This window comes from Hypanus sabinus, chromosome 8 (genome assembly GCF_030144855.1).
Source record: "Hypanus sabinus isolate sHypSab1 chromosome 8, sHypSab1.hap1, whole genome shotgun sequence".
Classification (NCBI taxonomy): domain Eukaryota; kingdom Metazoa; phylum Chordata; class Chondrichthyes; order Myliobatiformes; family Dasyatidae; genus Hypanus; species Hypanus sabinus.
The window spans coordinates 138,299,485-138,587,842 of NC_082713.1; the positions used below are offsets into that span (position 1 = coordinate 138,299,485).

The following is a 288,358-nucleotide window of genomic DNA, read 5'->3' on the forward strand; positions in this document are numbered from 1 at the left end:
CCTGATTGAGAAGTTGCAGAACCTTGGCCTCTGTATCTCCCTCTGCAATTGGATCCTCGATTTCCTAACCAGAAGACCACAATCTGTGTGAATTGGTGATAACATATCCTCCTCGCTGCCAATCAACACTGGCGCACCTCAGGGGTGTGTGCTTAGCCCACTGTTCTACTCTGTACACACATGACTGTGTGGCTAGGCATAGCTCAAATACCATGTACAAATTTGCTAATGATACAACTATTGTTGGTACAATTGCAGACGAGAGGGTGTACAGAAGTGAGATATGCCAACTAGTGGAATGGTGCCACAGCAACAACCTGGCACTCAACGTCAGTAAAACGAAAGAGCTGATTATGGACTTCAGGAAGAGTAAGACAAGGGAGCACATACCAATCCTCATAGAGGGATCAGAAGTGGAGAGAGTGAGCAGCTTCAAGTTCCTGGGTGTCAAGATCTCTGAGGATCTAACCCGATCCCAACATATCGGTGTAGTTATATAGAAGGCAAGACAGCAGCTGTACTTTATTAGGAGCTTGAAGCGATTTGGCATGTCAACAAATACACTCAAAAACTTCTATAGTTGTACCATGGAGAGCATTCTGACAGGCTGCGTCACTGTCCGATATGGGGAGGCTACTGCACAGGACTGAAAGAAGCTACCGAGCATTATAAATTTAGTCGGCTCCATCTTGGGTACTAGCCTACAAAGTACCCAGGACATCTTCAGGAAGCAGTGTCTCAGAAAGGCAGCGTCCATTATTAAGGACCTCCAGCACCCAGGGCATGCCCTTTTCTCACTGTTACCATCAGGTAGGAGGTACAGAAGCCTGAAGGCACACACTCAGTGATTCAGGAACTGCTTCTTCCCCTCTGCCATTGATTCCTAAATGGACATTGAAGCTTTGGACAGTATCTCGCTTTTTTTTAATATACAGTATTTCTGTTTTTTCACATTTTAAAAAAATCTATTCAATACACATAATTGATTTACTCGTTTATTTATTATTATGATTTATTTTACTTAATATTTTTCTCTCTCTCTGCTAGATTATGTATTGCATTGAACTGCTGCTGCTAAGTTAACAAATTTCACTTCACATGCCAGATTCTGATTCTGGAATAAACTTAGGAGTACCAAGCTTCAGGGAGTGCACATAGCAGACAATCTCACCTGGCTTCTCAGCACCAGCTCTTTGGTCAAGAAAGTACAGCAGCATCTGCACTTCCTGAGGAGATTGAGATGAGTGAGGCTTTCACAACCCCCCCACCCACCATTCCAACCAATTTTTACAGGAACACCATTGAGATTGACCTGACTGGCTGCATCACCATCTGCTGCGGGAATGGCAGGGCATCTGACCATAAGACCCTATTGAGGATTGCAAGGGCTGCGGAGAGGATCGTTGGGGTCTCTCTTCCACCCTGCCAAGATATTTACCATAGGCAGGGCCCTTATCATTGTCAATAATTATTTCCCACCTATCCAACAATCTCTTTGAACATCTACCATCAGGCAGGAGGTACCACAGCAATAAGATGTCAGGATAAGAAACAGCTTCTTCCCCAAGGCCGTGAGACTGCTGAACTTCCTGCCACCACCCAGGTGACAACAATTATACTCTTTACTTTTTAAATTATGTTGTAAATGCACATTTTGCTAAATGTCAAACTTCTGGAATATATTTTATTATTTGTTAACGTATTTGTGGTAATATTACTTTATGTGCTGTGTGTGAGTTATACAGTGCCTATAAAAAGGATTCACCACCTTTGGAAGTTTTCATATTTTATTGTTTTACAACATTGAATACCAGTGGATTTAATTTAGCTTTTTTGACACTGATCAACAGAAAAAGAATCTTTCACGTCACTGAAAACACATCTCTACAAATAGATCTAAATTAATTAAAAATATAAAACACAAAATATTTGATTGAATGAGTATTTACCCCTTTTAATATGATGCACCAACTCACTGGTGCAGCCAATTGGTTTTAGAAATCAGATAATTAATTAAATAGAGATCTGCTTTTGGAGATCTGTGTGCAGTCAAGGTGTTTCAATTGATTATATTAAAAATACACCTGAATCTGGAATGTCCAACTGCTGGTGAGTCAGTATCCTGGCAAAAACTACACCATGAAGACAAAAGAACACTCCAAGCGACTCTACTAAAAAGTTATTGAAAAGCACAAGTCAGGAGATGGATATAAGAACATTTCCAAGTCACTGAATATCCCTTAAAGTACAGTTAAGTTAATCATCAAGAAATTGAAAGAATATGGCACAGTTGTAAATCTGCCTGCAGCAGGCCATCCTCAAAACAGAGTAAACCATGCAGGAAGGGGCTAGTGAGAGAAGCCACTGAGAGACCAATGACAATTCTAGTGGAGCTACAAGCTTCAGTGACTGAGATGGCAGAGACTGCGCATACAACAACTGTTGCCCGGGTGCTTCACCAGTCGCAGCTTTATGGGAGAGTGGCAAAGAGAAAGCCACAGTCGAAAAAAAAACTTTCAAGAAATCTAGGCTAGAGTTTGCCAGAAGGCATGTGGGAGACTGAAGTCAGCTGGAAGAAGGTTCTATGCTCTGATGAAACCAAAACTGAGCTTTTTGGCCATTAGACTAAACGATACTGCTCATCATCAAAAATACACTATCAATACTGTGAAGCATGGAGGTGGCTGCATCATTGAATGGGGATATTTCACTGCAGCAGGCCCTGGAAGGCTTGTGAAGTAAGGGGGTAAAATGAACAAAGCAAAATAACAGGGAAATCCTGGAGGAAAACTTAATGCAGTCTGCAAGAGAATTGTGACTTGGGAGAAGATTTGTTTTCAAGCAAGACAAAGCCAAAGCTACATAAGAATGTTTTAAAAACAATAAAGTTAACATCCTGGAGTGGCAAGTCAGAGTTCAAGCCTCAATCCAATTGAGAATCTGTGGCTGGACTTGAAAAGGGCTTTTCATTCACAGTCCCCATTCAATCTGACAGAGCTTGAGCAGTTTGAAAAGAAGAATGGGCAAAAAATGCAGCGTCCAGGTGCGCAAAGTTGGCAGAGACGCATCCACACAGACTCAAGGCTGTAATTGCTGCCAAAGTTGTATCTACTAAATACTGACTTGAAGGGGTGAGTAATTATGCAACCAATAATTTTGTGTTTAATAATTGTAATAAATTTAGACCAATTTGTAGAAATTTGTTTTCACTTTGACAGAAAAGAGTCTTTTCTGCTGATCAGTGTCCAAAAAGCCAAAATAAATCCACTGTGATTCAATGTTGTAAAACAATAAAACATGAAATCTTCCAAGGGGGTGAATACTTTTTATAGGCACCATATGTACTGTGCTGTGCACCTTGGTCCAGAGGAATGTTGTTTCATTTGGTGATATACATGTTCTATTCCACCTTGGTCCAGAGGAATGTTGTTTTGTTTGCTGGTATACATGTTATGGTTGACAATAAACTTGAACTTGATTGAACTTGACCCTAACTCACAATGCATTTGGAAGTGAGGACGAGGAGAGCACCCCACTCCATTCCAGGATCCAAGAAGCCAGCCAGACCTACACCAAAGGGGGGTTATCTATATCAACATTGAAGCAAAGTATACCAATTGGTTGTATCACGGCCTGATACAGAAACAGCAATCTTCATGAACAGAACAGCCTACAGAAAGTAGTGTTTACAGCCCAATCCAAAATGGATAAAGCCCTCCCCACCATATATCTGCATATCGCAGGAAAGCAGCATCCATCATCAAGAACCCCCACCATCCAGTCCATGCTCTATCGTTGCTGCTACCATCAGGAAGGTAGTACAGGAACGCCAGCATTTACTCTGCTAGATTTGAGAACAGTTATTACCCAACCATCAGGCTCTTGAACCAGAGGGGATAACTTCACTCACTCCATCACTGAAGTATTCCCTCAACCTACAGACTCGCTTTAAAGGACTTTTCATCTCATGATCTCAATATTTATTGCTTGTTTATTTATTATTATTATTATTTTGTGTGTGTGTTTTTTCCCTCTTATTCTATTTCCACAGTTCGTTGTCTCTGTGTATTGGGTGTTTGCCCATCTTGGTGTGTGCTGCTTTTCATTGATTTGTTTGTGTTTCTTTGTAGTTACTCTGAATGTCCGCAAGAAAATGAATCTCAGGGTAGTATATGGTGACATGTATGTATTTTGATAATAAACTTACTTTGAACTGTGCAACATTCTTCCTCATTCTGTCTGCAAATGAACAGATTTTCTTCACCAATCTCTGCCTTTAGTGTAATTAGTGGTCCAGATATAAAATTCTTTCAGTTCTTTTCCTCAAACTCACTCTCTCTCCCCCCTCTCCCTCTCCCTCCCTCCCTCTCCCCCACCCCCCCCCCACCCCACCCCTGGTATCTCCGAGCCCCTCCCCCACCTCACACAGCCTTCTTGTTTCTCTGTCAAATTTAATCTCCTCTGATGGAATCCCGAGGAGGAGTTGAAGTGTTTTTTTTAAAAACCACAAAGGTGATAAACAAATGCAAATTGTTATTGAAGTTGTTGCAAGATGGTACAGGACTATTCTCCCGGTGCAAACACAATTAGATCACAAAAAAATGCTGCACTGGGCAAATTCAAGAATCCCCCGTTGTTCAGCGTGGCCCTGCAGGAAAACAAAAAGATGCTGTTACGGCACAGTCTGTTACCTAATTAAAAGGCAAGAGGGAGAAAAGGGAACCAGCAGAAAACCAATCACTTATTCATATCTTGGCCTTTGCTTCTGACGTACCATTTGTGTTTGTGTTGCTGTGGTTTGGGGCGGATGTTGCCTTGAAGTCCCTCCTGGCTGACATCCAGTTTAATTTGCAGCAAGCACATTGTGCATTTCCTCCCCCAAACATCTTACACAGCCGGACGGCTGCAATATAGGCACGAAGAAAGGCGAAGTCCAGAAATAATGCTTACATTCTAAGACAGCGCGGGAGAAGAACCATTTTCATTCAATGCATCTTCGGTAGCAGAGGGAACCGTTCTCTCCGCCGAGACCTCGGATGGGTTTACTTCCTCGGCGTGGGGAAGCTGACGAGTTCGTGGATTGCAACGTTTGATGAATAAAATATTTGCAGTTGGCCGCAGGAACCTCTGATGTCTTATGGCTGTTGGCATCTCTCTCTATCGCTGTCAGCAGCGGCTGTAAGTCACGGTAGGTTAAAAGGAATATGTACCTACCCCGATATAAAAGACGTTTTATTTTTAATTGTCGCTTTGGATATCGTAGGGAGCCTAACGGTGAGCGCTGGAAGTAGGATTGTCTTGGAAAATAGGTGTAGATCTGTTCGTCTCCCAAGCCCCGGGGAGCCATATCTTGGCCGAGTTTAAAGCAGCGATCTGGGGAATTAGATTTTAAATGCAAACTTGGAAGGGTTACTTTGACGTTTATTTCTTTTCCATCGAAGAGAGTATTGACATAAAAGAGTCTTCCGTTTCAATTGCGCATTGTATAGATGCAGTTCACCTGCTTTAACAGCCGGCGGAAAAGTCTCACTCAGACTGATGTTACTCCCGCCCTTGGATGCAGACGCTGCAGCTACTGAGAAGTCCATGGACCTCTTTAAACGTGGAAATGAAATGTTGCGGCACGGCACTTTTGTCCTTCAGTAACTAATAAGTGTGAATAGCTGTCAGCAGATGATTTCTCATCAGTGACCCCCCACCGCCCCCACCCATCCCCCCACCCCCCACCGCGTCGGCTTGAAGGAATAAAATGTTGGGTCAATGGGCACCAGGTCTTGGTGAGTCCCAGGACCCTGCAGTGAACACCGATATCAGGCGAATGCAGCAGGGGGCACTGTTATCAGACTGCCTGGCAGGTGAGATGGGAAAGGATTGGAATTATGTCCTTGACTTTAAGGAGACAGTGCCTGAAAACAAGCACTGTACATTCAGTGCAAGTGAACACAGATAAGCTTCTCCCCATAGAATTTTATTTCGCACTATCGCACAGTGCTGAAACGAACGTTACCCAGGAGTAGTTCCTATTGCCACTAGGTTACAACATTGTTATAATCAGTGACAATATATCAGTATCTCTTAACACTGATAATTAACTTCTTACATCCTAAACAAAAAAAGTAATAGATACCCAGTGAAGGCAACCTGAAATAATTGTCTATTCTTAAATCCAGTTTTATAAGCGCACAATTTAGCATGTAGTCCAGTCTAATAGACGCTCCTGTATGTCAGAGCTGCTATCTTGTAGAAGACATTGAGCAGGTACCTGATTTTTCCCCTGAGGTAGATGTTAAAAATCAGATACCAATTTTTTAAGAATGTCGGTCTTTTTAGTGTCCTGGTCGCTCAACAAATATGATTAAATTTCACGTCACATGCCAGTGACAATAAACCTGATTCTGATATCTGAATCTAAAGTACATTGTTATAATCGCAGTGGGATTTGGAGAATTTCTTTCTACATCTGAGATATATCTATGGTTGCACAGAGCATAAACACGTCTTGAAAATAACTACATAAATATAATAGCTTTTCTGTTCCAAGGTAGCAAAATAAATGTCGTAGTTGCTTAAATATTAAACTGATAGTGAATTTCATGTGTTAGACTGAATAACTTTGCTAGGAGGTTTTAAAAATATCTATTTTGACATAATTAAAAACTAAACATTCCTCTTCCCAGTTAGGTTTATAGAATAAATAGAGCAGAGCTTTCCAAGAGCATGAAAGACTTATGGCATCCTGCTTGCTTTCTTACACTGACAAACAGTACCAAGAATAGACGTAGTTACTCATTCCTTTGCTGCTTATGAGATCTTGTTGTCCTGCCTCCTTAAATGACAGCAATTATTCATTGTATATTTCAGAAATATATAAGCATTTGGGGCCTGGAATTTTGCCCTGGACAATTCATAAATCTCTTAGATTTGTATTTTAGTGAGAACTTCTGTTTGTGGAATTCATTCAAGCACCATGATATTGATGCCAAATTGTTCAAATGTATACAAATTTATACTGATGTTAGTTTCTAAAACTAAACAGGAAATTAATGTGTTTTGTGCTAATAGAAAAGTATTACTGTATAAACATTAATGCCACTGTAAAGAAAACAAATTAATGAAATTATGAAGGCACAACCAACATATTGAATGTGTAACAATCACCTGGAAATTCAGAAACTAAGCCACTGTGATATAGCTGGGCAGAAGATACCCCAGTGATCTTCCAAAATGATAACAAATTAACTTTTACAAAATGGCCTATTGAGCAGTGTTGCATATCCAGATTTTAAATCCAAGAATGTTTCTGCAGCATTGTTTGTATTTGGCAACAAATGTAAACTCAGTAAGGGAAGGCTGGTTTTTTGTAAGTTTGGGGCTCTCTGTAGAGCAGTGGTTTCTAACCTGGGTTCCACAGACCCCTTGGTTGATTGTACGGACCCATGGCATAAAAAGGCTGTAGAACTTGGCTTGCTATAACAGAAAAGGCTCTCACTGAGTCTTCGTTGTAATTATACTACTTTAGGAGCTCCAGTTCACACATGTCAGATACAGATTGAGATTTCAGAGACTAACTTCTCAACTTAGGGAGAAACATGTTCTAGGAGGGTTCGGAGGAATAATTGAATGTTGTACGAATTTAATTTATAACCATTAAGGAATTTCCAGATGTGTGGGTGGGAAGCAGCAAAGAATTGACTTGGGTTTTGTTGAACTAAAACCAGTCAAGTCTAGATTCATATCAGACTCATGTAATAGCATATTCACGGTGCAGGCGAGTCACCCACAGATTTGATAAAGTTCATCAAAAAATAGCTTTAAATTGGACAAAGAGCAAGAGAAAACTCTATAGAGTGATTGCATAAGACCATAAAATACCATAAAACATCAGAGAAGAATTAAACCATTTAGCCCATCAAGTCTGCTCCACCACAACATCATGGCTGATTTAATTTATCCTCCTCAACTTCATTCTCCTGCCTTCTCCCTGTAACCTTTGAAGCCCTTAATAATCAAACTCTGCTTTAAATGTACCTGATCTTTCAGCCACCAGCGTCTGTGATAGTGACTTCCAATGACTCACTACCCTCTGCCTCGAGAAATTCTTCTTTATTTCTGTTCTAAGGAACATCCTTCTATCCTGAGGCTGTGCCCTCTGGTCCTAGACTCTCCTACTATAGGAAATGTTCTCTCCATGCCCACTCCATCTCGACCTTTCAATAATCAGTAAGCTTCAATGAGAGCTGCTTCATTCTTCTAAACTCTGGCGAGTGCAAGCCCAGGATCATCATATATTAATCCTTACATTCACAGGATCATTCTCATAAACCTTCTCTGTCAGCACATCCTTTCTTAGATGTGAGGCTCAAAACCGCTCACTGTACTCCAAATGTGGTCTGACCAATATGTTATACAAAGCCTTAGCATTACCCATGATTTAATATTCCAGTTCTGTGGAACTGAATTCTAACATTGCATTTGCCTTCCTTGCAATCAACTTAACTTGCAACTTAAGCCTAAGGGAATCCCGCACTAAGACTCCCAAGTCCCTTTGCACCTCTGATTGCTCAGTGGGGACTAATATCCTTGTGGGAAGGTTTGCCAATGCTGCAGAGTTGGGGGAGGTGATTAAATTAGAGTTCAAGGGTAATGGGAACCTGAATGTTAGAATAGATATTGGAGTGGCTGTGGGGAAAGATATTGTTAATCCTACAATCAAAGGCAGGAGTCAAGGGTGCTTGAGCAGGGTGAGATTAATATTCAAAATCGTGTACATTTCATGCAAGAAGTATTCAAAGTTGAAAGTAAATTTAATATCAATGTATATATACATTATCATCCACAATCCTGAGAAACATTTTCTTGCGGGCATGCTCAATAAATCCATGATATAATAATAACCATAACAGAGTCACTGAAGGACCACATCAACTTGGGTACAGCTAATGTGCAAAAGACAACAAACTGTACAAATGCAAAAAGAAAGCTATAATAATAATAATTAAATAAGCAGTAAATATCAAGAACATGAGATGAAGAGACCTTGAAAGTGAGTCTATAGGATGTGGGAACATTTCAATGATGAGGCAATTGAAGTTGAGTGAAGATATCCCCTTTGGTTCAAGAGCATGATGGTTGAGATGTAATAGCTGCTTCTGAACCTGGTGGTATGGGTCCTGAGAATCTTGCACCTTCTTCCTGATGGCAGCAGAGAGAAGAGAGCATGACTTTGATGGTGGGGTTCCCTGATGAAGGATGCTGCCTTCCTGCAACTACACTTTGTGTAGATATGCTCAATGGTGGGAGGATGGATTTACTCTTGATGGACTGGGCTGTATCCATTGCTTTTTTCCAGGGTTTTCTGTTAAAGGGCATTGGTGCTTCCATACCAGGCTGTGATGTAGCCAGTCAGTATACTCTCCACTATATATCTGTAGAAGATTGTCAAATTGTTAGAAGTCATGTTGAATCTTCACAAATTCCTAAGGAAGTAGAGGCACTGCATGCTTTCTTCATAATTTCCCTTACATGCTGGGCCCAGAACGGGTTCTCCAAAATGATGACACCAAGGAATTGAAAATTGCAGACCCCCTCCACCTCTGATCATCCGATGATTAGCTCATGGATCTCTGGTTTCCTCCTCCTGATAATCAGCTATTGTAGGAAAGGCGGATGATCTTAGGGCATGGATTAACTTGTGAAATTATGACATTGTAGCCATGAGTGAGATGTTTGCAGGAGAGGTAGGACTAGTAGCTCAATGTTCCAGGGTTCCATTGTTTTAGACATGTTGAAGTGGGAGGGATTAAAAAGGGACGAGTGACATTACTGGTCAGGAAAATGGCATGGCATTGCTTGGATAGCACAGTCTTAAGAGCTTATTTTACAGAGGCTATATGGATGAAACTGAGGAATACAAAAGAAATGAACAGATTAACAGGATTATATTATAAACCACTCAGTAGTCAGCAAGATTTAGAGGAGAAAATTTGAAGAACGATCACAGACTTTTGCAAGAAGCATAACGTCGTTATAGTAGGTGATTTTAACTTTCCACATATTGACTGGGACTCCCATACTGTAGAAGTGTTGGATGGAATAGAGGTTCTCAAATGTGTTCAGGAATGTTTTGTTAATCAGGATATAGAGGTCCCAACTAGAAAGAGGATGACACCAGATGTCCTATTAAGAAATGAGACAGGGGAGGTGACGGAAGTTTGTGTAGGGAAACACTTTTCACCTAGTGATCATAATTAGTTTTTAGTTAATTATGGAGAAAGATAAATCTGGTCCTCAGGTTGAGATTCTAAGTTGAAGAAAGGCTAATTTTGATGGTACCAGAAAGTATCTGGCAAAGTATGGATTGGAACGGGCTGTTCCTTGTAAAAGGTGCAATTGATAAGTGGGAGGCATTCAAAAGTGAAGTTATGTAAGTATAGACCTAGTTCCTGTCAGAACAGAAGGCATGGATATTAGGTTTAGGGAACCTTGGTTTTCACAAAGTATTGAAGCCCTGGTTATGAAAAAGGAGGTGCAGCACAGATATAGGTAGGAAGGAGTAAACGAGGTACTAGAGGATTGTAAGAAATACAAGAGAACACTTAAGGAAATCAGAAGAGCTAAAAGAATGTATGAGGTTTTTCTAGCAAACAAGGTGAAGGAGAATCCCAAGGGTTTCTACAGATATATTAAGAGGAAAAGGATAGGAAGGGACAAAATTGGTCCTCTGGAAGATTAGTATGGTCATATATGCATGGAGTCAAAAGAAATGGGGGCGATCTTAAATGGATTTACTTGGGACACAGAGTCCATACAAGTGAGGCAAAGCAGCAGTAAGGTCATGAACTTTATATGGATTACAGAAGAGATGTTTGCTCTCTTGAGGCAAATTAGGGTGAATAAATCAACACGACTTGACAAGGCACTCCTCATAACCTATGGGAGGCTGGTGCAGAAATTGCACAGATACTTTAAACATCTTTAAGTACTTAAACTTAAAGTATCACAGATTGGAGGATAGCTAATGTTGTAGTGTTTAAGAAGGGCTCTAAGAATAAGCCAGGAAATTATAGGCTGGTGAGCCTGACATCAGTAGAGAGTAAGTTATTGTAAGGTAATATAAAGGACATGATATACAGTGCCTATAAAAAGTATTCACCTCCCTTGGAAGTTTTCATGTTTTATTGTTTTACAACACAATCTCAGTGGATTTAATTTGGCTTTCTTTGACACTGATCAACAGAAAAAACTTTCATGTCGAAGTGAAAACAGATCTCCACAAAGTGATCTAAATTAATTACAAATATAAAACACAAAATAACTGATAGCACAAGTATTCACCCTTCAAGTTAGTCTTTGGTAGATGCACTGGCAGCAATTACAGCCTGGATACTGTATGGATAGTTCTCTATCAGCCTTGTACACCTGCACACTGCAATTTTTCCCCATTCTTCTTTACAAAACTGCTCAAGCTGTGTCAGATAACATGGGGATCATGAGTGAACAGCCCTTTTCAAGTCAAGCCACAAATTCTCAATTGGATTGAGGTCTGGACTCTGACCTGACCACTCCAGGACATTAACTTTGTTGTTTTTAAGCCATTCCTGTGTAGCTTTGGTTTTGTCTTGCTGGATAGTATCTTCTCCTGAGACGCAGTTTTCTTGCAGACTGCATCAAGTTTTCCATCAGAATCTCGCAGTATTTTGCTGCATTTTTACCTTCACAAGCCTTCCAGGGCCTGCTGCAGTGAAGCATCCCCAAAGCATGATGCAGCCAACACTATGCTTCACGGTTGGGATGATGCATTTTTGATGATGTGCAGTGTTTGGCTTACACCAAACATTGCGTTTAGACTGATGCCCAAAAAGCTCAATTTTGGTTTAATCAGACTCTAGAACCTCCTTCCAGCTGATTTCAGAATCTTCCACATGCCTTCTGGCAAACTCTAACCAAAATTCCATGTGAGTTTTATTCAGTAGTGGCTTTCCCTTTGCAATTCTCCCATGAAGCTATGATTGGTGAAGCACCTGGGCAACAGTTGTTGTATGCACTGTCTCTCCCATATCAGCCACTGAAGCTTGTAACTCCTCCAGAATTGTCATAGGTCTGTTGGTGGCCTTACTCACAAGTCCCCTTCTTGAACAGTCACTCAGTTTTTGATGAAAACCTGCTGTAGGCAGATTTACAGCTGTGCCATATTCTTTCCATTTCTTGATGATTGACTTAACTGTACTCCAAGGGATATTCAGTGACTTGGAAGTTTTCTTGTATCCATCTTCTGACTTGTGCTTTTCAATAACCTTTTACCAGAGTTGCTTGGAGTGTTCTTTTGTCTTCATGGTGTAGTTATTGCCGGGATACTGACACTCTAGCAGTCGAACCTTCCAGATACAATCAGCGGAAACACCTTGACTGTACACAGGTCTCCAGAAACAGATCTCCATTTAACTAATTATGTGACTTCTAAAAACAATTGGCTGCACCAGTGATGATTTGGTGTGTCATAGTAAAGGAAGTGAAAACTTATGCAATCAATTACTTTATGTTTTATATTTGTAATTGAATTAGATCACTTTGTAGTGATCTGTTTTCACTTTGACACAGAAGAGTGTCAAAAAAAGATCAACTTCTGTTGATCAGTGTCAAAAAAAGCCAAATTAAATCCACTGTGATTCAAAGTTGTAAAAGAATAAAACATGAAGAATGCCAGTGGGGATGAATAACTTTATAGGCACTGCATAAGTATTGGGTAAACAGGGACTGATTAGGGGTACTGTAGTCAACATGGCTTTTTGTGTGGTAGGTCATGTCTAACCAATAATATAGAGGTTTTTAAACGTGGTTTATCAGGGATTTGATGAAGATTATTTCAGGAAATTTGATGAAGGCAAAGAGTGTACGTTGTCAACATGGACTTCTTGCAAGGCCTTTGACAATGTCTCACGTGGGAAGTTGGCCAAAAAAGTTTAGTCACTTAGCATTCAAAAAGAAGTTGTAAATTGGATTAGACATTGGATTTGCGGTAGAAGCCAGAGAGTGGTAGAGGTTAGTTGCCTCTTGGACTGGAGGCCTTTGACTAGTGGTGTGTCATGGGAATTGGTGCTGGGTCTGTTGTTGCTTGTCATCTGTAGTAATGGTCCTGATAATAACATGGTAAACTGGATCTGCAAATTTGCGGACGGCACAAAAATTGTGAATGTAGTGGACAATCACAGCTTACAGTGAGGTCTGGACCGATTGGAAAAATAGGCTTAAAAATGGCACAAGGAATTTGTTGTAGACAAGTGTGAGGTGTTGCACTTTGGGAGAGCAAGTCAGGTTAAGAGTTATATGGTGAGCAGTAGGGCATTGAGGAATGCGGTAGAACATTGGGATCCAGGAATCCAGATCTGTAGTTCCTTGGAAGTGGTATCACAGGTAGATAGAGTCATAAAGATAGCTTTTGGCATATTAACCTCAATAAAACAAAGCACTGAATACAGAAGTTGGGATGTTATGTTGAAGTTGAATAAGATATTGGTGAGGCCTAATTTGGGGATTTGTGTGCAACTTTGGTCACCTGCTTCCCGGAAAGATGTAAATAAAATAGAAAGAATGCAGAGAAAATTTACAGAGATATTACCAGAACTTGAGAACTTGAGGTCTTGAGTTATAGAGAAAGGTTGAATGAGTTAGGACTTTATTCCCTAGACCATAGAAAAATGAGGGGAGATTTGATAGAGGTATACAAAATTATAAGAAGTATAGATAGAATAAATACAAATTAGCTTTTTCCACTGTGGTTGGATGAGAGTAGAACTAGAAGTCATGGGTTAAGGGCAAAAGGTGAAATGTTTAAGGGGAACATGAGGGGAACTTCTTCACTAGGAGGTTCGTGAGAGTGTGGAATGAGCTGCCAGTGGAAGTGGTAGTTTAGGTTTGAGAAATTTGGATAGGTACATGGATGGGAGGGGTATGGAGGGCTATGGTCTGGGAGCGGGTCAATGGGACTAGGCAGATTAATAGTTCAGCATGGAATACCTGTGCCAAATGCCTGATTCTCTGTCGTCATGTTCTATGACTCTATGAAAGAGTTAATGTGTGAGAAATGTTTGATGGCTCCAGACTTGTATTCACTGGAGTTTAAAAGAATGAAGGGGCTTCTCAATGAATATTGAAAGACCCAGATAGAGTGGATGTGGGGGGGGGGATGTTTCCTTTGGGGGGAATTTAGTACAAGAGGGCACAGTCTCAGAATACTGGGGCAACACTTTAGAAGAGAGATGACGTTTTTTTTTTAGCCAGAGGGTGGTGATTCTGTGGAAATTATTACCACAGACAGCTGTGGAGGCCAAGTAATTGGGAATATTTAAAGTAGAGATTGGTGGGTTCTTGATTAGTAATAAAGAGGCAGGAGAATAGATTGAGAGGGATAATAAATCACCCTTGATGGAATGGTGGAACAGATTTGATGGGCTGAATTCTGCTCCTTTGTCGTATGGTCTTTATTGCTTCTACCAAGTTGCATGATGATATACTTCCCTGCACTGTATTCCATCTGCCTCTTCTTTGCTCATTCTCCTATCTGTCTAAATTCTTCAGCAGGCTCCTTCCTACTTTAACACTACCTGCTCCTCTCATATCTTTGTATCATCTTCAAACTTGGCCACAAAGCCTTCAATTCTGTCATCCAATGGACCTATCACCACCCCTTGGGGAAAGCCAGTATTCATCAGCAGCCAAACCATCAAGGCCTTCTTTATTCCCATTCGATGCCTTCTGCCATTCAGTCAATCTTCGACCCATGGTACTATCTTCCTGTAATGCCATGGACTCTTATCTTTTTTAACAGCCTAATGTGTGGCATCTTGTCAAAGGCTTTCTGAAAATCCAAGTAAATAACATGCAAGGACTCCCCTTTTTCTATCCTGCTGATTATTTCCTCAAAGAATTCAAACAGATTTTCATATAAGGAAATCATGCTGACTTTAGCCTGTTTTATCATGTGTCTCCACATCCTCCGAAACCTCTTCTTTCTCCAGCATCTTACCAAGAAGTAAAGCCAGGCTAACTGGCCTCTCAGTTCCTGATTCTTGAAAGATCACTAATAATACCTCCACACTCATTTATGCTACCTTTTTCAGAACCCAGGGGTGTAGTCCAGCTGGTCCAGGTGATTTATATAGTGTCAAACCATCTAGCTTCCCAAGCACCTTCTCATGAGTAATACCAACTACACTCACTTCTGCCTTGACGGTCTCGAATTTCTGGCATGCTGCTTCTGTCTTCCACAGTGAGCACAGCACATGTATGGTTCAGCAAAAATCCTATCATGTGTACATGTCTCACTCCCTACTTCTCAATCTCCTAATTCTACCAGTTATTGGTGAATTCCTCAGAACTTTTAAAATGCAAAATGTATTGATTTGTTTAGCCAATATTATTTGACACCTAAGGTTGGTCTGTCTCCAAAATTAGAAACTGTTCGCAAACTTTATACCCAAGGTTGCATGTGAATCATGAGAAAGATTATCTGTGTATAATCTTTAGGTCTTTAGTTTTGAATGTGGTGGGTAGAACTAGTGAGCATTTTATTTCATTCATCACTATTAGTGAGGCGAGTTGCAAATGGCTAATGTAGTGTCTCTATTAATAAAAGGTTAAAAGATAATGCCAAACAAAAATAAAATTAATGAAAGGTCATTTGAGACCTGAATGTCAGTTCTCAATTTATTCTGCATATTGTTTTGTTCTATACCAAACCAGGAGAACCGAGACGATAAATAAACTGCTGGAGGAGTTCAGAGGGTTGAGCAGCATCTGTGGCAGGAAAGAAATTGTCGACGTTTTGGGTCGAGACCCTGCATCAGGTACTGAGGCCAAGTTTTTCAATGCTGTAGTTGTTTTACTCCAGGATGATCCTGTAAAAGGCACTTCTTCCCAAGCTCCATTAAAACCACTCTGAAAGTTAAAGTTAGAATTTTATAATATGAATTGATTTTGAACTCATATTCATCTGACTGAGAGACAAATCAATGCTAAACAGCTTAATTTAAAATTATACATTTCTAAACCTTAAATATTTTTTGAGCTATTTCAATGGCATTCCTTCTGTTATAAGCTCATAAGTGTAACTGTTCGTTAATGATCACGGATGCAATTTCACTCACAACTCCTTACACAAAAAAGTAGCGTAGCCCACAATTAGCATGATGAGGCCAGCAATCAGGATTCAGACATGGCTGTTAAAGAGAAGTAGCATTCATTCAACATAGAGGTCAGATCCTGTGCACTAACTACTTCTCCCTGGCATTCAACTGCATTACCATTTATGAATTATCATTGAAAGGAAATTTATGTAGATCAACTACTTTAAACTCACTGTTTGGTTTACATTGGCAGAGTTACTCACTATCCTGATTCCTGATCAGGAAGGCACAAGCCAGAAGTGTGATTGTGTACTCCTGGATCAGTGAGGCTCCAACAAAACTCAACCACTATCAAGTGGATGTTTTACTAGAACCCGCTCCACCAGTTTTAATACTACTCCCCCACTCGAATCCCACAGCGTGGCTGCACTGTAGACCGTGATCAAAATGCCTCACAGCAGTTTACCAAGTTTTTTGCTTGCACCTCCTAAAAGGACAAGGGCAATAAGCAATAGAGAACGATATCAATGGCTCTCCAAGTTATGCACAAACGTAATTTATATAATATTGCTGTTCCTTTACTTCCACCAGAACTAAATCCTGTCCCTATCAGAACAATGGATTATCTTCACCATAGGGACTGGATTTTTTCAAAGCCAAATAAGAAAGCAAAATAACTGCAATAATTATAGGCTTTCATGCCTTTGAATGAATGAATGAAGAAAATATTTACATCGTGATTCTTTATCACTTGGAATAGAGAGACCTGATTTTCCACAATTCTCTCCCATTGTTGGCAGATAAACAGAAATTCTGAATCACTGAATGGGATAAAAGCTGGAGATTTCACTTTATGCTGTATAACTCTGAAACAATCAATAGTGTTACAATATATAATGTATAGAAATGAATAATTGATTGATAACAATGTTTTTTGGGATGGTTCCATTTCTGTGAAACAAGAGGTTGTGCAGATGCTGGTAATTCAGAGTAGCACATACAAAATGCTGGAGGAAGTCAGCAGGTCAGGCAGCATCTATGGAAAGGAACAAAACAGTTAATATTTCAGGCTGAAGCAGGACTGGAAAGGAAGAGAGGGGAAGCCAGAATAAGAAGGTGTGTGGGAGGAGAAAGATTACAAGGTAGAAGGTGATAGGTGAAGCCAGGTGGGTGGGTGGGGGTGGAATGAAGTGAGAAGCTGGGAGGTTATAGGTGGGAAAGATGAAGGAATCTAATAGGAGAGCGGACCTTGGGAGAAAGGGAAAGAGGAAGGGCACTACGGAGAGGTGATAGGCAGGTGAAGGAGAAGAGATACAGGTGAGAGGGGAGTCAGAGTGGGGAATGGTAGAAGAAGAAAGGGAAGGGAGGGAAATATTGGAAGTTTGAGAAATTGATGTTCATACCATCAGATTGGAGGCAGAATTGAGGGTAATTTCATCCTAGCGGTAGAGGACGCTATGGACCGAGATGTTGTAATGGGAATGGGGATTGGACTTAAAATGGTTGGCCACTGAGAAATCCTGCCTGATGAGGATGGAGCGTAAGTGCTCCAATCTATGTCGGGTCATAGATGTTGGATCTAACGTAGAGGAGCCCGTTTCAGGAACACCAGATACAGTAGATGACCTCAACAAATTTACGGGTGAAGTGTTGCTTCACCTGGAAGGACTGTTTGCCTACGTGGAAACAGGTTATCTTCCAAGTCATCACTTGCACCCAGCTATTTTTGCCTTTTCATTGACTACATGGAACCGTCAGGCCTTCACTGGTATCCAAAGCCAAGAGCATCTACATGAGCCCCAGCTATGCCTGCTTTTTCATTGGCTACATAGAAAAGTATTCCTTGGTAACGCCCCCCAATTCCTTCTGTGCTACGTTGATGACTGCATTGGCACTGTTTCATGCACTCACGCCAGGCTCGACAATTTCACTAATTTTGCCTCCAACTTTCACCCTGCCCTTAAATTCACTTGGTCCATTTCTGGAACCTCTCTCTATTCTTTCTTGATCTGTCTCCATCTCTGAGGACAAACTGTCTAACAATATCTTTTATAAGCCTACCAACTCTCACTGCCATCTTGACAATACTTTCCCAACCTATCACCTGTAGGGGAAAACTCCATTCTCTTTTCTCAATTACTTTGTCCCCACTGCATCTCTCCCCAGGATGAGGCTTTCCTTTCCAGAACATCCTCCTTGTTCAAAGAACAGTTTCCCTTTCTCCATAATTAATGGTGCCCTCACTCAAAACCCCTGCATTTTGCATTGCCTTAACAGAAATAGTGATCTTCTTCACCTTTCATACCATCCCATGGGCCTCCTCATCGAGCTCATTATTCCTCAAAACTTCTGCCATCTACAACAAGATCCTACTACCAAACACATCTATAACCCTCCCCCTCAACTATCCGCTGCTTTCCACAGGGATCACTCTCTCCATGGTTCCCTCGTCCATTCACCCTCCCCTCTAATGTCGCTCCCGGTACTTACCCCTGCAAATGAAAGAAGTGCTACACCTGCCCATTCACTTCCTCCCTCACCACCATTCAGGGTCCCAAACAGTCCTTACAGGTGAGACAACATTTCATCAGCAAATCTGCTGGGGTCACCGACTGTATCCGGTGCTCCCAGTGCAGCCTCCTCTACAATGGTGAGACCTGATACAGACCGGGGGACCACTTTGTTGAGAACTTTTGTAACATCTGAAACAGGCAGGATTTCCCAGTGGCCGACCATTTGAATTCAAATCCCCATCCCTGTTCCAACGTATCAGTCCATGGCGATGAGGCCACTTTCAAGTTTGAGAGCAACACCTCATATTCTGTCTGGCATGAACATCAATTTCTTTAACTTCCGGCAATTTCTCCCCTCCCTCTTCCTCTATTCCTCATTTTGACTTCCCTCTTACTTACGCTCTTACCTGTCTTATCACCTCCCCCTGGTGCCCCTTCTCCTTTCCTTTCTCCCATAGTCCTCTCTCCCTCTCCTTTCCTATGAGAATCCTTATTCTCTAGCCCTTTTCCACCTGTTACTTCTCAGCTTCCCGCTTCATCCCCCTACTCCCACCTGGCTTCATTCATCTCTCTCTAGCTTGTTCTCTTTCCCCTCCCCCCACCTTATTCTGGCTTCTTCGCCCTTCCCTCACAGTCCCGACGAAGGATCTCAGCCATAAACATCAACTGTTTATTCCTTTCCACAGATACTGCCTGACCTGCTACAGTCTTCCAGCACTTTGTATCAGTTACTCTCCATTTCCTTGAGTATGAGGTACTTCAGTCTTCATGTAAAGTTGAGAATTCCACTGTTTTCCTAACTTGAGACTTGTTAGGTTTTGAGGAGCTTTCAAAAACTCAGCAGACATACCATTGTTTTGTAGTCATTTCTGCTCTTACTGACGAAGTGTTGCTGCATTTTTAAAAAAAGTACATTTGATGAAGACCCTGAGAATTGACAGCTCTTTTAAATGTTGAAGATGCATTCATTGCCTGGCATATATTGGTATGAGTGTCATCTGCCATGTACATGGCTTTGTAGAATTTTATCCAGTTTTTGATCTGTGTTGCTATCAACTGTTCTCTTTAAAAAGGAGTTATGAATGAATTTCAGCTTGACTTAACCCACTTACACAATCTTAACACAAGCAACCAAAAGGAAAGCTGTTGGTGTTTATAGAATACCTTTATCAAACTTTAATTATATAAGAAAATTATATACACATTTTAATGGCTTCTTGTCAGAAATAATCAGATTCTAAATTATATCTGAAAGAAAAACTAGAACAATTTATTTTGTAACTTTTCTAAAAATGTACATCCTTAACTGCATCTGGATCTTGTGATCTTAAAGCAACAGACGAATGTGTGTGTGTGTGTGTGTGTGCGCGTGTGTGTGTGTGTATATATATCTGAATAATATAACTTACATGATACCTTACTCCTGTCCATATTAAAGTAAAAGGTTCTGAAAAAGTCACTATCTAGTCAGATTTCTAAATGAGAATTCACTTAGTGGGCTATAAAAAAACATTCTATGTAGAAATAAAAAGTTAAGCATACGTGTGAAAATACGTGTGAAGCACAGCAGCTTGTTCGGAGGGTAAAATTTATTTTCAAATTCATTGGAATTGATCACAAGTGCAGTACACATCATATTAACAATACCATAAGGAGCACTTAGTGCTACAATGCCAGATTAATATTTAAGCAAGCATGACCAAGGCAATTTCCGTAGCTTGCATTTTTGATCATGTAAAAACTGCCCTTTGTAACCAAATGAATTAAGCAATTCTAAAGTTTTTAAAAGACATCCACAGCATACAGAAATCAAAAGAACATTTGTTAATTTTCCAAAAGGAACTTTACTTTGTGTGAATACAGCAAATTTGTGCTATATCACAATTTCTAAATACTGGAAATTGCTCCAAAGTAAATGGAATGCACAATAAATAAAATTTGGATAGTTTAATTTAAACTATGTTTATACATATAATAAAAGTTTGTAAAGTTATATACAAGTAGTTAATTGACATACTTTCTTGATTTATAAAGTTCACTTGTGTAAATATATAAATCTAAATACTTGTACAGTTTTGTGCATTTTATTCAGTACATGCATTATCAGGCCAGCTCTGTTCCTCAGCAGAACTGGGCTTCGCTAAGTCCTACAATGATTGGGTTTTGCACACTTGAACTTAGGCCACATCTGATGAAACTGTGGGAGGTGAAGATTCTTTTAGTACTCCAAGCAAGGGAGGTACATAGAACAAGAAACCACCTTATGGAGGAACTGAGCAGGACGAGCTAAATGTGTGTGTGCATGGAGGGGCGTGGGAGGAGGAATCATTGACATTTCTCTCGTACAAAACCTGAACAATTCCTTTCTCTCACAGATGCTGCTCAACTCGCTGAGCTCATCCAGCAAATTGTTTGTGTTAGTGGATAACTACTGGGTTAAGACAGTGAATAAATTTTTTAAAAACTGTCAAATGTTTTCATCATAAGCACCTTCAATCTTGGATTTTAAAATTCTGTATAAACATCTTTTTCTGTTGTCAATAGAATTGTTAGCAATAAAACATTTTAATTGTTTACAATGAAAGGAAAACATTCATTATATGCTGAAATCTAAATATATTTAAATAAATACCCAAGTTAAAAGTGCCTGCTCAGTAAAAATAGATCCAAATATATCATTTACAATATATCACTTAATATATTATTTATTAAGTGACTTAATCATGATAGCTGATTTTATTTTTTTGTTTATATACTGAGAAAGCCAAAGTTAGATTTGAAGTTTTATCATACCAGAAGATAATTATGTGTTGTATCTCATATGGAACACTCTCACCTAACCTACTTCATGGAGTAACAAACAATCTGCATTATTTGGAGCCATTGTGATTCTGAACTTCTCACATAATTATGCATTCTTCAGCAAGATTTATCTTCCCAGAAAACATCTTGACCTTTGATTGGTGAAATAGAAAACGATATTGTTTAGAAAGATGATACAAATTAACTTGTAGAGAATATCAGTATAGATATATCATAATTGCCATGACAATTGCAGGTTAATCTGCTGAACACTGTTACAACCAAAGCAGGGGAACAATCACAGCAACACCAATGAATTTGTACGTTTTCTCTCTAAAATGCTGAGAATATCTGACCCGAGATAAAAAGAGCTCTTTGCTTGGCAATGGACGGTCATCGATTGAGTGAAGAGTAGATTTGTTTGATAAAGAAAGCTATCCACCATCACATGTTGGCCAACCCCCAGCAGCGAGGGCATCAGAAGGCAGTTAATGGTAGAAAGTCAGTTGATAAAACGTCTCAATTTCCAGTGTGGACTGCCAATCCTAGAACCAAATCCAACTTGACACTAGGTATTACATCACTGAAGTATCAATAACTGTCTTTGAAAACATCTAATATTTTGCTTAACACAATGAATGGAAGTCCCTTGTAATAAGAGAAATTAAGTCCCGAGTGAAGCAATTGAATCCAATAATGTAGCTTACAAATAGTTCTGGAGACTGATTTATCTGCATACTTACTAATGGCCGGACACTCTGCTGAACTGCTGATGACTCATTGCCTGGTACGTTTTTTTACTGTACGTACCTTTAAGCATTGCTCTTTTGAAACGGATGAAGCTCATAGTTAGGGGTGTGGTGAAGTTACTTCTAGATTTTTAACTATTTAGTTGGATATGGAAGTCAGTGGGGGGAAGTGCCCTTAATTGCCTTGGTGGTGACTTTGACTGTGTTCCTTCCGGCGAAGATGCATTTACAGTGTTGTAAGAGCATTACAAAATTTAATGCCTGTGGTGATAATGGGATAACAATATATTTCCAAGTCAGTCAATCTACCTTTTCTTTAAAAGGTAAACTATTTCTCAAATAATTTGTGATAGAATATCTTGATAGTCGCATCTTGATGTTGGGGGTGATAATGAATATGGAAAGGAATTATTTGGCATTCCATTTAAGGATGTTGGAGTTATTGAAGATCGAGTCGAATCATCACACAACTAATGGCATATTGAAAAGAATGGGTTTGAAAAGCAACCCAATTGTCTTGTAATATTTGCCTTTGGAAATATTTTCACAAGTCGAATAAAATCCCACTTGAGTTTATATCCGGAAATAACTGGAAAGGCTATTTTTGTACTTATTCCAGCTAAAGCAAGAAAAATGCTTGTATATTACAGCTGATCAGGTGACATTTATAGAATGGGAGCATTTATGGAAAAACTGAGTTGTGTCTCCATAGGATTATATTTCAAATCTTGACTTTCTTTTCAGTTTTACCAATATTGTCTGAGGTAACATGTCAGGCACATCGAGGCTTTTTGTTTCAGCATCTATAATATTTTGCTTATTCAGCAACCAGATAATTTTGTAGTAAATCCAAATTGAAATGGCATTCTCAGTGTCTGTGTTTGTTGGATAGCTGAATATGTCGACTGAAAGAGAACAATGGTGCTTTTTTATATATAAACAAAATAGTGATGGTGCACAGAAATCGAAAGGAAACTTTACTTCAGTTATGAAATCACAAGTTCCTCTCTGTATCTTGGTATAAACTTAAAAGGTGACCTAAATTTGTTTGTATATTATGTCCTGCAATGAATTCAAGATGAATTCAAAGTGAGTGAGCTGCAAACTTGTGATGAAACTATTTTGGTGAGTTCATTACATCAGAGACCTTTAACATATTAGATTTCCTCTGATATGCCTTGAATTTCCATTGGCATTCTCACAATCTTCGTCAGTAAAGTCTGTTGAGAAATACTGGACATTTGAAAGAACTCTGCAGAAATTCCCCTCCTGCGATTTTTTCTATAATGGATTACATTAAATAGCAATATCATATGAAACTACAAATATATCCCACATATCACAGTGGAAAGATATCAATCTCTGTTTGGAAATGAAAAAAAGTGTTTGATATTTCAGAGTGTTCTCTTTCTATTATCTTGGTGATTACCTAACCTTCAATATATAATGACATTTACTAATGAAACTACAAATTCTAATATAACCATTTCTGGATTATAGTAATAAAGGTTGTGTGGTGGTGCCATGGATTTTCAGCACTGCAGAGTAGAATCACAGTTCAAATTTTAGAATGAATTCAGTTGAAAGTAAGTTTAGTTCTAAATAGTATTTAACCTAAGCAGTTTCTCTCCCCCACCCCCCGAATATGTGACTACAGAATCTTCCTTCTGCCTCTAGATATTCTGGGTCGAATTGATAAATATTGTACTGAAGCAATTCAAATCACTGAGTATTATTGAGCTGGTGCATTTCCAAAGTAATATGGCATCAAAACAGGCCCTGGTAAATGGGATTTGTACAGATAAGTAGTTGATGGCCCACTGTGCCAAATCATCAAGAATTTATTTATTCTAATCCCATTTACCGGCATTGTGTCTCCAGCCTACCACGACTTAGTGATTCAAGAGCACATCCAGATGCTTCTTAAATGTTTGAGGGTGTTCAGGCAAGTGTGTTCCAGGATGTTGCCATCCCCATCTGGGTGAAAATAAAATCTTCTTCAGATTCCTTGAGAACCTCTTACTCCTCACTTTAAACCTTTGCCCTCTAGTCTTGGACAAATATGCAATGAGGAATAGTTTCTTACTATCTACCTGGCCTACATCCCTCATGATTGTGTAGACTTCCATCAACCTCTTCAGTCTCCTCTGCTCTAACAAGTGCAAGCACATTTAATCCAGTATTTCCTCATTATTATATCTGTGTTGACTATTCTTCATCAATCCTTGTCCATCCAAGTGTAGGTTAAACCTGCCCCTCGGACTTTCCCTCTAATTTCCATACCAAACTCATTAGATTAATTGGCTTTTAATTATCTGGTTTATCTTTGTTGCAGTTTTTGAATGAAGGTACCACAGGTTCCGTCGCCCAGTCATCTGGGACCTGACCTATGATCAATGAAGATTTAAATAACTTTGTCTAGGCACAGCATGCTTCTCCCATTGTTTCCGGAAATATATATCATCAGTTGCAAGAAAGTTATCCACCTTTAAGCCTACAAAGACATCTGTTACCTCCTCCTTTAGAATCCTGATGTACTTTGGAGTTTCACTCCAACTACACTGCCTTTATCCTTAAATAAATACTTTTCTGCTGGCTCAATGCATCAATTGTCATTTTGATATCTAGTGAGCTCCACTCTTTTCTTGGTTATCCTCTTGCTCTTAATATACTTACAAAACATCTTGGGGTTTTCCTAAATGATATCTGACCGGTATTTCATGGATTAAATTCCATCTATCATTGCCAAACTTGAGCCAGTTAATATTGTTCTGTACCCTAAGACAACACTCCTCACTACAACAACAATTTTGAGGCATTAGTAAACTTGCTAAATCAAAAAGACTATATACATATTTAAATCTATATATAAAACAGCAAGGGTACAGTATCGATCCCTGTGGTATAGCATTGGTCACTGGCGAGTGAACAAGTGTTGCATCTTTTCAGTCAGGTTTGATCTAATCAGAATGACTTTTTACTGTATCACCTCCTTCCTGTGTCTGCCAATAGCTCAGTGATAATAAGCTTCCAATCATATCAGTAGATTGTCCATGCAGACATCACACCGGAGTCTTTGACACAAAATCTAGGCTAACATTTCAGTGCAGTGTGTTGCTTTCTGAAATATTATCCTCTTCAGATGCTAAACTCTGAGCCTTCAGATTGATAGCAAAGAATTTCTGCCACTATAGGAGGAGATGCCCACTTCTGTCTTCACTGATACTTATTCCTCCTTCAGGATAAGTAATAAATCGGTGACTACTTCACTTTCATTTTAAGCTTTTCTGCATGACTTGTTTGCAAAATTTTCAATATTACATCAGTAACGGTTTCTTTTACCAGAAAGGTCTATAACAAGGGATAGATTTAACTTAATTGTTGGGAGAATCAGAGAGAGGTTTAGAAAAATAAAATTCATGCAGCTAGTAGGGAGTGTAGGTGGAAGAAAAACTCTTCCGGGTTTACATAGTACCTTGAGAGCATTTGAACTGTAATCAGCGGGACTATGGACCAGGGAGGCAAGTGGTTAAATTAGATTCCTCAAACTTCCCATGGTTGCCCCCTCCCCTTCACAATTCCTATTCTCATTTCCCTCTCGCTCCTCATCTCCTTACCTGCCCATCACCTCCCTCTGGTGCTCCTCCCCCCTTCCCTTTCTTCCTTGGTCTTCTACCCTCTCCTGTCAAGACCTCGCCCCCTCTCCAGCCCTTTATATCTTTCAGCAATCAACTTCCCAGCTCTTTACTTCAACCCTCCCCCTCTCCCAGTTTCATCTGTCAGCTACCACCTTGAAATTCTTCCTCCCCTCTCTCCACTTTCTTGCTCTAACTTCTCATCTCTTTTTTTCCAGTCCTGATGAAGGGTCTTGGCCCAAAACGTTGACTGCTTACTCCTTTCCACAGGCGCTGCTCCAATGCTTTTTGTAGTGATGTGGATTTCTCAGTGTTTTCTGTGATCATCTAGAGCAGGGGTCAGCAACCTTTACCACTGAAAGAGCCACTTGGACCCGTTTCCCACAGAAAAGAAAACACTGGGAGCCGCAAAACCCGTTTGACATTTAAAATGAAATAACACTGCATACAACGTTTTTTTTTGCCTTTATGCTATGTATAAACAAACTATAATGTGTTGCATTTATGAAATTGATGAACTCCTGCAGAGAAAACGAAATTACATTTCTGCATGCAACAAAAACATTTTGAACTCCGAAAAAAAGACGTTGGGTTGAAAGTTACTTTTAAGTAAAATATTCAATGTCTATTTGAGTCCTTCTTGTATTTATGAAAAACGCCGAACTTAAATTTTCCGCCAGCAGCAAACCAAAAATAACGTCAGCCAGCTGTCATCCTGAAAAATGAAAGGACTATTTCACTGAACTATGAAAAAATATGAATATAAGTAAAATAATAGGCAATTAAAATATTTATCATACTTGGTTAATGGGATTTCTGCTCCTGGACCTCAGCGCACAGCGTCTGCACATCAGGGCTGTATGATGTCACCTTCATCTTTACACAGGATCGCAAGCTGTCATCTGTGAGGTTTTCAATATCACTCCATTTGTGTTTCTGAGCAAGAACGGCCTTCTGACGGGCAACATCTTCAAGGTCTGCTGTCAAGCGTCTAAACTTGGACACCCATATGTCTTTGTCGGCTATGTCGGCCAGTTCCATCTCAAGATCAGGTTGACTCACACCTGCCAATGCAGTCGTATTCAGTAGGGAAGGATCGATGCTTAAGGGAGTGACCGGGAAGGATAATGTGTTTTTTTCCTCTCTGAACTCACAGAAGCGTTTCCCAAACGATGTTTGCATTGCGATGATTGCAGAATGTAAATACTCCGAAATTATCATGTCGTGACCTTGTTTGAACTCTCTCAAATTGGGGAAGTGAGACAAAGTGCCTTTCTGTAAATCTCTGGCAAGCACTGTCAACTTGCGCTCGAATGCCAAAACATCCTCCAACATGTGCAGGGCTGTACGTCCTTTCCCCTGAAGAGCTGTGTTCAGCGTGTTCAGGTGCGCTGTCATGTCTACCATGAAGTGTAGCTTTTCCAGCCACTCTGGCTGTTCCAGCTCAGGAAAGGTGAGCCCTTTGCTGCCCAGGAAAGTTTTCACTTCTTCCAGACACGCGACAAAGCGTTTCAGCACCTTCCGTCTGGACAGCCAGCGATAAAAACACGTTGTAGCGGTGTCAGTAAACTGCAGTCAAAGATAGCTTTATTCGAACTAAACAGCCTTGCTTTTAAGCCTCCCTCAACCCAGCCCCCATGGACGCAGATGCTGCAAAAGACGCGTACTCACAAACCCCCGTAGGCTATCTCCCTTAGCCGGAATGCCGGCTAATTGTGAGCCGTTTCGGATGTGGCAGGAAATGTACAAGATCACCATAATTACATTTCAAAAGCTAACAACCTAACATAAAATACATTTTAATTAAATACTGACCAATTATTTCCCAAAGCCACAGGGAGCCGCAGCACAGAGGTGAAAGAGCCACAAATGGCTCGGGAGCCGCAGGTTGCCGACCCCCGATCTAGAGTAACCACAAAGCCATTCTGAACCATTAAACTGGCATGGTGCACTGTTACATAATGTCAATGTCATAAAAATTAGCATGCTCAGTGAGATGATTTCTGAAATAAAAGTCAAATTTTAAAGGCATGACAAACATAATTAGTCACAAAACCGAAGAGATTGGTATATGGGACTTTTAGTGCCTCAATTTGTTCAGTCAGTTGCTCTTTGAACCTGTGAAAAATAATGATCGACTGAGTATTGTGGTAAAGATCATGTGGAAGGATCCACAACGAAGTTTTAAGGTACTGTGGTCCTACTTTCATTATTTATGTCACTTAAATATTGACTGATAGACAAACTGAAAGTGGCACCACAGTGAGCAGATGACATTTCTCACGAATAGTTTTTGGGGCAATTATGGTCAGAAATGTTTAAGCCAGACCAGCGAAAGACATCTGCAAAGACACACTCTGGATTTTAACCTGCCCATATCTAGGTCTTTCTCATTTCCTCCTCCTGAGATTATTAATACAGTTTTTTTTTGTTAAGCCTGTACATGCAATGCAAATTAATACTTCGAGCAGAGTGAAGTTAGCAGCAAAAGTCTTCGCGGAACCTGTGAGGCAGTTAACAGATCAACGGGTCAAAATGCAGTCAATGCATACTAAGTGAACTGCTCAGCTTTCTTTAACGTTTAGATAACACAGGAGGATTAGCAGTGCAACTGCTGACTTTCATTCCCAAAGAATGGTTGTTGTGAGAAGCAAGAGTCTCAAGTTCTGACTTAAAGCAACAAGAAAGAGAGTAGTCCTCGGTATGAAAGCACAACTTTCTTAAAGCTGTGCAGTTGATGTGTGCCATATTTATGAAAGAGAACTACATTCCTCAAACTAAGAGATTGCAAATTATCTGTGACTTAATTGGTGGCAATTTAGAGAACTGTGAAATAAAAGCAGCAAACTTAACTAGAAAATACCTGAAAATTGACACATCAACAAGTGTTAACTACCGTCTGCCCCACCTTTTACTTTTGTGTCCCAGCAGAAACAAACTGATAATTTGATTCTCTTCACCTCCTCCCACCCTCCACTTTCCTACACAAAAAATCAGCATATAAACTGCATTTTTCTTCATTAAGTGTCTGAACATCACCTTCTGACCAGTGCTGTTGAAGAACAAAACTCTAAAAGAAAAACCAACGGATCAAACCGTACTGAATTTTATGTGGTAATGCATTGCAATTGTGACAATTCAGGCTATTGTCAACTGCACCTTGCAGTGTTCCGTTTCCTTTTTAAAGCTGTCATTAGTGACAGGATGGGGCGAGAGGTGTGTGTGCTGGACTACACCCCAACCACCAGCACATGGGGACTACAGTTATAAATCAAGCTTGTAAGTGGTCACACCCAAAGATGCTTGGTTATTTGTACGAAAATATCAGTTTAGGATTCTAATTGCATTATCAGATATACTAAGATACTTCAACCACACTACCAGAGTCCTCGCACCATCTCTCTTCCTCAGCTTCAGCACGGCATATCCCTTGTGACTACAATCTAAAGTACTACATTATAAATTAGGTCTGGGTATCAAAATGATACCACTGTCACGTCTTCATTAGCAGGTGGAACGGCTAACAGAGCTGCCTTATAACTCCAGTGACCTGGATACTGTCACACCTCCCAGTGCAATCCTGCGCTCCCGTGTTGAATTTTCATATTCTAATTGCCGGATATGCAGGTTTGTTGATTAATTGGCCACTGTAAGTTGCTTCTGATGTCTGGAATCTGGAAAGCATTGAAAGAATATGGGTAGAATAAAATTCAATTAATGAAAAAACATATTTGATGGTTTATATTGACTCATGGGCCAACAGGCCTATTTCCTGTGCTCTATGACTTCTTGGATGCTATTCCAAATAAGTAATTGACAGCCCTTCTAATTTACCAGTATTGACCCCATGCTACCTCATTGGGTGAGCACTCCATATCTTCAAATGTATTCTCACAACATCATGCAGACAGCTATTTTAATTTCTATTTTTGTATGTGTTTATTTTATGCATGATGGAAACATTTGTGGTTTGACTCTGAGCTGTTTCAAAGCTTTATTTTCTTCATGCTTTTGTATATGGTGTATGGGCTGGGGTTTTTGCCTGATGCTGAAGTACCCTCCATGGTGATATCCAATAACATACAGAGGATTCTGGTTAATTGGGACACATTGGGACCAGTAGATTTTGGCCTAGTTAAGCAACTGCCCCAATTAGCCGAAGTTTCATGGAAATAGCTAAAAAGGTATATAAAAAAAGACAAACTACCATCTGAGTAACAATTTATTTATTAAAAATGAAATACAGAACAAATTAGAAAACTACTAATACTACTACAGTACTATAAAGCTATATTAGTCCCTAAAAATTATCAATGGAGGAACTCATCCAATGTATCTGTACACTGCTGTGTTCTTTTAATTGACTGTAAATGAACAAAATCAGTGCAGACACATAGTTCAGTTAATGGACTGCCTTCATAAAATGCCTTCTATGATTGTACCCTCCAAATCTTTATTTTTATTGTAACACCCAGAATGATTGTCAATAACTTCAAATTTTTAGTAGTTTCTAACTTGAAGTAGTGAAAACTTTTCATTTTCACTCCCAGCCATTTCTGGTATCTCCAAACCTGAATGCTCAAAACCACAGTGAGCAAAATGGTTCTGAATTGTCTTACTGGTTATTTCACAGCAATTATTAGTGACAAAAATCACTACTTTTGAACACAAATGCAGGCAGCTATTTACATAACTGTTTTCTCTAAGCATGTAGTGCCTACCAGCCAAACAAGTTCATGCAACTGACAATAGTTAGAAATGGTTTGACAACAATTTCCCGTCTCAATTAAGTGGCACAGTGTCCCAAAAAAAAGGGATGAGAATCACAGCTATTTTCTCAATTAGCTTTTATTCTTTAAGAGTTGTCCTAAAATAAGAGCTGCCTCAAATAACCGATAGCCCTGTGGCACTCCTCCACCATTTTCATTCTTCCATGGTCTTCTGTCCCCTCCGATTAGATTCCCCGTTCTCCAACCCTGCATCTCTTTCACCAATCAACTTCCCAGCTCTTTACTTCACCCCTCCCCCTCTCAGTTCCTCCTAATCCCTGTGCTTCTCCCTCCCCTTCCCCCTAGCTTTTAAATCTACTCATCGTTTTTCATCCCCCCGGTCCTGTTGACAGGTCTTGGCCCAAAGCATCAACTGTACTTTTTTCCACAGATGCTGCCTGGCCTGCTGAGTTCCTCCAGCATTTTGTGTGTGCTGACAGGAATCGACCTGATGAATATATACGATACTCCCTCCACTACAAGTATATCATCTTTTTGCAGGGAGCCCACATTGAGACACAATTGTATAGGTTTGTTCTAGCGAGGGTCTATATAAATTTAGCAATGTTTTGTTATTTTGTACTCAGGTTACTTTGCAACAAAAGCCAACGTTACATTTGCTTTCCATGCATTATTTACACATTATCTTGATAATTCTTGACCAAGGACACGTTGAATAATAATGCTTTTCCATCTCTCACTATTTAAAACAATAATATACTTATCAACATATCTTATTTTTCTATGTCACTTTCCATGCACATCTTTGCTTACTCAGCTAGCTTGTTCATATTCCCCTCAATCTTCCTCAAAACCAAAATAGTAACCCAGCTTTGTATCTTTAGGAAAACTGAATATATTACACCTGATCCCCTCATCCAAATCATTCATATACATAAGGGGTTCCCAACATGGGTTCCACGGGCCCCTTGCTTAACGATATTGGTCCAAAACACAAAAAGGTTGGGCACCCCTGATATCGATAAATGACTGGGACCCCTGCACTGATTCCCATAACACATGGTTAATAATAGCTTCCCAGTTTGATAATGTCCAATTTATTTTGTATGTTAACTAATCCTCCTTCCATTACCCCCATCCCTTGTGTCCTAATTTTGATAGCAACTTTTGCATAGACCACTGATAAACCATAATTCCTCCTATATACGGTCAGTAATAATCCCAATAAAACAACATTTGGGACTGTGCCCAATCCAGAAATTATTTTAACGTGCCTTCTTAGCTATCTCTTAATAATAAAGCTTTTTTTTACAACTACCTGTCTAATTTGCCTGCATTTTCTTAGCATGAGAAACTGTTGTCAGAAATATGTAAATTTTATCCTCTGTACTTGCCTTGTGGGCTATTATCCCCAAAGCTGTGTTTCGTCATCTGCAGTGTCACGTTTCCACACATCAGTGAAAACCATCTATTTCAACACATTGAATGTGTGATCAACACTCACTCAGTTTCCAAATGACCAAGTCCAAAATGAATAAGACCACTGAGGCACACTCTGTGCTTTCGTTGTTATCCACAACAAAATTCCCCACAGCTGGTGTTCTTAGAATACAATGACTGAACCAAAAAGAAATAAATGATTCTTCATAACCAAAGACTTGCAATGGTAAAAGTAAAGGAAGTTAAGAACTGCATAAAAGCCAAGGAAAGGGCATAAAATGTAGCAAAAGTGAGTGGGAAGTTAGATGATTGGGAAACTTATACAATCCAACAAAAGGCAATTTAAAATATAATAAGAAAGAAAAAGATGAAATATGAGGGCAGACTAACTAATTATATAAAGCAGGATACCAAAAGATTTTCCAGTTATATAAAGAGTAAAAGGGAAATGAGAGTTGATATTGGACCACTGGAAAATGATGCTGGTGAGGTAGCAATGGGGGGGGGGGGGGACAAAGAAGTGGCACATGAACTTAATGGGTACTTTGCATCTGTCTTCACTGTGGAAGACACTAGCAATGTGCCAGTGGTCCGTGAATGTCAGGGAGAAGGAGTGAGTGCCTTTGCTATTACAAAGGAAAAAGTGCTGGGCAAATTCATAGGTCGTAAGGTGGATAAGTCACCTGGGCCAGATGGACAACATCCCAAAGTCCTGAGAAAGGTTGCTGAAGTGATAACGGATGCATTGGTCATGATCTTTCAAGAGTCATTTGATTCTGGCATGGTCCCAGAGGACTGGAAGATTGCAAACGTCACTCCGCTCTTTAAGAATGGAGGAAGGCAAAAGCAAGGAAGTTCTAGGCCAGTTAGCCTAACCTCAGTGATTGGGGAAGTGTTAGAGTCTTTTATTAAGGATGAGGTTTTGAGGTACTTAGAGACTAATAATATGTTCTGTTATGGGAAATCTTCCCTCACAAATCTGTTCCGAGTTCTTTGAGGAAGTAACAAGCAGGGTGGACAAAAGAGAGACAGTGGATGTCATTTACTTGGATTTTCAGAAGGCATTTGATAAGGTGCCACACATGAGGCTGTTTAACAAGATAAAATCCTATTACATTACAGGAAAAATACTAGTATGGATAGTGAAATGGCTGACAGGCAGGAAGCAGGAAGTGTGAATAAAGGGGCCTTTTCTGGTTGGCTACTGGTGACTAGTGGTGTTCCTCAGGGGTCAGTATTGGGACTGCTGCTTTTCACATTGTTTGTCAGTGATTTAGATAGTGGAATTGATGGCTTTGTGGCAACATTTGCAGATGATACAAAGATAGGTGGAGGGGCAGGTAGTGCTGAGGAAGCAATGCGATTGCAGCAGGACTTAAAACAAATTAGAAGAATGGGCAAAAAAGTGGCAGATGGAATACAGTGTTGGGAAATGCATGATAATGCATTTTGGTAAAAGGAAGAACAGTATGGACTATTATCTAAATGGGGAGAAGGTTCAAACATCAGAGGTGAAAAGAGACTTAGGAGTCCTCGTGCAGTATTCCCAGAAGGTTGATTTACAGGTTGAGTCTGTGGTAAAGGCAGCAAATGCAATTTTGCCATTTATTTCAAGGGGAATAGAATATAAAAGGAGATAATGCTGAGCTTTTATAAGACACTGGTCAGGCTGCACTTAGAGTATTGTCAATTGTTTTGGACCCCATATCTCAGAAAGGATGTGTTGTCATTGGAGAGAGTCCAGAGGAGGTCACGAGGATGATTCCGGGAATGAAGGGGTTAACATATGAGTACGTTTGGCAGCTTTGGGCCTGTACTCACTGGAATTTAGAAGAACGTTGGGGGATCTCATTGAAACCTACCGAATATTGAAAGGTCTAGATAGGGTGGATGTGGAGAGGTTGTTTCCTATGGTGGGAGTATCCAGAACTAGAGGGCGCAGCCTCTAAGTGGAGTGGTGAGCCTTGAGAAGAGATAAGGAGGAATTTTTTTAGCCAGAGAGTAGCAAATCTGTGGAATGCTCTGCCACAGACTGCGGTGGAGGCCAAGTCCATGGGTATATTTAAAGCAGAGGTTGATTGTTTCCTGATCAGTCAGGGCATCAAAGGATATGGCAAGAAGGAGAAGGTAGGGGTTGAGGGGATCTGGGATCAGCCATGATGGAATGGTGGAGCAGACTCAATGGGTTGAAAGGCCAAAATCTGCTTCTATGTTTTATGGTCTAAATACTGGAAACCAAATGTACCATCATATATTATCTTAGAGTACACTTAGTAGATGAACATCTTTCAGTCAGCAATAGAAAAATAGCCAGTGCTTTACAGACACTAGAACCAGAACAAAAAAAATCAACATTTTTACAACAATATCAAGAGTTACAAACTGCAAAATTATTTGTCTTATACTTACTTGATCATCATTATAAAAGTTTGATGAATTTGATCAGCTACAACAGTCTTTGGTGCTTTGCAGAAGCGACTTTGGTCTCGCCACGACATTAAAATGGCAACCAAGTTCAAAGTATATAACACAGCTCTCTTACTATCTCTGCTTTATTCAACTGAAACAATGACATTTTATCGGAAGCACATCAAGAAATTGACCAAGACACAACTCAGGCATTCACGCCAAATATTACACATCAAGTGGCAAGAGAGGGTACCAGATGTGGAGGGGCTCAAACATGCTGGGACAGTCAGCGCAGAATCGGTCATCACAGCTTCTCAGCTGCATTGGACTGGTCACGTCACAAGAATGAGCGATGATCGTTTACCCAAAGCTGTTTTCTGTGGGGAGCTACATGAAGGAAAGAGGAAGCACGGTGGTCAGAAGCTGCGCTACAAAGATGTGCTCAAGCGCCATATGAAGAGCACTGACATGGATGTCAACACCTGGGAGAAAGATGCTTTGGACAGAAGAAGTTGGCACTGCATTGTCAAGAAGTCAATCCCAGCTATCGAGGGGAAAAGGCAGAAGAAGTATGAAGCAGGTCATGAACGCAGACATTTGGTGCTAGAGCAGTCAAATCACAAATGCAACCGATGTGGGAGACAGTGCCAATCCAATGCTGGTCTTGTGGCCCATAAACGTGCCTGCAGAGACTAAACTCTCAGCACAGTCAACATCGAAATCGATGGACAGCCGAGGAAGAAGCAGATTTGATCATCAGGATCAAAACAAAAATTAAGAGTTTTGATTATTTTTAACAAATCTTTGTTATGATTTTATATATCTTTGTCAATATATAAAGAAAAATTTTGCATTTTTAAAATAGTTTAAGTACTTGTGTTTTTGGCCTGAAGTATATTTACATTAATGTACACAATTAATGAAAAACAAGCTCCCACAAATAGCAATCAAACCATTTGCTCCTCATGGATGATTTAACGTTGGCCAAGACACTGGGGATAACTCCCCTCCCTTTCTACAAAACTGCACCATAGGCTTTGTTATCCACTAGAATGGATACCTCCTTGTGCAATTGGGTCTTCAGTTTCCTCATTTGCAGACCTTAGGTCAGTTCAGATTGGCAACAACATCTCCATTGAGCACATATATGAGGCGCTGTTGCAAGATCCATCAGCAAGGGCCCCCACCATCCAGATCATGCTCTCTTCTCACTGTTGCCATCAGGAAGGTGGTACAGGAGCATCAGGATACAGACCACCAGGCTCAGCAACAGTTATTACCCGTCAACCAGGATCAGGTTTAATATCACCGACATATGTCATGAAATTTCTTACCTTAGAGGCAGCAGTACAAAGCAACACATGATAAATATAGAAAAAATAAATCAATTGGAGTATATATATATATATATATATATACATATACATACATACACTGTTTATATATATATAAATAATAGTCAAATTTAAAATAGGGCAAAACCAGGGGAAAAAAGTGAGGTAGTGAGGCACGTCCTTGGTGATGGGGCTACTTAATAATGTACGTAAACTTTCTGTGGCACCACTCCTTGAAGGTGTCTTGCTAGTACTGATGCACCATCAATAACTCTCGGAGACAGGAGGCGAACGATTGGCTTTTATTAGCTGCAAGAGACCACCACACAACATCCTGGAGACTGAGGGAGGAGCAGTGCCTCCAGTCGCCTTTATACAGGGGTCTGTGGGAGGAGCCACAGGAGCAGTCAGCAGAGGGGCGTGTCCAGACAGGTATATGTAGTTCACCACAAGTACCCATGGAAGAGCTGACTGATTTTACAACTTCCTGTAGCGTATTTTGATCCTGTGCAGCAGTCTCTCCCCTTCCCCATACCAGCCTGTCAGAATGCTCTCCTTGGTACCTCTGCAGAAGTTTTTGCAGAGGGGATAACTTCAATTGCTCCATCACTGGACTATTCCCACAGCCTATGGAATCAGTTTCAAGGACTCCTCACCTCATGCTCTCAGTAGGAAGGAGTTGAATTAACACTGCTTCATGTGCAATTTGCCACCAGCCTAAAATTTAGTAATCTTACATTTTCAGATGTGAAAGTTGGGCATGAGTTAATCAGACACAGCCAACTTACTTCAATTTCTGGGCTTCTGTCCCATAGTAACAACCAGTACTTTGCAGAGTAGTGTTGAAGATTTGTCTTATGCAGTAAAATGTGCTGGACCCACCCTACTGGTCTCTCCATCCATAATGTGGTGTGGTGCTTCATGGGCTTGCAATGACACACCTCAGTGGAGCAGCTTATTTCTGGCCTCTGGTTATTCTGTTGTACAATCTGCCGATGCTAACAGGTTGGCTGTCCATGCAGCATTGTTCCTATTTCAGAAACACCCAGTATGAAGGGTTATAAATATGAAAGCCCATTGCAGTGGGTTCAATCTAACATGGAAGTCTGAAATTAAGGGATTTGTCAGATTCAGTCTTATTAGATCAGCAAAGCAGAAGTGTTACTCTTCAACATCTTGTCACTACTTAATGTTTTATTTGCATAACTAACACATATTTTCCATGGTGTTTATTCATCTAACAACACAAACATCATTGGTTCTTTTGATGAATTAATAATTGACTGACATAAAGGCAATTTGTGTTTTCTATTTCTATTTTGTGTCTTTAGATTTAAAGTGCCATGGCAGTATTCAGAGGATATCAAGGTTTTTTCATGTTTAACGTCCCTCAGTGAATATTGTCAGAAAGAGACAAACTGGTTAATGTATCTTAATTCAGTTGGTTGATTCTGTTTGTACTCAGCCCAAGTCCTTCATTTTTCTACATCATTGTCAAAGATACATGGCTGATTAGGATAAGATGTGATGTTATACAAATGCAGGTCTCTACTTCCAAAGGAAAATCCAAATATTAATGCATTTTATGAATGTCAGCTGATTTTTTTGTGAATGAAAGGGAATTCTTTTTTGTTATTGAAAGTAACTACAGTATACAATTAATTCAGAGTGCTAAATAGATTTGTCACGGTCCCGACTGTTAATTCCCCATTTTCTCCTCATTTCCTTTGATAGCGGTACGCCTGGTTTTCATCAAGACCCACAGCATAAGAACCCTAGCTTTGCACCCACTAGTTGCCAGATCATTGGTTTTGCCAGTGTGGTTAATAACGTTTCCCGGCCGCTTAGGATTGTGTGTTCTAAGTTTTGCTTCAGTACCGAGATTTACCTGTGAAACTCTTGTCTCTCTCTGTCAAGATAAGTTTTCTAAGTTCTACTCCAGTCCCAAGGTGTACCTGTGAAACTCAGTCTCTCCATGTCAAGGTAGTACTTCAGCACCGAGGTTTACCTGTGTAACTCCACCTCTCCGTGCTAAGAAAAGCTTTGTCTGCCGCTTCCCTTTGTACGCTCCATGTCAAGATGAGTTCTGCCTGCCTCCTGCTTCCCTGCACTCCCTCCTGTTTGCCGTTCAACGCTCACGCCCACGTCTGCATCCTAACTCAATCTCCGTGCCCGTGTCCTGTGTTTGGGTTCGCCTCATTCGTTGCAACAAGATTACTTTCCTGTACATGTGCATTTCCAACTTTTCAAGGTCTTAAATTCCCAACAATGACTTGTATTCACTCAGAGTATTTGCAGCAATGATATAGCGAAAATAGAAAGAACTGCTGAAATTGAAATTTATGTATCACCTGTCACTTGCCCTGTATCAACCAGAAGTCATTAAAGGGGCCATGGGTCGTTTCAGTTTAAAGTTCCAATGGAATAACTATTCCCTGAGAAAACATGGGGTATTCAGCTGCCAGATAAGAACATACCTGTTACTCCTCTTCATTGAAAACCTTTTTTTTGGCTTAAGAATTAATTCAACTAAGCAATTTAACTGAAACCTCACATAAAGAAATTAAAACAATTAATGAAGAACATGTGACTGAAATTGGAGTATTATATAATCTATGTAATCCTCTGCATCAACAATCACTCTATGATTGTGGTTTTCCTTCTGCAGACAGCACACTCATCCATAAAGCACTCAACATTGAGAAGGTTCAGCTAGGACATCTCGGTTAATCAGCAGCCTAGCCGAATTACGTAGTGTGTCCATATTGAGCGTTGGTTCTTCTACTCCTGTCTTGTGAATTTTTTTCATCTGGACCTCCTTTTCATTCTCACATCTGGCGGAAGATTCGTCCCATAAAACTATCAATAGTCTCTGTGCTTTCAACCATCCCTCCATTGGGGCTTCCTTCTCACTTAGTGATACATTTAAATTTCACAAGCAAGAACTTGCCTGTTCAGAGCAAGCCAATGGCTTCTATGTTTTTGTTACATAAATAGCCACTTCCTTATTAATGTGATGTTACACAGACTTCTCCAAATACAAGCACTTCTGATAGACACAACTGCTAGCCTTGTATCGAACATAGAACAGCACAGCACAGTGCAGGCTCTTTGGCCCAAGATGTTGGGCTAGTATTTTAACCCACTCTAAGATGAATCTAACCCTTCTCTCCTACATAGCCCTATATTTTTCTTTGATGCATGTGTGCAACTAGGAGTCTCTTTAAGTGTCCCTAATAGTAATTATCTCTACCACCACACCCAATGTGCTCCATGCACTTGCCACTCTGTAAAAAACTATCTCTAACATCCACCCCATACTCTCCTCCATTTGCCTTTTTATGCCCTCTCAAAGTAAGTTTATCATCAAAGTATTTATATATACGTCACCATAAACAGCCCTGAGATTAATTTTGTTTTGGACGTACTCAGTAAATCCAATATAGAATCAGTGAAAGACCAAAGGCAACAAACTATGCAAATATAAAAGGAAAAAAAATAATAAATAAGCAATAAATATCAAAAAACATGAGATGAAGAGTCCTTGAAAGTGAGTCATTAGGTTATGGGAATAGTTCAGTGATTGGACAAGTGAAGTTTCCCACCTGGTTCAAGAGTCTGATGGTTGAGGGGTAATAACTATTCCTGAACCTGGTGGTGTGTATCCTGATGCTCCTGTACCTTCTTCCTGATGGCACCAGCGATTAGAGAGCATGACCTAGGTGGTGGTGGGGGTCCTTGATGATGGAGGCTGCTTTCCTGTGACAATGCTCTTTGGGCAGATGTGCTCAATGGTGACAGATTGGTGGATGTGCTCGAATTAGTGATTGCTGTTCTGGGAAAAAGGTGCTGGCTGTCCGCACCATCTATGCCCCTTATCATCTTATACATCTTTATCAAGTCACCTCTCGTCCTCTTTCACTCCAGAGGGAAAATTCCTAGTTTGCTCAGCTTTCCTCAAAAGATGTGCTCTCTAGTCCAGGTAGCATCCTGGTAAATCTCCTCTTCACCCTCAACCTTTTACATCCCTCCTATAATGAGGCAACCAGAACTAAACACAACACTTCGTGTGGTCCAACCAAAGTTTATAGAAATGCAACAATGCCTCTCACTTTTGTACTCAATACCATGACGATGAAGGCCATATGCCTTCTTAACCACCCTATCAACTTGCATGGCAGTTTTGAGGGATCCTGCCATTAACCTTCCAAAGTGTATCACTTTGCATTTCTCCAGACTGAGTTCCATCTTACTAACACACCTTTCCTTCTTCAAATATGTAATTTATAAAAATCACAAAGAGCAAGGCTCCCAGAAGAGATACCTGCTGAACCCGTCCGGTCATCAAATTCCAGTTAGAATATGCTCCACCTACCACTACACTGTGCCATTTGTTGGCAAGCTAATTCAAAATCCACACAGCTAAGTTTCCCTAGATCCCATGCCTCTTATCTTTCTGAATGCGCCTAATGATTTACTAAAATCCTTTTACACCACTTCCATTGCTCTACCTTCATCAATTTGTTTTGTTACTTCCTCAAAAAGCATTAATTAGGCTTGAGAAGCAGGATCTGCCCCTCACAAAGGAATGCAGACTTTCCCTAATCCTACTATGCTTCTTCAAATGCTTGTAATCCTCTCTCCAAGATTCCTCCCCAATTATCTGCCTACCACTGATGATAGGCTCATTGATTATGTAAAGACACGAAGAAAATAATAATACAAATGAATCTATTTGTCTTAGAATTAAGCAGAATGAAAATTTACTGTCTGAAGTTCAAGGTTCAAAGTACATTTATCCATCACACAGCCTTGAGATTTGTCTCCTACAGGCAGCCTCAAAATGAAGAAACCCAAATGAACCCATTAAGAAAAAGACCGACAAACACCAATATGCAGAGAGAACACCTCAATATGTAGAGAGTTTAGAAGAACAAGGAAATTTCATTAAGCCTCTGAAAATTCTTACAGGGCTTGATAGAAACGATGCAGAGATATTTCCCAGTGTGGTGTGTGTATCTAAACCAGTCCACCATCAGGAGATTGGCCACTCAGTATTTGAATAACAATGAATCTCTACATCCAGAGGGTAGGGGTTGTTTAGAGTTTTCTATTGCGGAGGACTAGGGATGCTCAGTTCCTGTGCATATTCAACAGAGAGGGTGGCACTGATGTAGAGCTGGTAGACCTGCAGCTTCCACTCCAGTAACCTGATTCAATTCAGAATTCCACTGATGTCCGTATGACATTTATACATTTTCCCTATGACCATATGGGTTTCCATTAAGTGCTCTTGTTTCTTCCCAGATCCCAAAGACTATAGGTTGTTAGGTTAAGTGCCAACTATAGATTGCCCCTAGAGTGCAGAACCTGGGGAGATTGATGGGAATGTTTGGAGACTGAAAAAAAAAACAGGATTAGTATGACTGAATGCTTAATGGTCACCATGGGCTTAGTAGGGCATTAGAGATCAGTAGGGTTTTATACAGAGAGATTTAAGGGATGTGGAATTAATGCACACAAGTAAAAGATCAGCTATAGCTTTTTTGAATGGTAGAACAGGGATGAAAAGTCCACTGCTTTGTTTCTAATGTTCTCAATCCAACAGCACCACCCAAACCCACAAATTCTACCACTTGAAAACAAGGGAAGTAGGCATGTGGGGAAAGCACTACACACAACACTGAATTGGAAATATTAGACACAAGATTGGAACCCAGTGTGGTTTCCTGCTGCTGTAGTCCATCCACTTCCAGTTGAACATGCGTGTTCGGAGATGTCCCTCTGCACACTACTGTTGTAATGTGTGGTTATTTGAGTACTGTCACCTTCCTGTCAGCTTGAACCAGTCTGACCACTGTCCTCTGATCTTTCTCATTAACAAGCTGTTTTCACCCACGGAACTGCTTCTCACTGGATGTTGTTTTCTGCACCGTTCTGTGTAAACTCTAAAGGCCACTCTGCGTGGAAATCCCAGGAATTCAACAGCTTCTAAGGCCGCTCAAGCACCAATAATCATTCCATGGTCCAAGTCATTTAGATCACATTTCTTCCCCATTCTGATGTTTGGTCTAAACAAATGAACCTCTTGACTTTGCCTGCATGCTTTGAGTCATTAAATTACTGCCATAAGATTGGCTGATTAGATATTTACATTGACAAGCAGGTGTACAGGGAGACCTAATAAAGTGGCCACTGAGTGTATTTCACTGGTCCTTCAGTGAGATTGGTTTTAAATTCTGGAACTTTCCACCAGCATCATGAGAATGGCCTTTACCAGGAAGATGCTGACGATTTGAATAAACAGAGAGTTGGCAGTTCAATTCCCTTAAAGTACAGGTACAAGTAGCAAAAGAAAGGCTATAAGGATTCAGATTTAATCTTTAGATTTCTAGCATCTATATGACTCCCTCATCTACTCATCCCTTCCCACTGATCTCCCTCCTGGTATTTATCCTTGCAAGTGGAACAAGTGCTACACCTACTCCTACAACTCCTCCCTCACAACCATTCACAACAGTCGTTCCAGATGACGTGACACTTCACCTGTGAGCCTGTCAGTGTCATCTACTGTATATGGTGTGGCTTCCTTTACTTCAGTGAGACCCGACGTAGATTGGGAGACGGCTTCATCAAGCACCATTGCTCTATCTGCCACAAAAAGTGGGACCCCTGTTGGGCACCATTTCATTTCGACTTCCCATTCCAACTCATCAGTCCATGGCCTCCTCTACTATCACAATGTGGTCATATTCAGATTGGAGGAGCAACACCTCATATTCCATCTGGGTAACCTCCAACCTGGTAACACAAGATCTAATTTCTCCCCTTCTCTCCTCTCTTTTTCTGTTCCCTATTCTGGTCCACCCACTCCCCTTCTCCTCCTCACCTGCTTTGGTTCTCCTCCTCCTTCCTTTTCTTCCATGGTCGACTGTCCTCTAATAGATACCTTCTTCAGCCCTCACCTCTTCCACCTATCACCTCCTAGCTTCTCACTTCATCCTGCCCTCCCCATTCCCCTCACCTATCACCTGCCAGCTTGTTCTCCTTCCATCCACCCAACCTCTTTCTTTGCCCTTTCTTTCCATTGCTAATGAAGGATCTTGGCCCAAAAGGTTGACTGTTTATTTCTTTCTGTAGATGCTGCCTGACCCGATAAGTTCCTCCAGCATTTTATGTAATGCAGAAACAAAGCAGTGATGGCAAATTCATGAAAAACAATGGCAAGTTGTATAAATAAGACATCGCAGAATTACCAGACTACATCTAGCACAGGAAATTTTGAGTCATTGGGAAAGAGTTCAGATAGCAGGTGTAGTTTTAGTAAACCCAACAAAAGGAAAATTCTGAATATTACGCATTGTTTTGTTAAATGAATAGGGAAAAATCATTTCCTCTGGCAACAGTCAATGGTGACAGGCTATCACTTTCAAGTTAGCAGTGAAGAGTTAGCAAAACTCATGCAAGAAATCTTTTTACAATGGTGATTATAATCATTGAATGCGTAACGCAAAGAGTAGTTTATCTGTAAAAAATGAATAAATATTTAACATAGAGCTCCCGGATAAGAACTGGGCAAGGAAATTAGTTCTGCTCTAGCTGAAACCTGGCAGTAATTCAATGGGCTCCTCCTGTGCAGTGAGTATTTGTGTTTTTACAGATGTTCCAAGGAAATTAAATACTAATAATGCTGATTTGGCTCCATAATCTTTATTTTTGTTGAATCATCATCGTTTCCTTAATGCTACCAACAGAATATAGAGCAGTACAGCAAAGTACAGGTCCTTCAGCTCACGATGTTGTGCTAACCTTTTAACCTACTTCAAGATCAATCTAACTTTGCCTTCCTACATAATCCACCACTTTTTCTTCCATATGTCTAAGAGTGGCATAGTGTGAAGGCCATCACACCATACACCTTCTTAACCACCCAATCAAATTGTCAACAAATTTGGGATACCGACCCCAAGATCCCTCTGTGCCTCTACAGTGCAAAGAATCCCACCATTAACATAGTACTCTCCCTTGAAATTCGATCTTCCAAAGTCCATCACATCACACTTTACTGGATTGAACTCCATCTGCCTCTTCTCAGCGCAGCTCATCCTACACATGATCCACAAGACACTAACCTTGTGTCATCTGTAAACTGACTAGCTCACTCTTCCACTTCACATTCAGCTTTCTCAGGTTCCCATGCCCTCTAACCTTCTGGATGAGCCTATCATGGGTAACTCTGTCAGACACCTTACTAAAATCCATATGCACCACACCCACAGCTCTACTTCAGCGATTTGTTTTGTCACTTCCTCGAATAACTCAATCAGGCATGTGAAGCATCAACTGACCATCTCAAAGCCATGCTGACTATCCCTTATCAGACTATGCTTCTCCAAATGTTTGTAAATTGTGTCTATAGGAATCCTCTCCAGTAATTTGCCCACAACTGATATAAGACTCAGTAGCCTGTAATTCTCAGGATTATCCCCATTACCTTTCTTGATAAAAGGAATAACATTTGCCACTCTCCAGTCTTCTGGAACTATTCTTGTGGCCAGTGAGAACACAAAGGTCATTACCACCAAAGATGCAGCAATCTCTTCCCTCATTTCCTGTAGTAACCTGGGGTGTATCCCATTCGGATCCGAGGACTTGTTAATCCTATTTTTTTAAAAAAAGATCCAGAACATCAAAGTAATGAATGCATATTAAGCATGCAGATATAATTGAAAGGTACAGTTGTTGTTCAGACCAAAAATCAGAATGAGAAAGAAATGAGACTTTGTCCATGGGATGATTATTACTGCCAGAGAGTGTGGTTCGAGTATCTCAGAAACTGATCTCCAGGGATCTTAATACACAACCGTTTCTAGAGTTGACAGGGAATGGTGTGAAAAACAAAAAAAAATACAGTGAGTGGCAATTCTGTGGGCAAAAAGGCCACAGAATGAGGTTGAAGGAGAATGGCTGGAAGGTTCAAACTGATAGGAAGGTGACAGCACCTCAAATAACTATGCTGTACAACAGTAGTTCAGACTCAGATTTAAAAGTAACTCCTCTAAAAAGCAGACATATTTATCTGCAGCCACCAGTAAGTGACTTCTTTTACAGAAGAATCTCTCTGAACCCAAATGTTGAAGTGGATGGGCCATAGCAGCAGAATACCATGAACACAGACTCAGTGGCTACCTTATTAGATGTTGTCACTGATCAATTGGACTCAAGAGCACACACATATTTACTCCTCAATCACACTTTATTCAACTTGTGCACAAGGAAAACAACATGGCCCCTGTCACTGCACCGCTCTGAAGCAAGGACAGAAAAATGATATTTTTGTACAGTACAGAATTGGCTTATCAATGACGGATACTGACCATTTGGTAAACTGTTTATATTTGAACTTCTTACTTTCAAGATCAATCGCCAGGCACAATAGATGTTAAAAAGTCAAAAGAAACTACAAGCTGACAACCGATGATACTTCGAAGCTAGTAAAGTAATTGTCCCTTAGTGTGTTTCACATTCTTCAGGTATATTCTCATCTCGTTTGCAACCGGCAGCCCTTGAAGTGTAAAGGGGAGCTACATTCTTCAATGACGTTTCTAGAAAAGGCCCCGCTTGTCTGGGTTGATTACACACTGCCCTGGCTTTGCTTTCCTGCACACTGTCTTTCACCCCCGCCTTACTGCACACTGGTACAGGAGGTACCTAATAAAGTGGCCACTGAGTGTCTGCAACTTACTTATTTGAAATGATTTTGTTTGCTTTATTTCCTGTTGTCCAAAGCTTTTGTAGATCAACGTAGAACTGCAGAACAGCACAAGTTCTTAGAGATAAGAGTAGAATGCACCACACTGGGTGACTTTTGAAAAGCTACTCAAAAATTGGCACGTATTGGCTTACGTACTTTCAGATAGTAAACAAGAGACAACAGACTCTCAGTTATTTGTGCAACATTGTGAATTCAGTATTTGGAATTTCTGTACTAAATATCAAATAGCTCACAATACCTATAAACGTCAGAAGTCCCAAGTCATTCGCAAAACTACTAGGTGCCACAAGATGCTCTGTATGGTTAGTGATTATCTTGAAGAGTGACCTTGTAGCTCCAGTCTGTTCTCCCGGTAAATTACCATACCTGCTTTCCCTAGATTACCTCTCAGTGAAGTACTAACCATGCTTCTTGTTTACATTCCGCTGCAGATGGGATCTGGCATTTGCAGGCTAGTACTAGCAGGCTATATTGCACTCCATTTTAAAGTGACGTATAAACTAAAACACATGGGTAGGATTAGAGTTATACAGAACGGGGGACAGGTCTTTCAACTGCCTGGCTAAGCATAGCTCAAATTTTACCAGCACACTATTGTTGGTAAAACTTAAGATAGCTTTGAGCAGAGACAGATCGGCTGGTTGAGTGGTGTCTCAACAACAACCCCACATTCAACGTTGCCATGGAATTTGATTGTGGGCTTCAGGAGAACACAACCCAATCCTCATTGAGGGGTCAGTGGTGAAGAGAGTGAGCAGCTTCAAGTTCCTGGATGTCAACATCCTGAAGAATCTATCCTGGACATGATATATTGCTGTAATCAAGAAGGCATGCCAACAGCTCTACTTCACTTAGGAGTGTGAAGAGATTTGGAATGTCTTACAAATTTCTGTATGACGGAAAGCATTTCGACAGCTTTCATCGCAACCTGATATGGAGGCTCCAAATCACAGGACTGTAAGAGGCTGCAGAAGGTTATAGATTCAGTTAGCTCCATCAGAGACACAAACCTTCTCATCACTAATAAAATCTTCCAGAGGCAATGATTCAAGAAGGCAACACTCGTCACTAAGGACCCTCACCATCCAGGACATGTCACCTCCTCATTACTATCATCAGGGAAGAGTATCAGGAGCCCGAATACCCACACTCATCTTCCCCTCCACCATCAGATTTCTGAATAGTCCATGAGCCCTACCTCATTATTCAGAAAAGCACACAGAACTGCCTTTTTGCTTTCGCGGTAGTATTCTGTAGTTCTTACCGGGAATTCTTATAGGTTCCACTGCCACTGACCTAGCACTCAGCAGACTGTGAACCTCCTGTTTCATCTCATCCATGTGATACCTTAAGTTCTGTGATCCCCAAGAGTTCTTAATATATTAAAATTATAGTTTCCATTTTCTGTTCTACATTCCTCTAGGTGTCAATGCAACGTCTCTTAAATAGAGCGCACCCTTTTATTTGGGGCAAGGGGATTTGCCTCAAACAAAAGTGTTGCATAACTGATCAGAGATATGCCTAAATGGTGGCAGTTAACAGAGAAACAAAGACTTAATTCGCACCCATGAGTATTCTATCATATTTCACCTAAATGCTAAATTTCAACAGTAAACTTGTACTTAACTGGAGCTGAAACATGGATCTTCAACTTTGATATTTCACAAAACTTAGAATAAAAAGCAATGCAAGGATATTCATCCCAATTTCTTTATGAAGAAGCATGGCATCAAAGGGACAACATATTAATGATAAAAAGGATTATCAATTCATCAGAAAAAGTGCAGAGACTGATAATAGCTTGCTTACTTTTACGATATCAATGATATTTGGTCATTGCCCATAAAGCACACATCTCCCCAGGATAATGAACATTAACAAACAGCAAAAAAAAAGTTGCAATTTGAAATCTTGCACTTCAGCTTTCATTACTTTGAACAGTACAAGTATAGTAATTTAACATATAATAGATGTTAACTTACTTGTCCATGTTTTATTGCAAGGCTTGATCTATTATACAAATGGATAATGTCAATTTTTAAAATAAAGCGGACAGTATATTATGTTTCAGAATCAGGTTTAATATCACTGGCATATGTAAATTGTTAACTTTGTGGCAGCAGTACAATGCAATACATGATAAATGTAGAAAAAACAGAATTACAGTAACTATATATGTATATTAAATAGTTAAATTAAGTAAACCAAAAAGAGAAATAAAAATTGTAGTAGTGTTCATGGGTTCAAAGTCCATTTAGAAATCAAATGGCAGAGGGGAAGAAGTTGTTCCTGAATCGCTGATTGTGTGCCTTCAGGCTTCTGTACCTCCTTCCTGATGGTAACAATAAGAAGAGGGCATGCCCTCTTGTGTGATAATTACTGTTTGCAAGGTTTCTATCACTCAATTTACCTTATCATCGGGAAAGATTTTCCTCCTCATTCCCAAATGTCTTATATTCATTTCTACATTGCTATGTTTTATTAAAGCAGGAAATAATGATAAATAATTGTGTGTTTATGCATTACCTTTCACATTGTAAAATGTGTTCAAGTATTTTGAGAAGTAAATCCCTGTAATAATTCCAACCTAATTCCCCATAAAGGCTCTGCAAGAAGTGAATGATCTGTTTACTGGGTAATCTACATCTTATCTGGTTAGTTTAAGAATAAATGTTAACAAGGATGTTGGGGAAATAAAAATCACATACCCTACAATTATAGTAGGGGAGCTTTTTGAGCAGAGACAAAAGCCAGTAAAAATTTGGTCAGGGTGTAAGATCAGATGTTAAATCCCTGGGGTTAATTTCATGCTGTCGATCAAGATGAGTTTCACGTCCAGCTTTCTCAGAACTATGATGAAATATCAGTCAAACCTTGGAATGGAGGAATTAAGCAATAATTGTCTGACTCAGCGTGACAAACCTGGGCTGAGTGAATGGAAAGTGGCGTTAATGCAGTTTGAACTCCGAGCCTCTATCTGAATTATTACTTATTTTAATTTATGCAGAAATAACAGCGGTGCGAGGTTTCCAATTGAAACGCTCCAGCTGTGTCTGTAGTTTGCCCAAAATAACTTCAAATCGCTTTATACTAAAAATGTGACTTTTTAAAGGGTCAATGGAAGAAATATGAAGATTCTATTTTTAGTAATTAGTTCAAACCGTGTGATCAATCTGTTCCGTAACAGGAAGTGAACTCTTCTCCAAACTATGTTCAGAGCAAGGTGCAATGCTAACTCCTAGAACATTTTCTTACTGTTCTTTTTAAGGAAACCACGACAGGAACACTTACACCCTGTTGCGTTTCACACTTACTGCCTGAGTATTAGACCTGCTGGAAACCTCTTAGTTCTAAATTCAAGTTTATTTTTCGATTAAACCTGTTGCTAGTGTCATTTTCAACTCGCCCCTCACAAAGTCATCTTCCTGAAGGCAGCGGGGATTAGCTCACGCAGCCGGATTTGGAGCCCAGTGCGTTGGGAGGGAGGGAGGGAGAGGATGTGCAATTGCTACGTGTAACTCTCCCTCCGCCCCACTCTAGGTTGATGCTGAATTGCTAGCCACTAGAATGTGCAATCAAGTTGAAAGTAGCCTTTGAGATTAGTGATTTTTTTTTAAGTTGCACAAATTCTGGTGAAATTTTCACGACTGTTGAGCTGGTTTTGTCTGAGAGCGCCACTTTTAGCGGAACCAGCTTAACTCTGGAATCGAAAGGTTTTTCTCTGCACTCAGCCCTCAAAACAAAATCCTTTCCCTCTCCCGCCGAGCCCGGTTCTGCACTAACCATGAGGAATTTCCGCAGGCCGAAGTTCATGAGTTCGCCCAGCCTCTGCGAGCTGGGCAAGAGCGAGCAGGCGGCCTTGGAGGAGCGAGGGACCCAGCAGAGACGCGCCGGCTCCAACGCCACCTGGAACAGGTAGAAGGCTGCGCGCCGCCCCGGCACCGTCTAACCTTCTCGGTCAATGTTCAAGTCAAACTCCGCACTACGCGATTCCGTCTCTCGCATTCGGTTCGTAACCTGCTGGGGGTGGGGAAGAGGGGAGCTACTCTAACCTCCACCAATCCGATGGGATCGGCTCCAGCGCTGGTCTCCGTCGCCCGGAGAGCAACATTCATCGAAACATCGGACCATTGATCCGACAGATGTAAACTAAATCCGCCCTCCACCCCGTCAGTCATATAACTCGGCCCCCTGGAAATTCAGCCCCTCTCCTAAACCGCAACCCTCACCTTCCCAAGGGCGTGTGGATTGTCTGCCTCACCCCGGAGTTTGCCCCTAATCGTCAAAGTTCTTGGTGTTTCAGGCGAAATGTGGCCAGGCTCGCTGGTTGACGGCGGACTTTCATGCCCCTAGGAGGGGCAGCATGTAATGTAGAGGAGGTGGTCAGGTGTCTGTTATTTAGTACTGAGAAATATCTGCAAAGGAGCAGCTGAATTGCTCGTATGCAACAAAGTTTTAATCCGCTTACATGTTTGATTACTATGAGAGTGTAAAAAATTAATGATTAATAGAACAGTGAAATATTTTGTCAACACGTTTGTTGGAAACTTGCCCCCTGGAGCTCTTCATGCGGATTTTAACAGTGAGACTAAAAGAAGTTACCAAATGCAGCAAATGATAAACACAAGAAATTCTGGAAATCCAAAACAAAACACACGCAAAATACTGGAGGAACTCAGCAGGTCAGGCAGCACCTATGGAAATGAAGAGTAGCCCTTTTGGGCCTAGACCCTTCTTCAGGATTGGAAAGGAAGGGGGAAAACGCCAGAATAAAAAGGTTGGGGGGGGGGGAGGTGATAGGTGAAGCCAGGAGGGTGGGAAAGGGCTGGGGCGGAAGGATTCTGATAAGAGAGGAGGTGGACCGAAGGAAGGGAAGGAGGAGGGGCACCAGAGGAGGTGTTAGACTGGTGATTCTCTTGTGCCACCATGTTCCTCAGGGACCTTATATTCCTCCTGGGTAGCCTCCAACCTGATGGCATGAATATCAATTTCTCCTGCTGATAAAAATAAATCCCCCTCCTCTCTTCTATTCCCCTCTCTGGCCTCTTACCTCTTCTCACCTGCCTATCCCCACCCCTTGTGCCCCTTCTTTCCCTTCTCCTGTGATACGCTCTCCTTTCCTATCAGATTCCTTCCACTTCACCTGTCGCCTTCTAGCTCTCCTCCTCCCCCTTACCCCACCTTTTTTATTCTGGCATCTTGCCCCAGTCCTGAGGAAGGGTCGCAGACCAGAACATTGACTCTTTGTTCATCTCCATAGGTGCTGTCTGACCTGTTGAGTTCCTCCAGCATTTTCTGTGTTTTGCCAAAGACTGCAAGTTTCCCCAGATGTTCCTTTGAAATTAGCTTCAATATGAGAGGAATATTATAAAACTCTGACATCTACCCATAAAAAGCAAGATTTTATTGTTATTTTTGTAAATTGCACATTAACATAAAAGGTAAAGGCAGACCTCTTTACAGCCATGCATGCTTCTGCAGAGCCCTTCAAAGAAAATGGAGTGTTGCTTGAATAGTCTTGCTAACCTGTTAAATGTCTGGTTATGCCAGTCTTTTAACAGTAATGCTCGGTCATCCCTTAGAGCCTGCTATATCGTTATTAATAAACAAAATGACCTGTACTTTAACACAGAGTTGGCAGCCACTGTGCCACCTCCTTGATTCACCATGAGATTAATTAAATTAGAATCAGAAGAAGGCAAATAATTTGAGCAAGTGAAATTTAATCCAAATAAAAGTGCTGCCAACTTGATATGTAAACATCAGTCAGTTTACCAATGTGGTCAACTGAGTGTATCAAATTGTTTCTTTATCTATACAAACATTGAACAGTTTCCTTTCTTTAATTTCCAGCATACAGAACGCCGTGATTGCTGTGTTCCAGCGGAAAGGTTTACCTGATAATGAACTTTATCATCTCAACGAGGGGGTCAGGTAAGCAGTTTTGTATTACTGAAATCATGCAGTTGAGCATACCTGCATTAAGAAGGGCTCAGGAAACTCATCCCATGGGTAACTAGATGCACTAGGTACATTTGAATTTCTTTTAATGGTTCAGAAATAAAGTTTATGGGAGGAGCTTTTCATAGCACCATAGTGACTCAAAGCCAAGTTCATTGTCACTTGCACAAGTAAACATATGCACAGGTGCAATGAAAAGCTTGCAGCAACATTATAAACACGTAACATGAGAGACACCACTTTTACAAAAAATGCATAAATTATACAGAATAATACAAGGAAGAACACCATTCGGACAAAGCCCATGAGGTGGGAGGTGATCATAGTGTTGCTACACTGGGGTAGTATTAGGATTGTACAGGTTAGTTAAACCGGTGGTGAAAGAGAAGTTACTTACCTTGAACCTGTGAGAAGGTGGTTTGGCCAAGATGGTGGAGATCTTTGAAGATCAATTCTTGAGGTAGTGTCTCATTTAGATATGCTCAGTGATGAGGAGGGATGTGCTTATGATGGATTGGGTTGAGCCCACTTGTTTTCTACAGCTGCTTACCTTCCTGTGCATTCAGATTGTGATACCAGACCATGATACAACTAATCTGATTGCATTTGTAGAGGTTTGTTAGTGTGTGGTGCTGTCATACCTTTCTTGTGATTGCATCTACATGCTGGACCCAGGACAGGTCCAATACGTTAATATGCAAGAGCTTAAAGCTGCTGACTCTGTCCACCACTGATCCACCTATGTAGTCTGAGGCACATTCATACTCTTTTCAATAATCAGTCCTTTAGTTTTCCTTGTGTTGAGCGAGGGAGATGTTGTTGTGGCACCACACGACAGGTTGTCCTGTATTGTGATTCATTAGCACCTGTGAATCGTTCAACAACAGGCATTTATAACTATTTCCCAGGCTTTGATAGACCACTGTTTACAAGCCTAATAACTGATTTTCTTTGTGCTTGTGGTGATAAGGACTGCTCACCATTCAGTTGACGTTTCAGGCCAAGAGCCTTCTTCAAGATTTTGATTAAAAAGTTTCGCCCAAAACTTCCAACTGTTTATCCCTTGCCATAAATGCTGCCTGCCTTGCAGAGTCCCTCCAGCATTTTGTGTGTTGCTCAAGATTTCCAGCACTTGCACAATCTTTTGTTTATGATCACTACTCTTGTTTGAAATTGTGGCTAATTCTCTGATGGTGGGCGCTTCATGGCATTAATCCTGCAGGCTGGTAAGGGTCTTTTCTCCTAGCTTTTCCTGCCACCGTCAGGGTCTGCAAAACCTTAGCACTTCAACCAAATGACAATTTAATAAAATTCACTCTAATTTTTTACAAACTAATGGCCCATCAGAAGACAGCTTAATTCTATCCACTGCAACCCTGCAGCTACATTTAAAACAATGTTTTCTAGATATTGATCAGAAGAGGAACAGTTAACTTTGTGGTCCCAATGCACTGCGAGCTGTCATGGGTTATTTGGCATTGAAGAGAGCGGAACATGAAACTGTTCACTGAGAGATTTCACAAGAAGTGGCAGTATTTTGGACTGCTTAAAATATTAGAATTTTATCAAAGGCAGCATGACATCGAAAGAGAGGGCATATAACTTTGCAAAACTTCCCATGAAACTAGAGGACTGGGAAGTTTTAAAAACCAGCAGAAAACAATTTAAAAAAAACAATAAGGGGAGCAAGTATGAAGGTAAGCTAGCTAATAATATAAAGGAAGTTACAAGAAGTTTTTTCAGATACAGAACATGTGAAGGGCAGGTATGAGTGGACCTCAGATCGCTGGAAAATGTAACTGGATAAATAACAGAGAAATGGTGGACAAACTGAATAAGTATTTTGTCACAAACAAGAGAGAATCTGCAGATGCTGGAAATCCAAGCAACACACACAAAGTGCTGGAGGAACTCAGCAGGCCAGGCAGATAGTATTTTGTCATTCATTACAAGCCAGCAATTCAGGAGAGTCGGACAGAGGACAGTGCATTTGCTATAAGTAAGAAGAGATTACTAAGTGTGTCCAGTTGTTACTAGGAGGCACAGTAATGTAGTATTTAGTGTGACACTGTTACCACACCAGTGACTTGGATTCAAGTTCATACGTTCTCATAACTGTGTGGACTTTTTCCAGGGGCTCTGGTTTGCTCCCACACTCCAAAGACATGCAGGTTACTAGGTCAATTGGTCACATGGGTGCAATTGGGCAGCACGGGCTTGTAATTCTGTTGCATCTCTAAATAAAATTACAAATTAGGAGAAGGTTCTTGGGAAGGTTGAAAGCCACCTAGGCTAGATGGATCATACTCCAGGGTTCTGAAAGAGGTAGCTGAAGAAATTGTGGAGGCATAAATAGTGAACTTTCAAGGACCACTAACATCAGGAGTGGTTCCAGAAGGCTGGAAAATGGCCAATAGCATTCATCCTTTAAGGAGGGAGGGAAGTAAATGTCTGAAAATTATAGGCCTTTTTTCAGTGGTTGGTACAATTTTAGAGCCCATGAGTAAGAATGAGGTTTCGGGGAACTTGGAGGCACATGGTAAAATAGGCCAAATGGTTTCTGTAAGAGGAATTCCTGCCTGACAAAATTGCTGGAATTCTTTGAGGAAGTAACAAGCAGGATAGAGAAAGGAGAGTCTGGATGTCGTTCACATCCACTGATTCTTATCAAAGTGCCAACCATGAGGCTGCTAAACAAGAGAGAAGCCCGTGGTATTGCAGGAAAGGTACGAGCATGGATAAAGGACTAGTTGACTGGCCTACGGCAAGGAGTGGGAATAAAGGGAAACTTTTCTAATCGGCTGTCAGTGACACGTTCCGCCAGGATCGGCGTTGGATGTGCTATTTAATGATCTTGATAGTTTTGTGGCTAGGTTTGCAGGTGATACAAAGATAGCTGGAGGGTCAGGTGGTATGGAGGAAACAAGAGTCTGCAGAATGGATAAAGAAGTGGCAGATAGAATACAGCATGGGGAGGAGTATAGTCATGCACCCGGTAGTAGGAATAAAGACGTAGACTGTTTTCTGAATAGGGAGAGAATTCAGAAATCAGAGGTGCAAAGGGACTTGGGAGTCCTGGTGCAGGATTCCCTAAACGTTATGTTGCAGGTTGAGTTGTTAATAAGAATTATTAGTAAGCAATATTAGCATTCATTTCATTTTAAAATATAAAGGCAAGAATATAATGCTACGGTTTTATAAGACTTTGATCAGACCACATTTAGAATATTGTGACCAGTATTTTTGGCCCCATATCTTTGGAAGAATGTGCTGGTGTTGGAGAGGGTCCAAAGGAGGTTTATGAGAATGATCCCAGAGATGAAAGGGTTAATACATTTAATGGCGCTGGATGTGTATTCACTGGAATTTAGGATTATGGGGGGGAATTTCATTGAAATTTATCAAATATATATATATATCTAAGACTTTTGCACAATACTGTATGAGTGAGTAGGTTAGGGGCATGCTGTGTTGGAGCTGGAGGCAAGGAAATACTTGCGAAAGTATCTAGTTAATGTTCAGCACCCACCAAACATTTTTTAAAAAAGAAAACAGATGGTCTAGTCATTCATGTTGCTGTTTGTGAGAAATTGCTATCTACATTTCATTGCTCTATTTCCTGCCCTGCAGTGTAACTCCCAACCAACAGTTGCTTGGCTGTAAAGAGCCTCAAGGTGCCCAATGTTGCATGAATGAACATAAAAGGAAAACTGCAGATGCTGGAAATCTAAAATCAAAAATGCTGGTCTGTGAGAAAAGAAACAGTTAATGCTTTAGGTTATCTTTCTGTTCTGTTGGATGGATAGATTTGCATTTATATATTTTTACCAAATTATTAAGTAAAAACCTACAGATTCAAAATAATCAAAGTTTTGTTTACAATCAGTATTTTAAAAGCTTCTTCACAATCTAACTTGCTACTAATGATCATCCACGAGGATACATAAAGGTGCACAACCTGCTATCAAGAGCATTGTATAGTTTTGGCAGAAGTTCCTATTGAGATTTATATGATGTAGACTAGTAATTTATTTTTAACTTTTCTGTGGTAAAGGTGCAAGCTCTTTCTGTAGAACACCCTGTGACTGAAATGCTTGGAAAAATAGGTTCCAAAGCAAAAGTGTTGATAAAGAAAATATAGCAAAAGGCAAAGGTTGAATGTTTCACATAACAGTGATAAGAAGCAGAAATGATGTAGAATAATGATTAGAAGCTTTATCCAAAACTATGTGCAACCTAGAAGACACACAAGCATTCTCAATTGTCTTTAAATGAGTTTCAGATGAAAACAGAAAATGCTAGAAATATTCATTGTCAGGTAGCATCCGTGCACAGAGAAACAGTCTGTATTTCAAATCAATGACACTCCAACACTCCAATGACAAGCTCAAGGATGCATTGCTGAAGCATTCCTGACCTTAAATGCTGGTCTTTCTCTGTTCACATGCTGTCTGCAGAGTGTTTTGACTTAAATTTCCAGCATTTGCAGCTTTTGCTTCATTTAAAAAATTTTACGTTTTTTTTAATTGGTGTTTCTAAATTGTATTTCCAATTTGTGTGGCATTTACGTTTTCACCTTATTAAACACTGTCTTCAATTATGCCATCAATTAGTTCAATTTCAGATCACAGATTGGAGGCAGGGATATTCAGTTTAAATCTAACCAATCTATTGGGAGTCTTGACAAGATCGAATACTATGCTGATTTTACACAGCACTCAATTTTGATTACCAGTGTGCTTAAATTGACTCCTTGATGTCACCATTGTCACTACCTCTGAGTTAAAGTTTATTCTTCTGTACAAACAATATGCTGCTCTCAAACTCAAAAGTACTGCTGATTTTACCACCGATGTCTCACATGATCCTGCTGTGACTTTGCTGGTTAAGAGCAGTTATGCGCTGTGGGTTCCTGCCAGCTGGTGACCTCAGGATAACACTGATTCTCTAGTCTAAATAATCATTCCCGTCATCCCCAATGAAGATGGCAGAGTTTGTCATTGAAACATTCATTGAAATCAATATTTGCATCTGGCTGGAACCCCGAGAAGAGATTATTAATGATTCTCTTTTTCATTTCTTTCTGTAGGCAGTTGTTGAAAACTGAGCTTGGATCTTTCTTCACAGAGTATCTTCAGGTTGGTATCATTTGTTCCTCTGTCCCTCCTCTGGAAATATTTTGTATGAATTTGGACATTTTTTCTTTGTCTCAAACACAGGCTGTACACGGGTTTGTGCCTGAGGGTGAGGAGGAAGTAGATGGTGGGGGGGGGGGGGGAGTTGATGGACTGTCAAAAGTTTGAGCAATGAACCAATAATTTTGAGTTGGTCTTCCACTTTAGAAGATGACTTGTGTTAAAGCTATCACGTTTCAAGACCCTTCACTTAGCTTCAGTGTATATTTTGTCTATAAAATTAGGATGAAGGAGAAGTGAAACACTCTGGGGATTCGGGAGGAAGTATGTTCTCCAGTAACTCTCAGCATAGATCCTGTATGGAAACTGGTGCAGGAACTGGCTATTCTTCTAATCGACGATATTTTGTGAGAAAAGAAGTAGTCTACAATTTACTTTGTGTTTTCTTAGGTTTTTGTTTTATCATTTTCTACCTAGTCAGTAGTGATTATCTAGAAGGACACATTTTTCACAATACTGAATATTTTGTAAAGTAACTTCAGTCTTGTGCAGTGCATTCTGCAAGGTCCATTTCAGATTTATCACAAGGAGTGGTTACGACAGGAAGATCCCATTATAAGTGTGGTTTTGTTGGAGGCATCAGTTCTGACCACAACACTTGCCTTTTCTGGTCACTTACCTGGTCTGCCATAGAATTTCCATTTCTGCAAATGATCTCATTTCCAACTTATCTTGTGAACGGGATTCCATTCTGTCTTGCCATTTCCTCATTCAGCTGACTATTTGAATTCCCTCTGCTGCTTCCCTTTGCTCTCTCATTCCAAAATACCGATATATCATGTCCTACAGACCCATTATTCCCTGATCTTGTTCCCTTTATTGAATCTGAGATCCCAATAAATTAGGTAAAACCATGATCTATAAATTATTGTATGACTTTGCTCCATTCTATCTATACAGTTCACCTTGGGCTGTCTAATGCCAAACACTTTGGCATCTGAAATGGTGCAGAGACCAAAAGGCTCGTTATTAACTGGGAGAGTAAACAGAAAGAGGCAAAGTTGGACAAGATACTGAACTAGGAGAGGAATGCTTCTCAGCAGGAGGACAATTCTCTTATTTGAACTTTAGCAAGAAAGAAACACAGAATATTTGCACTCTATTAAAGGTCATACTCTCGGGATCCACCGCAGAGCAAGGATTGCTTTGACGATGGCAGACAAGAGAAGGATATCATGATCCTAGGCTAGAACTTGAATTACCTGCAACATTATTCAGCTACAATGCAAGAATGCACTGTTTCAGACAGGGCTGGTGGGGTGGCAGAAACAGCAGAGGAAGTGGTTGGAGTCTGAATGTCGTCTTCCGGAGAAGGAAGGGGAGTCATGTGTTCCACAATGTAACTTCATTCCCTGAGGCATAGTCCTAATCATTCCTCTCGCAAATAGATGATAGGTTGTTTTGACCCGCTGTAAGCCAGTCAGCTGTGATGAAAGTAGCCTAAGTTCACGGAGAGTTAACATTGGATAGAAGCAGCTCTGGGCAACTTAGCTTTCATTTCTACTGCCCCTGCAGGTCAAAGGCTTAGCCATGTGCACTTGGAACATTCTTTTTTTATCAGTCCTACCTTTAACCTATTCCCTCTGGTACATCAACAACTGCTTCCTGTACTTGATCAATATTCAAATTTGGTACTAATTCGGCTAATTTTTATGATTACGTGGTTCATCTCTCTCTCTCTCTCTCTCTCTCTCTCTCTCTCTCTCTCTTTCATTTCCTTCCTGGATCTCTCCATCTCAGGGACAGGCTAACAACAAGCATCCACTGCAAGCCCACAGACTGCCACTGCCATCTTGACTATACTTCCTTCCATCCTGTCCTTTAAGGACTCCCTTCATTTCTCCCAGCCTCTCCTTCCATCTCTTTTCAGACTCTCTGCATAGGTGTCTCTGAACTGTTTTACCTATTGCTGAAAAGTATCTTCTGCTGTACCAAAATGGACAGGACCTTTAAACCATATCTGCTCTATTTCCTGCCCTCTACTCTCACTCCCTCTCCTGGGCAGAATAAGTGTTGAGTTCTGTTGGTCCTCACTTTCCATCCCACCAGCTTTAACACTGCATGGTTCAAACTTCATAATTAACACAGCTCCAAGAAGATTCCTTTACAGCTTTCGCTATTTTAAAGGGATTTCTCCCTTCATGGTCCTTGGTCCACTCTTCTGCTTCCACCTGCACTTGTCTTCTGGCACTTTGCTATACAGGTGTCCCCCACTTTACGAATGTTCGCTTTACGCCGCTTCGCTTTTACCAAAGACCTACATGAGTAACCTGTTTTCACATTACAAAGAGGATTTTCGCTTTTACAGAAAATTTTCACGTATAAATTAATGGTCCTTCGCCTTATGCCATTTTGGCTTAAGAAGGGTTTCAAGCTCTACCTTTGTAAAGGGGAGGCACCTGTATAACCACCTATCCTTTCGCCTATCCCTGTCCCACCACGCAGGAACCCAGCCTTTCCAGATGAAGCAGGATTCATCTGCACTCTTACTAGTCCAGAATACTGCAGTTGGCACTCACTACGTCTACATGGCACAAATGCAGACTGGGGGATTGCTTTGTCTAGCATCTTCATTCAATCCACAGGAGTGGCACTGAGCTGCTGGTGCCTACCACACTAATTCCCCCTCCCACTCTTCTCCGAACAAACTGGGTGTGTGGCCTTTGGCATTATTGCAATAGGTCACAATGAAGGCTGTAGGAACAACACCTCATCTCTGTGTGTCCTCACACTGCAGCCTTTGGCACTCTGAACTGCAGTTTAACTTACTCTTTCTGGCTGACTGTACCATCACTGGCCATTTCTGCCAGTTATACAAGAGTGATTTTCCGATTAGTCCTGCATGACACAGAGAATGAGACATAGTCTGCTTCCAAGTGACTCATTAGCACATTTGGTTTCATCCTCTCAGAGATATTACCCATCTCCCCCAACATTCTTTGTTACTGAAAACTAACTTGTTTTCTCTTTTTTGCATTCTTACCCAAGGGGTTTGACCCTGAAACTTTCAAACTATTTCCTTCCCTACCCGCCGCTGCCTGTAAAGAGTTTGTACGTTCTCCCCTTGGCAGCTTGGGTTTCCCCCTGGTGCACTGCTTTCAGAAATGTACTGGCTGATGGGTCATTGTAAATTGTCCAGTGATTGGGGTAGGGTTAAATTGAGGGTTGCTGCCCGTCGCATCTCGAAGTGCTGGAAGTGCCTACTCCACCCTGCATACAGGGTGCTTCCAGCATTTTCTGAAGCTGTTTCAGACTTGATGATCTGCAGTTTTTCATTTTGTATTTTCATACTCTGAAGCCTGTTTTTTCAATCCTAATCTAGATCCTTTGTAATGACATCACTGAGGAGTAGTCACTTTGGTAACCCTAAATCCTCTCACCCCACCCTTCTGAAGTTATTTGTACCCCATGTTGGGGTGTGTCCTGCATCAGAAACAATAGGCATTGGTTAACATGTACTGTTAAGGCTCATGTCTAGTTTTGGCCATGTCATGTTTATCCTCCAAAGTTGTTTTTACTGCTGTTGTTGTGGAAGACTCTTCGCTTCCTCCTGGGATATGGAGAATACAGCCTTCTAACAGCATTTGCATAATTGCCTTCACAAGCATTAATACAAACCACAAGATCATTTTAAATTCTAACTCTGGCAACCTGGGGGTGCTCATTATCGATGGCACAAAGGGTTGTCATCTTTGGGGAAATCGAAAGATGATCATGTGAAGCTTGGTTTCAAAACAGGAAGTGAGCCATATGGAGCAAGATGGGCTAGAGACAACAGAAACCACAGCTGTTGGAATCTGGACCAAAAACAAAAAAAGGGAGAAACTCAGTAAGTTGGGCAACATCTGTGGAGATCAACGAATAGTCAATATTTTGGGCAAGTTCTCGCTTTACCACTTCCTCTCACTTTTTTATACTGGCTCTCTCCCTTTTCCCTTTCAGTTCAGTTTTGGCCCAAACCTCAGCTGTCTGTTTCCCTCCAGAGAGCATGCCTGACCTGCTGAGCTCATCCAGCTTCTTGTTTGCAAGGCCTGCTATTCGCTTGGTGTAAGACACCCAAACAAGTGAAAGCTCTGTCTCTGGGACAGGGTCGTCAAAGTACCTCAGAGAAATGCTGAAAGCAAATGAGTGTGAATTCTACATGCGAATGTAGCTTGGAGAACATTATGGTCTGAATGCTGCCACATATTTGCAAAGCAAGAACCTCGTTGATGTCGCATGGACTAGGGTGGACAGGTCCACTTCACTGTTGGTGAAAAATTGCTCTCTAATCTTAATAACATCAAAATTATTGTCTTCACTGAATAAGATTCGTTTCAAATGTAGATATAAATTAATTTTGTAAAGTTTCTGCTGCCAAAATCATCTCAATTTATTAAGATTAGTGATTTATTTTTCAACAGTAAAATCTCCAAATCCTATTTCATGCAATTTTATACCAAATGAATAGCAGCTTTTGTTCTGTTGTTTCACCTCTTATCTCAATCCCGTGTCTCACATGATCACCCTTGTTTTCCAGGGTTAACAGAATAACATCAGGGTATTTCTGAGTTTATCTTTAATTGACAAAAAAAATTATGAAACAAGTCTCCCCCTCTCCCCCCGCCCAACTTTCTGTTTCTGTCTCTCTGTTTCCCTCCTCTTCTACCCCCCAACAACTCAAATTACATTGTAGTTGATCTGAGAATCTGCTTTAAAAATGAGCTGCTAATGAACAAATGCTGGAAGAAATCCTGAATATTTTTTATATTTGAATTGAATAGTTGGCTTGGATACTGTCTAGCATAGAAACCTCTGACAAATTAAGCTATTGTTGCAATAGATCTATTCAGCTAAACTGATGTATGATGTCTTTAGTTGCACCTGGTCTCTCACTACTTGTGTATGGTGGCAGAATTTAAGGCCCTAAATTGTAATAAATCCTTGGCAAGAGTGCTTCCTACTTATTACACCTGAGGCGAAATAACTTGCATTTTAAACTAGCATTTCATCTCTCAAGTATATTCATGGCCAGAGATTTTTCTGCCAAATTTGGTTATATCTGGTTTGATCTGTCACCTTACTCCATATATTGATTTATTGCCTTTTTCCTTAGCACGTTTTGACTGACATTTGAAAACAACGCTTATTTGGTTAACAAATTCCAACAACTATCTTCTGAATCTTGCCGTTTATAGTTTACTCTCTGCATGCGGTGAATTCCAAAAACAGTGGATTCCAGTTGATTGGACATTTGGTTAATCCATTGGACCATAAGACATAGGAGCAGAATTAGGCCAATGGCCATCAAGTCTGTTTTGCCATTCAATCGCAGCTGATCCTTTTTTCTCCTCCTCAGCCCTACTCCCTGGCCTTCTCCATGTAACCTTTGATGTCATGGCCAATCAAAAACCTGTTAATCTCTGCCTTAACTACATGCAATGACCTGGCTTCCATGGCTGCATATGGTAACAAATTCCACAAAGTCACCACCCTCTGGCTAAAGAAATTTCTCCACATTTCAGTTTTAAATGGATGCTGCTCTATCCTGAGGCTGTGCTGTCTTGTCCCAGACTCCCCCAGCAAAAGAAACATCATTTCCACATCTACTCTGTCTGGGCCTTTCAACATTTGGAAGGTTTCAATGAGATTCACCCCCACCTTTCTAAATTCCAGCAAGTACAGGCTCAGAGCCATCAAACGTTCCTCATATGATAACCCTTTCATTCCTGGAATCATCCTTGTGAACCTCCTCAGAACCCTCTCCAATACCAGCACATCTTTTCTTAGATAAGGAGCACAAAACTCTTTATGAGGCCTCATCGGTGTCTTATAAAGCCTCAGCAACACATCCCTGCTCTTATATTCTAGACTGCTTGAAATGAATGTGAACATTGCATTTGCCCTCTTCCCACCCATTCAGCCTGCAAATTACCTTTAGGGTGTTCCGCACAAGGACTCCCAAGTTCCTTTGCATCTTGATTTTTGGATTTTCTCCCCATTTAGGAAATAGCAGGTTTATTTCTTCTGCCAAAGTGCATGACCATATATTTTCCAATATTGTATTTCATTTGCCCCTTTCTTACCCATCCTCCTAATCTAAGCTGTTCTGCAGCCTTCTAGTTTCCTCAACACTACCTTCCCCAACACCAATCTTCATATCATCTGCAAACTTGGTAACAAAGCCATCTATTCCATCATCTAGTCTTTGAGATACAGCATAAAAAGAAGCGGTCCCAACACTGACCTCTGCGGAACTCCACTAGTCACCGGCAGCCAACCAGAAAAGGATCCTTTTATTCCCACTCGTGACCCCCTACCAATCAGTCGATGCTCTAACGATGCTAGTAACTTTCCTGTAATGCCATGGACTCTTAACTTGATAAGCAGCTTCATGTGTGGCACCCTGTCAAAGGCCTTCTGGAAGTCCAAATATACAACATTTCCTAACTCAGTCCACAAGGATTCAACATCTTCCTGTCCCCTTTATCTAGCCTACATGTAATCTCCTTAAAAAAATTCCAACAGGTTCATCAGACAAGATTTTCCTTTAAGGAAACCATGCTGACATTGTCCTATCTTGTCCTGTGTCACCAAGTACTCCATAACCTCATCCTTGACGATTGACTCAACATCTTCCCAAACACTGAGGTCAGGCTAACTGGTTTACATTTACCTTTCTGCTGCCTTCCTCCTGTCTTAAGGAGTGGAGTGACATTTGCGATTTTCTAGTCCTCTGGCACCATGCCAGTGTCCAATGATTTTTGAAAGATCATTAATAATGCCTCCACAATCTCTACAGTTACCTCTTTCTGAACCCTAAGGTGCAGTTGACCTGGTCCGGTTGACTTATGTACCCTTAGGTCTTTCAGCTTTTTGAGCTCTTTCTCCCTTGTAATAGTAACTGTACTCACTTCTCTTCCCTCGCACCCTTCAACATCTGACACACAGCTGGTGTCTTCTGTAGTGAAGGCTGTTGCAAAGTACTCATTTAGTTTACCTGCCATCTCTTTGTCCCTCATTATTATTTCTCTGGCCTTATTTTCTAGCCGTCCTATATCCACTCTCATCTCTCTTTTATTTTTTACATACTTGAAAAAGCTTTTGCTATCTACTTTGATATTGTTTGCTAGCTTGCTTTCTTATTTAATCTTTTCCCTCCTAATGATTCTTTCAGTTACTCTCTGTAGGTTTTTAACAGCTTCCTAATTTGTATCTTCCCACTAACTTATGCTTTGTTGTATGCCCTCTTTTTTGCTTATACATAGGCTTTGAGTTCCCTTGTCAGCCAAGGTTGTACTATTTGGCATTTGAATATTCCCTTGTTTTTGGAATATATCTATCTTGCACCTTCCTCATTTCCCAGAAACTCAGGCCATTGCTGCTCTGCTGTCATCCCTGCCAGCATCTCCTTCCAATTTACTTTGGCCAACTCCTCTCTCATACCACTGTAATTTCCTTTATTCAAAGGTTCAATTTAATGTCAGAGAAATGTATACAATATCCACCTGGCACCTCTAGGCCCTACCCCCTCCCCTATTTTTATTACTGGGCTTTGGCCCTCTCTTCCCCCCCCATTCCTGATGAAGGGTCTTGGCCCAAAACGTTGGCTACTCTTTTCTCACAGATGCTGCCTAACCTGCTGAGTTCTTCCAGCGTTGTGTACGTATTCATACATCCTGAAATGCTTTTTCTTTGCAAAACATCAATGAAAACAGAGAAGTGCCCCAGAGAATGAACGACAGTTAAACATGAGAACCCCGAAGTCCCCACCCCCAGCTCCCCTCCCACGTGTAAGTGGCAGTGAGCAACAATCCCCCTTCCCCCCACCGGCAAAACAAAAATGCGCACCCGCTACTGAGCTAAGCATGAGTTAAGCAATAGCAATAACACAGACCTTGCAGTTACCCCAAAGACTATCAAAATTCCATCCAGCATTCAGCAGCCCACAGGTTTTCTCCTTCCCTGGAAAGGGAGAGGGAGACATAGCAACAACCGGCTGGTTTACGATGTTAAAAAATCCGTTTTGTCGCTTTTTACAAGCTCTGTGATCGAAGGTCACAAAGATCTCGGGTTTTCGGGCGTACAGCGAAAGATTTTCTGGCCTCCCCGACAACACATGAGTTTCTTGCTGTGACACTGACCGTCAATCTGCCTGTATCCAGAGCCTCAAGATCTTAGGCTTTCTCAGGCCTACCCCTTGGCATGCTGAACAACGGCCGGTCCTGAAACCTTGAGAACGGGTCCCATTCCCACAAAGAACCAAAGTCAGTGTATAACTCCAGGTCAGGGTCTTCAAAAGAACACTGAAAGGAAAAAAAAGATATTAAAGAATGAAATAGAGCTGTTTCTGAAGATGCAAGCAAAGGAGTCGCTGTTTAGCGCCATTTTAACTCCTCCGTATATTCCACTGAAGTACTGCTACTTCAGACTTTATTTTCTCCTTACCAAATTTCAAGTTGAACTCAATCATATTGCGATCACTACCTCCCAAGGGTTCCTTTATCTAAGCTCCCTAATCACCTCCAGCTCAATACACAACACCCAATCCAGTATAGCTGATCCCCTAGTGGGCTCAACAACAAGCTGTTCTAAAAAGCCATTTGTAGGCGTTCAACAAATCCACTCTCTTGAGATCCATTACCAACCTGATTTTTCCAAACTACCTGCATTTTAAAATCTCCCATGACTCTTATAACATTGCCCTTTTGACACACCTTTTCTGTTTCCCGTTGTAATCTGTGGTCCACGTCCCAGCTATTGTTGGGAAGCCTGAATATAACTGCCATCAGGGTCCTTTTACCCTTGCAGTTTCTTAACTCAACCCACAAGGATTCAACGTCTTCTGATTCTATGACACATCTTTCTGTTGATTTGCTGGCATTCTTTACCAGTACAGCCGCACCATCCCCTCGGCCAGTCTTCCTATCACTCCGATACGACATGTAACCTTGGACATTCAGCTCCCAACTACAACCATCTTTCAGCCACAATTCAGTGATTCCCACAACGTCATACTCAACAATTTATAAAAGTGCAACAAGATCATCAACCTTATTTCTTATACTCCGTGCAGTGAGATATAACACCTTGAGTACTGTATATACTACCCTTTTGGATTCTGCATCTCTAATGCGCTGAGACTCCCCTTGCTGGCTGCAATTTTGTCCTATCATTTGTCTGCCCTTCCTGACAGTCTGACTGCACGTTATCTTTGATTTTTTTTTTACCATCTCTCCTATCCTGAGTCCCTTCACTCCAGTTCCCGCCCCCCTGCCAAATTAGTTCACACCCTCCCTAACAGCTCTAATAAACCTGCCTGTGAGAATATTGGTCCCCCTCTGGTTCAGGTGCAACCCATTCCTTTTGTACAGGTGATACCTTCCACAGAAGAGGTACCAATAATCCAAGAACCTGAAGCCCTGCCCCCACACCAGCTTCTCAGCCACGCATTTATCTGCCACATTATCCTGTTTCTACCCTCACTGGCGCGTGGTACTGGCAGCAATCCAGAAATTACTACCCTGGAGGTCCTGCTTCTCAGCTTTCTGCCTAGCTCTCTAAATTCTCTCTTGGGGACCTCGTTGCTTTTCCTTCCTATGGCATTGGTACCAATATGTACCAAGACACCTGGCTGTTCCCCTTCCCTCTCCAAAATGCTGTGGACGTGATCTGAGACGCCCCTGACCCCGACACCGGATGTCCCGTTCGCGTCCACAGAATCTCCTGTCTGTTCCTTTGGCTATTGAGTACACTATCACTACCAATTCCCTCTTCTCCCTCTTTCCCTTCTGCACCATGGACTCATGCTCAGTCTGTGATCGGGGCAGCCATTTATTTGGGACGACTCTTACAGAACAAAACCTAATTGAGAAAATAGCCATCATTCCCTGCATTTATTTGGGGCATTATGCTGCTTAATTGAGGGAGCAGACTGTTGGCAAGCAGTTTCTCACTAGCATCAGACACACCTGTGCCCATTAGACACTGCATAGAACAAATAATTTAAAATCACATCAGTTGCCTGTGTTTGTGCTCAAAAAGCAATGATTTTTGTCCCTGATAGTAGGCAAGAAATACTGGGCTGAAGGTGCTAAATTTGAATGCAGGCAGTATACAGAATAAGGTAGATGATCTAGTAGTGCAGGTAATTAGCAGGTATGATGTTGTGGGCATTTCTGAATCGTGGCTGAAAGAAAATCATAGTTGAGAACTTAACATCAAAGAATTCACTTTGTATTGAAAGGACAGGCAGGTAGGCAGAGGGAGTGGCTGGCTATCTTGGCTAAAAATGAAATCAAATCCTGAGAAAGAGGTGACATAGGTTCAGAAGATATCCAGTCCTTGTGGATAGAGTTAAGAAGCTGCAAGGGTAAAAAGACCCTGATGGGAGTTATATACAGTAGCCAGGATGTGGGCTACGGTTGCAATGGGAGATAGAAAAGGCATGTAAGAGGGAAGTATTACAATAATCATGGGGGATTTCAATATACAAGTATGGTAGATTGGGGAAATCAGGTTGGTGCTGGATCCCAAAAGAGGGAATTTGTAGAATGCCTAAGAGATGTCTTTCTAGAGCAGATTGTGGTTGAACCCAACAGGGAAAAGGCAATTCTAGATTGGGTGTTGTGATAATGAACTAGATTTAATCAGCGAACTTAAAGTAAAAAAAAACATTAGAAGGCAGTGATTATAACCCTGCAGTTGGAGAGGGAGAAGATAAAGTCAGGTGTATCAGTGTTACAATGGTGTTAAGGGAGTTACAGAGGCACGAGAGGAGAGCTGCCCAATGTTCATTGGAAGGGATGCTAGCAAGGTTGACAGCAGAACACCAATGGCTGGAGTGCCTGGGAGCAATTCAGAAGGCACGGGATTGATAAATCCCAAAGAAGCTGTGGTATTCTAAAGGAAGCATGACTCGAAGGAAATCAAAACCAGAAAAGCAAAAGAAATGGCATTATAATATAGCAAAAATTGGTCAGAAATTGGAGGAAGTTGGGAAGCTTTTAAAAACTAACAGAAGGCAACTAAAAAGCCATAAAGAGATAAAAGATGAAATATAAATGTAATCTAGTCTCTAATATAAAAGTGGATACAAAAAGATTTTCAGAAATATAAATTGTAAAAAGATGACAAAAGTGAACATTGGACCACTGGAAAAAGATGCTGGAGAAGTAGTAATGGCAGTCAAAGAAATGGCAGATAAACTGAATAAGTATTTTGAGTCAGTCTTCACTATGGAAGACACTAGCAGAATGCGAGAAATACGAGAGTGGCAGGGGGCAGAAGTGAGTGTAGTTGCTATTACTAAGGAGAAAGTGCTTGGGAAACTGAAAAGTCTGTAGGTAGATAGGTCATCTGCACCAAATGTACTACACCCCAGGGTTCTGAAACAGGTAGCTGAAGAGATTATGGAGGCATTCATGAATCACTGGACAATTGCAAATCTCATGCCACTCTTTAAGAAGGGAGGGAGGCAGAAGAAAGGAAATTATATACTGGTTAGCTTGACTTCAGTGGTTGGAGAAATGTTAGAGTCTATTATTATGGATGGTGTTCAGAGTACTTGGAAGCACGTGATAAAGTAGCATGCTTTTCTGAGGGGGAAATCTTGCCTGACGTATATGTTAGAATTCTTTTGAAGAAAGAACAGGCAGGACAGACAAAGGAGAGTCAGTAGGTGTTGTTATTTGGATTTTCAGAAGGCCTTTGACAAGGTGCCCCTCATGACGCTACTTAACAAGATGAGAGCCCATGGTATTACAGGAAAGGTACTAGCATGAATAGATGGTTAGCTGACTAGCAGGAGGCAAAAAATCAGAATAAAGTGGCCTTTCCTGGCTGGCCGCTGGTGACTAGTGTGTGCTGCAGGAGTCGGTGTTGAGACTGCTTCAGTTCACATTATATGTAAATGATTTGGATGAGGGAATTGATGATTTTGTGGACAAGTTTCCATGCGATACAAAGACAGGTGGAGGGGCAGATACTGTTGCGGAAGCAGGGTGTATCTGCAAAAGGACTTAGATTGAGAGAATGGGTTAAAAAAGTGGCATTTAGAATCTAGTATAGGGAAAGAATAAAGGCATGGACCATTTTCCAAATGGGGAGAAAATTCAAAAATCAGAGGTAGAAAAGGGATTTAGGAGTCCTCATGCAGGATTCCCTGAAGGTTATTTTTCAGGTTGAGTCTGTAGTGCGGAAGGCAAATGCAATGTTAGCATTCATTTCACGAGGACAAGATTATAAAAGCAAGGATGTAATGCTGAGGCTTTATAAGGCATTGGTTAGAATACATTTGGAGCAGTTCTGAACCCTTTATTTAAGAAACTACGTGCTGGCATTGGAGAGGGCCCAGGGGAGGTTCACGAGAATGATCCCAGGAATGAAAGAGTTAACATATGAAGAGAACTTGATGGCATAGGGCCTGTACTCACTGAAGTTTAGAAGAATAAGGTTGGGAGGGGGGTCTCATTGAAACCTATTGAATATTGAAAGGCCTAGATGGAGCAGATGTGGAGAGGATATTTCCTATAGGACCAGAGGGCACAGCGTCAGAATTAATAGATGTCCATTTAGTACAGGCAGTGAGGAAAAAATTCTTCATCCAGAGGGTGGTGAATCTGTGGAGTTCATTGTGACAGACAGCTGAGCAGGCCAAGTTATTAGGTATATTTAAGGTGGATGTTGGTAGGTTCTTGAGTAATCAGAGTGTCGAAGGTTATGGGAAGAAGGCAGAAAAGTGGACATTGAGATGGATAATAAATCAGCCCTCATGGAATGGCGGAGCAGACCTGATGGGACAAATGGCCTAGTTAGTCTCCGTTACATATGGAAGAAAACAGTAAGACAGTTCAGAACTTTTTTTCACTGCGGTTTCAAGCATTCTGGCTTAGAGGTACCAGAAACGGCCAGGAGTGAAAATGAAAAGATTTCACTACTTTGACAAGTTAGGAACTACGAAGAATTTGAACGTATTGAGAATCATCTTGAGTGTTACAATGAAAATGAAGATTTGGAGGATGCAGTCGTCGAACGCATTGTATGAAGGTGGTCCATTATCTGTACTAGCTGCTGTGCTGATTTTGGTCATTTACTGTAAATCAAAGGAACGCAGCAGCATACAGGTACGCTGGATGAGTTCCTCTGCCAATAACAATTATGACCTAATACATGGTTTTATAGTATTGTAGTAGTATTGGGATAGTGTTTTAATTAGTTCTGTACTTCATTTAAATACATAATTTGTTCCTCAGTTAAATGGTAGTTTGTCTTTTTTTATACCTTTTTTAACTTTTTCCATGAAACTTCAGCTAATGGGGACAGCCGCTTAATTAGGCCAAACTGTACTTATCCCGATGTGTCACAATTAACTGGTATCTACTGTATTCTTCTTTCTCATTTGCTTTGGAGCTTTTGCAAGCATTACCTTTGATTCTTTGCTCCTACTCGATTTCCTCGATATAATAGATTAATGACACACTAATCTTTTATGGGGAGAATTAGTTTGGCAAGCCCAAGTCACTTCTGATGACCACTAAATCTAACCTTCAAAATTGGTCAGATATAACAACTAAAGAGTATAGCTGTTCCCGAAGGCTTCAAGTTTGTATGTTTCCAATGTATGCTGCTGGTTAATGATACTAAGTGCGAGCAATGAACAATATAAAAATACTAAGGAAAAATATCCATGAATTTAAAAATTACAGGAGCATCTTTTGAATTGCTTTTGAAGTAGGGAAGTGGCATTTTCTCAGATGTCCATCGACAATGCAGAAGTTTTAAGTCTAACACTATGAAATTGCTGACTCAGAGTTACCGTAACCAGGATTTAGCTAAATTGCAGATTGCCTTTCCTCTGCCCTGAATCATAGGCATACCTAACAGATGAACAGCAGAGTGCAATTTCTTTCTGATAAGGTTCCTGAAATTAGAATGTTGTTCCAAGAAGGATTTTTATCTCTGTAAACATATTAACAACCTTTCTCAGTTTCTGGGACAGATAATAATCGGCAATCTCTGTAAAATATACCCATGGTTACTGATAGGGAAGAATTACGTCAATCAAAAGCAGCACAGATGTTTCCCTGATTAGTTTGTGCTTCGTTATCTCCATCTTGCAGGTTCAATGTTTCCACCAAAAGTGTAATATCTGTGCTGTAGCTAAATGTTGATGCTTCTTTCTCCTTCAGTCTTATGCAACTGAAAATCAGGGTTTTTTTCTCTGTCTAGAATGGATCACGCTAACAGTTATTTCCAGTTTACTTTGCATCAGTGGAAGTTTGTGCTGGGACTTCTCCTGGACCCACCTCCTTCAAGAGTATGGCTGGGGATTTTGAGCCATGTTGTCCAGGCTTTCAGTGCCCCTGGTCAGCTTGGAATTCCAGTGTTGTGCTGGACTGCGGGGAAGAGATAAAACTCTCATTCTACTACAGTGACCGGCCCCATGTCAGGGGTCTTACAAACTGCTCCTCTGTGAGTTTTAAATTCAGCCACCCTCCTAAACTCATCAAGCGCCCACCCTTCTCAGGAAGATCAGCTGAGATGAATCCATTTACCCAAATTCCAACATCAAAATTAGAGCAAATACTGGCACTGTTTAATCAGAAATAAGGAACAGGAGATTGAAAAATAATAATAATAATAATCACTCTTGATGGTGTCTGGGTTTCCCTGGCGTCAGCACCACAATGGTTCTATTTACTACCCATTACATCCATGGGGAAAATACTGTATTATGGCCTGCTTCAACAGCAGTTGCTTTATTTCCATGTCTTTTACTGAGCAATCCCAGATTAATGCCATATTGATTCTATACCTTCATGTGACAATCTGAAATTTTTACTGCTTTAAGTTAAAATGCTCCTCCAGACTGTGAACCCCTGGCAGCATTGTCATTCAGCTGACTTGCTAACTGTTCATATGAAAATGGTCCACACTCTGGCAGCATCAAAGACTTCTGAAGGTTAATATTCTGCTGATGACTAACTTTTGTCTTCTTTCTTATTCTGAGAATATTAAATGCTAATCTGTCGCATGTTCTACATGAAATAAAAGCACTACATCTGAGAACAGCTCAGTGTTTCAGGAGTAGGGAGGAGTGGGCTATAGAATGAAAAGGCACAGCAAGGTTTATTCCTGTAAATGTATTTTTAGACTGGTTTGTAATTATCTGCTAAAAAGATCCAGCAAGATCTACTTAACTATTTGCTGATAAACCCTCTTATTTTTTTCATGTAGGGCATCATAGTTGTCTTCGCTCTGAAACTTCTACAGGCCCATTGTAGTTTGAATTCTTCACAAAGCTTGCTTTTACTCTTTACTGACACAATAGAGTGAATAAATCTCTCCTAAGCAAAGATTCTATTTTAGAAGCTTTAATTAGAAAATATCCCCATATACAATCCGATTAAAAGTGTGCTTTGCTCCTGATAAAGCTGTCCCTTTAATAATCTATCAGTGTTCTTAATATTGTCTGTTTAAAGTGAGAGCTACAGCTTTGTAACTCTGAAACATTAATTACAGTGGAAAAGGCATTTTGCTTTTACCCTTAATGATTGTCATTATTGCCCTTATTTACAAACAGGGTATTCAATCCTGATTCTGGACTTTAAAAGCAATGCTTACTTGTTTGTACTTTCCAAGTTGAATGCAGGAATCAGAACGGTCATCAATATGTTGAATCTCGACTCTTGTTTTTCTTTCCACCTGTAGCATCAACTGCTGACTAAAGGCATGGTGATTTTGAGAGACAAAATACGATTTTACGAAGGTAAGGAAGCAGTTTTGTGAGTTTCGGTATAATTCAATACAAATCATGAAATGTGCATATTCTGTTTGAGAGAACTGGTAGTAACCATGTGGAAGGATTAATTGAGACCTTCTCCAGAATGTGCCTCCTCAATACAATATAATTGCCATTTCTGTCTGTGACTGTGTTAAGTGACAGGTGTATTTAAAATTGTAAACTTCTCAGTGCCAGTGATATCTTTTTAAATTGCTGATGTATATTTTTCAAAAGTAAATTGTTTAAATTTTAATTAAAGTCCTGCGTGATGTATGACACTTTACAGACATTTTTTCAAAGACAACTAAGCTACAAATTTGGAGAAAACACTTATTACCACCTCTGTCTCAATCAATCAATCTCTCTCTCTCTCTCTCTCTCTCACACACACACACACACACACACACACACACACACACACACACACACACACACCCCCCCCTCCAAACTAGATTTCCATCTTATTTGCAAATCAGGTAATGTCATAACATGAACAGATATTTAAGGCAGTTTGATGGTTGGTTTCTGATGCTGATTTCAATATCTAATTGGATCAGCATATTAATCTTGTTGCTGCAGTTGAATTTGCTGACGTACATTGCAATCTAAAATCCGGATGATGGTATATTGGTTACAGTCCCCTCGGTAGCAACTGGTAATGGCATCCTATCATTGATTGGCTGGTTTGAACATGAGCAATATTGTTTAGCGCTCACATTTCTAGTTTTACTCCTTCATTCTTCACTGAACAAGTTGTTTGATGAGAGAGTCGTTGGCCTATCACTAGACTGAGTTGAAATTTATGCCCATTCCATGACGGGCTATTTAAAATGAAGGCCGGATGCAAAGTGCACCAGGATGAAAAGAGAGATTTTCCTTATTGGATTATATTTTCTGCGTGGTAATATTTTGTGAGAATATCCTGATAATTCTTTGACGTAATTCCCCCTTTGGGCACTTATCAATTTGATATTGGGTTTGAGGACTGTGCGTGTGTGTTGGGATGGATGTATGGGTCTTTTACTGTTGTTGCTTTGTCACTTGTTATGTTCTGTTTTTTTTTTGTTTTCTGTGTTGGCACCAGAATGTTTGGTAATACTTGTGGGATGCCCCAAACACATCACTTTTTTCTTGGTTGTTAATGCAAGTGATGCATTTCACAGTATGTTTCGATGCAGAAATAAATCTGAATCTGTAATATTTTTATGCTATGCTGAATGATCCCCCCTTACGAAAAAATTAAAATTACATTGGTACCGAAAAGTTAAGATGAAGTAAAGCAAGAATATAACTAAACTCCCATGAAAATGTCTGTTGTAAACAGGAGCTGGCTACATGCAGAATAGTGTCGTGTAGTGGGTGGCACAGTATCACTGCAGGTAGTGCAGCTGTCTCACAGCTCCCAAAATCTATTTTCAGTCCCCAACCAGATGCTGTCTTTGTGGAGCTTGCATGTTCTCCTTTGATCACCCAGGATTCCCCTAGGTCGTCCAGATTCCCCGCACATCCCAAAAACATACTGGTTGGTAGGTCAGTCATTGCAGTTTACTCCTCATGTAGTTGGGAGATTTGTGGCTGTTGATATGTGAGAGAATAGGTCACCAGGAAGTAGGTAGGGGAGTGGGGTCGATGAGGATACTTGACTAACTCTCATAGACTGAAAAACCACTTCACACGTTATCAAAAAAGAAATCATAGAGAATGGAAAATGTGGTAAATGCTAATGATGATTAAATTCAACCATTGCAATCTGTTGTATGATTTCAGGCCTTTCTTTCTCATAAAATGTGCATTTATTTTATATAGGACAGAAATTACTGGACACAGTGGCTGAAATTTGGGACTTTTTCTTTTGTGACATTCTTCCTATGCTCCAGGCAATATTTTACCCTGTCCAGGTAGGCTGTCTGTGTATTGTCTCAGTGAAGCAACCTTCCCTCCTGTTCTCTTTTCCAGTGCAGTGGTGTGTTTTTGTGTATTGTGATTAAGGATTATTTTTCTCTGAAAAAGAAAGATGATACCATGTTTCTTTTCTGATGCTGATCGCCATTATATTTGAACATACTGATCGCACTCAGCAACTAACAGCATAACTCTATGAAAAACATAGAATCAAAATGCAATTAACAGAATCCCTAGTAACAGATGTTTTTGCTTCATACCACATTAAGCGTGTCACCACTGTGGCAAATGAATAATTTGATGTCATTGAGAATAAGTGATGCAAAATTGTTCTGTTAAGAAATTGCGTTTATAGAGAGTGAAGAGAACTCTTGTCAGAATTCACTTTAGATTGGCAGCATCTCAGGTCAATAGGCTGTTTCAAAACATAAAATAAACATCACTCGTGACCACAGGAAATAGTTGTTTTAATATTTATAATGCTGTTGCAACATTATTTTCTAACAGCGATTGTAGTTGAAGTTTTGGCAATTTTACCTAACCTCTGTTAATTTAGTATTCAGTGCTTCCATGTTCACTTGCATAATTTTCAAATCCATCAAGTATTGGTACTTGTTTTCCTCTACTTAACTCCATATTACACATTTCTTTGGAAAATAAATTTTAATTCATTCTTGGCACTTTTCTCCAGAAATAATGGCAGAATCTAACATTCACAAACTTACACCATGCTCATAAATAGATCTAATGTTTATGTGTCATCTGTCCCCATCAAGGCACCTCTTGCCAAATCAGTTACCTATTTACATAATATCAGAAGAGAAAAGGAGCAAGAGTCGGACCCTCAAGCCCATCCCATGACTGGGGCTGATCTGCCCCAGGCATTACCTCCATGGCCAGTTTCCCATAAACCTCAATTCCTTAATTTTTTTCTAAATATATATCATCTTCCTAATTAAATAATCCATGTAGAGAATTCCTGAGCTTTACCTCAATCTGCTGGATGTCATGCATCAGTACCTCAATTTTAAATAGCCACCTTAATCTTGTAACTAAGTGTCCTTGTTGAAGATTTGGTCACTACTGCAAACCTCCAGGCATCAACCCTCTCATATCTCCAAGATCAGCACTCATCCTCACAAATTCAATTAGGCTAGATCAGGTCAGTCAGATCCGATTAGACTATCATTCCATCCCAGGAGTTATCCTGTCCTGGTTAGGTATTTGTGAACATGCAATTTAGTGACACAGACTTTGGTTAGCAGCTATTAAGTTGCTAAAGCCAATGAATTAGATCTCAACTTGGTACAGTAGTGCATTGAAACTTTTAAACAATTTGTTTGCTTTAATCTATCACACGGTGCCTATAATGTTTACATTTGCAGAGGTTCCCAACCTGGGGTCCGTAGACCCCTCGGTTCATGGGCTTGAGCCATGGCATAAGAAGGATTGGAAACCTCTGTGTAACTGGAGCAATGAGTTGCTCCTAGCAGACAAGAGAAATTCTGCAGATGTTGGAAATCCAAGCCACACACACAAAATGCTGGAGGAGCTCAGCACACACGAACTGCAGCTTTCCTGGGCGTGACAGTGAGAATAAGTTTTGGAGAGCATTATTACCTTGAAAGTAAAAATCTGCCCTATTAACTTTATGACTGCAGAATATTTTCCAAGCAGTTGAATATAGTGCTCAATACTCTGAGGCTAATAACTTAATTGACAATGCTGAGTTGAAACACCCACCCACAACAGCACTGTCACATTGATATGTCAGTTCTTTTTACACCTACCATGAGCAAAGGGCATCCTTTTTCCAGGGATCAGTGGAATGGGGTACTCGACTCCTTGGTTACATGACCACAAACTCCATTTCACACCGCTACTTTTGGGTTTTTATTCTGCTTGTTTTGCATTAGCAGTCTACAAATCCCATGGAAGCTATAATTACCCCCCCCCCCCCCCCCCGTAGTATTTGCTCTCAAGTGCCAGCTTCCTGTAAAATTTAAGCATCGGGTCTAAATATTTTCTACATTCATGGGGAAGAAAAAGCATGAAAAACTAAATTGTAACACAAAAGAGTAGAAAAGTGCATCTGCAATTATAATTTATTTCCTGGAAACTTTTCACTGGTTCAGATTCAAAGTGCAGCTTGCGATGAAAAAACCACTGCCACTCAGAGTAGCAAAAACAATGAGATGGATCACTAGATGATTTGTCTCTGGTGAAGAAGTGCTATTGTCAAGGATACAGGAAGTATTCCCATTTCCTCAAAGTATCATAAGGTCCCTTTGGGCAGTACGCCGTTTATTGCCTCATTTCGGATATCTTCTCTGAAAAATGCCTTAATTCTTCAGTGTTATAGCGGACTCTCAGCTTAGATTATACTCCGGTCCTGTTGTAGAACGTGGAAGTTTCAACTTTCTGTTCTAAGTCTGAATGTTCCCAGTGGAGCCAAGCTGGCATCGTTGGTTGCTGGCTGCAGATGCATTTCTCTCAGAAGCTTGTTTAAAATGCTAGGATTGATTTGATACCAGGTCTTTGTCATGGCCTAAATGGCCCTGACAGATTGCTTAGTTCCCAGTCCCTGAGGTATGCTTACTTTCTCATGGAAGATGGTAAATCTCAGGGCTTTTATAGTTGCTTAGAAAGACAATTGTTTTGCCTTTGCAGGAAATTAAGATACCTGAGACCCTAGACTGCAAGGAAGGGCGAGAGGATACCTGTTCTAAGCATTGGAACACGTTTGGAGAGTGTTAGTTGACTGTGGGGTCAGATTACTGAAGTTTACAATGAAAGAAGGAGTTGGATGCATGGATTTTATTTCTGCCACTTGCTAACTAGGTCTGTTAAAATGAGGATCTGTGTCCAGTTCATGAAAGAATCTATTAATTGTTGGATAATTGATGCCTCTGAGCTTAATTCTGAGCAACATTTCCTTATATGTAAGTGCTTGCTGTTCTTGAGGCAGGTATGTGGGCCCTTTTCATTTTGGTTCTATTATTAAAAAAAATGTAGTACCCTTGCAACCAAAGTACTAAATAGGTTATAGATTTAGTAGCGTGAGCTCTATGGTGGCTAAGACTCAAAAGAAGCAGAGTTTGGCTTCTATATTTTTGTTTCCATATTTATTTTATATTTTCATTTTATTAGAAAATATAATTTTTATCCTGCAGTAATCATGAAAGAGCTTGTGAGAAGAATGGTATGTTGTTGGTAGATTGTACCAGGCTGGACGAGAGGTCTAGATGATCAAAGCTGGCAGAAGTACAGAACAGGCTACTACTTTCATTTGCATTTCCTTTATGCATTTTTGCTCTTACTCACCACACAAAGGCAATCTTGTATTTAAACTGAGGAGTAAATTTGCTGTCTTGTCAATAAATTGCTAGGGTAACATGCCTTCCTTCTGGAGAATTCACTAGATTTTTATTCCACTTATTTTAATTTCACTTCCCCCTTCCCCTATTTACCAACCAGTCATGGACTGTTATTAATCAAATACATGTATAGGCTGCACCTCAAACAGTAAAGTAACAAATTGGTTAAGCCAAATATTGCTGCACTTTCAATGCAATTAATCAAGTATACTATTTAAACATTTCCCTTACTCTTGTCCATCAGCACGCCACTTAAATATATCTTTAGATCGAAGAGAGTATCATGAGAGTGAAGTAAACGGAAGTGAATTTGAGCAGCTGTGCGTAGAATTTACAACAAATTGACTTTGGTTTTGTATTTATTACTGTTGGTGGTCCTTCAGTGTCAGCTGTGGAAGATGGACTCATCTTTGCCACCGTGATACATAAACATTTTAGGCAGTGATTTGCCCCTGTCATGAAGTCATCTTGATCAAATCAATTTATCAATGCGTGCTTTGATTCCAGCAATAGGTGACTCTCAGTATTCTGTTGATGAACTGGTTGGAGATGTCCTTTGCCCTTTGTTTCTTTAACCTAGGTAATTCTGGAATGCAGCCACTGTGAAATATGGGAAGATTCAATTTAAAGGTCAAAACTTTTGTGCACATGATTTTGCTCGGTATCATTTCTGCTGGGTTTTGATTGACAGCTTGAACAAGAGTTCAGCTAAGTAGTGTACCAGGTCCTCCGAGTGTCCTTGAGTTTTTGATATTGCCATTGCAGTTGTCATTGTGCATGATTTGTCTTTTGCATGTCATGTATTCACTTATTACTTGCCCAGATGAAAGAATTTTAAAATTTGCCACCATGTGCTTAGACTTTATATGCACCTTGGTTAAAGGGAAATGCTATAGAAATTCCTCGTCCAAAAAGAACTGTAGATGCTGGAAGTAGCAGGCAGGAGGGAATCTAGTAACATTTCAGGTTGAAATGATTAATGGATTGTTCTCCATAATTTCAGACTCCTCAGAATGATGCCACCACTAGATATCTCATCCCTCTTTTCCTCTTCCAGAATTCCAAAGGGGCCATTACCTTCATGTTTCCCTAGATTCTCCTTCTATGTAGACTTCTGTTCTTATGTCATCTTTAATTGTAAGAAATGCAGCATCTACCCATTTATCTTTCCTCTTCCTACTTTCCAAGCACCCAAACACTCCTTCCAGGTGAAGGAGCAATTCACTTCCAGCTTAATGCTCACAATGTAGTGGTCTCAACACTAGAAAAAAAACTGAACATGGATAAGATGACAGCTTTGTAGAATAGCTCTGATCAGTCCGTAGTCTTGACCCTTGTCTGATACCTTAACTCTCCATCCTACTCTCACTTCTGACCTCTGACTTTGACTTGCTTCACTTGTCTAAACAAAAAAGCCCAATGTAAACTCAAGAAGCAAAGTGTTATCTTCTACCTGGACATGACATGGCCCTTGAAGTGAAGTGGAGTTGGTCCATTACAGTTAACCAGACCAGTGTTTGTGTAAGAACTGCCAGGTTTGCTGGGAGTGGTCGGTGGGTCGGACGGTATCAGTGTGGATTGCCTTTAGGGTTGAGGCTCTAATGGCCATAGATTGCTGGCCTGGAACAGTAGCTCTGTTTCTGTATTTGTGGATGCTCCCTGAAGGACTTAGCGTTTCCATCAATCCCTGCTTTCAGCGTTCATTTTCTTCAGTTTGCTGTTTCTCAGATACTGACTGGTTCTGACATACCTCAGTTTTTCTCTCTATAGACCTCCCAGACTTTACCAGAATTCTCCTTTGTTTCAAATATTCAGTGTTCGTTATGCTCTGCATCTCATTTCCTTTCCTCTTCTCCCACTATTTAAACGACCTCTGGATAGACTAAATCGGAAAACCTTCCTAGTCATCATTAATTCATACCAACTGATGTGTTTGTCTCCGTTCTATCACCAGCATTTCCCTTTCTCTGCAAGTTTAAACACAACTGCTTTCTGAATTTTGTGATGTTATTTATGCGTTGATGATTTATGCCTTCAAATCATTAACCCCCTTTAAACTTGCAACCTTGACGAATATTTCTATGACGAGAAAGTCCAGATCTAAAACGTTTTTGTGACACATACTTCATGCATTGAAAGGGAAAATTTAATCCTCAATCTAGACCTGCTGCAAAAATTGAGACTGGGGCGAGGATGCCTGAATCCTGCTGTGCCCAGGTTGCAGTTGTGCTGTGGAGTTTTGAGAGTTAGGTTCTGAACCTCACTGTGGTGCACCCAGGAGATCTTTGCTGTACCTTGTGTGGATTTAGTGCAAAATGTTCCTTTCAAGCCTCGGAGAATGTTCTTCAGAGGCCCAGATGATGGATGTATCATCAGCTGCTGTTGTATGCTGGGTCTGTCTGTAAAGATTTGCTGCTGCGGCACTAATCACTGGACATGTCACTGGTTACACCCCATCAAGCAGAAGATGACCCATTTATGCCTACTGTTTCCTGTTGGTCTACCAATCTATGCTGATAAAATTACCAGCTACGCAGTGTATGTAATGTAGGACTAGATGTTAATATCCCTTGTTTACACTCCTGAGGCTTACTGCCTAGACTAGTTGGGGTAGCCAACTGAGTGGTGGCATCTTCTGGGTTATCAAGTGGGCGCTCTCTTTCCTCAGTGTTTTGCTGATAGGCCCATGACACCTCCAGAGGGTTCGGCAGTGAATCCCAGCGTCCCGGGCTCACCCCCTAGATGCCAATCACTCACTTGGGGGCCCAGATGGAATCCTTTCTCTTCATCCAGAGCCACTGACTCTCTTTTCAGCAACTCTGGAGAGGTCTTCCCTCGCACTCCCGGAGTAGCCCTGATGTTGATGTGGCTACAAATCCTCTGCAGCCTGCTTTCCAGCCTTATGGTTGCACAGTGGCTGCAAGCTCAGCGTACCTCAGCTTCTTGTGCTTGTAGGCCTCTTCCACGGTATCTTCCCAAGGCACTGTAAGCTCGATGATGTAAACAAGATGGAGTGAGGCCGACTATAGCACAAGGTCTGGTCTGAGGCTGGTTTCTGTGATTTCACTTGGGAGCAGAGCCTCTGGCCTAAATCTGCCACCACCTTCCAATCACGTGCCCCGCCGAGCCGCCTGGTGTCTGGTCTTGATGTGGTCTAGTTGCACAGTGTCTGGTCTTGATGTGGTCTAGCCGCCCGGTGTCTGGTCTTGGTGTGGCGAGTCTGGCTTGACACTCACCTTCCTGGACAAATGCTGTTAACGGCCAGTGGGATGAAGCGGGACGAAGAGCGTTGACGCTTGTCCGCCAATTTTCCAGCACTGCTGCAAGACACCGTAGCACCTAGTTGTGCTGCCAGGTGTATTGGCCTTGAGTGAGGCTGGTCTTGCAGCCCACCAAAATGTGTTTTAGTGTTGAAGTCGGGCAGAGGGAGCACGTGGGGTCCTCTCCATACCACTGGCTGAGGTTCATGGGAGGCGGCAAGACACGGTAGGCAGCCCTGATGGTGAAGCTCGCTCTGAATGTCTCCATCTCCCACAGCTCTCTCCAGATCTTTCTTTTCTCCACTCCCTCCCATCTCATCCATTGCCCTTGCCTTGCCTGAGCGATGGCCTTTGTGCACCTTAAGACTTCCTGCCGACGTATCTCCTGCGTCTCTGAGGCGGAGCAGCCTTGTTCCAGGCCGGTGTACTGTCCCCGAGGCCAAGACCGCTCCTCCCTTGCTGCACTCGGCCCACGATGTCCCTGTGCTTGAGTGCCGCCTTTGCTCGCTCGGTTGCTTCTGATGGAGTCCGTTTCCTCCCGGTATCCAGGATGAGGGCAGCTTATGCTACAAATGGATCACTCGTCTCTGTTAACATCACCTCCAGTCTTACTTTGTCGCACTTGTACTCCTCTGAAAGACTGGAAATGGGTAGCTCTGGGACTCGTTTGCCACAGAGCCCGATGCTGATGAGGCACCCGGGAAGACCAAGTCTCTTCCTTATGTATAAGCTGATCAGTCTCTCCAGCTTTTCCACCTTCGAGACTGGAACTTCGTACAGGGTTAGTGGCCACATGAGGCGTGGAAGGAGCTCAGACTGCATACACCAGAGCTTCAGCTTGCCAGAGAGTGTGGTTCTGTCGATGCCCTCGAGGCCACTGACGGCCTCCTTCCTGAGCTGACCTACCTGCTCTGTGTCTCTGAGGGATGCGTTGTACCACCGACCTGGGCTCTTCACAGGCTTCTCGAAGACTGCTGGAATCGTCTCATCGCCCATGTGGAAGCGTTGGTCTACCAGCTTCCCCTTGACGATGGAGATGCTTCTGGGCTTGCTTGGCTTGATCTTCAGCCGAACCTACTGGATGTTCTCGTGAAGCTTTCTCAACAGGCGTACAGTACAAGCTTTGGTCGTGGTGAGTGTTGTGAGATCGTCCATGTGTGCTCGGATGGGCGACAGCCTCAGGCCAGGTCTTATACACTGTCCTCCAACCACCCATCGAGATGCTCTAGTGATCACCTCCATGGCCTTGGTGAAGGCTGGCGAGGAGATGGTACAACCGGCCATGATTTCCACGTCTAGATGTTGCCACGCTGTCTTGTAGTCTGCTGTTGTCAAGCATAGCTGCACACCCTGGAAGTAGGCCTTAACGAGGCTTGTGAGGGCTAATGGGACCCTGAAGAAGTGGAAAGCTGTCCAGAGGAGGTTACGAGGGACTGAACAGAAGGCGTTGGCGAGGTCCAGGAACACCATGTGAAGATCTGTTCCCTCCTTCCTGGTGACCTGGATCTGATGCCAGATGGTGCATGGAACACCTTGCTGGGGTGGTGGTAGAAGCAGATGTATTAGGGGCATTTAAGAAACTCTTAGATAAGCACAATAGAAAAATAGAGGGTTATGTGGGCGGGAAGGATTAGATTGATCTTTAGCCAGGGTGGTAAGGTTAGCATAGTACTGTGGGCTGAAGGGCCTATACTGTGCTGTAGTGTTCGATATTCTATGATAAAAATTAGATATCTGACTCACTTTTTAAAAATGCTATTCCCTCTGCCTGTTAAGTTATGCAGTGTGATTGATGTACGCATTAAAAAAGATGTTTTAAGAGATGGGTCGCCTGGAGCTTACTGAAAATCATAGTTTATATGAGTTGCAGCATTTCCCTTGGTGAAGTATGTTTCACAACAGTGTAGATTTGCTGCATGATTACACTATGCTTGCGCCATGCAGTAATTACCAGGGACTTGGCCCACAGCGCGAGTTTAATATATATTTCAGTACTATATAGCACTGTATGTGTCCAGGAAGTAGCAGATCGTGAGCTCCGTTTTCTTTTCAGAATATGCTGCTTTACGCTTCAGAATATTGTTGATTTCAGTGTTGAGGTGCATTTTGAGAAGACTTCTTAATTTTTTTGGCCATATCGGGGTGTGGGCAGAATACTTGATTGCATTGCTCGTTTCATTGTATGAATCAGGAATTAATGTTCATTTTGATTCAATAAGGCTTGCCCTTGTATTTTAACTTTTATTAAAATTGCTCCATCTAATTAATTTTCCCTTTTTTTTTTAATCACTTATTTTGCAGGGGAAGGAGCCCACTGTCCGGCAGATAGCTCTGCTGCATTTCAGGAATGTAATAACACTAAATGTGAAACTGGAAGATGCTCTGTCGCGCCCACGTGCAAGGGTCCCACCTTCAATCATTCAGATGCTGCTTATATTACAGGTAGGCTGTAAGCTACATGAAAGGGAATGGGGGCAACATATTGTCAGTGTCTCTTATCTGATCTCAGTTAACTTTCTGCATGTTAACATGTGGTTCAGGCTGCCATGTGCAATCTTTCTTTTGAACTATGGATGTGGTGAAAGTATAAGTTCTAATGAAGCCAGTGCACAGAATGTTTTAAATTAAAAGCAAATCCAAGTCTAGTATAATGTGAAACAGCATTAGCTTTGTAAAAATTGTATATAATTTAAACAAGCTTCTAAGCAAACATCCTCTTCAATTTATTTTTGTCATTTAATGCTCTGTTACAAATCTCTGTGTAAAATTACTTCATTATATCTAATCTAATTACAGAAACACTATAACTGAAATATTAAATCATCACCGTGGCTTAAATCTGTTGAAATGGAGTTTGACAGTAGGGATTAATGCTGCTAAGACACCTCTGTGTAGCATTCTAATAACTTTTATTCTATGAATTAATTAACCCTGAAGAGCAAAATGCACTAGACAAGTGACGCAACTGAGATTGATCGTGACCTCATTTACTGAGGTAGTCAAAAAGACAACCTAGCAATGACAGTCAATTTGGGACTCATACTAATATATGTTGACGAGCAGGACCACCCAGTGGGATGTCCCTTCTCATCAATGTTTTTAAAAATAATAAAAATACTAGGGATAATAGAAATCTGAAATAGATGGTCCTGGAAATACCCAGCATGGGGATGATTAATTGCTCTTTCAAACTCTTAGCAGAACTGTAAGGTGTCGGATATCCTTAGCTCCCAGAAAAAAAAGGGAAACTCGAACAGAGGGAGTTGGAAAACTATGAGCACACAGCAAAAGTTTAGTTGAGGTGTTGGATTTTTTTTTTAAAGTGCAAATCCATGTTGGTGCTAATATATATCTTAAAATAAATTCTTGTAAAGGAAATTGTGATTAATTCATTCGTGTTTGGGAATATTCTAAGTCACAATGAGTAAGGAGGATCAATTTACAATGATCTCAGAATGGTGACTGGAACTGAAGAGTGAGTTCCTTTGGGTAGCATCGAGTTTTTACCCATGCCAGCAAAGCAGAAGAAATGCTGAGAATACTCCACCAGGGATATTTATTGATATCAACATGCTATGTGTAATGAATTGAAAACAGGCTCGAAGGGAGATCACTGGCAACCAGAATGAACACACAGCCCTTCACTTTTGGAACTGGATCTAAGACCAAACCAGGCCAATGAAATGCATCCTTCAAAGCCGGATGAACTCGAGATGAAATAATTTTGGGCCGTCTAAGCCTAATTCTCAGGAGGTATTCTGCAATATAAAATGACAATTGCGGAGGTTCAGATGAGCAAAACAGAACTGTCATATTGATGCACCAGGAGACAATCCTGAGGTTATGATCAAAACACGCTGTTAGAACAGAGAATAAGAATCATCATCCTGAATATGACAGTGTTCTGGCTGACCCGAAAATGTCTGAGGTAAAACTGAATAACTGATTATGTAAAACGAGTGCTCCAATTTTTAAGTTCTCTCTCTACTGCCTCTAGAATATGACTACATACACAAAAAAAGAAAAATAATCTATTTGCATAAACAGACTTGTTAAGATGCTCACGTGACTATTTCTTCATTAACTGCTTATTGTTACACTCAAATCATGTCCTGATCTATTGTTAATATACAACAGAACTAGAATCATCAAACAAATATAACTTGAAATTTGGAATGAACTCATTTTGCTCCCAAAATCAAAGTATAGAATCTAAGAGAGTCAGACATAGCCAATAACAAGGTTCTACCGTTCAATTAATGCTTCAATGCCTGAAAAAAATTAGCATGTGGCTTTTAAAATGTTTCTCACCTCTCGGTAAAAGCTATCTGAAATGATAAACATCATTTGCTGCTTTACAACCCTGTGCACTGGCATGGATGACTGATCTAGTCTGAATGCAGAGCTTCAGTGTTCTATTGTTCTAGGGCTACCTCTGTTCCCGTGCCCCGGCTTCTGCCAGGCTTGTGATTATTGTAAGACCCGAACACAGAGGAAGAACCCAGCCTTCTCCACACGTGTTGCATTGTACATAATGAATAGCTATGTTAACCCTTCCATAAATGTCACAAGCCCTTGAAAAAATGATTGCTCAGTTTCGTTTTGCTTTCAGTTCTCAATATGATCTTTGGGAAATATTGTTAGAACTGGGAGTCAGTGGTATTACAAGGTAAGCCTTTTGCTTAAGTGGGATTTTGAAGGGTGAGGTAAATTAAAACCTGCAGTGTTCGGGTTGTGTCAGTAATTGTTACAAGCTTTCACATGACCTACATAGACAAAAAGAAAACAATGATGATATGGTAATTTCCCATCCCCTCATAGTCAGACTTGTCTTCTTGCTTAAAGATGGTCATGATTACCTAACTCTGACGACCCCTGTTATAGCCACATTCTAGATGTGGCCAGTCAGATTGTAAACTTCAGACAAGAGAAAATCTATAGTTGCCTGGCCTGTTGAATTCCTCCAGCATTTTGTGTGTGTTACTCAGATTGTGAACTTTACATTTTTGAGTTGGGGAGTATGGCCTTCTCAACATTTTGCCAACCAAGGCTGGCCCAAAGATGCTGGATCATAAGATATATGAGCAGAATTAGGCTTTACAGCCCATAACACCAGTCTCCTGCCAGTGCTTTGTAACCATTAACCCCTATACCGATCAAGAACATACTAATCCCGGCTTTAATCACACTTAATGACTGAGTCTCAACAATCCTCTGTGGCAATGAATTCTAGATTCACTATCCTCTGGCTGAAGAAATTTCTTCTAATCTCAGTTGCTTGGATTAAAGGTGTGGCCATTATGCATTGTCCTTGATACTCTGATAAAGCATAATCTGTTATGACAAGCAGGGCTCCAAATGTTAATTAAGAGAAGGATCCAATTGGATTTAGCCTTTTACACTCCTTCCTTGCCGATCATACTTCGAGTAATCCCTTTGATGTCGAGGCCTTCTCAGAGTGATCAGTTTGTCTCTCTCTGGGAAGTGAACGAAAATGTTGTTGCCCCCAGGTTTCATGCCCTTCTTGCTTTTCTGTGAAGCTTCCAGAGATTGAGGCCTATGCAGTCTGTTGATTCTGATCTAGAATGAGCTGAGGAGTCCTAAGGGTTTCACTACTTAAGAAGAAAAAGTAACAGATACTGGACTAGCTCAGTCTTGGTGACATACACTGCACAAATACTACATTGGGCTGGCCACCTTGTCCACATTCCTGACTCTGTTCTCCCAAAATGCACCTTCCATGTTATGAGGGAGAGAGAATAAGATTCACAGTTCTTCTGTAATTCTTCTTAAAGTGCAACATACTCTCTGATTGCTGAAAATCCCTGATGCGTGACTTCACTGAACTCAGGATGGTGTTGAAAAACTTGATGCTTTAGAAGCATACAACAGCTCTGCGTAGGTGGAGTATACTACCTCACAAACGGCCTGCCCTATAAGCCACCTCCTGGCTGACTTATGGAAGAGCTTATGGGTTCCCACCTCAGAACGCAAAATAACAGAGGGGAAGTAAATCATCCTCCATCCCGTGGGTGGGGGTGGGGGGAGTGGAGAACGAACAAATGAACATTCCCCTCCTGATTTGCAATTTTCCACAATATTACTTGCAGGATAAACTTTACATTTATTCTTTATCATATTGTCCTAGATCTGACTGATACAAACTTAAAGCAAGTTGAGGCTATGTTATCTGTTTCAACAGTTATATAGAATTCTAATAATAATCCATTTTAAATTTTGTGACAATTTGCCTGATTATTATTGGACTTGGAGAACTGAAGTCTGTTTTTTTGTACGCTGGAGACACTCAGATTTTCTATCAGAGAAAGACCATCCTTGCTATTAACCTGTCATAAAGGCTTGATATTTAATGGGTGAAGTTTGATAGATAATAAATCTACAACCTTGGCCTTGGGTTTACAAGTCACAGATTGTACAACTGCAGATGACTTGATTATGTTAACATATGGGCCCTGTACATTACTTTCATTTCCATTGCCGGCAGTTAAGATTCCTGAGTTCTGTCCAGCAGACCCCCAATTTCATTCATTTCATCCAGCCTCTTTTATAAAGCCCTGTTGAAGTCTTGAATAAATTACTTTGAGGGAAAGCAAGCTTTTGAATGTCAAGTCTTTTCAGTTTGTGGCCCCGCCGAAGAGTCTCAGCCCAAAACATTGACTGTACTCTTTTACATAGATGCTGCCTTGCCTGCTGAGTTCCTCCAGCATTTTGTGTGTCAGCTTGTATTTGCTTATCTTTAATTGACATGATTTTTTTTGACACTCATGCTACAAGACTTTATACTTCATAAAGTTTTGTATAGTATGGTACTGTATTCTGAAAACTTGAGTGCTTTGGAGTGGTGACAGACAATGCTATTTTACTTCACATCAAATCCTTGGAACGTTTCCTAGTTTATTAAATTATGCATGATGTTGTGGGAAAATAGGGAGGCAGAAAATCTGTAAGGAAGATACTAAATAATGCTTAGCTAAAAGTAATGATATTTTATTTTAAAGTCCACTTGAACAATACCAGAGCCTGCAAAGAACAAAAACCAATTATTTGGTATATGGAGGATTTGTTTATTATTTGAGTGGGATGTCTCCCCAATGTGTCCTAGCCAATATTGATCCCTCAACCATTGTTACTAAATTAAGTAAGTTGATCATCCTCAAATTTTGTGACACTGCAAGTTGGCTATACATATCCCATGGTACATACAACAGTGACTATAACGTAGGTTACTAACTGTTGGGTTGCCTTTACTTCATGAAAGGCATTATAAAAAAGCATTTTTTAATCTTCTGTATTTATGAGGCCATGTAATGTTGTCGAGGCACACCACCAGCAATACACAAGTGTCTTGTTCCTTAGTGGAGAGCTGGGGAACACAAATATAAAACTTCAGGCAAAAGATAGAAGAAGCATTTTTAGGAGCTTTTTCATGTAGCGATTACTTATCATGTGGAATTTGCTGCCTATAAGGGTGGTGGTAAATCAATTACGGCTTTCAGGTGGAGATTGGATAGGGTGTGAGGGAGTGATTTTCAGAGTTGGGGGTGAAGTGTACTGAATATTTTGTTGCGCCTGGGCCATAACAATTCTGTGACTCTGGTGAGCACTACAGTAGCGTAATGGTGAGCGCAATGCTGATACAGCTCGGGACATTGGAGTTTGGAGTTCAATCCTGGTGTCCTCCATAAAGAGTTGTACATCCTCCCTGTGAAATGTGTAGGTTTTCTCTGGGTGCTCCAATTTCCTCCCACAGTCCAAACGTGTACTGGTTAGTAGCTTAATTGGTCATTGTAATATGTCCTGTGATTAGGCTAGGGCAGGGGTCAGCAACCTTTACCACTGAAAGAGCCACTTGGACCCGTTTCCCACAGAAAAGAAAACACTGGGAGCCACAAAACCCGTTTGACATTTAAAATGAAATAACACTGCATACAACGTTTTTTTTGCCTTTATGCTATGTATAAACAAACTATAATGTGTTGCATTTATGAAATTGATGAACTCCTGCAGAGAAAACGAAATTACATTTCTGCATGCAACAAAAACATTTTGAACTCCGAAAAAAAGACGTTAGGTTGAAGGTTACTTTTAAGTCAAATACTCAATGTCTATTTGAGTTCTTCTTGTATTTATGAAAAACGCTGAACTTAAATTTTCCGCCAGCAGCAAACAAAAATAACGTCAGCCAGGTGTCAACCTGAAAAATAAAAGGACTATTTCACTGAACAATGAAAAAATATGAATATTCCTAAAATAATAGGCAATTAAAATATGTATCATACTTGGTTAATGGGATTTCTGCTCCTGGACCTCAGCGCACAGCGTCTGCACATCAGGGCTGTATGACATCACCTTCATCTTTACACAGGATCGCAAGCTGTCATCTATGAGGCGTGCACGATGTTTGTTTTTAATAAAGTTCATGTTGGAGAACACCTGCTCACATACATATGTGGATCCAAAGATCGACAGGACTCCAAGCGCATACTTTTTAATGTTTACATAAATGTCGGGGATAGCATTCCATGTTTCGAACACAAGTTTGTCCAGTTAGGGAGGTTTTCAATATCACTCCATTTGTGATTCCGAGCAAGAACGGCCTTCTGACGGGCAACATCTTCAAGGTCTGCTGTCAAGCGTCTAAACTTGGACACCCATAAGTCTTTGTCGGCTATTTCGGCCAGTTCCATCTCAAGATCAGGTTTACTCACACCTGCCAATGCAGTCGTATTCAGTAGAGATGAATCGATGCTTGGGGGAGTGACCGGGAAGGATAATGTGTTTTTTTCCTCTCTGAACTCACAGAAGCGTTTCCCAAATGATGTTTGCATTGCGATGATTGCAGAATGTAAATACTCCGAACTTATCATGTCGTGAGCTTGTTTGAACTCTCTCAAATTGGGGAAGTGAGACAAAGTGCCTTTCTGTCAATCTCTGGCAAGCACTGTCAACTTGCGTTCGAATGCCAAAACTCCTCCAACATGTGTAGGGCTGTACGTCCTTTCCCCTGAAGAGCTGTGTTCAGCGTGTTCAGATGCGCTGTCATGTCTACCATGAAGTGTAGCTTTTCCAGCCCTTTGCTGCCCAGGAAAGTTTTCACTTCTTCCAGACACGCGACAAAGCGTTTCAGCACCTCCCCTCTGGACAGCCACCGGACTTTGTTGTGCAGCAGGAGATCAGAATATGCGCTTTCCAGCTCGTCCAGTAACAAACGGAATTGGCGGTGATTTAAACTTTTTGCCATTATTTTATTGACAATCTGAATGACAACATCCATTACTTCTGTGCATTCCTGAGGAAATGTTTGAGTGCACAATGCCTCTTGGTGCAAGATGCAGTGAAAAATCAGCAGCTTTCTGTCCAGCGACTTCTGCAGTAAAGCCACAATTCCCTTGTGCGTTCCCGTCATATTCGGTGCCCCATCAGTAGCTACTGACACCAGGTGGGTAGTCTTTATTCCTTTGGCTCTTAAACAATTCAAGACAGCCTCACAGATGTCCACCCCCCCCCCCCCCCGGTGTTTGGTCTTTTAGAGGTATCAACGCAATCAGTTCTTCCTGTGGCCCGGCAGAGTTTACATACCGGCAGAACAACGCTATTTGTTCAATATCACCTTTGTCTTTAGACTCGTCACAGGCAATCGAGTAGGCCACAGCTGAAATGATGTCTTTAATTTGCTGTCTTGTGATGTCTTCTGCCATTTTTATGGTTCTGTCTTTGACAGTCTTTGCAGAGAGGGGCATATCCCTGATTTTCTGCACAATTTCACTCTTGTTTTTAAAGTCCGTGAATAGATGTTCTGAAATCTTAATGAAAGATTCTTTTATATATTCACCATCTGTAAACTGCTTCCCGTGCCTGACTATTTCCTGAGCGGCAATATAACTAGCGTATGTCGTTGGTTTTCCGGACTTCATCCATTGCTTGAAATGATTTTTGCTCAGATCAACCTTCCGCAACAGTTCCGAAACGGCTTTTTTTCTCTCATCTCCATCCGGATATTTTTGAGCAAAGGCTGCGTGTTTATTCTAGAAATGCTTTGCAACATTTGACTTTTTGTTGTTTGCTAGTTTCTCATTGCATATTAAGCATACCGGTAAACCAGTCTCGTCAACAGTGAAAGCAAATGAATCTGTCCACGTATCATTAAACGTTCTGTTTTCTTCAGTCACTTTTCTTTTTTTAGAATTCTCCATAGTTGGCCTACCTTGGATCGAAAAATTAAAGAAATCGCGCACTGACGGGTGTCAGGTATTGGCAGTGGTGACGTATATTAATAGCGATAAAAACACGTTGTAGCGGTGTGCTCACGCAGTCAGTAAACTGCAGTCGAATAACTTTATTCGAACTAAACAGCCTTGCTTTTAAGCCTCCCTCAACCTGGCCCCCATGGGCGCGGATGCTGCAAAAGACCAATTATTTCCCAAAGCAACAGGGAGCCGCAGCACAGAGGTAAAAGAGCCGCATGTGGCTCCGGAGCCGCGGGTTGCCGACCCCCGGGCTAAGGTTAAATAGGGATTTTCTAGGTGGTGTAGCGCAGCGCGACAGGCCAGAACAGCCGATTCTGCACTGTAACTCTAAATAAAATAAAAATAAATGGATTTGTGCAAGTGGTGCCGTATTGTCTGGGCCTCATTAATATTCTTTGTGCAAGTGGCAAACATATTGTATTTAGCTTTTCAGCATTTCCTAGAGAGGAAAAATGAATTTTGTATCATTTAATTGCTTCAGACATTGTGGTTTCTGAAGTGAATGTAATAAATTGGCAGTTCATTGCTGTGTTAGATCTGATAAGTGGGTGGTTTTCTTTCAAAGAGCAGGGTTTTAATTTGAAAATCAGTCGTCTATCATACAAATGTCACTGTGTTAAACATCATATGTGGATAATTTTTAGTATGGATGAGGTCTGAGTTTGCATCTTGTATGAGAGAAGTGTTCATTTCCCTCTATTTAGTATTGTGATGTAAAGATAAATAAATTTCTGGTCAAAGGAACCCCTAGATTTAATTGAATTTAATAATTAAAATAAAGACCTAAAGCCTCTCAAGTCTTCAGTGGAAGGGTTGGGGAGAGAATCTGGCTTTTTGGGAGCTTTAACACTGAAACACCCCATTTTCTGTGTTTTAGTATCGGGAGAACATACTTGACCTTCTTGAGGCCTTGCATTTGCTTGTAATGTAATAATTTTTCTACTTCCAAAACTAATTTCATTGCACATTTCTTGATCTAGGAGTTCCTAATCTGGGGTCTATAGACCAGTCTGTTAACGGTCCAAGGCATTTAAAAAGAAAGGCTGGGAACCCCTATAACTTGATCCCTCAGCCCAGATTTTCTCTCTTTGAATAGAAATTGAATTGACTCTATTACTTACATCCTTCACATACATGAGGAGTAAAAATCTTTACATTATGTCTCCAACTAAATGGGCAATGTACAATTTATAGCAGTTGTAAATAATAAAAATAATATGTTAATCACTTTACTACTTTGAGATGCTGCTGTGCTTTAAATAGTTGTGTTAGCCATTACAATTGCAGCATTAACTTCTCTGTAAATTATTTCCTCTTTCGGGTTCCATTTGTAAATTTTAATAAGCATCTAGCATGTGTTACAGTAATAATTAAACAGTATTTGTTCAAAATATGTGGTAGGACAGTCAATATTTGTAAACCAGAGGTTATTCTGACCAAACATGTGAATCCCAAATACAATGTCTTTTCACTTTAAAGCTGCTTGATGAAATATCAGTCCCTCTCCTTTATTTACTTTTTATGTAATTATTTATGTATGAATAATTTTTAGGATGTTGAGTACTGGGTATATATGCCAGTTCTAAACAGAACCAATGGTGCTTAGCCATTAAAACAACAGGAAGTGCTGGACTCACGGCGAGTGCTGTTGTACAAGGAGCTCATTCTTGCCAAGATCTCTCTGGGGGAATTGCCTCTCACGTCTGGTGTCAGGTCTGACCTATCACAGGATCCAAGACTTCCATTAATTTTAGTGGGGGTTGTAGGACGTCAGATGAAAAGGCAAAGAGGAAGGGAAGCAGCTTTAATTAAAATGTCAGTTCAATAAAATGATGGCAAATTTAAAATTCAAATTTTCAAAATGATGTTGACTCATTTGAATTTTGTTGGAAAATGCAAAAGGCTCGTATTCACTGTCTTTTCCTCTACGTGCCCATCTCCACGTCATTTTATAAAACTGAATGATCCTACACTTTTCAAGTTCTGCTATTATCTTTGCTTCTTGTCGTCCCTGACATAAATGCAGGAGACTGGTCACCTGACCTGTCTCATTCCAAAAACCCAATGGTCCTGTGTAAGAACGGCATTTAGATGTGGGGACAGGATATGGCCTCAGTTTTCCCCTGCTCCTGAGTTTTGCACTGGGAAACAGCCAAAGTACAAGGGGTGAATGTTAAGTTCATGGCCTAGGGTAGAAGGAGTCAATTTTAGAAAACCTAGAACATTTAAATTTCTATGTAGTCCCCTCCTACATTTACACACTTAGTCCAGCGGTTATGGAGCATACGGATCCCTTCTTTGTAGAAGTGGTCCACAGCAGGGGTGATTGAAAGGTAGAAGGTGATGAGTTATACAGCTCTCATTACGTGCATGTGCTGCTCAACTCTGATTGAAAGTACAGAAAGTTTGAAGTTAATAACTCATCTCCTTCTACCTTAGACCACGAACTTATCAATCATCCCATGCTGTGGACCACTTCTGGAGGTCCAAGACGCCGACTTCTACTAAGAAGGGATCCGTATGCTCCACAACCGCTGGACTAAGTGTGTAAATGTAGGAAAAATAAATGTGCTAGGTTTTCTAAAATTGACTCTTTCTACCTTAGGCCATGAACTTATCAATCACCCCTTGTAACAGATTCTAAATGCCAGGCCAGCTAACATCACTGTGTTGCAGCTCATTTCGGTGCACCATCAAGGAGCATATATAGCCCTTAAAAATACCTGGCTTTGCTTTGATGGTAGATTAAAAAGCTGAAAACCTAAAATGGGAATGCAACCCCCTCAATCCAGGAGATGAGAGACAGACAACCAGTTTGCTCTCGAGAGGCTGATCATGTATTTGAATATTTTATGGAGGCTGCTTAGCTTCATTTTCAGTGCGTTCCTTGACCTGTTTGGCCTGATTTTATTGGAATTAAGGAAACAAAGGTATAAGGGAGATAAAGAGAATATCTGATTTACAAAGTACATTTTCTGAAGGCAGTGAGGGGCTTTTATGTAAACATTGTGGGAAAGGAGGCTGCATATTTTAGAAATAATAAGCTCCCATGAACATAGTTTAAATGCACACTTTTTCCATTTGGTTTGTCCCTTGTACATTCTCTGAATCAAACTGCAGATGTCTGTTCCTTGTTAAAATTTATAGAAATCTAGTTGAGAAGGGAGAACAATTAAAGTCACCTTTAAAACACTATCAGCCCCTTGTTATTTATTAATAGCTTTCATCAATGTGAGAACTGTTCTTTTGTGCCCAGGCTTGTCTGCCTTTATCTCAGCAAGAAATTCCCATTGACATTTTTAAACTGAGTTTGAGCAAGACTGCAATTTGGGTCAGAGCCCAGTGGAGCTGTCAGCTGCTCAGTGTAGATGGGAAAGAGGCCAGATCACAACCAGTTTCAGCCAGCTTCTATAGGTGAAATCCTGCCTCCCGCTTTCCTAGCTGTTCCCAACTTGTTTCTTTATATTTACTGTAAACACATTAAACCTGAAATGTGTTATTGGCTCATTGGCTTTTGATGCAATCCCACATCAGCAGGCTTTAGTCAGTTGGAATGGGTTTTACTTCATTGTGAGTCCTTTTAGTTCAACTTCAGAAACAAATAGATGTTCCAAGTAAAATTAAAATTTGGAGGCAAGTCTGTTGCAAAAAGAGCACATGCTATTTTTAAATCTTAAGCAAAAGAAGATGTTGCAAGAGTAGAGAAATAATTTATAAGGATGTTGCCTGGACTGGAGGGCCTGAGTTATAAGGAAAGATTGAATTGTTTAGGACTTTATTCTTTAGAGCGCAGAAGATTGAGGGGGAGATGTTGATAGAACTATACAAAATTGAGGGGTATAGATAGGGTAAATACATAAAAGCTCTTTCCACTGAGGTTGGGTGAGTCTAGAACTTCTGGTCATGGGTTAAAAGTGAAAGGTGAAAAGTTTAAGGGGAAGATGAGGGGAAACTTCTTCACTCAGTGGGTCGTGAGCGTGTGGAAGGATCTGCCAGCACGTGGTGCATGTGACCTCGATTTCAACGTTTAAGACAAGTTTGGATAGGTACGTGGATGGCTATGGTCTAAGTGCTGGTCAGTGGTACTAGACAGCTTAAATGGTTTGTTGCAGACTAGATGGGCAGAAGGGCCTGTTTTAATGCTGTACTTTTCTGTGACTCTAAACCAGACAATAAACACTGGCAGATGAGAAGGTAAAGGAACTAGTGGAATGATTAAAATCTATATCCCTGGTTGCCAGTTGGTGCTGTTGTTGTAGAACTTCAGTGCCCTAGTTCAGCAGTGATCTCCGGTGCAGTCTGTGATGAATTTGCATATCCTCCCTTTGACCGCGTGAGTTCCACCGGGCGCTCTGGTTTCTTCTTCCAGTCCCAAGGATATGCTTGGCAGTAAAATAGATATGATGTGTGGTGGGAGTGAATTATTTAGTAAGAATACAGAAGCTCAATTTTCGGGAAGAGTAGGATTAAGGGGACAATTCAATACTCCAGCATGGATTCCATGAACAGAGAATGGTTCCACTAAATGGTTTTGACAAGCAAGTCTGGATTTGAAGTTTAATGTGGGACAGCAGTTGGAGGTGTGGGTAAGTTTTCTCTAAATGCTAAAACCTATCTGAATCTTTCTGCCACCTCCCTCCACTGCTGCCATTCCCCTGCATTGTCAAAGTGCTGGTCAAAAGTTTTTTTTTTCTGGATGAGCTCATACTTCCTCCGGTTAAATGTCAGGAAAACCAAAGGCATCATCTGAATCTCCTCTGTGGTTATTTATCTCCAGTTAGATCATATTTCCTGCATCAGAGTAAATATATTAAGTGAAAACCAAAAAAAAATTGTGGACGCTGTGAACAGTCAGCAGGTCAGAAAGCATCTTTGGAAAGAGAAGCAGAATTAACATTTTAGGTTGAAGGCCCTCTTTTCACACTTTCTGAGATGCAGCTGGGAATAAGCAACAGCAAGCATGCACACTGCCTCATTTTGTCTGCCTCTACCATCGTCCACTGGCATCAGACTCCTAACTCTGCCTCTCCTCCTCCCCTATCGTGCTCTATCTGCCTGTCATCCTTCCCCTCACCCACCCCATTCTCAATCCACCAATCACCTACAGGGCCTGTCTCGCCGCACTCCCTCTCCCCTTTATACCGACAATCTTCCCTCTCCACACTGAGTCCCAACCCATGATTTCAACCTGAAATGTTGACAGTTCCTCACCCTCCCCCCCCATACCACAGATGCTGCCTGATGTGCTGAGTTCCTTCAGTAGATGGTTTGTTGCTCCAAATCCCAGCAGCTGCAGCCTCCTGTGTCTTCGGCTGACACTGTATTTGAAGTTTAAAAAGTTCGGGAGCTTCTGGGTCTTTTCAGTGGGCTGCAATCACAACAATCTATTAGGCACCTGACAGGGGTCAATAAAGAGAAGCACAGTCTTAGTGGAACAGCCATTATGTGAGTGGACAGTAATAGCATGGTCAGGCTTTGGCTCAACAGGCTAAGGTGAGAACAGCTTGGGCAAAAACAGGTGAAAGTTCTAAGTAAGTTTCTAGTAAGTTTGTTTTTCTCTGTTACTAGATAGCTAGTGCACTGAGATTGGGTCCAAAGTTAGTGGTATGTTCTTTGTGAGAGATGAAGGAACTTTGGGAAACCTCCAAAGCTGCAGCTCCTTAGAGATCGTGTTAGAGAACTGGGCTTACGTATGGGAAAATTAGGTGATTGGAGCTACAGGGACAAAGTCACCCCTAAGTTGCAAGAGGCAAGTACCTGGGTGATTGTCAGGAGAGGAGAAGGGAATAGGCGGCCAGTGCAGAGCCCCTGTTCCCCTCAATAATAAATATGTTGTTGGGGGGGGGGGGCAACCTACTGGGGGAAGCCACAGCGACCTGATCTCTGGCTCTGTGGAAGGAGGGGAGAGGAGGAGTGCAGTAGTGATAGGGGTTTCCATAATTAGAGGAGCAGACAGCAGATTCTGCAGATGAGAACAAGACACCCAAATGGTATGTTGTCTCCCAGGTGCCAGGATTGGGCATGACTTGGATTAGGTATTCTGAAGGGGAAGGGTGAACAGCCAGAACTCATGGTACGTATTGGTATCAAGCCATAGGTAGGAGATCCTGAAGAGAGAATATAGGGAGTTGGGTAGAAAGCTGAAAAGCAGGACTTCCAGGGTAGTAATCCCTAGATTGCCACCTGTGCCGTGTGCCAGTGAGGGTAAAAATAGATGAATGCATGGCTGGAGAATTGGTGCAAGGGGCAGGGTTTCAGATTTCTGGATCATTGGGATCTCTCCTGGGGAAGATATGACCTGTTTTAAAAGGACGGTTTACAGCTGAACCCAAGGGGAGCCAATACCCCTGTGGGCAAGTTTGCTAGAGATGTTGGGGATGATTCGATCTACAAACGTTTGTAATTTGGCAGGGGAGTGCGAACCAGAGGGAAAGGCCTGAGGATGGAGCAGTTGGTGTACAAGTAGGTGAGACTGTGAGGAAGGACAGGGCAAAATTGCAGTCCGTGGGATGAGGTAAAGTTGTAACGGGGTCAAAATCAAAAAAAGGGTATTGAATGCAGGACCGAAGGTGCTATGCTTGAATGCACGCAGTATACAGAATAATGTAGGTGATCTTGCAGTGCAGTTAGAGATTAGCAGATATGATGCAGGCTTCACTGAGTAGTGGCTGAAAGAAGATCATAGTTGGGAGCTTAGCATCCATGGATCCACATTGTATCAAAAGGACAGGCAGATAGGCAGAGGGGGTGGGTGACTCTGTTGGTAAATAATGAAACAAAATCCTTAGAAAGAGGTGACAGGATCAGAAGATGTAGAAGTCTTGTGGGTAGAGTTAAGAACTGCAAGGATAAAAAGACCCTGATGGGAGTTATATCCATGCTTCCAAACAGAAGCCAGGATGTGGGCTGCAAATTACAATGGGAGATAGAAAAGGTGTGTAAAAAGAACAATGTTGTGAGAGCCACGGGGGATTTCAATATGCAGACAGAATGGGAAAATCAGGTAGAGAGAGGATTTGTAAAATGCCTACTAGAGGAATGGCAATTCTAGATTGAATGTTATGCAATAACCCATATTTGAGTGGCGAGCTTAAGGTAAAGGCACACCCTTAGTAGAAAGTGCTTGGGGAGCTGAAAAGTTTGAAGGCAGATAAGCGGCCTGGATCAGATGGACTACACCCCAGGGTTCTGAAAGAGGTGGCTGAAGAGAATGTGGATGCATCAGTAATGAACTTTCAAAAGTCACCAGATTCTAAAATGGTTCTGGGGGACTGGAAAATTGCAGCTGTCTACTATTTAAGAAGGGAGGGAGGCAGAAGAAAGGACATTTTAGGCCAGTTAGATTGACTTCAGTAGTTGGAAAGATTTTGGAGTCTATTATTAAGGATGACGTTTTGGAGTACTTGGAGGTGCATTATAAAATAGGCTGAAGTCAGTATGGTTTCCTTAATGGGAAATCTTAACCTGGCAAATCTGTTGGAAGTAACAGGCAGGATAGACAAAGGAGAGTCAGTGGATATTGCTGTTTTGCATTTTCAGGAGGCCTTTGACAAGTGAAGCTGCCTAAATGAAATAAGATCCTGTGCTATTAAGTTGAAGTTCAAGTTTAATTGTCATTCAACCATGAATATCCTTAAAAGCAGCCAAACAAAACAGCATTCCTCTGGGGCCAAGGTGCAAAACACAGGGCCACCAGTCATGCATAACATAAGGCATATATAGCAAATATAAGACAGCAGTAGACATACAGTCAGTCACACACAAAATCAAATACAGTTCAGGTCCCAGAGTCCATGAATGTTACAGCAGTCTGCGGTCAAACCCAATACTGGAGGACAGCACCAGTGCCAGCCTGCAGAAGTACAAAAAAAGGAATATTTTTACAGTAAGTATACTAGCTTGGATGGAAGACTGACTGACGAGCAGGAGGCAATGAGTCAGAATAAAGGGGCCTTTGTTGGTTGGCTACCTGTGACTAGTGGTGTGCTGCAGGGGGCCAATGTTGGGACCACTCTTTCTCACGTTATCTGTTAATGATTTAATTAAAGGAATTGAATGTTATTGTGTCCAAGTATGCAGATGATATTAAGAAAGCTGGAGGCACAGTTAGTGTTGAGGAAGCAGGGTGTCTGCAGAAAGACAGACAAAGAGAATGGGCAAAGCAGTGACAGACAATAATTTAGGGAAGTGTATGGTCTTACACTTTGGTAGAAGGAATAAAGGTGTGGAATATTTTCTAAATGGGGAGAAAATTCAAAAATTAGAGGTGCAAAGGGACTTAAGAGTCCTCGTGCAGGATTTTGATAAGGTTAACTTGCAGGTCATGTTGATGGTAAGGACAGCAAATGCAATGTTGGCATTCATTTTGAGAGGACCAGAAAACAAAAGCAAGGATGTTATGCTGAGGTTTTATAAAGCATTGGTCAGACCACACTTGAGTATTGTGAGCAGTTTTGGGCCCCTTATCTAAGAAAGGATATGCTGGCATTGGAAAGGGTCTAGAGGAGGTTCACGAGAATGATCCCAGGATTGAAAGGGTTAACGTATGAGAAAAATTTGATGGCTCTGGGCCTGCACTCTCTCTGGAGTTTAGAAAAGTGTCAGGGGATCTCATTGAAACCTATTGAATGTGGAGCTATCTAGATAGCGTGGATGTGGAGAAGATGTTTCCTATAGTGGCGGAGTCTAGGACCAGGGGGCACAGCCTCAGAAAAGAGGGACATCCATTTACAACAATGAGGGAAGCAAATTCTTTATCCAAAGGGTAGTAAATCTGTGGAATTCATTTCCACATGGCTGTGTGGGCCAAGACACTTGGTATATTTAAGGTGGAGGTGGAGAGTGATAATAAATCAGCCATGATGGAATAGCGGAGTAGACTCAGTGGGCCAAATGTCCTAATTCTGCTCCTATACCTTATAGTCTGATGACATTTGTGCCATTGGCTGAGCCTTGCCATAATATTGACAGGGATAGTTTTGGATGTGTAGCTAAACATAATGGTGTATTGTACAATTGGCAGATCGAAATGTAAATTGGGATATATTGTTAATTGGACGGCATCAAGACCATTTTAGAGTTTGGAACCCTCCAACTAGTGTCCTCACTCATTTCACAGAGTAGCAGGAAAATATTGCATTAATGCTATACCAAGGAATTTTCAAACTGACTTCTGCAGGTTTTTGCTACACTTCTACAGAGTTTGGTGATTTTAGAAGTTCTTTTAAAATCTCCATGGGTTGTTCTGGTCTTTAGTTCACAGAGTCTGTAAGTACAGAGAAAGACAGAGAGTGGGGATGCTCAAAGTGGGTTATATCCTGAGATGGGGGCGCATGCTTTACCCACTCAGGACTTTTGGATACTGAACTTCAGCAAAGAGCAATGGTTGCACTCATTGAGGACATCTCCACTGAACTAAAAACAGAATGCCAGGGGACACAACAGGTCAGAGAGCACCTGTGGGGGAGGGTACTTGAAGACCCAGGATTGTCATTAAACTGAACTTTGACTTGGTTTCTCTGTCCACAAATGCTCCCTGACTACATGGTATCTCCAGCATTTTTAAATCAGTTTCAGATTTCCTGCAATTTTCTTTATTCTGCACTCTTGCACAGATCTGCCAACAATTGTAGTGACGGTCCAGTCCCAGCATGCCTGAACCATGCACGCAGCACTCGCCAATGTGATCAGGGCAATGTACTTATAAACTGTGCATAAACCGGGAACTGAAATCTGCAACAGATCTGAGTTGTCCACCCTGAAAGGTGATGCCTTCTACTCTGTGCATACATAACTCTTTGATAAGTTTTAGGCTGAATAAGTGCAGGATTTTGGAGGATTAGGCAATAGACAATAGGTGCAGAAGTAGACCATTCGGCCCCTCGAGTCTGCACCGCCATTCTGAGATCATGGCTGATCATTCACTATCAATACCCAGTCCCTGCCTTGTCCCCATATCCCTTGATTCCCCTATCCATCAGATATCTATCTAGCTCCTTCTTGAAAGCATCCAGAGAATTGGCCTCCACCGTCTTCCGAGGCAGTGCATTCCAGACCCCCACAACTCTCTGGTAGAAGTTTTTCCTCAACTCTGTTTTAAATAACTGACCTCTTATTCTCAATCCATGCCCTCTGGTGCTGGACTCTCCCAACATCTGGAACATATTTCCTGCCTCAATCCTATCAAATCCTTTAATTATCTTAAACGTTTCAATCAGATCCCTTCTCAATCTCCTCAATTCCAGTGTGTACAAGCCCAGTCTCTCCAATCTCTCTGCGTAAGACAGCCCTGCCATCCCAGGAATCAACCTAGTGAATCTACGCTGCACTTCCTCAATTGCCAGAATGTCCTTCCTTAAACCTGGAGACCAAAACTGTACACAATATTCCAGGTGTGGTCTCACCAGGGCCCTGTACAAATGCAAAAGGACATCCTTGCTGGCTTCCCTATAGTATCAAAAGCAATTGACACCCCCTGTGTTTCTTTGTGAATATAGAAAGTCAATTTTGGGATGCATGAGAGTTCTGTTTCAACACAGTGCAGTTAGTGTATAACCAGACACCATAGGTCCAATGTCCAGAATTCTGGCAAGTCGTCTATTGTGTCCGAGACATCTAAGATCGGGTGCAGGTTATTCTCAAGAGGGAGAGCAAGAATCCAGATGTTGTGGTCCATGTAGGGCCCAATGACGTGGGTAGGATGAGTGAAGGGGTCCTGCGTAGGGAGTTCAGGGAGTTAGGTGCAAAGCTGAAGAGCAGGACCTCCAGGATAACAATCTCAGGATTGCTACCTGTGCCACGTGCGAGTGAGGCAAGGAACAGAAGGATTATAAAGATTAATACGTGGCTGAGAGGATGGTGCAGGAGGGAGGGCTTCAGGTTTGTAGATAATTGGGCTTTGTTCCAGGGAAGGTGGGATCTGTTCCAAAGGGATGGGTTACACCTGAACTGGAGCGGTACTAACATTCTTGCAGGGAAGTTTGCTAGTGCTTCTTGGGGGGGTTTAAGCTAAATTTTCAGGGGGTGGGGATCCAGAATGTGAGGGAGGGTAACGAGAGGAGGAATAAAGGACAGGTGGGGACTACACGGTTCCGGAATATTAAGTGTGTAGTAGAGAAAGGTGAGGCAGAACAAGTGATAAGGAGGACTCGTACAGAGGGATGGTCTGACGGAACATGGAGTTAAATGTGTTGAAAGAATAAGTATATTTAGGAGGGACAACAAAATTCTAGGGGCGTATAGCCCAATGGGAGTTCGGGGAGCTGGGTTAAGCACAATAGGCAGCAATTCAAACAGAGAGAGGAGAAATGGGTTAAAAATTCTATATCTGAATGCACTAAGTGTCAGAAATAAGGCGGATGAGCTTGAAGCCCAGGAGCGAATGGGTAACTGTGATGTTGTTGGGATAACGGAGACATGGCTGCAGGGAGATCAGACCTGGGGAATGAATGTACAAGGGTATCGTAGGGACAGAAATGTGGGCAGAGGGGGTGGGGTGGCCCTGTTGGTGAGGAATAAGGTTTGCAAGGGGGGGACATAGGGTCAGGAGAAGTAGAGTCTGTGTGGATAGAACTGAGGAACAGTAAGGGCAAAAGGACCCAAATGGGTGTTGTCTACAGGCCACCAAACAGTAGCATGGATATTGGGTGCAAGTTGAATAGGGAGTTAACATTGGCATGTGGCAAAGGTAATGTCGCAGTAGTTATGGGTGATTTCAACATGCAGGTAAACTGGGAGAATCAGGTTGGTGCTGGACCACAGGATAGGGAGTTTGTAGAGTGCCTACGGGATGCATTCTTGGAACAGCTTGTACAAGAACCGACCAAGGACAAGACTATTCTGGATTTAGTGTTATGTAATGAACAGGATTTGATAAGCGATCTCGCAGTAAAGGAGCCATTAGGAGGTAGTGATCACAATATGATAAGCTTTTATCTGCAATTTGAGAAGGATAAGGGCAGCTCGGAGGTGTCAGTGTTGCAGATGAACAGGGGAAACTATGGAGCCATGAGGGAGGAGCTGGCTAAAGTGACTGGATGGATAGCCTAGCAGAAAAGACAGTGGAACAGCAATGGCAGGTATTCTTCGGAATAATGCACAGAGTGCAAAATCAGTTCATCCCCCAGAGAAGGAAGGATTCAAAGGGGGGGAAAGGGGCCACAGTGGTTGACAAAGGAAGTCAGAGATAGCATAGCATTTAAAAAAAGGAACTATGATAGAGCTAAGGTGAGTGGGAGGACAGATGATTGGGAAGTTTTTAAGGAACAACAGAACTTAACTAAAAAGACAATACGGGGAGAGAAAATGAGGTACAAACGCAAGCTAGCCAGGAATATAAAGGAAGATAGCAAAAGCTTTTTTAGGTATGTGAAGAGAAAGAAGATAGTTAAGAACAATGTTGGGCCCTTGAAGAATGAATTGGGTGAAATTATTATGAGAAACAGAGAAATGACAGAAGAATTTAATGAGTACTTTAGATCTGTTTTCACTAAGGAAGACACAAGCAATCTCCCAGATGTATGGACGGGCCAAGGACATAGGGTAACAGAGGAAATGAAACAGATTGACATTCGGAAGGAAACGGTGATGAGAAGACTGATGGGACTGAAGGCTGACAAATCCCCGGGTCCAGATGGTCTGCACCCTAGGGTACTAAAGGAGGCGGCCCTGGAAATTGCGGATGCATTGGTAATCATTTTCCAATGTTCCTTAGATTCAGGGTCAGTTCCAGAGGATTGGAGAATGGCTAATGTTATCCCACTTTTTAAAAAAGGAGGGAGGGAGAAAACAGAGAACTATCGTCCTGTCAGCCTGACATTGGTGGTGGGAAAGATGCTAGAGTCCATTATTAAGGATGAAATAGTGGCATATTTAGATAGCAGTGATAGGATTGGGCCGAGCCAGCATGGATTTACCAAGGGTAAATCATGCTTGACTAATCTGTTGGAGTTTTTCGAGGATGTAACCAGGAAGTTAGACAGGGGAGATCCAGTGGATGTAGTGTACCTCAATTTTCAGAAGGCATTTGATAAGGTCCCACATAGAAGATTGGTGGGTAAAATCAAAGCTCAGGGCATTTGGGGGAAGACATTGACATGGATAGAAAACTGGTTGGCAGATAGAAAGCAAAGGGTAGCGGTGAATGGGTGTTTCTCGGAATGGCAGGTGGTGACTAGTGGGGTGCCACAGGGCTCAGTATTGGGACCACAGCTGTTTACCATTTACGTTAACGATTTGGATGAAGGCATAAAAAATAACATCAGCAAATTTGCTGATGATACTAAGCTGGGTGGCAGTGTGACATGTGATGAGGATGTTAGGAGAATTCAGGGTGACTTGGATAGGCTGGGTGAGTGGGCAGATACTTGGCAGATGGCATTTAATGTGAATAAGTGTGAGGTTATCCACTTTGGGAGTAAGAACAGGAAGGCAGATTATTATCTGAACGGTGTAGAGTTGGGTAAGGGAGAAATACAAAGAGATCTAGGAGTCCTTGTTCATCAGTCACTGAAGGTGAATGAGCAAGTGCAGCAGGCAGTGAAGAAGGCTAATGGAATGTTGGCCTTTATTGCAAAGGGAATTGAGTACAAGAGCAAGGAAATCCTCTTGCATTTGTACAGAGCCCTGGTGAGACCACACCTGGAGTATTGTGTACAGTTTTGGTCTCCAGGGTTAAGGAAGGACATCCTGGCTGTAGAGGAAGTGCAGCGTAGATTCACGAGGTTAATTCCTGGGATGTCTGGACTGTCTTACACAGAGAGGTTAGAGAGACTGGGCTTGTACACACTGGAATTAAGGAGATTGAGAGGGGATCTGATTGAAACATATAAGATTATTAAGGGATTGGACAAGGTAGAGGCAGGAAATATGTTCCAGATGCTGGGAGAGTCCAGTACCAGAGGGCATGGTTTAAGAATAAGGGGTAGGTATTTAGGACAGAGTTAAGGAAAAACTTCTTCTCCCAGAGAGTTGTGGAGGTGTGGAATGCACTGCCTCTGAAGGTAGTGGAAGCCAGTTCTCTGGATGCTTTCAAGAAGGAGCTAGATAGGTATCTTATGGATAGGGGAATCAAGGGATATGGGGACAAGGCAGGAACCGGGTATTGATAGTAATTGAATAGTCATGATCTCAAAATGGTGGTGCAGGCTCAAAGGGCCGAATGGTCTACTTCTGCACCTATTGCCTATTGTTTCTTTAATGGAACCACAAGTCACATAGACAATTTATTGACAGACTGCCTCTTGAGTCTGTGACAATATTATATTCACCCCTCAAAATGTGCTAGAGCAGACAATTGGGTTATTGAATCAATAATTTTGTTGCCGAGACAGCAGTGAAAAAAGTTTTGCGGTACTCAGCAGAGCAGGTCTCATGATTTCCAGTGGTCTGTGGTTTGGTTTAACGCAAGGACTCTTCAGTTGCCAGCTAACAGCAGAGGGACAGGATGGGAAAAGTAGGGGGAAGCTATGTGCCCCATTTTTGGCAGTGCTACACCTGAACATCTGATCTGAGCTTGAAAGCAGTTTACACAATTCCTATTCATTGGTATTCCCACATCTCAATTTCCTTCAGTCACTCATGATCAGAGATAAAAACCAAGTTTATATATTGAAGTGTGCCCAATGTTGTATAAATGTGGTCTAATCCCCCTTCAGTCCAGTATCTCCCTTTCTCTAACAAGGTCTCACTCAGTGTTATTACAGCAATAAAAGCCCTGCTGTGTGCAAGATGCTGTGCACTGCCCTATCTTCTGGGGAGCTGACACCTGGCCTGTCTTTCCTCCCTGGCAGCAGACAGCTTCTGTCCTTTGAATCGCCATGTGTAGATCCTGTCCGTTAGCTAAGTTATGAGCTAGTCCCGGGGGTGTTTTAATCCAAATTACTGAATGCCTTCGTCTTCACACTCGTCTTGCTCCTCGATGGTTGCTCGGCCTGCATCTGTGCTTTAGATATCTAGAGGAAGCAAAGGAACATTAAGCTGGAATGGGTATAGAAAAGATTCACAAAGGTGTTACTGGGAGTAGAGGGTTTGTTTTATAAGGAGAGGCCTATTAGGCTGAACATTTTTCCTTTGAGAATAGGAATCTAAGGGGTGACCTTACAGAGAGATATGAGGTGTAAATAAAGTGAGTGGTCTCTGCTGTTTCCCCAGAATTGTGAAGTCTAAACTAGAGGGCATAGATTTAAGTTGAGGGGGGGAACTTAAAGTGGATCTGAGGGGCAACTTCTCCACACAGAGGGTTATGGATACATGGAATGAGCTGCTGGCAGAAGAGATAGACACGGCCACAACTGGAACATTTAAAAGACATTTGGATATGTACACAGATAGGAAATTTTACAGCAACAAAAGTGGGCAAATAGAACAGCTCAGGTAGGGCTTGTTTCCATGCTGTTCAACTCGATGACTTCATGATAAGGATGGGATTTGGGAAAGAGTAACATATGCATATTTGGGATGGAGAGAGGGCCACGTGCTATGTTAGGTTCAGTAGGAGATGCAATGATTTTTCAAGGTTCAACCCGGCTGTTGGGAATGGGCTTGACAACGGTACGTTGACTTATAGCAAGCTGAAGGTGATGGACCTACACCCTTTCTCCTCAGTCAGCAGATAGTTGTGTTTTCACCCACTTTCCAGTGAGAGAGGCGATTGTGTAATGTGTACAAGTTGTTAAACAGTGATGTGAGTCTTGCAACTCCGTTGGATATTTGTTATGAGGATATCCTGAAGCGCTGAGTATTAGGTATAAGCCCTAAAGGTTGCTGATTAGATGAAGGTGCATTGAAGAGTTTGTGAGGCTATATATTGTAGTGTTTGCACATGGTGTTTGAGGATGCCTCACTGACCTTCAGAAGGGAAATGCAGTCATTGGATATATGCCAAATCATTGAGAACACTGCTCGTCTCCCACCACTGAATGCCACAGCCATGTCCTCACAATGCACTTATTCTCCCCTGACTTGGCTCTCTGTGTTTGGAGGATCTGTGGCTACCTGTTGAAACAGGCCAGACTGTCAGTTGTTCACCACTACAACCAGGGCTTTGGGTGTAGCATCATAAACCAAGGAGGCAGCTCTCTTCTCACTCATGGTGTTTTTTTTAATAAAGATTTGCTCTTCAGGCTTTTTACTGTCTCTACCATGTTGGTTTTGGAGTTTATTGCAAGTTTTGCATTTCTTGCAATTAATAAACGTCTTTAATCGTCCAGGTAACTCTTTCAATCACTTGGACATTCAATCAAACCAACCACGTGGTCTTATTTCTGAATCAGTAGCAGCCATTTGCAGGATCTTAATAAACTTGACATTGTTGATACTGTATATTTCATCTGGACTTTTTAATCAATTTTATAAAACTGAGTTGATTTATTCAGATAAGGGCTCTTAGTGTAGGCTTCACGACTTTGCCGTTGTTTTGATTCAATCCTAATTCACATGTACTTTATATTACTTTGACCAAAATCTTACAACTGAAATTTTAAGTTTTCTCCACTAAGTGCTCTACTAGTTTGCACATATGTATTTAATTATTCTCGCACACTTTACTGGCTTCAAACATTTAATTATTTTATCTGTGTTCTGCTGCTAGTGTGTTTTTTATTTCTTTTACGCTTTCGAGCTTACATATTTAATCCATGTTCTACTGCTTTGCACATGGCTCTACCAGTTTGCATTTCTTTTCTATAGATCTGTGCTTTTTTTCAAAATAGCAACGCAGCAGTTCCTCTCTCCTAATTCCCATCCAATGATGTTGAAGCCAAAGTTAGTTTTCTCTCAGAAAAATTGTAATTTAAGAGAAAGTTAGACACCAAAGATTCAAAGTTAAAGTACATTTAGTATTAAGTACATAAAGTATGTATACTTTATACAACTTTGAGATTCATCTGCTTACAGGTAGCCACAAAACAAAGAAACTTAATAGAACCCATTAAAAGAAAAGAAGACTGTTAAGCATACAATGTGCAGAGAGAGGAAAAAAAAGTTAAAAACATGTGCACAATAAAAATGAGCAAATAGCATTCAGAACTGAAGTTCACAAAAGTGAGTTCACACTGTGATAGTTACAGGCCAAAGCCACAGTTCGGTGCAGAGATGAGTAAACCTTGCAGAGCAATGGATTGAAATTCCGTGGTAGAGCTGAGAAAACCTTGTGGAGCAGGGATTTGAACCAACTCGTCCCGACACTGCGCCCTTTCCAATCTGGCCTGGAGCTTAAATCGTCCAGACCTTCCTCTCAGACCCGGACCCTGTTGCTTCCACGTACTCTCAGGCCGATATCCCGCCACCTCAATTCGGCCCAGCGCTTAAATCGATCAAACCTTGGGTCTTTCCTCGCTCTCAGGCCTGGTTCCTTGCACCTCCACCTCGATTCTGCATTGCCTCCGTTCTGCCGAATTGAATTACCTCCAAGTTTGCTCCAGGAATGGCCACGCATTGGCTCATTGTCTCCAGCCAGAACCCAATGCTTTAGTTCACCCCGTACACACCACGCCACAGGCATCCTGCACCTTCGAGACCTCAGTTCCCACTGCAAAAATGCCAGGTCATACAGACGGTTCAAAAGCTGAACTCTGACAGGAAAGTTACAGTTTGCAGTGATGGTTTAGCTGAAGAAGTGCCATCAATGAGGTATTTAGTTGTTCTCTTTGTTTTATTTGCCACCAGCAAGCAGTCACTGAGCTTTGCCAGTGCCATCTTAAACTGGATTCTTAAACAAAGTTCCATTTTGTCTTTGATTGTTCCAAGTGCTAAATCTTCGTAACCATTCTTTGCCAACTTCAAATTGTTGGATTCTGATGTTTTAATCCAAGGATTCTTTCAGAAATCAGGAATGAGGCACAAAACTTGTTGCTCCATGATTGATTTATTAAGTATTGATAAAACAAGGAGAAATTGCAACAAACAGTGATAGAGGTCAACTAAGCGAAGAGAAAGCCAAGATCTAAGATGGCACTGCTTTATGGTCAACTATTCTTATACTACAGAGATAAGGAAGACTCTATTGAAATTTCTAGATAAGAGTTAACCATTGAGGTAACTCTTATTCAATTAATGCTGTACTGAGAAGCTTCCAGTATTATACCGACTAGAGGAACACAGTGAACTCACTTAGACATACTATAACAACTAGGAAGCATACTAGGCAATTACTTGTATATAAGTAATCATATAAAATACAAGCAGATAATTAATTGTTAAGCTTCAAAGAAAGTATCAGTTAAACAGTCTAATCTAAGAATTAGACAGTCGGATCCAAAATTTACTTTTGCGCAGTCAGCTTCAGTTCCAGAAATCCGACCAGCACCTGTTGTAACTGAGGCTCACAGCTTAAAAGTGAAAGCTGCCTCTGTGATGGTGGCCCATCACAATTGGATCCCCAGCTGAGGGAATGAGGCACTGTGGTACCTGTCCCTACCCTGGCAGCAAACTGCTCCTGTCCTTTGATTTACTTGGTCTTGACCCAACTGCACAGCACTCACTAAGTCCAAGGCTCGTGTGGAAATGTTGTGTAATTTGCTTATTTTTACATTCACGTAAATAATGCTCTCAACCCTACAGACAAAGCTGTGCCGGGATTGTTTTCAATTATTGCTAGTACTTGGTGGTCAAATTCTTTCTCTTAATGAGCTAAAAGCCTACGTTTTTAACCATCAACCAAGGATTTTAATTTTATAAAGCAACAAATACCCATCCTCTGTGGCATATTTGTTTTGGAGTTCCTGACTGTATTCTGTTTCTAATTGTGCAGATCTTTATTTGCCATACTGCATTTTGAATCTAAACAGTGACATTTATTGAATTCACCCTATTAGCTGATTCTTTGGATACAGAGTAATTCATCTCTTTGTTCTTATCTATGCTGCCTGTCAGATTTGTATGTCAGCAGTCGAACTATCCAGCGTTCCAGTAACAGTCTGGATGCAGCATTAGAAAGCCGAAGCACGATTTCAGGAGATTGAACTCCATTAATTTAGGGTTGCACCATAGCTTTTGAGTTAATTTGCCAAGCACTTACCGCTTTATTTGTTCCATTATTGGTTTAAATCAGTTAAAGGTTGCCTCTTCAAGCTTGTGTTTCCATGCTGAAGGTAGTGTCCTAAAGACAGGGAATATTGCCAGAAAAAAAGGTTTGTGTGTGCTGAGTAACTTATACTTTTCAGTTAGTTTGTCAAAATGCTATATTGACTACCCCATAGTAGAGAAAAAGTTTAGGCTGGATCCCTCTCTTGCATGTAGATATTAAATGAATTAAGTAATATTCTTTATGACTTGGATTAAACAGCAAATTAGTGCTGGGTTTTCTAGATGAAAATTTCTCACTTGGATAAAAATTTTATTCATGACCTCTGTGGAACATGCTGTGAAGAACTAACAGAGCCTTTGGAATCAGAATCGGATTTAATATTGCTGGCATGTTCGTGAAATTTGTTGTCTTTGCAGCAGCAGTACAATGCAATACATAATAGAGAGAAAAAAACTCAGAATTAGAGTAAATATATATATATATAGTTAAATAAGTGCAAAATTTTTAAAGTAAATTATTACTAAGTAGTGAGGTGGTGTTTATGGGTTCAATTCAGTGACCATTCAGAAATCAGATGGCAGACCCCCATCTTCCTGCACCCTGACCAAGGCCCTCAATACCCTTCTCATTCAAGGACCTATTCAACCTTTCCTTGGTGTTACAATTGAAACCCTGAATCCAACACTTCCGCTGATAGCTCATTGCACAGTTGTACCATGCTCTGAATGAAGCAGTTCCCCATCAGATTCCCCTTAAATATTTCACCTGTCATCCTAAACCTATTACCTTTAGTTCTAGTGTCACCTCATAATGTGGTATACTCTATAAAGTCTCCCTTCATTCTCCTACAATCCAGGGAGTAAAGTCCTACCTCAAGAGTCCATACCCAGCAATGTCCTTGTAAATTTTCTCAGCACTCTTTCAAGCTTATCGATATCTTTCCTGTAGGTAGGTAACCAGAACTGCACGTAATACTCCAAATTTGGCCTCACCAATGTCTTATTCCCAGACAGAATTAAGATGATTGGCTAAATGTGTATGCGAATGCACACTATCTTTTCATATTCCCTAAAGAAATATATGGAAGCCATTCACCCCACCAACTCTATCCCGGTTCACAAAGCAATCCCACTTCCCCACTTGTTTACCTGTAATGCAATCTTCCATGTAAGTCTACCCCTGACACTCCCAGTAGCCTCCTATGCTCGGGATCATTTACAGTGGCCAATTAACCCTTTGGAATGGGGAGGAAACAAGCCCCTGGGAGAACCCATGCAGTAACTGGGAGAGCATGCAAATTTCTCACAGACACCAGGAGAAGTCAGAATCGAACATGTGTCTCTAGAGCTAAAAAGACATCAGCACCCCTGTGTCATACTTCTGGCCTTGGGCAACACACTGCTCACTTCAGTAACCACTCAGATAATATCCTTGGGGCCGAAACGGCAGCACAGTGTTTATATACTTTAAAATAAAATCCTTCGCAGGACTGAGGGCAAAGGCCAGAGAGAACCGGCAGATTTCTAAGCAGCAGTTGCCTGGGGCAATTAAGTGGAAAGAGAAAGGGAGAACGTAGATGGACTGATTAGTAAGTTTATAAGAGACACAAAAAAATTTGTTGAAGGTGGCATTGCAGACATAGAGAGACGTCATGGTTAGCATGGGCAAATGGGATTGTTCTATGCTGTACAGTTCTTTGATTCTTAGAAGGGAGAGCTTTCAGCTCTGAGTAGTGGAGGCTTGTGATGGGGAAGGGGGTAGGTTAAAAGATTAGGGGTTAGGGGAAATGAAGGGAGATCACTGGATAAGGTAGGGCACCTAAGGGGTAAAATATAAAGATTTAGCTCTAGACGCACATGTTCGATTTGGATTTCCTCTGGTGTCTGTGAGGAATTTGTATGTTCTCCCAGTTACTGCACTAATTCCCTCTGGGGGCTCCCCATCCCAAAGATACTCTGCTTAGAAGGGAACAGGGAGATGAGTCTGGCTTTGGTCTTGCACTGCGTTGTTAAATACCTAACTGTCAGAGGAAAGGGCAGTGTTTTCAGATTTCTGGTGCAATGTTCCAGATTAAGTATAGGGCATAGAATTATATTATTTGAACTGTCTTAGAAATAAGAACAATTTGTCACTTGGAAGTGCCCAGTGGAATTTCCCAAGTAACAGAAAATGACCCAAAAATGGTCATTGTCATGTTTTATATCGCAATATATGCATGGAATAAACACTGCTACTCAGTCCAATTTCCAGTGCAGAGCTTCTTGTAAGTCTTGCTATATATCACTTAGCCCTTGTCCCACGCAGATCATTGGCCACCACACTCCTGTCAATACCACACTGGAAAAAATGTAGTTTCTTCTGGAAAACCTTCTCCATTTATCATGGAGCATTAATAACTGACATACACAGTTGTAGTGATATTGTTTAGTCTAATGGCTTAGTCACCAATTGTAAATTGCTTTCACTTTGGAAGAGAATCAAAAAGCTTTATAAATAATCCTGTTTTTGCTTTGATTAACTGATTAGTTTGATGCCACACAGCCTACGTCAAAGGAAGCAGTTACACACAGAAAAAGACCTATTATTGGAATCACTGGAATCCTTGTGTAATGCTAGCACAGCTATGCCACACCACGTGCACACCCACATATATAGCTATGCAGTTAGTCTCAGAAATTTGCAGTTCTAAAAATCAACATAAAACAATAATGAGTTGAGAAAGGATGAATTTAATAGCATTTGTTGTGGGCAACATTTTACACCCACCATTTTGATAATAATGTTCTTAATTCAGGTTGTAGGCTCTTATTGCCTTGTTGTTGCATTCCTATGTTGCACACAATCATGAAATATCTAAGATTAACATCTCCATGAATGGAGAGCCTGTGACGATTTATTTCTAGACGCTATTTGTTCTTTATTCCAGGCTCTTTCATCTTAGACTGAGGATGAGTAGATTAAATGTAAGACTGTAACTGATTAAGAAGCTGGAGAACAAAAGCAAATAGATTTTTGAAGAGTCGTAGTTTCTTTAGTTACATAAAATCAAGGCAATAGTTCAATAGCCCGACTGTGCCTGTGGTCAAATTGACACCATTGGAATAACAAGCAGAATCAGAAATAGGTTTACTTTCACTGTCAGGTGTAGTGAATTTTTTTATTTTGTAACAGCAGTACAGTGCAAGTTATAAAATATACCCTAAATTACAATAAGTTATATATAAAGAAAGCAAAAATAGTGAGCTAATGTTCATCGATTCATTGTCAATTCATAAATCTGATGGCAGAGGGGAAGGAACTATTCCCAAAATGTTGAGTGTGAGTCTTAAGGCTTCTGTACGTCCTTCCTGATGGTAATAATGAGAAGAGGCGTGTCCTGGGTGGTGAGGGTCCTTAATGATGAATACTGTCTTTTTGAGGCATCACATTTGTAGGATGTCCTTCATGATGAGGAGGCTAATGACCATGGTGGAGCTGACTGAGTTTAAAACCCTCCTCAGCCTTTTCTGATCCTGTGCATTGGATCCTCCATACCGGATGCAACCAGTTAGAAAGCTGTCCACAGAACATCTGTAGAGGTTTGCCAGAGTGTTATGCACGTACCAAAGGTCCTCAAATTGCTATTGAAATATGGCTGCTGGCATGCCTTCGTCATATTTGCATCAATATGTTGGCCCTGGATAGATCTTTAAGAGATGTTGACATCCTGAAACTTAAAACTGCCCACTTTTTTTCCCACTCTGAACACTTGGTGAGAACACTCAACTTCCCCTTCCTGAAATCTACAATTATTTCCTCGATCTAGCAACTCAGTTCAATGCTAACTGATTATTATTATTATTAATATGAATGGTAGATTTTACATTTACATTGTATTGTGATGAGCCTTAAACAAGCTTAATCATGTTATTACCCAGAAAGTGCAGACTTTTAATCTCTCATGCATTTTTCACCTCAGCCCCAAACATCGCAGTTCTAAATCCCAGATTAGGAGTCTGAGGCTGTCTTGACCTCTGGTTCTATCTGTGCCGAGTTCTCACACTCTCTACATGGATTTCCTTCCACATTGCACAGATGTGGTTTCATAAATAAATTCAACTCTGTAAATTACCACCAGTGATAGAATCTTAGGGGAATAGACTGGAATATAGGGAGAATTAAATAGGATTATTGTATGTGGGAGCTCGATCATTGGCATGGACTGAGTGGACAAAAAGAACTTGTTTCCATGCTGTAGGAATCTATGTATGAAAACAAATCAACTCTGGTGTTCTTCAGCACTGGATAACTCAGCACAAATCCATGTGAATTTACTCACTGAGTCATTTGGTGCAAGATTACATCCTCAAACAAAAGGGAGAAGGAGATGGATTTTTAATTTGACATTGCTGTTGGATGTCATTTAATGAAAATTGCCAATTATGATGAGAGTTTCAGTTAGTAAATGCATATTAAAAAATCTAATTTTCTCTTCTCACTGAGCATGATAAATCTATACAGTTGTGCATGTCAAGAGGAATTTGATTCAGTTAAAGTTTAATTGTCATTCAACCATACATGAATACCATGAATTAGCCAACAGAGACAGCGTTACTTTGAAGTCAAGGTGCAAAACACAGTACCTACAGCCCCACATAGTACAAAGCACCCATAGCACATGTAAGATATCAGTAAAATACAGCCACAAAAAAATAGTCCAGACCCTGAGTTGGAAATATATTCTGATTTTTGGACTAGTGAAATATAAAATGTTAGTTCAAATTTCTTCCAGACTGATGATATTACTTCTTAAATTCTTCCTCCTGTTTCCTTGGTGAAAATGTTTAATTACATCCAAACCCCTGAAACCTCCATGAATTCATCACAATCCTATGTGTAGCTGACCTGCAGTCTGGGTAAAAACCCTGGGTGGTAGCTGTGTACAGAAGGGAAACAGATTTGGAGGTAGGTTTGTACTTTAAGTAGCTGTGGTTCCATTGAAAACTTTCAGAAGACGACAAAGTCCATTTCCGAATCCTAGCCCATTGAGGATACATGGGCCAAGCCATAGATGCAAGGCAAGAGCTTTAAAGACCAACTGGAAAGTTGAAGGCTGGCCTTTCTTTAGACTGGTGAGGGGGTTGGAGCAGACAGGCATGTGCTTTGAGTACAGATGTGCTATGTTAATGTGATCCTACAGGGAGTCCTATCCCTTCATGGAAAACCTGTTAAAATAACAGATGGGGACAGGGTCCCTTATCTGCTAAGTTGGAGAGAATCGCTCACCTCAGGGATTCTGTTGTACCATGCTGGAATCTTATTGGGCAATATGAATATTTATGATGTGTAGGAATATGCAACCAATTGACTCTGAACTAACAGGAATAAGCAGAAACAGGCAGCTGATACTGCCACAATGACCCATTTGTCAGGAGTGAATTCCAGACAGCTGCTGACATTGGCGATAAGGCAGCCTGCAGTTTTAACAGCAGGACTTGTTAATGGGGAATGATCCTCTGTCATTACATAAAGGTAAACAGAAGCAGTTCCAGCAAAAAAAGTCAAGAAGTTATGATCATGTGCATAATCAGGCTTGGCCCAGATTGAGACAAGCTTTCCAACAATGGGATTAGATGGGTTATTTAAAAAAAGATTTTATTGAATTTACTACAGACATCAGCAAGGTGTACCGCTAGCAGCAGATTGAAACCAAATAACAGTGGATTCCGGTTAATTGGGGTAGCCATTTAAATGGAACAGTGCTTAAAGAACAAAATCTAAGAGAAAATAGCTGGGATTCCCTTCATTTATTTGGGACACTAAGCTGCTTAATTGGGACAGGAGTGTTTCTAGCTAGTGTCAGTTGCATGCACTTGTGTGGCTGTTAGACACTACACACTTAGAGCAAACAATTTTTAAATAGCTTCAGTTGCATGTGTTTGTGTAGTGTGCAGTGCAAAAGAAACACCGATTTTTGTCATCGATAGTTGGCGAGAAATAAGCAGCAAGACAATTCAGGACAGTTTTGCTCACTGCGGTTTCAAGCATTCAGACTTGGAAATACCAGAAAGGGCAAGGAGTGAAAATGAAACTATTTCAGGTCTTCAACAAGTTAGAAACTGTGAAGAAATTGAAAGTATCAATAATCATCCTGAATGATTCAAACAGACTTCTAGAGACGTGTGGAGGAGAGTGTACTGACTGGCTGCATCGCTGCCTGGTATGGAAACACCAATGCCTTTGAACAGAAATCCTACAAAAAGTAGTGGATACGGTGCAGTCCATCATGGGTCAAGTCCTCCCAACCACTGAGCACATCTACATGAAACACTGTTGCAGGAAAGCAGCATCTACCATCAAGGACCCCCATCACCCAGGACATGCTCTCTTCTAGCTGCTGCCATCAAGGAAGATACAAGAGCCTCAGGACTCACCAGTTCAGTAACAATCACTACCCCGGAACCATCAAGCTCTTGAAGCAAAGGGAATAACTTCACTCGACTTCACTTGCCCTATCCCTGAAATGTTCCCATAACCAATGGACTCACTTTCAAGGACTTTTCATCTTATGTTCTCAATATTTATTGTTTATTTATTGCTTATTATTATTATTTCTTTTTGTATTTGCACAGTATGTTGTCTTCTACACTCTGGTTGAACATTCGAGTTGGTATGGTCTTTCATTGGTTCTGTTACGGTTAATATTCTACAGACTTATTGAGTATGCCCACAAGAAAATGAATCTTGGGGTTGTAAATAGCGACATATATGTACTTTCAAATAAAACTTACTTTGAACTTTGTGGCACTAATTATTCTCCACCTTACCTGGGGAGTATTGTTTTATTAGAACTTGCATTGCTTTCAGGAGACCCTTCCATCAGTGTTCTTACACACGTGTTCTTTCAGCCCAAGTTGGGTTGCAAGAGCGCAGTAACACAAAATGGAACCAAACTTCAAACAGCACTTCTGTTCAGGAGTTTCTGTTAGTTTCAAGTGAAGGGAGTATTTATTTCTGCCTACATTTTTGCATACCTGAATGATTCACTTCAGTGATCTGTAGGCACTGTCTGTGAACTTGCATAGTGAAATACAGAAACTGGTTTAAATGCCAGCCATGCTGACTTTTTGTTGAATTATTAAGCCTCTCTCAGATCAGCAAAGTGCTGAGCACAACCGCAGCATACAATAAGAGTGAAGCAGACAAAAGAGGTCACCTTTATCAGTATCTGTAAACTATACCTCAATTCATTCTCTAACAACCCGTCTCAGCAGAGCCATGCCAAGGTTTGAGGAATGTTTTTAGGCTCCTGACTGTTCTCTCGTACAAGGATTGTATTGTGTAGCTGGGGAAATTAGGCTTTTTAATGCTTCTTCCTCTCTCTAGTTCATTTTCTCTTTATTCTTTATGTACATTTCCTTCCTCCAATTGAATTGGGTTTGCTGCAGTTTCTATGGTGAAATTGTATTTATTGGAATGAATGAAGCCATAAAGTCCAGATACACCGAATACCTATTTGATTTCAATACAGAGTGATCATACTTCTCACAACACCAGCAATCAAAGGCAAGGTCATCTCCTTTGTTAAGAAGAAGCAGAATAACCTACTGAATGTGTTTCTTAATTCTCTTTCAGTTTCTGTCATGATGGCTAGTATTTATTTTATTGAGATAGGCTAGCAGGCAAACCATTGCTGAATATGTGAAGTTGGAAAGCAGACACTGGGGATACTGGAAATCTGAAGTAAAAATTCCAGAAATTCCAGGCAATATTGGTAGATAAATTTTTTGTCCATTGGACTTCAGCCACTGTAGCATACTGTTTAGCGCAAAGCAATACAGCTTGTGGCGTCAGAGTTTGGAGTCCAATCCTGGCATCCTCTGCAAGGAGTTTGTATGTCAGTTCCTGTGAAATGCATGGGTTTCCTCCCAGTTTCTTTCCACAGTCCAAAGAAATACCATTTAGTAGGCTAATTGGTCTTTGTAAATTGAACTGTGATTAGGGTAGGGGGGTTAAATCTGGGGTTACTGAGTGGTGCAGCTCAAAGGGTCAAATCTGCACTGTATCTATAGTTAAAGATAAATTTAAAATACTTACAGGGATTTTTGTTTAACTTTCAAACGAGAAAATCTAAGCGACTGGCGCAAAATGCTGGAGGAACTCAGCAGGCCAGGCAGCATCAATGGAAAAATAGTAGTCAACATTTCCGGCTGAAAACATCGACTGCACATTTTTCCATAGATGCTGCCTGGCCCGCTGAGTTCCTCCAGCTTTTTGTTTAACTTTTACCTGTTCTGAGCATTTGTCTCTGCATTCCAAACAACCCAAGGATCGGTGGGGTAAGTGATAGATCTCAGACAAGACAGTTGAAGTATGGACTTCATCCTGACTGCCTGGGAGGGCTGCAGAGAAATTGAATAGGTGGCCTGTACACTGGGTAACACTGCAGAACTGTAACCCCTATATAGGAAACTCAGTTTCTACTAGGGTTTCGTGGAAATTAGTACCATAATTGTGGGAAACCTGTCACAGATGAGACAAGAATATATTTTACACTTGAATGATTTGCTTTGGGAATTTTTTGGGGCAATTTGAAATGGTATGATCTGTAAGTACGGGGTGGGGGGAGGGGTGGTCCCTCAACCACAGAACAAAAGGATCAGACAGCTGCTATTAATAGAATGAGCAGCTCTTGTCAAGAGTACATACCAGACCCAGATTGGCGATAAAGAACCTAAGAGTTGTAACAGCTGGATAGTGGGAAACCCTCCTTTAACATTATGTGCAGGGGAAGGGAAGTAGCTTCAGAGAATTTCAAAATATCATGCTGTGAGAATTCTGGAAAAAAAATCTACTTCATTTTTGAAACTAATGGAAACTTTATTGAAGTTTGGTTCCGTTTTTGTATAACAGCACTTCTCCTGCTCAACTAAAAGGATTTTTGTGTGTGGATGTGTGTGAGAGAATGATGATGTAAAAGGGTTTCCTGAAAACAATACAGATGGTCTTGAAACAGCACTGTACATGAAGTGGAGTGTCTAAATTCTTCAGTGGAACGTGACACCATATTTCTGTTTCTTACTGCAAATTGAGCTCAAGTGCTTCTGTAAACTGGTCACTGAGCTGAAATGTGAACAGAGTGGAAATAGCCTTCTATTCTTGACTGTAAGGATCAAAGTGTGCTAGTATAGGTGTGGTAGCGATGGGCTAAGTGCATAGTCATTTTGATTGGAAAAGGAAGCAGAAGATGCATTTCAAGCAGAGAGGAACAAGCTTTGGTTTTAATGCGATGACTTATCCGATCTGCTTTTGTATTAGTGATGCAACTAGTATCCATCCTTGGGAGTAAAACCAAATTCAATGACATTAACTATATCTGAATATTTCTGGAAAATAGTCTATTGGTTTTGCTCTGCAAGATTACATCCAAATTTTTTTTAAATAGCCACAATTTTTGTTTAAGAAACAAAAGCACCTTGCCACTTCCTGTTCATTGGTATGTTGATACATTGTGCAGTTACATTTCTCTTGAAATCTTCCATGGCAGTGTTCCTCTCTTGGTTGTTCTTTCGAGATCTTTTTGCAGGCATGCTGGAATACATACCAACGATATTCTTGTGGCAATTTCCCACTGTCCCTGTTTATTTCATTAAATGACAAGAATTTGAACAATCTTTGCTTTATCTGTCCCTGTCATAACTAAATAGGAAAAAATAATATTGTGGAAAACAGTAGAGAACATAGCAGGGAAAAGCTACACAGAAAGATGAGATCTGAGATAAAGACCAAATGGATGTTTGAAAATAGTAGGGATGAAGTTGTCTGCATTCAGATTCAAGTTGAAGGTTATGGTGTGGTGTGGACTACAGGATCCCAAATTTCCAGCCTTGATAATTGGAGAGGGGACAGCCACAAAATACAAAGTAGTCATGATCTCTGACTCTTCTGACATAACATCCTTACATTTCCAGTGAAGGTTCCTGAACTTGCAAAGTCCTAAAGAAGTTCTAGAACAGGATCAAGATTCTTAGAATAGGTTCCTTTCCTGAAAGATGGTTTCCAAGGCTAATTCCACCGTCTTAGTCATAGTGATTCATTAAAGGGTGGAATTTCTTTGTATCATGTGACTGAATCCTTGCCAAATTTATTATCAAGCTACTACAGAAGCCAGAAGTTTCATTTAGTTTTATTTAGGGATACAGTGTAGAATCAACCCTTCCAGCTGCACCACCAGCAACCCACCAATTTAACCCTAGCCTAATTCCAGAACAATTTACAAAGACCAGTTAACCTACTAACTAGTATGTCTTTGGACAATGGGAGGAAACTGGAGCACCTGGAGGAAATCCATGCATTCACAGGGAGGAACATACAAACATCTTACAGATGACATCAAATTGAATTCTGACCTCCAATGCCCCAAGCTGTAATAGTGTTGCACTAACCACTATGTTACCACAGCACCCAAAATGGTAAATTGATAGAAAAAAATAGCACTGGGAATTGCTTGGATCCTATAAAATTTTATTGATAAAGTGGTTAAATAATGTTATCTCTAATCATAGCTATATTACTGGTTTGTTTAATATTCTGAGTCAATATTTTACAAAACATCACGTTTGAGATAAAGCAGTTTTAAAGTATAGTCGAAGAAACCAGCTGTTGACCCACGACAAGGTAAGCAACAGTTCCCATTTTAACATGAATTGGAAATCCTTTCCAGGTACAAGATATAAAAATCTCTCAATGATTTCTAATAGTGCATGGTCCCAAATATTTCCAAGATATCCCTTAATATTTGTGTTTCGGTAAATTTCTTGTATAAGCAACTATTTTATTAGAATATCCAGTATCAAAAAACATATGGTTAACCAATTTCGATTGTTTTCAAGATACCAACATTTTTAAAAGTTTGCTTATAATATTGTGAAAATCAAACATTCTTCCTCCTGAGTCAGAGTTCCAAGATGGCAGCTATTGAATTTTGGCTGTCTAGTCCTCAGTACATTACATTTCAATTTAGGTCTATAAGGGGCTATTTCCCATTTTGATTGCTGTAAGTTATTGCAAATATTATCATTATGCTCATCATAGAAAGGATGTGGAAGCTGTAGAGAGGGTGCAGAGGAGATTTACCAGGATGCTGCCTGAATTACAGATGATTTCTGAGGATAGCTAGGACTTTTCTCTGTGGAGCAAAGGAGGATGAGAAGTGACTTCTCTGTTACGGTGTACAAGATGATAAGAGTCACAGATAGAGTTGACAGCCAGAAACTTTTCTCCCAGGGTGGAAATAGCTAATACAAGATGCATAACTTTAAGGTATTAGGACAAAGAATAGAAGAATGTTAGAGGTAGGTTTTTTTTTAAAACACAGAGTGGTATGAGCATGGAACGTGCTGCCAGAGATGGTGGTAGGGACGTTTAGGAGTGTCTTATATGGAAAAATGGAGGGCTATCAACCATTGTCCATGTGGGAGGGAAGGATTAGATTGATCTCTGAGTAAGAAAAAGGCTGGCACAACATCTTGGGCCGTGGAGCCTGTACTGTGCTCTAGTGTTCTATGTTAACAATTTAAATGGAATAATATAAATTCATTATTTTAGTGAACTAGCACCATCCTGGAAAACAGCAATAAATCTGCACATTGCAAACCACTCTTAAGGTTCTACTGAACAGTTAACAATTCTCATTTTGCAGTATTGTTTTCGTTTGTAGTCATCTCTCACCCACAGGTTCAAGAGACAGTTCCTCCACATGGTCTTTGAGCAGGTTCTTGACCTAGAGGCAGAGTGGGAATAAGGAAGCCATTTCTGGTTGGCTGGTGACTAGTGCAGTCAGTGTTGGGACCTCTTCTTTTCATGTTATAACTCAGAGATTTGGATGAAGAAATTGACAGCTTTGTGGCCAAGTTTGACGATGATACAAAAATAGGTGTGGAGGTTAAGTAATGTTGAGGAAGCAGGGTGTGATGGAGAGAATTTGGTAAACAGACGTGCTCGGTCTCTCTGTCTTTCTCTCTCTCACACATACAAATATTGCCTTGACATTCTGCTGTCATTGCAGAGAATGCACGCATTTCAATGTCATCCCTGGTATATTTTCATAATTAACACACTGTTTCCCCTTCTCATTGATACAGAGTCAGACACCAAAGTTTAGCCTAATTCCAGTTTTTATTTGTACTTAACTGTAAGTGTGTGATTTTGTGGAGAGTTCTACTGTTTTATGCAGTCATCTCTTGGCAGTTAAGTGGCATCCACTGGGTCCTAATCCGGGTTGGCTTTATGGTGCCTTTCTGCCATACACAGTGAATTCCATCTCTTTAGTAATGGGGATGTGTAAGTCTGTATATGTTGTTTGTATACTATATTTATTGTTGATACCTGTTTATTTTGTATTATGAGTAAGCAAAACATTGTGGGGTACATCATGTTCTAATTCATTTGTAGCCTGAAGTTAACTTCATTGATAAATAAAGATGGCATGCCCTAATACCTATAAAAGGAGCTCATTGCCCTCAGTATGGGAGAGAGATAGGGGGCTATCAGAAGTTCACACTGGACAAGAAAAATACAGAGCTATTATTGTTTTCTTCTAGATGTCTTCGTAAATGTTGACATTTTTTCACTATTTTCACTAATTTGTGTAAGTTTGTTTTTTGATGCATGCAATAAACACTCTTGCACTAAAGTGCTAAGGGGCTCCAGCCATTTTTCATTGGTAAAATTAAAGGTACCAGCCCAAATTTTTAAACACAGAGTGTCTGCAGAAGGACTTAGATTGGGGGAATGAACAAAGAAGTGGCAAATGGAATATAATATAGGGAAGTCCCTGGTCATGCACTTTAGTAGAAGGAATAAAGGTGTGGACTATATTCTAGATGGGGAGGAGAAAATTTAAAAATCAGGGGTGCGAAGGGACTTGGACTTGAGGGAATCCTGTCCTCGGACAGGATTCCCTGAAGGTTAACTTGCAGGTTGAGTCAGTGGTTAGGAAGGCAAAGGCAATGTCAGCATTCATTTTGCGAGAACTAGAATACAAAAGCAAGGATGTAATGCTGAGGCTTTATAAGACATTGGTTAAGTTGTACTCGGGAGTATCGTGAGCAGTTTTTGGACCCTTGTCGAAGAAAGAATATGCTGGCATTAGAGAGGATGTTCAGGAGAGTGATCCCAGGAATGAAAGGGTTAACATACAAAGAGTTTGCTGGCCTGTACTCACTGGACTTTGGAAGAATGATGGGGTTTCTCATCGAAACCTACTGAATATTGAAAGGCCTAGCTAGAGTGGATGTGGAGACAATGTTTCCTGTAGTGGGTGAGTCTAGTACCAGAGGGCACAGTCTCAGAATAGAGAGTTAGCCATTTAAAACAGAGATGAGGAATTTTTTTTTTAGCTAGAGGGTGGTGAATCTGTGGAATTCTTTGCCACAGATGGCTGTGCAAGCCAAGTCATTGGGTTACAGGGAGAGGCAGGAGAATTGGTTTGAGAGGGATTATAAATAAGCTGTGATGGAATGGCAGTACAGACAATGAGCCAAATGGCCTAATTCAACTCTAGTCTCACACGGTCTTATGGCGTGACAGCTGTGTGACTGAGATGGAAATCAATCCACCTAATGTTTCATGTGAAATTAAGCTTCCAGTTTGAATGATCCGAGGAAGCCAAAGTCCACAACTAATCCAACACCACACTACTGGTTCTCCATCAAATATTCTTGAACTCCACAATTCAGATTTCATTCTAAACCTTCATGTGTCTGAATTGCTGACCAGCAAACTAAGGTGAAGTCGACAGCTTCCTTTACGAGAATGGTGTTAATGATTTTCAGCATCAGAATCAGATTTAATATCACCGACACATGCCTGAAATTTGATGTCTTTGCGGCAGCAGTACAATGCAATACATAATAATAGAAAAAAGTAAATTACAGTAAGTATACGTATATAAATTAAATAGTTAAATAAGTAGTGCAAAAGCAGAAATAGAAGAAGTAGTGAGGAAGTGTTGATGGGATCAATGTGCAATCAGAAATTGGATAGCAGAGGGGAATAAGTTATTCCTGAAACATTTAGTGTGTGCCTTCAGGCATTTGAATGGAACAATGACCCAGGTCATTATGCAGTAAGATACTGGTCTTCAAAAGTGTATGTTCCAGTCTCTACAATAAAAGACAGTTTAGTTATGCTCACTGTAAAACCAAACATTTAAATAGCAACAGTCTGTTCAAAACTCTGAATGATGGTTATCCCAGGCCAATGAACTGACTTCTGTTTAAATTTCAGGGAGTTCATGAATCTAAGGGGGTGTCAGGCGATTACCTGCGGTTGGAGTTGCTGATACAGAAGGTGGTGTCTCCATACCTGGGAACATATGGTCTACACATGGGAAATGAACAAATTACACACTCGGCATGTTTTCTGGGTAAGATTATAAATAACCAGGTCTCATTATCAAGTAAATCTTCAACAAAAAAGTCAAGTAAGTTTAGAAAAGTCAAGTTAAGTGGCGGGGATATGGTAAAAGTTTGAAAAAGATCCCAAAAATACACAGTCATTCACCAGCTGAACTGTATTAAGGGTTCTTTTTAGTTGTAGACTCTACAAGAAATAGGAGCAGAATTAGGCCATTTGGCCCATTGAGTCTGTTCTACCACTGATCATGGTTGATTTATTATTCCTGTCAACCCCATTGTGACAACGGATTCCATCCTCTGGCTAAATTTGTTCTGTTCTGGAACTAGAGATCATAGTTTAAGGGTGAAATGTTTACAGAAACATAATGGGGAAACTTCACTCAGAGGGAGGTGAGAGTGTGGAACGAGCTGCCAGTGGAAGTGGTGGATGCAAGTTTGATTTTAACATTCAAGGGATATTTGGACAGGCGCACTGATGGGATGGGTATGGAATGCTACAATCCAGGAGCAGGTCAATTGGACTAGGCAGAATATTGCATATACTAGATGGGCTGAAGGTTCTGCTTTTGTGCTGAAGTCTTCTATGACTCTATTAGTAATAGGAAGTTAAACATTTTGTATGAAATAAATATATTCAATGACTTGGCCTCCACATCCTTGCTTTTATATTCCAGTCCTCTTGAAAGGAACGCTAACATTGCATTAGCCATTCTTACCACCAGATCAACCTGCAAGTTAAATTTTAGGGAATCCTGCATGAGGACTTCGAAGTTGCTTTGCATTACTGACTTCTGACATTCTCCCAATTCAGAAAATAGTCTATGACTTTATTTCTTCTACTAAAGTGCATGACCAAACACTTCTCTACACTATATTCCATCTACCACTCCTTTACCCTTAACTCCAAATCTATATCCTTCTGCAGACACCATGCTTCCTCAACACTATTTGTCCCTCCACCTATCTTTGTATTATCAGCAAACCTGGCCACAAAGCCATCAATTCTGTCATCCAAATCATTAACATATAACATGAAAAGAAGCAGTCCCAACACTGATCCCTGTGGAGCATCACTAGTCACAGGCAGCCAACCAGAAAAGGCCCCTTTTATTCCCATTCTTTGCCTCCAGCCAGTCAGCCAATCTTCTATCCATGCTAGTATCTTTCCTGTAATACCATGGGCTCTTGTCTTGTTAAGCAGCTCATGTGCAGCACCTATTCAAAGGCCTTCTGAAAATCCAAGGAGACAATGTCCACTTGCTGTCCTGTTGGATGTGTCCTCAAAGGATTCAAACAGACTTGTCAGGCAAGATTTTTCCTTAAGGAAACCATGCTGAATTTGGCCTGTTTTATCATGTGCCTTCAAGTACCCTGAAACTTCATCCTTAATAATGGACTTCAACACCTTCCCAACCACTACAATCAGGCTATCTTTCCTTTTTTTCCTGTTTCCCTCCCTTTGTAAATATGCAGTGACATTTGCAATTTGAGCCCTCCAGAACCATTCCAGAATTTAGAGATTCTTGAAAGATCACTGCAGATACTTCCACAATCTCCTCAGCTACCTCTTTTAAAACCCTGGGGTGTAATCCATCTGGTTCAGGTGACTTACCTAACTTCAGACATTTGAACTTCCCAAGTGACTTCTCTTTAGAAAGCAACTACACTCACTTCTGCCTCCTAACACTCAAATTTCTGGGATACTATTAGTGTCATCCACAGTGAAGACTGAAGCAAAATTTAAGTTCATCCACTATTTCTTTGCCCCCTGTTACTACCTCTACAGTGGCATTTTCTGGCAGCTTAATATGCACTCTTGCCTCTCTTTTATCTATCTGAAAGAGCTCTTATATTATTGGCAATCGGCAAACTTAACTTTATATTTCATCTTTTTCTAGCCTTTTTTTTATTGGTTTTTAAAAGCTTTTTAAAAGCTGCCCAATCTTCTAACTGTCCACTAATTTTTCCTACATTACATGCCCCTTTCTATTGTTTTTATGTTGCCCTTGACTTCCTTTGTCATACAGGATTGTGTCATCCTCCATTTAGAATATTGTTTTGGGATCTACCTATCCTGTACCTTCCAAGTTGCTCCCAGAAACTTAAGCCATTGCTGATCTGCCATCATACTTTTTATTAACCCCTTCCAATCAATTTTGGCCAGCTCCTCGTAAATGCTTCTGTAATTCCCTTTAATCCACTGAAATACTGATAAATCTGACTGTAGCTTCTCCCTCTCAAACTGTGGGGTGAATTCTATCATATTATGATCATGCCTCCTAAAGGTTTCTTTACCTTAAGCTCCCAAATCAAGTCTGGATCATTACACAACACCCAATTCATAATTGACTTTTCCCTAGTGGGCTCAACCACGAGCTGCAATAAAAAGCTATCACTTAGGCATTCTACAAATTCCCTCTCTTGGAATCTAGCACCAACCTGACTTTCCCAATCTACCCATATATGGAAATCCCCCATGACAATTTTAACATTGCCCTTTTTACGTGCCTTTTCTACTCCGTTGTAGTCGTGCTGGCTACTGTTCAGAGGCCTGTACATAACTCCAACCAGGATCTTTTTACCCTTTCAGTTTCTTCAGTCTACCCACAAGGATCCCTATATCACCTCTTTCTAAGGACTTGATTTCAATGTTTACCGACAGACCTACTCCACCCGATCTGCCTACCTGCCTGTCTTTTTGAAACAATCTGTATCCTTAGATATTAAGCTCCCAACTATGATCTTCTTTTAGCCACGATTCAGTGATGCCCACAGCATCATAGCTGTTAATCTCTAACTGCACTACAAGATCATCTACTTAGATCTGTATTCTGCGTGTATTCAAATATAATACCTTCAGTTTTGTTTTTATTTGCTTGATTGATAGATACCAAAGTGGCCAAATGTTTTAATTACCCTCTTCAATGTTGCGTCCAAGTTACACTTCAACTCATCCCACTGTTACTGTGCATGCAATGGGAACCACGTTTAAAACTCATGCTTCAGTGTTTAAACCAGTGGGAAAGCTTCATCCAGAGTACTGCTGACACTGTTTCTTACTGACATTATTGATTGTTCTCTTCTGTTACATTAAACAATTATGTGTTTTTTCTTTAACAGAAAAGAAGTTCTTGCCACGTTGTTCCAAGTCAAATGAACTTTTGACCAAGAACCCAGTGGTGCGTTCAAAGAGCTACAACAACCCTATGCTAACACCTGTCGCAGAGTATGAAAGCGAAGGGAGTCTGGTAAATGGCACTAGCATCAGAAGGCACTCTGTTTCAGAAATGACCACTTGCAGTGAGTCTGAAGGCTACTTAAATCCCTGCGTTACAAACCCCACTTTAGATTCCATGTCCATTAAGACCAGCACAGCAATGAGAAATCAGTCTCCAGGAGAGAAGGAGCGGACCAGTATGACAACCATAAATGAACTCCTCCAGTGCAAGACTTTGAGTGAACCCATAATCAGCCAACAGCAGGCTGTGTATCACATTGAGAATCCAAGAAATGCCCAGGATAATGCCTTTAAATTGTCAAATAGCCCCTCAATGATAGCAGCAACATCATCCAGTCCTGAAAGTGGAGTGGACAACATTTTGGAATCCGAGGGGATTTTTCTTGACTTTGGTCATAGGTGTTCAGAGTCACCAACCTACAACAGAGAGATGAGCAGACAAAGTGTGGTGTGATATTAAGAATGACTAAGCCAGTAACATAATAATGCAAGAAACAAAGAACCACAACTGCAATTGAGCTGTTGCACTGCAAGTTACTTAATGAGGAAACATTTTTCAGTTCATTAAACTGAAGAAAAAGAACTTGTGATAGCTGATCTGAATTTGAAATATGACTCCTAGAATCTGTTGTTAAGATTGCCGATACGTATGCCAGCAACAAATTTGTTTGAGCCTGAGGCATTGTGCTGTTATGCATACACTGAACACCGTCGTCATCTCCAAACTGTGCAAAGATGGGAGACAAAGGCCTCATTTTAAAATGTATTGCTTTCTCCCTGTCTCATTCATCTGTGTCTTTGCAGTGAAGACAAGCTAATCAATGAGGATCGCAGGTGCATTTGTGTAGTACAACTCTAACAGAATTGAGTTTATTCTGAGTTAATACTCGCACTAGATTTGCACCTTGCTGCAATTTCAGCTGATGGCAGAATTGAAATATACTTTAGCTCCAAGTGCCAGAAAGAGATTATTTTAATGTATTTTTAAAGAAATTAGGACTCAGTGCGATTATTTTTTAAGTCCACAATATGAATAGCAATATTGAGCAGTACATCAAGCTTACCTTTTGATTTAAAAAGCCAGATGACATTAACCAGTCTCGACATGCATTGAATAAAGAGCATTCATTAATCATCTTCATTTACCTATTGTAAACAACAAAAAATATACACTTTTTTCAATCATTTCACAGTCATCAGATCTAAGACTTGTAAATTTTTAAATTCCCCTTGATTTACTTAATACATTTAAGCATAGCCTTATTCACATGCAATTTATATCTACTGAAATAAATAATATTTGACATTGTAATAAAATCTATTGAACTGCAACTTGAGGCAACTTGGGAGAACATCAACATTTCTATTTAATTACCTGAGAATGGGGCATAACAGAAATTTCATATGAAGAATTCCAAGTAAGTGCTCCAAAACTCAATTAGCCATTCAGTAACCAGAGCAAATGTATTTTGTTGACACATGCAGATATTTCTCTTCAGTTAACCTGATGGAAGTGTATGACATTTTATGTCAGTGCCCACATGAGAATGCATTTGTCATTTAAGTGTAACATAAAAATAGGTAAAGAAAGAGGGTGAATCTAGACATAGATTTTCTCTGAAGTACTTTTCAAAGAATTTCAAAATGGGTCAGCTCAGACAATGAAATTGATGCCTTACTACTATAATACCTATTGCAAAGCAGAATACCTGAAAACACAGTCAAAGTAGAATCTGTGTATTTATTTAAGGCAGCCAGATATACAGGCCAAAGTCATTGGTAGGGATTAATTTACTCTGAGAAAGGCTGCGATTGATTAAGGGTAGTTCACATGCACTTGTTGGTGGAAGATCCTGTCTGCTAAATTTAATTGAGTCTTTTTATGGATGATAGAAAAGTGGTGAGCCACAGGGCCCTGTACTGTGCTGTGATATTCTATGTCATAAAAGCTGGTCTAAAAGGTTAGAGCTTGGCAAGTTGGAAAATTCAAACGTGACAAAAGGTGATGGTGGAAAGCGGTTTTTGTGATGGAAACCCTGTGACCAGCGATGTACTACAGGAATCAATGCTGGGACTTTTAGTGTTTGTTACATGTATAGATGTGAATGTAGGAAATATAATTATCATGTTTACAGAATGATATAGAAGTTAATGCCATTGATAGTGAGAAGGAGACACAATAGGCTCCAGAATGACAATGTCAGCTGGTAAATTGGGCAGGCAATGGCAATGAAATTTAATGAGCTGATGCAGTTTGGAGAGGGATCAAATAAGGATAGGAAATGGACCAGGAATAGTCAGGGCCTGGGAATTACTGGGGAACAAAGAATTTAGTGTACAAGTCCAAAGATTCCTGATGGCGTAGTGCAGTTATGCAAGATAGTAAAAAATGCACAAGGTATCCTTGCCATCATTAGTTGAGCATAGAATATAGGGAACTACTGTATATAAACCATTGGTTAGGCCACTGCTGGAAGATTATTGTGTCTTTCTGGTTGGAACACTATAGAAAAGTCATGACTGTTCTGGAGAGGGTGCAGAGGAAAATGTTTAAGCATGAAAAATATAATTTTCAAAGATAGCCTGGGTTTGTCATCCTATCAGCAAAGGAGGTCAAGGCAGAATCTGACAAGATATACAAGATTATGAGAAGCATAGATTTGGATAGATCATACAAAATTGCTGCCAAAGACTTGGGTTTTAAGGTGAGAACTAACTGGTTTATAGGGGATCTGATGAGGGTGGAGGCAACCTGCAAGACTGCCTGAGAAAGTGGTGGAGGCAGGTACTCTCGCAACACTTAGGAAATATATGGCCAAGCACTGGAATTATCAATGTATAGTTGGCTACAGACCAAATACTGGTAAATACAATTAATACAAATAAGTGTTTGATACAGTGGGCCAAAGGGCCAGGTTCTGTACTATTTGAATCAATGACAAATAAGCAGTTGTTAAAACAGTAGTTAATTCTGTGGATTCTGCATAGGGCGATGTTTACCTTCTTCACAGATGAAGCAATTTATCATCTCATCCTTCTGTGAAGGTTCTGTATTCAAAGCTGTGATGAGGCAAGCCTCATCATTACTTTTGTTCATAAAGGACATCTCTAAAGCAGTGTATTCATGTTTGTATCAACAGTTTTATTCAATGGTCATCTCTTTTGTGCTACCCCCTGTGAGGGTGTTGATTGAAGTATCAAGCACCTCAGCCAACTAATTCACTTTAAACAACTCCAATACCTTTACCATGAATAGATGGCAGTAAGAATCTCAAGCTGCCAAATCTGATAATAGTAACCTTACCATAACTTTAATTAACTCAGTGCAGGCCGGAGTTCAAACCAGAAACAAATTTATATGGTTCAGCAGCTGACTGGCTGGAATTCACATAACTGAAACTGGCCACAGAATATTGACGTCGCTGTTGAGCCCAGATTGTACAGGTGTACACTTGGATTCATGTTTTTTTATTGTTTGTTATTTTGTTTTACTGCATTAAAGATACATAACCTATCATACACCCTGTACTGTAAAATTATATTGCAATAAATAAATGTGGTAGAAGCTAGTCAACAGACACTTAACAAAAACATTAGTTTAAAGAAGAGCTAGACACCTTACATGACAGGTTACACTATTTAGGTATTAAAATACTGGGGTCTGTGGTGCATCTGCTTTCCTTACTATGAATGTACTCTTATGTGACTGACATCTATTTACAATTGTAAACTGTTCTGCAAAATTGATAAAATGCCACAATTTGACTGGTGAAGATTAATGAACAGTAAAGCTTAATGGCATCCATTTAAGAATTGCCTAGTTGATTTATACATTGTTTAAGAAATATATATATATATGTCATGAAGTTGCAATGAGAATCCATCTGCATTATTTATGTTTCATCAAGCTAGAATGAAAACTTGTTTAGGATTGTTACAGTTCATGATGAATTTTTATTTAAAAATGCCTGCACTGATCACTATACTAATTTGCTGATGTTATGTCAGTGTTTATCCTCTCAGATGTGGTTTATTTTGAGTGTACATTTATGTGGGCAACTGCTACTTTGCCATTTATTTGTGATCATTCTTCAGAGTATTAAGTGCAGTTTTCCATTAGGGGAATCTTAATATAGGCACAGCATTTCCTGCACTGGTTCTTGTATAGCATAAAAAAAACAAATAATAAAAGGCCCCATGGCCTCACAGTTCCATTTGGCAAGATCGAGACATTCAAATCTACCCAAACAGCAGGCATTCAATTTATAATTTGCACATAGTAATTGAGAGGTTAACAACTGACCTGTTTTTTTTTTACTACTTATTTACAAGAGTATTTCAAAACTTACCATACTTTATATGAAGAATTGTTTCTTAATTTCATCTCTGAAAAGACCTGTTCCTAATTTCTACACCATGTGCTGGTGCTAAACTGCTTAAGGGGTGAAAGTACAAAAGATATAGATATAGATAATGAGCAGTCACAACATTTCTCTCCTAAGCCCAAGGAAACTGGAATAAATTAATGTACCAGTATGACAGAGAAGGTGTTAATTAAACACTAAGAACTTTTCAGTAACTTCTCCCACTTAATATTATGTTTTGTTGATCTTAATTTGATGAATACTGATGGATTGCCTGGAAAATGTGATATTTGAGCAAGCAGGTTGTCAGTTGAAAGACCATCTTTTGTTAAAGCATTACTGAAACATTCTAACAATATAGTAAAGTGTATAGTACTTAAATGAAAAATTAAGGAATTAATGCAAGCTGCGCAAAATCTGAGACTACCCTTGTGCATCCACCATGTGTCTGAAGGATGAATCTACTGAGGACCTAGACATGATCAGAGACAAGACAGTAAGACATAAGAGCAGAATCAGGTTATTCGAGTCTGCTCCACCATTCCATCATGGCTGACTTATTATTCCTTTCAACTCTGCTTCCTTTCACACTCTTACTAATCAAGAACCTATCAGCCTCCACGTTATACCCAATGACTTTGCCTCCACAGCCATCTGTGGTAATCAATTCCACAGATTCACTAAACCTCGACTACAGAAATTCCTCCTCATCTCTGTTTTATTAGAGGGATGTCCCTTTGACTAACTAACCTAATAACCTGTACATCTTTGGAACGTGGGAGGAAACCAGAGCACCTGGGTGAAACTCATGCAGTCATGGGCAAAACGTAAAAACTCCTTCCAAGCAGCGGCAGGAACTGAACCTGAGTCGTTGGTACTGTAAATAGCATTACACTACCATGCAGCCCAAATATTTTTTTTGAAAGTCTCTGAATAAATTTTTACCTTAATCTGATACTCTGATTACCAGCTTTCCTGATGTTGCTAAGAATTTCCTGCTCCATCAAAATACTTAATAGTTTTGAAATTACTACAAATATTTCACTGAGTGCAGCTATTATGTGGCTTGCTTCATCACAAAACAAATGTCTACAGTCATAAACAAGGTGCTATTAGTAAAAAATAAATTATGGTTGGACAAAACAGCAGTGTACTGTATCAACACAGTCCAGCAGCATGGTTTAGTCATGGGTCAAGGCATACTTTCAATATTTTGTAGTAGAGCAAGTACCATATTTCTAATGTTCAATTATTTAAAATCAGCTGATACCTACCAGTTTTGGTCTATGAGGTAAAGTTAGGTGAATCCCAATTAAATTCATGATATGCAAAGAAGTGAAAGCTTGTCATAAGTAGATAAGAATACTTGTTTGAGGTTAGTTCAATCACCATCTTACGAAAAGTCAAGGGCCCTTATCCATAAGTTCATGTGTACATGGTTTGAGTATGCTGCATCCAGAAACACGTGCAATCAGAAATAATCCTAGTAATGCAACCCAGAAAGCTGGAAAATCAAGTTTTGTGCCAGACTTACATTTAACCAAAGCACTTCGATCATTTCCATTTGTATACAGATCATCACACTCGAGCATAGCTCAACCTAGAAAACCTCGCCCAATAGCCAGGTTGCAGTTGTGAGGATCCTGCCATTATAATGATTTGAAGGATTTCTTCAAAATGCAAGCAGAACATTCAACTAATAAGTCATGATAACATTTGCATTGAAACTATTTTGAAACAGCATGGAGTTGCACTGTATTTTCTAATTCACAGGATACCCGACCACAAGTTCTTCATCATGTTGTAGCTCATTTATATGAATGGCTGATAAATGTGTTAAGAATTTACATTTTTATACATGCATTTCTTCCTTTCCTTGGGTCCTGATGCATAGCCATTTTAAATCTGGAATTGTACCAAAGTAACTTTTAGAAAGCCTGAGCACCAAATCATGAAAATGGGGAACAGATTGGGCACGTATTCACATCTAATTTCCGAATTGATTTTGATTTCCCAATGTTTAACTAGAGGAAACTGCTGCTCTTTCAGAGCTGCATTTTACACAAGCCTAATATAACAAAAGAGTTTTGTAAATCTACATGCTCTGCGCAATCCCTACAGATAAAGAACTGTTATCTAGCTAATGAAACAAACAAGGTCATCAATCTGTACAAAGTCAACCTGCTCTCAAACTAATTCAGACTGTTCTCCAACCCATAAAACATGCTTGCCCATCTTGCATCAGGGCCTTGCCACTCTCAGTATCATAGAGATAAGTGACATGATGAAATTACTGGTTAGATGGTCTTACCATCAATAAGTTGAATTTCAGAACAGAATATTACTTAATTCAGTTTGTGTGCAATCACTTGTTATATAAGCAAGCAAATGTTTTGACAGGCAAGCAGCAACTATGTAGAAGATTGACAGCAATAATTCAAAAGGAACGCAAGAACGAAGAGTGGGAGATGAAAGGTGAATGATGATTGCCTTCTAGAAGGGGAGGTGGAGAAACCCATTTCAGGCTAACAAAAATGTGCGAGCTACTACTCTGGGAAAACCAGTAGCTAATACCTTTGAAGTGATGCAGAGATTGGAACAAATTGATAGGATGGTCCATTCTTTATGACCATAGGACATACAATAGGAGTAGAAATAGGTTATTTTGCCCATTGAGTCTGCTCTGCCATTCATTCTCAGCTGATTTAATATTCCTCTCAACCACATTCCCTTTCTTTCTCCCCATAACCTTTGACACCCTTATTAATCTGTGGACACGATAGGGACTCTGGATAGTATGTTGGCTCCCAGGTGCCAAGGCCAGGGACGCCTTAGATCTGGTCCATGGCATGCTTAAGCAGGAGGCTGAGCAGTCAGAAGTCTTGGTACACAGGTAGGAAAGGTAAGGAGATCCTGAAAAGAGATTGTAGGGAGCAGGGTAGAAATCTGAAAAACAGGACCTCCAGGGTAGTAATCTCCAGATTGTTGCCTGTACCACGTGCCAGTGAGAAAAGGAGCATTTGGCAGATAAATGTATGGCTAAGGAACTGGTGCAGGGAGCAGAGGATCAGATTTTTGGATCATTGGGATCTCTTCTGGGGAAGAGACCTGTACAAAAGGGAATGGTTACACCTGAACGCAAGGGGGAACAATATCCTTGCAGTCAGGTTCGCTAGAGCTGTTCAGAAGGGTGACAGGGGGGTGGGAACTGGAGTGATAGGGCTGAGGACGGGACAGTTGGTATACAACCAGAGACACTGTGTAGTGAGACTGCCAGCAAGGAGAAGCTAATGACGACAACATTGCAGTCAACAGGATGAGTTGCAAAGTAAAAAGGGTGATAAATACAGGACTGATAGTGTTATATTTGATTGCATGCAGTGTAAGGAATAAGGTAGATGGCATGTATAACGATGTGGACATCACTGAAATGTGACTGAAAGAAGATTATGGCTGGGAGCTTAAAGTCCAAGGATGCACATTGTATCCAAAGGACAGGCAAGTAGTTGGGGGGAGGGTGGGGGAGGCATGGCTTTGTCAGTAAAAAATGCAATCAATTCCTTAGAAAGAGGTGAAAGGGGTAAAATCGTTGTGGGTAGAGCTAAGAAACTGCAAAGGTAAAAGACTCTGATGAGAGTTATGTATAGACTTATGAATAGTAGCAAAGATGTGGGCTACAATTAGAATGGAAGGTAGAAAATGCGTGTCAAAAGGGCAACACTATGATAATGATGGCAGATTTTAATATGCAGGTAGATGGGGAAAATCAGGATGGGGCTGGATCCCAAGAGGGGGAATTTGGAGAATGCCTACAAGATGGCTTTTTCGAACAGCTCATGGTTAAACCTACTAGGTGATATTCTGTATTGGGTGTTGTGCAACAAACTGGAATTGATCAGAAAGCTAAAGGGAAAAGAACCCTTAGAAGGTAGTGGTCATAATATGATAGAATTTAGAAGGAGAAGCTGAAGTCAGATGTATCAGTATTACAGTGGAGTGAAGGGAATTACAGAGGCATGAGAGAAGAGCTGGCCAAAATTGATTCAAGGGGTCACTAGCAGGGACAATGGCAAAACAGCAATGGCTGGAACTTCTGGAAGCAGTTCAGAAAATGAAGAACAGATACCGGTTTCCCCTGCTATCCGAAGGTAAAGCGTTCCTATGAAATGGTTCATAAGTCGGAACGTCGGAAAGTGAATCAGCAATTACCTTTTATTTATATGGGAAAAAACTGTGAACGTTCCCAGACCCAAAAAATAACCTACAAAATCATGCCAAATAACACACAAAACCTAAAATAACAGTAACATATAGAAAACGCAGGAATATGATATGATAAATATACAGCCTATATAAAATAGAAATATTTTTCTGCTATCATTGCAGCACTGTCTAGCTTAGCAAAAATCTCGCTACGTAGTGGAAGTAGTCTCTCCAGTAACCTTTAAGCTATGAAGATGCCAAATCATACCAAATAACACATAAACATACACAGCCTATATAAAGTAGAAATAATGTATGTACAATGTAGTTTCACTTACCGGAATCGGGAAGACAGCGAGCACACTGATGGTGTGTTAGGCTGAGTCGTCGGAGGTAGGGGTGCTCGGCAATTTTTTCCAATTGCAGTTTTGTCACAGTTAAACACTTGCTTATACGAATAACCACCTTCTGTAATTATTTTCTTCAGTTCTGCTGGGAACTTTTTGGCAGCTTCTGTATCAGCCGAAGCACTCTCTCCAGTAATCTTTAAGCTATGAAGCTGCCCTCACCTCAGAAACCGATCAAACCACCCATGACTACCTTTTAAATTCCACTTTCGCAACACTTCCATCACCATCGTCCAGTGCTTTCTGTTTCAGCTTATTAAAAAGACTGACTGATTTCTCCTTAAGCATAAGATAACTTAATGGAACGCTACGCTTTGTACACCCATCAATCCACTCAAGCAATAGACTTTCCATTTTATCCATTATTGGATGCCGACTAAAAGAGACCACTTTGGTACAAGCAGAACCAACAGTAACATCGGCAGCTTTCAAGATTCTTTCTCTCTGTGTATAAATAGTGTGAATGGTTCAACACGCGGACAATGTCATTACTTCGTTCACCACCATTGAAATGCTTAATTATGTCTAGTTTTATGCTAAGTGTAACACCCTTATGAGCTCTTTTAGGTTTTTCTGATACCTTAGAACACATCTTGCTAACAGATGCACAAAATAAATCGAGATAAAGCACAGATGCTCACAGGCCCGTGTTTAAGCAATGGCGGCTAGAATGCAGTTCCGGGGCAGGAACTTGCCTGCTTGGGGCGCACGCTGACTCTTTTTGCGTGCTACCTTTTATCACGTGCTGACCTTTTATATAACAGTGAAAACACCTTCTGTTAGCGAAAACAGGTAACTAATGTAGGTCCTTCGTAACAGTGAGGTGTCGTAAAGTGAACGTTCAAAAACGGAGGCCACCTGTACATCCCAAAGATGTAGAAGTCTCCTGAAGGCAGGATGACACAATCTTACCCAACAAATCTGTTGGAATTCTTCGAAGAAGTTAACAAGCAGGATAGACAAAGAAGAATCAGTTGGTGTTGTGTATTTGGATTTTCAGCAGGACTTTGACAAGGTGCCACACATGAGGCTGTCTAACAAGAGTCCATTGTATTACAGGAAAGGTACTAGCAAAGACAGAGCACTGGCAGGAGGCAAAGAATGGAAATAAAGGGAGCCTTTTCTGTTTGGCTGCCTGTGACTAGTGGTGTTCCACAGGGGACTGGTTGTGTTGGGACCACTTCTTTTTACGTTATAGGTCAATGATTTGGATGATGGAATTGATGGCTTTGTGGCCAAGTTTGCAGACAATACGAAGATAGGTGGAGGGACAGAGAGTGTTGAGGAAGCAGAGAGGCCACAGAGGGACCAAGACACTTTAGGAGAAAGGGCAAAGAAGTGGCAGATGGAATGCAGTGTCTGGAAGTACATGGACATGCACTGTGGTAGAAGAAATAAAAGTGTAGACTATTTTCTAAATAGAGAGGAAATTCAAAAATCCGAGGTGCAAAGGGACTCGGATTCCCTTAACATTAATTTGTGAGTTGAGTTGGTGATGAGGAAGGCAAATGCAAATTTAGCATTAATTTCAAGAGGACTAGAAAATAAAAGGAAGGATGTAATTTTGAAGCTTTATAAGGGGCTGGTGAGGCCTCATTTGGAGTACTATACTGTGAACAGTTTTGTGCTCCTTATCTAAGAAAGGGTCTACTGACATTGGAGACAGTTAAAATGAGGTTCACGAAAATGATTCTGGGATTGAAAAGCCCATCATGAGGAATGTTCGATAGCTCTGGGCCTGTTCTCACTAGAATTCAGAAGAAAGGGTGATTTCATTAAAACCTTTTGAATGTTGAAAGGCTTCAGCAGAATGGATGTGGAGAGGTTGTTTTCTAATGTGAGGGAATCAAAGACCCAAGGACACAGCCTCAGAAAAGAGGGTGTCCATTTAGAATGGGGATGAGGATGAGTTTCTTTATCCAAAGAGTGGTGAATCTGTGGCATTCATTGCCACATGCGACTGTGAAGGCCAAGTCATTGGGTATATTTAAGTCAGAGGTTGATAGGTTCCTGATGGGTCAGGGCATGAAAAATATGGTGGGGTGGGGAGGAAGGCAGGTGATTGAGGCTGAGGGAGAAATGAATCAGCTGTGATTAAATGGCAGAGCAGACTTGATGGGCCAAGCAACCTAATTCTGCTCCTATATCTTATGGTCTGAAGGTCTTATAATCAAGGCACCTATTAACCTTCACTTTAAATATACCCAAAAACTTGACCACCACAGCTACCTATGGCAATGAATTCCACAGACTAATCATCTTCTGGCTGAATAATTCCATTTGATCTCTGTTCTACTAGACTTTCTTTTCTGGTACAAGATTTTCACTATTAGAAATATCCTATCCACATCCACTTTCGATAGATTTCAATTAGATCTCCCCTCAAAGTTCTAAACTCCAGTGTATATGGGCCCAGAGCCATCAAATGCTCCCGTCATCAAACGGTGGCCTTTTCATTCCTGGGGTCAGTCTTGTAAACTTCCTCTCGGCCCTCTCCAATGCCAGTACATCCTTTCTTAGACATGGGGCCCAAAACTGCTCACAATTCACCAAATCTGATCAGCTAATGTCTTATAAAACTTCTGCATTACTTCCTTATCTTTTAAATTCTAGTGCTATCAAAATAAATGTTAACATTGGATTTGCCTTCCTTACAACTCAACTTGCAAGTTAACTTCTAGGGAATCTACTCTGTATTCCATCTGTCAACTCTCTGTCCATTTTCCCAATCTGTCCAAGTTCTGCAGATTCTGTTTTTCCTCGACAATACCTGCTCCTTCTTTGTATCATCCACAAATTTGGCCACAAATCGACCAATTAAGTCATCTAGATTATTAACTTATCAGTGAAAAGTAGCCAACCCAATGCCAACTCCTGCAGAACAGCTGTAACCAACTAAAGAAGAACCCCTTTATTCCCATTGTTTGCCAGCTAATGTTCTGTCCAGGCAAGAATCTTTCCTGTACTACTTGTTTAGCAGCCTCAGGTGTGGCACCTTGTCAAAGCCTTCTCAAAATCCAGTAAACAACATTCAGGAGGGTTTGAATGCTGAACTCAAATTGAGAGGAAATCAGAAGAGCAACTTAAATTTAACAGAATGCAGTCAAGGTAGTTAAAAGTAATCGTATCAAAAAGATTAGCAATAGAACAAAATTTTAAATAAAACACAGAACAACAAAAAGAAAAAAGGAGCCCTCTTCTGAATAAATTTGTGCAGAGTTTACCACAGTTAAATGTACATCGCAAATCGGTGGAAATTCATAGCAAATCAGGCATTTGCAGGGGCAGACACGAGGAAATCTGCAGATGCTGGAAATTCAAACAACAACAGACACAAAATGCTGGTGGAACACAGCAGGCCAGGCAGCATCTATAGGGAGAAGCGCTGTCGACGTTTCAGGCCGAGATCCTTCGTTAGGACTAACGGAAAGGAAAGATAGTAAGAGATTTGAAAGTAGTGGGGGGGAGGGGGAAATGCGAAATGATAGGAGAAGACCGGAGGGGATGGGATGAAGCTAAGAGCTGGAAAGGTGATTGGCAAAAGTAATACAGAGCTGGAGAAGGAAAAGGATCATGGGCCTCAGGAGAAAGGGTGGGGGGGAGCACCAGAGGGAGATGGAGAACAGGCAAACAACTAAATTTGTCCGGGATGGGGTAAGAAGGGGAGGAGGGGCATTAACAGAAGTTAGAGAAGTCAATGTTCATGCCATCAGGTTGGAGGCTACCCAGCCGGTATATAAGGTGTTGTTCCTCCAACCTGAGTTTGGATTCATTTTGACAATAGAGGAGGCCATGGATAGACATATCAGAATGGGAGTGGGACGTGGAATTAAAATGTGTGGCCACTGGGAGATCCTGCTTTCTCTGGCGAGCGTAGGTGTTCAGAGAAACGGTCTCCCAGTCTGTGTCGGGTCTCACCAATATATAAAAGGCCACACCGGGAGCACCGGACACAGTATACCACACCAGCCGACTCACAGGTGAAGTGTTGCCCCACCTGGAAGGACTGTCTGGGGCCCTGAATGGTGGTGAGGGAGGAAGTGTAAGGGCAGGTGTAGCACTTGTTCCGCTTACAAGGATAAATGCTAGGAGGGAGATCGGTGGGAAGGGATGGGGGGGACGAGTGGACAAGGGAGTCGCGTAGGGAGTGATCCCTGCGAAAAGCAGAAAGGGGGGGGAGGGAAAAATCTGTGTGGTAGTGGGATCCCGTTGGAGGTGGCGGAAGTTACAGAGAATTATATGTTGGACCTGGAGGCTGGTGGGGTGGTAGGTAAGTACAAGGGGAACCCTATCCCGGGTGGGGTGGAGGGTGGATGGGGTGAGGGCAGATGTGTGTGAAATGGGAGAGATGCGTTTGAGAGCAGAGTTGATGGTGGACGAAGGGAAGCCCCTTTGTTTAAAAAAAGGAAGACATCTCCTTCGTCCTGGAAAGAAAAGCCTCATCCTGAGAGCAGGTGCGGCGGAGATGGAGGAATAGTGAGAAGGGGATAGCCTTTTTTGCAAGAGACAGGGTGGGAAGAGGAATAGTCCAGGTAGCTGTGAGAGTCTGTAGGCTTATAGTAGATATCAGTAGATAAGCCGTCTCCAGAGATGGAGACAGAAAGATCAAGAAAGGGGAGGGAGGTGTCAGAAACGGACCAGGTAAATTTGAGGGCAGGGTGAAAGTTGGAGGCAAAGTTAATGAAGTCGACGAGCTCAGCATCCGTGCAAGAGGCAGTGCCAATGCAGTCGTCAATGTAGCAAAGGAAAAGAGGGGGACAGATACCCGTATAGACTTGGAACATGGACTGTTCTACAAAGCCAACAAAAAGGCAGGCATAACTGGGACCCATATGGGTGCCCGTGGCTACACCCTTGGTTTGGAGGAAGTGGGAGGAGCCAAAGGAGAAATTATTGAGAGTAAGAACTAATTCCACTAGACGAGGGAGAGTGGCGGTAGTGGGGAATTGGTTAGGTCTGGAATCCAAAAAAAAGTGAAGAGCTTCGAGACCATCTTGGTGGGGGATGGAGGTATATAGGGACTGGACATCCATGGTGAAAATAAGACGGTGGGAGCCAGGGAACTTAAAATCATTGAAAAAATTCAAAGCATGAGAAGTGTCACGAACATAGATGGGAAGAGATTGAACAAGGGGGGATAAGACAGTGTCAAGGTATGCAGAAATGAGTTCAGTGGGGCAGGAGCAAGCTGAGACAATAGCTCTACCTGGACAGGCAGGTTTGTGGATCTTGGGTAGGAGGTAGAAACAGGAAGTGCGGGGTGTGGGAACTATGAGGTTGGTGGCAGTGGATGGGAGATCCCCAGAGCTGATAAGGTTGGTGATGGTATAGGAGGCAATGGCCTGGTGCTCCTTAGTGGGGTCATGATCAAGGGGTAAATAAGATGAGGTATCAGAGAGTTGTCGCTGTGCCTCGGCCAGGTAGAGGTCAGTACGCCAGACAACAACAGCTCCCCCCTTATCAGCAGGTTTTATAGTGAGGTTGGGATTGGTGCGGAGGCAGAATCAGATAACACTTTAGGCCGTTGGCATGTTCAAAGTTACTTGAATCTCTCGTCACGTTCATGTCTTGCAATTGTTGCCTGTAACTATTACACAATATATGGGTGTTTATTTTTCAAGACCAACATATGGATCCTGAAGTCTGCAAAAGTATTTCAGTGCAGATATTTATCAAATCTTTACATTTTAGTTTGATGTCAATGAGGTAATATCACCAAGAATAGATCTTTCCAATCTTTGTGACACTAAACCTCAAAATGTAGAATGTAGCTTTGGAGTACCGTATTGTACAACAGTACCCGTGTTTTGTTGGGCATTTCACAGAAGTTTCTTTTGAAGGCAAAAGAAACTGCAGATGCTGGAACATAAAACAAAACCTGGAATAATTCAGCAGGTCAAACAGTATCTGTTGAGGCAAAGGGTGTAAGTCAATGTTTCAGGTTGAGACCCTGCACAAGTCCTACTTTGCTGTTTCGATGTCAATTAGAATCAGCCTTCCACTACATCCAGTGGAAGTCAGAATCCCAATCACAGTCATTCACACACTTTTGCAGAACCCCTGGAAACTTCTAAAATTGTCTGCTAGGAAGATAGGGGGGTTAATAAATTCATTACGCCACATCTATAACCTCAAAAGCATTTGCAAGATGTTGAATTCCCCTATGCTTAATGTAGATTCTATCTATAAACCTCAAGTCTTAATGTCATTATTATTGTTCTCAGCCTACTGCCGGAAAACCACAATAGCTGCCTTTTCTAAGAGCCCAACTTTACCTACTCAATTTAAGCTACCACAGTTTCTGAACTCTGTACATTCTTGAATTTTCCCCCTTGCAGTTCACAGTCCACCAGCTCGTGATAGAATAGTTCCTACCACAAGACAGACCCGGCTCAGCTTGTTTTTTACTGTCAGCCTCCACTATGAGTACGAGCAGGTTATTTAACGGGATCCATCTAAACCCAAGTCTTACATAACACAAAAAGGCTTCACTAAAAGAGAAAGGTGTTATCTTGCTCTAATTCTGTATTTGGTTGGTTCCAAAAATAATAATATTCAGGTCCAAGAACTGTGTATCTGTTACCTTCAGCCAGGTTCTCCATCAGCTCGAGAAAATTTAGGCTTTGAAGGCCATCTAGTGCTGATCAAATTAACTTCCACTGCAACATGACAAAATACGTAATGGCAAGGTCTGACACCTAGTGTTCAACATTGGTGTTATCATGCCAGTTGGATATAAAAGATCCTCTTTTGAAGAATTTTTGCTTATCCACTAAGCCGTTAACACCGCCTTGGACAGTCCTCAGCTTATCTGCAAAAGGAGGAGGGTTGAGCCTAGCGCTAGCAACACCATCCCTTAAAAACCCAGTGCTACAGAAACACCAACAAAAGCCTCAAAGTCCTCATTGCTGGGAATGGAAGGATCTTTGCTTAGATGGTGCAAGATGGGCTACACCTGGGGACAATTTGAAAGATTGACCCAGGACAGAGGACGCTGGTGATCTGCTGTAGGCAGTCTTTGCCCCAGTAGGGGTGATGGGCTAAAAAATAAACACTAAGCCATTACTATTCTGCTTTCCCTCTTTAACTCAAAACAATGAGTGTTCTACTCTCATTTGACATTCTCTGGCACCCTACTGAAATACCTATCACTCGCATGCCAGCCTTCCTCATTAGTGTTGGCAGTCAGTTCATCTGTAAGAACATAAAAGCCATGCCCACGCTGCTCCACATACACTGTTATTCATTAGAGTGCATTTTACAAACCCTGGTTACGGTTTTTTGTCTCTCCATTAACCTAACACAATTACAAAGTGCTTGCTACCACCACAGCTGAAGTAAACAACCATTAAAATTGGAGGTTTGAAGAAAAGAGCGATAATATCTGGTGGTGTCTCCTCGGGAAATGTATGATCACATTCACCATTAAAGGAAGCATGCACTGTACACCCAGAGATGCCGCTGACTGTAAGTTAGTTATCTCATTAATTAAAGAGAAAAATTGAAAAGTAGCTCTGATTGTGAATGTGCAAAACTGGAAATGATGGAATTTAATGTGTGGAAATATGACTTACAATAGAAGCCAGAAATGATGGAGGACATTGTCATTAAAAATTATTGATCAAATACAAAAAGTAATAGAGGAGCTAGCTGAATGTTTCCCTATAAATCAAAGGGACCAGAGGCTTTAACCATCATTAAATAAAGCTCTGCTTTGGCCACATTTGGATTGTTGCTACCAGCTCTGGATACTACACCTAATAAGAAGCAATGTGAATTCACCAGTATACAGCAATAATAATAGGATTAAGCTAGAAGTGCTCAAGATTATAAAATAATGTGATAGGATAGAGTGAATAACTACTTACATTAATGGAAGAGTCTTGGGTACAATGACAAGTGCAAAAGTAGAATTGGTTATTTAGTGCCGATATCAGGAAGCACTTTTCTCAGATTAATGGAAACGTAGGTGCCTTTCTACCAGAAATTAGTTGAAGTAAGATCACTTAAAAAGACAAAACAGATGGTTATATTTTTTAAAGAAAAATAGTGCTATTGCCAGAAGTCTGAAATCAAACAAATTCGGCAGCACCTTTGGAAACAACTAAAACAGAGCATTAAGCGTGTGGAACCAGATATGGTAATTAGTCTACGGATGCAGACCAGCTATGATCTAATTGAACTGGTAGAAGATGTTCGAGAAGCTGAAGTCCCAACATATGTTCTCATGTTCCCTTAAACACCACATATACTGTATATAGCCCCAAGTCCAGCTACTGGGACTGAGGCAGTTTGCCTTGAAACTGTGGGAAGAAAATCTGGAGAAATTGTCATTGCAACCATCCATGGGCAGATTGTGGGAAACAAACGGTCTAAGATTATTTTATACTCAGTGGTGGGCACTCAGAGAATATTGCCAACAGGCACAGATCCAGAAGCAGCTTCCAGCTCTGCTTTGTTTTCTGGGCAATGTAGCACAGAATAAAACTGTGTTTTAAAATTGAGCAAGCTGTCTTCAATTTAATTTCATCAAAACCTCAAGCACCTGAAATAGCAGGGATTTTGTTTTAAGAAGAAAAAAAGAAACAATGAGTTTTGATTGCAGGAAGATTGCACTGCTGAGAATTTGAACTTAGTTTAAATTTGGTTGGAAATGTCATGGAAACCTTGGTACTGTGAAAGATAGCTGACAAAGACTATTCTGTAGGAGACCACTGAGCCACTTGGTCAGTAACAACTGCTAGAAGCAAGTGGAAGAGTGTGCAGTTTTCTGCAATTGCATATACAGGAGAGAAACCATTTTCATGAGAGCCGATGTCTGCAATTAAACGATATCCACCGGGTTGGAATTCAACGATTAAGCTATTATTAGGTGCACTTAGTTTCTGATTTATTCCCCATGGGCTTCTTGTAACATGCAATTAGACAATTTAGCAAAGAACAATGCAATACCAAATGGAGGTTTCAATTTGAAAGTGATTAAAACTGGCAAGCCTTTTCAAGACTAGGTTTGACATTGTTAGTAGAAGCTGAGTTATTAACAGTATTTATGTATTGGTGGAACTTGGGATCTTTAATTGCAAATTCTGTTCCAACTACAACTTTGACTCATTTTTCTGGTAAAGGTTCTAATCTAATAGAGTGATATTTTTTGTCATTGTCAGTTGCTGATACTAATTTTTCATATCATGTGTTAAGAGCAGCATACAGATTCTCTGTTCTGCTTTTTGGATAGATTGTTTGAATTAAACACATCATTAAAAGTTTAATGATTGACAGTAATCAGAAGATAGGTTGTAAACCACTTTCAGACATACTGGTCAACACTGGGGTCTGCAAGAAAGAATCAAAAATTACTAACTTCCAGAATATTTGCAAATGCTTTCCAATAAAGGCTGATCAAAATCCAAAGGCAGATTAATGCTTTATTTATGAATAAGTTCCCAGAAAGGCCAACAACTCTCTGGGACAACATTCTACAACTTTGGGAAAACAGAAATTCTCATAACCTTTACCAATGTTATTAAAGGCTAAACAATGTGAATAATTGTGGACTAAATAAACAAAATTTGCTATTTTCTTTCTGAATGTTCCCAAATAAGGGAACATTGCCATCAACTACATCACTTCAAATGGCCAGTACTTGAATAGAAGATAAAAAGGTACAGCTGGCCCCCCTTATCCACAGGGGATTGGTTCTGGGACCTCCTGCGGATGCTCACGTCCCTTACTTAACCTGTCTCAGTGTGGGTGGACTTTAGGACCCTGGAGAGCTCCAGACCCGCCACCCGCGGCTGCTGCTAAATCCACAGTGTTTCTGTTCCGTTGACGGAAAGCGACCACGATTTAAAATAAAGTGGAAATAATAAAGCAATTCTCTATGTAGAATTAACATATTGGTTGGCTGATTGTAGAGCTTAATCTGAATTAATCTTGCTGACAGATGGGACATTTTATGTCATATAAAGTAGAACTCAGCTGTGTTTATGATGCAGTTGAATTGATCATATGAATTTAGAAATTATTTTAACAGTTAATCATATGTGTCTGGTGTAATCTTACAAACTAATATTAAGATAGTAATAAGTTTATTATACTAATTACGCTAATGAAGAACAGGTTTCAATTATAATGTGCCTTTAATGCTGAAAATAGTTGCTGAGGTGATTCACTGTAACAGACACAATCTGCCTGTAAGCAAAGAAGAATGGCCATAAAACACTTCATCAAAGTGGGGAGTTTCAAAGAAAGTCTAAAAGGAGGAAAGTAGATTGGGAGAATCCAGTGCTTGGGCCTATAAGCTGAAGGTATCACCAGCAATGATAGACAAGTAGCGGATGTGCAGAAGACTAGGGTGTGAGCACTGAAGAATTGTTGAAAGGTTATATAGCTGGAGAAACTATCTTAAGTAGAAAGTGAGAACCTCATGGAGGATTTGAACCCAAGGATTAGAAAATTAAATCTGCCACACCTCCAGAATAAACCAAACAGAATCTAACAAAATCTATTCCTCCCTAATAAAACTAAAATTGATAGTTTGGGAGCTGAGGGAAGCTGGGTTTCATATGCGTGGCAGATCTCCCCTCCAACTTGAGTCCTGATGCAGGGCTTAGACCAAAATCATCAACAATTCCTTTACCCCTCCACAGATGCTGCTCGACCCACTGAGTTTTTACTGTAGATTGCTTGTTGCTACACATTACAGCATCTGCAGTCTTTTATATCTCTAATGTTTAATTATAAGTCTGTTTTGTCATTAAGATTTAGTGAACAGAATTGCAAGTAATGAAACAGCATCTTTCACAAGGATTTGATCTGACTTGTATTTCCCTTAGTTGGTGCAAAAGTGCATTTCCTTCAACTATTCAAAGCATTACTCCTTACATTTTCTAAGGGTAAATGTGCTTTCTCGTCTTCTCTGTTCCCACCTTTTTATGTTTTGACATAACTAAGAGTTGCTATGTTTGATAATGTTGTGCATTTGTTGGCCGTGGGTGTTAAAATGGCAAGATATTAAATATTCATTCACCAGCCAAAAAACTAAAATATTACAAATGCTGGAAATCAGAGGTAAAAATGTAAAATGCCTGAGATAGCCAGCAGGACAGAGTAGATAGGTTGATAACCTACTAAAGATCATTGGCCTGAGATCTAACCTAGTTTCTTTGTTATTCATTCAATATCCTGACAGAGAATGAAGTCCAAAGGTTCCTGAACAAAGTTATAGTGACGCTATCCTGCTGCAAACCCCCATCATACAAAGGCCCCTTTTAGTTTTCACACTTAGATACAGATAATTCACAGATGTCAAGAATTAAGTTAAATCAGTTGAAACATCCAGAAGTATTTCAATTCACAGTAAAGGTATATTATGTCTTTGGGATTGACTATATATACCTCTGCAACCATAAGTATCTACCTCTAGTGGAATTTCTATTCTAGATGCTGATGCAATTGTAGGAGAAACATAGCCAAATAAAAAGCACAAAGTTTAATGTACTGGTGCAAATGCTATAATGGGTCATTTTTTATCATAAACTGTTCTAAATAGCATTAACATTTAAATCATAAACGAGAAAATCTGCAGATGCTGGAAATCCAAGCAACAGACACAAAATGCTGGAGGAACTCAACAGGCCAGGCAGCATCTATAGGAAAAAGTACAGTTGACATTTCGGCTTAAAACCCTTTGGCAGCACTGGAGAGAGAAAAAAAATTCTCTAGTTCTACTGAAGGGTCTTGGTCCGAAATGCTGACTGTACTTTTTCCCCCCATAGATGCTGCCTGGCCTGCCAAGTTCCTCCAGCATTTTGTGTGTGTCGCTTAATATTTAAATACTAGTCTCTTTCTGAGTATACAGGTAAGCTACTGAGTGAAAGACTTAACATTTTGTCTTCCAAGTCATTCAAATTAAAGTGAAAGCCTGAAATCATGAATTAGCCTTCTTGCTTTTGCTCTCGTAATTTATTACTATTTATTTATATTTACACTTGAACAGTTTGTTGTCTTCTATACTCGATCTTTCATTGATCCTGTTTATAGTTACAAGTCTATAGATTTGTTGAGTATGCTCGCAGGAAAAAGTGTCTCAGAGTTGTACGTAGTGACATATATGTACTCTGATAATATTTACTTTGAACTTTAAATTCCTCATTCTGCTATCCTCAACAACCTAACATTCCCAACCTAGCCACAAATTTAAATCATACTCTGCCTTTTCATCTGTCTCCCTCATTCACACCAATTGTATCCATGATACCCTAGATCTTTTCACTGACCTAATATTTTCTGACCCCACAGTGATGCTGTGTATGGGTCCACTTGTCTTTCTCAGTTCCAATCCAGTCCACTTCTTGTTCATCTGCTATCATAGCACAATCCACACAAAAAAAATCACTCTGATACCCCTGTCCTTGCAACATACAGTTCTTCTCAAGACCTCTTTCCAATTATTTGTAAGTTTTGCCATTTCCCAGATCTATGCCACTGTTTTTTTGTGCTTGCACACTTCAGCTTCTACTGTTTGGTTTACAGATTTCCTATACCACGAGAATACAAAGCCACACTGATCTTTTCAGTGACAGGTACACGTCTTGCTTTTAGCCCTTCCAAATGTTTTCTATCTTTTTTGATATGACAACTATTTTCCCTTGTTCATCTGTGTGGGACTTCCACCAACTAGAATTCCAAGGATTTTTCTTTTAACTTGTTGAGAAAGAATTCAGAATAAGCCCTTCCGGCCCTTTGAGTTGTGCTGCTCAGCAATCCCTGATTTAACCTTAGCCTAATCATGGGACAATTAACAGTGACCAATTAACCTACTAATTGGTAACATCTTGCACCCTGGGAGGAAACCGGAGCACCCGGAGAAAATCCACACATTCTATCCTTTGCAATCCTCATTTCTCATTTGAATGTTTACTTTTATTATTTTACTATTGTTTACTATTATTCAAAAAGACAGTGCTGAGATATTTGTGTGTATTATGGCACATGGTTTTATATGCACCACCAACTCACTCATTGCCTTAGTCACTGTCAGAATAGTTTTCTGAGATCCATTTGTGGAAGAACATAAGTCTTTCCATCTTTCCAGTAGTCTTTGTCCTGTCACAATGTCTGTTCTATCATCACTGATTGCATCCTCTATCCTGACAACCTTTTTAAAACAACCAGCCTTTCCCTGTACGTCTGCGCTTGACCTGAGCTTTTTGACATTAGCCCCTTCTAGCAAAAAAAAATCCAACTATTTCCAACTCTATGAAACTGCACCTCTCTGTCCTAGTTTATCTGCTGCAGACACCATCATCCATGCTTCTGTCATCTGCAGAATTAACTAGTACCATTGATCTCCATTTCTGGCTTTTTATTAATCTGGGGTCATCTAAAAATCTGTTTCTATTCTGCACTAATGCGCATCTATAGAAATTTGTCAAAGTTTTAGATGACATACCAAGACTGTGCAAACTTCTATGAAAGTAGGGACGTTGTCATGCTTTCTTGTAATGGCATTTACATGCTGGAGCCAGGATAGATTCTCTGAAATTATAATATAAAGTTACTGACCTTCTCCACCTCTGATCCCCCAGTGAGGACTGGCTCATGGACCTATGGTTTCCTCTTCTGGTATTCAATAATCAGCTCCTTGAACTTGCTGACATGGAGAAAGAGGCTGTTGTGGCTCTATTCAGCCAGATTTTTAATCTTCTTCCTCTCTACTAATTCATCACTACATTTGATTAGGCCAACAACAGTGGTGTGGTTAGCAAACTTAAATATACATTGGAGCTATGCCTAGCCTCACAGTCTTAAGTATTACAAACTAACATACCCAAAACCTAAGACCAAGTCTGACAGACCATCTGGGAAATATTCCAGAATATGTTAGTGAGATAATCATAACTACAGAATATTTTTATATGAACATGTGGAATCAGTATAGACACTGTGTAACATTGGATTCCAAAGACTTTCGAAACATCAGTATACAAGTTACATAAATATTGAATTTGATGTTTGCTGGGAATACACTTATTGGTAACAATGCATAAGTAAATCAGGTATGGATGCTGTTGATCCAAATATACCTCAAAGGTAAGCAAAATTACTGTAAATCCATCTAAATTGTGAATGCAATAGAAATATAATATAAAAAATATGTACTTTGTAATATCTACTTAAAATTAAATCTGGAAAATTATTAGTCTTGATTGAACAACAAAGGAATAACTAGTGTGAAAGGAGGAAGTATCAATTGATATTTATCTACTTGAGTTTTAAAAGAACCATTCTCCATAAAATTAAGTTCTACTTCGACCAATGAAGCAGTACTTAAAAGCTTGCTGTATCAGGAGTCCCAAACCACTGAATCAGGAAGAGATTTATACTTGGCCTTGCTCTGACAGAGAACAGTGGAGAACTGTGATACTTGACCAAGAATGATGTGATATGTTTGGCTGCTCACTGAACCACACATCCAGCAATCAAAGGCTGCAGTTCTTTTAATTTATTAGTAATTGGAATGTTTGTTTTGGCCATTACAGAAAAGCAATGGAGCTTCAGAGGAAGGTGTGGATCAAGAATAAATACTTTGAATATAATGAAGAACGGAACATTGTTCATGTTAGCTGGAATAGATCTGAGATCATACGGTACCAAAATCTTCAATCAAACGTGTTAAAGGAATCCATTAAATTTTTGAAAGCTATTTCCTCTTCAACTGCAATATTTAATAAATTAATATTTGAAAAACATTGATATTAATGGCGTGAAATATTGGAACTTTTCCCATTCTTTCCCAGCAACTTACATAGCACTGATGTCATTGCAAAGGTTGCATTTGTAGGACTGTTAATCATTAATGCATGACCCACCAGTGACCTACTTAATCTTGATTCCTAGACTAAGAAGCTGAAGCTGATTCCTGCCAGTTCTCTTACTGATGTGCACTTTACTACAAGGGGAAGCAGAAAGTGATATTTCAACTTGTTTTCAGACCAGCTACATTTTCTAAAATGGGCATGATTTCTAATTTTTATTTTGGAACTGCAGCAATTATTTAAAAAATGAAACTTATGGCTGTTGTATGTATCAACAGTAAAGAGACACTGATTTAATTGTATATTACTAGAATAAAGACACTTGCAATGAACCTGATATTGCAAAGGATACAGGTGAGTATGGCTGGTGCCAGGTGCTGGGAAACTGGAAATGAAGTAAGTACCGTGGGCTTGCTGAAATGAACAGCAGGACCTCAGAGTACAGAGGATTCCAGTTAATTGATTCATCCGTTAATCAGGGCAACTGCTTTTTTTGGGGAATCAATCATTGAGAAAATAGCTGAGATTCCCTTTGTTTATTTGGGACACTCTCCTGCTTAATTAGGACACAAGACTGTTGCCAAACAGTTTCTAACTAGCGTCAGTCACATGCACGTCATCTGGCCGTTAGACTCTGCTTAGAGTGAACAGCTTTTAAATAGCATCATTTTCATGTGTTTGTGTGCTAAAAGATGTGATGCTTGTCACTGATAGTTGGCGAGAAATAAGCAGTGAGATAACTTAGAATTGCTTTGCTCACTGGGATTTTAAGCATTCAGGCCTGGAGATGCCATAAGCGGCTGGGAGTGAAAATGAAATGCTTTCAAAACTTCAACAAGTTAGGAACTACAAAGTATTTGAAGGGATCAACAATTATTTTTAATGCTACAATGAAGATGAAGATTTTGAAGATGCAATCGTCGAAAGCACTGTATAAAGGCAGTCCATTGTCTGCACTGATTTTGTTCATTTACAGTCAATCAAAAGAACACCACAGTTGAGAGCTGAGTGTCTGGTGGAGCCAAGAGTGTGTGAGCCCCCCCAAAATGGACATGACAAGCCCCTTCATCAGAGGTGCTACACCCCATACATGGCAGCATACAATGGATGAATTCCTCCATCGATAGGAATTAATTTACAGCTTTATAGTCCTGTAGTAGCACTGATAGTGTTCTGATTTCTTCTGTGTTTCTTTTAAATATTCAATCCGTTGCTCAATTAAATGGTAGTTAGTCTTTTTTGTAAATATACCTTTTCAGCTGTTTCCATAAAACTTCAACTAATGGGAGAGGTCCCCATGAATCCATAGCATTTGCTATCTGTTTCCCACCCAGCTGGTAACCAGATCGAAGGTTGACATATGCATAGAAAAACCAATGGATCAAAGCACCTGGGTTGTGGTGTGGAGCTATGGGCAGGGAAATGAGCAAGAATCACAGCAGGAAGATCGGACTCCCAGGTTGGGAGAGCAGAGACAGCAAATATTTTGATACAGAGGGTTCTAGGTTCCTAATGCACGAAACACAAGTTAGCAAGTAATTAGGAAGGTAAGTGGAACATTGGCCTTCATTATAACTAGAGTGCAGTATGAATGTAGGGAAGTTTTGATTCAACATCATTGTGTCTCTCTTACTTGGTCTCTATATTTAGGGAAGGATAGACCTGCACTGGAGAATATGAAGAGAACATTTATAAGGCTGATTCCCAGGATGAAGGGATTGACAAAGAGTTGAACTGATCAAACCTGTACTCAGAGTTTAGAAGAGTGAGTGGTGATCTAATTGGAACACAAGATTCTAAAGGGAATAGACAAGGTGGGTGCTGGAAGAATGTTTTCTCTAGTAGGGTATCTGTAGATAAAGGGCAGTCTCAGAAGGGGTCATTTAGTTAAGGTGGTAGTGAAAAAGAATCTCTCTTCTCAGAGGGTAATGAAGCTTTGGAATTCTCTACGACAGGAAACTGTGGAGTCACTGGATACATTGAAGCCAGAGGATATCAGGCACTTAAAGTCTAAGGAAGTCATAGGGTAACATAATCCTCCAATAAGCATGTGGATGGTACCAGCCCATTAGAAAGTGCTGTGTTCAGCATCAGATCAGCCATATCTTATTAAATGGCAGAGCAGGCTTGAGGTGCTGATTGGGTCTGCTCACAACGAGAGAAGTGAGGAGAAATTCAAGAAGATGGTGTGGATCATACAAGGCAGACCAAGGCAGCAGAACAGTCAGCTGAGCACAGGTTTGTTACAAGAGTCAGGCGTGAGATCTCCCTGCTCCAACTACCCTCCAGCAGTGCTGATAGGTAATTACTTTTGCCTCTGACAGCTCTTGCCTCCCTTTAATTGGAGAGTTTCCTGAACTAGTTCTGAAGCAATTAAGTATTATTTACATACCATAACCACCCCTTCAAACCTGGGCCAGGTAAATGAGAAATACTTAAGCTTGTGGTCAATTTTTTAATCTTTAAACATTCACCTTTCACTTATCCACTCCCTCCATCCTGCAATGATAAAATTAACCCATTTTGTCAAGATATAACAAATTCCAGCTTAAAGCTTACTGTTTTTTTTAAAATGAGACATTAAAATTATGTCTAACTGTTTCTCCCAGAACGGAACTAGCAAAGTTTGCTTTCAGTTCCTCATTTGCTGAACTAGCTGTGTTAGGAATGATTTTACACCACACTGATTTTAGCCAGCTCTAACTCGTACAACAGAGCTGTTAATGTCTGTTGAAGGTATGAACTGTGCCAGTTGTATGACCCTGAATGGACAACTCAGGGACCTAAGATAAATCTTTAATCTGGCCAAAGATTAATCACTGACCCACTTAAAATAAAAACAAAACTTCTCATGTTCACAATAACTCCTCATAAACCAACAAGGTGGTATATTGTATTATATAATGAGCTGCCAGAGGAAGTGGTTGAGGAAGGTAGAATAATATCACTTAAGTAGTTCACGGAGGGGAAGGGCTTCGAAGGACATGGCTGAAAGCAGGTCATGGTTGCCGTAGACTGATCCGACTGAAGGATCTGTATTACACTATAATGCCATATTACACCATCACTCTATACGAAACTATGTCATTTGTGCCTCAAGTTGGTAGCACTGTTGCCTTCAAGAAAAGATCTGGGCTTACATCCAGTACTCACTAAGGGATTATCGCATTATTGGACCTGCCTTTGCCTCGGACGAGACATTAAGCCAATGCATTAGAAGAATCTGTACCATTCTTCTGAAGAGCAGCAATTCCTGACCAAAACTCATCTGGATATCATTACACCACAGAGAGATTATCTAGCCTCACCTTACCCTGTTTGGAGGAGTTCATTTTTCAAAAACTAGCTGCTGAGCTTCTGACATTCCCAACAATGGTCCCTTTGCAGAAATTACTGATGCCTGTAAAATGCTTTGATGGAGCAAGAAAAGCTCAGTGTTTTCCATTTGAATCCCACAAGCCTTCTAACAGACCTCTGTTACAAAAAAAAATCCAAGATTTATGGGGGTCTAAATACAATTTCAGTGGCAAATAAACATGATAGGAAATCGTTCATGGAAGTTAAGTTAAACAAAGTTATTACCTTTGTTCTTAGCATCCACAGCCTCTTCCCCCAGCCATTGAGCAAGTTCCTGTGTTCAGGTAGGTTTTCTGACACAATAAGCCTACAAAAGGAGATGCTGTACTTGATCTGGTATTGGGAAATGCACCTCGTCAGGTGTCAGATCTCTTAGTCATCAGCATTTTGAAGATAGTGATCATAATTTACCATAGCATCTCCTTTACCATATTTTACCATACAATCTCCTTTACCACAGCATTGGAGAGGGATAGAAGCAGACAAATCAGGAAAACATTTAATTGGAGTAAAGGGAAATATAAAGCATAAATTGGGAGCAGATATTCTCAGGGAAATGTACAGCAGAAATATGACAAATGTTCAGGGGATATTTGCGTGACATTCTGCTTAGGTATGTTCCAATGAAACAGGGAAAGGATGGTAGGGTACAGGAACCATCGTGTACAAAAGCTGTAGAAAATCTAGTCAAGAAGAAAAGAAGAGCCCACAAAAGGTTCAAAAAACTAGGTAATGATAGACATCTAGAAAATTATAAGGCTAGCAGGGAGGAGTTTAAGAAATGAAATTAGAAGAGCCAGAAGGGGCCATGAGAAGGCCTTGGTGGAAAGGATTAAGGAAAACCCCAAGGCATTCTACAAGTCTGTGAAGAGCAAGAGGATAAGACGTGAGAGAATAGGACCAATCAAGTATGACAGTGGAAAAGTGTGTATGGAACCTGAGGAGGCAGCAGGGGTACTTAATGAATACTTTGCTTCAGTATTCACTACAGAAAAGGACTTTGGTGATTGTAGATAAAAACACAAATTGCTGGCAGAACTCAGCAGGCCAGACAGCATCTATGGGAGGAGGTAGTGACGACGTTTCGGGCCGAAACCCTTCATCAGGAGTCATAGATGCTGTCTGGCCTCCTGAGTTCTGCCAGCATTTTGTGTTTTTATTTATTTCCAGCATCTGCAGATTCACTCGTGTTGGTGATTGTAGGGATGACTTGCAGCGAACTGTAAAGCTTCAGCATACAGACATTAAGAAAGAGGATGTGCTGGAGCTTTTGGAAAGCATCAAGTTGGATAAGTCGCCGGGACCAGATGAGATGTACCCCAGGCTACTGTGTCAGAGGCTCAGCAATCTCCTCCCTTTCCTCCCAATGATCTTTGCATCATCAATGAGGACAGAAGTTCTGGAGGATTGGAGGGTTGCAGCTGTTGTTCCTTTATTCGAGAAAGCAAGTAGAGATAGCCCAGGAAATTATAGACCAGTGAGTCTTACTTCAATGGTTGGTAAGTTAATGGAGAAGATCCTGAGAGGCTGTATTTATGAATATTTGGAGAGGCATAATATGATTAGAAATAGTCAGCATGGCTTTGTCAAAGGCAGGTCGTGCCTGACAAGCCTGATTGAATTTTTTGTGGATGTTACTAAACACATTGATGAAGGTAGAGCGGTAGATGTAGTTTATATGGATTTCAGCAAGGCATTTGATAAGGTACCCCATTGCAAGGCTTATTGAGAAGGTAAGGAAGTATAGGATCCGAGGGATCCTTGCTTTGTGGATCCAGAATAGGCTTGCCCATAGAAGGCAAAGAGTGGTTGTAGATGGGTCATTTTCTTCATGGGGGGGGGGGTCGGTGACCAGTGGCATACATCAGGGATCTGTTCTGGGACCCCTTCTCTTTGTGATGTTTACAAAAGACCTGGATGAGGAAGTGGAGGGATGGGTTAGTAAATTTGCTGATGACACAAAGGTTGGGGGTGTTGTGGGCTGTCAGAGATTACAGTGGGATATCAATAGGATGCAAAACTGTGCTGAGAAGTGGCAGATGGAGTTCAATGCAGGTAAGTGTGAGGTGGTTCATTTTGGTAGGTCAAATATGATGGCAGAATATAGCATTAATGGTAAAACTCTTGGCAGTGTGGAGAATCAGAGGGATCCTGGGGCTGAAATGGCTAACATAAGAGGGCACTGTTGTAAGCTGCTTGGAAGTGGGTACAGAGGAGATGTCAGTGGTAAGTTTTTTTTTAAATGCAGAGTGGTGAGTGCATGGAATGGGCTGCCAGCGATGGTGGTGGAGGCGGATACGATAGGGTCTTTTAAGAGACTCCTGAATAGGTACATGGAGCTTAGAAAAATAGAGGGCTATGGGTAACCTAGGTAATTTCTAAAGTAAGTACATGTTTGGCACAGCATTGTGGGCCAAAGGGCCTGTATTGTGCTGTAGGTTTTCTATGTTTCTATTATCAATTATGAAGTCTCATTCCAACTTCAAATTTGCTTCACCCAGCCCACCTCCAACCAGTCCTCACCCGTGCCAATCAATCAGCTCCAAGTTTGACCTCCCACTAACTCTTAGGCCTCTCCAGCTTGTTAAACTCTGGCACTTTCCTCTGTCCCAGAATTACCTAGTTCCAACGTTAGTGAAAAACACAAAGGATAGGACTGGAGTGTGGCAGATTTCTTCACAATACCTTGGAGCTCATGAATCCTCCAGCATCAGACCATAGAAATAGAGCCACAGAGCAAGAAGCAAGTCCACAGCAACCATCAGTTTCAAAGGTACATTTATTATAGAAGCATACAACTCTGAAATTCTTCAATTCCACTTATCTTCCACTAATACCAGTTTATTCGTCCCATGTTCCCATTAATTCTCCTATCCAGCTGCACACAAATGGGCAGTTAACCTACACACCTGCGATTGCTGGTACGTGGGAGGAAATATAAACCATGCAGTCACACGGAAAACATGTAAACCCACCCGTCGCCCCCCCACCCCCCAGACAGAGAGATCCGCACAGGACGTCAGGACTGAAGCCACTTCTCCAAAGCTGTGAAGTAGCAGCTCAGTAGCTGTGTAACCCCTGTTAAACACGGCTCTCACCCCGTCCACAAGAACCATCTGACTGGGGCATCTTTGAAGGTACCCAAGTGTTCATTGGACAGCAAGAAGATCCAGTGAGTCAATACTTGAAGAAATCCAACCAGACTGCTCACCACGAGGCTTGATTATGAGACAAAAGCTCAAATATTTTGGCCACATCATGAGAAAACAGGATTCCTTGGAGCAGACTTTCACGTTGGGTAAAACAGAAGGTAAAAGAAGGAGAGTACGACAGAAGCTACGATGGATAGATAATATTACTTAGACAATGCGTATGACCTTGGGGGATCTTAGAGAGGCAGTTTCCAGCAAGAAAGTTTGGTGTGGAGTCCATGAGGTCACGAAGAGTCGGACTCGATTTAACAACTGAACAACAAATTTTTACATATTATTGTTACCTGAGGGAGGGGACTAGGTAAACCACAGTTTGAGGTTAGAGTTATTTCACAACAGCTGTGAATATTCATCGTTGTTAATTAAGTGACTTCCAGAGATGCACACAAGGATTGCTAATATTAGAGTGACTTTGCATGATCTGAACATATTTAAATCTCCAATCTTTGTATCATCTGTTATTCTTTGATCAGCAAGAACAAGAGTTTCAAAAGGGAGCTACAGTGATTATTGTGAAATGGCTTTCCTATCTAGTTAGTGGTTGTAGAGAGTGAGTTTGAAATGTATGAATTACCAAAGTACTTTTTGATAATTCTCATAAAACAGAATTCAACTGAAGCCAAAGATTTGTTTGAAATTTTGAGGTATGGACTTATTTTGAAATTAATTATTTTGCCAAAGACAGAATGCTCCACTTTAATGCTGGCTACAGTTCAGCTTTGCATGCAGATATCATAGTTACTGTGAGGTCTCCCACACTATCTTCTTCCCAGTAACAATGGAGCTTGCCCACATTTACTGGAAAGAATAAACAGGAATACACTCAGCCCCACTTGAACCTTGCTTCAATATTAATGTTAGTGACAAATCCTGCCAGTTTGTTACAAATATCAAATAAAAAGTGTAGTGTAACCAGTTAAGAATGTACTTTAGTGAAGCTAAAAGGTTATATGATTTTAGGATTAGAGATGATTTTGTTCTTAAAATCACTATGTTACACAAGTGAAAGAATTTAATCTCAAACACAATCATAGCTAAAATCATTCATACACTTCCCCAGCTACTTTTGACAATGCAGTAATCCCCACCACCGCTGCCAACCCTGATGTAACTCCAACAATATCTACCCCATAACCATTCGATTGTCTCCATTCTAAATGCCCCAACCTATAAATACTTTTCCCTCAAATGACCCAACACTCCTTGGTTAATAGGCCTTGTAGAGCATTTATAAATTTCTGAGGAGGAGAAAAACCAAAGAGCAGACACAAAAAATGTTTTTTTTAAACTCCCTCTCAATTCTGACAAAGAACTTTTGACCCGAAATGTTAATTCTGGCATGCTCAGTGGTGCCAGCATTTTCCATCTCTATCGATTAGTTTCTAAGTCCTGATACCTATACGACAAAGTATGAGAAAGCCATTTTATTCCCCACCACAAAAGTTAATTTGAAATCTCTTTTAAAATTAGGAGATACAGATTTCAAGAAACTGAGGCCAAATCCAGAACAAGAAATATAAGCAAACCAATGATACATGAAATAAAGAATTCCGGAATAAAACCATTTCAGAACAGTTGTGAGTTCAGACGCTCACCATTGACAACCTTCTCCTAGTGTGGCTGATGTGGAAAGTACAGCCATATTTTATGGGAAACAAAAGGGACTTAAGGGAAATGTTAATTAGTGTGAAGTGGTCTTAATAGGACATTAAGATTAGAATATATTACAAACTGGATGGCCCATTTTGTGTGCTGTGGATTCTCTATAAATATGCAATATGCTACATTGACATAAAGGATTTCATTTTGAATAAATCCATTTTTGTTTCCTGTTATAGTATTTTACATGTACTTAATTAATACACCTGAATTTTGACGATTGAACTGTATTACAATCACATCCATTGCTATTGCTTCGCTTATTTCTAAATGAAAAGCTTCAATGGATAACTGGTGCACACTGTAGTAATTGGGATATATTGGGACAAGTACATTTTGGCCCAATTAAGCGACTGCCCCAATTAGCCAATGTTTCAGGGAAATGGTTAAAAAGGTATATAGAAAAAGACAAACTATCACTTAACTGAGTAACAAATCATGTATTTAAATGAGATACAGAATAAATTAGACCACTATCAAAACTGCTGCAGTATTATAAACCTGTGTATTAGTTCCTAATAACTAATCGGAGGAATTCATTCAGTATATGCTCACATGTTCTTTTGATTTAACTGTAAATGAACAAAATCAGCAAACACCTAGTGCAGATAGAGCCTTCAAACACTGCTTTTGATTATAGCATCCTCAATCTTCATTTTCATTGTAACATTCAAGATCACTGTTGATACCTTCAAATTCTTCATAGTTCCTAACTTGCTGAAGTAGTGAAATTGTTTCATTTTCACTCACAGCCATTTCTGTTATCTCTAAAGCCTGAGAGCTTAAAACCACAGTGAGCAAAACAGTTCTGAATTGTCTTCCTGCTTATTACTTGCCAACTATCAATGACAAAAATCACTGTCTTTTGAACACAAACATGCAAGTGACACTATTTTAAAACTATTTGCTCTATGCAGTCTACAGCCACAAGACATGCATGTGACTGATGCAAGTTAGAAACTGTTTGGCAGCAGTCTCCTGACCCAATTCAGCATCATAGTGCCCCAATAAATAAAGGGAATCTCAGCTATTTTCTCAATTTGTTTTTGTTCTTTAAGAGTTAATCCAAATAAGTGGCTGCCCTGATTAGCTGTTGGCCCGACTAACCAGAATCCACTGTATTTAAAGACGCATAAAGCACATTGTGACTCTTAATTTAACACCAAAATAAAACCTAGCAATAGGATTACATTAATCATCCAGGTCATGATAATCTGAGCCAGTATATAATCTCACGCCACAATGTTCTGTAATTCTAGCTCAGCAGCACACTGCATTCACATTTGAAGCAAGCTGAATGCCATTAATAAGGGAAGGAACTTTACTTCCTCATCCCATCAGTGGGTAACAAGTGCAAATGTCATTTCTTGGGGTGGGAGTAGGAGAGAGAGGTCTGTATAAATAACAAATGCTCCTTTTATAACCAGCTCCATGAACAGAATGAAAATCATCAACCCAAAATCCCAGGAGGACTCAGGCTATAGCTCACAGGTGTGGCGTTACATGTTGAGTGACTCTTTAGTGGCAAGATGACACCTTACAGATGAATGGTTCTGATTTTCAATCAGTTAGAAATTATTCTCAGTCAAATATATGGCACTCCCTTGTATTTCAAATGGAGGTCACATCCTGCACCAGAACGCCGGGTCTAGCCTACTGAGCTAGAGTGACGTTCTGCAGCTACTCTAGAAAGTTACTGATCGGTAATAGTAAAGACTCCACAGTAGTTTGTTCATCCTGTGCGTTGGGAAACAGCATTTAATGAAAATGGGGGTACGTAGAGGGGTGGCGTTGAACCAGAGGGTATTGTGGACACAGGAGGGTCCAGGCATCATTGCTGGTTTGTAGCTGGGAATGCAGAGTGCTCTAGGTTCAAGGAGAGGAAAAATCAATCAGCCTGTGTTTCTGTTTCTGATTGCTTTGCTGAAAACTGTTGTGCTGATGTCAGGGAAATGGACTACAGACAAGATTAGGTTTCGGCTATAAATTGCAGCCTGCAGAGTCTGACTATCTGAACTTCAATATGAATAATAACAACTTGCCTGCTGGTGTCCATAGAAACCATGCCCCCAATGGTGATTTCCTGACAGAGAAGGAGAAAATTGGGAAGAATAAAAAGAATGCTCATGTTTTAAGCACTTCCAAATTGAAGTCTACTCTTGTCGTAAACTATTTTTTTAACGAGATTTGTTCCTGAGGCAAGCAGCACTTTTGCACACAAAAACAAAAGAACATATTTATGGCATCTCATTACAATGCCTGATAAATACACACTAACTGAGAGAGTGTTGCAATGTAACAGACCATGAATTAAAATGAATGTGTAACTGGGACTGTAATTACATTCTGGGAAGTGAGCCAATACCTAACCGTGCAAATATTTTACTCCATGAATACTTAATCAGAATGTTTCTAGACACCATTAAAATTGTCTTAATGTTTCTACAAATAAGATGATGCTTGATGGGCATGTGCACTGCTTGACTCTACACTTCCTGCAGTGCAGGAGCTAAACAATAAACAAAATTTGCTTTGAGTAAAACCAAGACTCTCCCAGACATTGATTGCAAGTAACAAGAGTTTCACCATCAGGCTGTGATTGTCGTGGTTTCTCGTGCCCCACAAATGATTAGGAGACGCAGAAGATTCTTCAAGAAGGGTTAAACTTTAATTTGCAAATCAAAGCTGAGACAGTCATTGAGCTAGTCGCTGATTGCCCACTGATCCTCTCCTCGGACACAGCATTTTTTATAGCAATCTGCTGGTCCAGTTGCATTAGCATATGTAATCGGTCTATAGTTGTGTATCACACGTACCACACGTACATCTTGCCACTATTGTTTTTACCCATTGACTTAAACTTGTTCTAATCTACATCTCTTGGCTACCTCTCATTAACACTCCATTGTCTTCTACATTCTTAGGATACATGCATAGCAAATAGCAAACTCAGAACTGACCAATGTTCTAATCTACATCTCTTTAGCTACCTTTCATTAACACACCATTGTCTTCTACATGCTTAATATTTCATTCTCCTGCTAAATTGGGTACATGCATAGCAAATAGCAAACTCAGATTATATAATTTACATTTCTTAGCTTCCTCTAACACACCATTGTCTTCTACATTCCTAGGATTTCATCTTGGATGCATGCATAGCAAGTTGACTACATAGTTTTGGTTACACAGCAAATAATGCAACTTTTATACTCCAATATGATACATTGAAAATTGATTTTGTATCTTGCTTGGTGGGTCAATAAGTCCATGGGCCAGAAATTCCCAACTTGAATTTTTAAGCAAGCTTGGTTGCTGATTTTAACTGAGGTAAAATTTTGGTTTAAGAAAATGTTCCCAGTCCCTATAGACTGGTAAACGTGGAAATCATTTTCACTTACAATGTAGAAAGCATTTCAGTTGATGGAGTTTATGCTGACTTACAGAGCTCTATTCCCACTATATTTTTGCTGCAAACTCTTCTCCTCACAACTGCTTTCATATTCTAATACTCACCTACATATTAGTGTGAATTTAGTGGCAGTCAACCTGCCAACCTGCACATCTTTGGAATTTGGGAGGAAACGAGAATAGCTGGTAGAAATGTAGGAGGACACATGAAAAACTGTGCAAATTCTAAACAGGTCAAAATCCAACTCAGTTTGGTGGACCTGAAAGGCAGTAGTTCTACTATCTCTGCCACTGTGCTGCCTTGTACCATTCAACCAGCCTCAGTTAAAGCCCACCTTCCTAATCAAATCCCCAGTGCCCAAAGCCAGAGGCTGTGCAAACATGGGAGTATCTGTAAGGATAGGGAAAAATTATAATAAAGAACAGTGTGCTGGTCCAGAGTTCAAATCCAGCACCTTCTGTAAGGAGCTTGTACGTTCTCCTGTACATTGTGGGGGTTTCCTCCCACTAGGCCAAAGGAGGAGGTTAATTAGCCATTACAAATTGTCCTGTGATTAGGCTGGTGTTAGGTTGGTTACTGGACAGTGTGGCTTGTTGGGCCAGAAGTGCCTGTTCTGTGATCCATCTCCAAATAAATAAAGAAATATTAAATTAAAAGCTACATGACAATGAGATTTTAAATCTGAGCTTATTATTTTCTCCAAATGATTGCCCCTATTTCTCAGTTAAGATGCTTGCAGAGTTCCAGTCCCTACATTCTAGAGGCTGTGATGTTTCTGCACAGAAATATAGGGGAAGATTATTTCCACTTTCCCACCAATAATGTAGCAAACTGACCTCACCAGGGGCAGTCGGAGCCCCTATTGCCGACTAATAATGTGAAATCAGTTTCTCCATTTCCCAAGCTTGGACGTGCTTGGATGGAGCACCGGCAAGCCAACCAGCTGAGGAGTAGACTATATGGCAGGCATGGGCAAACTACGGCCCGGGGGCCATATGCGGCCTGTTAAGCTTTTTAATCCAGCCCGCAGAACTTGATGAAATTATATTAATAAACCTTGTTAACGTTTTTTCCCCGCAATTCTGGCGTTTTCCCAATAGATGACGCACTCTATATACATTTGTGGCGACCCATTTCCTGGCACATCCGAACCGGCTCACAATTAGCCAGCGTTCCGGCTAAGGGAGATAGTCTGCGGGGATTTGCGAGCACAGAGCTTTGGAGCCTCTGCGCCACGGGGGGCAGGTTGAGGGAAGCTTAAAAGTTAGGCTGGGGATTTCGAATAAAGTTTTTTTCTTCGACTGCAGTTACCGACTCCGTGTCGTAATTTTAGTGCTGCATGTAGCACACCGCTACACATTGACTTTTGTTGAGGTGCAGCATATTACTCCACATTTGCGCTTTACTCTTTGTTCGGCTCGACCTATTTGTGTGAACAGGCGTTCAGCGTCATGAACATCAACAAAGCCAGCCACAGATCCAAGTTAACTGACCAACACCTCAGATCCATCCTGAGAATCGCCTCAACAAAACTAAATCCAGACTTTGATGCGCTGGCTAAAAAGGGAGACAAACAACACTGTTCCCACTGAAATTAAAAATAAGTTTCTTCGTTGTGTTATGTAAAAAATGCATTTGAAAATATTTTTTTCAATAAGCCTTACATGTTACATGTCATTTCTGTTAAGTGATGGACATGAGTAGTGCGCAGGTGCACGTACGTTCTCAAAATAAAAAATGCGCTCCAGATCAAATAACGCGCTCCGCATACTGGCGCGCTGTCACTGTTCTGTCCTTGTGCTGGTCGTTGTTGAGTTTTGGCACAGGGGACAATTGAATAAGAAGGAGCAGGACAAGTAGACCTGCATCTCCTACCGTTTTTGAAATAAAGACAGGCAGGAGGAGAGTGATGATAATAATATCTTGAAGGATAACAGAATTTTCAGTGCTTTAAAATAATAACTGTTACTATTAAAAAAGCTGTATTTTATTCATTTAATTTTCAGTGTTTTAAAAGTCATTTCAATAAATAGCTAAATACCATGGGACTTCAAAGACAGATATTTTGTTGTAATGCATTTATTCATTTTCAATTGAAATTAAAGCACATGTTTTCTACATATCCCATGATATTTTATTTTCTCTTATGAGGTGTATTACCAAAACACTCCGTCCATCTGCTCCTGGTCCGGCCCCCCTGTCAAAGTTTAGAACCCTTTGTGGCCCACAAGTCAAAAAGTTTGCCCACCCCTGCTATATGGTAACTATTTCTACAGCCAGGCAGAGCAGTGAACTTCTGAAGATTCCACAAAGATAACCCATGTTGCTTCTGATCAAGTACATCCATTGCCAGGAGACCTGCAGCCCAAACTTACAAAGCAAATGCAGACCTGCCCATTCAAAAGATACTGATTTTCTGGAAGAAGCCAAACTTTGGGAAATTGGACAGTGCTGAGGTTTACTGATTCTTTCTTTGGCTCACTCAGTGTCAGTTGCATTTATCTGTGTTCAAAAAGTAGTGATTTTTGTCACTGATAGATGGTGAAAAATAAGAAGCAAGACAATTCAGAGCTGTTTTGCTCACTGTATCAAGCATTCAGGCTTGGAGATGCCAGAAACAACGGAGAGTCAAATATGAAATGATTTCACTACTTCAACAAGTTAGGACCTATGAAGACCATGAAGGTGTCGACAATCATCTGGAATGTTACAATGAATATTTGGAGGATACAATCATTGAAAGCATTGTATGAAAGCAGTCTATTATCTGCACCAGGTGTCTGAGCTGATTTTGATAATTTTACAGTTAAACAAAAAGACATGGTAGGTTAAACTGGATGAATTCCTCAGTCGATAACTATTAAGAACTAATAAACAGTTTTGTAGTAGTGTGGTATCTTGGCTTAGCTGCTAGGCCCGGTGGAACTGTTTCTACTGACAAGAGAAGGGGCAACGGCAGACCACTGGTGCCTCAAAACCAGTTGCTTTGGCCAGGTGGTGTTTGTCAGCCTTGGAAGGCAGCATTCCTAGGAAAAGGAAAGCTCTCATTTTAAACTTCCGCTGTCTGGCAGCATACCCACCCATGGGAAAGGCTTCGGGTGTAAACCCCAAGGAAGAAGTCTGGACCAAGGGTCCCTAAGGCAGTTCAATGTTGTTTGCAACTTCACCCTGGCAACATCTGCAACGACACTGGTGCCAAGCTGTATCGGTGCTTGCCCTTCCCTTGGACCACATCAGTGGCATGGAGAGGGGGAACCCGCTGCATGGGCAACAGCCCATTCTTCAAATCTTCCTGCCCAGGTCTGTGCCCTGGAAAGGACACAGTCCAGCAGAGGCACAAACCCATGATCCCCTGGGGTCGATGTCTGCCTAATACAGGTATTATTGGCAACCTTCTAATTTGTTCAGTATTTTATTTAAACACATACTCAGTTAAACAGTAGTTTATCTTCTTTTATACCTTTTTTCTATATTTCCATGAAACTTCAGCTAACTGTAGTAGATGTTTAATTAGGCTAAAAATGTACCTGTACCAATTAGCCAGAATCCACTATATTCCAGAAGCAGCATTACTAGGACTCTTACTGGAGATGGTTTTCCTTCATTACCGCTCCATGACTCCAGACAGTGGATGGCTGTTGTTGGCACTAGCAATGTCAATTGCCAGTTAGCTGCAAGTTAGCTGCCAGCGTCCTTGTATCAGATGCACTGCCCTGAATCTCACCAACTAGGTACATTCCTAACTACAAATAATGGTGAGAGAATATTAGTGAATGCAGTTTAGACTAATCTGCTGGCAACGAACGCTGTCCTTTCTCCAGAATATATCAGTAAATTGTGAATGCCTTCTGAAAACTCCTTTTCCCAATTTCACAGATCTATCAACTAAAGAAACAGCAGACGTTTGGCACAACAGATCACAAACAACTATGTGAAAAGAGGAAGCAAATCACGGCAGCCAGTTTACATGTGAAAGTAGATTATGTTGGCAGAAAGGCAAGAAATTGAATGGCATATTACAAGCCTTATTTTCCATATCAAAACAAAACTAGATCCGACAATTGGATAGTGCAATAGGAAGTGGAATGGAATTTGATGTAGTCCAATCACAAGCAAGAAAAAATCTGCAGACGCTGGAAATCCAAGCAACACACATAAAATGCTGCAGGAACTCAGCAGGCTAGGCAGCATCTATGGATAAGAGTTAACATTTCGGGCCGAGACCCTCCAGCAGGACAGGAAGGAAAAAAAATTCTCCAGTCCTGCTAAAGGGTCTCAGCTCGAAATGTCAACTATACTCTTTTCCATAGATGCTGCCTGGCCTGCTGAGTTCCTCCAGCATTTTATGTGTGTTGCTTGAATATGGTGCAAATATATTGAATCTTCCTTCTAAGCTAATTAGGAAATTTAGACCAGCGTAAACAATTAGATATTGTGTTAGGCTCTGTTTATGTTAAAATAATTGTTTCCTTAGACTAGTTTTGATAATCCAGCTAAGTAAACATTGGAATTCTGCATGCAATTATTTGTGCTGGTAAATCACAGTTTATGGACACTTTATTGGACCTAGAGAATAACTCAATAAACATTTCTTGTGTGTAATTGCTTAAGCTTAATTTTAAAAAAGTGGGAAGTCTACATTGATTAACCACAAAAGATCAAGCATTTAAAGGGATTAATGGTAAATAAATTTCTTGGGCTGCAAGCCCATAGCTCCCTGAAAGTGAGGGGTGAGATAGAAAGAGGTAGATGCTTTGGAAAGGGTGCACAAGTGGTTTACCAAGGTGCTGCCTAATTTAGAGGGCATGAACTATAAGGAGAGGTTGGACAAACTTGTGTTGTTTTCTCTGGAGCATCAGAGGCTGAGGGGAGACCAGACAGAAGTTTATACAATTACACTGGACAACAAAGATTTTGCTTCCTGAATACCTTCAGGTGTATCTTATGAATTTTGGGTTACTGATCATGAAAATCACCTTGAAGTTTCCCTATCATGCACCGTTTTTTGAAATCACTTCTATTATTTCAATTCATAATTGAAGTCAATTAAAATGTTGCCTGCAATGTAAGCTGGGAAGTTTCCTATCTTGTCCAGGCATGCTTAGGCAGCACGGCTGCTGCATGGCAGGACAGGTTTTAGTAATAATTATTGGGTTCAGGACTGTAAGGATGGAATTTGCTATCACCAGGCACAAACATTTCTATGAAGGATTTTGAAATTTGAGACAGATGCTTCCCAGAATAACTGATGCCAAGATTAAGGAAAGTATTTTTGTTGGTCCACAAATCAAACAGGTCATCAATGATAGGCAATTTGAAGAATTTCTAGTGAGACTGGAGAAAATCACATGTAAGGCAAGTTCAAGGAAGTTGTTGAAATTTTTCTCGGCATCTACAGAGCACCAATCTACATACAGCTGGTTGAGAGCATGCTTCAAGCATATAAAACAATGAAATGCAACATGTCACGAAAGATTCATTTTCTGCATTCCCATTTAGACTTCTTAGACTGCAAGTCTTGGTGCTGTTAGTGACGAGCATGGTGAAAGGTTTCACCAAGACATTGCGGTCATGGAGAAAAGATACCAGGGCAACTGGAATCCATCAATGCTGGCAAATTATTGTTGAACAGTTAAGCGAGAAGCCTCATACACTGAGTACAAATGAAAATCATTAACAAAATATTTTTAATTTAGTTGAACTATTGCAAAGCATCAGCACCATTATGCAATTAAACACATTATATTCCCACTCACTACGTCGACTCAGGCCTAGGGGGCCAGCATCGGGCACGATGATGGACTTTCCACTCCTCCCTCTCCCTCATCAGTGTGTTCACTTCATCTACATTAGCCACTCTGCTATCTTCTAGGACCGTGTTGACCAAAGTCTTGGGAGGGTGCCCAGCGTTCATCCTCCCATGCTTGGGCTCCCATGTGATGACTAGGCTGGCAGGTAGCTCAGGGTGGCGTAGACAGTGCCCTGTTAGGTGCAGTCTTCTCGCCTCGATTTCAGTAGTGAGCATCGGTAAGTCGTCATAGAGCTCGACGTTCGTCATGTGCTGTTGCCAACTCACATCAAGAGCCATCCGGAGCATTTGTGTATAGCAACCATCTAGTGACTTTCGCATGGTCTTGGTGAGTGTCCACGTCTCGCATCCGTACGTGAGAATGGACTATGACTGCTAGGAAGATCCTCTTTTTGAGTCCTCTGGTCAGGTTCGAACTCCAGATTTCCTTCATATCGTTCATACCGCTCCACGCCAACACCTTCCGTATCTTTATGTCCTTCTTCAAACTCAGCATTCTTGACCCGAGGTACTTGAAGTCTAAGACTTTCTTAATGGTATCATTCTTTACAGTCTTGAGAATACCTTCATTGCAATTGAATGCCATGTACTCTGTCTTTTTAGCATTTAGGTGAAGTCCAACTTTATTGCACTCAATTTCCACTTTTGTCAGTAGCTGCTGTGCTTCCTCCATCTGGTCAGAGAGCAGGACTATGCCTTCTGCAAAATCGAGATCTGTGAGCATAACTGGTCTGATCCTTTCGGTTCGTGCTGGTTTTATGGTAAAACCAAGCTTGTCATGAACTTTGGTAGCTTGACGTAGAGCGTAATCAAGGACGATTATAAAGATGTAGGGTGCCAGAGTGTCTCCTTGCAGCACAGCAGCTAGGAGCTCAAACACTGCTATTTCTCCATCTGGTGATACAACTTCCGCCATGGTCTCGGTATAGCTTGACTCTATTGTTCTCAGCAGATGGTCTGGAACTTCGTAAGCTTTCAGGATCTTCAGCATTTCACCTCGGTGAATGGAGTCAAAAGCTTTGCGAAAATCGATGAAAGTAAGCACGGCTGGTAGGTTGTTCTTCTTGACTTTCTTGATGATTCTACGGAGAGCAAGTATTTGCATTACTGTTGTGCACTTCTGCTGAAAACCATTCTGATTGAATCTCAGCTTAGGGTGAATGGCGGTGTGAATCCTGTTCAAGATCATCCGATTCTATAGCTTTGCTAAGATGTTGGTCAAGCTGATACCACGGTAGTCTGTCTTTGTGAAGGATCCAGACTTGGGGGCAGGGATGATGTTTGAGAGTGACCACCGTTCTGGTTTGTCACCTTTCATCAGTGCCGTATTACATATGTCCAGCAAGATGTCGTCCAGATCGCAGTTCTTCAGGACATCGGGTGGTATCCCATCTGGTCCAGCGCTCCTGCCCTGTTTGAGTGCATATTTGGCCTTCTTCAGTTCCTCTGTGGTGAATGGGCCGTCATCGATGTCGACTTGCATCACTATCATGGGTATGTCCTCTTCTTCTTCCGTGATTGTTGGAGGGCTTCCCAGCAGGTTCTTGAAGTGAGTAAACCATGTCTGGACACAGTCCCCTGCTGGTTTACCACTTATTTGTGTCTGATCTCGTTGACTAGGTGCCATGCTTCTCCATGCTGCTTGTCTTCATTAGCAGCCTCTACCCCTCTAATCCTCTCAGCTTGTTCCTCTTCCTTCAGTCGGTCGTAGGTGGCAAAGAGATTCTTCTTTGCTGTCTTGAATTTGTCTCTTAGCTCTTCTGTTTCGCTCCTTCCAAGTTCGGCATGACAAGCATTGAGCACACTTCTTGCTGCGACGATGTCAGGATGTTTCCAGATCTGGCTCTTCTTCATTCGCTTCACAGTAAGCAGACTCTTTGTTGCAACTCTGTGTGTGTCTATGAGCCGTTGATAGCGGTCGGTGGCAGTCTCTTCCTCCTCCCTCTCCAGTGGGCCGAAGTGATTTCTCTCTTCCACAGTGTACTGGGCTTGAAGTAGAGGTTGTGAGGAGAATGCCTTCCAGTCTATCTTCTCCTTGGGACCTGTGGCTTTGGGTTGCAGCAGGCTCAGTCTCAGTTGCATTGACACTACTCTGGTCAGAACTGACCAAGCTGAAGGTACTGTAGGCTTCTGTGTTGATCACACAATTACGCCATTTTGTTCTTACGAAGATGTAATCGAGAGGTTCCCTGTTGAGGGAGGTTCTGTTTTCGTATGTCCACAGTTTACCAGCTCACTTCTTGAATTGTGTGTTGGTGGCAATGTGACTGTGTTCCTGGATGAAACCAACTAGGTATCATACTCATACCATTATATTGAATAAAAGTTAATTTGTTGTTCCTCCAAATTCCTATGTGATACAAGTAGTCTGAAATTATTGTGTTCATCTTCAAGTAGTCTATCATAAACAAAAAAAATTCTGATGAAGCAACACTTTTGAAAAAATTTGTTGTCCAATGTTATGAAGAAATAGTTAGGATGGACAGTAAGAAACTTCTCTCCCATAGTAAAAACATTAAGCACCAGGGGACATGTACAGTATTTAACTTAAGAAGGGGAAAAGATTAAAGGTTATGTGTCAGGTCAATTTTTAAAAAATAAACACAGTGGTTGTGTCTTTTTCCTGGGATGAGCTGCCAGTGGAGTGGTGGAAACAGATACGAATAGTGCTTAAGCAGCTGTTGAGTAACACATGAATATGCAAGGAATGTGGATCACGTACAGGCAGAAGAAAATGAGTTTAATTTGGCATTATGTACAGCACAGATATTGTGAGCCAAAAGGCCTGTTCTAGTGTTGTACTGTTCTATGTACAACTGTCTGTGCCCAGACCAACAGAAACTAGGGTCTAATAATAGCCAGATTGACAGAATGATTGTCACCTGTATCCTCTGAAGGAAAATTGGCCTGGTTGGTCTCCAAGAAATGTTCATAACATGGCTTCAGGAATACATCATACTTCTTTCAACATTCAGTTAGGACACACCTTTTCTTTAACTCAACTGCAGAATCATAGAAAGGAAAATCGGAAGCAATTTAGCCAATTTAAATGTCAGTGTTGGGGGGAAAAAGAACTATCCAACTTAATCCCACCATCCTCCATGTCTACTGCTCTGCTTGTCACAGGTCTTCAACTACATAACCATGTACATTTTCAACACAATGAAAGTTTTTATCTCAGGCAGCAAGTTCCAAACTCAAACCACACACTGGGTGAAAATGTTTTTTCTTAATTTCCCCATTAGTCCTTACTAATCTGCATTCCAAATCCATTGATAGCTGTAAAGATCCTAGTTACACATTTCCAAACTTAAGTGACAATCCGTTGAATATCCATTCCACTTGTGAAATATTTTCTGAAGCTACATTTGTTTTTTCCTGCATTGCATCTTTTTTGCAACATAGGTGCAAATCAGCCACTTTCAGCACTTGAGATTTCTAGCAGCAAATTTTGGCTCACTTTGGTGTGGAGGACACCTTCCAGTGATCAACATTGATTTGGTCTGCATATGCATCTCTAAAGTTTAAATTACAAATTGTCTTCCACTACAAAGTCTCCAGCCTCTAGCAAGGTGCTGGCCTCTTTATTTCCATTAGGTCTGTATTAGATCATCCAATTATGAACTTGCAATACGTCAGAAACTACATTGGAACCAATTTCATACATTTGCCTAATGTAAACACGCTGAAATGGATCATCTACACAGGAAAAAAAATTGGAGCTTGCCATTCTAGTGAAAGTACATTTTTAAGAGTGGGATGATTCTGAAAAACCTATGTAACAATGAAAATAAAATGTAACAGCTGTGAAGTCTCACTCCTTCAGATTATCGGTGAAGATATGAAAGGAAATATTTTATTTGTCTTTTTAATCTTTTGCTTAATCCATTCCTTCTTTGACTCTTAAGTTTGCTTTCTGTACATTATTTAACAATTGAATTGAATATACTAATAGCCACTGATTTAGACTTCAACAGTCTGATCAATTAATGAGGCTACAGCTGCTTTCCCAGTTAATAAAGGCCCCGAACGTCTTCAGGCAAACAAATGTAATGCATGGCTAATGCATTTTATTCACTGCAAAGATGAGACACTTCACATTTTATTTTTCCACTAGTAGATAAAGTGTTACTATAGAGCTATCCTGGAATTTTACCAGAGTGATTGGCAGCTCCAAGGTAAATATCTGATGTGTTGGAGATATGGAATGGCATTAATAATCTTCAGTAGTGATCCAAATACCAATTTGATAATTCAGTAGGAAGTAATAGACAAACACCTTTATTGGCTGACAATGCTTACTTCTGTATTCATTTGCCATCAATGTTCCTTCCCTTTGTTTATACTTTCAAATGTATAAACACTGTAGCACACTAAATCCAGAATTCTCTCATCAGACCGATCAGAACATTTATCCTTATTTTTCTTCACTAATAGACCCAAATTATTTGCCTGCAAACATCCTATAGTCAACACACCTTATAGCAGCCATCATCATACCTCCTCTTAGTCTTCTTTATTGCCTTTATAGGCAAACTTGTTCTCTGTATTTCATTTTATTTCTCTCCAGAGATTTTTTTTTAAAACTTTGTCTTACCTCGGACCAGACTCTTTGATCATGGGGGGTGTAAAGGTAGCGGAACTCAGGTATTGAACAGAGATGTTGTAAGTAAAGTTGCTTAAACAAAAGAAAAACGTGTCCTAGTTGTTTGGGCATTAACAGCGGTAGCAGAGGCTGGTTCCCTATTATAGGATCCCACCGGCATTTGATGAGAGCAAGCCTTAAGAAAGCTGGAAGAATGAAATTGGAATATGGACTCATGGTGGGGAACTGGAGAAGGCAAAACAAGCCTTGACTTGTTTTGAGACCGTGATGGGAGTTTCGGTGGAAAGCTTGAACAGAGATGACAGTATGAATAAGCTACTGCAAACATATTTGACTCTGGTTTTTTTTGAAGGAAGAAAAGGATCATATTTATGAGGCATATTCAGACTTCCACAAAATTTTCAGAGACAATTCTAAAAATATGGCTGATTGTATTATTGATTATGAACAAAAGTACAATACACACACAATTACAAAACAGAACTTCCTGACACTATACAGGTCGACCTTCTATAATCCAGTACCATTGGGACCTGAGGCATGCCAGATTAGTGAAAAGCCGAATTACGGAAGGATCACATTAAGCAATAGCTAACTGCCTCATCATACCTTTAAAATATCATGTAAATCAGTACAAGTTAGATAATAATAAAACAGAAATATTAAATGAGTAGCAAGTGAAATTAACTTGTACAAAACAGTTGAGCACTTCCGCTTCTTAAGTGAGATGTTTAATACACCTTCAGGCAAAGTTACTTGTCTACAAGTGTGGGGTTGTCAGGATCATCAACATCTTCATCTTGAAGAATGAGTGAAGCATCAGGAACTGGAGCTGAAACTGGCACAACGGTTTCTTCAAAAACTGTTGATGTTGGTGGCAGCACATCTGGGTGAGCAGAAGCAGAAGTTGGAGAAAGGAGGTCTTCTATACGCCACATTTCACGCGACCGCCAGGCAGCCGGGGATTCGGCGCTGGACTCTTCCCTCTTCACTTGCAGTTACTGATAGCACCTGATAATGCTTCATCTGGTGTGCCAGTGACATTCAGGAAAGAACGAATGACAACCAGGAATAGACAGGTCACTTCTGGAGAGACAGATAACATCCAGGAAAGACTGGAGTCGAGGCATGTGAGGCCAGCACCCCAACATTATGCCTTTGGAAAAAGGCACCTCCCGCTAGCTATGAGTACAGAAACAAGAGGATACCCTCAGGGTCTTCCGAGAGGGAGGGATGTTGAAAGACACAACAGGACGTACCAAACAGAAATGACACGGCATATACAGCGAACTTTGACCGAAACAACCCTGACATGGCCAAGATGCCACTGTGGCAAACTCTAAGAATCTCAGGGGACTCACAATCCACCAAGCGAAATACAAATGTAGGACTGGTGAGAGGCAGGAGGAACGCACAGCAACGGCTGGTGAGACGGTGGAGGACCACAGTCAAGAACAACCCCATAAGTACCGAGGACCTTCAACCCAGGAACACAGGAGTGATCAACTGATGGGTCGAGGGAAACCCATGTCAGACTTCCAGAGGAGAGGAAGGAGAGAATAAAATGGCCCCCAATGAACAGTGGTGAGTGGGAGAAAATCAACAAGGACATGGACAGGCTTCTTGAAGATTATACTCATTGGACCCGTGGAGAAGAAGCTTGAGAATATGTGCAGGTTGCTGTACTCCATCAGAGAAGACTGATTTGGTGTAATGGAGAAGGTAAAGGAGAAGAGAGTTTACCAGCCTGGCAGACGAGAGAGGGAGATAACCAGCATGACAGGAAATTAGAACAGTCTCCAACAGGTACAGAAGAAGCAGTGTAGAAGAGAGAGAAGGTGAGGCAGTTGAGACAAGACCTGAGAAGGAGGCTTAAAGAATTTTGAAATGCGGAAAGGATAAGGAAGAACAAGCGTGAGAAGAATAGGAAAAGGGCTGCTTTCATCAGAAACCCTTATTGTTTTTCTGCAAGCGTGTGAGAAGGGGAAAGATCAGGCAAACTGGGAAAACCAAGAGAGGAAGTGGAGGCATACCTGCAGGAAACACACTCAGATGGAAGACAAGACCTGCCACTGAGGGAAAACAGCAGGACTGAGCCAGTGCAACAGCCGCAGAAGCCACTAGATGAGAAACAGCCAACACTGAAAGTAGTAAGAGAGCGAGGACAGGTTCAGCACCCGGGCCCAATGGGATCACATATAAAGTCTACAAGAAGTACCCAAAGCTTCTCAAGAGGATGTGGAGGCTGATGAGAGCCATCTGGAGGAAGGGCCAGATACCACCTTGCTGGCAAGTGGCTGAAGGATGTTTTGCGACAAAAGAGGAAAACTCAACTGAGATCAAGCAGTTCAGAGCCATTTCCCTCCTCAACGAAGGAAAAAATCTTCTTCGCTGTTCTAGCAAGAAGAATGACATCATACATGGTAGAAAACCAATACATAGGTACGGCAGTGCAAAAGGAAGAGATTCCTGGATTCCCGGGATGTGTGGAACACACAAGTGTTATATCCCAGCTGTTAGGAGACCAAGGCAACCAAAGGGAACCTGACAGTTGTGTGGTTAGATTTAGCCAATGCCTATGATACAATGCCTCACAAGCTCATTGAGACAGCACTGAAACACTACCATATCCCAGAGAGGGTCACCAAGATCCTGGCAAGCTAATTCGAGGGGATTCACCCAAGGTTCAGCGTGCAGGACTACGTAACGTCATGGCAGCAAGTAGAGAAGGGTACTGTGACTGGCTGCACTATATCTGTAGTCCTCTTCATCATGGCCATGGATCTACTTGTTCTGGGAAAAGAGAGACCAGAGGACAAAGACAAGCACCAATATCAGACAGTCGCCAAGCAGAGGATTCATGGATGACCCTACAATTACAACCACAACACATATCCAGGCCAGGTGGGTACTCCAGGCAATGGACCAGACAGCCGCATGAGCGCAAATTAAATTTAAACCTGCCAAATCAAGGTGTTTGGTGATAAAGAAAGGCCAACTTACCCAGAAGTTCACCTTGAAGATCCACCAGGATGAGGAAATCCTGTCTATCATAGGAAACCCCAACAAGTGCCTAGGGAAATGGTATGATGACAGCCTGAAGGATGTCAACAACAGCAGACGCCTGGAGCGACAAACAACAGAAAGGCTGGCAAAGATCGACAAATCAGGTTTACCAGGAATGTTCAAGGCACGCATCTTCCAACATGGGCTCTTAACCAGACTAATGTGGCCAATGATGCTGTATGACATCGCCCTGTCAAAGATCGAGGGTGTGGAGAGGAAGATTAACCGGTATCTGAGAAGGTGGTTAGGTGTACTGCGGTGCTTCTCTTCAACAGGGCTCTACAGCAAGTCAGCCAAGCTCCAGTTGCCCCTCTCCTCGGTTGCAGAGGAATTTAAAGCAGGGAAAGCACACCTCGTCATGACCCTGAAAGACTCCAAGGACAAGGTCAGTGAGGCAGGAGTCGAGATACAGACAGGGAGCAAATGGAAGGCAGCAAGGGCAGTAGAAGAAGCAGAGACCCGACTTTGCCACAGAGACGTGGTCGGAAGAGTGTGTAAGGGCAGTCAAGGCCTGGGATGTAAGTCAACAACCAGGTGGAGGGAGGCCAACCCTAAGGACAGACGGCACTTGGTCCAGTGGGGGATAAGGAAGAAACAGGAGGCAGCTAGATATGTGCGAGCAGTGGAAATGGGGAGTCAAGCGACCTCGACAAAGTGGGAAGCAGAACAGAGAGTGTTGACATGGGATGACGTATGGAAATATACATCTTTCCAACCTCAGTTCTTACTGAGGGCTGTGTACGATGTACTACCAACTCCAACAAACCTGCGGAGCTGGGGAATAATAGAAGACCCAATGTGCCACCTGTGCCAGAAACCAGCTAACCTCGAGCATATTCTTTCCTCATGCCAGGCTGCCCTTTCCCAGGGGCGGTACAGATGGAGACGTGACCAGGTTTTGAGAGCACTCGCCCACACTTTGGAGAGAGCGAGGAAGAAGGGCCACTAAAAGGACAGCCAAACAAACTTCATTAACTTCGTCAGGACCGGAGAACATGCTGCAGCAACAAACAAGCACAGAGATGGTATGCTGAGCATGACAAAGGACTGGGAGGTGAAGGTCGATCTTGGAAAGAAGCTGGTGTTCCCACCAATAGTAGAGGCCACACTTCGACCAGACGTTCTACTACTGTCAGAGAGTGCAGAGAAGCTCGTGGTGATAGATGGGAGACCCGATGCCAAGAGGCCCATGAGAGGAAGCTTGCGAGGTATGAAGACCTGGTGGCGGACTGCAGACGGCAAGGCTGGCAGACGTGGAACTTCCCTGTCGAAGTGGGGACAAGAGGATTTCCTGCCATGTCATGTTGGAAGATGCTGGCAACTTCAGGGATACGAGGGAGAACCAGGAAGAGAGCCGTTAACACCACATCTCAAGCAGCAGAGAGAGCTGCTTTAGGGACGATAGTAGTTGGATGTCTGACTATTGGGGGTAGAGGATTGGTCACCTTCTGCTGTCCCACCATCCTGAGGATGTTCCGGGTTAGGGGATGAAACGTCTGCAGACGGATGGAGCCGGCTGATGACTCAACAGTCCAGCAGCAGAAAAATCATAGCTGCTTCAGGTAAAAAAGGGAATCTTCGTTAGTTTCTTTTCCTCCGCTTAGCAATATGCTTAGATTCAACAGGTCGCCACGTCTGATCTGAGGTCGTAGGCAGAAGAGAACAGAGCGCTGGCTGGGCTACACTGCAGGGCAGTGCGCAACTGCCGGTAGGCGGGTGAGAAGGCCAGCCCCCCACGCTGGCAGGTGCCAGGCATCCACGCCTAATGCAAATAATATTAATAAATGCAGGAAAACAAGCAGGGATCACCTGTCTGTGCTTACAAGAGCACGCCAACACCTGAACAGATCTAGCACAACCAAAACAATGAGCAGCAGATTGGTACGGTGGCCCAGGAAATTTGAAATTACAGTTGTGCAGAAAATTTGAAATCAGTGCCGGATTATCGAAAGAACCAGATTACAGGTAGTCAGATTAGTGAAGTTTGACTGTGATAGCTTTTAAATTGTTTGATACTGCACGTCTAGAAATAAAGGACAGACACCTAGTGTTAACTGCATGCACAGAACCTACATTTGCATCTGCAAGATCAGCACTGAAGAGGATTTTTGGAGAAAAGTCCACTAAGACAACTGTCAGAAGTAGATTGAGTCAGGAAACGGCATATTTCACTGGGCAGAAGAGTATAGTAGGCGTAGATCCTAGAGGGAACAGACAAGGGTACCTTTACCTGGCACAAATCCAGTAAAGTACAGTAGGAGATCAAAATGTGTGGTATGTCAAAGTATTTACCACTGGGCAAGAAACTGTCTGTACAGAACTGAACAAGTTTGGCTAACTGAAGAAAATAATAAATCTGAAGATATAGAAGAGTGCCATATCACATTGTTTGTGAAGGAATCATTTACTAATACAGAGACGTCTGAGGCAGAGATTTTGATCATAGAATCTCTAGGATCTGCTGTTATTGATACAGCATGCATAGTGTGTGGACAGAAATAGCTTGAAAGCTATGTAAGTGAACTAAACCAGAATGAAGTGCAGAAACTGGTGAACACAGATGAATCTAATAACAAAGCATTCAAATTTGGAGATGGAAAGATTCCACCAGAGTGAAAATTCCAGTAGAAATAGGGCAGACAAAATGTTACATTGAAATGGAGGTGGTACCAGTGAATATTCCATTACACTTGAGTAAATCTCCCTAAAGAAAGCCGGAGCAGTACTGGATATGGAGAAGGACCAAGCAATGATGTTTCAACAGCCAGTGTCTCTTGAGCTCTGAACATTACTGTGTGAGCATTCTAGATAAAGACTTTACTGAGATCCAATGTGAGAATAAAGAACTGCCATACAAAACATAACCATAGATGAGAAATGCAAAGTGTTGCTCAAATTTCATAAGCAGTTTGGACACGCTTCAATTGATAAACTTCGGAGACTGCTCAGGAGTTCAGGAAACAAAGATGCAAATTATTTTTCCATTCTAAAGCAGATAATTGACATCTATGAGACATGCCAAAAGTTTGGAAAGCCCAGGCCCAAGCCTGTGGTTGGTCTGCCACTAGCATCTGAAATTAATGAAACAACAGCTGCAGACCTACATGAACTGGAGCAAGGAGTGTGGTATTTCCACATCATTGATGAGTTCACACATTTCAGTGCAGGAGATAATAAAGTGTTCATGGCCCACCTCAGAAAGTATTCAGTGATAATGGTAGTGAATTTAATAATGATGAACTCAAGAGATACCACAGAGAACTTTAACATTGAAACAAAGACAACAGCAGCATATAGTCCTTGGAGTATTGACCTTCTGGAGTGACACAATCAAATGCTTTCTGAAATAACGCTGAAGGTAAAAGAAAAGCTATGGCTGTGATTGGGAAAGAATACCATGCACAACGTACATGGCAAGAGTCCATATCAATTGGTGCTTGGCCAGAATCCAAACCTTCCCCCTGTACGGGTTGACAGACCACCTGCTCTAGAGGGCACTACAAGGATTGAATGGATTGGGAAACATATTTCAGCACTGCATACATCAAGGAAGGCTTTCACTGAAACAGAGTGTTCAGAGAGAATTCAAAGAGCACTGGGGGCACAGGTACATCCTACAAATAACAAATATGACACAGAGGAGAAAGTGTGTTACAAAAGAGCGGACTATACAGAATGGAAAGGTCCTGGAGTTGTGGTATTCGTGAGACATGGAGGTACAAATGCCTCATTTCAGACTATGTAAAGCACAAACTGAAGACCAGCAGAACTCAAAAGCACTTACCTGGCACATGGTCACATAGCACAGACAAGGATGAGGAAAGTGCAGCTAAGGACACAATAGAGTTACGTAACAGAGACATAGTGCTGAAGACAGTGCATTTGGGGGCTCTCAACAGATTTGCCTGAACAGAAATGATCACCAGTGGAAAGTTCAGTCTAGAAACAGGACAAACTATGAGATTTGTAGACCCAGACACTGGTATCTCATACAAAGCTAAAATCTTAGGAGGAGCAGGCATAGCCACTGGAGAAACAAAAGTTGGTACATCTTGAATTACCAAGAACCATTCACAGTCGCTGGCACTCCAGGGTCGGTCGACTTGTCATCTGTAGCCAGACTTCATACTGAATCAAGTATACATCAGGCTGGACCATCCGAGAAATATCATGATGAAGATGTCCTAGTAACAAAAGAGGTGCTGCTTGAATCTGCAAAAGAGGATGAAATCAGAAGTTGGAGAAATAATGGAGAGTTTGAAGAAGCTATAGATATTGGCCAAAAGACAGTGTCTACAAGAAATTACATGCCACACAACAGATGCAACCCTCAGTGAAGCTGAATCTGAGCAACTTAGATCAAAGATAGGTCAAATTCTACGTGTGGCAAGGTAGAGCAGACCTGACATCATGTCTGATGCCTGCTACTTGGAGTCCAGCACAAAAAAATGTTGTAGTACAAACTTTACATGAGGCAAACAAGACATTGCGCAGAATTCAATCTGAAAAAGTCACCCTGAAGTTTCAACAGTTAGGAAAAGATAGCTCATTTAAGCTCACTGTCATCAGTGACGCCTCACTTGGAAACCTTCCTGACTGAGGTAATCAAACGGGACATTTTATTGTACTTATGGAAGAAGAGGGAAGATTTTCACCTCTCTATTGGCAATCAAAAAAAGATCTTAAGAGTTGTACTGAGGCTACATCCACACTACGCCGGATAAATCCATAACTGAAGCTTTTTCTCTTCATTTTTACCCTCCGTCCACACTAAAGTAGCGTTTTCGGCCCCCAAAACCGGAGCTTTTCAGAAACACTTTTCAGGGTGGGTATTTTTGAAAACACTGCTCGGGCAGATCAGTGTGGAGACTTCTGAAAACGCTATCAGACGGCAGCTCGTTATTTCATTCTTTTCTTGAACACAACCTAAAAATTTCAGAACAGATGGCAACGAGACTGAAATCAGAAGAGTTAGAAATGTACTCACCAAATACTTTGACCCATAACTTACTGAATAAATAAGTATACTCACTTTGCCCTGTTTTCTGTCCTTGCTTGTATGAAAGTGGTTTACCTATTTATGCAAGTACTTCTCTGACAATAGATATGTAACAGCCTAATTTAACATTGTATGGAAATACAAGATAACACTGATGCAAACATTTTATACACTTAACAAGGTGCTTTATTAATGCACCAGAGTTAGTCAGTTTTTCTATGTTTGTCATCAGCCGGGTCAATCTGTCCATGAACTCCCTGTCGGTTGCCTCTGTATGCTCCAGTATTTGTTTTTTTTTACTTTTAAGTTCTCCTGCGCGAAAGCCAACAGCTGTCCATCGTTCTAAGTTTTTCCAAATCTGTAACTACACAAACGCGCACTTTTACAGCGAGATTTGACACCAAACATGTCGCTTGTTTTCGGTAGATGTGTCTTGCGCATGCGCAGTAGGAGGAGATTCGCCAAAATCTCTATTTCAATGTGGATACAGATATTTTCAAAAACGCATAGTGTGTATGCCTATTATTCTTACACGAAATCGGCATTTTCAAAACTATCCGGTCTAGTGTGGATTTAGCCTGAACATACTGATATTAGAAACCCTTGCAATGTCAGAAGATATTGACAATATTGTTTTTCTGGCCACACTCTATTCTGAACTTTTCCATAGTGACCCAAAGAATTTGTCTACAAATAACTTGTGTGACAGCCAACTACTTTTTGGTATATGCCATCAAACCACCAAGTCAGTTACAGAGAAGAGGCTTCATCTAGAGATAAGCAGCATCACAGAAGTTTCCATGCACAAAAAAATCATCACGTGCTATAGTCAACTACAAATCAACAACTAGTAGACTGTCTCACAAAGAAGGGAGCTCCAGCTCTTGTGCTGTTAAAAGGCACAGTGAAGGCATCTGGTACCTTAAGAACTGTATTAACATCAAGGGTTAGAACCAATTCTCTTATCCTAATGGACATTCGAATTGTCTTTCAATCTTCTTCATATTTCATTTTTAATAGATACATAAAAAGGATGGGAGATTGCTGAGTTCTGTTCATTTGGACTATGCAAGTACTTAGTACTCACGCGCACTCTCCCTGTTACGCGCGTGCGTACGGGAGGAGGAAAGGTAATTGTGGGATGTAAAGGGGGCGGCCCTCAGGTATTGAGCAGAGACATTGAAAGTAATGTTGTTTAAACAAAAAAAGTAGTCCTTGTTGTTTGGGCATTAGCAGATCATATACTTCTCTCATCTTCTCTTTTGTATTTAGCTTCTCTCTAACGCTCTCTATTAACAATAACTCTTAATGTATGCTCTCTGTTTAGATCCATTTCTATTCTATTTCTTTGCTAAAGTTAGTTATTATCATCCATTTAATTACCAATTTAATTATCATTCACTATCTTAACCAATTCATAACACTACTGAAATTTTGGGGATTGGAACTCTTACCCTCTATCCAACTTTCAGATTTGTTTTACTCTGATCCTCTTAGTTCTCAGTGATTTACCCACCTTTGTAAATTGTCCTGTATATTCAGCAGTTGATCACCATGATAGTTTCAATTTTATTATACATCAAAACTGCCTTATCAACCATTCCTTCGGGATGGAAGATTGAGATTGTTTCTACTCTGGTTTTCTAGGAACTGAGGTGTGATGTTGTAGAAAGTGGCTGACATGGTGGGTGGATAGTTGCACTCTTGTCTACTGCTCACCCAAAACTTCCGAATACTCAACACGGCTAAAGGATCTCCATACCATCCCATCCCAAATGGGTCTGTATTTTGTTGAAATGTTCATTGCTCTTCACTTTAAGTGGTCATTGGTAACGGGTTCCCAAGAATCAATGCAGACTTTACACTCCTTTAAGGAAACCATGATCATATATTTGATTTTTTTCCCCTCTCTACTTGGTAAACTCCTCCCTTGTCAGGACTTGGAATAAAATGTTTGCTTTCCATGTCTGGTGTCATGCATGTAGCTAACATGCCCTGCCTCACATTGACTGAGAATAACTACGCCACCCCCCTGCCCAAAGGCGTTTTCATTTGGGAAAGGACAATGACATTGGTACACATCTCCTTCCAGTGAGCTCAGAGGATTTAGTGAAAGTAATATCTTTGGTACTTCTCCCATGCACTTTATTGTAGTAGTCCAAGTCTCAGATGCACATAAGAGATCAGAAAACTTTTTGCAAGATTGCTGGTCTTGACCTTCAGATAACCTTCTCTTCTATTGATCAAAATCTGTGCTGATACATTGAAGGTGGTGATAAATATCACGGCTCTCTTCACCAAGGGAGTGTTCCCGAGATAATGTTAAGTAGCTGCGGTATTTTCAAAGTTTCAGCATGAACCTCAATCATTGAAAGACAGTGCGATGCAGCATAGATAGGAAGGTTGGCATATTCAAAAACATTTTCGCAGTAGGTTGAACAGATTTCATTAGTTTTGAAAATTAGCTCCACTCCCACAGGATACTTGTAAGAGATGAGATACAGTACTGCAGCAAGAAAGATCAAGATAGGAGCTGGAGCAACGAAGCAGCCTTGGTTGGCAGCAATCTTCAATGAGATTCATTCTCTTGTAGACCTTGTGATTAGTACTCGTGAATTGGATGCCAAACACAAAATGGAGATGAATTTCTGTAGGCATCTAAAATTGTGGAGTTTGTTCCACGGTCCCTCTCGATGATGTTGTCAAAGGATTTTAAGAGATTGAAGGAAATGTTCAATGAATGATGCTGCTCCTTGTATTTTTCGCAGAGTTAGCATGCAGTGAAGGTCACATCCATCATGCCCTCAGGATGGACTGAATACACAGAGAGCAGCTCTGTGATTACAGAGTCGAGGTGGTTGAGGAGGACACAGACAAGCACTAGGAAGATCCCTCTGTAGTTACCACAGCAGGCTTAAATCCAGCCATACCTGTAAACAACAATTTAGAATGTTAAAACTAGGCTCAAGTTTTGTTTTTGATCAATGAATTACATCACAAAGGTAGACCAATTTTCTTTTTAAAAACAGGCTTTGCATTCACTAAAACTCAGAAGTTTTGCTCTGCATCGTCACTAAAACTGCATCATCTATGGTTGCCCAAATGAACTAACATTAACAGTGGTCTAATAGCAGTTTTGAAATATTTATTCTGATGTAGCCTGGAGGAACAGCAACTGGTTATTTCCCCAAAGTGTATGGAATGAATTACACTGGAATAATCATGCAATCTTTACTAGGATAATATTATAACTTCTTATGCCCACTTCTTATCCCCCCTCAACTATCCCATGTTACTTCACTCCTGATGAAGGGTTTCAGCCTGAAACGGCATCACTACCTCCTCCCACAGATGCTGTCTGGCCTGCTGAGTTCTGCCAGCATTTTGTGTTTTTAATATTACAACTATGTTCCCAGCGCTAGAATACAATAGTTGGGAATGCAATTAATGCTTACATTTGATAAGCAATATGCCTGTCCTTTCATTCCCAAGGAAGACTGCTCTATATTTCCTATGTCAACAATAATTTTTATATATTACATTAACTGACATCTTTCCCCTTTAATACAATGATTTCCAGTAACTCCCTAAATTCCATGGTGCAATTAAAATACTTCCAGAAGTAGTAGCATTATAAGGATATATTGGTTAAAACAATTACCAAACTCAATGGTGCAAATGCTTTCCTTCACCTTTTCTTTTTTAAAAAAAGAAACAGGATTTCCATGGATCTTTCACAATCAAACCTCTAGGCTCAGCTGGAAAGATTATTCGCATGGGCAATAATGAGGGTCCACGTCTTCTTCAGTAGGAATTACAGCATTTAAGGAAAAAACTGTGCATAATAGAATATTTTGATTTCGGTCAAAGTCATTTCCTTGTTTAGCAAATTAAGAAGCCTTTCTTCTATTATTAGAAAGGAACCAGCAACCAATGAAATGTTAGGAAATCTATTACAAACAATTAACATTCCAGACATCATATGCTGGAGTTTATATTTGTTCAAGGGAAGTAGCATTTCCTGTGCACAACTTGTTTCCTGGTGGTAGGGGTGTGGTTTCAGACAGTGCAATCAGCAGCCATGATGGTGTTTAGTTGTGAATGGGTACATTTGGTCCTTGTAAAGGCAGCCTTCACAGGCATGGACTGAGCACTCTCGAGTGAATCCAGGAGGCACCATACATTACTGACCACTCTGAATACGTTAACAAATTTTGTTAGTGTTGTCACAAGCAAGCAGCATCGGAGCTTCCTGGCACTTATACTAGGGGCAATAACTCACCACATTCTATGTCCAGTCAATTAAATACCTTCGAGCTGGTAAATCCACAATTCAACACCTTTTAAAAGATAAAAAATGTGAAATAAGTTAGTGCTTTCAGATCAGTTTTCAATTTGCTTACAGGTAACTTGTTCACAAAGTTGCTTCCCTCCATCCTCTGCTTGTTCACGTGCCTGTCTAAATGCCCATTAAAAGTTATCATTCTATCTGCTTCCAGCACTCCCTGGTAGTCATGATCCAGGCACCTACCACTCACTGTATGAAGAAATACTTTCTCCCTCTCACATCAAAGCTATGCTCTCTGGTATTAAAGATTTCCATTCCAATAAAAGACCACCTATCCTGTCCACACTTTTCATGATGTTAAGCACTTTGATCAGGTTGCCCATCAGCATCTGCCACTCTAGGGAAACCAATCCAAGTTTCTCCGACCTTTCCTTATAGCTAATACTCTCCAAACCACAACATACAACCTGCACACAGACTCTTCAGTACATTTGGTTTATCCTGAACAAGATACTCCATCCAAGCTACTCCCATTTACCAGCATTTAGTACATAACTTTTCCAATCCACGTACCTGTTCAGCCATCTTCTGTAAGTTGTTACAGTACCTGTTTCAACCACTTCCTCTGGCAACTGACGCCACCCTTTGTGTAAAGAAAGTCCACATAAACCACATTTACTGTCCTCATCAATTCGTTTGGCCACCTCCAAAAAAAACTTAATCAAGCTCGTAAGACATGATTTCCTATTAACAAAACCATAATGACTATCACTAATCAACTCTTGTATTTCAGATGCATACATATCCCTCAGAATCCTATCCAGTAACTTACCTACCACAGATGTTAGACTTACTGCTCTATAATTCCCACACTTTTCATTGCTGCCCTGCCTGAATAAGGGCACAATATTCACTACCCTTCAGTCTACTGGCACTTCACCCATGGCTAATGATGATACAAATATCTCAGCCATGGCTCCCCAATTTCTCCTATAGCCTCTCCGTGGTCTTGGATAAATCTGGTCAGGCCCTAGACATGTGTGCACTTACATATCTTTTTAAGATATCCATCACTTCAATGTAGACTATCCCCAAGACTTCCCAATTTTCTTAACCAGTTCTGAAATCTTCAGGTCTTTCTTCACAGTAAAACTGCGCATTTCCTATGGCTCCACACAAAGATACCCTTTTAGTCCTTGGGCGTCCTTTTCAGCCTCTGGCTACTCTTTTTCCCCTTAATACACTCTTTGGATTTTCCTTAATCTTCTCTGCCAAAACTATCTCATCCCTCCTGATTTCCTTCTTGAGTACAACAGTATCTTCTATACTCCTCCAAGGATTCACTTAGTCCCAGCTGCCTACACCTGATCCACGCTGCCTCCTTTTTCCTGGCCAGGACCTCAATTTTCCTCATCATCCAGGGTTCCCTACCTCTACCAGCTTTGTCCTTCACTCCAACACAGATCATGCAGGCCTTGAGTTCTCACTATGTCACTGTTGAAAGTCTCTTGAATGTCTCTGAACAACCTTCATTATTCAATATTTGTAAACTCCTATTATGCCGTCAAAATTTACCTTGTCCCAATTCTGAACTTGAATCTGTGGACCAGTTCTGAACATTTCCACAATTATTTTAAAGCTAACAGTTCTATGGCCATCAGTCCCCAAGTGCTCCCCACTGTTACCTCAGTCACTTGCCCCACCCTAATATCAAGAGTAAGTCGAGCTTTGCCCTCTCACTAGTAAGGACTTCTGTATATTGACCAAGAAAGATTCCTAAATGCACTTAACAAATTCCACCCCATCTAACCCCTTTACACTATGGTAGTTCCAGTTTATGTTAGGGAAATTAAAATCCCATACTATGGCAACCCTATCATTTTTACAACTTGACATTGTCTTCCTGCATATTTGTTCTTCTAAATCCAAATTTACTATTTGGAGATCTACAGTACAATCCCAACAACAGATTCTTTATTTCATAAAAAGCCTCACTGAATGACCCTACAGCAATTTCATCCCTGACTTCTGTTGTGACATTCCCCTTAATCAAAAAAGTGCAATTCCCCCTCACATCTTTCCTCCACCTCTACCCCACCTAAAACACTTACCCTAGAACATTAGTCTGTTCATCTCTTAGGCAGGTTTCTGTAACAGCTATAATAACATCATTCCATGCAGCTATCAAATTCCTAATTTCATATACCCTTCTTATCAGACCTGTTTCATCGAAATGAATGTAATTTAATCCAATAGGCTTTCTTCATTCCTGGTCATTTTCCTGCCTCTTGTGTTTATTTAAATTGCTCACTGACATGTGTATGACTTTCCAGTCTCTCACGTAGCTCCCTGATCTTGGAATCCCTAGTGGCATGGTACCACATCCTGGTGAACATCTATACCCTTTTCAAAATATGGGAAATAATAGCAAACATGGGCTCATCAAATTGATTCCTCTTTTATATACACGACTTCAAGACTTCTATGCGTAACACCTAATCAATGAAGGCAAGTTTGCTGAATGACTTCTTTACCATCTGTTAATGCTGTTATCCCTTGAATGAGAGTTTAAAAGGAGCTCTGTTTTCTCAAGTGATTGCAAAAAACACGAGCAGCTGCCAAATTTCTATCCCTCAATGAACATTGGTAAAACAAGTGGTAATGTGATAATACTCAAATAATTTATGGGTTTACTTTTGTGTGTGAACTGAATGTAGTGTCTACTGCATTGCATTGGCAATGACATTTCAAAAGCATTTCACAGTGGAATGCTCTGATATCATTTTTACTGGCATACTTAGTCTTGCAGGTATAAGAAGAGACAGAAGCAGGATGGGACACATTGCTGTGTTGAGTTCCTTCAACATTTTTTATGTGATGCTCTAGATTTCTAACATCCAAAGAAACTCATGTTTAAAACTTTAATCACTATAGTTTAAAAATACTATGACCACTTCGACAACCAATCACTGAAATAGACTTTTTTGGGTCTGATTGAGTTTTCACATAAAAATGTATGTTTTTCTTCTGGATACTGCTTCTGGAGGCAGTACCAGTACAAGTTTTCTATTCCATCGCATACATGTGCATATGACAATAAGCTCAGCATTGATTTTGTGTTAGTTTTCCTGCAGGGTACTCAAGTTTCCTCACATATCCTAAGGGCTGTGCAGGTTAGTATATTATTGGCCAGTGTAAATGTTCCCTGTTGTGTTGCAAGTGGCAGAATCAGAGCAAAGTTGATGGAAATGTGGGGAGAATAAACTGGGTTAAGTATGATTAGCATTTCCCCAAAACTTCACTCCGCAGTTCTGCTAACTCTAATACCTGCAAACATCTTAGGACAATACACCAATTATCTGTATCAATCAGGACAGAGGCGCAACTTTAATTTTGCTACTGCTATATTCAAACACTATCACTACTTGCATCTTGTATGCTCACATAACCAACCAACCAGTCAGGCAGACAGCCTTGCTCTTGACAGATTGCACAATGCAAGATTGTGTATATCACTGAGGATCATGCACACTTCATTCTCTCTTTCTGTTCCCAAAACAGGGTAGGTCATATTCAGCTCTGCAGACAATGAACCAAAAGAAAATAAGGGCCTGGAGGTCGATGCAGGAGGGTATAAGTTCTGAAAGTTAAAAGGTCAGAACAACATTGTGGGCTGAAGGGCCTGTACTGTGCTGTAGTGTTGTACGTTCTAAAATTTTTAACCCTTCATTCTTTGTAGAGAAGAAGCTGGCTAAATTATAATTCAGCAGCCATGGGCACCACCTATGCCTGTCTTTTCATTGGTGTAGCCATGAGCACTCACATTGGCCCCATCAATGGCTGCGGTTTTGTTAGCTATGTAGAACAGTTCATGTTCCAAGCCTTCACCAGTAATGCTGAACAACCCTTCCTCTGCTGCACTGACGACTACATTGCTGCTGCTTCATGCACCCATGCTGAGCTCGTCAATTTCATCAACTTTGCTACAACTTCCATCCTGCCCTTAAATTCACTTGGTCCATTTCTGACACCTCCATCCTCTTTCTGGATCTTTGTTTCCATCCTTGGAGATGGATTGTCAACCAACATCTTTTAAATGCTAGTCTCTTTTCTCAGTTCCTTTGCCTCTGATGCATCTGTTCCCAGCATGAGGCTTTCCTTTCCAGGCCATCAGAGGTATTCTCCTTCTTCAAAGAATGGGCTTTCCCTTCCTCCACCATTGATGTTTCCCTCACCCACATTCTTCCATTTCTCGGACATCCATGCTCAACCCATCTTCCTGATGCCATAACAATAATAGAGCTCCTCTTGTCCTGATCTTCCATCTCACAAGTCAACACATCATCCTGCACAACTTCTGCCATCACCAAAGAGATCCTACCACCAAATATAACTTTACCTCCCCCCTCTCTGCTTTCCACAGGGATCGTTCCCTCCATGATTCCCTTGTTCATTCATCTCTCCCCACTCGTCTCCTTCCCAGCACATTGGCCATTTGCAGGCTTAAGTGCTTCACCGGCCTCTTCACCTCCTCCCTCATCTCCATTCATGAAGTTTTCCCAAGTGACAACACTTCACCTGTGAATCTGCTGTAATTGTCTACTGTATGTGGCCTCCTCTACATTGGCAAGACCCATTGTAAATTGGGGACCGCTTTATCGAGCAGCTCCACTGTTTCTGCTAAAAATGGGACCTTCCCAGTGGCCAAACATCTTAATTCCAATTCCCATTCTGATATGTCAGTCTATGGCTTCCTCTTGCACTATGTTGAGACCACTCTCAGAATGGAGGCGCAACACTATATATTCTGTCCGAGTAGCCTCCAACCTGATGGCATGAAAATCAATTTCTCTTTCCAGTAGTAAAATTATTCTCTCCCCTTCCCACTTCCATTCCCCACTCCAGCTTCTAACTTGCCTCACTTGCCTATTGCTTTCATGCCCCACTTTCCCTTTCTCCTATGGTCCATTCTCCTCTCCTACCAGATTCCTTCATCTCCAGTTCCTTACCTTCCTACCCACCTGGCTTCATCTATCATCTTCTAGCTAGCCTCCTTCCCATCTTCCCCACCTTTTTATTCTTCCTCCTTCTGTTCCAGTCCTGAAGGGTTTCATCCCAACATGTTGACTGTTTATTCATTTCCATAGATACTGCTTCACCTGCTGAATTCCTCCAGCATTTTGTGTGCGTTGGTTTGGTTTTCTAGAATCTGCAGAGCTTCTTGAGTCTATAATTGAAGAGTTTGACAAATCCTTTTCAGCAAGGAAATGATGGCCAACCCCACTTAGCCACTGGCAGATTTAAATGCTATATTGCATCTGATTTCTTAGCTTCATTTAGAACACAAGGGTTTGAAAAATACAGAGGTAGTCTAACTTATCTCGTGCAAGTTCAGCTTGAAGCTATGTAACATTGGCTCTGGATATAAGCATTCAAAGGGACTTCCACTGTGTTATGCTACTCCAGAAGTATGTACTTTAGTAATTAACACAATTGTTAAGAGGCCAGCTCAGAAATACTGGCACTGCCTTGATGCAGAATGAATCGGTTGCCCTCTTGCAGCCTGATAACCCATAGGATGCATTCATGGGTACAAAATGCAATCCAAATCCAGGGCTGCTGGACCCAGAACCCCCTGAATTTGTTTCACAATGACAGTAGCAGCCTTATTGTAGACACTGTGGCCACTGCTGAAATATTGTGAGGGAACAATAGGAAGGGCAAAGAGATACAGAATGTAGATACCATGCGATTTCACAAGAGCAAAATCATGGATAGTTCAGGATTGTTGATTTGGTATTTTCTTTAATTGCCCTTGGGGTCAAGAAGATGGCTGCGGTGTGGGCAATTGAGATGGTATTCCTGGAAAGCACGATCTAAATGGTTGTTCTAAGATTGTGCCACCAGAAAGAAGCTCCCTCCATTATGATCACTGCTTTATGACAGATCGCATTCTGCGCCAGTTCTGAAACCTTGATCTTAAATAATGTTTTCTTCATTTGACTCAAGGCTTTGCCTTGCAGATGGTGAATTTCATCATTAACACCTGCTTTTGCATAAAGGAGTCTCCATACTTTTGCAGACATTTCCTTTGTGCTGGTACTAGGACCCGAGGTATTGTCATGATGAAACAAGACATTCATTATGATGACATACACACACAAAATGTTGGAGGAACTCATTGGACCAGGCAGCATCTATGGGAAAGAGTAAACAGTTGATGTTTCTCTCTTCCATTGATGATGCCTGGCCTACTGAGTTCCTCCAGCATTTTGTGTGTGTTCATTATGATAAGACCATTCTCTAAGTATTTTGTAAGAGAAGTACACCACAGAAGTTCACCTTCTCCTTCCTTATCAATCATACTTTGCCCCAAGAGTTGTCTCCCTTCCCATTCCAATGTCTAAGTTGCCGATGATGATCAGCTTCTCTCTAACTGGCACAGAGACTAGTATTTCTCCCCCCAATTTTGAAACAGAAGTTCTTCTTGTTATCACTTACATCTTATGTACTGTTGACTCTAGGGATTGCTTCCACATCAGAGCAAGTCGAGATATCATAAACATCCTTGAATTCCATGGGGGCGGGGAAGGGGATCACTGATACGTCAGACTAGTTCAGCCTTAAAACAAAGTTCACGTTATGAAGATGGCACTTCCTCTTCCAAACTATTCCTGCTCAGTGTGTCTCACTCACTGTGACAACGCTGATTACAAAATGTCCATGCACTCACACTTTGACAGTGAACCAGTATTTACGTCTGTCATGACATTTCAGATACCAATTTTCGTATTGAGGATTAGTGTATGTTTGCCATGTGTGGTGGCTGCTGCAGACGTTGGGGCTTCACAGAGTGAGGTCTTAATCCAGTGGCAAAGGGTCCAAGGAACTGGAGGCTTTGCTCAAACATAAAGGAAAGTTCTTGCACAAGTAAGCATGGACCCAGATACATGTGCATACAGGCTTGGGCACAGTCACGGCCTCCTCTTCACATCTCAATCACTGGGTCTCAAACCCAGCCCCGTTCCTGGCTGCAAAGCTCCTCACGTTCCCGACCTGCCTCTACCTCCTGTACAGCCAGACCACATTCCCAGACCCCGACTCAGCCACACACAAATGAAGTTCCCAGTTCCTGCTCTAGCTGTATGAACATCCAGGATGTTGAATGAACATTGTACAGGCATACACCAGAGTCACCTTTCAAGAGCAGCATTGAATCTTTGTCAACCATCTGAAAGAATTCTACAACTGAAACAAAGAACAGAACATTTTGTCTTTACTCAGGTCCATTATCCTGGATCGTAGCCATAGAATGAGATTTAGACACAGAATTACTTCCTCATGTAAAGGCAATAGCGAGGCAACAGCTAGCCCTATGAGATTGCCCTTGTTTCACATTCCTGAAGTGGTCAGCACACTATTAGAGATTTATATTTCTAAGACAGCTGGAGACATAACTGCTCCACAAGCAGATAATTCACAGTATACCACATGCAGTACATTCCCTAATTTGCAGAATGACAACCAAAATTAAAACCAATCATGATAGAGTTCACTTAAATATTTTAAATAAATTAATTACTGTATTAAATTCATTGATGCGCTCAATTTATATTTTGTATCAGACTAGGTGTCAAAATTTTCTCTTATTAAACTAGGTTTGTATTTTATGGTGTTCCACTGCAGCCTATAGGTGACTGTTATAGGAGCCTATAGGAGTACCTTCAGTTTGAATTTCAGAGAAACACATATGTGCCAACTAATTCTACTTCCCAATACAATTCTGCACATTCGCATCTAATACTTCAGTGTAGAAATAAAAGACAAAATTAAGGACTTTTTGTACACATGCTAGTCCATTATCCCCATCCACCCAATGTGCATCACAAAATCAGTTTCTGAAAACACCAGCAATGTTACAAGAAACTGTGCAATAATACGCTTCAAAATAACCAACTTTATTACAGGCCGAAAGGGAAAAGCAAAAACAAAAATCGTTTTTAATGAGGAGTTCATACGTATAGAAATAATCTATAATCCTCATTTATCCATGACTTCGTTTTTAAACATGTACTTTGGTCAATTCCTTATGTTGCTCCTTTTTATAAGCACGGTAGCCCAGAAATATCCTGAAAGGTGCGGAGTATTTTATAATTTTACATTAAAAAGGCAGTAAACTATTTTAAGTTCACCCTCCTTTCCCATCCCCCACCCCTTCCTCCTCAAACACTTACCTGAGTGGTAAAGTACTCTAAATCGGAAAACTTCCGCGAATAGTAGTTTGGGGTTTTTGTTTTACAGGAGGCGTGGGAACTGCATGAGATCGCGGTTTGGCTCAGGGCTGAGTAAAACTCTCGATAGTTGACGTCGTCTGGTCGGAGTTGTTTTGCGCCTCAAGATTTAGATGAGCTGGCGTGCAGTTTCCTTGCCGACGGAACGAGCTCCCGGGCTCGCTCGCACTTGCTGCGAGTTAGTTAACTCACTTCTCTTAGAAAATGCGTTCATTTAACAGGACACTGTACCGATCGAACTTGTTCACGAGGCGAAACACAAGTTGAGAGGGGAAACGCGCATGCGTTGGCCCAGGAACTCCTTTTATCAGAAGTTTGTTTCGCTCTTGGGGAGACAGTCACCTGGAGGGTCGGGAGAAGTACTTCCTAGAGCGTGATCGGTTCCAAAGAGCAGAGTGCCCTTCTTTACAAAAGGTAAGGAAAGGCATTGCCGCTCTTTGTCGGGAAGCCGGAGGAGATATTTGGAATAGTTAAAGCGACCTGAACTCGAGTTGTTCAGGGTGAGTAGAGGGTGCTAAGATCTCTGCCGTTGCTGGGGAAGGACATTATCAAAGCAGGAACGTGGACTGAGGGGCAGACTATCAACTCTTACGAAAGGTCTTCGATTTGAAACATCCTTTTTCGACCTCGCCCTGTACCTGCTGTCGGATTCCAGATATATTTTATATATCAGTTTTCCAGCTTTTTCTATTCGGAACAGTGATAGGCCGAAGAGGGTGGTGGGAGGGAGTTGTCTATATGCCCCAACAGAATGGTTTTAATTCTGAGGCAAATTTTGTTTCTGCCTTTTGAAGGATTGGAGAACCCACGGTATATTTTCTGGAAGTACCCGGAACCCTACGCGGATGTAGATCAAGACCCTGGACGTAGAAATTAACCTAAATGACCTTCTTGCCACAGTCTGCGTCGTAAATTTTTATCACTTTTGTGATGACCTCCGGGTTAACTCGGCAGTTGATGAATTATGATCCCAATTCATGTCCGCTTTCCGATTAGCTTGGGCTATTCCCCTGCCAACGTATTGCCTTGAAGTGGGCTTTGTGGAATCAGCTGCAGATTTTAAATCAAAATCTCTAATCAGAATTATACTTTAATGGCAAGTATAACTAATTATAGGAAAACTTTGAAAATTACGTAGAAATTTTTAATTGCAAAAAGTGAGCAGTTGAGGAGATGTCATGTGTAGAGAATAAACCTAGTGTGGATTTTCTAGTTAGGGGAGATGTTGGTTTCTGTCGATGTCGCTGAACTCAGTAGGTGTGTCAAGACAGAGATTTAAGGCCAGCTCCTGCGGTGATCAGCTGTGCAGTGCACATTGCTATAATGTGCCTGTGTGGAGAGGAGGGTAAAATTCCAGTGAGAAAGTTATGGATTCAACTCGGTGTTCCGTGTGAAAATTCTGTGCTGCACCACTCTGGTGACACATGTCTGTGGAATTTCTGAGATGCATGGTGATCAGTAATCTACTTTCTCGCTGAGCGTCAGTACAGTCTGTCTGGACATTTTGTTCAGAGTGGAGAAATGATTTAAACGGAACAAGCAAAGATGCTTTCAGCCCCACCAATGAGCTTTATCTTCTAAAACATTTGCCTTTTAAAATCTATTTCCAGAAAATTAATTTTGTGAACTATTTTTCAAAAAAAAGTAATTGTACATTGGCTGCATTGGAATTTAAATCCCACTAATGAGCTGACTGGATGTGTACTTTGAAGTACTCCTTGCTAGGCTTTAATCTTGATTTACTTTTAGAATAATGACTGAGTGCTTGTGCAGGTAGAATCTCCTCCCTTTTCCATGCAGAGGACACTTACAGTGAGCAGCAGCAGCCAAAATGACTGATGGGAAATGCAGTCCTGCCAGTTTTGCATTTTGTGATGCAGGTTACGCAAGGCGTCAGACTCGGTCACTGGATCGATCCTCAGCTGAGGCAGCCTGTTTGTATCCTTGAGCAAGGCACTTAACAACACTTTGCTGTGCGACATCACCGGCAGCTAAGCTGCATGGGTCCCAGTGCCCTTCCCTTGGACAACATCGGTGGCGTGCAGAGGGGAAGGCCTGCAGCTTGGGCAACTGCCGGTCTTCCATACAACCCTGCCCAGGCCTGCAGGGCTCTAGGCGCAGATCCATGGTCTCTCGAGACCGACGGATGCCACCACCATTAAGGAAGTAGAGTAAGATAGTTATTTCAGGCAATATTTTGCAGAGGCCACATGATTTCCATTAGTCAGGATGATGTGGTGAAACTGTTTTCAGTAAAATGTTTTGACAATAACAAAAATAGATGACAATTACATAATTTTGCATGATTAACAAATTTTGTTAGTTGGCAGAAGCATTGCGAGTTCCAACAGGTTTGTGAGTAACAAAAAGAATCCAAGTTCTTCTCTACTGCTCACCTCAAGCAACAAGTGTGAAAAGCTCATGATCTTCATTATCCCTGAGACTCAATCTTGGGGGTCATTTACATTTTGCCCATCAATCAAATTTGGCTGTTTTCACTCTAAACTCTCATTTATTAATTGAAATAGATAAAGCGTGCGGAATAGACCCTGTCGACCCTTTGAACCACACTGACAAGTGATTCACGATGTAATCTTAGGCTAGTCACAGGACAATTTACAATGACCAATCAACCTACATCTTTGGACTGCAGGAGGAAACCAGAACACCCAGAGGAAACCCTTGCGGTCACAGGGAGAATGTACACACTCCTTACAGACAGCAGCAGGAAGTGAACCCTGGTCGTTGGTACTGTAAAGCATTGTGCTAATCACTACACTATCGTACCACCCTATCTCTGCCTTTTTCCACTCTCCTCACACATTTCATTTTGTCCGTGTAACTCACCTTTTATTCCTGGCCCTGTAATACTGTCAATAATCCTTTACTCTGCTCGAAATCTGTCATCATTACCCATCCTGGATAAACAACCCTTGACTCTCTCTCAGTGGTTCCCAGTGTAGGGTCCATGGAGCCCTCAGTTAATAGTAGGGCACCACAGCATAAAAAAGGTTGTAAGCCTGTTCTATATCTTTGCAAATATCTATTCCATCTTCTGCTTCCCTCTCTGGGGTCCTTGCACATGCAGCAGCCTCCCAAGTTTTCCTCTACCTTTTCCAGATCTTTGTTCTGTCTCTCTGATTATTGGCCCTGCCCCAATCTGAACACAAATAACCAAAATCTCCATTTACATTCATTCTAATTGTGATTACGGTAATACGTTTCTTCTTGTGCTTCTTGACATGCCTGCAGCTGTTGATGTGCTGATCGCTTCTTATCTCATAGGACAGCATAGCTGGAAGATAAGAGAAAGGTAGAGTCATCAGGCAAGGTCATTGCTTTCACTTCCAATGCCTACACAAATTACTCTGATGCTCCCCCAAACTCATGTATCCTTGACACAGTGTTATACAGAAATGTTGTTCCTTTTTCTGCAGATCTATTGAAGCCTAACCACTATCCTTGAACTTCTGTTCCATCTGAACTGCTAAGTGTTTGCCCAAAATACAGCACTCAATGAGCAGAACTGAGCTCCAACTGAATGTTGGGATGACTAATGTGACTTTGGTCCCTGGTGCAAAGGTTTATTCCCTGGCTGTGGAGCCAGCTTAATGTTTCTGTTTGGACAATATGTCCCAATCATCACAAAATAATTTAGGGGTGACAAAGTAACACAGTTACAGTGACACTGGTTAAAGCTTGACCTTGGGTGTTGTCTATGCAGAGTTTGCACATTTCCTTGTATCATCTAGTACTCTGGTTTCCACCACAGATCCAAAGATGAGCGTACCTTGTTGAACACCTTACTAAAATCCATATACACCACATTTATGACTCTAACTTCATCAATATATAAAAGTGACAGAACAAGCTGACGATGTTACTGATGTGAATGTGGTGTATATGTATTTTAGTAAGGCGTTTTACACGGTTTTCCATGACAGACTCATTCAGAAAATCAGGTATGGGATCCAGGGAAACTTAGCTGTGTGGATTTGGAACTGATTTGCCCACAGAAAGCAGAGGGTGGTAGTGGACTCCCTGGAGATCTGTGAATAGTGATGTTCCACAGGGATACATTCTGAGACCCCTGCTCTTCACTACTTTTAAAAAGTATATAAATTATGTAGATGAGGAAGTGGAAGAATGGATTATTAAGTTTGCACAGGACATGAAGGTTGATGGTGTTGTGGATAATGTAGAAGGTTGTCACGTGTTTCAATGGGACATTGATAGGATGCAGAACTGGGCTGAGAAGTGGCAGATGGAGTACAATCCAGAGAAATGTGAAATATTACACTTTGAAATGTTGCATTTGATGGCAGAGAACAAGGATTATGGCAGGATTCTTAGCAGTGTGGAGGAACAGAGGGATCTTAGGGTCTATGTCTATAGATCCCTCAAAGCTGCTATGCAATTTGGTAGGGTTGTTGAGAAGGCATATGATGTATTGACCTTCATTAGTTGGGGGATTGAGTTCATGTACCTGAGGTAATGTTGCAGCTCTGTAAAACTCTGGTTAAACCACACTTGGAGTATTGTATTGCCTCGTTATAGGAAGGATGTGGAAGCTTTAGAGAGGGTGCAGAGATTTACCAGGCTGCCGCCTGAAATAAAGAGAACACGTCTTGTGAGGAAAGGATGAGTGAGCTAGTGCATTTCTCTTTGGAATGAAGGATGAAGAGAGCGGCGTATAAGACGATAAGAAACATTGATTGCGTGGGCAGCCAGTGCCTTTTTTCCAGGGTGGAAATGGTTAATATGAAAGGGCATAATTTTAAGGTGATTGGAGGAAAGATTAGGTGGGATGTCAGAGTTATTTTTGTTTAAACAGAGAGTGGTAGCTGTATGGAATGTGCTGCCAGGGCTGATGGTAGAGCCAAATATATTAGGGACATTTTAAGAAACCTTTTAGATAGGCAAATGAAAGGGTATATGGGAGGGGAGGATTAGATTGATCTTGGAGTAGGTTAAAAGGTCATCACAGCATTGTGGGCTGAAGGACGTGTACTGTGCTGTACTGTCCTATGTCCTATGTCTGGTCATAGTAAATTGAGTGGTAGAACCGGGGGATAGTTGATGGGAATATGGGGAGAGTAAGTCAAATGAGTGATGGTTGTCATTGACTTGGTACTAAAGAACCAGATCCAACCAGATTTTGTTTGAGTCTGTGAGCAGATTTCCATATGTTTTAAATATTACTTGCACTATTCCTACTTCAGTTCCTCTGTTAAAATTCTCATCTGTACAGTTGTTTGACCATGGCGTGATGGTTTCAAATGCATTTGTAGCAGGTTTTCAGTTCTACCATGTTGGATTTATGACGATCCAGTACTCTTGCCCATTTTGTAACTTGCAGGACTTCCACTACTCCTTTGTGGACCTACATTGGCTCTCCATTAAACAGCACCTTAGTTTTAAAATGTTTATGCTTGTTTCTAATCCTTTTCATGGACTTCCACCTTCCTATCTCTGTAACCTCTTACAGCTATGCTTCGTTGTGTGTTAATCTGATTTTGATTGTTAATTCTGACCTCTGATTATTCTTGAGCTTAATTGCCTTCTTAATGAAAGCCTTGTGTTCAGCTGCTAACTGGAGTTCTCCCTTTGAGCTTCTCTTAACTTGACTAAACTCTGTTATCCTTTCTTGCTCCAAGTTTTCCTGGTGTTTCTGACAATTCTTTTTTAAATATCCAACTTATGAAGTACTGTGGGATATTGTTTATTAAAGGTGATGCATTGATCCAGTTGTTTATTGAGGTAAGGTGTAAGTAATTTCATATATGCTACAGTGTGAATTTATCATAGAACCAGCTAAATGTTTTGCTTTGACTAGCCACCTAATACCTATCCGCTGCATCACCACACTCCCAGTATTGACACAGTCATAATTATTCTAAACTGTAGGTGTCCCAATTTCATGTTTTCACAGAACTCTGCAATAATAGTTCAGTGTATGTGTTGCCTAGGAGTGAACACTTTGTTTAAAATTAATAATCATCCCTTTTCCCCCACACATCTACACTTCCCTCAGTATAACCCAGTACTGCGCATAGTTTAGTTTACTCATTCCAATCCTCTAGTGCAAGCATTCCTATGTTAATGAATGGAGGAATAATCAGATCAGCTGCTTTTTCTGAGTCTCAGCTTTCAGGCTGGTTGGTGATAGTTTGGCAATACTTAATTAATGCCCCCATTAACATGTTACATTAATGCTCATGGAGCAGCAGCCTTCTTCAAGCAAAGTTACAAAGGTACTGTATAGTTTTATGGGCGCCAGTTGTTTTCAGGAACCTATATCCAATGGCAAGTTTTAATTTGATCAATAGCCAAGCTTCTGTCTGCTAACATTCCTCAGTCAACTGTTGCATCTGATTGTCTGGTCTTTTCAATTCACATCGATTTGATCATTTTGTTGTCCTTCATTCATTCATTGCTGAGACTGCTGTTCACTTATCACCTTTAACTGCTCTTCAGAAAGTGTGTGTTGTTTTCATGTATTGTTGCAGTCTAAGCAGTAACCTGCACAGTGCCACAGAATTATGTCATTTGACCCTCAACTCTGCTCTGCCAATCCATTATGACTGACTTATTTTTGCCCTTAACCCCATTCTTTTGCTTTCTCCTCATAACCATTGATGCCCTTACTGATCAAGAACCTGTCAACCAGCTTCAAATATACCCAATGCCTAGCATCCACAGCCACCTGTGGTAGTGAATTCCACAGAATCACCATCCTCTGGCTAAAGAAATTCCTTCTTGTCTCTCTTCTAAAGGGATATCCTATTCTGAGGCATGCCTTGTGTCTTAGACCCTGTCACTTTCAGAAACGTCCTCTCCATTTCCACTCTATCTAGGCCTTACAATATTCGATAGGTTTCAATGAGATACCTCTTTATTCATTTAAACTCCAGCATGTACAGATCAGAACTCACAATACTCTAAATGAATTCTGACCGATGCCCTATACAGCCTCAGTATTACATCTTTGCTTTTATATTCTAGTCCTCTTGAAATAACAGCTAACATTGCATTTGGCTTCCTTACCACTGACTCAACCTGCAAGTTAACCTTTAGGGAATCCTGTGCTAGGACTCCCATGTCTCTTTGCACCTCCAGTTTTTCAATTCGCTTCTCATCTAGGCAGTAGTCTTTGTGTTTATTTCACCATTGACTTTCTAACACTGTATTCCATTTGCCACTTGTTTGCCCATTCTCCTATTCTGCCCAAGTCCTTCTAGAGATTTCCTGCTTCCTCAACACTGTCTGCTGCTCAACCCATCTTTGTATTATCTAAAAACTTGGCCACAAAGTCAACAATTCTTTGAGCCAGATCATTTACATATAATATGCAGAGCAGGGACCCAACAGCAACCTCTGCAGAACACCAAATCACCAGCAGCCAACCAGAATAGGTCTGTTCTTTATTTCTGCTCTTTGCCCCCATCAGTCAGCCAATCTTCTATCTTCCCTGTAATACCATGGGCTCCTATCTTGTTTAGCAGCTTCATGTGCAGTATCTTGTCAAAGGTCTAGTGAAAATCCAAGCAAGCAACATCTGCTGACTCTGCTATGACTGTCCTGCTTGTTATTTTCTCAAAGAATTCCAAAAGATTTATCATGCAAGATTTTCCCTTAAAGAAGCCATGCTCACTGCAGCCTGTTTTATTGTGTCTCCAAGTACCCCAAAACCTCATCCTTACTAAAGGACTGTAGGAACTTGCCAACCATTGAAGTCAGGTTAACTGGCCTATAATTTCCTGTCTTTTACCTCCCCCTCTTAGATGGTGTATTTTCCAGGTTAAAAATTACAATTGTTCTAGACCAGAACCATTCTGGAATATAGTGCTGTTAGCAAGTCCCAGGATTTTGACCAAGCAACAGTGAAGAGGCACCCGTTAGAACAGTGTGTGATTTGATCCTGGTAATGTTACCTTGCACTCATTCTTTCCAGATAGAAGAGGTTCCAGGTTTACCACGCACTGTCTGGTTGAGTTGCTGCAGTGCACAGACAGAGTGGATGTCAAAGATGGGCGAAAGGTACCCAGCGAGGGGGCTGAAATGTCTTAGATGAGCTTAACCTTCTGGAATTGTATTGGATGTACTTGTAAAAACAAATGGAGGGCATTTAATATATTTTTTAATTTGTACCTTTATAGGTTGAGAAAAAGCTTTGGGAGATCACAATGAGAGCCTCTCAGTATTGAATAGCCCACCTGCAGTTACTGCAGTTTTTATATAGCTAATTAATGAAGCCTTGGACTATTGTACTGAGGAGCTGTATATAGGGAAGTTGGCCTATATCTAAAAAGTGACCTTCCTTAAAATGTTGCTCATTCAGTCATTACAAACAATCTTTTTATTAACTGGCCTGATCTCCTACAACCTGGTTCATTGTGTTCCAAATCACTGTACTTTTGTGAAAATGACAGTGGAGTAGTTGTGTATCTGGAATAAAACTTCAGACAGTTGTTGGCTGCTTTGCTGGTGTGGCAATGTTCATAGTCTCAAACTATATTGGATTTGAGTATATCTTTATACTGCTGTTCTGCAGAAACAAGTCCTTTTGGTTCTCTCCCATCAGCATCTAAAACCCACAGGATAATCTTGCACAATTAAAGAAATTATTTAAATAGAAAGTGCAAATACAGTGGATTCCAGTTAATTGGGCAATCAATTAATTGAAGCAACTGCTTATTTGGAACAATTCTTAAAGAAAAAAAGTAATTGAGGAAGTAGCCAGGTCTCCCTCCGTTTATTTGGGACGGGAGACTGTTGCCAAACAGTTTCGAACTAGTCAGTCGCGTGCACTTTCCTGTCCCTTAGACACTGTGCTTGGAGCAATCAGTTTTTAAATAACGTCAGTGTGTCTGCTTATGGTCAAAAAGCAGTGATGTTTGTAACTGATAGTTGACAAGAAATAAGCAGTAAGACAATTCAGAACTGTTGTGTTTCAAGCATCTTGAGAAGCCAGAAATGGCCAGGAGTGAAAATGAAATTATTTCACTACTTCAGCAAGTTAGGAACTACGAAGAATTTGAAAATATCAAATCATCTTGAATGTTACATTGAAAATGAAGATTTGGACAGTTCAGTCATCAAAGCTGTTGTATGAAGGCAGTATAATATCAACAGTAGGTGTCTGCACTGATTTTGTTCATCTACGGTCAATCAAAAGAACATGGCAAGCACAGTGAATTAATTCCTCTATAATACTGTAGTTGTATTGATGTCCTAATTCGTTCTGTATTTCATTTAAATATATGATTTGTTACTAGCTAAACATAAGAGATAAACTAATGTACCTTTTTAACTATTTCCATGAAACTTCAGCTAATTGGGGCAGCCGTTTAATTGCACCTAAATGTCCAATTAACTGGAATCCATTGTGCAGGCAAACTCCAAAATAAGGAGCAATTGTGCTGTTCTGTGGTTCACAAAAGGCTTGTTGGCAGATACAGCATTTAATTATGATAAAAGCTAACATGTTATTGTGTATTGTTGGGGGATTGATGATAACAAAGGGAGGTTCTGCTACAGATAAACAAGACCTTGATATCATATTGAGTACCTTGTCCAGACTTTGTCATCTTTTTCATATCTGTCCTTAATGAAAACAACTTGGAGAAGTTTACTGGACTAATAACTGGAATGGGTGGTTTTCTTTTGAGGAGGGGTCTGGCAGGCTGGTTGGAGTCCAGGCCTTGGCTTCAGTGTGCATTTTTGTCGCCATATATTTGGTAAAGTTAAATCACCGCACTGAAGTTCATCTGGTGTGGTAACAAGTCTGATATTGGTGGCTGCACCTCCTGGTTACTGATCTCACTAAGATTGTTCTGTGCTTCATTCATTGCTGCTCACGTTTCATTGAATGACACCATCGTCCAAACTGGAATTGGTAACATTGCCTTCGTAAGACCGTAGACGTAGGGGCTGAATTAGGCCATTTCACCTGTCAAGTTTTCTCCACCATTCCTTCATGGCTGATTTATTATCCCCTTCAACTCCGTTCTCAAGCCTTCTTCCCGTAACCTTTCCTGCCTTTACTAATCAAGTACCTATCAACCTTTGCTTTAAATGTATCCAGTATCTTGGTCTCCACAGCTGTCTGTCACAATTAATTCCAGATTCACAATCTTCTGGTTAAAGAGCTCTCTTCTCATTTCTGTTCCAAGTGGACGCACCTCTATTGTAAGGCTGTGCCTTCTGGTTCTAGACTCTCACACTATAGGAAACATCCTCTCTGATGATATTCCATAAGTTTCAATGAAACGCCCCTTCATTCTTCTAAATTCCATCAAATATGAGCTCAGAGACATCAAACATTCCTTGTATGTTAACCTTTTAATTCCAAGAACCTCCTCTGAAATTTCTCCAATGCCAGCACATATTTTATTAGACAAGGGTCCCAAAACTGCTCATAATACTCAAGTGCAATCTGACCAATGCCTTATAAAGCATCAGCATCGCATCCTTGCTGTTATATGTTCACTGTGGAAGACACTAGCAGTGTGACAGATGTTGCAGTGTGCCAAGGAAGAAAAGTGAGTGCAGTTACTATTACAAGGGAGAAGGTACTTAAGAAGCTGAAAGACTTAAAGGTACATAAGTCACCCAGACCAAATTAACTGCACCTTAAGGTTCTGAAAGAGGTAGTAGTAGAGATTGTGGAGACATTAGTAATGATCTTTCAAAAATCAGTGGACTCTGACATGGTGCCAGAGGACTGGAAAATTGCAAATGTCATTCCACTCTTTAAGAAGGGAAGGCAGAAGAAAGGAAATTAGCCTGACCTCAGCAGTTGGAAAGATGTTGAACTCGATTGTTAAGTATGAGGTTATGGAGTACTTGGGACACAGGACAAGATAGGACGAAGTCAGCATGGTTTAGATGATGGAAAAGATGGCTTTTTTGCCAATTTTGCAGATGATATGAAGATGGGTGGAGGGGTAGGTAGTATTGAGGAAATGGGTAGGCTGCAGAAGGACTTGGACAGATTAGGAGAATGGGCAAGAAAGTGGTAAGTGAAATACAATGCTTGAAAATGCATGATCATGCACTTTGGTAGTAGAAATAAATGTGCAGACTATTTTCTAAACAGAGAAAATCTAAAAATCTGAGATGCAGAGGGACTTGTGCAGATCACCCTAAAGATTAACTTGCAGGTAGAGTTAGTGGTGAGGAAGACAAATGCCATGTTAGCATTCATTTCAAGAGGTCTAGAATACAAGAGCAGGGATGTGATGCTGAGGCTTTATAAGGCACTGGTGAGGCCCCACCTTGAGTATTGTGAACAGTTTTGGGCTCCTCATCTAAGAAAAGCTGTGCTGGCATTGGAGAGGGTCTGCAGGTGGTTCACAAGGATGATTCTGGGAATGAAAGGGTTATCATATGAGGAAGGTTTGATGGCTCTGGGCTTGTACCTGCTGGAATTTAGATGGATGAGGGGAGGATCTCTTTGAAACCTTTATAATGTTGAAAGGGTTTGATAGAGTAGAAGTGGAAAGGGTGTTTCCCATGGTGGGGGAGTCTAGGACAAAAGGGCACTGCCTCAGGATGCAGAGGCATCCACTTAAAACAGATGCAGAGAAATTTCTTTAGCCAGAGGGTGGTGAATTCATGGAACTTGTTACCACCTACAGCTGTGGAGGTCAGGTCATTGGGTGCATTTGAGGGTTAGTAGCTTAATGGGTTCTTGATAGACATGGCATCAAAGATTACAGCGAGAAGGCTGGCAAGTGGGGCTGAGGAGGGGGAAAAAGATTAGCCATGTTTGAATGACGGAGCAGACTCAATAGGCCAAATGGCCCAATTCTGTTCCCATGTTTTATGATATTATAGTCTTATATTCTAGTCTTCTCAAAATAAGTGCTAAAATTACATGCACCTTCCTTAGCACTGACGCAACCTGCAAGTTAACCTTTAGGGAGTCCTGCATGAGGACACCCAAATCCCTTTGAACTTATGATTTTTGAGTATTCTCCCCATTTGGAAAATAGTCTATGTCTTTATTCCTTCTGCTAAAGTACATGACCATATATTTTCCTGCACAATATTCCATCCGACAATTCTTTCCCATTCTCCCATCGAAGTCCCAATGGAGGCTCGCTGTTTTCTCAACACTACCTGCCATTCCACCTATCATCTGCAGATCTGGCCACAATTCCATCATCCAAATTGTTGATATACAATGTGAAAAGAAGCAGTCCCTATACAGATTCCTGCGGAACACTACTAGTCATCAGCAGCCGACCAGAATAGGATTCCTTTATTCCCACTCTTTGCCTCTTGCCAATCTTTTATCCATGCTAGTATCTTTCCTGCACTGTTCCAAGCACTGTCAAAGAATTCCAACAGATTTGTCAGGCAGGATTTCCCCTTTAAGGAGGCTTTTTTTTTACACTTCCAAGTACTCCAATATCTCATCCTTAATAGCAGACTCCCAACATCTTTGCCAACCACTGAGGTCAGACTGACAGGTCTATAATTTCTGCCGTCCTCCCTTCTTAAAGAATGGAGTGATATTTGCAATATTCCAGTCCTCTAGAACCATTCCAGAATCTAGTGATTCTTGAAGTATCATTACTAATGCCTCCATAATCCTTTCAGATAACCCTGTCAGAACCCTAGGATGTAGACTTTTTGGCCCAAGTGAGTTATCTACCTTCAGACCTTTCAGCTTCCCAAACACCTTCTCCTTGGTAATAGCAACTACACTCGCTTCTATCCCCGAACACTCCCGAATTTCTAGTATACTGCTAATATCTTCCACGGTTAAGATTGAAGCAAAATACTTATTAAGTTCATCTGCACTTCTTTTATCCCTCATACTACCTCCAGCCTCACTTTCCTACAGTCTACTCTCACCTCTCCTGTACTTTTTTTTATATATCTTAAAACTTTTGGTATTCTCTGATATTATTTGCTAGCTTAGCTTCATATTGCATCTTTTCTCTCCTTATGATTTTTAATTGCCACCTTTTGGTTTTCAAATGCTTCCCAATGCTCTAACTTCCCACTAATGTTTGCTATATTTTTATAGTCTCTTTTGCTTTTATGCTCTGTTTGATATCCCTTGTCATGTATCTATACTGTGGCTTCTGAAAAGCCCCTAGAAGTTCCAGTCATTGCTGTTCTGCCATCATCCCTGATAGTGCCCCTTTCTGATCAACTTTGGTCAGCCCCTCTTTCATGCTTCTGTAATTCCTATTGCTATACTGTAATACTCGTACATCTGACTTTATCTTCTTTCTCTCAAACTGCAGGTTGAATTTTGTCATGTTATGATCACCATCTCCTAAGGGTTTCTTTACCTTGAGTTCCCCGATCAAATCTGATTCATTACACAACGTCCAATCCAGAATTGCCTTTCCCCGAATAGGTTCAATTACAAAGTGCTCTTAAAAGACATCTCATAGCATTCTACAAATTCCCTCTCTTGGGATCCAACACCAATCTAATTTTCCTAATCTACTTGCATATTGAAATACCTGGTGACTACTATAACATTACCCCACATCCTGGGTACTGTTTGGGGGGCCAGTACATTACTCACATTAGGGTTTTTTTTATCCTGGCAGTTTCTTAACTCTATGCACAAGGATTTTACATTATCCAATCCTCTTTCTAAGGATTTCATTTCAAATTTTACCAACAGAACCACTCCAGCCCCTCTGCCTACATGTAGTTGCTGGCATCTTAAGCAAACTCCAGGACCTAGTTTTTGAATATGTAAGAGGTTTTAATTGTTATGAAATTGGTAAACTGAAGCTGGCTGTCTGAAGCCCTGAACTTGAGGACTGGGCTGATTAAATCAGAATATCTGTGGCGTTATGAAGTGCAAAAAAAACTGAGTTGTAGCGTCCAACCTCCCAGGGACTCTTTGTGATATATCACTGGCATTCTTATTGTGAACTGTACTTTCAATGGAAAATAAGAATTTGACAGAAGTCACGGTGCACATAGAACAGAAAGCTGTCTTAAAAGGCCATCATTTCAAAATAGGAAGTCTATATTTTAATGGAGCAAAAGAGTAAGTGAACATTTCTCTTTTACTTGCAGTGCAGCTGTTATTTAAAAAAAACCATAAGGAATACTAGAAACACTTGGGTCAGGCAACAGCCATGGAGAGGGAAACTGATAATGTCTGAAGTCGGTGACTGTTCATAGACAAAACACACCCTGAGTCATTGATTTCGGGAAGCTTCCTGCTGGTGCTCCCTATTACATAAGTTAGTAGAAATCTATGGTTTATGCTTCAGTCAATACTGCATGCATATACAATTGCTGGAAATCTAATAAAATCATCAAGTTTAAAGCAAGACCAAGACTGTAATAATTATTTTTGTTAATGTCTCAAATAGGACAGGAAGAGTAGAATTGCACCTGATGGCCATTTTGGAAAACAACACACTGATTTTTATGTTTTTTTTCCCTTGGGATTTGATTATCAATAAGGCAAAATAGAAAAATTGTGTTTCTTAATTGGCATTATAAACCAATTGTAATATATGTTGTACAATTCATAAAGCAATTATGAATTGTAATTTTTTAAATTGCAAATTTATTTTCAGAACACTTATTTTATGCCAAACAGTTATGAGTTTAATTTTATGATTTACCATTGAAATATTAATGATTTTCTTACATTTAGGGGTAGGCAATTTATTTATCATCCTTTGTGTTTCATAAGATTCATTTCAGGAGTCAGAAAATTGCGTGCTAACTACATTTTATCTCTCTGGCAACACAGTTTTAAAATAAATCCTTCAATTTAAATATCAAAAGAGGCTCTGTTCTGTGGAAGAAGGCACTGTACAGTACATTTCGTTTTAATTCTGTTCAGGCAAGATAATTTAATGAAAGGCATATATACATATTATAAGTGAAATGTAGCATTATCACTGAGTAACAGAAAATTCTAAAGGCTTGTTTTTTGGGTTAAAATCTTCTCAGGGCTTCAACTTCCAGGATATTTTTTTTAATGTTGTTTACATGACTCACATACCAGACATGTTTTTCTTTTGTTTGTGAAATTATGGGTATTCTGTAATAAATTGAGGATTTTTATTACTTACTGCCTTTGTTGCCTTTAACATTATTTTCTGCCAATGCTATGTTTTTTCTCTTCATAGTGTCGTTGTTGTAATATAGAGCTAGTCTCAGAGAGTTCAAGTTTCCTCTCAATAGTGTGTTGGGATGGAACTGGAATATTGCCTAAATAATTAAATCTGCCACTGCACCACTGACATCCAGTTAGTTACTGAGTGATTGCATGTCATTGGGGAGGTTGGGGCCACTGTTTAGAGAGAGCAGAAAATTGAAGGCAATCATGATTGAGCAACAATGGGAAAGAAAACATTTCAAGTGGATGTATCACAGGCTTTTAGATGAATTACTGAAACATGACTCTCAAAATGAAGACTGATAGATACAGGGCGTGCAGATTGCCTGGAATGAGAGAACAGTACAGTCTGTACTTTTCCATAAACAGCCATGGTGGTAGTGAAGATTGTTAAAATCCGCATGAATGCTCTAGATATGTCAAGGAACTACTGCCAGTAAACATTCCCTATAACGAGTGTTGTAATGTGAGTATTTTTAAAAGTAAGTTAATACTAATCGGAAAGCTGTTGGTAACCCCAGGATCCGGGGTTGATGGGGCCTTCCGCTCTTTTTACTCCCAGTGCGCATTGTATATAGTTCCTCCACCCAGGCTGCACGAGGTACCTGGAAGCCTCTATTGTAAATATCATTTGCCGTCCCAGATAAAGATGCTCTTTTGGCCATCAAGTTGTCGGGTGGTCTTTTTGTAAAGTAGAAGTTACCACATATTTTTGGCGACAAGGTAAACTGGTTTTGTGGGCGGGTCGGCCCCGTTTTTGATCAAGAGCTGTGAGTGGGCGAAGAGCCTTGTGTTCGGATGGCTGCGTTAGGAACGATTGGTGTGTTCGACGAGCAAATTGAGGTGTGGCTGGAGTACGAGGAAAGCATAGGCCACTTTTTCTGTGCTAATGGAATTACTGAGGAGGCTAAGAAGTGCTCTATTCTCCTGAGTGAGCCACACTGCAGAAACCGGGAGAAGTTCCATACGACGAACTGGTCAAGCTCGTGGGGAACCACCACAATCTTCGGTGGTGATAGTTCAACGGTTCAAGTTTCACAGCCATGTCCAGAAGCCAGGTCAGTCTGTGGGCGCTTCTGTGGCCAAGCTTCGGCAGCTGTCGGGGCATTACGATCTCGGATGACATGCTCCGTGACAGATTATTATGCGGCATTAATAATGACGCCGTACAACGCCGCTTGTTGGGGGAAACCCCACCGTTGACTTTCAGGACAGCCCTAGAGATTGCTCATGGCATAGAGTTGGCTGCTAATAATGCCAAGGATATACAGAAAGGATATGGGGGGGGTCGCAGTCAGCGGCAGTGCTCCAAGTCAGGAGGGAGACTGGTAGACAGGAAAAGCAGGTGAAATGTTTTCCGTGTGGAGGAACGCACTATGCAAATGTTCGTAAATTCAAAGATACTGTCTGCCATGCTTGTAGCAAGAAGGGACATTTGGTTAAAAAGTGCAGGAACATAAAGGGTGAGGGTAAGCCTGGGCAGGGGAAAGCTCAAAAGACTCGGGCAGCGTCACACCACCTAGGAGAAGCAGACGGAGAGGCAGCGTGTGCCTACAACATGTTTGGGGTGGAAACGGATGAAGGACCACCTGAACCATATTATGCCACAGTCACTGTCAAGGAAAAGGACATTAAGTTCGAGATTGATTCAGGGGCTACTGCATTGGTCATTAGTGAAGAGACCTACAGGAGGACATGGGGATCCAACCTGCCTCCCATCAGACCATCTAAGCTCCAACTCAGGACCTATAAGGGGCAGTCCATACCTCATTTAGGGGTGTTCTATGTGGATGTTTCGGCCGGGGGCCAGAAGGCTAAAGCCAGGCTGGTGATAGCTAAGGACAGTGAGCCCAGTCTTTTGGGCTGCGATTGGCTTCGCAAAATCCGGCTCAACTGGTATGAAGTTAAGTATGCACGCACGACGGAGGACATTCTGCAGCGGTATAGTGATGTTTTCAGGTACGAGCCGGGCACACTGAAGGGTGTGACAGTGAAACTCTATGTCAACCCTGAGGCCACACCATGTTTTCTTAAGCCCAGGTCAGTGCCCTTTGCCATGAAAGGCAAAGTCAAGGCGGAGCTGGTACATTTACAGGGGCTGGGCATCATTGAGCCCATCCAGTTTTCAAGGTGGGTGGTTCCCACTGTTCCAGTTTTGAAGGCGGATAAAATGGTGAGGATATGTGGGGACTACAAGCTTTCGGTGAATCAAGTCTCTAAGCTGGAGGAGTACACATTGCCACAGGTAGATGACCCATTTGTGACCCTGTCAGGGGGTAAGCTGTTCACAAAGCTGGACATGAGCCACGCCTACCAACAGCTGCTGCTCGACGAGGTTTCAAAGGAGTACGTCACCATCAATATGCACAAGGGATTATTCAAATAATGGTTTTTGGAGTGGAGTCTAACCCCGCCATTTTCCAAAGGACAACGGACTCTTTGCTGCAGGAGATTCCGCACGTAGCAGTGTATCTTGGTGATATTTTGATCATGGGAGCCACAGAGGGGGAGCATCTGGCTAACAGAACAGGTGCTGAAGAGACTCTCAGATGCAGGGCTGCGGTTGAAACGCAGAAAATGTGTGTTCCTGGCTCCGAGTGTGACCTACCTGGGACACAAGATCACAGCTGAGGGACTTTGCCCAGTGGAGGACAAAGTGAGAGCTATCAAGGAGGCCCCAAGCCCCAAGAACGTCACTGAACTCAGATCATTTTTGGGCATGGTGAATTATTATGGCAAGTTTCTTCCAGACCCCTCAAAGGTTTTGGCCCCACTGTACAAGCTGCTTCACAAAGACACTAAGTGGCGGTGGGGTGAAGAGCAGGAGGAAGCTTACAAGGAAGTGAAAGAACTCCTGCACTCAGCGAAGCTGCTCGTTCACTGTGACCCAGACAAGGAGATCACCCTTTCATGCGACACTTCGCCCTATGGAGTCGGGGCAGTTCTCTCACACATAATGGAGGACTTTTCAGAGAAGCCTATTGGATTTGCTTCACGTACCCTGACGGCTGCTGAGAAGGGATATTCACAGCTAGACAAAGAAGGTCTGGCCATTGTTTTTGCAGTCAAACGTTTTCATCAGTACCTCTATGGACGTGCATTCGCAATTTATATGGACCATAAACCACTGATGAGCCTTTTTAGAGAGACCAGATGCATCCCACCGCTAGCCTCAGCCAGGATACAGCGTTGGGCTCTCACATTGTCAGCCTATCAGTATACTATAGCGTACAGAGCAGGTGGGGATAATGCAAACGCCAATGCGCTGAGTCGACTCCCTTTACCTGAGACGCCTGTTACTACATACGTGCCTCCAGAGACTGTTTTCTCATTGGAGAGGCTGTCCGAGACACCTGTAAAGGCGACCCAGATCAAGCAATGGACAGAGAGGGATCCTGTCCTGTCTCAAGTCAAGACTTTTCTTTTACAAGGTTGGCCCAGAGTTGTGCTATCTAAATGGAGTCAAGTTAGGAAAAGGGGAAGTACAACGAGATCTAGGTGTTCTTGTACATCAGTCAATGAAAGCAAGCATGCAGGTACAGCAGGCAGTGAAGAAAGCTAATGGCATGCTGGCCTTTATAACAAGAGGAATTGAGTATGGGAGTAAAGAGGTCCTTCTGCAGCTGTACAGGGCCCTGGTGAGACCCCACCTGGAGTACTGTGTGCAGTTTTGGTCTCCAAATTTGAGGAAGGACATTTCTTGCTATTGAGGGAGTGCACCATAGGTTCACAAGGTTAATTCCCGGAATGGCGGGACTGTCATATGTTGAAAGATTGGAGCGACTGGGCTTGTATACACTGGAATTTAGAAGGATGAGAGGGGATCTGATTGAAACATATAATATTATTAAGGGATTGGACACACTGGAGGCAGGAAGCATGTTCCCACTGATGGGTGAGTCCAGAACTAGAGGCCACAGTTTAAGAATAAGGGGTAGGCCATTTAGAACAGAGATGCGGAAAAACTTTTTCACCCAGAGAGTGGTGGATATGTGGAACGCTCTGCCCCAGAAGGCAGTGGAGGCCAAGTCTCTGGATGCATTCGAGAGAGTTAGATAGAGCTCTTATAGATAGCGGGGTCAAGGGACATGGGGAGAGGGCAGGAACAGGGTACTGACTGTGTATGATCAGCCATGATCACAGTGTATGGCAGTGCTGGCTAGAAGGGCCAAATGGCCTACTCTTGCACCTACTGTCTATTGTCAATTGTGGAAGGAGAGGAACTGAGATCTTATGCCAAACGCAAGACCGAAGTCTGCAGGATAGTTGCATTTTCTGGAGGGGCGAGGGTCATTGTGCCTCCCCCTGGCTGTTCACAGATTGTGGAGTAAATTCATGAGACTCACCCAGGGGTGTCTCGAATGAAAAGCTTTGCAAGATCCTACGTCTGGTGGCCAAGAATGGATCAGGATCTGGAGAACAAGGTAAAATTATGCACGCAATGTCAGACCAATCAGAACGTGCCACCACCAGCTCCTTTGCACCCATGGGAGTGGCCAGTCTACCCCTGGTCTAGGCTACATTTGGACTTGGCTGGCCCCTTTATGGGGCAGATGTTTCTTGTAATGGTAGATGCACACTCCAAATGGATCGAAGCTCACATCACGAGCAACATCACAACCCCCTCAACCATAGACAAACTCAGGCAACTGTTTGCAGTCCATGGGTTGCCTGACACTCTGGTCACTGATAATGGCTCAAAGTTCACCAGTGAGCTATTCAGTGAGTTCATGCGGCAGAATGGCATTCGTCACATTTGGACGGTCCCTTTCTACCCAGCCTCAAATGGTTTGGCTGAGCGGGCTGTTCAGACAGTGAAGGAAGGCCTGAAGCAGATGACAGGGGACTCTCTTAGTGCCTAGCTTTCACGTTTCCTGGTTAAATACCACCTCACTCCACAGACTACGACTGCACGCACTCCAGCAAAGATGCTGATGGGGCGTAGGTCTAAGTCAAGATTGGACCAGCTGCACCCGGACATGAAGGCAAAAGTGGAGAGAAAGCAGGAAAAGCAGAAGGAGGGACCTGATCAACATGCATGAGACAGACAGAACAGGATAACAATGTCTATGTGAGGAACAATCAGCAATGGCTACCTGGTGTAATTCTTATGCTGAGTGGTCCAGTCTCCTATGTTGTTAAGCTGATTGATGGGTGTGTTTTCCACAGACATCAGGACCTGCGTCATGATTCCGGCTCAGAGGTAGACAGTTCCATGGGGTTTCCAATGGTGAGACAGACTACTGGGGAAGCATGTCCACCAGTGACTTTGCTAGAGGGAGACACACTGGCAGAGGGGGCAGAGTCCCCTGAAGAGGATGGACATTCTCACGTAGACACACAGACCCCTCTTGTGTCCCCAACACTAGATCCAACCAAAACATCCTCACCAGTGGTGCCTGCTGGGTCACTGGGGATAGTGCGTAGATCGCAGCACCCTCGCAAACCACCTGACAGACTGAATCTTTGATTGGATAGTTTCTTTTGTTGTTAGATTGAACTTTGCCAGTTTTTTTATAGGTCTTTTTGTATTGGTAATCTGTTGCTAATGATACCACTGTTTTTATTTCCCAGTTCTATATTTGGGGAATTTTAGATTTTAAAGGGGGCGAAGTGCTGTAATGTGAGTATTATTAAAAGTAAGTTAATACTAATCGGAAAGCTGTTGGTGATGAGAGGCAAGATCCGGGGTTGGCGGGGCCTTCCGCTCTTTTTACTCCCAGTACGCATTGTATATAGTTCCTCCACCCAGGCTACACGAGGTACCTGGAAGCCTCTGTTGTAATTATCATTTGCTGTCCCAGAAAAAGATGCTCTTTTGGCCATCAAGTTGTCGAGTGGTCTTTTTGTAAAGTAGAAGTTACCACAACGAGACTATAGATGGATTCAGTACTTGGGTGTCTGCAAAATCACTTTTGAAAAAGATAACTTCAACAATTAAACAGTTTCTCTACTTAAAGGAAGGATGCGTGCTTCACTACTTTTTCTACATCCATTATTGAGTGGCTAGGCACAGCTCAAATACCATCTGTAAATTTGCTGATGACACAACAATTTTTGGCAGAATCTCAGATAGTGACATAGAGGCATAAAGGAGTGAGATAGATTGGCTGGTTGAATGGTGTCGCAACAACCACCTTGCACTAAGCATCAGTAAGACCAAGGAATTGATTGTGGACTTCAGGAAAGGGAAATTGGGGGAACACACATCTCATCGTGGATTTAGCAGTGGAAGAGGGTGAGCAGCTTCGTATCTAGGTGGCAACATTTCTGAAGATCTATCCTGGGCCCAAAATATTGATGCAGTTATGATGAAGACATGCCAACAGCTATATTTCATTAGGAGTTTGAGGAGATTTGGTGTGCAACCAAAGACTCCAGCAGACTTCTACAGATGTACAGCGGAGTGCTAAGTGGTTACATCACCATTTGGTATGGAGGCACCAATGCACAAGAATGGGAAAAGCTGCTGAGGATTGTAAACTCAGCCAGCTCCACCATGGACAGTAGCCTTTCCACCATCGAGGACATCTTCAAAAGGTGTTGCCTCAAGAAGGTGACATCAATCATTAAGGACCCCACTGTCTAGGATATACTCTTCTCATTACTACCACCAATGAGGAGGTACAGGAATCTGAAGACCCATACTCAATGTTTTGGGAACAACACCCCCCCCCCCCCCCCCCACCGCACCATCAAATTTCTGAATGGTTCATCAACCCATAAATGGTATCTATATTGCTCTCGTTATGCACTGTCCCACTACCTAAAAGTGCTCCTCAGGGCATGTGCCTCAAATAGCCTCTGACAACCAAATCCAACTCCTGGCCTCCTCGTGTGGCTTAGCCTCTAAGCCTTTTGGAACTGTTTCTACTGACAGGAGAAGGGGCGAAGGCGGGTCCTGGCACCTTAAAACCAGTGCTTCAGGTAGATGGAGCTCGTCAGCCTGTGAAGGCAGTCCATCTAAGAGAGGGAAAACTCTGATTTCAAACCTCCGCTGCCTTGCAGCCATACCCACTCATGGGAAAGGCTTCGGCAGTAAACCCTGAGGACAAATCCAGAGCTGGAGTCCCTAAGGCAATCCGACTTTGTCTTCGGCCTTGTTCTGGCAACTCCTGCAACATCACTGGTGCCAAGCTGTATTGGCCCTTGTCCTTCCCTTGGACAACATCAGTGGCATGGAGAGGGGAGACTCTCTGCATGGGCAACTGCTGGTCTTCCATACAACCTTGCCCAGGCCTGCACCTTTGAGAGGGTGCAGATCCATGGTCTCACAAGCCTAACAGATGCCACACACTGCTGCCACAAAACAACAGATTTCACAACCTATGTCAGTGATAATAAATCTGATACTAATTCTGAATTGAACAACTTTCATTACCTGGGACAGATCTAGTGGGTCTGTAAGTGTGTATGATTTAAAGAGAAGAATAAGTGCATGAGGTTGACTGGAGTGGGGGGAGGATTTGCATAGAAAAGGAGAGCTTGTGTCCATCTCCTGCCACGAACATGGATTTCTTCTCCAATAAAAAGTTGTCTGGAACCAACATCACAAAGAATGCAACAAGGATTAGTGAGGCTAAAGGTTGTATCATTTGGGCCAAGGTTGGAGCAGACAGAAAATGGCTTGTCAAAGGAAAGGTGGCAGAAAGCTTTTTGTAAAATCTGTTAGCTTCTCATTGGGGTGATTCAATTGTACTTTCCAATTGTCTATATTTTATACCGTAACAATAGCTTTACAGGATTATTCTGATCATCAGCATAATCCAGATCCAAAATTTACTGCTTCTGGAATTATCATTTTATCAGATCTATGGAACAGCTGCACAAAGACAGTAAGAGATAAGTTCAAAGTGCAAAGTAAGACCCATGTCAGAAATATTCTCATCAAATGAGACGTGAAGTGGTGATGAGCAAAAGACACACAGAGTGGGAGAGATGGACGGTGCCATCCCATCCACAGAGGGTGGAGATATATCTGGCTTTGACTGAGGAAAGATCCAATTTTCCAAAGAGCTATGAATACATTGCATAAATCTTATGTACAGGTAGTGGAGCTATTTTTATACATAATGATGGGATATGTGGTTGAGATGCATTTAAGTTATTTACTGACTATAATCTGTAGGAAAGTAGAACCAATGATAATCAAGTTGGTTTCTACTGCATTTAAGGAACTAAAATATGTTTCATGCACGGATTAATACCTTCAGTGTGAAGCAGTAGATTAAAAGAAAATTGACTGAGACTTGTAGCAAAGATTTTGCTGAAATTTGAATGTATTAATAAGATTGCTGGTATTATTTTTCTGTAGAAAGCAGCAGGACCATAAATAGTGCCCTCTTCACCAGAACCATCATGGACTAAACTCAATGTTAAAGTGAGCTGCTAAATTACTTTTAAGGATTGGCAAAAGCAAATCTTAAAACTTTTTTATATTTGTATTCCTTTATGACATGATGCAGCTAGCAGGTTATAATTACAGTATAAAGGAATTTATGGAGGTGTGAAAGAAACACCTTTACAAATTCTTGATATTTAATTATTTTTCTCTTCTGATAAATGTGTCTTAGCTGTAGACATTGTCATTTTTTTTTACTCTCTACTTCTGATATTTGTGTATCTGTGTACTTATAATGCTACTGCAACACTTAATATTGCTCCCAAAGGAAATCTATCTATCTGTTCAGGAATGGGATGAGAATAATCTCCTAGCCCTGTAATTCTGTATGCTGTTGGGAAAGTTTTCTGCTATCTAGTCCTTCTTCTGGCCCTCATAATTTTACAATCATTTATTGGGTTCCCCCTCAGTCTGCTCTACTCCATGTTAAACAAACCCAAACTGTCTTATCTTTCCTCATAAGTGCATTCCATCCCCAGACAACATCCGAATGTTCACCTTCAGCCCATTAGTGTATGCCAAAACCATTTAAACTGCCTTCTCCCATGACCTGCACCGAGAGCATCGCCCTCTGTACCTTTACCATTGAAGTACCTATCCAAATTTCTCTTAAACATTGAAATCAAGCTTGCATGCACCACTTATGCTGGCAGCTTGTTCCACACTGTTATGACCCCCTGAGTGAAAAAGTTTCCCCTCATGTTCCCCTTAAACTTCTCCTCTTTCTCTCTTGAGCCATGACCTCTGGTTGTAGTCCCACCCATCCTCAGTGGAAAAAGCCTGCTTGCATTTGCCCTAACTATACCCCTCATAATTTAGTTCAGCTCTGTCAAATCTCTTCCTAGTCTTCTACGTACTAAAGAATACAATCCTAACCTATTCCATCTTTCTTTATAACTCGGGTCCTCCAGACCCGGCAACATCCTCGTAAATTTTCTCTGCACCCCTTCAACCTTGTTTACATCTTCCCTGTAGGTTGGTGACCAAAACTGCAAACAATACCTCAAATTAGGCCTCACCTCGTTGTCTTTTACAACTTCAGCATAACATCCCACCTTCTGTACTCAATACCTTGATTTATGAAGGCCAGTGTGCCAAATGCTTTATGACCCTATCTACCTGTGAAGCAAATTTCGATGAATTATGTACTTGAAATCCCAGAACCCTTTTGTTCTACCACAATCCTCAGTGCCCTGCTGTTCACTGTGTAAGACATGTGATGGTTGGTCCTACCAGTGCAAAACCTTGCACTTGTCAGCATTAAATATCATCTTCCACTTTTCAGCCCATTTTTTCAGCTGATGCAGATTCCTGTGCAAGCCATGATAGCCTTCCCCACTGTCCACTATATCCCCAATCTTGGTAACATCCGCAAATTTACTGATCCTGTTAACCACATTATCATCCAGATCATTGATGTAGATGACAAACAACAAAAGACCCAGCACTAATTCCCAGTGTTCACAAGCCTCCAATTAGAGAGGCAATCCTCTACCATTACCCTCTGGCTCCTCCCACAGAGCCAATGTCTGATCCAGTTTACACTCATCCTGAATACCGAGTGTTTGAAACTTCTTGACCACCTTCCCACATGGGACCATGTTGACAACATCCACTGCCTTGCCTTCATCCATTTTCTTGGTAACTTACTCAAAAAAATCTATAAGATTGGTTAGACATAACCTACCATGCACGAAGCCATGCTGGGAATCCTTAACCAGTCCATGTCTATCCAAATACTCACATATCCGGTCCTTTAGACTACCCTCCAATAACTTTCCCAGAACTTACGTCAGACTCACCAGCCTATAAATACCTAGTTTCTGTTTGGAGCCTTTATTAAACAGTGAAACAGCATTGGCTACCCTCCAATCTTCTGGCACCTTTGCTGTCTCTAAGGGTGTTTTAAATCTCTCTGCTTGGGCCCCTGTAGTTTCTGTACTTGCCTCCCAAAGGGTCCAAGGGAACACCTCGTCAGGCCCTGGAGATTTATCCACTCTATTTGCCTCAGGGTAGCAAACACCTCCTCCTCTGTAATCTATACAGTGTCCATGAAATTGATGCCACTTTGCCACTCTTCTATAGACTCTGTCCATCTCCTGCGTGGATACAGATGCAAAGAAAGAGTTTAAGATCTCCCCCATCTGTTTTGGCTCTATACCTGGATTGCCATTCTGGTCTTCCAGAGAACCAGTTTTGTCCACTGTGATCACATGCTTTTGATAATAAGATGATCAGAACTGTACACTGATTTCCAGCAGTGACCTAACTAATGTTCCATAAAGCTATAACCTTCTGTTGTTCCTTATGTTCTGCTGTTATGGTTTATGGCACAGCAAATAAAGACAGACATTCCATATGCCTTCTTCAACACCAGGACTATCTGTGCTCCTAGCCTTGTTAGTTCTCCCAAACCCCCTGCTAATTTTCTACCTGTATTACTTCTGGACTACTACAATCTTCATCACCATCAACAACAGTACAAACTTTTATGTCATCTTCATACTAGTCATACTTCCTGTCTTTACACCGGAGTTATTAATGTGTATAACAAAGTGAGAGTTCCAGTGATATCATCAATCACAAGGTTACAATCAAACACCTTCACTTTCTGTGTCCCATTACTGAGACTATTTTGGATCCAATTTGCCAAGTTGCCTTGGATCCCATCGACCCTTAACTAGTTCAGAAGGGTTTCTGTATGTGACCTTGTCAAAGGTCTCACTGAAGTCCATCTTAACTACATCACCCATACTACTCTTATCAATAGTCTGTTGCATTTTCAAAACATTCAGACAGAATTTTCCCGTAATGAAACCAAATTGACTGACTGATTAATTCCTTCCCTTCCAAGTATAGATTAACCCTGAATCAAAGAATGTTTTCCAGTGATGGCCTTACCACTGATATTGGACTCAGGCCTGTAATTACCTAATTTATCCATGCTACCTCCTTGAATAAAATTACCACATTGCTGCCCTCCAGTCAACTGGCACATCGCCTGTAGCGAATAAAGACTTTGAAATCTCTCTTGGGGTCACAGTGTTCTCTATTGTTTCCTATGGGAGCAGCTTGTGCTTCTGTTTTCTTGTGTTTTATGTTATTGCAAACAGGGCCAAAAGGGAGAAGGAAGCAATGATGAAACTAAATGAGCATGTTGCAGATGTTAGTCAAGATTACATGAATTGTGACACAGCATGGGCCCAGAAGCCATCACCAGGTTACAGACACCCATACATAATGAACAAGCTCCCATAATGTTTTATTCTAAGCTCCAATATGTGTACGTACATTTGCGCATACAATGGCGCATGTTTCCTCTCTACTTCTGGTCATTGTTCTTCTAGAACTTGTGTGTTTTTGATGCCATTCATTACAATACCATGGAGGCACAATTCCTATACTGTGTGATTTTTTTTATGCATGTTTACTTTCTAACATGGACAAAATCAACAAGGATGGCTATAAAAATGGAACATGTTCATTATCTGTGAATGGCCTATATCATTGGTGAGGAGGGAAGTCACTACTGATACTAATAAAAGAAATTGTATGTTTCCTTTCAGACTCTAATTTAGCCAAAAGTGTGATCCTTCGTTGGAGAAAGGTCTCTGTACAACACTCCAAGAAGCTGATATGAACGTAGCGAAGGGTAAGTGTAATAGTCAAGGTGCTATGTTTTACAACATAATGCTGTTGACACATTTGAATATATTGACCAAATGACACAAAGTATATACATTATTTTGAATAAAGTTCATTTTTTATTAATAACTGTTGATTTTGAGACCAATGCCCAACTGCAATTGAGTTCGGTTATTGGAATTTGACAGGAATGTGAGAAAATCTTCCTGTAAATGTGTAAGTTAAATATCTTGGGAACTGGTAGTTTTGCTAAAGGTTAACATTGGTTGCTAAATGACAGAGCCTCCTCAATAAGCGGACTATATTTGTATCAAAATACTGCAGTCCTTTTCACTGAAGTATGAAGTCCTCTTCTTTGTGATTCTGTTAATGTCATACCAAAAGGCTGTGCCCAATGAATTTACTCATATGACTTTACTGTTTCTATGCCCCCACCAGCCAACCCATAAATAATGTTTTAAAAAATAAAGCTCGATGCATTAGGATGAAAGCATTTGATCCACTCCTATGCATGTCTGTACAATGGCTTTACTAATAAATTTAGTTAATAAAATTCAGTGTGGCAGAAAAAATGCTTGGTCTCCTGTCTTAATTTATATAGCTGAAGTTGTTATGTCTTGTAATAAGAGTCTGTGACTGTGTAGCATCAGAAATAACATGCTAGTTCACTTTTAAAATACAAAGCTTTATGATTTCTGATAGACTGGGGTTGCTTATTGATAATCCGATAAGTGTTGCTGCAGAAACTTTTCAAAGGCAGGAAAAGTGTGGGGTGTGAGTGTGATTAAAGGAGAAGAAAGCTGTTACCATATTGCCTGGGAGGCCTAGGGCAACATGCTGTAAATATGTTGGAAGAGAGAGGATTTTGAGTGATGAAAGTTCTGTCTTTGTGTTCATTCCATTAGTTGGAGAAACCCCTCTGGATCTCAATCATCCTTTTTATGATGTGGCAAGGCATGGAATAGTCCAGATAGCAGGTGAGAAAATTAAACTGTCTTTCCTCCTTTATTCACCTTGTTTTCCAGAAACAACTATTGCGAATTCTTCTTAAACTGGAAGTCTTCATTGAAGATTAAGATGACACTACCGAAGAAGCGCAACAGCTTACTTGCTCAAAAGCAAAAGAATTTGATTAAACGTTATTAATGACACCATTTCTTTTCTGGGCATCTCTAGAGATACGGCTCGTTAGCCCCTCGCTAACCACCACTGGACCCAGCGTTGAGAAAACTACCTTTCACAAACTTCATACGTCTAGTGTAGGATTTGACTTGGGTCCTGCCAAACCCGTGAGGTTCAGATGTCTTGTCCAACCAAGCCCCGATTTGTATGTTTGATTTACTGCCCCGTGCAATTGCCTGTCAGCAAGAAATAGCAAACTGTATACTGCACATGATTATAAAGGAAATATATTTGTGATTGTTAACTTAAGCAAAGAGTTATCAAAGAAAAGAAAGGAAAAAAAAACAAACAAAAAGGACCCATTGTAATTTAACAGTCAAATGTACACAGGTTGGAGCTCAAATCTTCCAAAAAGCCAATGTGTCCAATGTACTTGCGGCACCAACTCGTGTTCACCCATCCCCAGTAGAAATCCCCCACTTGGGCTCCATTGGATCACGTATTCCCTCCGGATCGAATCCTACAGCTGGTTCCCTCAAACTTCTTTTCATCTCCTGTCAAGAAAGACCTCAAACCACCTCAGTGTCTGTCACGAACCCTCTCCCCCAACATTCTCTGGAAACTTCTTCCAGATCCACCCTCCTGATTGGATGAAACAACATTCCTAAGCATCCATTATCTTTAACGGTAACCCAAACACGACCAGCAGATAACAGTGCTTCTACAGAAAACCATTACATGAAATACCCTACAACATTAGCTATAAACTCTTTACCAGGGAGTTAATAACACTTTTTTAAAGTAAATTGTAGTAAACTATCACTGCAAACAATGAGAGAGTATGTATGTGTGTTTATACTGTAATCTACACATACATACACATTGTTTGCAGTGATAGTTTAACACAATTAACTTAAAGAAAATACAATATTTTAAAAATCTGGTGGTCTTATAACAAGTTGCTAATAACAGACATTCCACTGATTTTGCATAGATAAGTTAACCTGTCACATAGCCACCATTCACATAATATGACCCCTACTGCTGAAATCAAGAGGTTTCCAGAGAAATAAAGAGCAACTCTAACCTTTAGAAAACTCACTAAACAGTTGCATATATGTAGGTAATTATACTAAAATCCAAACACACACAAGAAAGTTAAACTATGAGTGAAATAAAGTTTATACAATAATAAATGGAAAAAAAAGTAAATCAGCGATATGCCTCTACTTCCTCAGGACCCCAAACCTTACCAGTTTTTATTGATGCACATAGAAAACGTTCAAAGTAAAGTCAGTATCAAACTGCATATATGTTACAATATACTACCTTGAGGTTCATCTTCTGGCAGGCATTCACAGGAAAACAGAATAAAATAGAATTTGTGAAAAGCTATGCCTAAACAGACAAAGACTGACAAACAACCGATGTACAAAAGCAAACAAAATGTGCAAATAAGATACAGTACTGAGAGCAAGTTGTGAAGAGTCCTTGAAAAGGAGACTATAGGTTGTAGAATGAGTTCAGTGTGGTGATGATTGAAGTTATCCAGGCATCCTTTTTGAATGCATTGTTATTTGGTATGGCAACTGCTCTGCATGTGAGTGTAGAAACTGCAGAGTTGTGAATACAGCTTAGAACCCTCCCCACTATGGACTCTGTCTATACTTCTCAGTACCTCAGTAAAACAGCCAGCATTATCAAAGATCCCACCCAACCGAGATATTCTCCCTTCTTCCCTCTCTCACCAGACAGAAGTTGGACAGAGTCAAGAATGGGGTTCTCACCTGGCTGTTGTAAGACAATTAAACGGTTCCCTAGTCCAGTAAGTTGGACTCTAGGCTTCACCGTTTCCTTTGTTGTGATCTTGCACCTTCTTCATTACCTGCCCTGCACTTTCTCTGTAGTTGCTACACTTTATTTCCATTGTTATTGTTTTACCTTGTTCTATCTCAGTTTATTGTGTAATGATCTAATTGAAGTGTTTCACTGTATTTTGGTACGTGACCATAATAAACCAATTTCAGTTCCAAATTGCCTGGCTGCTGCTGAACCAGACAATTGTATTGAAACAGTATGGAGAAGCAATGCCTTCCTCTGTGGCAGGGGTTCCCAACTTTTTCTTATGCCTTGGACCAATACCATTACACAAGGCGTCAGTGGACCCAAAGTTGAACCCCTTTTCTATTGTTTGACTCAGAGAATGTGATATTCTATTGGCTCTGCTCCTACCCCCTTCTCTCTACTCCTCCATGTTTGCTCATTTATTCGGACCTGAAACTGTTTCTTGGTTTTTATACATAACTCTCATATGCTAACTCGTGTATCTTTGCACATTTTTTGTTGGTTTCATCCATTATAAGCTCCATTAATATTTATAATAGGCATTACCTTTGAGTAGAGAGACCGGGCCCTAACGTGGGCAAATAGGATTAGCTTAGATTGGCATCTTGGTTGGGATGGTCAAGGCAGGCTTTAAGGACCTGATTCTATACTGCCCAATTTTATGATTATATCTGTGTAGTAACTTTTATTTGTGCTGAAGGCAGAAACTAGTAACCATATTAGTCAAAGTATTTGGAACTAGACAAGATATTTTTGCACATTAAGCAACGGGGTCAGATTTCTGACATCAGATTTTACATTTTAACATTGGGGAAATAAGAAAAAAAACTTGTAAAGTGCAATTTTATCCTTAAAGTGCATTATAGGTGATGAAGTATTGTGGCGGCCCACTTCCCAGCACACTCGAACCGGCTCACAAAACGGCACGCGCCAGCATTGAGGCCGGTCCCAAGTAGGGGGCTTCTTCACCAGCAAGGGGAAAAGCCCGTGCGCGGGACGGGACTGTGAATATGTGAATACAGCATTCCCACCCTGGGGAGGGTGGGATCAGGAAGGCTTTAAAGTGAAGCTGCGAAGTTTGAATAAATCTCTTTTGCAACTGCAACTCATCTACTGCGTGTCGATATTTCAGCGTTGTGTGTAGCACATCGCTACAGTATTTCTGTTTTTGCACTATTTTTAATTTAACAAATATACATACATATACTCACTGTAATTCATTTATGTTTTCTCTATATTTTTCATGTATTACATTGTATCGCTGCTGCTAATTTAACAAATTTCGTGACATATGCCGGTGATATTGAACCTGATTCTGAACTGGAGCCAATTTTGCACTGTAGAAAAAAGCAGCTTGTTTCTGCACTGCAAGCATCAGACTGCAATACGAGTGATGTTATTATCTGTTTAGAAATTCTGTTTGGAAAAACAGATATTGGCCAAGATATCTGGGATGTGTCTCCTGCTGAATAATGCCATGGAATCTGTCATAGCCACCTGGAAGAACAGGCAGAATCTTGATTCAGAATCTCATCCTCAATATTAGACTGTTGTCATCTAGACAGTGTGTCTTGCTCATCAGTATTTGCTAATAAATAATGCTATTAACCATGCTGTTACTTTATGCCAGCAATTGAAGTAGTTCTGAGTTGCCTCACTCCATTCTCTTAAAAACTACACCTAGTCTTGATGCTCTACATGCAATGTCAGCAAGTAAATGAACTTAAATAGTAAAGATATTTGATTAAACCAGTGGAAAAATATCAGTAAGGTAAAATTCCATATGTCACAATGCAATATTCTAAAAATTTGTAAAAATGTAGACCACAAGGGAACACTGGAAAATGCATTCCTCTTTGGTGCATTTCTGTTTCTGCAATTAGCAGATAGATGAATATTTGGAATGTAATAGTTGGAAGTGAGGGAGAAGGGAAATGCTACCAAAAGACAGTCTCTCTTGTGTTGTGATGACAAATCAAAAGCGACATTTGCTTCTTAACTGTAGAGGTTATAGTGTTGTGTAAGTGAGCTTACTGTTTACAAGTTGGTTGGCATATTGCTTACAATATGACCTCTCAACAAAGGAATTTTAGATCCTGAAAGTGATACAGATACCCAGTTCAACGATCTCTGCTCAGTCTTGTCAAAAGTAGGTCAATCAGGTTAAGGTGTTGCATTCAAGCAGATGTTTCAGTAGTAATTCTGGAGAAACCATATTTCCATTATTAAAACTGATGCTTATATTTTTGTATAGCGATTTGAGCAATTACTGCAGATCTACTTATGTTAACAGTTAAAATCCTTTGCACTTTTATGACGTGCAGAAAAACATTCCATTAATTTGGGTTGCTTAACTTTTTATATGAAACAAATTGTTATGCCACAGTAGATATCAGGAGAAATTATTCTACAGCTCTTTTATATTATATCATGGTTAAATGATTGAGCGGCAATTGGGTTCTTATCCATTCCTAAACATACTGGCACAGAAAATTTAATGATTGAAGTTAAAGGATGAATTGAAATTCTATGGAGTTTTCAATAACTGCAGTCATCCCTAAATGCTTTCATGTCAGAAGTAATTACTGTTGTAATGTGCGTCTGCCAGGGCTCAAGTTATTGCTGTGTCTTGGAGTTGGAAGGTTTGTGGCTCAAGTCTTCTTCCAGAGACTTGAGCACAAATCCTTCACCTGGCACTTTGTTGCAGTCTGAGGGGGTGCCGTACTATTGGAGGTGCCAGTCCTTTGATAGGACATTCAACCAATCTACCCTGCCAAATGCAGGAAATAGATCCTGTGGCATCACTTTGGAAAAGGAGCTGGAGAGCTGTTTTATTCCAATAATCATCCCTCAATTTATATACAAGGAAATTGATTAATAATTTGCTGACTTTTTTCTGACTAAGCACTTAATACTTAGGGATGGGTCACACGTAATCCTCATACAGCCTTTCATTGCTTGAGACTAATGTAAGAGAAGCATTTTGGTCAGTGCAGAACCTAACAGGTGGAGCAAGGACATTTTAGAGTAACTCCAGAACACAAGCACCATGCTGCACAGATAATGACTGAAACAAAGTTTGCAGGATTTTATTATTTAAATTATTCAGATTTCCATATTTATTCAAACTTTTAAATAAATATATTGCGATTCCACTTTTTCGGGTGGGATTTCCAATTCGGAATTGATTAAAGCCCAAAGATGGGAACTCCTGGTAGGAAATTCGTCTTAGAGGATACAGGTTGAAATACCTTTACTCAAAAATCTGAAAAACTCCTGAAATATGTAATTTTTTTTAGCACTGGCATGACATCACAAATGGACAATTCCACAAGGCGCTGGCAAGTTTCCCAGGCAATGCACAGGTCTCTGCATAGAACAGACAGTTCTGAGATGTGACCTCACATAGAACAAAGAACAATACAGCACAGTACAGGCCATTTGGCCCACAATGTTGTGCTGACCCTTAAACCCTGTCTCCCATTAAACCCTCCACCTTAAATTCCTCCATATACCTGTCTAGTAGTCTTTTAAATTTCACTAGTGTATCTGCCTCCACAGACTCAGGCAGTGCATTCCACACACCAACCACTTTCTGAGTAAAAAAAATGCTTCCTCTAATATCCCCCTTGAACTTTCCTCCCCTTAACTTAAAGCCATGTCCTCTTGTATTGAGCAGTGGTGCCCTGGGGAAGAGGCGCTGGCTGTCCACTCTGTCTATTCCTCTTAAAAGTTAATGACAGTTAGAACAACACTGCATAAAGCAAAAGTGAAGATCTCAATCATGTATTGAAAGAATGGATTCATCATGGTCGGAATGATTATATGCTGCTTAAAGGTATGCTGATCATGAAACAAGCAAAGATCTATCACAACAAACTGAAAATTGAATGTAATTGTGAATATTCAGCAGGTTGGTTGCAGAAATTTAAGAAAAGACATGACATTAATTTTTTTAAAGATTTAAAACATTTTAAAGATAAAGCGTCTGCTGATCACAAAGCAGCAGAGAAATTCATTGAGTGAAGATCGTTGCTGATAAAAATCTTAACACCAGGACAAGCCTAAAAAGCAGATTTATACCTTGCATAAAATCTGAAATATGCAAATACACAGTACTTTAATCAAAACACAACACTGTGGCTGGAGATAGGTTGTTGTTCAACAGCTGATTCAGCTATTCTCCTGATGTTGCTTTTGATATTCTGCACATATTATATTTCCATTAGATTAATAGTATGTAATACTTTTTGGTGTTAATTACATATGTGTGATGAACAAGTGTAAGACAAAGACTGGAAATTATGGTGATCCCAAGATATCTTGTTATATATTCCAAAATCCAGAATCTGAAATACTTCTGGCCCCAAGCATTTCAAATAAGGGGTAATCAACCTGTATTATTATTGTGATTGATCTTGGAATGCTATTGTAAGAACTTGCCCACTGAGCAATATTTATTGCAGGTTTCTGTGTTTTCTGTGCTTATCAGTTTAAGAAGGTCTGGATATATTTTACTTCTGTAGCCTTCTGAAGAGCAAGAATGTGGCGGCTATACTGCTTTGGTTTTTTTTCTATTAAACCTTGCAGCATTAAAATTAGGAATTTATACTCCTGTCTCTTGTATCAGTCAGTCATTTTTTTTTACCATGTTAAAGGCCCAAGAGGGGCCAAATCAATTATTGGTTTGGTGCAGGAGAGGGGGGAGGGTTGATTTTTTTTTAGGGTTTTGATTGGATGTTTACAGTGGGAATTCTTCCTCATTTCATCCTTTGCTAGACATAATATGGATTTTTTGTGCATTTTGACAGTCAGTACTCTCAAAAAAAGAAAATGAAGGGTTCTCCTTGCGCTTTTATGGTGAACTCTTAAAGATGTATTCAGCATAAGGAGCATCATTCTTGTTCTAATTATAGCTGTTACCGCCACATAAGTACCTACTGATTAATTGCATTGAGCTTCTGGTTTTGTGAGTTGTTGAGATTAGGGTCAGTTGATGGTCAGTAAAACAATCAATTTCTCTATTGTTTAGAAGCCATGACTCTTTCTTGTATTTGTTTTCCAGTGTTACAGTTTCAGCCTAAACCTACCAAGGGTTTTTGTGTCACAGCACCAAATCATTTGCTTCATGTTACCATCCTCAGCACTGCTGTATTTAGTGATAAGACAAAGTTCTTTATACCTTGGAATTGGAATTGCTGAATTCTGATCACCGTATGTATGTGAGGAGGATATCTGCGTTCATGGAATTCATTAGGGTATATATCTCCTGTTTGTATCCAATATGAAAATTTAGGTTTTATCTTTTCAATCAGGTGATGATAATTATGGAAGGAAACTGGTTATTTTTAGCTGCTGTCGAATGCCTCCTTCCCATCAACTCAACCACCGGAAGTTGCTTGAGTAAGTTAATTTTCTGTAACAAAACCTTTTCGTAGACAACTGCATGAATCACGTTGACGATTATGCACTCTCCCCACTAATCTATACCATTTTAGTAACATTTTTTAACTTTGAATTGAAACAGTGTTTTAAACTTCCATAATTAATTTCACATAAGATCAGAAAATGTTGTATGTGTTTGATAAATTATAGAATGTTTTTAAATAACTCTTTAAAAAAAATTACAATTTTGTGAAATAAAATGTGTTAAATAACTTGCATTTGTTTACACTAAAATAACCCCAACAAAGGTGGAACATTCCATAAAACAAATATGAGCTACATGCCTATTTGTTTGTATACTCCCAGTTCTGCCTTTCTCCTCCCCTCTCTCAAAATAATCATTTTGAGCACTTCTCATACAAACAACGTTGATCAGAGTGCTTTACAATGGAATAAATTGCAAACATGAAAATGAGACAAAATGATGTTAGTTAAAAGCAGGATGAAATGAGTAGGTTTTGAACTGCAGATTAAAAGTGCCCCCTGAATCTGCATCTCTTATAGTTTTATATTTTTATATATATTTTTCATATTTTATAGTTTTATATTGAGTTCCACAGCGTAGGAGTGTAGTTCAGAAAAGCTGACCTGCAAACTCTCTTGAGGAAGATTGTTTAAATTTTAAGAGACCAGCAGAAGAAGACCTGAGAGCTCGAGCAGGATTATAAAACAAAAACTTTCCTGATGTACTCCAGTTCCAGACCATTGAGAGATTTAAAAACAAGTAAGAGAACTTTAAAAAGCAATTCTAAAAGATAATGGAAACCAATGCAGAGTGGTTAGGACAGGAATTATACGCTCCCTCATCCTGGTTTTAGTTAGAAGTCTTGCAGTAGTGTTCTGAATAAGCTGTAGATTGCTTTGGCAGTGCAGTAAAAAGTGCACTGCAGTACCTAGTTATTCAATATAACATCATTTGAATGTACATTTGAAATATTTCTTAAATGTGGAAATGCTCCTCTGGTCACTTCCTTTATGTGAGATTTTAAAAACTCAAATCTGAATCAAAGATGAGACCCAAGGTTGTCACTTCTTGATGAATTTGGCTCCTTTTGTGAAAATCAGAATTTTATTTCTTTTGTCTTTGGGACCAACTGTAAGTATTTCAGTTGTATCTTCATTTGGGTTTAGGAAATTATGGCTCATCCATTTGTTTATTGCAGCCATACAAGAAGTCTGAGAAGATGGGGTGTAATCATCGTCATGTTCAACGAGATATACAATTGCGTGACATTTGTACAGTGAAGTTATGGATATATCTGCACATGTTCTGTCCATAACATCAAAAGCGCATGTACACATCTGCAAAAGCTGTCAAATTTAAGTACCTACATGCCATCTCACAGCACTCCGATGCATGTGATTATCATTCTGTTGCAACAATGTTGGGGGTGGGAGGGGGAGTGGTAAATTGACATGTTGGGTTCCTCCAAATACAAGTTCTTTGTTAACTGAAGTTAAAGACTAGTCTGACAGCGCCATCTTGTGGAATATAACATATGGGATATTAGTATTCCCACATGTAATTCCTTCCTTTGTCCTCTGTGCAGCATATTTTTCCTCTACTAATGCTGATGTGCAGATGAGTTGCTGCCTTTTCAATTGCCCTTCGTAGTCAGTGCACATTTTAAGTGCCTGGTTGTTGTTGCACTCACTTTGAGGAGTAGCCTCTGTCACTTGCTTGCAGCAGGGGATAATAAATTTCCATTTTTTATTATTATGCCTTATTGGGTGGTCTGTTTTGTTTTACACAAAAATCATAATGCACACTGCTTAAGTTAAGATTCCTTTTCTCTCAGATTTAATTGTGGTGAGCGTGTTCAATCGATAGATTGCTCCAGTTTGCTTCCTATGGTCAATTAATTTGGCTAAATTTTGAGGCCCTCCAGGGTCAGGATATTATGGATATTGTGTCCTTGCTGTCTACATGATGTGCAAGCCAGGGCAGTATGATAGAAGTCCATAAGAAATGGGAGCAGAAGTATGCCATTCGGCCTGTCTACTAGCCCAATATGAAAAGCAAGCTGTCGCCCATTCACCAGGTTCTCCGTGCAGCTGATGAAGCCAAAGGAACGGCAGAGACTGGTACGGTTTGACACCAGCAGCATCGCAGGATTTGCTGGTCAGCATTGAACTCAATGTAGGATTGCCTTAGGGATTTCACCTCCGGGCTTTTCCTTGGGGCTTACACCCGAAGCCTTCTCCAGGAGTGGGTATAGCTGTAAAGCAGAGGAGGTTTGAGATCAGAACTTTCCTCCTCTTGGGTGAGCTGCCAACCATGCCTGACGAGCCCTATCTGCCTAAAGCGACCAGTTTTAAGGTGCCAGTAACCTGCCTTTGCCCCTTCCCCTTCCACCGGGCTAGGTAACGTACAGGCCGGGAGCTGGACCTGGTTGCCAGAGGCTACTTGAAATGCACGCCATTGGGAGCATTTAATAGGTATTCAGCGCCTATCCCCAATACTGGCCCAGGCTATGACATCCTCAAGGAACCCTTAAAATTTAAAGATCAGCTTGTCACATGTACATCTAAATATACAGCAAAATGCATTGTTCACATCATTGAACACAGTCCGAGACTGGGAGGGTCGTTTGCAAGTTTTGCCACACTTTCAGCGGTAACATAGCATGCTCACATCTCACCAACCAGGGCACCTGGAGGAAACTCTTTTGGTCACGGGGAGAACGTACAAACTTCTTGCACTCTTTGGTGGGAATTGAACCCTAATCGCTGGCACTGCCAAGCATTTTGCCAGCTGTTACGTTATTGTTCCACCGTGGACTCCCTGCATTTGTTCTCGTAAAACATTTTCCAGATTTGCCACTTTCTTAGCGCTGGGAGAAATCTGCAGCATTTTATAGATTTTACTTCTAAGTTGAAGGTCTTGACGTGAGGATTATTTGGAACTTTATCCAATGATCTATGTTGCAAGAATTGACAGATGGAGGTGTTTGGAGTAGGTAGAGCAGAAGCTGGCCAGGCATGCAGTTTTTTTTGGGGAGATCATTAACAATCTGCAGCTGATGGATGAAGAGAGACTTCGGCGGTAATAAACCTGCTTCTCCTTGCTCCTTCTTGTAGATAAATATATGCTTAAAGACTTGATGTTTAGGGCTGAAGACCTTATTCTCCCGACATCTATCCTCATAGTCAGGAGAGAAAAGAAACTGTAGTTCTACAGGATTCTGCAGGATTATTACACAGAGGCTCGTGCAGTGATTTTAGCCTGGGATAGAGTGACAGTCAGCGTCTCTTCCCCAGGGCACCACTGCTCAGTACAAGAGAATATGGCTTTAAGGTAAGGGGTGGGAAGTTGAAGGGGGATATTAAAGGTAGGTTTTTTTTTACTCAGAGAGTGGTTGGTTCATGGAATGCACCACCTGAGTCAGTGGTGGAGGCAGATACACTAGTGAAATTTAAGACACTACTGGACAGGTATATGGAGGAATTTAAGGTGGGAGGATATATGGGAGGCAGGGTTTAAGGGTCGGCACAACATTATGGGCTGAAGGGCCTGTACTGTGCTATATTGTTCTATGTCTCTCACTGTTTAACTATTCCCACCATCCTTCCCCAACCCCCATCCTCCACTGCCACTTCGATAAGAGAATTTCTTCTAAGTTGACACTCAGAAACCTGCCATATTTTGTTCAGATTAATCTTTCTATGTTGATATTTTATTAATATTAAAAATATTAATATTTTTCTTTGTCATTGGTCATAATAGGCTTGGACAGGTTTAAGTTTGGATGTGACAAGCTTGTGTTTTGTTAATTAGTCAGCACTGCAGTAAGTAATTTGAAGTAATCTACTTTGCCTTCTACCCTGTCTAGGTACCTGAAGTACACACTGGATCAGTATGTCGAGAGTGATTATATTCTGGTTTACTTTCACTACGGCCTGAAAAGCAGCAATAAGCCATCTTTAAGCTGGTTGCAGAATGCCTACAAGGAATTTGACAGAAAGTAAGACGGGTTCTTCCAAGTTATCCAATCTATGCTCACAAGCAAGTTACTCAGTATTAAGGATCCAGTTTAATTTTCTGTATAGCCCATGCTCATATTCTTGGCTTATGTTAGTCTCTGTGTGAGACTGTTGATAATAGTTCAATTTAATATCAGAGAATGTATGCGGTATACAACCTTACTCTTGGCAGAGATCCATGAAATGGAAGGGGGAGAAAACTAAGGAATGACAGAAAATGTTATAACCTCACAGCCCCCACCCCATGCAAAATGGTGGGTCTTGAACTTTTTTGTTGCAGTTGTACATGCTGGATTTTTCGTTGAAGTTAACACTGCCCAAGCTGAGTACGCTGATGTAGGAATGCTGCTTTGTCACAAGTACATTGTCACGTTAAACCTGTGCCATGGCTTCATTACTGAAACCACAGAAGATAATTATAGATGGCAAGTCTAGTGAGTGGGGAAAAAAATGAATTTTTTGCTTTTGGAACAGGTGTGTCAGAATACTATTTTTAACAAATATAGTCAGGGAAGTGCGTACTTGCTAGTGGCTGTGTTTAGCATATTACTGACAGTACAAATATTTCCGAAACCATTAGTGCTGATTAAACGGCATTTTAAAATGCATTGATCAATATCATTACAGTTGAAAAATGAAATGGAATGAGCATGAGTATATATCATTCTCATTACCAAAGCATCTCAAATGAAAAGAGTAAATGCTGGAAATATTTTATTTAGAAATACAGCATGGTAAACAAACCCTCCAGCCCTTCAAGCCTGTGCTGCCCAGTTACACCGAAGTGACTAATTAACTCACTGACTGGTACATCTTCAGGATGTGGCAGGAAACTGGAGCCATGAGGTCACAGAGAGAACGTACAAACACCTTACTGAGAGCAGAGGAATTGAACCCACATCACGAGCGCTGTATTAGCATTGTGCTAAGCCCTACACTACCGTGCTGCCCCAAAGATTATTCAACCAATAGGAAGGATCTGGGAAAAGAAGAATAATGCTTTGTGTTGATGTGACCTTCCATCTGAAATGTTCTTGCAGGCGGACAATTTACTTGTGCGGGATCCTGTGATCTGCAGTAAAAGACCTATTCAGGGTGGGTGGTGAGGGAAATCTTGTGCCCTCCCTTGAATAGGAATCCACAATCTATCTTGACAGCCTGGAGTAGTCCAATAAGACCTCGGTGAAGCAACACAGCTCCAACACAAATGACGGCATGTGCCAGCAGTAACAACCTGGCTATATTCAGCTCAAGCTCTGTTTTCACATGGCAGGAAGTGGCAGCTTAGGATATGTCCTTAGATTCTGCAGTAGGATTTTAAATGCCACAATGTTTGCTGCTTTGGGCAAGTGTCCTGTCACTTAGCCGGACATTCACTTGAAACACTTGCACTGAGCAACCTTAACTCAAACCTATAATGTTCCTTTTCTGATGGACCCAAGGTTAGATAGCTTATGTAAATCTTCCCATATTTGATACAAAAATGTATATTTAATCCAGGGTTCTTTTATCAGTGTTGGGCTCCTGGGTACATGTTTGACTTTGTTACTGTTGCTGCATTCAGAGATAAATTTTCCCTTTCTTGTCTGGAGTCTGGTGTTTTGAACAATTCCAACCTACAGTTGTGGAGGTTTCTAGTTTCTGGTCATTATCAGCTGAATGGTGATAGATCTCCCGTAGCTTTCATACTAATTTCTCAGGCATAAACTTCTTCAGTTTAAGGGGGTTTTTAACAACATTGACAGATTCATTTCCAGATTGTTTTCAGATGTGTACTCAGATGAATGGGCAGTCTCACTTGGGGTGATATATGCATAGTGAATTCCTGACTCGACTGAAATATTGTCCTGTTTCCATGAATTCTGTCACCTTTGTATTGTCATAGTTGAATTGCAATGCCTGGGAGACAGGAGCCTGAGATTTAAAGGGCATATCGGGTGATAGAGGGCCCTGAGTTTAGAATCATTTTATGTGCTAAATTGTGCAGGTGTCCAACTTCCACAGGATGAATCTGCCCATGTCAAACAGAAAATCACACACTTGAGCCGATTAACAAGAGTACAAAGGTTATAATCTATGATCAGGTGTTGGAAAATTCTCTTGCTTTCCCCGGAGAGGTCAGGGGTTTCCCGCCTCAGCCATTGGCTTAAGGCTACTGGGAGTGACAAGGTGCGTGGAGCGCAGTAGCTGGGCAGTAGCCTTGAAGAGAACATGCAGCAGCTTTTAGTGGCTGCCTCCCTTCTTGGTTATGAGGGGAGAGTATGAGTGAATAAGGGAGTGATGGGGAAGGAGGAGGAAAGGAACTAAAAGTGAAGGGGGAACAAAGATGCAGAGGCTAGGAAGGATGAAGCAGGCATTTAGAGGACAGGGAACTGAAGGAGGGAGGGAATCAAGGTGGTGCTTCAACAAAAAAAAAGTGTGCAGGATTGTGAATCAGTGCATCTGGGTAAATGTGTGTGCAGCAGATCTCCTTACCGTTGTACCAAGATGTCACACTGTTAACCCCCGTAGTGCAAGAACAATTCCACTTGGAGAGGATTTGCATGCAGGCATCCCCGCTTTTCGGGATTGGAACAGAAGCAAGTTATATTCTGTCCTGAAGGACTCGCTAAGCAGGAGATTTGCTTCTGCCGAAGTTCACCTGTAGTTGGAATTGGTTAATCAGTGCTAATTCCTGAAAATCATTGGGTATATTAAGTCCATCATATTGAAGAGGCCCAGTCTGCCACAGAAAATGCCCACTTTCATTTTGAGATCTGGGCTGAGTTATTGAGACTGATAGCACTTTGGTTAAATGTAGACCGGAGAGCTGGCTTGTGGTTGGCCGAAAGGTAAGGGAGAATCAATGACAGACAGGGAAATGGTGTATTAAAGTGGAAGGAGTGCAGATAAATCATCACATCACCTGGAGAGATTGTTAGCTCATAAGGCAGTGAAGCACAGAGGATTAGGCCTTTCAGCTCATCGAGTCTGCTCCGCCATTCGATCGTAGCTGATTTCCCTCTGAACACCATTCTCCTCCTCCTCCTGCCCATACTCTTTGATGCTCTTACAAGCCCACTCTATCCAGGCTTTTTGATATTTGACCAGCTTCAATGAGATCTTCCTCATTCTTCTAAACTCCAGTGAGTACAAGTGCAGAGCCATCAAACAGTCCTCATACGATAACCCTTTCATTCTCTTGGCCCTCCTCTGGATGCTCTCCAATGGCAGCACATCCTTCCTTAAGTACGGGGCCCAAAATGGCTCCAAATGTGTTCTGACCAAAGGCTGATGAAGTCAGAAACAGTCCAATATCACTGCCATGTGTAATGAAATTTGTTGTTTTGCAGCAGCAATACGGTGCAATACATGAAATATTCTACAAATTATAATAAGGAATATATATTAAAATTTAAATTAAATAAGTGGACTGCTGTACCTCCTCTGTGGTAGTAATAAGAAGGGCACATGTCTGGGTGATGGGAGTTTCTATTGATGGGTGCCACCTTTTTTTTTGAGGCATCACCTTTTTGAAGGTGTCCTCTGCTGGGGAGGCTAGTGCCTATGATGGAGCTGGCTGAGTTTGCGAGCCTCTGCAGCTTTTTCAGCTCTTCAGCAGTGGTCCTTCATATCAGTCGGTGATGCAACCACTTAAAAAAACTCTCTATGATATATCTATAGAAATTTGCTAGTTTTCAGAGACATACAAAATCTCCTCAAACTTCAAATGAAATATAGCCGGCAGTGAGTCATCTTTGTAATCACATCAATATACCTACCTTCCCCCTCACCTGGCTTCACCTATCACCTTCCAACTTGTAGTCCTTCCCTTCCCCACCTTCTAATTCCAGCCTCTTCCCACTTTTTTCCCATTCTTGATGAAGAGCCTTGGTCCAAAATGTTGACTGTTTATTCCTTTTCTTAGGTGCTGCCTGCCCTGCAGAATTCCTCCAGCATATTGAATGTGTTACTCAATATGCTGGGCCAAGATAGATTTTCAGATAGCCGTTGGCAACCAGGAACTTGTCCATTCTCCCAATCTGTGAACTCGTTCTACAGACTCCCTGCTTCCTCAACAGTACCTGCCCCTCTAACTATCTTTATATCACTGGCAAATTCAGCCACAAAGCCAGCAGTTCTGTCATTTAGATCATAACATATAATGTGAAAATTAGGGGACTGAGCACTGGCTCCTCTAGTCACTGGCAGCCAACCAGAAACTGCCTCCTTTATTCTCACTCTTTGCCAGCTAGCCAATTTCTGTCCATACTAGTATCTTTTGTGTAATTCCTTGGGCTTTTATCTTGTTTAGCAGCCTGATGTGCAGCACCATGTCAAAGGCCTCCTGAAAATCCAAGTAAACAAAATCCAGATTCTCCTTTGTTTGTCCTGCTAAACTTCTTCAAAAAATGTTCGATGTGAAGCCACTCATAAGATGACTACAGTGGGAATTTTCAATGTCTGTGCTTGAGAAATGTTTATTTTTTTTCTAGATACAAGAAAAATCTCAAAGCTCTTTATGTTGTACATCCAACAAACTTCATCCGAGTTCTCTGGAATATTTTTAAGCCACTTATAAGGTACGTTTAGTGAGAAGGTTTGTAATTACATTGATTAAAGTCCTAAGATCAAAATGTGGAAGAGAACAGTGGGATAGTTTTGGTTAGAAATCTTGACCACAGCTGCTAAAGAATACATTCTCCCTTCCATCCAGCGATAGAGCAGGTGTCTACTTGCTTTTGATCATTGATCCCTTCTCACTGCAATAAATATTGTCTTGCACTTCTCACAGCAAAATGAGACTGTGCAGTTGTGGTCAGCAAAACAATGGAAGTTTTTAAGGAGCTGCATTGTTGATACAGGGTTGGCTTCCACAGTAAGTTGGAATTAATAAGAGTTCTTTGGTGGCAGGAAAGAATAGCACATGCATTCGGAGTTTCGTCAAAGTGATCAATAAAAACAGAATCGTCCACTGGTACAGATAACTCTCTCCAACAGTTTTATTATACCTTGTTTCTGATGTTTTATTTTTATTTTATGCCCTATTCCCGAATACTGGTTATTTTATGTACCTTCTATAGGTCATTTGTATCTTTCAAAACGTTTGTCTCCTGTGTGACCTCGCAATTCTGACTCCTATTTTTAAAATGTATCCTTTCCTTACTCGGCACATTGGTTTCATACAAAGCAAAACCTAATAGCATGAATGGCAGCGATGCTTCACTACCAGATGAACTCAGTATGTCCACTTTGAAAGGGAGAACACAACTGCTGCACCTTATGACCCTGTGATCTCTGTGTCAGAGGCCGATGTTAGGCTGACTTTAAAGAGAGTGAACCTTTGCAAGGTGGAAGGTTCCAGTGGACTACCTGATAAGGCTCTGAAGACCTGTGCTGACCGGCTAGCAGGAGTATTCGAGGACATTTTCAACCTCTCACTGCTCCGGGCAGAGTTCCCACTTGCTTCAAAAAGAAGAATGTGAGCTGCCTTAATGACCATCACTACAGCACAGGACAGAAAGAAGCTGCAGAGGGTTGTAAGTTTAGTCAGCTCCATCTTGGGTACTAGCCTACAAAGTACCCAGGATATCTTCAGGGGTGGTATCTTAGAAAGGCTGCGTCCATTATTAAGGACCTCCAGCACCCAGGGCAAGCCCTTTTCTCACTATCACTGTAACGTTCTCCTTCGGGTGTAACGAAACGCCGAATTTAACGTCCGGATAAACCACAGTTAATAAGAACCAGATCGCAGTAAGATTAACCATTTACTGTTCACTCTTCACATTAACATATGGTGAAAACTGTTGATAAAACAATACAAGATTGATACAGTATTTGTTCCTTCCTTAATATCACATTTCAAGTGTAAATACTTGCAAAGGTGACTATAACTACATTACACTAAGGTGCAGTATACAGGGAGAGTTTACCTGCTCCATTGACTACTTTAAATACATTTCCATGCAAACTATCCGCGACTCTTTAACTAACGAAAGCATAAACATTATCTACCGTCGTTACCTCTAACAGGATCAGCATTAACATCTTAGTTCAATATATCGATTATCTATTAACTTACAGCATTGCTCTCACTGTGATTTCTCATGCCTGCAAAACTGCTTGTGCTCAGGTGAGCCTCGTGGAAAGCCCCCACCCTCGCGCTAATTTCAAACCGGTGTTTTCCCACAAGACGCGGCGAAACCGGATGTGACGTCATCGCATGCCGATATATTTTACATGCAATGAATACACTTTAAACACTTCTAATTCTAACTAGAAAATACTATTGAATGAATTACTAAGCGAAAATATTATAAACTAAATAACTGTCGTAAAGACAGCACACTCCCCGCTTGACCTTCGTAAGGTCACAATGAGCAGAGTACAAAACTTAGTCTCTTAATCAGTCATTGGGTAGAAGTAGAATAACTTCTGTAACTGGCCCTTGGTAAATTTTCACATCGCCTTGGTCGGTAGTCTTCAATTCGATCTTCCTGACCTCGCTAGGGAATGTAGCAGTGATTCTGGCCATTGGCCTGCTGTTGCGGGTGGCTTGCTTGTCCCTGAGCAGGACTAAGTCTCCAACTTGAAGATTCCTGCGGGGTTCTGTCCACTTACGTCTCTGTTGCAACGAGTGTAGATATTTCTGTCTCCAGCGGGACCAGAACTGATTTGCCAGAGCCTGGACTTGTCTCCATTGCTTTGTGTACAAATTCTTGTCTGAGAAGTCTCCTGGTGGAGGAGGTGCTCCTGCCTTCTGCGTAAGGAGCGTTGATGGCGAAAGTATAAAGGGGTTTTCTGGGTCAGAAGACACAGGTAGGAATGATTGTGCGTTTATAATGGCTGTGACCTCTGCCATTAGGGTGCACAGTACCTCGTGAGCCAATCGGGTGTGTTGCTGCATCTCAGGTTTCCTTTTCCGGGTTTTCCGTAAGGACGTGAACCGTTTGACTGCCTGCTCTTTGTTATCTGGTGAGCGCTGGCGTGGTTCTCTGATTGGCAATGGGGCAACCCCATTATTTGCTTCATCTCTGAAGACCTTGGTGTCTTTGGTTTTTAAAGAAATGGTATCTTGAGCTGATTGTGCAAGTTTGTTGTCATACTTCGTTAGAGCGTAGACTGGCTGGCCCAGCGACTCGTCGCTTGCCTCGCGCTTGTTAACGCCTTGTTGTGCTTCCTTGATGCACGGGACACTCGGGCAGGGTTGAAAGATTGAATGGCGGCCACTCTCTAGCACATTGGTCTTGAGTGTGTTAACCATCGGTTTGTGTACGTCACCGAGACACACCTCTCCTATCACCACCCAGCCCAGATCCAGACGTTGCGCGAAGGGGGCGTTGAGTGGTCCATTGATCTGCTGCCTAACCTTGTGTACCTGGATAACATCTCTTCCTAATAGCAGGAGTATTTCCGCTTTCGGATCCAGCTCTGGGATGTGTTTGGCGATGTGGTGGAGATGCGGCTGGTGTAGCACCGCACTTGGTGTCGGGATCCCAGCGCGGTTATTCATGATTTCATTGCACTCTAAGAGCGGAGGGAGACAGATGACGACTTTACCATCCAGGGACTCGATCTGGATGCCTTCTGCCTTCCTTCCTTGGGTTTCCATGTTGCCTGAGCAAGTTTTGAGGTAGTATGGGAACCGCTCACTCTCAATGTTGAACAATTTAAAGAACTCTGGACTGACTAGTGAACGATTGCTCTGATCGTCCAGAATCACATAGGCTTTGATGGCCTTGTCTTTGGCTCCTTTAGGGTACACCTTAGTGAGGCAGATCTTGGAGCAAGAACGACTTGACTGAGCTTGACCACAAACTTCTGTACAGTTCGTGCTGACAGCTATTGACCTAGAGTGAGCCTCTCCCTCCCCGCCGTCCTGTTGTGGGGGTGAAGGAGCGCTCTCGGTTTGTGGTGACAGGTCGGGATGCATGGCCTCGACGTGATCTGGGCTGCCACATTCCGGACACTTCACGGCGATCGTACACTCTCTGGCGAGGTGAGAGGTTGAGGAACAGCATCTAAAACATATTCTTTTCTCCTTGAGAAGAGCCGTCCTCTCTTCAAGGGGTTTTTCCCTAAACATTCTGCATGCTTTCAGGGGGTGAGGTTTGTTATGCAATGGACAATACTTGCCAGGGTCGTTGTTAGTCGTAAGGGCTTCGGTCTTGAGCACTGACACGGGTTTATCAATGTTGAAAACATTCGAAACGGATCTGCCTGGCTTGGTGTAAATCGAACTGCTTCCTGGACCTACAAGGCTAGGGTCGTTTCGCCTCTTCGCCTCCTTGCACACAAACCTAGTGAGGTGCTTAAAGGGAGGAAATCGACCATCGTGGTCTTCCTTGTACTCTGAGGCAACAGTCAGCCACTTGTCCTGCAGCCCAAATGGAAGTTTGTCCACAATTGGTCTAATCCCGGATGGAGTATCTAGGAATACTAGACCAGCTGAATAGCCATCTTCTTTGGCGCCTTGGATCTCCATGAGTAAATCTCCGAATTCTCTTAACTTAAAGTGATCTTTGGCTGACACCTTAGGAAAGTTTTCCAGACGTCGATATAGCGCCGCTTCAATAATGTCGGGGGACCCATATCTCTCCCAAAGTCTCTCCCACGCTTCGCTTAAGGCTAGCTCAGGTTTGTTGATGTACACTGAACGCATGCGTCTCACCTGGTCGCGTGATTCTTTCCCCAGCCATTTCGCCATAAGGTCCAACCTTTGGGTTGCACTGAGCTGGACCCCGTCAATCACGTTGGTGAATGTGGAGAGCCAAGCACGGTAATTTTCGGGTTTATCGTCAAACTGGTACAGTCCCGAAGTGACGAGATCCCGTCGTGCTAAATACTGCAGCGTGGGATCGGCTGCAAGCGGCATGCGGGCTGGAGAAGTACGTTGGCGCCCATATGACTGAGAACGCACGTTTCTCATGGAATTTGCCATCCTGGATTCAACCTCCGCGTCTCTTCGCATCGAACTTTGTAACTTTGGTGTCAAAGTATATCGGTTGTCAGCTCTTTCATTCTTGACTTCATCGCGGGGCCGCGAGGGTAAATTCTCTTCCTCGTAGCTGGGGAAGTTATCGAATAGGTATGGAGAGGGGAGACGAGCCTGCCTGTCCGCTTGATATTGTACATAGTCGCTTGTGCGTTCCAGTCTGGTCCTTTCCAAAGCAGAACTTGTTTCGGTCAGATCACGCGACCCTTCAGCTTCTTCTATGTACTCTGCTTCCACCCTGGCAGCTTCTCCTTCTCCTTCTAGCTGCAGCACATGCAACTCTGTCGATATTTTTGTCATTTCCAACTGGGTTTCGGCTTCTCTGGCGGCCTCTTCTCTTTGTCTGGCAGCCTCTTCTTTCTGGATTTCGGCTTCTCTGGCAGCCTCTTCTCTTTGTCTGGCGGCCCTTTCGGCTTCTTTGGTGGCCAGTTTCATTTTCAAAACTGCTTCTTGTTTGGCGTAATGCAGTCGCACCTTGGCGGCTTCTGCCTTGGCTCTTGCCTGTGTGGACTTACTTGATGTCGTTCTACTGCCCTTGTCGCTGGGTGCCATCGACTTGATCCCGGATCGAGCTGACATTGCAGCACTTGGAACACCTGATAACGCCTGGGTGGGCTTACTTGATGTCGGTTTACTGCCCTTGTCGCTGGGCGGCGTCGACTTGATGCTGGATTGAGCTGACATTGCAGCACTTGAAACACCTGATAATGCTGCTTTTTCACTGTAACGTTCTCCTTCGGGTGTAACGAAACGCCGAATTTAACGTCCGGATAAACCACAGTTAATAAGAACCAGATCGCAGTAAGATTAACCATTTACTGTTCACTCTTCACATTAACATATGGTGAAAACTGTTGATAAAACAATACAAGATTGATACAGTATTTGTTCCTTCCTAATATCACATTTCAAGTGTAAATACTTGCAAAGGTGACTATAACTACATTACACTAAGGTGCAGTATACAGGGAGAGTTTACCTGCTCCATTGACTACTTTAAATACACTTCCATGCAAACTATCCGCGACTCTTTAACTAACGAAAGCATAAACATTATCTACCGTCGTTACCTCTAACAGGATCAGCATTAACATCTTAGTTCAATATATCGATTATCTATTAACTTACAGCATTGCTCTCACTGTGATTTCTCATGCCTGCAAAACTGCTTGTGCTCAGGTGAGCCTCGTGGAAAGCCCCCACCCTCGCGCTAATTTCAAACCGGTGTTTTCCCACAAGACGCGGCGAAACCGGATGTGACGTCATCGCATGCCGATATATTTTACATGCAATGAATACACTTTAAACACTTCTAATTCTAACTAGAAAATACTATTGAATGAATTACTAAGCGAAAATATTATAAACTAAATAACTGTCGTAAAGACAGCACAATCACCATCAGGAAGGAGTTACAGAAGCCTGAAGCCACACACTCAGTGATTCAGGAACACCACCTTCCCCTCTGCCATCTGATTCCTAAATGGACATTGAACTCTTGGACACTACCTCCCTTTTTAATATACAGTATTTCTGCTTGCGTGTTTTTAATCCTTTCAATATACATATACTATAATTGATTTAACTATTATTTTTTCCGCTTCTATATTATATCTTGCAATGAAGTTAACAAATTTCACATCATATGCTGGTGATAATAAACCTGATTCTGATATCCCTGCTACTTCTGAAGTGTATTTACTGCAAAAACTGGAACTTTGTGTTTTTCTTAGAGTAAGATGACCCCAGTCAATAAACCCCACTGTTTTAGAGTTGGTCATTGGAAGAAATATGTTTTATTGATTTGGAAATAATACTCACTGGATTCTAGTTAATTGGAACACATCCAGACCAGTACATTTTGGCCCAATTAAGCCATTGCCCCAATTAGCCAGTTTCATGGAAATTGTTAGAAAAGTATTTTTTTTAAAAGACAAACTACTGTTTAACTGATTAACAAATTATATATTTAAATGAAATCCAGAGGAAATGCGAATACTACAGTACTATAAAACTGTATTGGTTCCTAATAGTTATCAATGGAGGAATTCAAAAACTGTATGTTGTCGTGTTCGTTTGATTAACTGTAAATGAATAATATTAGTGCAGACAACTAATGTGGATAATGCCTTTATACAATCCTTTTTGATGATTACATACTCCAAATCTTCATTTTCATTATTGTAACATTAAAAATGCTTGTCGATACTTCTTCCTAGTTCTCAATTTCTTGAGGTAGTGAAATTGTTTCATTTTAACTTGGCAATTTCTGGCATTTCTCACTGAAATCTCAGTAGGCAAAACAGTTCTGAATTGCCTTACTACTTATTTCCCATCAACTCTCCATGACAAAAATTACTGCTTTTTTGAGTACAAACACCTGCAACTGATGCTATTTTTTTTAAACTGTTCACTGTAGTCACAGTGTAGTGTCTAACAGCCACACAAATGCATGTGACTGATGCTAGTTAGAAACTCTTCAGCAACAGTCTCCTGTCACACTGAAGTGTCATAGTGTCCCAAATAAATGAAGGGAATCCCGGCTATTTCCATAATCAGTTTTTCTTCTTTTAAAGTTTGTCCCAAATAAGCAGCTGTGCCAATTAACCAAAGGCCCAGTTAACCAGAATCCACTGTGGTTTGTAATACCGCCGTAAAGGTTTTTGTAACTTGTCTGTTGATTTTTTTTTTCAGTCATAAATTTGGAAAGAAGGTTATTTATGTAAATTACTTAAGTGAACTAAGAGAACATCTCAACTATGATCAACTCATCATTCCCCCAGAAGTGATCAGGTATGTTTAAGAATTATTTTTAACTATTGATTATTTCCTTTTATGGGGTCTCTCGGTTTTTCCTCTCATGTAACCTAATGATGTAAAATAATGACCATGCTGGTTGCATGGTAGGCAATCAGAAATGCTATTGAAGGAAGCACTCAGAAATAGACTGCTCCATGCTGCTGTCACCTGCTCACTGGAAGTGAAGCGTTCAGTTGCTGGAGGCAGTTCAGTTGATGCTGGATCGGTCTTGGATAGCTGCATTTAAACCAGTGAGATTCCCAGCCTGCACTGCTTCCTGGAGCAACAGCCTTGCTTAATGTACAAACTTGTGACACAGTGAAGTGCAGTGAAGCAACTTGGTTCTTGTCATTGCTGCTTCGATCATAGAAAGATTCAGCACAGAAGTGGGTTCTTCAGTCCACCAATAATCAGTCTCCCATTTATACTAATCATACATTAATCCCATTTTCCCTGCATTCTGTCAGCTCCCCCAGCCCCTGATTCTCCCTCTCACCAACACAGTAGGGACAATTTACAGCAGCCAAATGATCTCCTGACTTGAACATCTTTGGCATGTGGGAGGAAACAGGAGCAAGTGGGGTGGAGACTACATGGTCACTGGAACAGTGTGCAAACTCTACACAGACAGCACCTAAGCTCAGAATTCAGCCTGAGTCTCTACTAGTGGCACCAATAGTGTTGCCCAATGGCAAACCACTTCCTGTACAAATTTAATGCCATGAGCTTTCCTTCATTGTCTCTGAATTTCTCGAAGTGAACAATATTGTCCAGATCATTTCTTCGGAGCTCTACAATACAAAATTAATTGTTGTTCATTAAATTACAATGACCTTTCCTTCAATATTTTCATTCCCCTTCGAGCTGCTGATATTGTCCAGCTCATTGCTTTGGGTCACTGAAACACAATTATTTTTGACTAATTACAATGTTGTTGAGATAATTACAGATTCCTAAGTTCTCAATTTTAAATTTTACAACAGCATATGGCCCTCATCCCTCCTGCCTCTGCACTACACCCCCTGCCCAGAAGTTCCCATGCATTTGTAACTCTTAAGAGTCATAAACGTACAGCACTGTAGCAATCATTTGTTCCATTGTCTATACCAGGGGTCGGCAACCTTTACCACTGAAAGAGCCATATGGACCCATCTCCCACAGAAAAGAAAACACTGGGAGCCAGAAAACCCGTTTGACATTTAAAATGAAATAACACTGCATACAACGGTTTTTTTGTCTTTATGCTATGTATAAACAAACTATAATGTGTTGCATTTATGAAATTGATAAACTCCTGCAGAGAAAACGAAATTACATTTCTGCATGCAACAAAAACATTTTGAACTCCAAAAAAAAGACGTTGGGTTGAAGGTTACTCCATAGTTAGCCTACCTTGGATCAAAAAATTGAAAGAAATCACGCACTGGCGGGTGTCAGGCATTGGCAGTGGTGACATATATTAATAGCGATAAAAAACACGTTGTAGCGGTGTGCTAAACGCAGCGCTAAAATAACGACACGGAGTCGGTAAACTACAGTCAAAGATAATTTTATTCGAACTAAGCAGCCTTGCTTTAAAGCCTCCCTCAACCCGCCCCCTGTGGGCGCGGATGCTCCAAAAGACACGTACTCACAAACCCCCGTAGGCTATCTCCCTTAGCCGGAACGGTGGCTAATTGTGAGCCGGTTCGGATGTGCCAGGAAATGGGGTCGCCACAACGTTTTATTTAGATTATACAAGATCACCATAATCTTCAAATTTCGAATTACATTTCAAAAACTAACAAACTAACATAAAATACATTTTAATTAAATACTGACCATTTATTTTCTAAAGCCACAGGGAGCCGCAGCACAGAGATGAAAGAGCCGCATGCGGCTCCAGAGCCACGGGTTGCCGACCCCTGGTCTATCTGTAGCAATCCTACTTACTTCCATATCTCTCTGTACCTTACTCACTCAAGTAGCTATCAAGATGCCTACTGTCCCACCTACTCCGGCAGCTCATTCCAGACACCAGCTACACTTTATGTGGAAAAATTTATTTCTCAGATCCCCTTTAAATATCCTCCCTCTCTCAAAGTGATGTCCTTTAGTTCTAAACACCAATAGGAAACAGAAGCCTATCCTGCCTCTCATGATTTTAAAATTCTCTTTAACATCTCGGGTAGATGGAGCTCGTTGGCTTGAGAAGGTGGTCCATCTAAGAGAGGGGAAACTGATTTTAAACCTCCGCTGCCTTGCGGCCATGCCCACTCATGGGAAAGGCTTCAGGAGTAAACCCCGAGGACAAATCCGGAGCTGGAGTCCCTAAGGCAGTCTGACGTTATCTTCAACCTCGGTCTGGCAGCTCCTGCGACGACACTGGTGCCAAGTTGTATCGGCCCTTGCCCTTCCCTTAGACAACATTGGTGGTGGGGAGAGGGGAGACTTGTTGCATGGCAACTGCTGATCTTCCATACAACTTTGCCCAGGCCTGCGCCCTAGAAACCATTCCAGGCGCAGATCCGTGGTCTTGCGAGACTAACGGATGCCACCACTATGATGTCACTTCTCGGCTCCTTTACCCCAGGATAAACAGACCTTATAACAATCTGCTTTTAACTCAACCCTCCAATCCAAGTAAAACCTTTGTGAATCTTCTCTCCGCACACTCCCTAACTAAGTCACATCCTTTCTGTGCTGACCAGAACTGCGTACAATATTGGAAGTGCAGCATAACCAATGTTTTGAACAACTGTGATAAAGTCCTAGGTCCTGAACTTGTACCCTCAACCAGTGAGGGCAAGCATGCCGTACATTTTATGTACTGCGCTGTGTTGCCACTGGAAGGGAACTTTTCACTTGTATCCAAAAGTCTCTGTGTTTAACAACACTTCCCAGAGCTTATTATGTGTATATTGCTTAGGTTTAGCTTCCAAAATGCATGACCTCCCACTTGTCTGAATTAAATTGCATCTGCCATTCCTTTGTTCTCGGACAGGGTGTCTAATGATTAAAGACCCGGAACGCCCAATGACCCCAGGTTGCATTACTGAGGATGTGTACCAAAGCACACCCAGTTCATTAAGCCAGGTGGTGTCACACCATGATAATGAAAGGCATGGGCCAGATTAAAGTGGCTCCACTACACTACCCTATCCGCCATTGCACCTCATACCTCACCACACAAAACTCCACAACCTTATCTCTCCCAGCCTCACATATGCATCTGCTAATCATAAGGTCCAAGGGGGCACATACCCCCGCTAATCCGAGGCGCACCCCGATTTAACCATGGCCACACCCCCACAAACCCAATGACTTGTGTAAGGAGGAGCAAGATCCGATGAAGGCAAGTGTTGGACCTGGTTAATGAAGATGTGGGCCAGATCAGAGTGGCAGGGTTGCGTGACTCCGAATCTGAGGTGACGAGATCAAGAAGCACAGGGGAAGCACAAGTTCATTTATCTTGTGCATTAAATGAAGATTGTAATCCTAAACAATATTCTTCACTGTTTGTTTCGGTTGTAAAATTACTAACCATGCCACCTAGATTCTCATCCAAATCATTAGGAATGAACATCGATCCCTGCAGCACACCACTGGTCACCCCTCTCCAATCTGAAACAGTCATACACTACCGCATTCTGCTTCCTACTATCAAACAACATTCTTCACTGTTCAGTTTGCTGTTAGTTGTAAAATTATGTAGGGGAACATTTTGCATCTAGTGATCGCAATGCCATCAATTTTGAAGTAAAAATGCAGAAAGAGAGGTCTGGTTGAGGTCCTAAATTAGAGAAAGGCCAATTTTGATGGTATCAGGAAAGGACCTGGCAAGTGTGGATTGAGACGGTGTTTTCTGGCAAGTGGGAAGCATTTAAAAGTGAAATTTTGAGAGTACTGTGCAAAACTAGTATGCACCTGTTAGAGTAAAAGGTAAAGATAACAGGTGTAGGGAACCATGGTTTTCAAGAGATATTAAGTCCCTGGTTAAGGGAAAAAAAAGGTGTATAAGCAGGAACAAGTAACTTGCTTATGGAGTATAAGAAATGCAGGAGAACAGTTGAGAAAGAAATCAGGAGGGTTAAAAGAAGGCATAAAGTTGCCCTAGCAGACAAGGTGAAGGCAAATCCAAAACGATTGTACAAGTATGTTAAGAGCTAAAGGTTTGCAAGGGATAAAGCTGGTCCTTTGGAAGATCAGAATGGCAATTCATATGTGAAGCCTAAAGAAAAGGGGGAGATCTTAAATAGATATTTTTGTATTTACTCCGGAGATGGACACAGTCTATAGAAGTGAGGAAAAGTGGCGTCGACTTCATGGACCCTATCCAGATTACAGAGGAGGAGATGTTTGCTGTCTTGAGGCAAATTGGGGTGGATAGATCCCCTGGGCCTGACCATGTGTTCCCTGAGACCCTGCAGGGAAAAATGCAGAAATTGCTGGGGCCGTAGAAGAGATATTTAAATCCTCCTTAGTGACACGTGAGGAACTGGAGGATTGGAGGGCAATTAATGTTGTTCCACTGTTTAAGAAAGGCTCCAAAAAACCCAGAAAATTTTAGGCTGGTAAGCCTAACATCAGTGGTGGGAAAGTTATTGGAAGGTATTCTAAGGACTGGATATGTAAGTATTTGGTTAGACATGAACTGACTAAGGATAGTCAGCATGGCTTTGTGCGTGGTAGTTCATGTCTAACTGCTCTAATAGTTTTTTGAGGAAGTTACCAGAAAAGTTACCAGGAAGTTACCAGATGAAGGCAAGGTAGTAGATGTCCACGTGAGCTCTAGCAAGGTAATTGACAAGGACCTGCAGGAGAGATTGTTCATGAAGTTCGGTCACTCAGCATTCCTGTCTGACTGGGGGCCTGTGACTAGTGGTATGCTGCAGGGTTTGGTGCTGGCTCCGTCTATATCAACAATCTGGATGATAACCGGATCATCAAATCTGCAGATGACACCAAGATGGGGTGGTGTAGTGAATAGCAATGAAGGCTGTCGAAGCTTGCAGCAGGATCTGGACCAGCTGGGAAAAATGGGCTGAAAAATGGCAGATGGAATTTAATGTAGACAAGTGTGAGGTGTTGCACTTTGGTAGGCCTTGCACAGTGAATGGTGGGGAACTGAGGAGTGTGGTAGAGCAAAGGGATCTCAGAATATAGGTCCCTAATTCATTGAAAGTAGTGGCACAGGTAGATAGGGTTGTAAAGAAAGCTTTTGGCACATTGGCCTTCATAAATCAGAGGATTGAGTACAGGAGTTGGGATGTTATATTGTATAAGACATTGGTGAGGCCTAATTTGGAGTATTGTGTGGGGTTTTGGTCATCTACCAACAGGAAAGGTGTGAATAATTTTGAAAGAGTACCGAGAAAATTTACAAAGATGTTGTCGGGTCTGGAGGAACTGAGTTATAGGAAAGATGGATTAAGTTAGAGCTTTATTCTTTGGAATGTAGACAATTAAGAGGAGATTTGATAGTAGTATCCAAAATTGAGGGGTAGAGATAGTCTTTTTCCACGGAGGTTAGGTAGGACTACAACCAGAGGTCATAGGTTCAGGGTGAAAAGTTTAAAAGAAACATGAGGGGAAACTTCTTCACTCAGAGGGTTGTGAGAGTGTGGCATGAGCTGCCAGCATGTGGTCCATGTGAGATCGATTTCAATGTTTAAGAGAAGTTTGGCTAGGTACTGTTACATACCCCGTAACTGGGTGTCTGACCAGCAGAGAAAGAAGAATCCGTTGGAGTCTGGTGGTACCAAAACTAAAGGTATTTATTAGTAAACTACACAGTACAATATCAAAAATGCAAATATACATATAAAACAAGTTAGCAGTAATAAACCTAAAAGTGTAGGAATAATAATAAGCAAAAATAAACGAGCTCTATCGATGTCTAGGGGTAAATGAATTGTCACAGAATATAAAGTTCAGTTCAGTTCATAAATGCTGAGGTGGTTATTGTTGTTGTATTGAAATCGTTGGAGAGAGGGAGAGCGAGCGAAATGTAACAGCAACTGCTGCGGCAGGCAAACCTTTTGTGGCTTTCTTAATCCGTCGTTTCGTTGTGGTCATTCAGTTATGAACCCTCTGGTCTTCAGCTAGACCGTTTTTCTGTGGTGGACTCATCACTCTGGCATGAGTGGACACACACACACACACACACACACACACAAGTCCCCACCGGCCCTGCTGTAACACTGTGAGCTTTACTGACCGATCTCCTGGTTTGGTCTTCGAAGCCTCCACCTTTCTGTGGGTTCCCAACACTCAATCAGTGCCCACTGGTGTGTCTGAAGGGTGTCTCTCTAGACCTGTCTTTTATCCCCACTCACGGGGTCTCAGCTATCCATCAACTCTGAATGACTGTGTCCATCAAATCAGGCCACTCCTGCTATCTCCTGAGGAATGTTAACGATCAAAGTACAATCCTTGTAGTAGAACGTAAATAATCCAGAAAGAGTCATAATATAGTAAATCAACAGTCTCTCTCTCCCTCTTATCTGTAGCAAATATTCTTGCCTGGGCTTTATCTCTCTCTCATGAGCAGCATAACAACAGCAATAGCTCGGAGTTCTCAGGAGGGGGGTTGGGAACAGTTAACTCTGCATCCCATTGACCATCAGGTCTGTTTATCACTAATAACAGTACATAGATGGTAAGGGTATGGAGGGCTATAGTCCCGGTGCAGGTCAATGGGAATAGGCAGTTTAAATGTCTCATCATGAACTAAATGAACCGACGGGCTTATTTCTGTGCTGTACTTTTATGACCTATGACCTTGCTAAAAGATCTAAGTAGGTAATGTCTATTACCATGCTTTCTTTAATCCTGGTTGTCACTCTTCCACACAGGCAAAATTGTGAGATGCGATTGATTTTTTTTCCCTCCATGCCTAAATTCATCCTCAATATTCCTAATTTGTCCTTGCTCTTTCCAAATTTAAATAAATAAATGTTGTCCTTTCCAATAACTTACCCACCTCTAATGTAGTTTTGTGACATTAAATAAAGGCAAATTAACTATCCTCCAGTTTTCCCTGCATTGTCATCCTTTCTTTTGTATAGTATACTGTCTTCCACTTAGTCCAGCCCTGGTGATTTATCCACCTTTAAACTTTTCAGGATCTGATGTAATGTTGATCAGCTCTGGAATATCACCATTCTTTGCCATGTACTCACTAACTTCCATGTTCTTTTTCACAGTAAATGAATATTGTCATATACTTTTAAAAGGGATCTTTTATGATTTTCTTTTGTTACTGCCAAGGATATCTTGTGGCCCCTTTTGCCCTCCTAATTTCCTTCCTAAGTTGCTCCTACATCCCTTAAACTCCTCAAAGGACTCACTTGATCCCTTCAGCCGATATCTGACATATGCCTCGCTTTCCTTGACTTAACCCTCACTATTCTTTGTTGCACCAGCCTTCGTTAATCTTGCCCTTCTCACTAAAAGGTTCATTTGACCCGGAATTCCTCTTGATCTAGCTTTCAAAAGCTTCCACTTACTTGACATCCAGTTACCAACAAAAAACATCTCCCAATCAGCTTTTGAGAGTTCCTGTCTAATACTATTGGAATTAGCCTTCTGTATAACATTAGCTTCAGGGCCAGTCCTTTTTCTCTCATGACTTTGAAATTAACATGCTTGTAGTCATTGGACCCCAAGTTTGCCTCCTCCAACATGAGATCAGGTGTTGCCCTTTTTCCATTAGGGGCATTTACAAATTGCTTCAGAAAACTTTCCTGCACACACCCAACAAATTCTGCTGTCTAAAATTTTAACACTGAGCCCATCACACTATGGCAGTCAATAATAGCCAATGAAAATTATTTACTATTACAAGCCTATGATTGCGTTATCTATCTGTGATTTCCCTATGAATGTTCTCCCCTAATACTTACTGATTATTGGACAGCCGAATCAACACACACAAAATGCTGGAGGAGCCCTGCCGGCCAGCCAGTATCAATGGAAAAGAGCACAGTTGGCATTTTGGGGCAAGACACTTCAGCAGGACAGCGTTATTCCATCAAAGTGATCTCCCCTTTTTTTAAAAATTTATAATTTCTCCCCAAGCGGCCTTGCTGAATGCCTCCCCCTCCCGCCAAGTGCTGTTGTGTTCTTACTAGTCAATTGTGCAGCTTCCCTCCTCCCTCAACTCCACCTTTGTTGTGCTGGTAACGTTAGTCCACTCAAACATTGTGCTGGCAGCTCTGTCTGTCACTCTAATCATATTTCTGTAATGACTAACAATCCCATATGCCATTCCATGGTCTGAATTCATCAGACCTACCATGTTCCCTTTCCAGCCTCTTCCTGATCTGCTTACTAGACCAGTTTGTTTTAACTATATGTGCCTCACCTTTCTCATCTGATGCACTATGGCTGTCAAATTGTTGAAGTTGTCCTGCATAGTACAAGTAAATGTGTCTGCAAGGACAATGGCCTCCCTCCAGTTCAGATGTAACCTGTCCCTCTTGTAAGGATTACCTCTGTCCCAGTAGCGATCTCTCTTGTACTGGTTATCCATGGCCCAGTGCCTGAAGTCCTTCTGCTTCTAGCAGCTCTTCAGTCACACATTCTTTCATTTTATCCTCCTGTTCCTAACCCCCTCTGGTCCAGGGCACGAGACCCCCTCCTTAATTTTCTGCATAACTCTTCATCTTCACTTTGCATGACCTCCTCTTTTCTTGCCAGTATTGGCTTGGTAAATAAGGTGTTTAGTGCAGAAGCAAAAAAGTGTTTGCCATAGTCTGCATGGTTTCGTCAAGGGAAAATCTCACTGGACAAATCTGTTGGAATTCTTTCAAGAAGTAACAAGCAGGAGAAACAAAGGAGAATCAGTTGATTGTGTGTGCTTGGATTTTCAGAAGGCCTTTGGCAAGATGCCGCACATGAGGCTGGTTAATGAGCTACGAGCCCATGGTATTACAGGAAAGATTCGAGCATGAATAAAACAGTGGCTGATTGGCAAGAGACAAAGAGTGGGAACAAAGGGAGCTTTTTGACCTCCAGTGACTGATAGTGTTCCACAAGAGTCTATATTGGGACAGATTCTTTTTGCATTATATGTCAGTGATTTGGATGATGGAATTGATTACTTTGTTGCTAACTTGCAGAAGATATGAAGATAGGTAGAGAGGATGGTAGTTCTGAGGGGGTAGAGAGGCTATAGAAGGACAGATTTGGAGAATGGGTAAAGAAATGACAAATGGAATACACTGTCGGGAAGTGTGTGGTCATGCACTTTGGTAGAAGAAATGAAAGGGCTGATTATTTTCTAAATAGAGAGAAAATACAAAAATCTGAGGTGCAAAGGTACTTGGGAGTTCTTGTGCAGGATTCCCTAGCCTAAAGGTTAATTTGCAGGTCTGTAGTGAAGGAAGGCAAATGCAATGTTAGCATTCAAAGAGGACAAGAATATAAAAGCAATAATGTAATGTTGAAACTTTATCAAGCACTGGTGAGGCCTCATTTGGGGTATTGTGAATAGTTTTGGGCCCCTTATCTTAGAAAGGATGTACTGAAACCGGAGAGGGTTCAAAGGAGGTTCACAAAAATGATTCCAGGATTCAATAGCTTGTCATATGAAGAGCATTTGATGGCTGTGGGCTTGTGTTCACTACAATTCAGAAGAATGAGGGGTGACCTCATTGAAACCTATTGAATGGTGAACGGCCTTGATAGAGTGGATGTGGAGAGTTTAGGATCAGAGGTCGCAGCCTCAGAATAGAGGAGCGTCCTTTCAGAATGGAGATGAGGAGGAATTTCTTTAGCCAGAGAGTGGTGAATCTGGAATTCCCACAGTCAGCTGTGGAGGCCAAGTCTTTATGTATATTTAAGGCAAAGTTTGATAGATTCTTGATGGGTCAGGCTATGAAGGGATACAGGGAGAAGACAGAAGATTGGGGCTGATGGGAAAATTGGATCAGCCATGATGAAATGGCAGAATGGACTCAATGGGCCAAATGGCCTAATTCTGCTCCTATATTTTATGGTTTTATGGTGTCTATTAAATTAGGTTTCTGCTTGAGGTATTGTCTATAATGGCACCTGGTATTGGAAACTTGAGTTACCAGGACAGATTTAATTGTCATCTTTTCAGTTAAATACAGTCAGCCCTCCTTATCTGTGGATTCTGCATTGGGAAAACCCAGAAGTTCTCTCTCCAGCACTCATTGTTTGAGCATGTACAGACTATTTTTTCTTGTCATTATTCCCGAAACAATACAGTATAACAACTGTTTACATAGCATTTACATTGTATTAGGTATTATAAGTAATCTAGAAATGACTTTAAAGTACGGGCAATCCTCGGGTTATGAATGAGTTACATTCCTGAGTCCGCCTTTAAGTTGGATTTGAAGTCGGAACAGGTACATCCGGTATTATTTAGCGTCAGTTAGTCAAATATTTTTCTTAGTATATAGTACATATTTTACCTTTCTATGTATATAGAACACTTAAGAAACGTATGTATTTCAATAATTAAACCACTGCATTGCTTAGTAGCAATTGTAGCTTTCATCAGGGCAGGGCCTTTCACATGCTCCATTAAAATTGTTCCGATCGTTGACCAGCTTTAGCCTAACGCTTTTCCAATGACCGATGGCGTTTCACCTCTTTCCGATTGCTTTATTACTTCCACCTTATTTTGAATTGTGATTGTGATTATTTTCGTGAACAGAAACACCGCGGATTCAGAGCTGCACTGCCAGGTCCTAATGTCCACCGCATTGAGACATGTTAAATAAAGTCCAGGGTTCTGCTGGGTCCTAAAGACTAAAACACTGAGACAGGTTAAGTAAGGGACTTGAGCATCCGTGTTTTTTGGTATCTGTACAGGGTCTCGGAACCAATCCCCCGCGGATAAGGAGGGCCAACTGTATAGTAAGTGAGGCTAAAGGAAGTTTTAATGAAAACTTGAGGGGTTTTGATGGAATGGCTGAAGTGTGAGTAATCGGAGCACATAAATTTAATTGGCAAAAGAATTAAAGAGCCAATGAGAACTTTTTTTTAAAACTAGCAAATTATAGTTGGTATTCACTGCCTGAAGAAGGGGTGGAAATGGATCCAATAGTAACTTTGAAAAGTGAATTGAATAAACATTTGCAAAGATGTGGGGAACAAACAAGGCTTTGTGGAGACATCAGGGAGTTGAACTAACTGTATATCACATTTGTAGGGGCAGCCAGAGCCCAATTAGCTAAATGGCCATCTCTTCTGCTAGATGAGACAGTGACGTACACTGTTTTGGAAATGTTCAGACTGTTGGAAAGTAATTGAATGTAACAGCTTGATTTAAATTTGCTTCTGTATGCTCTTCCTGAAGCTATCTGAACATTGTGTAAAGTAGTAAGTGTAGCAGGAATTGGCATGCGTAATAACAATAAACATTTCAAAGAATGTGGAAGCACTTTGAATTGATGAATTTTTATTGTACAAGATGATGAGCACTAACAAAATATATCTGCCAAACTTGCATTGAATTTTATTGCTGCTTCTACAGTGTCTTGTGAATTAAAGAACAAAAGGCAGTAGTATATTTTATGGAAAAATAGAGAAGATACTTGCTTTTGATGGTATGTACTGAATTTTGGAATGATGAAATCTTGATCTTTAGTTCCATAGCCATTAATGTAGAGAGCCAAATGGTTGTGTTACACAAATTACATCTGATCACAGTTCTTATTGAGACTGCTGTTGAAATACATGTCCATATTTTAATATTAGAGTGTTTTTGGAAATGATTGTAGAAGCTACCATCTGTATAGTCAAAATGCAGCTTGTAAGCATGGCTGTGGTACTGTTCTTTAGTTTGAAGCTTTTATAAAATAAAGCATTGTTTTGAATGAATAGAACCGCACAGTTAACTATTCAGGAAGGTTTAGGCACATAAAATTATCCTGCCGGCCATGACTTCCAATTTTTTTTTGGGCTCTTGGTCTGAGGCCATGTGAGAATTGGAAATGCAATAGCTCGAAATATTTAATGTGTGGACTCGGCATGAAAGTATTAGTCATTGATTGTTAATCAGTGAAATCAATGAGCAATGGACGTGAAACAGTTGATTGCAAAATTGGAGCGTAGACAGTTGGTGATTGCAAGTGCAGAGATGTGCAACTTTTGAAAGAAAAAGAGATTTGAAGATTCATAGAGTACAAAAGCAGAAGTTCAGAAATACAAATATATAGATCTGTTAATGATCGGAGTATATTTTCAAACAATGATTTAAAAAGCATAGCAGCTTCCATATAAGGTGGCATTAAATGCAAGGGTGATGATATTCACTTTGTACAAAGCATTAATAGACCAGGTTTCGAGAATTGGGAATGATTTTAGGAGCCTAGCTGGGTTGTTAGCTGTGCTGTGGAACTAATGCAGGTGAAATTTCCAGGAAAGGAGCGGCTGAGGAATCGTGGCTTTATGGCATTGAATTAGACCCATCTTACAGTTACAAAGAAATCTGAAAGAATCTGCCTTTTTTTTTCTCTGGAGTAGAGAAGATAGGGAGAAATTGATAAGGATAATCAATTCCACTGGCTGGCCAATTCTGTGTAAATGTGTGGAATTCAGAAAATCATTGAAATATAGATACCTTATGAAAAATGGTACGTTGAACTTGAAATATTTTACCATAAGTTCAATCAGGCATAAAATATTTCAAAGGCATCCCCATTTCCATTCAGAAAGAATAGAAAGAAATTGTATAGGGCAATACAATGAGAATGAGGCTGGATTCAGTAAAAGGTTGTTCTCAAAATGTAGGCATGATTGAATAACTTTGCTTTGTTCTGGCAACTGGGATTTGATTTATGCACATAATTTGTCTACAACTAGTCACCACTTACTGTGGTTTTCTGCTGAAATTGGATTGCTTTTATTTGCAGATGTTACTGTTATTTTTACTCTGTCTTCTGTTTCCTCTGCTCATAAAATACTCTTTTCTGAGTAAATTGGCTTTGACTTTGTTTGGTATACAATCAACTTTTTTCTCTAAGCCTGGCCTGCCCCTGAATAATCATCTGACTTGTTAATAGCCACCCTGCTAAATTGCTCCAGTTGAGGTAGCATTGCCACAAGCACGGTGTGCACTCTTTGATTCTCACTACTTCCTACAATTCAAACAAAAGCAAAATGAAAATCCATTCCAGAGAATGAAAACCTGTCATATCATGGCTTTTTGTCTTGCAGCACTGTTTCCATTCCCATAGCTATTCAGTAGGAGAATAATTTACTACATTTAGTGTAGCCCCTGTGTTTTGCATTGCTTCCTAAGGCTACAGGCCTGTGCTCACAATCTGTTATTTTTGTATAATACTTTGCTTAGCATTTCCCAGAATGCTGCCTCCTTCGTGTATTTTATTCACTTTTTGAGAACACAGTTCATTGGGAAAAAATGACATTAAATTCTATATATGAAATATTCTGCAGGCTTGTTCTGGCATTTGAGTTTTTTTTAAATCGCACTGCTGACATTTGAATAAAGGGCCAATGTAATAGGCATTTCTGTCATTTTAAAGCTAGATGGAGCCCATGGCTGTAGGAGGGCATATAATTCCTAAAGGCACACATTGCGCACAGTGTCAAATATGGAACTTGCCTTCTACGATGTATGGGACTATGGGAATTTGACTGCATGTTTCACACTGTCCTTTAATTACATGTGCATAATGAAATAGTTACATTGTGATTCTTTCCCTCAGATATGATGAAAATCTGAGAGCATCCCAAAAGGGAGGAATGCCCCAACCAACAAGGACACCCCCTCCTCGACCTCCCCTTCCACAGCAGCAATTTGGAGTTGATCTACAGTAGTAAGTATTTACAGGTTTCACACTAAAGCTATTACGATTATCTTTTTTTCCAATCTTGTACTTAAAATAAATTAATAATCTAACCAATGTGTGGCACGGATACATTTTGGAGTTTTTTTTAAATCTAGTATTTGTATACATCAGTGAGTGTTCTGTATTGGAACTCTTGGTTCTTCTGTTACCTGCCATGACCAACACCAGCCACATGTATGTGACCTTGGAGCTTGGTTATAATTTTGCCTTTGATGCCAGAATTGGTAGTATAATGGACTGTGAAGCATGTTGTCTAAAGTTACAACAGGATATAGGGAAATTGGGAAAGGAGCGGCAGATGTAGTTTAACTTCTGCAAGTGCAAAGAGTTGTTTTTTGGGACGTTAAACCAGAGCAGGATATACACAGTGAATAGTGGGACCTTGGGTAGTGTTCCTCAACGGGGAACCCTTGGAGGTACTAGTACACTTTTCTGTGAAAATAGGAACACAGAGTTGGTGATAACGGTGTACATTTTGTTTGCCTTTGAGTGAGGCATTGAGTGTAAGAATAACACACACAAAATGCTGGAGGAACTCGACCATCAGGCAGCTTCTATGAAGGTGAATGACAGTTCATGTTTTGGACTGAGACCCTTCATTGGAGTTGGGAAGGGGGAAGACACCACAATAAAAAGGTGGGGGAAGGGGAATGAGGGCAAGCAAGAAGGTGAAGGCAGGTGGGGGGGCAAAGTAAAGGGCTCAGGAAGAAGAAATCTAATAGGAGACGAGAGTGAACCATGGGAGAAAGGGAAGAAGGATGGGTACCGGGGGTGGTGATAAGCAGATGAGGAGAAAAGGTAAGAGGCCGGTATGGGGAATAGAAGAAAAGGGAAAGGGTAGGAGGGAAAAAAAGCGGAAAAAAGCCAGGAGAAATCAATGTTCATGCCATCAGGTTGGTGGCTACCTAAATGGAACATGAGGTGATATTCCACCCTGCGAGTGGCCTCATTGTGGCGAAGAGGAGGCCGTGGACTGGCATGTCAGAAAGGGAATGGGGATAGGAATTAAAATGGTTGGCCACTGGGGAATTCCACTTTTGGCAGATGGAGTGGAGGTGCTTTACAAAACAGTCCCCTAATTAATGTCCGGTATCACCAATGTAGAGGAGGCTGTATTGGGAGCACCAGATACAATAGATGACCCCCCATTAGATTTGCAGATGAAATGTTGCCTCACCTGGAAGGACTTCTTCGGGGACCTAAATGCAGGTGAGGTGAGGGAAGAGCTGAATGGGCAAATGTAGCATTTCTGTCACTTGCAGGGATGTGTGCCAGGAGGGAGATTAGTGGGAAGAGACTAATGGACAAGGGAATCATGGAGGGAATGATCCCTGTGGAAAACAAAGAGTTGGGGGGGGGGCATAAAGATGTGTTTTGTGGTAGGATCCTTTTTAAGAGGTTGGAAGCTGCAGGGAATAATATGTTTTGAGACTCGTGGCGTGGTAGGTGAGAACTCCATCCCATTTAAGGCGGTGGGAAGATGGGGTACATGTTGGATGCCTGGGGAAAAGGGTGAGATGCAGGTGAGGGCAGGATGGGTAACCCTGTTCCTTGAAGAAGGAGGGCATCGAGGACAAGGTGGGAGAAGTGAGCTCGGAATTAGAATGGAACCCAGAGCTATGAAGCAGCAGTTCTATCTCATGCATTCCCCTTTTTTGTGTTGCTCTTATTCCTCTGTGCAGTGCATATAACAGTGCATATAACCCCCCCCCCCACCCCTTGGAAGTTATCATGTTTTACTGTTGTATAATATTGAATCACAGTGGATTTAATTTGACTTTTTGGTGACACTGATCAACAGAAAAAGTCTTTCATGTCAAAGTAATTGATTACATAAGTATACACCCCCTTCAAGTGAGTATTTAGTAGAGGCACCTTTGGCAGCAATTATGGCCTTAAGTCTGTGTGGAGAGGACTCTGTCAGATTGCATGGGGATCTTGAGTCCAGCTACAAACTCTCAAATGGATTGAGGCCCGAACTCTAATTTGGCCACTCCAGGACATTAACTTTCTTGTTTTTAAGCCATTCCTGTGTAGCTTTGGCTTCATGCTTGGGGTCATTGTCTTGCTGGAAAACAAATCTTCTCTCAAGCTGCAGTTCTCTTGTGGACTGCATCAGGTTTTCCTCCAGGATTTCCCTGTATTTTTCTGCATTCGTTTTACTCTCTACCTTCATAAGCCTTCTGGGGCCTGCTGCAGTGAAGCACTCCCACACCCCCACTACTATGCTTTACAGTAGGGATGGTGTGTTTTTGATAATGTACATTGTTTGGCTTACACCAAACATAGTGTTTAGTTTGATGGCCAGAAAGCTCAATTTTTGCAATAGAACCTTCTTCCAGATGATGTCAGAGTCTCCCACATGCCTTCTGGCAAACTCTAGCTGAGATTTCATGTGAGGTTTTTGAACAGTTTTGAACTCTTTGCCACTCTCCCATGAAGCTGCAACTGGTGAAGCAACAGTTGTTGTATGCATAGTCTCTCCTATCTCAGCCACCAAGGCTTGTAACTCTTCCAGAGTTGTCATAGATCTCTTGGTGTCCTCCCTCACTAGTCCCCTTCTTGCACGGTCACTCAGTTTTTGAGGACAACCTTATCTGGGCTGATTTACAGCTGTGCCATATTCTTTTAATTTCTTGTTGATTGACTTAACTGTACTACAAGGGATATTCAGTGACTTGGAATTTTCTTGTATCCACCTCCTGACTTGTGCTTTTCAATCACCTTTTCGTGGAGTTGCTTGGAGTGTTCTTTTGTCTCCATGGTGTAGTTTTTGCCAGGATACTGACTCACCAGCAGTTGGACTTCCAGACACAGGTGTACTTTTACTACAGTCAATTGAGACATCTTGTCTACACACAGGTGATCTCTATTTAACTAATTATGTGATTTCTAAGACCAGTTGGCTGCACCAGTGATGATTTGGTGTGTCATGTTAAAGGGGATGAATACTTGTGCAATCAATGATTATGTCTTTTTATATCTATGATTAATTTGGACCACTTTGTGGTGATCTGTTTTCACTTTGACATAAAAAAGTCTTTTTCTGTTGATCAGTGTCAAAAATAGCTAAATTAGATCCACAGTGATTCAATATTGTAAACCAATAAAACATGAAGACTTCCAAGGGGATGTAAGTACACTTCATAGGCACTGTATGTCTGCTTTTAATTCAAGGATGTTTCAGCAAAAGATTGTTGTTCCTTTTTTGGAATTCCTGGTAGATGTGTTCTATATTTCAGTCATCTCAATATACATTAGATGCAATCCAATGACCCTTAATGGGAAGAAAGTTTACCAGCTTTCTGGAAGTGGTTAATGTGCAAGTTCTTTTAAAGTTGACAAAACAATTGGAGTATTATTTCAAGAGCTCTCCAGATGGTCAAATATTTTTGTAAGAAAACCTGTAAAAGATCCTGTTTCAATTTAAGGTAGGGTCACTGCATCTTTGTGATTGGCTTTTGATCCCATTCCTCCTCTCCTGCTCCACGATTCTGGCCTCATTTCTCATTTTACATGTTGACCTTTGCATCAGTCGTTTTGTGACAGAGGATTTTATGATCAATCCTGACTCTGCTAGGATTCTGCCGGTCAGGTTTAACATGCAGCTTCAGTTAAGTCAAACTTTCCTCTATCACTGCACTCATTCCAATGGTTCAAGGTGACACCTTTATCAAGTTCAGAATAGACAATAGGCGTTGGACTTGCCAGCAGCATGTTCATGCACAAATTAAATTATAATTCTCCTCCCAAAACCATTTCATCTTATTCTCTTGTTTGTTATCAACAACATTTTTAAAACTGCCTACTCCTTTGGCAATGGTTTTGTTCATCAAGAAATCTGCTTGTCAGTTTGATGTCAGTGCTTGAAAACACTTTTGCAAAGTACTTTAATATATTTTTCAAAATGAAAGTTGTTGTGGATTTTTTCTCAGTATTCTCATAAAAGTGATTTCTGTGCAGTGACTGTCCTGATTTGTTTTTGTAAATACTAGCCTCCGAGAGAAAGGGAATGGAGAACTTATTCCTCTGGTAATGAGGCAGACAGTGCAGTTCCTGAAGCAAAATGGTATGTTGTATGAACTTTTGTGTGTTAAGAATATTGCTTTCTGAAACGATTACCTGTGTAAAGTTGTAACACTCTCCCCTTGTGAAATCAAAAGGAATCCATTTAAGTGCTTTGAATTTTAAAATAAGATACATTTTAAAATACTCTGAATTATATATAAGGCTCTAAATAATCTAGCTCCTCCATGTATTTTGGAGTATCTATGCCCTCCCTTGCCTCCCTAATCGTAATCTTACATATACAAATACTTGATGGCTTAGTGTTCCCAAACCCAAGCATACAAGAACAGGTGATGCGGCCATTTACTCTTAAGCACCAAAAATCTGGAATACTCTACTAACTGAGACAGCCACTCTAGTAATGTGGACTGTTTGAAAACACTTCTGAAACCCTACTTTTTAACTTTGCTTACTGAAAGGGTTACTTAATGCCTGTTGATGTTGATTACATTGATATAATGTGGTTACATTTTATTTTACATTATGTTTGTTATTAGTTGTAATCTTTTAATTTGGTCATAGAAATTAGATAATATTGATTGATCTTTACAATCTACGTAAAGCACTTTAAACCTGCATCTTAATGTCTGAAGGGTGCTATATAAATAATGTTGTTATTATTATTGTTCTTTAGAATTCTGAACAATAGTTTCCAGCACATTAACTTAATCTTTTATATATCATTCATCAGTTTTCTTGATCTTATCTCCTCTTGTCTCAAATGGAAATTGTATATTCTCCTTTACTCCTGCAATGAACCTTGGTTTCATTAACCTCAATATACCTTCAAGGAAAGGTAAACACTTGAACGTATATAAAACAGCATTTTAAAACTACATCAGAAGGGGTTGCAACATCAATAAATGTATTGCAGGAAAAAAGCTTGTTATCTGAGAAGTAGGTAACTCCAAAGCAGCTAGTCACCAACCGTTTCTCAGGTTTATTAACAATGTAATGAATATTGTATTTCTACCTTGACCCATTGTTCCTTCTATACCAAATAAAGTATTCTTGTTCCTCTCTCCGTCATTGCGTCAAACAAAAATTTCATGGCTTAGCACCTCAAATATGTGAAGCTTCTTATTCCTGCTAATCTTCATCTGAGTTGTAAAGCCATGGTTTTACATCACCTAATCACTAGTTACTGCATATCACTGTGGATTCTTGTTTGCGGCTTTTTGTTGCAAGTTTGAAATTTAAACAATTGGAGCAAGTTGTTTAAGCTTCCTCAGAGCAGCTGTGCAATAAAACGTTATGATATAGGAGCAGAATAAGGTCATTTGGCCCATTGAGTCTGCTCCGCCATTTCACCTTGGCCGATCCAATTTTCCTCTCAGCCCCAAACTCCTGCCTTCTCCCTGTATCCCTTCATCAATTCTTCCTTGCCAGCTACTAATACCCTGAATGAGAGGTTATCCTACAAGGAAAGGCGGACAGGTTAGGTTTGTATCCACTGAGTTTAGAGGAGTGAGGGGAAATTTGATTGAAAGATCAGGATCCTGAGGGATCTTGAATGTGTGGATGTTTTATTTCCTCTTATTGGGGAATCCAAACTCTGGGTCCTGTTTTTATTAAGTTTACCTATTTAAAGCAGACACTGGGCAATACTTTTCATTTCCTAAAGACTATGTGTCTTTGTAACTTTCTTCCTCAAATTGCGACAGAAGAATGGGTTGATGGATTCTTGGTGAAATCTTGTCATGGGCAGATGGGGCAATTTATTTATTTCACTTATTTAGCAATGCAATGTGGAAGAGGCCCTTTGAACCATGCTGCTTCAGCAATGCCCGATTAACCCTAACCTAATCATGAGACCAATTTCAATGACCAATTAACCTACTCTGTACATCTTTGGATTGTGGGAGGAAACCAGAGAACCTGGAGAAAACCCATGGCCACCAAATAAAAGCCAAGGCCCACTGCTAATATTGCAAAGGGAGCTGGAAAGTGCAAAGAATAAGGATAATGTCACAATTGTCATGGGGGACTTCAATGTGCAAGGGGATTTGAAAAATCAGGTTAGTTGCAGGTCACAAGAGAGGGAATTTGTTGAATGTCTACAGGATGGCTTTTTAGAGCAGCTTGTGCTCGAGCGTACTTAGGGGAGAGGCTGTCTTAGTTTGGCTGTTGTGTAATAACCCAGTTTTATTAGTCAGCTTAACGTAAAGGAACCCTTGGGAGGCAGTGATCATAATACGATTGAAATCATACTGCAATTTGAGAAGGAGTGGAATAAAGAGAATTACAGAGGCATGAGAGAGAAACTTGTCCAGATGGATTGGAGGGGGATACTGGCGAGGATGACAGCAGAACAGAGGTGGCTGAAGTTTCTAGGAATAATTCACAAGGCGCAGGATAGATGTGTCTCAAAAGATATGTCTCAGAAGAAGTTGTTCTCAAACGGCAGGGCTAGGCAACCGTGGCTGACAAGGGAAGTTAAGGACTGCATAAAAGCCAAAGAAAGGGCATACAAGGTAGCAAAAGTGAGTGAGAAGTTGTATGATTGGGAAGCTTTTAAAATCCAACAAAAAACAACTAAAAAAACCAATAAGAATGGAAAAGATGAAATAAAAGAGTATACTAGCTGATAATATAAAGCAGGATACAATAAGTTTTTATTTCAGTTAGAGTTGATATTGGACCACTGGAAAATGATGCTGGTGAAGTAATAATGGGGGACAAAGAAATGGCAGTGAACTTAGTAAGGACTTTGCATCTGTCTTCACTGTGGAAGGCACTAGCAGTGTGCCAGAGGTCCATGTGCATCAGGGAGCAGGAGTGAGTGCCTTTGCTATTACAAAGGAAAAAGTGCTAGCCAAACTGGTTCAAGTGGATAAGTCACCCGGACCAGATGGACTACATCCCAGAGTTCTGAAAGCGGTTGCATTGGTTATGATCTTTCAAGAATCACTTGATTCTGGCATAGTCACAGAGGACTGAAAATTACAAACATCACTCCACTTTAGAAGAAGGGAGGAAGACAAAAGAGAGGAAATTATAGGCCAGTTAGCCTAACCTCAATGGTTGGGGAAGTGTTGGAGTCCTGTGTTAAGGAGGATGTTTCATAGTACTTGGAGACTAATGATAAAATAAATCAAAGTCAGCATGGTTTCTGTAAAAGGAAATCTTGCCTGACAAATCTGTTAGAGTTATTTGAGGAAGGAGCAAGTAGGGTGGACAAAGGAGAGTTGGTGGATGTGATTTACTTGGATTTTCAGAAGGCATTTGATAAGGTGCCTCACATGAGGCTGCTTAACAAGATAAAATTCTACGGTATTACAGGAAAGATACTGGCATGGTTAGAGGAATGGCTGATAGGGAGGAGACAGTGAATGGGAATAAAGGGTACATTTTCTGGTTGGCTGCTAGTGACTAGTGATATTCCTCAGATGTCAGTACAGTCGTCCCTTGGTATCTGCGGGAGATTGGTTCCAGGAACCCCGCCACCGCGGATACGGAGGGCCGACTGTATTGGAATTGCTAATTTTCACATTGTTTGTCAGTGAAGTGGAATTGATGGCGTTGTGGCAAACTTTGCAGATGTTATGAAGCTAGGTGGAGGGTTAGGTAGTGTTTTACTTTATTGTCACCAAACAATTGATACTAGAGCATACAATCATCACAGCGATATTTGATTCTGCGCTTCGTGCTCCCTGGAGTACAAATCGAAGTAAATATAATAAAAATTTAAATTATAAATCATAATTAGAAAATAGAAAAGGGAAAGTAAGGTAGTGCAAGTCAGGTCTGGATATTTTGGAAGGTACGGCCCAGATCCGGGTCAGGATGCGTTCAGCAGTCTTATCACAGTTGGAAAGAAACTGTTCCCAAATCTGGCCATACGAACCTTCTCCCGGAGGGAAGAGGGACAAAAAGTGTGTTGGCTAGGTGGGTCGTGTCCTTGATTATCCTGGCAGCACTGCTCAGACAGCGTGCGGTGTAAAGTGAGTCCAAGGATGGAAGATTGGTTTGTGTGATGTGCTGGGCTATGTTCACAATCTTCTGCAGCTTCTTCTGGTCTTGAACAGGACAACTTCCATACCAGGTTGTGATGCACCATAGAAGAATGCTTTCTACGGTGCACCTATAAAAACTAGTGAGGATTTTAGGGGACAAGCCAAATTTCTTCATCTTTCTCAGGAAGTAAAGGCACTGGTGGACCTTCTTGGCAGTGGACTGTGCTTGGTTAGACCAAGTCAGGTCATTTGTGATATTCACCCCGAGGAACTTAAAGCTTTTGACCTGTTCCACCTGCGCACCACCGATGTAGATGGGGTCGTGCGGTCCGCTACTCCTTCTGAAGTCAACAACCGATGAAGCAAAGCGATTGCAGCAGGATTTAGACAAAGTGGAAGAATGGGCAAAAAAGTGATAGATGGAATACAGTGTTGGGAAATGTATAATAACGTTGGAAGCTATGATGTTGTGGCCATTACAGAGATTTGGATGGCTCAAGGGCAGGAATGGTTACTTTGTGTGCCAGGCTAGAGATGTTTCAGAAAGGATAGGGAGGGAGGCAAAAGAGGTGGGGGCGTTGCACTGTTGATCAGAGATAGTGTCACAGCTGCAGAGGAAGACATAGGAGGGATTGTCTACAGAGTCTCTGTGGGTGGAAGTTAAGAACAGGAAGGGGTCAATAACCCTGAGTGTTTTTTTAATAGACCACCCAATGGACATAGAGGAGCAGATAGGGAGACAGATTCTGGAAAAGTGTAAAATAATAGGGTGGTTGTGGTGAGAGATTTTAATTTCCCAAATATCGATTGGCATGTCCCTAGAGCAAGGGGTTTAGATGGGGTGGAGTTTGTTAGGTGTGTTCAGGAAGGTTTCTTGACACAATATATAAATAAGCCTACAAGAGGAGAGACTGTACTTGATCTGGTATTGGGAAATGAACCTGATCAGATGTCAGAATTCTCAGTGGGAGAGCATTTTGCAAATAGTGATCATGATTCTATCTCCTTTACCATAGCATTAGAAAGGGATAGGAACAGGCATGTTAGGAAAGCGTTTAATTGGAGTAAGGGGAAATATGAGGCTATCAGGCAGGAACTTGGAAGCATAAATTGGGTACACGTTCTCAGGGAAATGTACGGAAGAAATCTGGCAAATGTTCAGGGGATATTTGTGTGGAATTCTGCACAGGTACATTCCAGTGAGACAGGGAAGTTATGGTCGGGTACAAGAACCATGGTGTACAAAGGCTGTTGTAAATCTAGTCAAGAAGAAAAGAAGAACTTATGAAAGGTTCAAAAAAAATATTAGGTAATGATAGAGATTTAGAAGATTATAAAGCTAGCAGGAAGGATCTTAAAGAAAATTGGAGAGCCAGAACGGGCCATGAGAAGTTCTTGGTGGACAGGATTAAGGAAAACCCCAAGGCATTCTACAAGTATGTGAAGAGCAAGAGGGTAAGACATGAGAGAATAGGACCAATTATGTGTGACGGTGGGAAAGTGTATGGAACCGGAGGAAGTAGCAGAGGTGCTTAATGAATACTTCAGTATTCACTACAGAAAAGGATCTTGATGATTGTCAGGATGACTTACTACAGACTGAAAAGCTTGAGCATGTGGATATTAAGAAAGAATGTGATGGAGCTTTTGAAAAGCATCAAGTTGGATAAGTCATCGGGACTGGATGAGATGTACCCCAGGCTATGCGGGAGGTGAGGGAAGCGATTGCTGAGCCTCTGGTGATGATCTTTGCATCATCAATGGGGATGGGAGAGGTTCCGGAAGATTGCAGATGTTGTTCCATTATTCAAGAAAGGGAGTAGAGATAGCCCAGGAAATTATAGACCAGTGAGTCTTACTTCAGTGGTTAGTAAGTTGATGGAGAAGATTCTGAGAGGCAGGATTTATGAACATTTGGAGAGGAATAGTCAGCATAGCTTTGTCAAAGGCAGGTCGTGCCTTATGAGACTGATTGAATTTTTTGAGGATGTGATTAAACACCTTGCTCTGAAGGTAGAGCAGTAGATGTAGTGTATATGGATTTCAGCAAGGCATTTGGCAAGGTGCCCCATGCAAGTCTTATTGAGAAATTAAGGAGGGATGGGATCCAAGGGGACATTGCATTGTGGATCCAGAACTGGATTGCCCACAGAAGGCAAAGAGTGATTATAGACAAGTCATATTCTGCATGGAGGTCGGTCACCTGTGGTGTGCCTCAGTGATCTGTTCTGGCACCCCTGCTCTTTGTGATTTTTATAAATGACTTGGATGAAGAAGTTGAAAGATGGGTTAGTAAATTTGTTGATTACACAAAGGTTGGAGATGTTGTGGATAATGTGGAGGGCTGTCAGAGGTTGCAGCAGGACATTGATAGGATGCAAAATTGGGCTGAGAAGTGGCAGATGGAGTTCAAGCCAAGTAAGTGTGAGGTGGTTCATTTTGGATGGTCAAATATGATAGAATATTAATGATAAGACTCGGCAGTGTGGATGATCAGAGGGATCTTGGGGTCTGAGGACACTCAAAGCTACAGCACAGGTTAACTCTGTAGTTAAGAAAGCATATGGTGCATTGGCCTTCATCAATTGTGGGTTCAAGTTTAGGAGCTGAGAGGTAATGTTGCAGCTATGTCAGACCCTGGTCAGACCCCACTTGGAGTACTGTGTTCTGGTCATCTCACTACAGGAAGAATGTAGAAACCATAGAAAAGTTGCAGAGGAGATTTACAAGGATGTTGCCTGGATTGGGGAGCATGCCTTATGAGAATAGGTTGAGTGAACTTGGCCTTTTCTCCTTGGAGTGATGGAGGATGAGAGGTGACCTGATGGAGGTGTATAAGATAATAAGAGGCATTGATCTGTGGATAGTCAGAGGCTATTTCCCAGGGCTGAAATGGCTAGCACAATAGGGCACAGTTTTAAGGTGCTTGGAAGTAGGTACAGATGTCAGGGATTAGTTTTTTACACAGAGAGTGGTGAGTGGGTGGAATGGGCTGCCAGTGACCGTGCTGGAGGCAGATATGATAGGGTCTTTTAAGAGACTCCTGGACAGGTACATGGAGCTCAGAAAAATAGAGGACTGTGGGTAGCCCTAGGTAATTTCTAAGGGAAAGACATGTTTGGCACAGCTTTGTGGGCTAAAGGACCTGTATTGTGCTGTAAGTTTTCTATGTCTATGATGAAGCATTTTGGTAAAAGGGACAATCATGCAGACTATTAGCTAAATGGGGAGAAGATTCAAACATCAGAGGTGCAGAGAGATTTAGCAGTACTCATGCAAGACTCCCAGAAAGTTAATTCACAGGTTAGTCTGTTCTAAAGAGGCAAAGGCAATGTTGGCATTTATTTCAAGGGGAATAGAACATAAAAACAAGGAGATAATGCTGAAGCTTTATAAGACTCTAGTGCAGCTGCACGTGGGGTATTGTCAACAGTTTTGTGCCCCTTATCTCAGAAAGGATATATTGTTATTGGAGAGTTTCCAGAAGAGGTTAACAAGGATGATTTTGTGAATGAAGGGGTTAACATATGAGGAGCATTTGACAGCTTTGGGCCTGTACTCACTGGAATTTAGAAGAATTCATGGCAATCTCATTGTAAACTACCAAATGTTGGAAGGATTAGATTGGGTGGATGTGGAGAAGATGTTTCCTCAGCTGGGGTATCCAGAACTAGAGGGCACAGCCTCATATTTGAGGGGTGAACTTTTAGAACAGAAGTAAGGAGGATTTATTTTAGCCAAAGAGTGGTGAATCTCTGGAATACTCTGCCACAGACCACGGTGGAGGTCAAGTCTATAGGTACTGTATATTCAAAGGGGAAGTTATAGATGTCTGATTGGTTAAGGCATCAAAGGATATGGCGAGAAGACAGGTGTATGGGGATGAATGAGATCTAAGATCAGCCATGATGAAATGGCAGAGCAGACTCTTTGGACTGAAAGGCCTAATTTTGCTCCTATGTCTTATAGTCTTATGGGGAGGGCACACAGATACTCCTTACAGAACGGCACCAGAATTGAACTCCAAACTCCGGAACACCCCAAACTGTGCCATGCTAACTGCTATGCTACTGTGACTGGAAGTTAAGATTATAAAGATATCAGAGTAGAAATTCATCTTTATTGTTGTTCTAGATATATTTATGGGGAGTACAATATAAAGCTGCTATTATTTTGCTTGGCTCTAGTAGCTAAAATCATGTGTTCACAAAGTACATCCTCTATGCCTGCAAGTTCTTATACTGAATTGTACAGGCAGATGCTATTCTCAATGTTTTAGGTGGTATAAAGGCGTTTTCCAGTATTATAAGTCTGTCAGAGTTGATAATTTTGCATTGCAATCTTTTTCCTGTATCAGTTCTTATTTTGATGGAGTACTGGTTTCAACAAAAAGTATTTCATTAGGCATTTCAACTCTGTTGTCTGCACAATGAGTCCAGAGTAATAAAAATTTATCTACCAAACTGATTTCAGTCCCTAGGCATTCGAACTTCCTGCAAAGCATGAAATATCAAGATTAATGTTCAAAGTTTATGGAGCTAGAAACCTGATTGTTACCCATGACTTTCTAACTCTAAAGTCAAAGTGGAGTGTATTGTGATATGTGCAGGTGCAACAGGGATCTTGCTTGCAGCAGCATCCTGGTGTCATGTGAGCAGCATTCACAAGAACATAAGCACAGCTTTTACAAGAAAGAACACATTAAGGACAAAAGAAAATAAAGTCTCTTAAAACGAGTGGATGAAAAGTTGTGGCATGCACTCGAGAGATCCTTGTTGTAAGCTCTTCCTCGGTTGTCCTGTTGGACTTCCATTTAGCAGTTCCAGAGCACAGCAGTAGCTCTAACATCATTGCAAGTAAAGACGGCTTGCTGAAGCTTTCAATGTACTTTTATTTACAGCACTTCAAACTGAAGGAATATTTAGGCGATCAGCAAGCATCCAGGTCATAAAGGAAATCCAAAAACAATATAATTTGGGTAAGTGTCCACTTGACCAATTTAATCACCAGTTATAAAGGAGTAAATAATAGTTCCCTGCATTCTGCGACAAGCTGTTGTTTTTTGAGGTGCTAGATATGAGATTAGTTCCCAAGGTTGGCGATAAATTGCAATCCAGTAATACTTCAGTCACTTTGTGTATGAGCTGTTTACAATAGTGAAAAGAGATTTTGTAATGGGGCAGCTGTTAATATTTCTGTCACAATTCTTCTGAAAGTCTGTTATGTGGTGATGGCATTGGCTTAATCCAGCAGTGGCATTTCCATTTTGGTCCTGGTACTGCTCTTTGCCCCCATACTGCATCAGCTGATTGGCTATAGAGTCCAATGGGTTTGAGCAAACTTCCACAGAAATCCAAGCTCTGATGCTATTGATTAATTTGCTCTCTGAGCCTGCGATAGCACTGGGATCTGGAAACAGGATTCTGAGGGTTGGGAATATTATGAGGAATATAAGTATTAAAACAGGACGATAGTGTTGAAATATAAAACAAGGAAGATTTGAGTACCATTGTGTGGGAGCCTTGGGAAGCTGAGTGGATTTCTGCTGGAAAGAGCAGTGTTGAAGGTTATGCTGCTTTATTGAGAAAGAATCAGTTGTGGCAGGTCATGTTGAAAGTTAAGGGCTTGGGACTGTGCAGTAGGAAAAAAAAAGCAGAAGTAAGTGGCAGTGCTTGTTTCAAACTCCTGAATTTCTCTAATATATACAGTGCAGATCAGGGGTTTGGCTGCTGGGATGATTACTTGGGACTATATTTGTCATTGAAAGTGTATTTCATACACAAGAATTTTGATAAATATTGTAGAGAATAATAATATCTGTAACTCCAAACTTAGGAAAACCCATCAAATTTGAAGAATATGGAGATGAACACATTCCTGCTGTTATCTTAAAAACTTTCCTCCGGGAGCTGCCACAGCCACTTCTAACCTCTCAGATTTATGATCAAGTCCAAAGCATTGGCAGTGAGTAAATGTTTCATTTCCTTTTTTATCTACATTGTCTACATCCCTGCTCCCCTCAAACAGTGTTTATGCCCTAAGGCAAGTGTGCAGCCTGAAAAAGGGAGTGCTGAGTTTTCTCCACCTATGGACTGATTGCAGATATTTACTTATTAAAAAATATACAAGGTGCAAAACAGCACATGGTTTTCTTTACATTTGTAGTGTTATATATTCATAATGATGTCAAGTCAGTAGATTTGTGGTGCATTCTTACACAATCTACATATCCCATGTACTAAGCACCAGTGACTACTGATATTGGAATTGTGGAGCTGTGAGAGCATGGATATGGTTCACTCTCAGGTCTCATAGTTATTTTCTTCAATACTTTTATTTTATTTAGAAACGCAGCACGGAACAGGCCTTTCGGGCTCACTGAATCGCGCTGTCCAGTCACCCACCAATTTAACCCTAGTCTAAACACAGGACAATTTACAATGACTAATTAATTTACTAACCAGTATATCTTTGGACTGTGTACATGTGGGTTTCCTCCGCGTGCTCCTGTTTCCACCCAAAGGAAGAATGTACAGACTTTCTTATGGAGGATGCCAGAATTGAACTCTGAATTCCTTCGTCCCAAGCTGTAATAGTGTTTCACTAACCCCTACTCTAGCTTGCACCCAATATGATGCCAAGCAACCATAAAACTCGGGAACCTATGCTCCCTGTGATGATCTAACATCCATTAATTCTCTCCCATATTTAATTAATAAATCAAAACCTATCTGTGAATGTTGGCAACGTCTTACAAAATACATTAATGCCTCAATTTCTTCAGTGTTGTGAAACATTGATATGAATGAATGGGCTTGTATTGTGTTTACAGTTATGTACAAGTCCTGACATTCAGAATGCCTATAACCTAGCCAGCTAACTTGAGTTGGAATAAGAATATTGTCTTGGTCTGCTTCGGGCCAAGAAAATAAAACATTTCTGACACAGGTAGTGTCACTTCCCTTTACCTCCAAGCAAATGGTTTCCCTAGTAACGCAAATAATTCAGACAGCTGAGTGGAATCCCTGGTTCAGTTGAAAATGTGTACCAAATGGAGAATGGCTGCTCAGCTTCAGTGCAAGATGATCCTGGGGGAGGGGTGGAAGAGGGTGTTTGACAAAGGTGCTAAAGGGAAATGACCCACAGGATCCATGTTGACGATCAAGCATCATGTACACTAATCCTATTCCATTCTGTTATTTCCACGTTTCCATTAGCTCTACACTCACCTATATTACTGCCAATTTACAGTGTTCAACTGACCCACCAACCACCACGTCATTGGGGCATATAGGGAAGCAAGCAGTTTCAGGGGGAGCACCAACTCCATGCAAACAATGATAGAGTGGGGGATGAACTGGAGTTACTGAACTGTGAGGGAGTGCTGTGCCGGCTGTGCTGCTCTGTATGTTTGATTGTTGTGGTCCTTTCCTGCTGAAACTTTACCAGTTTGGTGGAGTGCTGAAAGAGGTCCGGTAATTGTATAATCTAGCCTCGATCTATCTACCAGCTATCACAGTTCAGACCTTTACCCTGGTTGAGCTTGGGTGGGAAAACTTTCCAGATGCAGTAGTTCATGTTATCTCAGCATTCAGAAAAACAGAACATTAGAATTTCCAGTGAATCTATATTGTAAGTGGCCAGATGTGTTTGTGGATATATTCATTCCTGTTTTTTTTTAGTTGGGTAAGGCAAATAGTAAATGGAATTTAACCTTAACTAAGAGCAAAGTAATTCTTTATCAGAAGTTAATTAAGGGTCAGACATAGTGAATGGTTAAAGCCCAAGGGAATATTGAAAAATAGGGGGATTTAAGCATACAAGTCTAAGAATCCCTGAAGGAGGCAGCACCAGTAGATCGGATTGATGAAGAATGTATGCAGGTTGATGGCTATCATTGGCTGGAGCACAGAATATAAGAGCAGGCAAACTATGGTACAGCTTCATAAAATATTGGACTATTGTGTAGCTCTAGTCGCCTCAGTATTGATAAGATCGGAAGAGAATGCAGAGGAGATTCCCCAGGATGTTTCCTGGGATGAAGTTGTTTAGTTACAAGGGGAGATTGAATAGATTGAGTTTGTTTTCCTTGAAGAAGAGAAAACTGAGAGAGGACTTGATAGAGGTGTACAAAATTATGAAGAAGACAGATAAGCTGGACGGCATATACTCTTTTTCCAGAGCAAAGTTATCTATACCACATTGGGCACAGGTTTAAGTTGAGGAGTATTCAGTCATGAGGGGATCTGGGAAAGAACTTTTTCACCCAGAGAGTCGTTGGAGTCTGGAATGCCTCAACTTGTGGAGGTAGAAACTCCTCGACGGTAAGTATTTAGGTGAGCACTAGTCTCACCAGCGCCTGAAGGCTACAGACCTGTTGACTCGTTGGTCAGCATGAACAACGTGGGTCTGCTTAGTGTTGTGTGATTTTAAAGCAGGTGGGAGAAAAAGGAGGGATTTCATTTCTTTGTGAAGACATCTATTGGATCTAATGAATCTTTGTTCACCCCCGACAAGTCAATGACAAGCTTTCTTGGATGACAGCACCCTTACAATGAAGGCTAAAATACAACTTGCTTTGCCTGCATATTCCTTTTCTGTGCTTTATGAACAAAAACTTCCAATCTCTCTATGTACCAATACCGTCTGATTATTACTCCATTTTTTAAAATTGCTTTTCTGTTCTTCCTGCTGCTGGCTCTGTCCCCATTTCTTCATGTACCACCTGTCAGGTGTTCCCAGTCATTTGACTGACCAGTTTATAGCATGTAGGCATTATCCTTGAAGCTTATTTTCCCTCCTACCTGCATCTGCATAGACTCAAATATTTATTGTTTCTTCATATGTCAATGACATCATAAATACTGTAGGTTCAGCCTAGTGGTACCTCAGCTGACCAATTTATCCCTAATTTGTTAAATGAAGTTTATTATTTGCAAACATCTAATGGCCAATCCAAGTGCCTTACCACATTGTAAAGAACTCTTAATAACTCTGTCAAACACACTTTCTCTTTCACAAAACTGAATTGAGTACTTGATCATATTGTGATTTGTTTTTTCTCTCAAGTGCCCAGTCACATCAGCGCTTTTCCTGTCGGTGCTGAGCCTTTGTTTTCTGTCTTTTTATTTAAATACATTTGACTTCTTATTGATTAGGACATTTCTACTAGTGTAATGAGAGGGTTAAAACAGAGCTTTTTACTTGGAATGAAGTTGTCCATTCATAATATCCATAATAAACAAGCCTGTTGATTAGAAAGGAAAATACAACATAAGCTCTTGAGTCATAAGGCTCATGAGACCTTGAAGTATACAAGTGTTAAACCATTAAGGAATGTGATAATGTGGTTTCTTTTTCAAGGAGGAGAATTTCAGCTGGCAAAGTGAAGTTTAGACTGTTAAGATTTTTGGAATCAAACAAGACTAGTTCAGTGGGAACATACTATACATCTAGCATTAAGAAATAATTAATTTTAGAATTGTAGCTGACAGGTAGCATAGATTAGAAAATAAGTGTAGGCTTTCTTGATTAAGTGTGAACAATGAGTAAGCTCATAGGACTTGGTGATCAGTGCCAAGGATGTCTAAGGATTTCCAGGCTAGTCATAAATTGGTCCTTGATAAGCACAAGGGCATGAAACTTGTTACTGTATTAATTATTCTGTATTTTGCTCTAGACTTATTGTTCTTAATGTATCTGTTTCTTCTTATCACTTATTATACTCTATATCCTGCTGCAACTTTAGAATGTTCCTTCTCCCTCATTGATCCAAATCCTTGAAACCTGCTTATCATACAACTATCCACAGAATATGAGAACAGTCTTTCTGCACCCATCTCTTCAAAGCAGTTTTTAGGTCATCAGATCCAGGTTTTTATATACAGTTGAAGTCAGAAGTTTACATACACCTTAGCCAAACACATTTAAACTCAGTTTTTCACAATTCCTGACATTTAATCATAGAAAACATTTCCTGTCTTAGGTCAGTTAGGATCTTATTTTACTTTATTTTAATAATCTGGAATGTCAGAATAATAGTAGAGAGAATGATTTATTTCAGCTTTTATTTCTTTCATCACTTTCCCGGTGGGTCAGAAGTTTACATACGCTTTGTTAGTATTTGGTAGCATTGCTTTTAAATTGTTTAACTTGGGTCAAACATTTTGGGTAGCCTTCCACAAGCTTCTCACAGTAAGTTGCTGGAAGTTTGTTCCATTCCTCCAGACAGAACTGGTGTTAACTGAGTCAGTTCATTGTTAAGTACTTTAAGTTCTTCACTCCCACTGCAGCATTGGGTCTTTACCTCTTTACCATGAAAACAAATGTAAGTATTTATTTGAGCTTGTACATTTACTTTTGTTTTCTTCTGCATATTTAATTTTGCTTTTATGGTCTAATTTTCATACATGTAAAATTATGTGCAAAAAGAATCAAAAGTAAATGTATTTATACTTGTAATCTGTTGTATCCCTCTTCTAATTTCTTTAATAAAACTAACAAACTTTATGATGATTTTTTTTTGAGTAAGGACTATGTCTAAGTTTAATAACCAGTCTTTTCCTCTTAGCCACAGCTGAAATACATTTTGGTCAAGTTATTTTTCCATGAGAATGTATTTTCTGTTTGAATTATTTACTTATTAGCTGTGTCATTTTAAATCTAGTTTTCTCATCTGTCTACCAATTTGAATATGGTTGATGTCCCAGCAAACTCATCTCTTGCTTCTCAATATCCTGGGGTATACCCCCATTAGGCCTGAGGACCTTAATGTTTTCTAGAGACCCAATACGACTTCCTTCTTCTTCTTGAAATTCCCTAGCATATTAGCACACTCCACGCTGATCACTCTGTTCTCCAGGACCTTCTTTTTAGTAAATATTTATGCAAAGTACTCATTTAGGATTTTGTTCAATAAAACTGCCTTGATTGAGATCCATTAAACTTGTCCACAAATGTACAGGTTGTTGCTTTGTTGCTGGCATTGCCCTGTCCAAATCAGTTAACTATGTGCTCAAGTACTGCTCCAGAGTCCTGAAAACAAGAATTTAGGCACAGTACTGAGGAAGTGCTGTCTTTGTTTTAGATATTATGCTAAGGCCCTCCCTGCGCCCTTAACATGACGCTGTCCTGAATAGAGCAGGGGAGTTAAGCTTGGTGTTCTGCCCAGTCAGCAGTGACAAAAAGAAGTTATTTGATCTTTGTCCAAATGTTATTAGTGGGACTGCTGAGCACAGGTTGGTTGCCATGTGTTTTAGATTACAACAGTGATTACACTTCAAGCAAATATTTCAGTGGTTTTAGTACTATTGGATGTCCTGAGGTTTTGAAAAATGCTATCTAAATATAGTTCTTCATTTTACCGCCAATTTGACTTCCCCAGACTACCGTAATACAAGTTTACTCCTATCTCTGAATTATCTTGAAGCAAGCTTATACAATTTTCAGCTGTCTCATCCAGCCAGTACTGAGATTGATGATGTTAGCAATTTCTGTACTCTACTCTTATTAACTCTGTACCTTGGGTTTTCCAGATTAAGATCCTGAAAAGATAATTGAAAAGGATACAATGTTGGAAAATCATGGTTATTCACTTTGGTAGTAGAAATGAATGTGCAGACTATTTTCTAAGTGAGGAGAAAATCCAAAAATCTGAGATGCAGAGGGACTTGGGAGGCCTTGTGCAGATCACCCTTTAGGTAAGCTTGCAGGTAGAGCCGGTGGTGAGGAAGGCAAATGCCATGTTAGCATTCATTTGGTAAGGTCTAGAATACAAGAGCAGGGATGTAATGATAGGTGTTTATAAGGCACTGGTGGGGCCTCGCCTTGAGTAGTATTGTGAACAGTTTTGGGTTCCTCATCTAAGAAAAGATGTGCTGGTATTAGAGAAGGTTCAGAGGAGGTTCACAAAAATGATTCCAGGAATGAAAGGGTTATCATACGACAAATGTTTGATAGTTCTAGGTCTGTAATCGCTAGAATTTCGAAGGATGAGGGGGATCTCACTGAATGTTGAAAGGCCTAAACAAAGTAGATGTGGAAAGGATGTTTCCGATGGTGGGGGAGTCTAGGACAACAGGGGCACAACCTCAGGATAGAGGGGTGTCATTTAAAACAGAAATACAGAGAAATCTCTTTCACCTGTTACGAACCCCGTAACTGGGTCACTTACCAGCAAAGATAGAGACGTCCGTTTAAGTCTGATGATTCTATTTTAAACAGTATTTATTAGTAAAAATACACAAAAATAATATCAATGCATATATACAGATAATATGCGTTGTCAATACTAAACCTAAAAGTGCGGGTATAATAATAATCAATAAGAAATAAGCTCTATCGTTGTCTAGGGGATAATGTATTGTCAAATGGAAATATAAAGTCCACTCTGTTCATGCAGGCTGCAGCCATTGGGGACCGCTGTGTTGCAATGGTTGGAGAGAGAGAGAGATTTGGAGAAAAACTTGCCGGCTTTCCTTTTATGATTTCGATCCGTCAGGAGTCTCGTCGTGGCCATTCACTTGTGGCCTCCCTCTCCTTTAGCTAAACCGTCCTTCCGTGATGAGCCCGCCACCCTGGCAAGGGAGGACGCACACGAGCTCTCCACCGGCTTTCGCTATCAAACGCTGTCACGAGATTTCTAGCGTTTCTCCTGGTGTGTCTAAAGGGGTTGTTCTTCAGACCCTCTTTTATCCTTACTCACGGGGCCTCAAACGTCAATCAGGTTGGGATGATGCAATCCCTCAACCAGCCCACTCTGGTTGTCCCCTGAGGGTTTTCAATGAATAGTACAGTACTCAATACACAATTCTGTCTCCAAGAGATAACGGCCATTATCAGTGGCTCCGTTCTGCTGAGGCCAGGACACATTACAAACCTTGTGTATTCCTTGTGTGTCTCTCTCTCATTTCCTGGGTCCCAGACCCGAATTAATAGTGATCTTGCGATTCTCAAAAAGGAGGGGGTGACTTTGTACCCTTCGGCCCCTCAGAGTTGCTTCACATTCATAACACACCAGATAGTGGTGACTTTGTGGAATTTATTACCACAGGCAGCTGTGGAGGCCAGGTCATTGGGTGTACTTAAGGAAGAGCTTGATCAGTTCTTAATTGGACATGGTATCAAAGGTTACGGGGAGAAGGTTTTGGATTGGAGCTGAGGAGAGGAATCATCCATGATTGAATGGCAGAGCAGACTCGATGGGTCAAATGGCTTAATTCTGTTACCATGTTTTATGGTCTTGTATTATCTTGTCCATTTTTCTTGGGGCCAATAATTATCTAGTAGTGGTTCTTTAGAGTTTCTTATTTTAATTTGTACTTCTCAGTCTTTGTATTAACCAATGCCATGATTCTAACACGACCCATGAGAACTGGATGCTTCACTTTCCACATGTTAATTTTAGAGTTTAAGGGTTGCCATTAATTCTGATAGCAGGAAATGTGTTTACTTGGAGAAACATTTAAAGATTGGCAATGATTGTAGATTTCTATGCATCTGGAGGCTTTGACTTCAGGTAGCATGGTGTGAATTGGGATACAAGAATTAAGGCTGGTGTTTTTCCCCACAGTGTTGCCTGCTGGTGTTGTCTATGGATCCTAAGTGAGATGCTGAAAGTTGAATGGTTGTTTCATGATTTGTTTCTCTCTCTTGGTGAGGAAAGGTTGTAGAAGATTGCCTTTTACCTCAGCAACATAAAACAGAACAGATTCACTCTCTGCTGTGATGTAATCCAATAAATGAGCCGTGTGTGTTTCTAAATTAAAATGTTTGAAGGTTATTGTTGGCATGCCTGATCTGCCAATTAATCATTGTCTGGAGTGGAGCTCAGGCTTCTGCTAACAGATGGAGGATCAGACGATGAGGTCTGTCGAAATAATAAAAAGCAATTTAACCTTTAGTTTTTTTTTGCCCTGGCACTTAGGAAATCGTGGATCATGTCAAACCCTGGAAACATAGCTGATTCCATAAGCTAGTGAAATATTTGCTTTTTGCTTATAGCATGTTGGAACCGCTAGATGCACTTGTGTAAAACTAATCTTTCAATGGAATTCTAGAAAAAAAATGAGTAACCTACAGTATATTTAGAAATCTTTAATGCAATTGCTTTCATGTAATTGCATATAAACAGACATTCTATGTGCAATAAACTCTCCTCCAGCTTCCAGCAGGTACAGGTATCAATTTTAACTGACATTTCAATGACAGACTCTGCCATCTTCATCAGGAATGATATCCAGGCATGTCTAGTGTGCTGGTCTATATACTCCCTGTCATTTGTCCCTCCTGATAGATTGGATGAGGACCAATCAAGTTTCTGCTGTCCCTCCTTGTTTACAATCAAATTCCAGCTCTTTCTTAGAGGGCGACTTTCGTCCTTGTTTAAAATTCTTTTTCTCTGGTTTCATTTTGATAGCTTCCATCACCAGGCAGTCCCAAAAGTCATTGGCACAGCACAGCAGTTTTGTGCCATTGAAGTCAATCCTATGGCCATTGCGAATGCAATGTTCCACCACCACCAATTTTTCTGGGTAAACCAACGAATACACCTCCTGTACTGCTTGATGCAGGTTTCCACAGTGTGTCCCATCTGGCTGATAAACTGCTCTGCATTCAAGGGAAATCCTGTAAGCTCCAGCCGCCCTGAGTTCCAGGTGATCTTTGATCTGCATAAGCTGTGACTTGAGCTTCCTTACAGGTTTGTGGATGATATTAATCCAGTATTTCTTCAGGATTCAGGAGCTCCTTCCAGAAATCGTGGAAATTTCAGGAAAATGGGTGGTAGCAACAGGTTAACTTCTCATAGTTAGGTTTCCTGGTTATTCCGTCGGCCCTTTTAAGGGCCCGATTGATTTCCTTCACCTTGTAGCCATTTTGTGTCTTTAATATGTGTAATTTGATGCTTTTGAATGAGAAAACCATGATAGTTCTCATCCATAATACCCTAAAATTCCCTCTACTTTTTCTTTAGTTTACTCAAGGCAGTTCTAGATTTAAATTTAGTTTTATTTTAATCTACAGTGGTTTTTGTCTAGTCTGTTTCTTTAAGAATTCAACAGATTTTTTTTAACTGTGTTAATTCAGTGCGTTTGATGATTTCATCTATAACAATGGTTGCAACGGCAAAACCAAAACGATTGGGACTGCCTGCAACCCCACGAACTTGTAATACTTGCATGACGCACCCGCACTCCAGTAACATTTGCTCCAAGTGTCTAAGATGTGTATGGGATCCTTTGTTAGCAATTAGCAAACATACAATCTTGAAGCCATGAAACTTAAGTTTACCCAAGTGTAAGCTAAGTGTAATTGAGCTTACTGACCATTCAGTAGAAGATACAATATCCACTGGTCGCAAGCTACTACAAATTTCGAGACAAAGCACAAATAAGTGACTTACCCCTTCACTTTTACCACTCCCCCACTCATGTGACTAGTTGCTTAATAAACATAAATGCATAACATGGAATACAGTGCAGATAGAACAGAAGCATGGAGCCTACAATGATACGAGTTCAGAATGGTAAAGTTGCTTTCTGTAATTTTAACCCATGATTCTTGTTAAGATCTCGTACCCCATTGGTTGCTCAGCACTGCCATCTCGGATAGGTACCCAAGTAAGGTATCTTGGATTTACTGTCGTCTTCAAGGAGTGGGAATAAGTAAGGTGAAGGAAAAATGCTTCAACAGACAAAATTAAGGGTTTAATATTTTAATTGATTTTGAATATTATAGAATGTTAGATATGATCTGCAGAAACTGAAAGAAGATGAAATGCAGAAGATCCATTTGCATCCTTTTCTCTATTCTGATTTTTTTTTATTATTATTAAGCTATCTACAGTATGTATATCTCCAGCAAAATTGCTCAATGACAAAACTGCAGGCCTAAGAGAATTTACAAAAAAAAGTCTTGTGGCAATTTATTTTTAAGCATTAAGTGCCCAGACATTTGTAAGATGATGTTCATTTGATCTTGAAGTACAAGATTAGCTTAATATTGAATAGCCTGTTATAAGATGAGATATAAACCTAGGACACTGTTTCAGTGCAGTATTAAATGAGTCTGAGGCTCAACAGAAAAGTGGCACCTCAAAGTGGGGCATTTTAATCTGTAATTTTCTTCATATTTTCCTCTCAGCTGGGGCTATTTCAAAGGAAAGTAAGGCAGTACTCTCTATTACTTTGACGTGTAATTGTCTTCAGTCCATAGAGGAAACAAAAAACGTCTGGTCTTTATCACTTTGCTGTCTGCAAGAGATTGATCCAAATAATTCCATTCCCATATTTCCTAGTTACACCATTGGCAGGAAGGTGTGGATTACTCTGAGGTCCTAAATGGAATTATATAAAGAAAGTGTCTTGCTATCGAGATGGTTCTGTAGGGTTCCTTTGCACCATTCCAAATCTAATACCATCCCGAAAGTAATCATGTTGTAAACGTGGTGAATGCACGATGAGAGGTTTGTACTGGTGAGAATAAAGTGATGTTACTTTTCAATAAAATCTTTGTTGCCCCCAGCACATCCTTAACATGTGTTTGTTGTAATGCAAACGGTGTATTTCAGTGTACGTTTCTATGTACATGTGATAAATCTGAATAACAAGTGCATTTGCCAAAAATATTTCTGAGAATATCTAGAGATGTTGAAGAAGACCTTTGGTGTGCAGAGAGATAAGAAATCAAAGACAGTATATCTGAGTGTGCCAGACGCTGCTTGCCAGATAGGGTGAGTGCTCCATGACGATGAAATCAACTTTCTAAAGATGCTGATATTTCTTTACTAAAAAGCTTTTAGACTCCGAACACAGATGGGGAGAAAACAGGTTATAAATATCCATTCTTTTCCTATCATTTTTGAAGTTTGTGAGAAAGAAATGGTTTGTCCTCTTAAACCACCTGACATAAAAGTAATCGATTTAAGTAAAATCTGATAGATATGTACTTTTCCTTCTAGCTGTTGAAAGTAGTCTACGTGTAACTCGCTGCAAACAAGTAATGCAGAAACTTCCAGAACATAACTACATTGTTGTGAAGTATTTGATGTGCTTTCTTAACATGGTGAGTATTGGAGAAGGATTTTGGTTATGCTTTGTATCATTTACAAAGTAGAGTATAATTGTAGTTCCATGTACATGTTTTGTAAATAGATAGATAGATACTTTATTCATCCCCAAGGGGAAATTCAACATTTTTCCAGTGTCTCATACACTTATTGTAGCACAAACTAATTACATACAGTATTTAACTCAATATAAATATGATATGCTTCTAAAATCACCCTCCCAAAAAGCATTAATAAATAGCTTTTTAAAAGTTCTTAAATAGTTTACTAAAGTGCATTGAGTGGTAACTTAAACTCAGTCCTAACCCCGGCACTTTAACATGTCTTGCCCCTGGTGGTTGAATTGTAGAGCCGAATGGCGTTGGGGAGTAATGATCTCTTCATCCTGTCTGAGGAGCATTGCATTGACAGCAACCTGCCGCTGAAGCTGCTTCTCTGTCTCTGGATGGTGCTGTGCAGAGGATGTTCAGAGTTTTCCATGATTGACCGTAGCCTACTCAGCACCCCCCCCCGCTCTGCCACCGATGTCATACTCTCCAGTTCTGTGCCCATGACAGAGCCCACCTTCCTTACCAGCTTATTAAGACGTGAGGCGTCCCTCTTCTTAATGCTGCCTCCCCAGCACGCCACCACAAAGAAGAGGGCGCTCTCCACAACTGTACTAGAATGTCTTAGAAGAAAATTACAGATGACTCTGTGGTTAAAAAGGTATATGGTGCACTGGCCGTCACCAACCGTGGGATTGAGTTTGAGCCAAGAGATAATGTTACAGCTATATAGGACTCTACTTGGAATACTGTATTCAGTTCTTGTCACCTCACTAGAGGAAGGATGTGGAGACCATAGAAAGGGTGCAGAGGAGATTTACAAGGATGTTGCTGGATTGGGGAGCATGCCTTATGAAAATAGGTTGAGTGAACTCGGCCTTTTCTCCTTGGAGTGGCAGAGAATGAGAGGTGACCTGATAGAGGTATATAAGATGATGAGAGGCATTGATCGTGTGGATAGTTAGAGGCTTTTTCCCAGGGCTGAAATGGCTAACAGGAGACAGCAGTTTTAAGGTGCTTGTAAGTAGGTACAGAGTAGATGTCAGGGGTAAGCTTTTTATGCAGAGTGGTGAGTGTGTGAAATGGGCTGCCGGCGATGGTGGTGGAGTCGGATAAGATAGGGTCTTTTTAAGAGACTCCTGGATAGGTACCTGGAGCTTAGAGGAATAGAGGGCTATGGGTAGGTAACCTTAGGTAATTTCTAAGTAAGTACATGTTCGGCACAACACTGTGGGCTGAAGGGCCTGTATTGTACTGTAGGTTTTCTGTGTTTCTATTAATTGTCTTTTATTAATTTGAGATTCCTGTCCTGGAGTAGCTTGCTTTTCCTTTTCACAGTTCCTGTGAAATTGGTGACTCTCTTATATAGAACACACAGCACAATGCAGGCCCTTTACCCCAAGATATTGTGCCAACATTTTAACCTATTCTAAGATCAATTTAAGCCTTCCCTCTTACATAGCCTGCCAATTTCCTTCCATCCGTGTGCCTATGTAAGAATTTTTTAAGTGTCCCTAATATATCTGCCTCTACCAACACCTCTGGCAGGGCACCATAATTTAAAAAAAATCTTATCTCTGACATCCTCCTCTGTACATTCCAACAAACATCTTAAAATTATGCCCCTCATATTAGCTATTTCTGCCCTGTGGAAAAAGTCTCTGACCGTTCACTCGATCTATGCCTCTTATTATCTTGTACTCTATCCAGTCACCTCTTCTGCTTCACTCCAAAGAGCAAAGCCCTAGCTCACTTGGCCTATTCCCATAAGGCATGCTCTCCAATTCAAGCAACACTGTGGTAAATACACTGCACCCTCTCCAAGGTGTTCACATCCTTCCTATAATGAGGCAACCAGAACTGAACACAATATTCTAAGTGTGGTCTGATCAATGTTTTATAGAGTTGTAACATTACCTTGTGGCTCTTGAGCTCAATCCCCGCTTAATGAAGGCCACCTACCCACTTTTCCACGTCATCATCCAAGTCCTTCATAAATATCTCAAAAAGGGGAGCCAGAACAGATCCCAGTGGAACACCAATGGTCACTGATCTCCAGGCAGACTACTCTCCATCTACAACCACCCTCTGCCTTCTGTGGTATATTCCATCCAGCTCCAGAGACTTGTCTATCCTAATATTTTTCAAAAGTTCCAGCACTTCCTCTTTCCTAAACTCACCATGTTCCAACATATCAGGCTATTTTATGCTCTCAAGGCTCCTCTCACTGGTGAAAATTGAAATAAAATATTCATCAAGGACCCTTCTCCAAATCCAGGAATATATTTCTTCTTTTATCCCTGATCAGTCCTGCCCTCGCTCTGGTTATCCTCCTATTCTTCATATATGTAGAACATCTTGTGGTTTCCCTTGAGCCTACCTGGCAAGGCCTTCTCATGCCCCTTTCTAACTCTCCTTAGTCCATTCTTAAGCTCATTCCTGGCTACCTGGTAATTCTCAAGAGCCTTCTTTGATCCTTGCTTCCTAAGCCTCAAGTATGCTAGAAGTCTGTTCCTGATCGCTTGTCAATCATGCTTTCTTCACCTTACCACCATCTCCCTCCCTCATTGGGACAAATCTATCCAGAACCCCAAGCAAGTACTCCATAAACAACTTCCACCTTTATGTTGTGCATTTCCCTGAGTTCGTCTTCTTGCAAGTTCCTGCCTAATAGCATCATAATTTACTCTTCATCAGACTGTGGCTTTACCCTGGTAGGTTATTACCACCCTCCTATCAGTATCCAAAGTGATATACTTGTTATTGAAGGAAACGACCACAGGGGTACTCTGTGCTGTCTGCCTATTCCCTTTCCTTCTCCTGCTTCCCACTACTTCCTCATTCTCCAGAATTATCCAGGTCCAGCTCCAGTTCCAGTTCCCAAACACAGTCTATAAGGAGCAGCTCTTGGATGCACTTCTTGCAGATGTAGCAATCGGGGATACTGGAAGTCTCCCCCATCTCTCACATCTTGCGTGAGGAGCACACCACTGACCTGAGATTTTGTTCTCACTATTCTAGTTAGGCACTAATCGATAAAGAAAAAAACCTGAGAAAAAACCTCAACCTAGCTTCTACCTCTGCTCTCTGAAGCCCTTTGAGCCAAAGCCTCAAGCTCCCACTCGTGGCCCACTCACACAATGGTCTATCTCTGTTGGTCCTTGCCCAAACAATTCTAAGCTCTGCAGAAAGCCCATACAATCCCTGCTTTTTAAAAAAAAATCTGGCATTAAACTTCATAAGAAATGGCTTCCATGATTTTCAATTTCCATCGGAAGTCCCGAAAGGCCCTGCTCACTTTTTAAACTTGGCACCAAACTCTTGACTCTTGGATATCAGTGATAACATTGATGGAATTTCAAATGCGCCTCTGCTCTGAGGATTATTGTATGTGTTCAATTCCAGCAGAGGTTACATGATAATTTCTAGAAGACCATGTTTCTGTTTGCATTCTTTCCTCACCACTATAATTTGCAGGTGTAAATTCAGCACAATTGGCTATCAAACTTAGAATCTTTTGGTTGGCTTTATTGTGAATTTTATTTGATATTAATTGAAGCTGAGAATGGCACTGAAATTTTTAGAAATATTGTCATTGATCAGATAGTATATAGGATTATGATGGACACAGAGGAAGTTTAGTGAATATGATAACTTGCAT

At 41.0% G+C, this 288,358-nt stretch overlaps 3 protein-coding genes and 1 long non-coding RNA gene across 12 annotated transcripts in view; 2 read left to right on the top strand and 2 right to left on the bottom strand.

Annotated features, from left to right (window-relative positions):
• Positions 1 to 15,667: 15,667 nt before the first annotated feature.
• LOC132398476 (uncharacterized) lies at positions 15,668 to 49,430 on the bottom strand. The gene is made up of 2 exons (XR_009513667.1): positions 49,292 to 49,430; positions 15,668 to 15,933 (listed from the first exon to the last, which is right to left on the bottom strand). It is a non-coding gene; the product is annotated as an uncharacterized LOC132398476 (long non-coding RNA).
• LOC132398472 (proline-rich protein 5-like) lies at positions 47,588 to 133,214 on the top strand. 2 transcript variants are annotated; one of them, XM_059977969.1, is made up of 8 exons: positions 47,588 to 49,423; positions 51,362 to 51,442; positions 56,559 to 56,607; positions 72,355 to 72,412; positions 74,234 to 74,325; positions 83,268 to 83,408; positions 124,527 to 124,665; positions 127,778 to 133,214. In XM_059977969.1, exons 1-8 carry the CDS (start codon positions 49,293 to 49,295, stop codon positions 128,347 to 128,349), a joined length of 1,263 nt encoding a protein of 420 aa, XP_059833952.1. In that variant the 5' UTR covers positions 47,588 to 49,292; the 3' UTR covers positions 128,350 to 133,214. The 2 variants fall into 2 exon arrangements, with proteins under 2 accessions (XP_059833952.1, XP_059833951.1); XM_059977968.1 differs by lacking the exon at positions 47,588 to 49,423 and adding an exon at positions 50,171 to 50,190.
• A 34,436-nt stretch (positions 133,215 to 167,650) lies between these two features.
• On the bottom strand, positions 167,651 to 194,469 carry LOC132398475 (uncharacterized). Of its 6 annotated transcripts, none has more exons than XM_059977979.1 (4): positions 194,331 to 194,469; positions 186,091 to 186,148; positions 183,528 to 184,738; positions 167,651 to 181,021 (listed from the first exon to the last, which is right to left on the bottom strand). In XM_059977979.1, exon 4 carries the CDS (start codon positions 170,324 to 170,326, stop codon positions 169,406 to 169,408), a length of 921 nt encoding a protein of 306 aa, XP_059833962.1. In that variant the 5' UTR covers positions 170,327 to 181,021; positions 183,528 to 184,738; positions 186,091 to 186,148; positions 194,331 to 194,469; the 3' UTR covers positions 167,651 to 169,405. The 6 variants fall into 6 exon arrangements, with proteins under 6 accessions (XP_059833962.1, XP_059833961.1, XP_059833959.1 ...); XM_059977978.1 differs by having other exon boundaries at positions 167,651 to 181,735; XM_059977976.1 differs by having other exon boundaries at positions 183,325 to 184,738.
• Positions 194,390 to 288,358, top strand: part of LOC132398473 (rho GTPase-activating protein 8-like) — a 97,655-nt gene continuing 3,686 nt past the window's right edge. The window contains exons 1-12 of one of the 3 annotated variants that reach the window (XM_059977970.1): positions 194,390 to 194,801; positions 221,479 to 221,564; positions 222,463 to 222,534; positions 229,840 to 229,927; positions 233,803 to 233,934; positions 238,429 to 238,515; positions 245,622 to 245,720; positions 259,418 to 259,528; positions 263,557 to 263,630; positions 272,486 to 272,563; positions 273,421 to 273,549; positions 284,543 to 284,646. In XM_059977970.1, the coding sequence (XP_059833953.1) occupies positions 221,549 to 221,564; positions 222,463 to 222,534; positions 229,840 to 229,927; positions 233,803 to 233,934; positions 238,429 to 238,515; positions 245,622 to 245,720; positions 259,418 to 259,528; positions 263,557 to 263,630; positions 272,486 to 272,563; positions 273,421 to 273,549; positions 284,543 to 284,646 (990 nt within the window). In that variant the 5' untranslated portion in view covers positions 194,390 to 194,801; positions 221,479 to 221,548. The other 2 variants (XM_059977971.1, XM_059977972.1) reach the window with 2 other exon arrangements.

What these genes read in the sequence shown, in the direction of transcription:
- LOC132398475 (XM_059977979.1), bottom strand. Translation starts at nt 170,326, where the DNA reads ATGATCTTGAACAGGATTCACACCGCCATTCACCCTAAGCTGAGATTC.
- LOC132398472 (XM_059977969.1), top strand. Translation starts at nt 49,293, where the DNA reads ATGAGGAATTTCCGCAGGCCGAAGTTCATGAGTTCGCCCAGCCTCTGC. An exon ending in CAAAATACGATTTTACGAAG is followed by an intron (nt 72,413 to 74,233) that starts GTAAGGAAGCAG and finishes TATTTTATATAG; the next exon opens with GACAGAAATTACTGGACACA. An exon ending in CAATATTTTACCCTGTCCAG is followed by an intron (nt 74,326 to 83,267) that starts GTAGGCTGTCTG and finishes CTTATTTTGCAG; the next exon opens with GGGAAGGAGCCCACTGTCCG.